The following is a 220,699-nucleotide window of genomic DNA, read 5'->3' as shown; positions in this document are numbered from 1 at the left end:
ATTTTACCATTTTCCTCTTTAGATGCATCTATATTTGTGTCATACTTTCATACATTATTTCTAAATACTGCTGAATAATTTGATACAAACCTCCACAAGGCTGTTGTATTTTTTTGGTTTCTAAATTTACTATTGGCATTTCAAATATCCATGGAGCAATTTTAGATTTACTTACAGTTTTACAGCATACTATATTATTTATCCCCAAATGATTTGCATAAATATTTCCATCCCATCCAAAACTCCTTATGTTATGACCATACTCCCAACATTCTCTAAATACCTGTTTACTAGGGTGACTTTCCTCACACCCTTGTAAATTTAACCAATAATTTGCTGACATTTTCATCCGCCTTAAGTCCAGTGGCATTTCTTCAGTAATCACCTGAAGAGCAGGAATAGGAGACGTTCTAAAAGCCCCACAACATATTCTGAGCATCTTAGCTAACAATGAATTTGCAGCTGACTTGTAAACAATACATCTATAGTCCAACACAGAGCAAATTAAAACGTTATACATTCTCTTTAAAGATGTACTTGACACCCCCCAATCATTCCCTGACAAACATCTCAGTATATTAATACCTTTTTTACATTTATCAATAATCTTCTGTATATGCATCTTAAATGAAAGTTTTTCATCAAACCTTACCTTACAATATTTGTTTTAAATTTTGCCCATATAACCTAAGATCTACTGTAGGATTAACCCTTTGAAAAACATATTACTTGTGTCTTCTCAACAGACAAATGAAACCCCCATTCATGTGACCATAATTCAACCTTATTAATTGCTGATTTCATTCTATTTTTTTTAAATACTAATATTGCCTCCTCTCTCCCATAATGCCTTATCATCTGCATATAATGCTTTACTAATTCTAAAATCTAAATTATCAAAAATATCATTAATTATTATATTAAAAACCAACGCACTACATACACTACCTTGTGGAATTCCATTTTGTATAGCATAAATATTTGAACAATTTACCCCAACTCTTACTTCTATCGTTCTATTCTTTAAAAAATCCTTAATCCAATTAAACATTTTCCCTTTTATTCCATGGTTTGGAAGGAGGCCTTCCAAAGCATGGAAGGCCTCCTTCCATGCTTTGGAAGCATGATTGAAATGATTCAAAAATCATTTTTTGATTTTTCAATATCAAAAAATGTGACTGTCTTCTTCTGTTGTTCTATTCTTTACATTTATGCATTCACATAAACTCATGCTTGCTACCCAGTGGACATAAACATAATTCATTCAATCACCACAATGACCTGAGTTCGATGGTGTGAAGTTCTCATAGCACCGCAGTCCTGCGGGCCTCAAACTCTCCTGCCAACATCTTTCAAGTGATTAGCTCTTCCACCATCAGTCCCCAAGTGTCAAGCTCCGCTGACACCGCAGTCCTGCTGTCCTCAAGCTTTTCTGCCACCGACAATCAAGCCTGAAGCTTGGAGACCTCATGACACTTTTTATTTAGAAGTACCAGGGTTGAACCCAGTACCTCAGAGTGTCTGTTTTATACATTTTGACAAGTGTATTGGTGAGGCCTCCGACCACACGTCTTAAAACAGATGGCTGCTCCTGTGGCTGGTCTGTAACCGACTGGCTGTCTTCCTGGGTTTCTTCAGAAGCCTGCTGGTTCTGCTGCTGCTCTCTGTCCCTCAGCCTATTGTTCAGCTGCTCCATTTCAAGCTGCAGTTCGGTCCTTTCACGCTCCAAGGCGGTGTTTTGCTGCTCCAAAGCAGTGTTTTGCTGCTGCAAGGCGAGGCTTCTCTGCTGGAGGACGATGCGATTCACCTTCAGCGCGTCATTTTCCTCCTCCAGGATGTTGTTTTCCTGTCTGAGGATTTCGTGTTTCTCCAGCAGCTCGTTGGTTTTCTCCAGCTGATCGTTGTAATCCTCCTCCAGTTCGGTGTAATTCTGCTCCAGTTCGGTCTTTTCCTTCTCCAGGGCAGCGTTGATCTGCTCCAGGACGGTGTTTGTCTGCTCCAGGGTGGCATTTCTCTGCTCCAGGACGGCGTTTCTCTGCTTCAGGGCAACGTATCTCTTCTCCAGGACGGCGTTTCTCTGCACCAGGATAGCAATTCTCTGCCCCAGGTTGATATTGCTTTGTCCCAGGGTGGTGTTTCTCTGCTCGAGGGCCGTGTATTTCTGCTCCACTTCGGTGAGTCTCTGCTCCAGAGCTTCGTTTTTCTGCACCAGGTTGGCGTTCACCTCCCCCAGAGCGTTGCCTATCTGCTCCTGGGCGATGTTTGTCTGCTCCAGGGCGGTGTTTCTCTGCTCCAGGGCGATCTTTTCCTTTTCCAGGGCCTTGTATTTCTGCTCCACTGCGGTGATTGTCTGCTCCAGGGCGGTGTTTTTATGACCCAGCATGTTGATTTTATGCGCCAGAGTGGACTTTTTCAGTTTCAGGGTGGTGTTTCTCTCTTCCAGGGTGTTGTTTCTGCGCTCCAGGGTGTTGTTAATTTGCTTCTGTGTGGTGTTTATCTCCTCCATAGTGTCGTCTATTTGCTCCTGGGCGGTGTTTGTTTGCTCCAGGGCAGCGTTTCTCTGCTCCAGAGCGGTGTTGCTCTGCTCCAGAGCAGTGTTTTCCTTCTCCAGGGCTGTGTTTCTCTGCTCCAGGGTGGTGATGTCCTCATTTAAATTTTTGTTTTCTTTGAATAGTTTTTTTAATTCTTCATCTTTTTCCCGAAGCAGCTTGTCTTTCTCAAATGCAGTCTGTTCCTTTTTTATCTTCAGCTCTTCATTCGATTTAATCAGAGCCTCTCTCTCTCCTGACATCTTGCTGACATCTTTCAGGATGCCATGGAGTCTCTCCGTCTCTCTAGCTATGGCCTTACTGCTCTCACTCATTGTTGGTTCGTTGTTTTAGAAATTGGTGACGATCCTTGTTCTTGCTCTCCGACTTCTGCAATGGTTATGACTGGTGTAGCTTTGTGATGTCACTCTTGCTCCATAAGAGTGACATCAATTCTCTTTGTGACATCAATTCACGTGATGTCACTACCTCAGCAGAACAACTAGAAAACTGCTGAAGTTTGAATAAAAACAAACTTTACGACCGAAGCTGATGGCCATAAGAGACAGTTCAACTGTTAATATATCACCAAAGCTGAAATCCACACTTGGGAGACAGCGGCTCTTGAGGACAATGGACTGGACAGCAGGGTGCGAGGACCAACTGTCAAAAGGAAACGTTCCCGAAAACAGAAGAAGGGGAAACGGGTGGGCGTGTTGACCCAGCTGATGCCTAGGAAGCCACCAATTCTGACTCTCTTTCTGGCAAATGTCCGCTCACTGGGTAAGAAAGTGGATTTGTTAGATCTGAGGTTAAGAGTTTCTGCAGAGATGAAGAACTGTGCCATTCTTTGTCTAACAGAAATCTGGCTTAACAGCAACATGCCAGACTTTAGCCTTCCAGATCAATGGTCTTCAGTTATTCCAAGCAGACTGTGACCAACGGTCAGGAAAAATACAGGGAGGAGGACAATATATGTAAGTGAATGTAGGTTGGTGTACGAACTGTGGCCTGGTTAAAAGCTGTCAGCCATGCTATCTGCCTCGGGAGTTTACTGCGGTGTTCGTCACCATTGTTTACATTCCGCTGGGTGCTAACGGGAACAAAGCAAAGAAAGAGCAGTATGACACCGTTAGCTCACTGCAGATGAAGCACCCGGAGGTGTTTTACGTGGTTGCAGGTAGAGCTGTAGTGATACAATAATCTCACGATACGATACATGATTTTCTGCTCACGATACGATATATATTGCAAACGATACAATTCAATGCACTTTTGCAATTTTCTGAAAGATTTTAGAGGGACAGAGTGATTTTGGTGACATTTTGTGACTATTATAGAGTTGGATGGAATTAATTTAACTGAAAACTGATTAAAAGCACCAACTACACAATACCTGGCTCTGGCTGGACATGGACACAGACTTAAAGTCGATAGCTGGACAAAATGAATCAAAGAAGTGGTGAGAAAACATGTTTCTTTTAATTGAAACAGTACAAACTGTAGCTTACATGCATTTGTAAAGTAAATAAAGTGCACCAAGTACCCTGCTCTGAATAGTTTGATACCTTTTTAACCTTGACACTTAACATCTGAAGGAATCACTCTAAGCCTGATGACCTAATCACTCCCGGCGAAGCAAGCAGTGAGTGAGCAAGGTGACAGTTGGATGTTACGATACTTGCGGATGAATATAGATTTTTTTTCTAGGAAAGAAAATATCGATATATATCGCAAAATTGATATTATTACACAGCCCTAGTTGCAGGGGACTTTAACCATGTGAAACTGACGGACACTCTGCTCAGTTTTTACCAGCATGTCATCCTTCTTACACTCTGGATTGTGTGTACACTAACATTCACGATGCGTACAGAACTCTTCCTCGCCCCCATCTTGCTCTCTCCAACCACATCTCCATCTTGCTGGTGCCAGCATATCGTCCGCTGATGACACGGATTAGGCCAAGGAAGAAGACAGTCCCTGTGTGGCCCAGGGATGCAGCCTGTGCGCTCCAGGACTGTTTTCAGTCCACAGATTGGCAGGTCTTCAGAGAGGTGGCTCCTTATGAGGGAGAGATGGACCTGGAGGAATACACCTCCTCTGTTCTTGGCTTCATCTCCAAGTGTGCTGATGATGTCACCACCACTAGGACAGTAACCTGTTACCCGAACCAGAAACCTGGCTGAATGTTGAAGTGAAAGCTCTGTTGAAAGCTAGGGACGCTGGGTTCAGGACAGGTGAGGCATCAGCACTCCGAGAAGCGACCCTAGAGAGAATATACTCAAAGAGAGAATATACCAACCTAGGGTTAGAGTTAGCCTAAGCCTAACCCCTCACTGCCAGATGCACTTAACAAGTCCTACTCCCGCTTTGAGCATCTTAAGACCCCCCTCAGCACCAGACTAATACCACCTCCTGGTGACATGCCTCTCTGTGTGACCACAGCAGATGTGAGGAAGTCCTTCCAGGAAATCAGCCCCTGTAAGGCTGCAAGCCCCATCAAGGGAGGGTTCTGAGGGACTGTGTACATCAACTGTCTGAGAGATCTTCAACACCTCAATGTTACTGTCACCTGTCCTCTCCCACTTAAAGACCACCACTATTGTCCCTGTCCCCAAGTGCTCCACAGTGACGGGCCTGAATGACTGCCGACCGATAGCCCTAACATCAGTAGTTCCCACTAATATTTAAATATGCTGATCCATGGATCAATTCAATTTAAAAATACTTAAAAACAAATAAATGTCCTTGTAAATGTAGCGATGATAACACTTTGAATTAGGTTTCTAGAAAAAAAGCGTGAAAATCTGTTCAGTCTTTAACGAGTTATAATTAATTAAATGCGCTGACATTTCATTGTGCCCCAAACGTACAACGTTGAGTGGAGCTGGCGACCACTGCAAGATGGCGGCCCTACGTCACGTTTGCAACAGCAGGCAAGAGCGGTCCATGAGGCATCTATTCTTTTATTATGTATATGGCTCAACCTCTCATGTCTAGCTAAGCAAGGATGGTGGAACCAACTAACTTTCTCACTCTTTAGTTGCCTAGCAACTCACTCACTCTTTGGTTACCTAGCAACAGCCTGTCGAGTCACTTGCGCAGCTGCAGTTTCTGGTTTTGCCTTCATTCCTCATAATTGCTTAGAAATAATAAAAAAAATTTTAAAAAACATTGTGGTGTGAAAACTATGGATAAAGCAGTTAAGTATTCCAAATATTTAAAACAAAAAAACTAATAAAAAAGTTTTGATACAGACTGATATATCATGCTTATTTCATGATATTGTAATATTGTTCAGTCTTACCATAATTAGACTATTTCTATGTTTAAAATCCATTTTAATTAGTTACTATTTAGGATTATTTTCTATGAAATTGAGTTTGATTAGTTTGAATTTAATTACTGAAATTCATAGTTTGGGTAATGTTATCATTAATCAAATCTACATGAGTTATAACAACATTTAATTTTAATTTAATTTAATTTAATTATTTAGAAGTACCAGGGTTGGTTGAACCCACCCATCATCCCGTTAAATCTGACTCCAGCTTTTCAAGTATGTACTGAAGTAAAAAAAAAACAAACTTAAAAGTGGTTGAACTTTATTTATTTTGGAGCATCATAGTTAGGTGGGGTGATAACAAATATAAATGCAACACTTTCCTGAACATTGCAAGATTTGTGAAATTCATATATTCTTATACTTCAACTGTTGCATCTATCTCAAGGAAATCTAATAAGATGTAGAAACAGTTTGTACTGGATTCATTATGAAAGGTTTATAGGAACTGTTTGATGTAGAAAAATCAGGCATATTTAAAATAAAATTCCTCAGTTTTATTTATTGATGACTCTATAGGCCTTCCACATGTCTTTTTTCACCTCCTTCACCATCCTGGTGTAAGGACATGCTCAGGTTCTCGACTGTTCATATTTGCAGGTTTATCTCATGATCCCTTGGAGTTCAGGTTCTGCTTGTCGCTTTCTGTTTTTGTCGTCCCAGTCACGTTCCGTGAGCGATTCCCAGTATTTGTCCTGCTCTGAAGTGTTTACATTTTAATCATTTTCCCCAGTTCCCACTACTCATGCTCCCCACACAGCTGTTACTCATTGAGTTCATTCAACTTCCCCCTTCCTCGTGTTGGTAATCATTGCTTTTTAATTTCTCATCCTCAAATTTTCCATCACTCCTCACTGGACTGGAGGTTTTTTTTTGGGGGGGGGAGGGGGGGTGTTCTGTGTTCCTGGTTCTGTGTTCTTCCTATTGTTTGTAAGTTCTTGTTTTCTGGTTTTTGTTAATAAATCTTCTTCCTCATGACATTGCCTACTTCCTGTCTACAGTTGGGTCCTTCAATTTCCTTAAATATGGTAATGTAGGTAAGAAGTTATTTTCTTGTAGGCATTTTCTCAGTTGTAGAGATCAACACACATCTGGAAATTTGGCTAAACTAGATGGGCCCCTGCGCTACAAGTTTTGGATTGTTCCTAGACACTATGAGCAACTTAAAAATCTAAAAATAAATACATGGCACAGTTATTTCAATTACATAAAATTATACATCTAATTGTGTGTAGGGGGAAAAAAATATTGTCTATCAATGTTGGATTATTTCCTTCCCCCAGTGATTAAACACATTCGAGCTCAAGAATGCGTCAGCAGTAGATGTTTTCAGCCTGAAATTTCTTCTCTTTTTGTCTCTTAGCGTATCCACTCCATTCAGAGAAAAAGTTTTGGTTATTATGGTGACACCATTTTAGCCACAAATTTTGCAACATTATTTGCAGAAAAACACGCAGAGAGAAAAGAACCAAAAGTTCAGGGAATAGATCTGGGAAAAACCTACTCGAAAACAACCATTAAACAATCTTCTCAATGTGTTGCACACGGTTGTTGGCTGACACCAGTTTCTGGTTCTTTGAAAGCAAAGTGAAAAAAAAACAACAAAAAAAAAACAGAAGGATAGAGAGAGAAAAGAAAACAAACACAGCCATGGTTAAACATTTTCACATTGGTCTGCAATAAAACACGAGGCAACGTGGACCAAAGAATAACTCGCCCAGATGAGACACCATGACAACCAGAACATGGAAAATTGCAAGCAATTTGCACAATTTTGACATAAAACAGCTTGTTGTGACAGTCCGACATTTATTACAGCCGAGCTACAGACAGAAAATATCAAGACATTGAGTGGCAGATGTGGAGGTTACTGATTAATTATCCGATTTTGATTACAAAACAGTAGAGGCCATTGAGCCTTGTAGGCAAAATTAAAAGATCGAAATTTCAGCATGTGGAAGCTAAAATAATTCCTGGTGGAACTTTTGTGGTAATCTTTTTTTTTCCTCCTTGATTCATTGATTAGGCTTTACTAACTCCTTCTTTTGTTCTAACTTACTGACTTAAACCTCATTCTTTGTTTAAATCTACCTGCTGTGGTACTATGGGAGAAACGCAGACAGTCATGGTTGTGAATATGGCTCACCTCCCAGGGTAGAATAGCCTTGGGGGGCATCGCAAGCACAGTTAACTTAACCACTGATTATAATGTTGGTATTTTAGTGAAGCTTTTGATTCAAAGCTTAATCCAAAGTCTGATAAGTGGATGTATGATCCACAACTGATCACTCCACCATTTTATGCAACTCATAATGCATTTTACAGCTTTGTGTATCCTGCATTTTATTGCACTAGTAAAAACTTAGCAGCTTTATCACCTAGGCAAGAATTATGTTTTTTCTTTTTTCTCTCTCTTTTGTTTTACTATTAAACAGGAAATAAAAAAAGACATGAGTAAAAAGTTTAAAAAGTGACACTTTTATCTAACTTGAAAACGGATATCTAAATTCCCATTCGCCATAAAGTAACACAAGATGACAGCTTTTTTGTTTCTCCTGCTTGCACATGTACATAAAGTAGCAACAGCTGCTTCACTGGATTGGACATTCTGATCTGCAAAACCACAGCACGCAATTACAACTTGTCCTGTACTGCAGCCTGCTGAGCAGATTAGCCGTAAGTGGGAAAAGTAACAAAAGAAAACCTTTTAAAAAAAATTAAAATTAAAAATTACGTCATTTGTGTGAAGTGTTTTTTTTTTTTTTTTTTTTTTTTTTGTTACATTCCGACTCGGTCAGAATGTACCCTACCGAGTCGGGAATGTGCTCGGTCGGGAAGAGCTGCCGTCACGATGCCTCCGTGTCATCGCTTTTCCCTGTGGCTCACTGCAGCGGACAGCATCACCAGGTTATCCATTAATTAGCCGGGAACACTCCCATTTCAAACACGTAGGGAGGCTTAACCACTAAATCACTCGTGCTGGGTGCTCTCACTCCCTCTGTTTGTGACCTGATTTCACCATAAAAAAAAAAAAAAGTCCAATAAAAAGCTGTTGCTCCTGAGTCAGAAGTAGTAGTTCCATTGGAGGAGAGTCAGACAAAGGACAGGGAGAGGAGCTCCGGGCATCACTCTGACAAGACGGTTCTGGACTGAACTTAGGAGAATTCTGGACCAAATCAGAACTACCTGGATGAGGGAACAGGACCTGGGTTAACACAACAGCTGAGCGTTCTTGTTATTTGCATTATCCAAGGATGGGGGAAGCAAAGAATCCTGGTACGGAGGAGAGACCCAAGTGGGACAACAAGGTCCAGTACCTGCTGACATGCATTGGCTTTGCGGTCGGGATTGGAAACGTGTGGCGGTTTCCCTACCTGTGCCAGATCTACGGAGGGGGTGAGGATGCTGCCTTTGAGTTCCTCGTGTCCGACGTTCGTTCTCATGCTTGTCTGGATTTCTGACATCAGGAGGAAAGGTGTTCGGATCAATGCATCCGACTTCTGTGTTTACTTCCTCATAGTTCCCAGGGTGGTATGTTAAAGGCTACAGAGTTCCAGAGAACAGGTGAAGTTGTGTAAGCAGGCATTTCCAGTAAAAGGTGTTCAGCCTCTATCAACTTTACATATTGACTCTGAGATTTAGATTCGCACAGGGGGGGATTTGACTCTCTTGGGTTTTTGTATAACTGCCTCAAAATGATTAGCCGGTCACATTGACGTGTTCTTAGATTCTTGGTTACAAATCTACAGTTTTCTCAGAGAATCTCTTAAAAAAAAGAAAAAAAGAAAGAAAAAAGAAAAAGCTACTGTTTAGTAACACAATTGTTATGATTTATTGTATAACGCCTCCTTGCCTTGAGGTCTCAGTTTCATTGGTGTTATCAGGTGCATTCCTCATCCCGTACCTGATTGCGCTGGTGTTCGAGGGCCTCCCCCTGCTCTACCTGGAGCTGGCGATCGGACAGCGGCTCCGCATGGGCAGCATCGGCGTCTGGAACAACATCTCTCCGATGTTGGGTGGAGTCGGTGGGTGGAAGTTCAGCTCCTAATCCTGAGGGATGCGTCCTTGCTTAGTATTTGTTCGCTTCGTGGAGTTAAAATTTTAAAACCATTTAAGACAGGTTTGTCCAAAGTAAAGTGTGAGCCGGGGCCACTCTGCTGATTTTGTGTGGTGGCCCCGTGGCAGCAATGTGAAAATGTGTCAAATTTGCCATCAGGTGGCCGATGCAGGCGAAACTTTTTAGTTTTTAGGCAAAACTTTTTACCCAAAAATGTACTTTTTTGTTGTTGTTGACACTGTAAAAATGACGTATGATGCAAAGTATTCATCACTCCTTTGGCATTCAACGAATAAGTGACTTTTACTCGATAGCAGATTTTAATGCACTCAATTTTGATTTTAATGAATTTATTGAGCTCTGTCATATAAGCTGAATAGGTCAGATACAATACGGTATTTGACTGTATTTTATGATCAGTTATTATTGAAAGAGTGAACCAAATTATACTCTCATCCCAGAAAATAGACTTCATTTTTTCCCTTATTTTAAATTGAGCCAAAAAAAAAGTTTTTCTCTTTTTATTTTTTCCCCTCCCAGGTGCTAATAAATTTATGATTTCAGACACAGCTTACTTAAGATGATTATGACTGAAACTTTATCCCAATGTAAAGTACAGAAATACCTTAACCTATAACTTGCTTGTCTAATAGATGATATTTGTTAATTAATAATTAAAGAACATTAGGTATAACTATGTCCATTGTGTGTTTTAGTTCTAGCAATGATTTCTGGTTCTGATAAAGCTTTAGGTTAACTAACCTTAAATACATTAGGAAGCTTGAAAATGCTTATTGCTTGTGTGAGCCAACTACTAAAATCAAAAGTTTTCCAGTCAAATGTTGCACATTTTGGTAGTAGCCCTTTGAAAAATTACAATAAGTGTGATAAGAAGTTGTTTACTTGTGGTATGAAAACCTGTCTCATGTACGGCTACACTGTTTCCTCAGGCTCCTTTGGAAAACCTCCTTCCGACTGACTGTTTTTTCCCCCTTGTGTTCAGGCATTGCCTCCATGGTGGTGTCTTTCCTGGTCTCCATGTTCTACAACACCATCATAGCCTGGGTGCTCTGGTACTTCTTTAACTCTTTTCAAAACCCGCTGCCGTGGAGCCAGTGTCCTTTGAATGCTAACCAAACAGGTGAGGGGGGGGGGGACAACAACAAAAAAAGTCCACCTTGGTGTTGTGTTGCTGCTTTCGATACATTTTATTGAATGTAGTGTAATGACAATAAAAGAATAACGATTCACCAGGAACGTTAAAGCACAGTGGAGCCAGTGGAAGTTGTCCGAGAGGGTGGGGGAATTTGCTTTGAGAAGATAAACTGGAAACTAAAGTTAGGGATTACTACTTAACAGCCGAGTTAACCATCAATCTTTGAGCGGGAATTATTTTGATGGATTTATTATATTGGCATGTGAACTGCTTTATGACACCAACAGTTATTGATTTAAATGTGTTTTCTTTTAAACCTGTCCTGTAAGAAAATCACAAGTAATTTTAAGAAAAAGATCATCTAAAGATTCTTTATACATATATAAATATCCCAGGTATTGTCTTATGGGTGTGGTGTGTTCCTACAGGCTATAGCTCCGAGTGTGAGAAGAGCACTTCGGTGAATTACTTCTGGTACCGCGAGACGCTGAACATCACCGAGGACATCGAGATCAGCGGCTCGCTGCAGTGGTGGATGGTCATCTGTCTGGCCACGGCCTGGTGTGTCATCTACATCTGCTTCATCAAAGGCATCGACTCCATGGGAAAGGTCAGCACACAAAATCTGTGCTTTAGCAGGGGCTACTAACTGGTACCACCAAGGCATAGCCAGGTTTTAAAAAGTCAAGATTTCACAATTTTATGGGATTCTAGAGAACCTGTCGAAACATTTTCAATCATTTCATGGAAACAATTGAATTACTCTTGCTAATATAACTCTGGTTTAAAAATACAGTGAGGAAACTACGAGCAGTGTGCCATCTGCAGGAAAGTTACTTGAGCTGTTTCCTCAACTAAATACCAGTTTTTATGCTCTCAGTGATACTCTATCACACTACATGCTAGTTATTTTTACCCCTTCGCCAATTTGTACCTTTGTAGTTTTCTTCATTTTCCAGTGGTGGGCACACATCTGCTAATCGGCTAATGGGCTAACTCCGGAGTTAATTTTGTGCGTTAGCATATTTTTTGCTAATTTTGAGAACATTTAACGCAGTTAGCTTCGTCTTGTTTTATACGATTAAATTCTGATTTATTCTGCTATTTTGTGAACTTTCAGTTGAATAATGCTTGACATCTTCGCTGAAGTTTCAGTTATCCACCATTAAAAATTCTTCAAGTCGTAGTCATTTACACTCATGCTCTTATTTTTAAGTGGGTGAAAACTAAACTCATGAGTTCTGCTTTTTTCCAGAAAACTCTGAGAAAACTGCAAATATACAACAAACAAACAAACAAGATACAAAATAATTCAACACTTCCATAAACAACCAGGAGTGTTAATCAAACGCATGAAAAAATTCACATATACGAATTGGGTTGAGAGCATTCTCACATTCTCATTGTGACACTTTGGATTTCAACATTGTTGAATTTAGCGCTTTAACAATAGATCCTGCCAAATACCATTTTGGCAGGTTGTTTTGTACCCACACCAGTCAGTTAAAATCTCTAGAATATTTTTAGATCACTGTAAAGTCAAACAGTTAATAAATGCTATGTAACCTTTTTTTTTTCCTGAAACAATGAAATTATGGTAATTGCCTAAAGGTCATCTGATAGCGTTCCATGCCTACTGCTGATGAATAAACAACTACCTTTGACTTAAAAGAAAACCAGACTCTCTTATCGAGACGTTTTGAACCTTTCCAGGCTGTGTATGTGACGGCCACATTCCCTTACCTGGTTCTGACCATATTCCTGATCCGGGCCCTCACTCTGCCTGGAGCTACTGATGGGCTGGTGTACCTCTTCACTCCTGACGTGAGTTTGCCCCTGACATAACATGTTCTGTATCCTAGACAAAATCAAAAACCAGACGTAATTGATATGTTGTTCTCCTGGCTGCAGTGGGAAATACTTAAGAAGCCCCAGGTTTGGTTAGACGCTGCAACCCAGATCTTCTTCTCTCTTTCTGTGGCTTTCGGAGGTCTAATAGCATTCTCCAGCTACAATGCGGAGAGGTGAGGCATCAAACACCCGATCAAGTTGAGAAGCAGAGATTGGACTGCCGCTTTATTTCTTTTTCTTGACTTTTAGGAACGACTGTGAGAGAGATGCTCTTGTTGTGGGAATAACAAACAGTGCCACGTCCCTCTATGGATCCATTCCCATTTTTTCCATCCTGGGATTCAAAGCCAGAACTAACTTCAACACCTGTCTAGAACAGTACGTTTGCATGGATATCTGTGGTTGCCTCTTCTGACAATGAAGTGTGGTCCAGTGAAATTTGTTGAAATGGCGTCTCTAATCTCGTCTACAGGAACATCCTGACTCTGACTAACCACTTTGACATCGCAGAACGAAACATGACATTGGAAAACTACGACCAGTGGTTTGATTACTTAAATGTGACACATCCAGGAGACATAGCTTCTTTGCCCTTAAGGGTCTGTGATCTGCAGAACTTTCTTGATCAGGTACTTGTGTTTTCTGCACTCCTCTTGTTCAATCATGCCACCCACTATGATCCTTTGTGTTGCTCCTTGTCCTGTAAAGGACTAAGCATTATTTTTGTACATGATGAAGCATTTTCTTCTGCCTGACTTTAATCTTCCTCTCCAAGAGTGCTTCTGGAACGGGCCTGGCCTTCATTGTATTCACAGAGGCAGTCTTAGAGATGCCTGGGTCCCAGGTCTGGGCCGTATTGTTCTTCGTTATGCTCTTCAGTTTGGGACTGTCCTCCATGTTTGGCAACATAGAGGGAGTCCTCACGCCCCTCCAGGAGCTCAAACTGGTCCCAAAGTGGCTCCCCCATGAAGTTTTGACAGGTGATTCAGCTTGTATCCGGTCTTATTCCTGGAGGAACTGAATTCCTTTTCTGAATTAACATTTCCCTCACTGCTTTAGCGATCGTCTGTCTGGTGTCGTTTTTGATTGGCCTCATCTTCACCCTGGGTTCCGGTAACTATTGGGTGGAGGTCTTCAACGCCTATGTGGGATCTGTACCCCTACTCATCATTGCTTTTTGTGAGATTGTTGGGGTTGCTTACATCTACGGAATGAAAACGTAAGGATTTCCCCATGTCCCCCAAGATTTACAATCTTGCACAACTATACAATTTAAAGAAATTTGAGTTTGGTTAATTATTTCTTTATTGCAACAATGCTTCTTTGCGATAAATTTTATACCAATGGAAGACCTGTTTATTGACTTTTAAACAACATCACATTGACAAGGAAAATCCAGTTCTACATTCACAAAGTATTAGAGCCACCTTAAGACAAAAACATTTTAAACTACAAGAATATTACTGAAATAAAGTCAGAATATTGTGAGAACAAAGTCAAAGTGTTACAAGAATTACAAGAGTAAAGTAGGATGACAATAAAGTCAAACTAATACCATAATAGCATAAATAGGATAAAGTGATAACGAGATTAAAATAAGGCAATGAAGTTGAATACGAGAATAAAGTCAAAGAAAATAATCTTGTAACACATCAATGTCAGTGGTCATGAGACGGTCACATCAGATCTTAACTATCAAAGTTTTTTTTCCTCATTGAAAGAACTTTTTTCTAGAAATTGAACTTTTTTTATGGTAACATTGCATCTTTATTCTGCGTATGTCATGACTTTGTTCATGTAATTAAACTTATTACATCATAGGTTTAAACCAGCCAAAAAGATTATTCCACTAATAACTCTTTTTCTGGTGTTTGGATAGGATGTTTAAAGGTCAAATGAAAAGACAAAATGAAAATTTAACAGTTTGTCTGGCATAGTCTGGCATCTCCTCCATATAGTCACCAGCTTGGTCACACATCACTGTGGGTTGGCATCTCTTGGATTAAAATTTCCCACAAGTCATCCAATGTAGTTCTAGTGATTCCACTGGCATGATAAGCAACAACCCAAACTGAAAAATGTGTTCAATGGAGTTGAGGTAAAGAAAACAAGCCGACCTTGTGCTCCACTCTAAATTCCGAAGGTAGTCTCTGGAAATCCCGATTTTGCTTGGAGAAAGCGTTGACATCTTGGAGGTTCGAGTTTGGTCCCTAAAATGGGAAGATATGGGATATTTTCATGTCTCACTGCATTGACATTGCCTCCACAAAAAGAGTTTTGACAATCAATCAAAATCAATCAAATTTTATTTGTGTAGCACATTTCAGCAGCAAGGCATTTCAAGGTACTTTACATAAATAAAAACAAAATAAAAACAGCATGTGACATTAAATAAACAGTAAGAAAGAGAAAGAGATTTTGGAAAATTTACTTTTGTTACGGAATTTAAGCGCCGTCCGTTTAGCACGGGTATTATCCAGGCCCCGACAAGGTCTCCAACCTTGCAGCACCAGGCTCCGTCCACCTATCACACAAATTTTTGCGTAGGACTTCGCCGTCCTATACGGATTTTTGTGCACTATTTTTACCTGTTAAGAGTCTAGAATTTACAGGCTTTTTCTGCTACTTTTGTTGACAGACAGGATACGACAAGTTTTCATTATATCATCCTTAGGAAGTGACATTGAAAGGGCAACAAACAGGCTTTGCTTAAGAATTATTACAGAGAATCATTACTGAGGAAGGAAAATCAACCAAACATAAAGTTGCTTACCTTACTTTTTGTGCAAATTACATAATTCTGTCTTCCATATATCTCTGTTTCCTCTGACAGATTTAGTGAAGACATTTACTTCATGACCGGGAGGAGGCCCAACATCTACTGGAAGGCGTGCTGGATGGTCATTAGTCCAGTGATGCTCCTGGTGGTTTTTGTTGCTTATGTGGCTCTCCAGGCTGGTGCATATCCAACATATCCTGCTTGGAATCCAAATTATGTAAGCAAGTCAACTTTTGCATTACATAGTATTTACAGTTTAATTACTTTAATATGGCATACACCATGGGCGTAGGTTTGGGTAGGGACGGTAGGGACATGTCCCGACCAATATTCACGGGATATGAAAAAGTCCCGACCAATTTTTGCCATATTGGCTCAAAGAACGTGGATCTACGATCTTTGATTAGCAGCAACAGGCGGTGCGCGGAACGGAAGCTTCTTAGTTTGACATTTATTATGAGCCTCCGAGACCGTGTCGGAACGGTGCTGTCGGTGGGGGGAGGGGGAGTCAGTTGAATCGTCGGACGTTCTTTGATTAGCTGCAAAAGGCGGCGGCTAGCTGGGCACACGCGTCTCCTTCTGAGTCTCCGAGACCATGTCGCCACCAAAAAAGAAAAGGACAGACATTAGAAGTTATTTCGCTACGTCGGCTGTAAGTACAGTGAGTGGACCCATAAGTTGGATATCTATCACGCAACGCATTTGTTGTAAAGTTCGGTGTTTAGTAAGGTCAGCACTGAATGTGAGGTAGAATAGGTCTGTTAATGATGTAATATTTTTTCACATAGGATGCTCAGACAGCAGAGCAGAACGATGGAGAGGTGGCTGGAGCTTCAGGGCTCCAGGTGAGGTGTTAGTTCTCAGATATGAAATATACTGTGAAATTATCTCAGTAAATATGGCATTTGAAGTGTTAGTCTTAAATTAAGTTAAGCTAGTGTGAATACAAACCAGTGTTCTTGAACTGATCTGCTGAGTATGACTGTATCTGGTTGTATACACAAGATGTATGATATGGTTATGGTTGGGGGGAGGGGGTTATTAAGCCAATGTGGTTTCCCCCCCCCTTCTCAAAAATGTTCGGTGCTCTTGGGCATTTCACTGTGCTGCCGGGGGGGGGTCAAGGTCCCCACCAAGGTCCCCACCAAAACTTAGACCGAACCTACGCCCTTGGCATACACACACAAAACTTAGACTCAACTTAGCAAATTGTTGTTGATAATAGTAGAAAACAAATCCAGTCGAACAAATAGAAACATTTGCTTTCAGCTAAAACAAAGTGAGGCTACATCGGGTAGCTAGCTAGCTGTAAACGTATAGTGTGCGTCCTGTTTATGCTATGCTAGTTCTGCGCTCATTCTTTGAAAATAAAATAGCTTGCCGATTTCTGAACAGCCCAAATTTTCAAGAGCGATATTTTCTTTTAGTATTACTAATGTACAGCCACGAATGGTAATGTTGTACGTGTCAAACCGTTTTACCTAACCGGAATGAGCAACATATGTCCTACTTTAAGAAATTTAGCTTAGAAAAAAAAAGTCATTTACAATATTTTTGCTCTGGTAAAGGGTATTAGTTATGACCAAAAATATAGAAATATGGTTCATTCAAATCGACAGCTCTTTCACTGCATTGTACCTTCATTAATTTTCAAAGTATACTCCATTTTTCTGAGCTTTTGTATTTCTTTTTCCTTAGGAAGATTTTCCTCAAACTGAGACGAAGGAATACCCAAAGTGGGTGTTCGGCATAATCGTCGCCCTCATCGTTGTCCCCATCCTTTCCATCCCTGTGGTGGCCATTTACAACCTGATCCGCTGTGGAATTAAGAAGTCTTCTGCCAATGTTTCCGGCCCCAATCCCTACAGCAACGAAGCCTTTGAGATCGAAACACAGGAACGGAACAAACAAAGCATTTAAAGGATGAACAGCATTTCAAGTCACCCATCATACTCCCATTAATTTGATTGTGAAGATACATTTTAACTGGACATGTAAAATAATAAGAAAAAAATATTTCTACACTTCAATCAATTTTTACACTTGAAAATACTTATTTAACAGTGGATTCCTTTATATATGTTGTTTGTGTAGCATGTTCTGAAACAGAGACTCAATTCTTTTATTTGAAAAACAGATTTCAAAGATTATGTAATTCCAAATGTCAGAACTTTATAAAAAAAATTGGACTTGGATGAGTTTATGAAATTGGCATAAAACAAAAAACAAGTAAGTAGGACATCCTGTTGTTGTTGGCGTACAGTATTTGAATATTTTATTCAGTGACGTCATGCTTTCCATGTGGAAAACTACCACCACGATTAAACCAAAGTCCACAGACAAACAGTTGAGGGATAAAACCTTGACTGCAATGGTAGCTGGGTGATGTTTAAATATTCATCTTTACAAGATTGGTTGTTGTTTAATAGGGCATGTTTATGACACAGGGTTATCTCCTAAATGTTTTACACCATATGATTAAAGACTGTTTTCCTCCGTGCGTTAAGAATAAAAACGTCAGTTCTTTGGCATGTTGACAGGACAGTAAAACACCAGTTCCTAGAGGTCCTCTCTGTCAACACCAGAAGAAAGCCTTACGTTTTCATTTTGACATTTATATCCAATGACATTTGGGGAAACCATAACCCTTCCTCAATCCTAGCTCGACGCTCAGGAAGAGCGTCGCAGCCGTCAACGGGGAAGGGAAGGGATGGGAGCGTAGCGATGGCCCATCGGTTCCCAAAAACAAACACACACACACACACACACAAAAAAAAAAAAACACAAAAGCGCATGCGGGGTCAGTGGGTTCCTGCTGGGACTGCAGGGTGAAAAAGTTCCTGCTGTGGATTACATTCGGATGGCCAAGAAGTCCACGGGGGTCCTGGGGTTTGAGGCCTGACGAACCCTGGCCAGCCTCAAATCCCCCAGCCGTCGCTCCAGACTGCGCTTCCCTGTGAGGAAGAGGAGAGCGGAGGATGAGGCAGCTTTTTAAAAAAAATTCTTTTAACAATACAATTAAGCAATCCATCTAGTAAAATCAGATAAAAGCTGGCAATAAAAAGCAACTCATGGTTTTTATAGAAAGTTGCATTTTGATATTTTACCTTGGATTAACACCCATAATGTAGTTCACACTTCAAACAATGGGCTGTCTTGTAACAGCAGTAACTGCTTTCATGCAATTTATGGACAACTTTCTTTGGCAACACAAGAAGCAAAGTTCTGAGGCAATAAATTTATCACAAAGTGGGGGAAAAAAAAAAACACATGGTAACCCTTAGAAGTACCTGTCTTTGGAGATGAACAGAGAAAGACCCACATTTGGCCGACATAGGTCCACTCACTTATAACTTTATTATTCCATCTTTGCTTCGCTATACAAGTAAGAATATTAACTCAGGGTTTAAACCCAAATCCTCAGAATTAACAAATAAAACAGTGATTATTTATGAGAATCCAGTAAAGACAAGCAGAGAAGATCCTGCTGCGCTCTAGTTTAGAAATCTTCAGGATGTGAGAAATGAGAAAAAAATAAATAAATAAAACTTAGTTAAAAAAAAAAATGTAAAAAGGCAGTTTTCTCAATTGTGAAGTTTGATTATAAGTTGATCAAATTCGTATTTATTAGCTGGTAATCATCAAACACTCCCGCTACATTAAATTATTTTATCAGGTATAATTTGGAAGAGAAGTGCTCTATGAAAATGTAAAAGATCTTGTCTGATTGTTTGGGGGTTTTTGTTTGTTTTTACTTTCACTAGGACACTCATGAATAAAACAATCAGTCTCAGTCAACCAGAAAAGACTCAACGGTTGTGGCACATTTCCAAATAAGTTGATTTGGCCGTATTAAATTTAGGGCTGCAACTAAGTTACCTTCTCGGCCCTTTCTGCTCAACTTGGCATCAACACAGTACAGGACTAATCTGCTTGTTATGTTTTGGATTAACTGATTAATAAATGGATGCAAAAGGTGCTTAATAGGGGAAGCAGGCGAAGTTAAAACGATGCCACTTGAGACGTTCTGGTAGAACATATTTACAAAAAAGATTTCTTTAATCTTAAATTCAACATATGTATATTTTTGTACAGCTTTGGCTTAATTATTGCTCTGAATGGGTTGTTTTTTCAGCAAATTGCCATTTTTTTAAAAGTCTGTATCCAGTCAACGATTAATTGATTACCATGATCAGTTATGATGATTAGTTGATTATTTCAATCGACTGAGAAATCTGATTAATCGCTTCAACCCAAATTAAGATTAGAATATATAAAATGACAAAAAACAAACCACATTTTTATACTGTTATTGATATCATCACGACCTGAACTTGACCCGATATTTGGGCCGGGTCAGGCCAAAACCATTTGTTTAATGTTCGAGTTGGACTAGGTCTTCTAAGCTTAATAAGCTAATGTCCAATAAAGAGTTTATCTACTTATAGTTTAAAAAGGTGATTCGGTCGTTTACCATGTTGAGGAAAGGAAGAAAACAAGGTGCAGAAGTTCATTATACTGTAATAAGCGCATGCAGCCACACCCTGCTCCTATCAATGACGCATCCCAGATGATTTGCACTTGACTCACCCTGTGGTTCAACAAGCAACAGAATGGAGCTGGACGACATTATGCAAAAGCTAAAAGCTGGAGACGTTGCACTGCTTACCTAAATGATGCTCTAAAAATAAAAGCAGTAAAATTTTTATCAAAATAACGTGTTGGGTTCGTTTTGGGTTGTGTTGGACTATTTTAAGCCTGAACTAAAGTCTAGTTGATGCTAAAACATCAACTATGATAATTTTGTTGAAAATTATTCTTGGTGGATACAAACGTTTGTGTAGATGCGTCAGCAGGTCCCTGTAGAGCTGACGGTGTTGGGAGAGCACCAGCAGGAAGCTGAGACAGAAAAGCAGCTCCACCGCCTCGTACTGCACGGTGCCCGTCTGGGCTTTACTGCCTAAAATTAGTCCTGAAGAAAAGAAAAACATGAAACTATGCAGAGAAGATCTAAGTATGATGCTTTTCTTAGGTTTTTGTGGAAATGTTACCCTTGTTGCTGGACCTGAGGAGCTTATTGGCGTACTGAGCCATGTCCCAGATCATCTGCAGGAAGTAAAGTGGATTCTTAGCAACTGTTTGACCAAAGGGCAAACTCTGTGCACACACATGAAACCTGGAAAAAAAAAAAAAAAACTAACATTACCTATAGATAAGTACGTTCAGGGACTGACGGGCTGAACAATTACGTTCCAGGTCAGAGCAGACATTGAGTAACATCAGCTTAGTTTGGTATCGGTATTATCTTAATGAGACTCCTAGGTCAAGGTTGGTGAGTTTACATGGGAAGGCTTGCGAGTCATGCGTCTCCTTCCTGACCTGGTTAACATGCAGAAATCCTGACAATGCAGGCAGGAGGTAGCAGAAGAAATCTAAACAAAAACACAAGGAATGCAGAAAGAGAGTCGCAACTCAGTTGTCTTCACCTGCAGGCATGCAGCACCACCAGCTTGTAGATGTTCCTGTAGACCGCTTCAAGGGAGTTGGTCTAAAATGACATGATTGTTTTGAAGCATGAATGCAAAAAGAGAGAAATAAATTGACATCTGAGAGTATTTCTGTTGTGCGTTGTACATTTCCTGCTTCGTGCAGTACTGCAAGTCTTGTTCTCAACAATGTGCCGAGAGTCAAACCTGTTGGTTTAAATTCATGATGGTTATTGGCCAACATGTAGCATTTATGTTGGCCTGGTTACAGTAAAACCAGCCCAACGCTCTGTACAATCCCACTCCTCGCCATACTTCAATATGGTGGGTGTGGAGGAGCTTCGACTGATTGTGGGACCGCGGTCTAAAGAGGAGAACAGCGGCTTTCACCTTAGATGTGAAACTGTGGGATGGATCTGGTCATTAGAGTTTGGCCGTTCATTTCACTGGTGTGTAGTGGACTTAGATAAGGTCTACAGGTGTGTTACCTATGAGGCATTGTGTAGGGGGCGAATTTTGGGAGATTGGTCAATACTTGCATTCAGTGGGAGAGTTAGATAAAAATGGTGTATCAGATTGGTTTCTTAAGCATCAGCTAATCGCCGATCTCCCAAAATCAAGGAAATTAATACAGATTTCCACGCATCTATCCAGCCTGGTTTGATTGTTAAAGTTGCAACTAGCTGTAACAAAAAAAAAAAAAAAAATCCAAGCTTTTTACTGACTGTGCATTTTTCTAGCATCAATAGTAGAAAACTATGTTGAGATTTAACACTTAAAGAGGTGCTTCAATCTCCAACCTTCAAGTCCAAGAAGAGGGGATGACATTTGAGCCTCAGGATGGCCATCAGCTTCCTCTTCATCTGGTGTCCAGCTGAATGGAAAGAACCCAGAGAGAGGGAGTATCGTAGAGAGAGGCCGGCATAGCTGTAAGAGATAAAAAAAATATATATATATATATATATATATATATATATATATAACTAAAATATAAAAAAGGAAAAAATCTCAAAAGAAAACTTGGAGTTAAAACGTAATGTAGCCACAAACTTTTGTGTGCCTTACATCCTTAAGTCCACACATCCTTAAGAAGTCATGAATCCATATTTCTAAAACGTAGGCTTTCAAATACCTTAAATGTACTGAATAAAAAAACTAAGTTGGCCTTGTTTAGTTTAATCACAGGTCTTAAACTTTGTTATGGAAGCATATATACTATGAAGCTTTTTTTTTCTTGCAGATGTAAAAGAGCTAGCTATGCTATCGAGTCAGCTGGCTACTTTTCTTATGACCATCACGGGTAAGTGCAAATTTGACTATCTGTTAATATACCCTTGCTAGCTAGCTTTCTAAATTTACACTTACCCACGATGCACGTTAAAAGGCTATGCAGCTAACATTTTTACTTACCTCTAGCTAATGGATGTTTTTTGCTACATCCATCATGGGTAAGTGGAGTTTTATTGCCAGCTGACTAAACAATGTTCAAGCCATTCAACTTATTTGTGATTTTCTGTGGACATTTCGGTCGTGACGCGGATCTTGAATTTCATTAATAACAGCCTTAAAGCAACCTTAAAAAGTTTTACATTTGAGTTGGTGAAACCTGCAAAAACCCTGCTACAAAACTCAGTGCTCACATCACAAGTTCAGCATTTCATTGATATCTAAAAAAAAAAAAAAAAAAACCTTTGCAAAGCACTTTATGCCAGGAAAAATATCCTCCATTCCAGCGTGGGAGTCATTTACGAGTTGGTGCAAAGTGCATGGAGGAAGAGGTGGCACAGTTTACAAGGAACCATAAAGGAAAGGCAAAAAGCGCAATAACTTGAACCAAACAGACTGCAGGTAATGACTGAGCTGACGACAGGTTTAACCTTGAATAGTCTTTATAGACGTCCAGGGAGTGGGTGTCCAGCAGCAGCCCACACCATGGGAAGAGACAGTGAAGAGGCAACATGCGAATCTCCGTACAGGAGCCCACGCTTCCCAGTAGCTGGAAGTTGACTGCCACCTTCTGTGGGTTGACCATTAGACCATACTGTGGTACTCCAGCCAGCAAGGTCCTGCACACAGTGTTCAAGTTCAGACTCATTTAAGTACATATGAGTGTTTTATCTAAAAACAGATAGTTTAAAAATATTTCATTAAAATGAGCCATACTTCAGAAAGGTTTGTGCTTGATGTTGGTCTGGAGTAATAAGGAGGAAGTCGTCCACTAATCTCATCAAACACCTGAGAACCAAAGAGACAAGTGAGATCCAGAAACACTGCCCCCTTCTGGAGAAGATGGACCACAACAGGAGGTTTCTGCCCTACCCTTTGTTTTTTGTGATGTCTTTGAATAGAACGTTCTCCATGTGGCCGTAACACAAACAACAGAGCAGACAGGACACGACCGATCCCTGAGGAATCCCTCGGCACTGGTGGTACGTCCTGCAACGCACAGGGTCGTGGTTTGGAACGAGTGTATTAAACAAACGAGGATGTTTAGTAAGGAGATAAGCATGGCTTACTTCTTTCCGTACTGAACTACGCTGCCTGTTAGCATTTGGGTGAAGAACTGTGAAGCTTCTTTGCCTCGGAGATCAGAGCAGAAATGCTGTAAAAACAGAGAAAAGTTTAGGTTAATGTGGAAAAATTTATCTAAATCCCAACATAAAAGGGTTTAAAATTGTAATCCAAGTCTTACTTGCTCTACTAGGATGGCATGGTGGAGTTTTGCATTCTTCTGCAACGACATTAAAAATCCCTTCATGTTGGTGGATCCCATGTTGTCCTCCAGAAAATCTGCCTATGGCAACAAAGATGACAGGAAAGGAAAACACACATTTTCTTTTCCCAAAAAGAAAGGTGAAATGTGAGACAAGCTGTTATAGTGGGCTCTGCTTTCCCCAACGCCCCTAAAGAGATACAGATACGGTGCTTCAAAAGTCCCTCAGTTAGAAATTAGAGACCAACTGTGTATGATTTAATCTGAAGTTATGGCAAGAAAAAAAAAAAACATAAAAAGTTCAGGTTGCACTTTGCCACAAACGTAGGGAACAAAGAATGCTAGTATATATGTAAGAATCTGTGAAACATGCAGCATCACGGCTGGTTTTCTTCAGCAGCTACAATAGCACAGCTTACATCAACACATGTCAATGTGTTGATGTAAGCTGTGATGTAAGCTTACATCAACACATTCACATGTGTTAGATTGACTTAGCCAAAGTTTATCCAGTTAGGAATCTAAGACCAGACGAGAGAATAGCACCCCCCCCCCCAAAACAAACATAAAACGTGCACACCACATTTCTTAGACATATTTTTGTAGAATAAAATTTAAAAACAATGTGTCTATCACCTAAAACATCTATCAGGTATGTTAAAGTTAGCGGCTGTGATAAAATGTGATAGAGTTCTAGGGATGCAAATAGCAGAAATATTGTAATAACAATTAATTTTTTTCTCAGCATGGTCATGAACATGTTTTATTAAAAAAATCCATAACGTTGATAAAAACAGCTGCTAAGATTGAAGAAACAAACATAAATGATAAGATTTTTTTTACTGCAAATGGTTGATTAAAATCAGCTAAATGAGTCAAGAGTATGTTCAATTCATATTTATGATATTAAATTGAGCATTGGGTGTAAACCAGCTACATAAAGTAACTGTATATCCTTCTGTACCATAAAATGAACCTTCTAGCACTACGCTATTCGCACAGCATAGTTATCCACGAAGCCAAATAACAGCACCTGTCTAACAAAGGCCTTTTTCAGGCCCTCGTGGGAATCTGCCCAGATCTTGGCATAGCGGCGGATGGTGAAGAGCTCATCCTGGACGGGGCACAAGGCCTGGCCAATCACCTCTATGAGTTTGTCATGCGGCAGGCTCTCGTAGGCTCCACTCACATCCACCTGTTAGACAAATAAGAAACTGATACAAATCTTCCTTGGTTGCCATTTTACAAAAACAGGTATTTCTCAATGGCTTGAGAGAAAAACCAAACCATCAGATGTCATGACTCACTTTGACAAAGTAGAGCGGTTGCGGTAGGTCTTTCTGGGCTGGTGCCAGAGAGCTCAGCACCTTGTGAATATCCGTCATCCCCCACACCGTGGAGCCGAGGAGGGATGGAGTGGAGCGCACGCAGGCCCTCAGCACGTCCAGCAAGTCCCGCACCCGAGCCTGGAACAACTGCACGAGGAATTAGGTTACGGCTGCAACTTTCCTAAGATGAGGTCTCTAAAAAGTGCCGGCGTACCCTCGTTTTGGGATCCGTTCCTATAACTCGTGTGATAGGCCTCATGCCATCTGACTTGGGAATGAAACGAAGTCGGGAGATGACGGTGCCTTTGGGGAGAGACGCTGCCTGAGCAGGGGACAACTCCTCCATCTGACCTTTGGAGAGGTGACCTCTGAAAACAAGTTTTTATCTTTAAATGAAGCCGTCTGTTCTGTATCCCAAACTCGGGTGTAAACAGAGAACCGCCTCGGTACATACTTGAAAGCCAAGTCCTGAAGTTTGGTCCAGACTTCCTGTCGGTAGAACCTGATGGCGTTCTTCTGCCCCACGCTCTCCGTGGCGTAGAAACAAGCGCGGACGAGACCCACGACAAAGCCGTCCAGCAGCCAGGTCAGGAACTGACCCAGGATCTGCGTCCGGTACGCAAGCTCGCTGGGTGGGATTCGGCCTGCAAGTAAGACGAGTCGGTTCAGAATGTCAGAAACACGAACCGCAACTAAAACCGCACCATTCAGAGTTCTATGGCAAAGTTCACTTCAACCAAACCAAGACCTCGACTTTTCGGCAAACCAGAGTTTGGTTTTTAGGTCCTCATCAGAGTTCAATTGCGCATTTCCACCTCCCAAATGAACTGGGTTTTCTAGGAACTGTGTGTGTGTGTGTGTGTATGTGTGTGTGTGTGACAGAACCCTCGCCTGTATGAACTGCAGACAACTCTCAACCTATCAATAACAAAAAAAATAAAAAATCCGAGAGCGTATCTGACTTACCGGTTTTACTGATCTTCAACCAGTCGCAGTCATTCACCTTCATGTTCCACATCAGCTCAGCCAGCGACAGCCTCTCAAACTTGCCGCTGTGGAGAAAACTCCTGGCTTTGGCAAAGAAATGAACCCGGTTATGGTCCGAGCCCCACATCTCTCGCGGAATCACAGTAGAGAGGCATTCTCTGACGAACAGGAAGACCCGATGGGGCGCACAGTGTTTAGGTAAAAGCGAGCTTAGCTCTCCAGGTCCCGTGTTACGCTCTTCAACCAAAGGGCAGATCCTCTGCAGGATCTTGCTGTAAGGGCATTTCTTGTGTTGCCGCAACAGCCGACTAAAGAGGGGAACCATGTTGAAGAACCTCTGGGGAAGCTTTTTCGGTTTCCTCTCTGAACCGTTCAAATACATCAAGCCCTCGAAGAAGACGACTCGTATCAAGTCTTTCCCTTGTAACCTTCTGGATCCATCGACGCTTTTTTTCTTCCTGTTGAGAAGGAAGCTGTGCAGGCCTCTGCCGCCGTACAGGAATCCCAGCGTGCGGATAAAACATTGTGAGGGCGGCAAAGGAGGAAAAGCCCCTGACCGCCAACTGGGACCACCCTCCGTTGTTGGCATCTCAATTGTCTGTTTGAAACCAGTCGTCCCATTTTCCACATTCCTCCTAGACGTTGCTGGTTCCACAAACCTAGCCTGTCTTTCCTCAACCGTTTGCTCCTGATTGCTTTCTGTGTTTGCTAACCGTCTCCTCTTTCCTGAGGAAGTTCCCGTCTCCTCCTCCAGCTGATCGAGTCCCCTCTTTCTTTTTCTCTTGTTCCCTTTTTCCTTTCTTCTTCTCCTAATCTGGCTTTGAGCCAGATCAACCTTCTGTCTTCCCCTAAAGCGCAGTGACCTTTGATCTCTTCCAAACTGAGACAAACTGCGCCCCGTAAGTCGAAGCTGAAGATGAAACCCACTCGAGGGTGGGCTCGTGGACACCCTGTCATACGCCGGGACGCCGCACACCTGGAAAACGCACGAAGGAGGCACTGCCACGAATACGGAGCAGCTCTCCAGCAGGTACCGTGTGATGTCTGTGCCCAGGCGCAAGGTGACTTTCTTCCACAGGTCACTGCCGTGAACGTAGGCGGCACTTTGGGTCACGTCTCCTTGGAATTTAAAGTGGTCTGCGTCCCGATCCTCCTGCGGCAGGGCCAGCAGGTTGTAGCCATGCGCCAGGACGTTTCTTCTTCTTTTCCTTTTCATGGTGTTGAGAACAAAAGCCAGGACTTCCGGTAGAGTGCAAATCTAACAACAATATAACATAACTCAGTATTAGGAAAAACCAACCTCTCATTATGATATGGAGGTTGTTTTTCCATCAAAACCATGACATTTATATTCCACTTTGAAAAGGAATATAAATACTTTCTCAAAATACTGTTTATTTTCACAGTTACATAACGCCCTGTGTTATACTGTGCAACTTTGCAACTCTGTATGTAAATGTGTTATTGGCTGGTATATTAAGGAGGCTCAAACTCACATTTTTGAGATTTTTATGAATAAAATGTATACTTTTTTTAAATAAAACTTATAATAAATTAGTTTTATAAAACGTATGCATGTAGTTAATAAAAATCTGAAAAGAGTGAATTTGAGCCTCCTTATTATACCAGTCAGTAAAATCCAGGACAACCAAGTGAATTTAGAAGTGCCCAATGTTTTTGAGTTATGCACTACTTTGTGCTGTTTAATTACATAAAAAGTATTAAAACATGTGTTACATGGACAAAAAGGTCAAAGTGTATGAATATTTTTGGAAGACACTGTTTTTTTTAATCTTCCACCAGTAGTCAATATTTAGAATGTGTCGATAACGAAGAGGGGTTTTGTGCCCTCTTCATCTCACCTCGCTGCAGCTGGGACTCTGCTGTAGCTCCTTATCAAAGCACACAAACACTCCTCTGACAAACGTTTTGAAGCGGTTCGAGTCTGACTGCTCAACCAGAACCGGCTTCTTTCCTTCCTTGAACTCGATGCTGTTAGCGAACTCTTCCAGCGTCTGTATGTGCCGATACAGAGACCGGAGAATGTTCAGCACGGTGGACATATCAGCCGCAGCCATAATGACTTAAAGCCCCCTAACTCACGGTAAACACGACCCCGTCATGTTGGCTAGCAAACAAACTACTTCCTGCCTTGAGGTATTGAGTTCACCCGCCCGCCTTGCCGTTAGCCAATGAGGATTGGGTTTTCATATGCGTCCAATCAGAAAGCCGCATACTTCAAAGGTGAATCCGGAGTTCACCAATCGCCAACAAGGAAATGTTTGTTGTCATAGATCCACGATATGATGAATAGTCGCACGTGAAAGTAAATTAAAAATAAAATAAATTTAATTAAATTTATTTTTAATCATGTAAAGCACTTTAAACTGCCTTGTTGCTTAAATGTGCTATGCAAATATTTTAAGTACTTAATGTTATTAAAATTAAAATATTTCTATTGTCTAATTTTTTAAGACATCACTGAAAGATAGAAAATCACTAAAATTCTGTGCATTTGTGAATTATAAGATTGTTTTAGCTCTTTATAAACTCTACTAAAACTAGGGTAATCTTCTGATGAGGGTTGCCACCCGTCCCTTAAAATACGGAATCGTCCCGTATTTGGCTGATAAATGTTGCGTCCCGTATTGAACCGATGTGGGACGCGTTTTGTTCCGTATTTCTATAAATATCCGATAGACACGCCCATCACACATATATCAAGACTAATTGTAACAATAATGACCAAAATAAAACACAGGATATATTAAGGTCAGCTAAATTGTCGTGGTGTGAGCTCAAGGACCCCCAGAACGCTACGGACCGACGCTCTTGTGGTTGCCTAGAGACGGACTCTACGCAGCCGCGGTGAGCTGCTATCGACCGCGTCTTTTTAAAACATCCTCAACCCGATTCTCCACCGTCCTTAGAACCGAAACTTCTCGTACAGATACGGACGTGAGAGGGAAGACTCAAATCCCAGGCTGAACATGTTAGTGAAGATGAATACAGGCAATTAAAACGAATGTGTGGTGCACGGTGTGGTGTGCAGTGCTGCATGATGTCAGACAGAATGGATCAGGAAGAAGACCCGGTTAGATCCTAAAGAACCAGACATCAGCATTCATCCCTCAATCATCTACTGAGACTGATATGGTACAGAACATTTTGCTATGATTGATTAAGTTTGTTATTGTGTTTTTAATTGACTGTCATGGTTTGATTATTAGATTTGCTTATTTAATGTATAGTCGTATCAGCCAAAATAATAGAAATGGCCATTTAAAGAACAAATTATATTAACAAAATACATTTAGTTAGCATAATTTCTTCTGTACCCCTGCTGGCCCCCATCTAGAACCGTCCCTGGGCAGAAGGTCTATGTCTGACATTAATAATACATTAAATGACCACTGAACACTGAATTAATATGTCAACATTTCTTAATAAAACAAACAGAAAGCCCTAACAAATCTTTTTAAAGTAGGAAATATTCCTGTATTTACTGTTAATCTCTTAATATTAAGAGATGGATTTTTTTTAACCTTCACAATTTTATTTTAACAATGAATTAAAAATTATAGTGCTGCACTTTTAGCTGCTGTATTGAGATAGGATCATACTTTCCATCTGCTAGATCAGGGCTCTGCAACCTGATCCAACCTGAATCTCTGGAGACACAAGTGGCTCTTTGGCTTACTTGATATATCAAATAATGAAATATTGCTCTGTTTTTTGTTTTTTTGTTTGTTTTTCATTCTTTTTTAAGTGTTGCCATGGAAAAACACAGACTACCCTGGTCCTCGTGGTAAATTTGATCTAGAACCAGCCTCCAAATCTAACTCCTCACTTGTATAAATATTTTTACAATTTATAAATTTTCACATAACTTTTATACTTTTGGAGCCCTGTTTGAGGACACATTGTGATTATGAAATTAGGTATTATGATCAGTTACTCAGTACTTGAGCAGTTTAAGAAATATATTTTACACTTGCTTAATTAAAATGTTTAAGGTGTGCTACTCTGATTGGAGTACAATTTTGGAGTACTCTATGTATGAATGATTGCTCTCTGGGTCACTTTTATTTTAAAGGTTTTGCTGGCTGTAGTTGCCTTTATTTGGAAGTAGTTTGACAGTAAAGTGGGTAATGAGAGAGAGGGAGGACATGCGGCCTGGGTCCACCGCCACGATGCCTAAGGCCTCAATATATGGGTTGTGCTTTGCCCCTGCGCCATCACAGCACCCCCTCTGGATTACTTTTTAAAAACAAAAAACACTGCCATAAATATTGTCTATTGCTCCAGCGGCCATCCCACCCCATGAAAAGTAGGGTGACACGCCGTGGTGGGCGTCCCTTATTTTGATTTCTGAAAGGTGGCAACCCTAGATGAGGAAGAAACAAACTTAACATTCACTGCAAAAAAAAACAAACTATAGTTTTAAAGCAGTCCAGGTTCCCACTTGGGTTTTAATTTTCCTTTTTTGTGTTCAGCATTTTAATGTTGCACGTAGTCCACATTTTACTGAATTTCCTTAAGCAGCCAGTGAACCTACTTGCCAATATTTCCTTGTAAGTAGTTTTTCTTACTTATGAGCTGTACTAGTACCTTACTAACCCAACAAGTATGCTTACAAGTCTTTAATCTAACACTGAAGAGCTGAAGACTCGTCTCTGCTTTGTTGAGATGAGTGCCTGTCCTGACACATTGGTGCTCTCCTGTTTCCTGAGCTCACTCTCTCTATTAATTTGTGCAGCACTGTTTAGTTCTTCAAAAATCTTGCCCTTATAAGCATAAGAAGCACTCTCTGTTCTTTAGAGAGACATTATGTCATCAGTCTCACTCACAGTGTAAGAAACACCAGGCCTTTATTCGAAACAGAAACCTCTCTACACGGTGCATCCTACTTTACAGGCAAACAATTTGGGTAAAGTCCATACTTGAAATCTATGAAGCTCAATCTCTTTTACAAATTCAAAATTGCAACACAAATGACAAGGTTGTTTTTCAACCAAAAAGAAAGCATGATCATGTTCTGTCCTGCTGATCACAGCTGTTGTGGTCCTCGGTTGGTGTCCTACAGAAAGAAAAACAATCAGGTTTAGATCCTTGAATCCTTAATATAAAGCTGACTCAAACACCATGACAAACCTGTAAAGCAGGAGCTGCTTGGTGAGGTTTTCTCTCAACTCCTCCATCTCCTTAGTTTTTCTCTTCTGAATCTCCAGCTCAGTCCTCAGCTCTCGGATTTTCTCCTCCAGAAAATGCACAACTTCCTAAAAAGGGGGTGAGAGGGCAGTGATTAGACAATCCACTGGATGGAATGCCTGAGCACCAGTTTTCAGAGGTGCTCAAAAAGCACAGTTTGCCTACCTTGTGGCGAACTGCATCCTCCTGCCTCTGCATGTAGGTCAGTTTGAGTCTCTCCTCCAAACAGGTCCTCTCCAACTCCAGTTTCTGAATCTCCTCCCTCATAGGTTTCACCTGGACCCTCAGCTCCTGGGACTGCTCTTTGGCTTTCGCCAGGGCACCAGCTGCTGCTTCTTTTCTCTTCAGTAGTGCCTCCAAAATGGGTTCATATCTAGGTGAGCAATATAGTAACTTAAAATTGTCATCACAGTGTCAATGTATACTGAATATGAATGGCATAAAAGTGGATAAATACAATATTTGTGAGGTTTCCATAATTTAAATAACAGTTGGTTAAGGATCAATAACTTTCACTGCCCTTGATGCCGATATTTATTGACTCAGATGAGGTAATTTAAGAAAAATCAGGAATAGATATTTTGGATGGAGTATTTTCATCCACTCAAAGCATTCGATGACTGTGACAGCACCTGTCTTCCAGTGCTTTCAGTCCACCCTGGACGTACTGCTGGACATCCCCACAGGAATTCCTCCTGCACTCAGTCAGGTCCTCCTGAGTGTTGGACGTCTGTCCGGAGCTTCGGCGGTGAAGCTCTACTTCTAGCTCCAATACTTGTTCCTGTTGGTCTGATCTGAGTTGGCAACTCTCCTCTGTCAGCTGCAACACCAAAGACTTCAACTTTTCCTGGAAAAAGAAAGAGAAAAAGCATTTTTTTTACCCAATGTTTCCTAAAAGTCGTGATGCTTCTACAATTCCTGGTGGTGGTAGTATTACCTCCTCCGTCTTCAGTAACTCCACATCACAGCGCTGATTGTTTAATGTTGCCTGACTCTGGGCACAGTCCCTTGCCACAGCAAACAGCTTCCTCTTCAGCCTCCTGAGCTCATCTTGCAGTCCCTGTCTCTCCAGATTCACCTTCCACGTCTTCCTCTCTTCCTCTGCCCTCTCCTCCCTGAGGCCTTGAATCTCCCTTTTTCTCTCCTCTCGTCTTCCCTCCTCTTCTGTCCTGAGAATATTAAACAGCTCCACAGCTTTTCTGTCAATCGACTCCTCAGTCTCCTCTTCGTCCCTGTTTCCCCTTTCCACATCCTCTTCATCTCTGGGCCCTCTCAGCTGCAACACCTCCAACAGTAACTCCTTCCTCCGTTTCTCCAACCGGTGCACCTCCTCTATGCAGTCCTCCATCTGAGACCTCAATCTATTCATGTCCGACTCAAGATCAGTTTTATGTCTTTCTTCAGTCACGTTTGTGTCATCTGTTCCTGCCTTGGCAATGTCTTCTATAGTCTCAATCTCTTCATTGAATCTTTGTCCATTGCTTGTTTCCCCACAGATCTTTGGGTCTTGGTTTGCTTGCTCCAGAGGCGCTTGCAGATCTGAAAATAAGAAGTCAGGCCTCTGATCTACTTCAAGATTACTTTGCTTGTCTGGTCTCTCCTTTGAGCAACCAACCAAATGATCATGTGTGCTTCTTTTTCTTGTTGAATTTATTGCTTTTCCAGTCTCACCAGCCTCTGAAGCATTATTGCCTTTGCCAAAAGAATCAGCATTCATTGGCAGCAGTGTTTGGCTCTCTGGCTGATCCTCCGTCAGCACTGTAACAGTAGGATGTTGAGGATCCTTTCTGATGTGCACATAGTCTTGGCCTGCGTCTGCTGCCTGATCTTGTGGCTCGAACTCCATGCCAGCTTCCTCCATGCAACTTTCAAGCATGGCCAACATCCCCAACAGCTGGCCCTCGCACTCCAACATGCTGGCACTCAGGTTGTTGCCAACTGAGGATAGAGGCATCTCTGAGTGATAAGACATGCCATGCCTGTGGATTACTGTGCCCAAGTTTTGGCTTTCTGTCCATTCGGCTTTTGTTTCAGTCCGGTCCATATGTGTGTCAATGTAGCAGGAGGAACGGCTGTCTTGAGGAGAACTGGCTGCTTCGACATGGGTTTCTGTTCGGACCTCCTCTTTGCCTCGATTTCGACTGGACTTACTCAGACTTGCTTCAGAGTAACCCTCAATGTGGCGTGATCTAAAAGGAATTCCTGTAAGCTTTTCACAGCTTTTCAGTAAAACGTCCATTTCCTGTAGGTATGGCTTTGATTGTTTGCCCGGTTTTCCAGTGAAGTTTTGCCCTTTGGGGTTTTGGTTGCCATCACTCTGTTCCACGATGCTTCCATCTGTATCCCCCTTTTCTTCTCTGATAAAGAGTGGCCCAAATCCAGTAGGGGATAAGTCCTCCTCTTGGTCCTCCATTGGGTTAGCCAGTGATCTCCTTTAGGTCCTGCAACAACCCTTGAGAAGAAGCAAGGAGTGTGTCAGGCACACAATGAAAATCACAATAAAAGGTTTCAATTTTTAAGGTTTTGCCTGGTCAGCAAATCACCTGGTCATCAGCAAATCTTAATATTTGGAAAATAACACCTTAGCTGAAAGGCAAGAGACACTATATTGCACCGGCATGTTTGGTTTTTTTTTTGTGAAAATATGAGCCAAATCAGAAAAATATTCTTTGACTAGTACTTTCATATGATTCCAGTGGGTCAAGCACTGATAATCAAAGACACCAATCTAGTCAGCAAGCAGGAACGCCTCTGTGTGAGCAAATGTTTTGGCTCTTTTGCTTCTCTGGATCATTCAGGTGACTGATAAGACCTTACCAAAGATGAGGTAATTTCAGGACAATTTGTAGCTTATCATTATACGCCAAGAAATAATGTAAAATATTTAAAACAGTTGCCAGTGTGTAGCCAGTGGTGGACCTAATCCAGCTGACCATATCCCATGCACATGTAAGCTTTCATAAGTTAAGCCATTAACAAATCTACAGGAAGTGTGAAGTGAATTCTGAATGTTAATCCATTAAAAGTTTTCCACTTCTGTTTTACCTTAAGTCCTGTGGTCATATCAGTGGCTGTCAACGCTGCATCGCTCCTTTGAGTTGTGAAGCCAGGTTACCCTAACATATGTCATCCTCTGCTGTCAGTACCTTGCTTAGTGTCTCATATCTGCAACAGTGACAGATTGACTCCATACCGTCCTTGCTGTCTTGGTTTCTTTTGGAAGTAACACAGAGGTTTCCAGAGAGCATCTAAGTTCCAATCCTGAGGAACGTGGACTTAAAACTCTTTGGTTTTCACACTCTTTGGTTTTTATTTTTACAAAGTAAATGCTGTTACTCATATGATCTTGCACTGACTCGTGTTTTAGACTAGTGCCAGAACATTCTGTTTATTACGTTCAAACTGAAAACAGCTGTACTTATTTTATGAAGACGTTTCTATCATGCCAGTGGTATACCTCGCTGACACTGGTGACCTGTTAACGGAGGGCTTAGGTTAATATGGCGAGACGCTGAAAGCTGTGATGCCATAGGAACTTCTGGGTCCGTGGAGCAGAGCAGCTTTGAAAATGGCATGCTACTGACAGCTGTCCCTTCAGGGGGCAGGGGTCCAGGCGTCAAAGCTTTTTGGAATGTTTGGACATGCCTCAGCAGGCCTATTCATGATTTCACATATAAACACTGTAATGCCATGGGTACTAAAGCCAGACTGATGGATTTGAAATTCCAGCAAGTGGCACTGCATGCGTCCAAGAGCATTACAATAACATGTCATTGTGTCTATCTATAGACGAGTATGTTTGTTTTCCAGTTTTAAATACTGTAGTGTCTTTTTGTAGATTTAAGACTGTCTAGAAGTCTAAGAGGAAACTGACTAGATTGAGTCAATGATGTCTTTACGGCAGAAGTTAGTGGGGCAGAAAGGGCGTGATGCTATTTTCCAACACCAAGCTGCTTTTTGGATACATCCAAGTTGATTCTAGTCTGTTCAAAACATCTGTCCTCTTGGTTGGCATCACATTTAAGTTTTACAAAAATAAAACTCTGAGCAGGATAAGAAAACGACCGGCTGTCTTGTTGCAGCACAGATGTGGACAAGAGGCATCCAGACTGACCAGTGACCTACATCTGATGTAAACATAAATGTAAACATTTCCACTTTTTCAAGTAAAAGTCCCTCATCTAATGTTTATAAAGTTGTAAAATATAAAATTTTTTGCTTGTCAAATAGAAGTCCTCTTTCTTTGCAATAGTAGAACATTGTCAGCATCAAAATTCAAACTTGGTCAAACCACAAAACGTCAATTGTAATTCAACTGTACTTACAATTAGCATATCCCAGGTCCTTTTTCAGTGTGGCGTCTCCTGATGGTAAATGTGTGGAAGGAGTTGAACAGTTTGTAGTTGAGATGACAAAAGAAAGCTGAGTGGTTGGGGAATGAGTGGGAGAATGGGGTGCGGATAAACTCTAAGAGGAGGGGAGGGTGAAAAAGACAGCTGAGCCGACCTCCTTCTTCCCTCGCACTCACCGTGCTGCTATGTGTGACCATGACGACCCCAGATATGTTTAGGTTTATTAATAAACACTGGATTTGGAGAAAGATACACAGGAGCACACTGTTTGAACCTGACGGAGGAAAAGAATTGAACAGAATCTATTCATTAAAGGACTACTTTTTTCTTAAAGTTGTTCAGTGGTTGTATAGATGTGAGCAATGGAGGTAGGTTTCCGATGAAAGAGCGTCGGTCCAGGATTCCATCCGTGCCTCGTCATTATCGAGGAGTCTTTAAATAGCTGCCTGTACTTTTGTGACTACAGTACTTCCCGAGGGAGGATTGGTTTTCACCTAAACTTCTGACCTCACGAATTCGGCAGACATGACAGGAAATACAAGGAAGTACGCGGTAGGGACGGTGAAAAATGATCCTTGGAGATGATGCAGAGGGTAATGAGTTCAGCTGCACCGAGACAGGACAGAGCTACGGATGCATCCAAATTAATTGGAATATCAAAGAAATATATATGAATAAACTTCAGTCTGTCTTACTTCACTGAATTTCTACATATTATAGCTATAGTATATAATACATAGAAAGAGGAAACAGTGGTTTCAGTCCGGTGGTCCAAAGTCCGGTCAGATAAAAGTACATTTTGCATTCCATTTGGAAAATCAATGTCGCAGACTCTGGGGAGTGGGACGGCACAAAACCCAAGTTGCTGGAGGTCCAGCGTGAAATTTCCATTGTCGGTGATTATCTGGGGAGCCGCTTCACGTGCTGGTGTCTGACCACTGCTTTTCTTGTATTCTTTATTCTTCTTTATTAGTCGTCAACCAGGACATTTTAAAACACGGAGGAGGCGACAGCAGCTATACTGCAGCAGGTACAAACACAAAAAGGAGCCTCAAGTATTGAGTTTACACACAGCACACTATCTGGACATGCTTTCAGTAGGATTTGTTTCTTGTTAATTTGGGGTTGAGTGTATTGCTTGATTGCATAATAAGATACATTCAAAGACCACTAGATGGCATACTAGTGCAAACTTTAATCTCACCTGCTATAGGAAATGAACTTGTTGAATTTCTAATCTGATCCTCAAAAACACTCACTGCTTCTAAAATGTGTTGAACTCAACACTGAACAGTAAATTTCAGCACTAGTTGGTGTTGAATTTTATTGGAAAACAAACAGGTAGATGTAAATGGCTGCATGTTTTCAGTAACAAATTACCGAGCCTATTTTAAAAATGTACTTTACCTACTGTCAAGAGCCTGTAAATAAATCCTTTCGAGATACAGACTCAGGGTTTCTATGAAAACATTTTGCTCCCTGTAGGCACAAGACGAGATGTAATGTTGATTCAACCCTCTTGACCAAATCACCTTGGTGATTTAGTAAGTCTGGGCTTCGGGAGACTGTAATTTACATGACGTAATGGACAACACGTCAGAAATGTAATGATGCACACCCACTCAACTACTGGGATTTAGGGATTTCAGGATTGCTCCCTGTCATGTTTGCCATAAAAAGCAAAGTCTCTTTAGTTTCTTTTTGACTCTATTCTGTTCATTTGCATCCTGAGCGAAGGATGCAGGGAGTGAATCCGAGAAAACAGGGAAGCCACAGATTTAAGGGGGAGTTGTGGTTCAGGACGAAATGTCCCGCTGAGATAGGCCGTATGCTGGACTTTCTTTTGGACTGCTCTGTTACTTTCTGCTCCAATCTACAGTTTTGTCCAAACTCACCAGAGCGTCTTGTCGGTGTGTCCTCCTCCACCTTCTGCTGCTCCTCTCCTCCCACCCCGTCGCTGCTCCACAAAGAGCCGTAACATATCGTTGAACTCGTGTTTCCTTTACTCCAAAGATGGAGAGCATAAAAGGTGACTTTGTTATCTTTTCAAAGCTTTTGTGACTTTTGGAGCCGCCCAGCTAATTGGCTCACCAGAGGACCACCTATGCAGGTCACCATGCTGGGCATCAGTGGCTGAAGTCCAGGCCTGGGACCAGAGATAAGAGATACATTTTTGTGTGATTTTACTTTTTTTTTAAGGATCAAAACTTCAAAGCAAACAGGGCTTTTTTTGTCTTCAAATGCTTTCCCATAGTTTGTTGTTGGAACTAATGGGTGGACTGTTCAAATGCATGAGGCCTTTTTTGATTTCTGTTTTATTTAGGTTATATGTGGCCTCAACATGTGTAGCTCACAAGAATAGTTATGTCTCTTTTAATAAATGTATATATTTCAAATTTTGGTAAAAAAAAAAAAACACTACATGAATTTTTGTTGAATATTATTTCTCATTACAATGAGGATGTTTTCCCCCAATCCGTGACATTCTTTCTCCAAGGCTTCCTAAAAAAACAACAACAAAAAAAGTAACCTTAGTAAGTACAGGCTAATTTTAAATCTTGAATTCCTCAGTAAAATAATGAAGAACTTGTTAAACAATTATCTTTATAAAAACAATTTTCATCAACTGTTTCAATCTGGCATTAGGGCCAAACGCAGGGTGGAGACAGCTCTTTTGAAACTGCTGATTGATTTAACAATAAATCAAGATTCTTCTAATCTCACTCCCCGTGGGCTACTGGATAAATCTGTGTGAAATCTTGCTGAACAGGCTGCAAAGCCAGTTTGACCTTTTAGGTAAATCACTGGGTTGATTTAAGTCACTCCTAACAAAACCTGATAGTTTTGTTTCAGGAGGAACACTTTCCTATTACCTATGGCGTCCCACAAGGCTTAATACTAAGCCCTGTCCTTTTAACCCTTGTAACCAGTTAAACTGTGTGCTGTTGAATTTTATTTGTTGTTGAGTTTTTCCTTATTTTTTCTATTTAAAGCATTATTAAAACACCACTGCTACTGTCATTATTTTTTATTAGCATTATAATTATCATTATTATTACCACTACACTATCGGTTTGCAAATATTGAAAAAGTTATGTCTTTTGAAAGTTAATCTCACTGTATTATGCTAGTCAATGTAAGCAGTAATAATTATCCATCCATCCACCCACCCACTCATCATCCATCCATCCATCCATCCATCCATCCATCCATCCATCCATCCATCCATCCATCCATCCATCCATCCATCCATCCATCCATCCAATGTCTATACCTATGCACATCCTTGTGGTGTGCATACCTGGTGGAAATCTCCAGCAGTGATTGGTCACAACAGATAGCATTTTCCTATATCCTATTTTCACAATTAAGGTCTTCACTGAAATCCAGCCTTTGTTGCAATGATTACTTGAGGAGCAATAGAAGAACATTTCTTCCTTCAGTGTCTCTATGCAGCTTTCCCTTAAAGCTAGCTGGTTTTCTGTTTTAAAGACAGAACCAAAAAGCCAACCTCATGACGTCTAGCATCATTTCTGCAGCAGTATAACGCAGTGATGCCTCTCTACGGCCTAGAGAAACATAATGTCAGAGAGCTTATCTGGTGTTTACTTTGAAAAGAGAGTTTCTGTTACGTAACTATCAGCCGCACTCTTTGTTTTGAAATTAGGCGCCCATTGTTTGGACATGTTGTGCTTAGGAGTCCAAAGGGATCACTTATTAACTTGCTTAAATGGTGCCCAGCCTTTGTTTTTCCTCCAACAGATATGCATTGATTTTCCTAATTATCCCAACTCTTTCACCAGAAGGTTGCTTTCATTTTCACTTCAAAATATAGGGATGTTTCTGATGGTATTTCTCTTTTTTAGCAGCAGCCTTTATCTTAAGATGTCGATTGATTCTTTTTTTCCTTCATCACATAAATCTCTTGTAACAATCGTTTCGTTCAGTATGTCACATTCAAGCTGTTGCACAACCACGGCCACTTCCCAGGGAGAGAGACAGCTGATGAAAACGGCTGATAATGGGAGATGAGAAAACTGGAAAAGATTACATCTCCTTTGTTCAGTCATGAGAGACAAACCATAAATTACGTCCTCATGTGTTCGAGAAGATGTTTGTGATACTAAAATACAAGGAAGTTTGACAGGCTTGTTTTGACATTTTAAGCAACGCTTGTGGCTGTGGAGAAAGTAGCAAGTGTCGAGGAATGCCGGTCAATCAGGTGGTATACCTGCAGCTCACTGAGTGAACTGCAACTTTAGGAATGAAGTCTACCTGTTTCAGTCAACACCATGGCAACCAGTGTTTAAATTCCCCTAGGCATGCAGACTGCTTCTGCAAACAGCAACAACTCATTCACAGAGTGGTAGGCCACCTAAAACAACAGCACACTGAAGAGGACAGAAGTCTGGAGAGATTCGTGGAATAGGTTTTCTCGACCATCCAAACATTACACCGCCAGTGTAATGGCAGTGTAATGGTGTGAAGCATGAAGACATGTTCCCTGGTAAATCATGCTCCACTATCTGGCTAAATTTGATGGATGAGTCTGCCGGTTGCCAGATAAACCTTGCTTGATGACGGCATTGTGCCGAGTGTAAAGTGAGGTGGGCAGAGACCATTATGTTGTTCGATTGAAGGATTTTTGCGTGGAATCCGTTTGTGGATTACGCTTTCCTGTTCCAACATGAGTCTAGATGCGTTTCCATTGACCATATAATTGAGGAGATTGGAATAACGAAACCATGCGTGGGTTTTCTCCGGGTACTCTGGCTTCCTCCCACAGTCCAAAAACATGACTGTCAGGTTAATTGGTTTCTCTAAATCCTCCGTAGGTGTGTGTGTGTGTGTGTGTGTGTGTGTGTGTGTGTGTGTGTGTGTGTGTGTGTGTGTGTGTGTGTGTGTGTGTGTGTGTGTGTGTGTGTGTGTGTGTGTGTGGTTGTTTGTCCTGTCTCTGTGTTGCCCTGCGACAGACTAGCGACCTGTACAGGGTGACCCCGCCTCTCACCCGAAATGTTAACTGGAGATAGGCAACAGCAACCCTCTGGACCCCATTAGGGACAAGGGTGTACAGAAAATGAATGGATGGATGGAATTACGAAACAAATTTTGTTTAATGAAAACACACCAATTTTTAAAAAAATGGATGGGGAGTCAAGGATTTTAATAAAAGGTTTTTGTACTAGGACGAGGTGATTTTTCGAAATCACCGAAAAGATGTTTCGAAATCACTGCGATAGAAACACTTTTTTGCGCATCACATGAGTCATGTGCTCAACAACCGGTCGTTACTGCTGGTGCAAACAATGAAGATGACAACAGGAAGTGGTAGGAGGATGATGGCACTGCAGGATTTATCATGTAAACAAACTTATTCGTGTGTGGTTTTAATTGCGTTTCTTATTTAATGGAAACACAGCAATTGCGCAATTGTATATTTTCGACATTCGCGGGATATTGACAACGTTTTGTGGACGTTTGTAATGGAAACGCAGCTTCTGTCACAATGCAAGAAGAAGGTCCATATATGGATTCGTTTATCCTGAACAGTTTCAAGTGTAGTCTCTTTAAGCTTTGCACTGCTCTACATACTTTTTTGCTTTTCTAGCAGCACCTGTTGCTTTCTAGCTCTCAGCCTTGTACTTCCGTCATGCTTTGTCTTGTTTTGGTGTTCTTCATCTGGACCTCATGTTCTCCTGATGTTTACCAACTCCTCCGTTAAAGCTCCCCTACAGCTGTTTTGAATACACTTAATCAGTATCACTTGTTTCTCATGCCAAGCAATCGCCCTCCCTTACACATATTGCTTCCAGTTCATCAAGTCAGTTTCCAGCTCTTCCTGTAAAAGTTCCTGCCTCTCGCTTCGTACCGAACCTTGCTGCTCGTGTAACGTCAGTGTCTGACCTCGCAAATGGATTTCTGGAAGAAATACTCACAAACACATCCCTAGAAATGATGGAAAACCTTAAAATGTAACTTGTTACAGCTGCCAAGTGTATGTATGTTGAGGCAAACGTCTCAACAGTTTTGAATTCATTCAAAAATATTTTCTCTCCTGTACGATCTGGCTCTCATACTTGATACTATTTTCATTTTGACCCGTGTTTCACCAGCAGCTTTATACATTTGCCAAAAATTCTCCCGACACACTCGCCTCAAATCTAAACACACATCAAGCTTACATTTTAAGTTGGCCTGTTAGTGTAATGAGTCATCATCTAGCGTGGGTGCAAAAACACAACCCGATGTGTCTCTGAAAGTACAGTTCGCTGTAGCGGGAGACCTAATGGCGTGCTGTAAATGTTGCTTAAAATACTTCAGTAGATATTATGACCGCTATCTTTTAATGAAGTGGGTTTTATGACATTTGCGGCCAGGAATGTTCAGGAGAAAAAAAAATAAAAAACAGCCTCAGACTTTGAGTGTGCCGGCGTCCTTATTTGAAAGTGGTTTTTGACTGGAGAGGATCGGTGCTCTGTTTTTAACTCTCTTAATGAGATGGTGTGTCGAGTCCCGGCCCCTGTTTTCACGTTACAGAAACGACGAGAGGTCACCCCAGGATTCCTGATTGTGACATCACCGGGCGGCCCACTGCAGAGAGTGAAAACAGGTCGTTGAAGAGGAGGAAAGCAGGAGAGACGGAGGCAGAGGGAGAAAAATAGAGGGGCAGTCTGGGTGGGAGTGTTGGAAAGCGGCAGTGGCTTTGTTTTTGTCCGGCCCCAAACTGCCCCGCAGCGACCACACCCTCTCAGAAATTCCTGCTGCAAAAATACTTTGACTTTTTTAGCAGTGCAGTTAGAAAAACATGGTTTCTTTTTTCCCCACTCGTGTTAGAAAACACTTTGGCTTTGTATCTACAGGGCCTTAAATGGGACATTTGAATATTTTCCCATGTTTCTAGAAGAATTGTATTGAGTTTAGTGTTGTGCAACAATACATGTGGTTTTGGTGTCGATAATTGCTTTGGGTAATTACTAGCAAAACTAGTAATTTACATCAAAATTACCAAGTCAGGGCACAATATAGTTAACAAGAAAATAACAGGCAAATAGTTCAGTTTCACTTATTGTTTATAAATACAAGACTGATGTGATTTGGGCATTAAAAGGAGAACAGATGAAGAGATGAGTCCAGCAATACACGACACAAATATGGAGTAAATATAAAAAATGTCTATCCATTATACAAGTTTGTTTACAAGATTAATTCAACTTTACAGTTAAGATTACTTTAACCGACAAACTCACTGAAGAAAAAGTTTGAAAATGAAAAAAAAAGATCTGAAAGTGAAATTGTTTGAGACTTAAAAAAAGACTTGACTCTGAAAAGTAGTTTTGAACATTTCTTTCAATTTCAAAACTTTTTTCTTTCAGTTTAGTTTTTTTTTCTTTCGAACAAACTTTCTGGCCCTAATTTAGCTCCATATTTGTTCCCTAATGTTCTCTAGTAAACTTCAAAACCCTTTGGCAGATCAGCTGGAGTTTTACTGAAGGAAGTTGGATATCCCAGTAAAAAGGGGCTGGAACAAAGAAACAAAATGACTTCTGCAATGCCTCACAAATTGACTTTTATGCAGTGAATGTGGAGTCTTCAGCTTTTTGCTACGAACTCTGCACAAAGGTTTGGATTTAAACCTCTGTGTGCAAGTTGCAGAGCAGATGGTTCTCCACGCAGCTGGCCGGGTTTGGCTCAGACCGCTTTCCAAAATTCTGAGAAATACTTCTCAGTTCAATTTGAAACAACTGATGGATTTCAGCTGATGGAGCTCCAAAACATGGAGTTCTGACTTCATCCAGCTTTTTATATCTCTTGTTGCTTAGCTTATTGGCTCAGCAAGGGCCTAGTGAACTTGCACTGACTTGAATTAACTTGTTCTTGCAGCTGAAAAGAGATTAAAATTTGACATACATCTTGTGGGGGTCCAGCCGCTGATACTTTCGCACATTGCAGACTGAATCCTACTCACTTTTCCTTCTCTCTGTCGGCGAGAAGGAAAACTTGGAAGCGGGAAACGAGGATTGTCTGGGAACAACAGCAGCTGGGGAAAGAAGAACTTCATGGTCAAATCATTGCCATCAACAGTCGAGATGATTGATCAGATTGAAGTTGTAGTGCCTAAAAAACACAAATGAAGTACTTTTAAACAAATTAGGATATTAAATGAACAAACTGTCTCTGTTGCCTGGATGATGAGCCAAACTACTCCCATGAGGCACAACAAAATATGTGACTTTCATATCCCAGTTTTCCACAGTTTTTGACGTTATTTCAATGGTTTTGTTTTTCATTTTCAGTAAACTTCGAACACTTTAGTGGTACATTAAGAAGATTAATAGAAGGTGTAGTGCGGGGTGTAGGAGAAAAAGCAGCACATGTGGACTAGAACTGATCCGAGTGCAGTGTTTGGCCACTCAGCTCCTTCAGACTAGCCAGCAGCAGTTAGCAAGTGCCTGGTAGTGTTTGCTAACTGCTGCTGGTTAGCCTCAGTGATCAGCTGAGCTTACGATGTTCTGTCAGTGAAACGCTGTTAAAAATGTTCCTAAAGGGTTAATAGAGGAGCCATGTTGTGACACTTCCTGAAGGCGGGGTTTCAGAAAGAGCAGGAGTTTTTAAAGAGACAGAGGCCCAATTTCAAGGCATCAAATTAGAAAATAGAGCTTCTTTCAAAGCCTATTTGGTATATATGTCATTTTTATACCAACTGAAATTAACATAGATACTTGATTATGCTATAAAATGACACCATGTGCCTGGAAAACACACAACACATTGATTCAAACTTGTATTATACTCTCCCACTTAATTGTTTCATTAAATAATAAATTTGGACCATTAAAATATATTGAAAAAAATATTTTTATACGTTTGATATGTGTCTATCCAGTTTCATTTAAACTGTCACATTTATTTGTGTTGACTTTTAATAGTTCTTTAGAACTTGTTTTACAGGGGAAATTTAAAAAAACAAAACAAAGTATGTAACAGAAAGGAGGAGAAGAGGAGAGTGAGGGATTATGGGGGAATCTCATGACCTCATCCCAGAGAAAGCTGTCAGCTGGTCTGGTTCAGATGGAGGCCCGTGGTCACAGAGGACATCCTGGAGGTAACTTCTGCACTCTTCAGGGTTCGGTATTGGATGGTGATTACTGTGGTAGATGAGTCTGGCGACTCCGTGACGTTCCACCTGAACGTTGTAAAAGCTGGTCGTCGTCATTGCTGTTCTGAAACTTCAGTTTTAAATGCTGATTTTTTGACGTACACACTTTTTCTCCCCATCCTCACAAAGCTGTGCTGGTGAATTATGACGTCAAACAAAGAAATGCCGACACATTTTTGTCTTTCTCGGTTTACTCGGTAGTTAACGTGTGGTTTAAACGTTAAAGCGTCTCTGCGCCCTCCGTCATCTCCGGTGGGTTTGGTGAGACGAACAGGAATCCCCTCTCCTTTCCCACCGCTCGGCGTGGACCTCTCCCTGTTTCTTAAAACTGTTATTATAGCCATAATTCTCCTGCCGTACCCTCATTTCTCCTCTCACCTTCCTCTCCACCCCTCCCATCCTCTCTGCTGCTCCGCGTTATAAATAACACACTGCCTGCTTTTACTGGAGGTAAAAACCTGAACGCCAGCGTTTAATTAGCGCAGCTGAAACAGATGCTGGTGTTTCGGTTCGGATGCGGCGCCGTCGTGTTTGTCGAGGCGAGCGCAGAGGGGAAGTATTTGGGTCGGGCGCGGGACAAAAGCAGGCCGGGAATGACAATGCTGCTCTGAGAGAGCTGGGCTTATCCCGGCCGGCAGCGTGGATTTCCTGCCTGCAGTCCCCTTTCAGTCCCATCAAACACACATGCTCTCACACACAGGTCCCTTCCTGAAGGGTTTGGGTCGCTCTCTTTCAGCCGAGTCGGTCAAACCAGATCAGGTTCCAAAGTTCACTTAAGGTTTTGCAGATTCTGCCGCCCCAAATGTCTGTTTGTTGTTGTTTTTATTTATTTAAATATTAGAATATTTTGTTGAGCTACTATTTGTTCCACTTTGTAATTTTCCCTTCAGCTTACAACCATGAAATACTTGAGTTGATCCATCATACAAAACCCCAATAAATACATTAATGGCACAAAAAGATGAAAACAGCTTTTCTGTAAAGTTTTATAAAACTTTACAGAAAAGTTTTAAAAAACTTTCGTCTTTTTCAAAGTTGTTATGCTTCCTTGAACAGTTAGGTCTATGGGCTATACAAGACATGTTCATTATCTTTTTCTTTTTTTTTTTACTTATGGAAAATTATTCTTAGACGAGATTTTAGTTTTCTCAGCTATGCTTATTTTGAGCTTCTTTCATAATGAGCCGTTTTAAGGCCTCTTTTCACTTTATATCCAAATAAGCTGCTACTGCTTGGCCACGCCTCCTCTCCCCCCAACCCAAAAGGTTAAACTCGCATGTGACAGTGGCTGCAAACAGATGCTCAATTGTACAATCGGACATGTTTGAAAAGCAGAAGTGCAGCCTCCTGCACAATCAGAAGCAAGTGGCTTCTGGACGTTAAATCAAGGACAGAAAACTTGTGTTTTCCAGCAGCCATTGTACAGCGCATAGAGCGGTAAAACCAGCCGACTGAATGTTTTGGAGTTCTGCTGGGGTTGCTAGGTGACAGGTGGAGCTCCGCTGGGGTTTCTTGGTGAAGGGCAGTGCCTGCTGGTTTGTGATGCTACATTTGCAAAGTTTTTGAAACAGCTCATTTTTCATACACCTGAAAACATTGATTTATTGCCAAAAACAAAGAGAGAAACAAACAAAGCAGTAGAGACCCAAATGGGAAGTACAAAAATGTGCAAAATATGAATTTAGCATTGAGGTCCCCTTAGAGAACATTATTGCACAAACAACATCATGAACACCAAGGAACACAGTAGAACCATCAAGAAGATGAGGTGAGTTCTAAAACAATATCAGGAGAAGAATTGATTGAACAGCCAAACAAAGAACTATTTGCAGTTTGCCACATGCAATGCACAACATATTGGCCAACTTTCACTAGAGGGTACCCTGGTCAGATGAGACCAAAATTAAACTTTCCAACCAACGTGGAAAACACCATAAATGTAACATGGTAAACACTATGTCAGAAAACAAACACTGCACGGTAGGCTGTGCACACCATCTACACTGTGAAACACGGTAGTGGCGGGGCGGGGGGAAAGTGCCAGTCTTGATGTAACCCACATCTTCCATTAAAATTTGTGATCATGGAGAAGAGAAATCTGTGTTTGTTTCAGAACTTTGAATTCCAACAAAATACCTTAAAATCAGTTTGAAAAACTTGAAAAGGTATTCCGGTATTGCTATTGTTTGACCAAATGGCACGACGTACAACCTTGTAATCCTCCACCAGCAGGAAGGAGGCTTGTAAAGAGGCGTCCCCTGTGACTGTAGCAAAGAGGCGCCGATTATCTAAGGAGTGATTGGCGATACATTCCCCAGTAGGCTCACAGAGTTCTATGGGTTAATGATTTTGTGCCTCTCTCCACACACACACACACACACACGCACACGCACACGCACACACACACACACACACACACACACACACACACACACATTCCCAGAGGGACCTTTAGCAGACACACTGAAGATGACTGTTTTCTTCTCTATTGCCATGGAAACGTTAAACATTTCAGTCTGTTAAGCACAAGTCGACGGAACTATGACTCATTTTAACCCCTCCCGGCTCGGCCGCTTACAGTACCGAGCCCGCTGTACCTCCCGTGCTTTCCCACACACACTGGGACCAAAAAAAACAAAACAAAAAAAAACTCACGTCAGAACCCTCACATGTCATTAATCACCTCACTTTCATAACCTGCCAACAGGTCTGATACATGGGGGGAGTTAATTAAGTTTTAATTACTTTAAATGGAAGCAGAATGGTGATCCGTCACCCCAATCTAACGGGGACATAATGGACACAGTGTACATTCATTCTCTCTTGGCTGAAAATCTTCCTCTGAATTTTCCATTGTTTGCCGATGGAACATGACAAAGACTGCTGCTGGCTAACGCTGCGTGGAAAGAAAAAAAAGAAAAAATTGGATAGAGAGGAGGCGACCTGAACCATGTGAGATCCATGTGTTGGAAGATCTTTTTTGCCTCAGAGGTGGACTGACAGTAAAGGGTTGAGGCAATGTGTCAGAAATAGCCCAGGAATCCCGACGGACAGGTAATCTGCAGCCTCATCCCAGCGGCTAAATGAAGACACTGACCCACAAGTCGCTGGCTAAATATGGAGGAGATGGAGCGAATTAGTCTCTGGCCGAGTTCGACTTTTCAAAAATGTTTCTGGCACAACTTCACCCAGTCCCGAGGTGGGTGGAGAAGGTCACAGATCTGCTGAGGGGACAACTCAAGCAACACTTGAAGAGCTAACACACAACTTGACGAAAGCAACAAATCGAAACGCGTCTACCAATAAAGCAGTTTTTTTTTTTTTTGTATTTTAGAATTTTAAGTCTTAGCAAACACAGCTTTTACAAGAAATCGGAAGTGTTTGGTGTGTCACAACAACAGAAATTCAACCATCTATTGTCTATAGCCAATTGTACTTGCAAGGTTTGGTGCCTGTCTCCAATAGCCATTGGCTGCGAGGTAATGTCCAGCGAACATTAAGAAATGACAAGCTATTGGGATTCTGACAGAACCTCATTTCATATAAATGGAAGACCAAGAGACACCTCAGACGGGTCAGGGATAAAGTTGTGAAGTGTTATACAGGGTTGGGGTGATGAAACAAAAGTTTTAAGCATCTCACAGACCTCTGTTCAATCTGTTATCTGAGAATGTAAAGCGTATGGCACGATTACCAAGCTGCGGTGAGAAACCCTCCATCTAACCTGACAGGATGGGCAAGGAGAGAATTAATCAGAGAAGCAGTCAACACACCAAGAGAGCAAAAGAGAGAAGGGTAACTCTTAAACATGCACTCCACTAATCTGACCTTTGTGGAAGAGGAGCAAAAAGTGAGCAATTGTTTTCAAAAGAAAGTCATAAGAAGTTCATCAAGCCATGTAGGAGACTCCAGCCGCGTTTCCATTACAAATGCGTGCAAAACTTTGTTGATATTCTGCTAATGTTGAAAAAAACAACAATTTCTCAATTGCTGTGTTTCCATTACATAAGAAACGCAATTAGTTTGCTCACGCTACAAGTCATTAAAAAACACGCGCTGCCATGATCTCCCCCACCGTCCCGCCCTTTCCAACTACTTCCTGTCGTCATCTTCTTCGTGGTTTAGAGCCAGCGGCAACATCTGGTTCTTGATCATGTGACTAGTGCGACGTGAAAAAAAGTGTTTCCATTACAGTTTAGCGAAACTAACCGATTTCGATACTTGCTGAAAGAACACAGCTCAACCCAGCGCCAAAACGTTTTGTAGAAATTGACTTGATTCCATTCAAATTGTGCAATGGAAACGCAACTCTGGTTTCTATCTATCTATCTATCTATCTATCTATCTATCTATCTATCTATCTATCTATCTATCTATCTATCTATCTATCTATCTATCTATCTATCTATCTATCACCAGCCATGTTGCTTCAGTAGCTACAAACCACAGACTACTTACCTCCAGCCCCCTCATCTCTGATGCCGCTGCCCACCAGCCCACCCACAAAGCCCCACACCACAGCGCAATCTGTAATTCATGACGGATTTCTTCCACAAAGTTCACTTTAAACATGAATGCAAGCAAAACATGACCGACTCACAGGTAACTGGCCCCTTGTGACTCACCCTACCTGTCTCCCTAATTACGTGTGTGTGTGTGTGTGTGTGTCACATTTAACAAGAGGTGTCAGGTTTCCTCTGGGCTGCATGGGGTCAAGAGACAGCGTCAGGAAAACTAAATATCTCAATCATCATCTGCAGTTTTCTTGATATATTTAATCCAGACTTTTTTTTTCTCCCACAAAATAAATGTCCAACTCAATCTCAAATCAGCATTTTTTTTTTCCAGTGATGGTAACCCCATGGGGGCGGCGGGGGCTACACCGCCACCTAGCACTGTAACTGGAAAGAAATCAAAGGGCTAAAGCACAAAAAAGTGCAGAAGGAAAAACCGCTGGTGATCCCACCGAAAAGCTAAAAAGTCAGTTTGGAATGTGGAGAGAAGCAGGCAGCGCCGGGACTGTGTGGCCGACTGCAAACAGCAACGCGAGAGGGTGGAGGAGAGGCTGTCTCTCGTGCAGAGGGGTGGGACGGGCTGTTTCACAGAGCATGCAGCTTCATTCACTCTGCTAAAAAACACACAGGCACACTCGCCTATCCCTCGGAAAGCTGTTCTCAGGGCGAAGGGGGAAAAAAAAAACAAGGAGCAGCAGAAGGAGAGGACAGAACGCTTTGCTGAGTAAGTTGCTTAAGATTGTGTCTTTTGCAGATTGTCATGCAGCAAAAGCAAATGTGTTAGAATTGCAACGGCAGGTAGAGGAAGCGTACTGTTGACTGATCCTTTTTGGTTCTGTTTTAGTAAAACACCAGGCTTTTCCTCACTCTATTTCTGCTCTTCCAGCTCATCCTCAGTTACTTTTCTGCTTGTTTGAGCCGCATGTCTGCTCGCAAATGCGATGGTACAAAGATCTGGCTGTGCAGGATGGGTGTGTGAGGGATGTGAAAACTTCAGCTGGACAACGAAAGCATGCTCAACATAATGCAGCTGGGGTCTGTCTGTTTTTTTTTTTTTTTCCTCTCTGCCTGGTTTATTTTCTAGTTCTAGTTCTTCTTCTTGACGTCTAACTCACTCACCCCTTCCCTGCAGCTTCGGTCTCCAGCCCTACTTTGTGTGTCTCATCCTGCTGATCTCACTGTTATCCCAGGTGGTTGGACAGTCAGGAAGAACCGATACCAGGGGAGAGGCCTGAGAGGGACTCTCATCGAATCTTGGAGAGAAATTTCACATCCGGTGAATCGTTCCAAGCGGAGACAACTGAAGGGAGTGTTGGGGGAGGAAGATATCTACCCACTGGGACCAACCTCATAATGTCCCGGAGGAGGTCTACAGGTGATCTGGTGCCCAGGGACATCTCTGAGATCTTAGCCAAGGAGGCGAGGGCTCAGCGTGGACAGAAGAAGTCGGGAGTCTCCCTGGGACAAGCCTTCAGCTGGTTGAGGAAGAGCCGGAGGAAGAAGAACCTCGGCAATGGGGTGAGCCGTAACCCCACCGGGGTGGCGGATAACAAACCGGGACTTCTCAACCACGACGCCGCGAAGGGTCAGTGTCCTCTCATGCCGTAGCTTCTCTGTAAATGCTTCACTCCACTGCAGCTTCAGTGTCATGATGGTGTTGTAAAACTGTGAAGATTCTGAGTGTTGGAAACATTTAAAAATTAAGAAAGTTCCTCATTGGCTAACAAACACAAGGCAAACTTCAACACAAACTCTTCCTGTCGTTAAAGTTACGATGCAGATTTTCAGCATGAAGGTGATAAAACGAATCCAAACCTTTTTTCTCATGGGGTAAGATGGTTTGTTTTTATGTTTTGTCCTAGAAAAACATGCATGTTGCCGTGTGATGGACTGGTGACCTGACCAGGGTGTACCCCGACTCTCACACGTTAACCAGCACCCCTCCCAACCTTAATCAGGGTTAAGGGTGTAAGATAACTGATGGATAAATGGAAAAACTTGCACATAAATGATTTCAAGAGGGAAAAAAAATATTTTCAAGGTCACCGTGTTTGGTCTTATGATACCTCTCTACAGGTGCATCTCAATCAATCACAATATTATTGAAAAGTTAATCTACTTCAATATGTCGGTTCACCTATTGAAACGCACTGTCGTATAGATTATAGGTTACTTATGTCTACTGATGTTTTTAGGCCTTTATTTCTGTAAATTATGTTGATTTTCCACTTATAGCTCATGAAAGCATAACATTTAGCATCATTAAATGCTTAATAATGTACTTTAAGTCAGACAGCTGCATCAGAACGCATGTCAAATTTACTGAGACGTACCCATATTTTTCTTTTTATGGCCCCTTTTGCCATTTTGCACCTTCATTCCAGACTGAAACTTTGTCATTTTCTCTGTTTCTACTTTCATTTCATAAATAATATTTTAGGTAGTTATACACTTTTACTTCTCCCCTCGTTTCCATTGATTATTATTACGATCACTTTGCTGCAGGCGACTCTTATAAAATATGAAGGTGTGTAGGATCTGGAGAGATAAATACGATGGAGAAAAAGTGCAAAAAGTATTTTAGATTTTGTACCGAAGGTAATAAAATTGTCAAAAACTGGGAGATAGTCTTTTATTTCAGCTCCCATAGGAAGCTCCGAAGCAGATGCTAGCGTTAGCAGTGCTAGCAGCTAACGGTTAGCCAGTCGCAGTATTTTCGCAATGCTGACAACTTATTTTTCACCGAGACGTATCTGCCAGCCTAATGAGGAACACAAGAACTACTGCTTTTTACTTCAAAATAAAAACGTTGAGCAGATTCCTTACTGTATCAGGCTTAAAACATTCATAGTTTATTTAACAGGCTAATTAACAACAACAACGAGACAGTGCTTTGCAACTGGCCGCTTTTCAAGTAGCCAAAAAATATATCCATTAAAAAAGATTTTGCTTAAAACACACACACACACACACACATGTTTGTGTTGCTATCTTTGTGGGGACTTGCCATTGACTTCCATTCATTTCTACAGCCTAAACCTAACCTTTACCCTTTTCCTAACCCTAACCATCAAAACTCAATTCATACCTTAGCCCTAAATCTGACCCCTGACCCAAAAACAGGGCTTCCCCTCGTGGGGACCAGGCTCCGGTCCCCACAAGGAGCAATTGGTCCCCACAACGTAGTATATGTCAGGAAAATCGTCCTCACAAGGTATTACAAACAAACGCGCGCACACACACACACACAATTTATCTCTTTCTTAACCCTTGTATGTCGAAATGGGGTCCAACCGACCCCACACACGTAAAACCTGTATAATTTTCCATAGACCTCTACGTTTGCCTCAGTCCTCGCACACACAAGGGTTAAATGGTTGGGTGCAAAGCGATCTGTTACGTTTGTATCTCATCACCATTACTGGCTGACAGGAAGTGCGCCAGTGGAGGTTTTCTCCATTCGCTGAGGGTCTGTCGCAGCTCGTCATTGATGTTCCTGTAGAGTTACTTTTTTCTCTTGTAGATCAGCTATTTTTAAGTCTTTCTTGTTTCTTTGGCAACTTTGTTATGACTTTTCTTTTAATCGCAGCCTTCACGGTGATGATTTATATCTGAGGAATGTGTTGATAAAAGGTAAAGAGGGATTTATTCTTGGTCAAGACATCTGTCTGCACATCTGTATTTTGGCCAGTGACTCACTGATGCGACTCGGGTCTAATCCCCTTTTTTCTGTTTACTGGTGCGTTTGCTTGGTCGGCAGCACAGAGATTACCCACACTCCCCATTTCCTGTTTTTGTTCCATCCCTTTAGTATTCCCTTTCTCTTTTGTCGTTCTGCGTGCGTGTGTTTGTGTCATTGTTGTGAATTCAGATTCACTCCAGGACTTTTATTGACTTGTCCAACCAAAAAGCCAAACTTCAGAGATTCTTTAGTATGCTCAACATTCTGGATGGGTAACAGACAGTGTCTCCTTTAGAAGCCAAAGTTTAACTAATAATAGTGCTAATAAATCCTTAGCAGAGGATGTGGTCAAAGGCTGATGCTGAAAATGTGTGGGAACCATGTTTTTTTGGCATTTTGTGTCAGGGGTTTTTTCCAGCATAAGCCTGAAGAGAAACACATCAAGAGGCACGACAGGCAACAGACGGAAGAGGTCAGATTCAGATAGGGCAAATTATATTTAGGACTTCCAGCTTGTTCCCTGAAGTGATTTTTAGACTTTGGTGAAGAAACATTGCATTAAAATGCTTGGTTCAACCCGATGAACCTCAGACTTTGTTCACTGCTTTCCTGTCCAACTTAGCTGAGCTTGTACACAGAGAACTAATCTGTATCGCTTCTTTCTTCTCTGTGGTTTTAGGCGACCTGTCTATCCTTACCAATGTTACTACCCCACTCTTGGTGAATCACAAAATTTTCTGGTTTAGTTTAACTAGTCACACCAAGCCCAGTTTAATATTCGACTTGTAAATTCAAGAAATTGCTTTAATAGAACTTCACCGACAGCATAACGTAGGCTAAACAATGTCATACAGAGACACGCCATTCGATACAAGAATAGATGGGGAACAAAGTTATTGACATCTATCTACTGGTCTGGTAAAAGTTACCAAGTCATTTCGAAGAGTTGGGAAGACTCTAATGAACCCACAGTAGGAGCCGAAACACATAAATGGTGAAAATTGGAACAGTGGAGAACATTCCCGGGTGTGGCAATCCTTCCAAAGTTACTCCAAGAGTACATCGGCGACTAAAAGTAATATCTAACCCAAAGTATCCAAGGGAAACTTCTGAGGCCAAAACTCCCTCTAACCAAAAAGGAACATAACGTGTTTCCCAAGACTTGTAGGAAAAAACTACATGGACTGATGAGACGGAGGGAGAACGTTTTTAGAATTGCAGCTGGTATAAAACGAACAGCATTTAAGAAAATTAAAAAAAAAACACCATGCTAGCATTCAGACATGCCGATAGTATCACGATAGCGTCGGGTTGCCTTTTCTCTTCAGGATCTGGATGACTTGCCATAATTGGTCAGACTATGAATTCTGATTTCCAGCAGAAAACCAAACACAGGAAAGTCAGGTCATCGGTTTGTGAGCATTTCAGAGTGACGTCCTCGTGCAAGCTGTACTTTATCACTACAAAGACGTCCAGACTCAGAGCTGCTTTCGACCATTCATGATCACAAGTGGAGACAACAATACAGCGACGCAGATGTGATTTTTCAAAAATAAAGCCCACAGTGTTGGGCAACAGCCATGCTGTGCATCATTGACACCAATATGCATGAAATCTGTGTCAGAGACTCGCCAAGGCATTTTGTCAAATCATTAATGATGAACAAATCATGTATCTCACCTTCTTACTCTTCTTGTCTGAAATGACATGGAGGAATTTAAAGGTGGCTAACTTAGTGCGAACCAGCCAAGCAACATCATTTTTAATTATTAATATAATTATATTCCTCTACAATGATTTCTGAGTCTTGTTTACTTTTTAAAACCAGTAGCTAGAGATCACTGGACTCAATAGATCATCCCTATGACATGGCTTAGACACTCTGATGATCAGGGTTGCACCGACTGCAGGTTTGTTCCCAATCACTGATCTTTAAAAAGCTTGACAAGCTAATTTAGATTTTGGCCAATTGCGATTTTTTTTTTTTTTTTAAATAATTGACCTTGTGACCAGTCAGTCTTCTCTTATGACAGAGCAAAGAGGACAGTGGACCTTTGTGGAAGTAGATAAGATCAATGGATTAGATCACATTTGGGTGATCGGTAATCGACCGATCACCCAAAATTAAGGAGGGATGGTGTGCCCCTACTTCTGATGCAGGGCGGTGGCTACATTGCTTAGCAAGACAGGGTATTAAAGGGTTTGGCTCACTGTTCCCTTATCTTAGGCGATTGACCTTTTCATAAAACACAGAGATGGCAAAAAGTTGCTCAGTCCCAACTGGAAGGGTTTTGAAAAATTGCACACGTACAGTTTCTTAGCACCCATCACCAATATCACAATGACACGTTCCCTTTCACCAGAATGTCTTAGACAGAGTTTCTCTAAGTGTGCACTCTGGTCAAGTTTGTATTTTAGACATTTCAACTCTTTCAGGCGCCCTTTTGAGTGTCCGCTATGTTTAAAGGACATTTGATTTCGCTTGCCATGTTGTTACATGAACTAACTAAAATATTCAACTTTATTGTGTTTGTGTTGCTGATTTTCTACTTTTTCAAATCGAATCAGACATTCGTTTCTCCCTGTATCTCTGTAAAGCCAACTTGTTGATCCTCCTCTCAATCCCTTGATTCGCCTCAGAAGCGCCACTCTGCAGTCCGGCTTTGGCCATCAGTTAGACGTTGAAGATCCTGTCCAGTTTGTCCAGTCTGTTTTTACGTGCTGAATTCCTCTAAGCGTGTCAGCATGCGCGTGCACGGCAGCCGGGATGCCAGATTGGGTCCAGAGTTATGCGATGCAGGGGAGAGATTACAACGAATCACAAAGCCCTATTCATCCTAAAGAGGACTCTTAGGGAAGCACTCTCTCAATGCTTTTTTAATTAGAGTAACTTCTCAGAGCAAACACACACACTCACACATGTCTTCAAGCCTCACAGTCTCCATGTTTTCATCAAACTTAATACTTTTTTTTTATGGTTTTTTATTTGCATCTGAAAAGTGTTTTGTTCTGCACTTCACGTTAACAGCTGCGGCTGTGAGCGCGGATGTCCCTGCATGAACGGGTGCAACCCTGTATCAGAGGGTGTATCTGTGTTTGTGTGTCAGCGGCATATTGCCGGGGCTTTAGGGCGGCGCCCGCATTCATTACATCACCTCTCCGAGCATAAGGCCCTTAACAGAAAGCGCTGCGACTACCTGCTATGTGACGCATGGCGCTGTTCAGACCCTGAGGTCATTCTCGCAGTCCCACGTGTGTGTCCATGTGCGCAGACATTGTCTCCTGCATGCGTAGAGCCTGCTCCGTGTGTCACAGACCCAGGCCTCGTAAAACTGTGCTGGTAATGCATGCCATTCCTCTTTGCTTGGGTTTTCTTTACATGCATGTGTGTGGCTGCCACATCACAAAACACGGTCGGGGTGTGTAGATTTACAAACTGTAATGCAGATTACAGGGCCTGGCAGAGCAACCGAGCTGCCAACGTCTCATTACACAGACAACATTGTATATAGCTTTTAGTTCTATTACAGGCCACAACTCAGAGCGGCTTTAATACAGTTTGGCAGGCTAAGGGCAGCGACCGAAGTGTGCCGGCGTATACAAGTTTAATGCAACCCCACCATGATGTCCCTGTGCAACCATCATTAACCACACACACACACGCACACACGCACACACACACATACACACACACACACACACAGTGCAAGCCAATGAGAGAGGTAATTTTACCTGGGTAAGCAGATACCTTCGACCCTCATCCATCACCGCAGACCTGAAGGTGCGGCTCTTAGGTAAATGTCTCCCAGGCAACGACATTGCGAGGAACGCTTTACTGTGGCAGGAATACAGCAAGGCAACAATAAAATCCGAGACATTCATCGTCCTTAAAGGCCAGCTAAACGCAAGACTATAAAGTTTGTATATTGGATTGGAGTAAATCTAAAATACACCCTCATTAGGGTGTGGTACGGCAAATGTCAAAACATCCTGAAAAATGGCTAGAGCCATTTCTATCTAATTCTGAGTGGCCTAACGGCATAAAAATAACTGATTTCTTTGTGTGTGCTTTCGCAAATAAAATACACATTTCAAACTCTGATCAAATTTACTGTGGCAATGGTTTTTAAATCAAGAGTCTGCATTTACAACTTTCAATCATATCTTTTTTTTATGACTTTTTGATTGCCCTCTTTTGTCTTTATTCAGCTTTGAAAAATCTGATCTAAAATTTGGCTGGTTTGGTTCTTAAATCCGGTTCACATTCAGCCAGAAGTTATACAAATTCACTATTGGTTACCACACTTTTATGTTGTCTAGATAGAACCAATACTTTTTTACATGCCTTTTCAATTAAATTTGTCTGTGGGACTCAAATTAAAAATGTTATGTAATATTTACTCCATACCAGTAGGTGGTGACAACATCATTATAAACTACATAAAATGCAGATGGACGTCCTTAGCAAGGCCAAATCAGTGCTAGGCAAAACAATCTAAAAAGTCTCGTAACATCACTGTAGTTTCTATGATGGCACTTTGTCACTTTTTAAAATAATTTGTGGTTAATCAAGTTGTCAGAGGCTATATATTGTATTGAGAACTAGGGTTGATTAAATGTGCTCCATAGTCATAAAGAACTGTGAAGTAGCCTTTTAGCTTAGCACCAAAAGGAAACTCCAGATTACATTCCTTAGCATTGCTAGCAGCTAATACTTAGCCCAGCTTCGGTATTAAGTTGTGGTATTGGCTACTTCTACTAATTCAAAACTGTAAATGTGTAGCCATTTCTCCCAGTTTTATGAATTTAAACATTAAAAGTACATGTGATTGATTTAATGAGAAACATGCTGTCAGAAGTGTCGATAAACAGTTTACACTTTATATTTTTGGCGGCCATATTGAAAAATAAACTTGGAGACTTTAGACTTTTATAGTCGGAATTCTCATTTCATTTCCTTCTTGTTGTATTTTCAGCTCAAAATGCCACGATGTCAAATTTGTCAACAAAACATGCCAACTCGAGAATTACTTCCTTTCACACTTCAAAATAAGAGTCTCAGACATATGACTTCAAGTCCACCCCATTAAATAGCTTATACCTGCCTCATAACACTAAGTCATCCTGATGACAACAGCGTCAGGATGACGCTGAAGTATTTTGACCATGCTGCTCTCCTACTTTTTGTTAGCCTTACTTTTTAATTTACTGCAGAGAAGCCCGTTTCAAAAAGTAAATTTAAACAGATTTTTGTCCACTTTTACCAAAAAGAACCCCAGATGCAAATCAAATGGACATCAATGGCAGTTAACCAAATTCACCCAGCTTTTTCTTTATAAGGTTAGTGATGATGTTTTGTTTCATTGGACATGCAGGATGTTTGAAGTGGTGTAAGAGCAGCTGGAACACATCAGCCTGGACTGAGGGAGTGGGTCTCTGTTTACACTGAGATACACAGTTAATTTCCCCTCAGGACAGTCCGAGCGTGTGTGTGTGTGTGGGTGTGTGTGCGTGTGTGTGTGTGTGTGTGTGTGTGTGTGGCTCTTCTTATGTAACACGGATTAACAAATACACCTGTTGAACTCTGCTTATTCCTTCCCACTGGGTTTCTCTGTATGGATAGGATAGACGACACAATGACAGAACAACCTGGGAGTTTAGTCAGTCTTTAGCAAAGTAATCGTAAATCCTCTGATGATTTCTGCATGTCAGAACCCAAAGGAGTGCTGCTTAATCTTCTGCTTCTCTGGGTCTTTTGTGTCTTCACAAACGCAAACTCTGATGTTTATCTTATGCGGCTCAGGGCACCTTACGGGAATTATCACAACATCTACGACTGGCAGCAAATTTAGCAGCAGTGATTTGTCTCAGTGCCTCCCTTTGCCCCCTGCTGGGATTCGCGGTGGTAGTGCGTGTGTGTTTGAAGTGCACACCTTGGAGGGTGTGCATAAATGGCACGCTGGCAGAAGCTTCGACTGGGTGGCTAATTCTCTCTGCTGCTGGAGATTAGCCTTTTGGATTTCATCCCTCTTTGAGGTTTACCAAAAATGCTCTGTGTTGAGATTAGACCGATGTTTTCGTCAACACCGGCACCAGTCGCCTGTTTGTGCTGCAGCATGTCGAGGGGATTAAGTGATACCTTATATTCACATCTTCATGTTCGAGTCCAGCTTAGCCGGTAAACCCAGACGCAACGTGGAGATTTGCACTGCTGCTTCGAAGGACTAGAAGTTAGGAAACCACTTAAAACATACAGAAAAATGCCACAACTTTCTTCTTTGAAACTTTCTTTCCTACGAGATACCAAAGAAAATGTCTAAGCTATTTTTCATCCATACAAAAACTTTCAGGATTCTGCATCAGAAGCAGTTTTATTAATGAATGGTAACACAAAGGAATTCTCCCCACTACTGTCAGGTTTATATATTTATTTGGATTTAGAGGAAGGCAAGAATATTTTGTAATCTGGGGAGTAATAAAATAAATAAACAATAAATGATTTTGTACTGGGAGGAAAAAATAAAAACATCACCAATCAGACAAAAATGTATACTTTTTGTTGCCAAGTACGCATCCACTAAAATAAAGTGAGAAATTGCCATTCAAAAGGTTAAACAGAGCACAACATGTTTGCTGTTATCCTTCATTACATAACATCCTAATTGCACTAAAGGTTGTGGTTGTTGCATGAAGAAAATGTAAAATCCACATATTTCTTTTAATCTGTTAATGAATCAAAAATATTCCACTCCCTTTCTGGTTGAACAGCAACCTGAACTGTTATGGCGATGGCAGCGCTTGGCCACTAGATGGGAGTACTGAGTTGACTTGTTGATTTTCAGAACTCGTCTGTAAAGACACGAATCAAGGTCAAATTTTGCAAAGGTAACAAAACGACGGATAGAAAGATGATTGCTTCTTCTTTCAATAAGTCTTCCCACGCCGTTTACGTCGACGGCATTGGAAAGACGCAGAAACAGACAGAAGCAAACGGGGGCATTCAGAGCAGCATTCACGTCTTTTCACGCTTCTGACAGTAACCCTGACAACCACTTTCCCCGACAGCAACGTGTCTCTACACCAGACTCCTTTAATGTGTCCACACACACACACACACACACACACACACACACACACACACACACACACACACTGTTGTTCACCTGCGAGTTTCTTACACCTGTCGAATGGTGACACGTGTCACAGACTTTGATGGTTTTCCCATTGAAATGGATCTGGGGCGTGTTTTGCATGGCGTTTTGCAGCTCAGGGTATCTAAGTGCGCTCTCTGTGAGACAGTACTCTACCAGCACAAATGTACTGGGCGCGGTTCTGCTGGGGCTGCATTAAGAGGCCGCATGATAGCAGATCATTTTACAGCCCGACACCAACGCTGAGTAACGTCCGACACAGATACATTCCCCTCTTTCTCTCTAAGCAGTCATATTTCACCGACAGAAAAACTCTTCCTGCTCCTCGGATTAACAATCGATACCAGAAAAACAAGGCACTGGAAATTTATCTTTGCCCTACGCTGACTAAACAAACTTTTAATGGTAATTAAATATATTAAGTAGTTCTTTGTCATTGTTGCTTAACCCTTGTGCGTGCGAGGACAAAGGCAAACGTAGAGGACTGTGGCAAATGATACAAGTTTTACCTGTGTGGGGTCAGTTGGACCCCATTTGTAAACACAAGGGTTAAATATTCTGACGTGTTTGGAAAGTGATTTGTCATAGTTGTATCATCTGGTATTATTTATTTCAAAGTCAGTAAGATTTACCGATCTTTGAATACGAATAAGTAAATTTAAGTTACAAAAAGGTGAAGTTAGTTACCTTTTTCATGTAATCAACCTTTTGTGAAGAAAAATATATCCATTTTACTTTTTTTACTAAGTACATGTAACAAAAAGTAAAACTTACCTAATTTATTCAAACCTATTTAGCTTTCTGCTTAGCATAATTTACAAAATATAGATGATAAAAAAATGCACTTGCATTCACGGTGTTTGAATTTACTTTAAAATAACGTTGGTGCAAACTGTGTGAGGGTTTTTTTTTATGTGAATCTGACACGTCAGTTTTTCAGTGAACAACCCTGTCCGCCATCACTGCTAATCAGCTTTTTATTTAATCTCCTCTGGCTGTTCTCAGCACATCAGAGAGGTCTGGGAGAAAAACATGAACATGGCGTCCACTTTGATGAGTGCACAGCTTAATTTTCTCGCCCTGCCTCCGCTCCCGCTCGGCTCCTGTGAGAAATCTCCCGTTTCTCACATGGAGGTTAGCGGCGACTTCCGACCGGAACGGTGCGCGTGCCGTCTTCGCCCTTCCTCGCGTTTCTCTCCGACGTGATTCTGGGCGAACGGTATCGATTCAGAAACTCCAGAATTAAGGTCATGGCGACGGAGTGGCAGCAACGGCTGCAAGAATGTCCAAATATCTGTGAATTACAGGAACTGCTATATTTGCATTTGTGGCGCCTCTTAACCATCTAACCTTTTGATGTTTTGCTTTTTTTGGTGTGTTCAACTACATCTTGTTCACTGGATTGTCTGAATATCAAAAACTACAAAGTAGTTTCAAGGATCAGTATTATGTAAAATTGAGATCTACATCATGTTATATTATTCATCAAAAACATGCCTGGAGTTTTGCCTTGATTCTTTCATGCATGTTTGAGAAATCCTAAAGTCTCCTGCGGCAATCACTTAGCTGTGTAAAACACCTCGGTGGGCCTAGCTCCGCCTTCAAGACACAGCTCCTCCTCCTCATAGCTGCAGTTTCCAAACTTCCGCCTCACAGAGCGACTCCCCCAATCGGCTCCTTCAGACTAGGCAGCAGCAATTAGCAACCACCTGGTGGAACTGTGCATCTGCTGCAGCACTGGTAAAAACATTGTTAAAAAGTTAACAGAGGAGCAATGTTGTATTCACTTCCTGTATTGGAAAGAGCAGGTCTTAAAGAGACGGAGGCCCAATTTCAAGGCAGTAAATTACAAAGTCAAATTTCTTTTATTTATTACAATAGTTTCTTGATTGTGCTCTGAAAACACATAATGCTTCCCCTTCAAAGTAAAGTACCTTTTTTTTTTTCCTGTTCTTAGATGTTTGAATAATCCTATTAAAACCTTGTATGGACAGATGGACAGAGCACCCAGTCAAAGTTGACACTTGCATCCACGGACATCTTAAAACATTTACATCTCAATAAAACCAAAGTATCTTCTCTCTTAAATAAGAAAGGCAGTAGCACTAAAACAGAAACACCTCTTGGGATTTTTGGGTTTCGTCTCCAAGAAAGAAGGCGAGAAGAAGCAGAATCTGAGGGAGAACCTTTATGCCTTTTTAATAAGTCACAATGTAAGAGAACTGTATGGTTATGTCTTGTTAAGACGAGAAAATTTCTCATTACAAACAGATATTAACAAGAAACTTAAGCTGTAGCGAGTTTTGCATAACCTGAAAGCTTTTTGTTGTAACGACAAACTGATCCTGGATTAATTTACAATCTCTGGCAATTAGAAACAAAAATTATTATTTTCCAAAAGTCACACCTAATTTCCTTTTCTGTTTACCAACATCGACTATGTTCATTGGTATATGGGATAAAATGCCACAAAATCCATTTTATATAAAGTGGTTGTTAACAATATCGGTTTTATTTAATGGCACATATTGTTCACATCAATGAACGCACAATGTTGTCATAAATATGTCGGATTTAGCAAAATGCTAATTTAGGTGAAGTTGGGACTTCCATACATAGACCCAACTTAACAAATGCGAGAAGGTCCAAATGGGTTTAAATGGGTTGAACGTTTCTGAAAGCCACAGAAGGCGTTTTGCTTTAAAAAACAAAAGAGACTGATGTGTTGGTGGGTCTCTTTTTAAAAAAACAACAAAAGAAAAACAACCTTAGGGTCTAAAATTCCCCATTATCTTTTTCGCGTACCCTATCTGGCTCCGTGTCTGTATTTTCTCCAAGCGTAGCTGGAATACTCTCATCTCAAAGCCAGCTTTGATCAGTGGAACCGGCTCTCTGGCCTACTTTTCCTCAACCAGAGTCTGCATGTGTACGTTCAGAAAAATCACAGCGCATTATTAAGCAAGTCATGGCTGTTTACGGGTCTCACTTTTCCATCAGACAAGCACGTTTGATGTGCCGCTCTCTTCCCGCCGGTTCACCTTCTGCGTGTGTGTGAGAGAGAGACACACACGGAGGAAACTGGGTTCCTCCAAGTTATGTGGACATGACCTGCCAGCTGCGCTTGTAATGTTTTGCAGCACAAACAACCGATCACCTCTCACACCGAGACGGTGGGAAGAAGAGGAGCGTGTGAATTATTGAATGATCCGTACGATGGAGCTCAGCGTGAGAGAGTGCTCGGATGTGTGAAGGCGCGGTTTGAGAGTGCAGAGAGGCTGAGGAGGAGTGGGAGTGGCACACACACACACACACATACGCGCGCGTGTAACACACTTGTGCGTCTCAGCATTGGACGTTGCCATTCCGTCAGCGGCTGGATGCACACGAGCAGCTGGGTGTCAGCTCGAAGACGCTCGACTAATTTGAATGCGTTTGCGTGTGTGTGTGTGTGTTTCCTCCTCTTTCTTTTCTGGATCTGCATGTTTAATAAGAGCTCTTGTAGGAATGGTGTCAGTAGGTCTGTAGCTCAAACAGTCAACAGCCCGGTGTGTTTGGAAAGGTGGAATCATCAGGAACGGTTTGACTGGCGGGATTCGGGAATGCCTTGCCGACTTCCACTCAAGGTGGTGAACGTGGATGTAAAGTTATCAAGGAGTCAAGATGCTGTAGACGCACTTTAGGAACGGCCCCAGTATGGGGAACAGCATCCAGAAGAAGAAGAAGAAGAAGAGCGGGTCGACCGAAGAGGGTTCTCCGTCGGTGACCCCGAGTCCCAAGCGGCAAAAAGCTGCAAGCTTTCGTCTGCCGGGACGTGTGGACAGACAGACTCCAGGTAGGAGGACAGCAGAAAGAAAGAAGAAAGGTGTTAGTATTTAAAAAACAGCTTTAAAAAAAAGAGATGAGAGTGAAGTCATCTTATGTAGTTTGTCGTGTTTGTATGGTCATATGAAGCCTTCTGTAAGCTCTTTTTGGTGACTTTATCCCCATGCTGACTCTATCTTAGTCAGCTTCAAGCATTCCTGCTTATTGCACAGGCGTACAAAAGAATGTGTGTGTTAGCAAAAGTGGATTTTTTTCCTTTCCTCCTCATTCCTTGTTTTTTGGTCCACTGGTTTGGACTTCTTGCTGACAAATAACTAGTGGAGCATTTTGCAGACCGAGTCCGACCACATCCTCTTCCTTCCTGGTGCTAACACAGTCTGCTGGACTCAATCTCAGTGCAAATAGTGGAAATCTCTTTTTCCCCTGACTGTGTGGAATGCTGTACCTGCTATGGAAAACTGATCCTTGTCTCTGTTAATTGTTCCCAAAGCGACAAAAAAAGAAAAAAAAAAACACCACCTGACGAACTGGTTCAACACAATCGCACATTGACAGGCATGCAAAGATTTTGAGATAATGCTCGGTGGATGTGAATTGTTTTTGCACTCAGGTTCTGCTGACGTAACCAGTTTCTCAGAAGTAGATTTCCATTTCTTGCTTCTCACTTTGAAGGCAGTGGACATTGTTTTATTTAGGGTTGTCAGGGTTTTTACTGCATCCTTCAAAAATCACACCTAACGATAGAAATGCTGTTGTCCTCTCAGCATGTGCTGCATCAAAATCACAGTGGATTGTAATATTTGGTGTATTTGGAGTGTTGCCGTATTCCGGAGGCTGCTATTATGACGAGTCCTTGAGAAACTTTAGAAGTTATTTAATTGAAGTTTCACTGAACAAAAAGCAAATGTCTAACAGTTTGTTCTGATTTCAGCTGACTTAACCTTTCACACTTTCCCCACTGTGAGTGAACCCTGACCATGCAAAGTCACCACCTATCAGCAAGACTGTAAGACTCAAGAGCGTTCCACGGTTAAGATTACTACCTGGACATATGGGTCTACCGAATTCCCACTCCGCTAGCTGATAATATTTTTGACAATTTGCATGAACTCTTGCTGCCCTTGATGCCCACAGCCGATATGGATTTAAATGACTGCCTCATATTGGAATTGAAAGGGCAACAATCAAACGGCTGAAGAACATCCAAAACTCAACACGCACGTCACTGCAAACCAAAGCCTGAATTTTAACACCTTTCAAAAGGCCAAAGTGTAACAAATTAGTGAGAATTTATGTAAAATGTGGAAAATGTCCATTAGCTGGAAAGGTACCCAAACCAGTTGATTGTAGAAAGACAATGAATCAGCTACTCTCCACGCAAACCTACTATGGTCATCACCAGGCAAAGCACGTGTACGGTTCTTTCTGCAAGTCAGACAATGTGTCCTTGGGCCCAGAAACACATTAACGATGTCCCCCAGAGAGGTTAATGTCTGTGGATATGTATGTGATTATCACCTCTTGTTCCACTGTGTTCACTTCCTCTTTCACTTACGGTTCACACAGAAACATGTGGAGTGAATGCATTCCCCTCATTCCATCCTTATGCGTGAGCAACCATTCAAGACACAGACTCACAGTTTCCCCAAACATGGAAAAGCATGGGGGAAAAAAAATTAACTTCCTACTTTTGATCTGAGGTTGGCAGCCGTTTGGAAACACCAAGTTCCAAGAATAAAGCATAAGGAAGTGTAGCTTTCTCGATTTTGTTGGTAATGAAAACTGAAGGACCGCATAGCGTCTCATTGTTGTATGGAAAGATTAACTCGAACATTTATTTCCTGGAATGTGTTATGTTACTTCCCATCTTCAAGCAACTGGACTGACACCTTTTTGTAACCACACAATGCAGCTGTTTCAAATCAATTTCCCATCCACTCTGCACAAGGTCCTTTAGATGTCACTCTTTTTCTCTTTGCAAACGAGCTGTCTAATAAAACGGCACTACTGCGATGCTGAATTATCACTGGATATCCTTGAAATACCATCCCTTCTCTGGCTTTTCTCTCCCTTCCCACTTCCCTCCTCCCGCCTCGCTCAGTGACGCCATCTCCTTGACCTTCGATCGCTGCCTAACGGGCTTATCTCCCAGCGTTTGAAAGGTGAGATATTTGGATGCGAGCGCACCAAGACTTGGGCTCATTCAAAAGGAAGCGAAAAGCTGTTGACAGAATTAGGGAGGGAGGATGGAAACAAGAGCAGAGATTACAACGGCGAGGGAAGACGAGAAGAGAATGTGTATGGTCTTATGTCTAATTCGGGAATAAAGCCGCCTGTTGACGTCCCCGCCATTTTAATTTCAGCTGCCTTGCACGGAAGGGGTGATATCCCACATTTCATTTTCCTTGCTGGGGAAAGCTCGCCTGAGCCTTTTGATATCTGCGAGCGTGGCTAAGACGCTCTTCACTCCCTTCGTGGTCCTCCCTTTGAAGATCCCATTCAATGTGTGTCACTGTCAAAGTCAGGGACTCCCCACAGAACAGCTTAGGCAACACGCAGTAAAATAAGGAGAGGATGACTTTTCATCTCTTCTTGTCTTGTCCTCCCACCCCTTCCACGATCTTATCTTCCAACACTAGTAAGGTGTGTTGAGCTCATGCTCCTCATTTAACTCTTATGGACTTGGATTCACAGAAGCATCTCAGTCAGTAGTCTTCCCTACTGATCATCATTGCTTTGTGTGTTTCTGACATTTTGACTAATGTACAATTTTGGTTGGTGTTCTGTTCTCAATGTCACATCAGGTGACTCCACTGGATGGCATATACCAGATTTATATTCTCTAATGGATGTTAGTCGTGTGTCTTTAGATGTGCATCGTCAGGTAATGTACGATATATAACTATCGATGTCATTCAGACGCACCAACAGGTGGTTATAACAATAATTTGATGCAGTGGCTGAAAGACGGAGGCATAACGATTGAGCCAAATCCTCCGGCTGCCTTTGCATTGCAAAGTTGTTCAGCATAGGTCATGGCTGAGTTGAGAGAGCACAGGCAGGGCAAGCCCATTGTCTGGCGAGTCGTCAGTAGAGAATAATGAAACTTTTACAGAAATGCCTCAAATATAATTTTGCAGATGTTTTGTTGTAGTCAGTTTTGTAGATTTAAATTTAAAATTATTCTCATTCAACCAAAAAAGTATTTATCATCAGAAATGAGAGAAATTGCACAACATTGTAAACAGAGTACCACATTTTAAAAAAATATGTGTATTTCTGTTTGTATTGACATCTTATTTCAAAATGGTGAGTGGAAAAATCATTGATAACTTTCTTAATCAATGAAAATCTATTTGTTGGAATTACAGCAGTAACACGCTTTGCATAGTTGCTCACCATCTGTCTGCTTGTCAGTGAAAAATAATTCCCTGCAGTGTAGAATAATAAAGCATCTCAGGAGACACGATTTTGTAGGAGAGTTGTAGCTTAGGTGCAATGTTTAGGTTTAGGATGTAGGTGTGAAAGTAGCATTCCTGTGAGTTTCTGGACTTAGTTTCCCAGCAGAACTTTACCTGTACGCATCACATAACCTTTGTTTTCAAAACTCTGGACTGAAATAATTGTAGACATGCATTGACACAGCTGTCGATTGATCACATGAAGGGTTTTGCTGACATTTAGACCCTGAACTCATTTCTTAATCAGTGTTTTCTTCCTGCTTCAGTGGATAGATATATTTAGTGCCATGCTGCATATATAAAAATTGCAATAAAGTGACTACAGCTTCATAATTGCTGCCAATTTGTTTATTTTCCACTTAAACTGTGCAGATCATTTGCAATTATAAGGGGTGAAAAATCCTTGAAATGATTTATTATTATCGTAATCTCAATCCTCTTTTCACTCTAACCTAGCATGTTAGCTTGGAATTAAACCCACTGTTATTTACCGTTTTTTACATACAATCTAGTTTTTCATTTGCTGTTTGGACCATGACAATCAGCAAAAAAAATTGTGAGAATTCACTGTGAAAATATGGAATAACATGTACCATGTTTTCTAAGGTGGACTCGGAGTGCAACCAGCAGCATCAACTAGCTTGACGCAGTTTGGAAACATGACAGTAGTTTTCCTCTTGTGAAGGTGCAGACATTTAATATCTGTTGAATCAGAGTTATGTCCCAAGGAAATAAAAATGTTTTGTTATAAGTGACTAACATCAGCTTAAAGCTCTTGTCTGTTTAGCTGTTAGCAGAGTATCTGGTAGCTGTTAGCTCGGTAGCTGTTAGCCTTCCACTGCTCTGACTTCTACAAAATCACTGATGTCATATTTACAGTAATCAGAAAACGAAACTACTAAAAATTTCACAGGACCTAGCTTCCAAAAAAAAAAACATTTAACGTGAAGATAACTTTTATGTTTGCTGCAATCTTGATAAGCGTTTCTACGCAGGTTTATTTTTCAGGAACGGGAATATTTCTTCCTGCTTTTCTGGAAGAATCCAGACGAGCGGTGACAGCTCACTTTTATCTCTGGACTCCATGCTGCTGCTCAGATTGTAAACATGTTACAGTGGAGTGAGCTCACTCCTCTGAACAGAAGAACTAAGGATTGCTGTGAAATAGGCCTCAGCCTCTGGCTTCCTGTATTACCTTATAATTTAATTTGAATGCCAATCCATGCTTTGAAACACTTTGAAAAAGCCCCATGCAGTCAGTGGTCATCACTCTGGCTTTGAAGTTAAACAGAATTTGATGCAGTTTGGCTTTTATACGCTTCATCATCTTCAGCTGCATTAACTGCCTTTTATTACGTTACATTGTCGAGTGAGTGATTTAGCATGTCCTGTCCGGCTTACGTAAGAAAAGCACAACATAAAGTATACAAGTAACTTTTTAAATGTGGAAACCCTGAAAGATTCATAACTACATGAATCTGTTCTGTTATGGAAAATAAGGACTCAAAATTGGACTAAAGGTTTCCTGTTTTCTGTTTTGTAAATATGATGATGAAACATTTTTTCCCGGAAAGATGAGTGCTAAAAATAAAAGACTTAAATAATTCTACAACAAACATGACAACTTAAGTTCATGTAGATGTCTTTGTATTTATTGAAATCAATAAATAGACTATTCTGTCAAATATTGCTACTGGATAAAAATGTAGCAAAACCTCCAATTATCTTATATTTTCCATTACAAGCCTCTGTGAACAGACATATAAATGACTGAAGATAAAAGTTATGTAACGTTTATAGCATGTTTCATTTCTGATTTAAAGTATTTCATTTCCTTCCGTATATAAACTCCGGTAACTTTTTGGGACCTAAAGTTTCATGCCGTTTGCCACAAAATCCGGAGAAAATATTTTTCATATAATTTTCCTGGTGCCAAGAAACCTTGGGCTTGAAACATATTGTAAGGTTTTGACTTTTTTAATCTTGTTTGTTGTTTGCCTCCATTTGGAGGCTGATTTACTCCAACGTCGCCTTTTCACACGGATTTACAGCCCTGGGCCGACCGATTCTGTCGAAATCCCTCAGATTTGTTTACAGACGGGAGGCTTACTCTGTTTGCCGTGCGCGTTGGTGTTTCAGGGGGCGAAGAGGAGGAAGCATTTGTTTCCAGCAGCGTTAATGAAGCCTCGCAGTTTGGCGCTTCTGTTGGCCACTCAGTTCAACACGGGTTATCTTGTTCCTCCGTCTCTCGGAGTCAGACACATGCGTATTGTCGCCGTCTCCACCGCTACGGCGACACTTGCATGTGTTGCAATGTGAAAATATTGGGAACAGACTCAGTCTGTTCAGGTCTAATGTGTCTGGCGTGATTCAGACGACACAACATGTCAGGCTCATCACTTCCACCCCACAGCAGATGGTTTGGGTCTGGAGTTTAAACTTGGCCTCTTCATTTCTCCTGAATATGCTCACATTTTTCTGTATCCAGTTCTCATGTTTAGATTTCCTCTGGTTTGTCAGCAAAAAAATTGTATATAAGCGTGATTTTTCCCGACACCCTCTTAGCTAAGCTGTTTATTTAATCGATGAAAAATTACCAAAGAATTGACTTGATTGATTTTTTTTTTTTATAGAGAAAACTGGGTTCATAAGCTGACATTTCTTTCATTCAAGAATAAGATTTTGACTTTGAGTCGTTATTGCAATTTAGAAAAAGGTTAAGGAGGCTGGGAACATGAGGAGCTGCAGCCATGAACACATTTCCCTGAATGTGAAATGAAAATATTTCAGAGGATTTATCATACCAAAAGATTTTTTTGTTTTTCCATTTAGAGAAACAAGAGTTCGGGTACATTATTTTAACCGTTTATAAAGCAGTTGAATGTTGTTTTTTTAAGATGTCCTAAAACCAGAAGTGGAATCATTATTATTATCTAAATCTTTCAGCCTAAGAAGATATATCTTTTCTTCAGAGCAGATGAACAACATTTCGCGGAGTAGGTCAGACGGTTTAACAGCCTCGGTTTCCCAGCTTGAGCTGCACTAGTCGTGTTCGCAACAAAGTGAGAGTAGTGTGGGATTAGCAACAGTGTGTCTAGATTTAAAGGTCATCACTGGAAAATGTTGGACTTTCCCACTAAGAAGCTGAAGCTTTGAACATGAGAGAATATCGTTTAAAACGAAGGTTGTGGGTAATGTTTGTTTTCCTTAAAGAAAAGAGATGAGCTACAACAAAACTTTCGATTTGACTTTGGAGTTTACAGGTACATAGTAGGGATTTTGTAACTATTAGACAAAACTAAGTATTTGTGAATTTTTTTGCTAATAGGCTTATTATTTAGGTCACTTTATGCATATTAAAGCATGTTCTCACTACAGGAGCTTTTTCCAGGTATCAGTCAATTTATTTATTAATAACATTACAGTTTTCTGACATCATTTGAAATATTTTAGCAAAGCTCATACTCATAATTTAACTGTAATACAATTTAAATAATTAACATTGGTTTATGGTTGACTGTGGCTGCAGTTTCAATTGTTGGCTTTTTGCTAATAAGCAAACTGTTAGGTTTTGAAAACGAGCTATTGTAGTTTTTGTAACAACAACAAAAAAAACTTTGTTACTGTGTTGACATGCTTAAAATTTCAGTTACTTTTTAGTAATATGCTCACTATTTCTATTTTTAAGCTACAATATTTTTCAATTTTTATTAAAAAGATAACTATTTTTGTTCATTTAAAAAGGATAAAAACTAAATATTTTCTCTTATGCTAACTATTTATTTTGGGTTTCCTTAATATGCTAAACATCTGGTTTCTGATGCTATTCCAAATATATATGCAGGTTTTTGCTAACATGCTATCCTTATCTGTTACTTTTTGCTAACATGCTAACATTTTCTGGTACTTGGTGCTAGTATGCTAACATTTTCAGTTACTCTTTGGTAACATGCTAACATTTTCTGGTACTTGGTGCTAGTATGCTAACGTTTTCAGATGCTCTTTGCTAACATGCTAACATTTTCTGGTACTTGGTGCTAGTATGCTAACATTTTAAGTTGCTCTTTGCTAACATTTTCTGGTACTTGGTGCTAATATGCTAACGTTTTCAGTTGCTCTTTGGTAATATGCTAACTTTTTCTGTTGGTTCCTTTTGGTATGCTAACTTTCCGTTAGTTTTTGCTACTATGCTAACTGCTTGCATCGGTTTTTACTAACCTAATCCCGTTACTAGCGATAGATAAATATTGCTGTTTCCTCTTTTGAAGTACATTTAAAATAGCTTTGACTTCTAGCCAAATATAATCGCAGGACTATGGACACTGATGCATTTGAGAAGATGAACTATTTCCACATGAGGAATCAGACTTATTCGTGGAAAAGATGTTGCGTCTTCTCAAATAATCTGAGGAGCGTTATACTCCATGATTTTTGCTGAGAATTGAGTTTTGTCAAAATCTGCATCGATTGGCTTCAGTTCCTGCGTCACCAGTGGACAATCTGCTGTCTGTCTTCTGTCAGGGTGGGGTTTTCTGGACAATATTGCGTCACTAATATTCTCTAATTTTCCGAGGGTCACCCTGCGGACTCCTGCGCTCACTCCCACGCACCACTTAGCAACCAAACAGATTTATTATCTTGTTTTTGGGTCTGTGGACGGCCGCCTCGAACACAGGCTGAACTGTGCCTCTGCTCTGACTCATCGTCGTGTGTAACTATGTTTGCAGAGCTTTCAGTTTTGCTCTCAAAAAGCTTTTTAGTTGAAATGACTAAAAGCGATAAGAGCGCCTCGCGTTTCCCTGGAAAAATCCCCACAATTCTCTTATCCACCAGAGAGAGAGACAGAAGATGACGAGGAGAGCCAGAGAGGGATAATTAAAAAAAAAAAAAAAAAAAAAAAAAAAAAGAGTGACACTTACTATTTTTATGCGCAGCTGGAGCTAAGTTTAGCTCCGCGGCTTGGCACCCTCACAGGGGGAACCTGAGGTGCAAACAGTCACCTCTGTTTGGGATTCAGATTGATTCAGGTCAGGATGAAAGACTCCAAATTATTTACTTCTTCTGCTTAGAAGCAGCTCTGCATGAAACAAAGATAGCTAAATTTATTTACACTTAATTTAGGTCTCAGTAACAGAAATTCTTTTAATACTCCTGAAGATGCATTACAACTAGCTTCACCATTTAGTTTTATTGCATCCCTAAAACTAGATCTGTTTATGAGTCGTAATAATGATTTCAGAAAGAGATTCTGGTCGTTTCCTCCCCACTGAGAAAAACTCGGACATTCCAACAAAATGAGGTTTGTCGCCACAGAATCCAAGCTGGACTTGTCCATAAAAAGTGGCGATTGATTTTTACGAGGATTTTATCTGATTGGCCAACGCAAAGCAGCACATAACTGGAGTGAAAAGGAGACATGGTTTGCAAAATATTTAGAAATAAAAAGTCAGAAAAGCCTCGCTTTAATCTCGTTGAGCAAATTCCAGGGAAACCAAATGCTAAAAGAGGTCGATGTGTAATTTAATCTCCGTCTTTAAAGACCTGCAGAGGTTTTTTAGAAAACAGTCTTGAACAAACAGCTTAATGTTTAAAACTGTTATATTCCAAGTTTTTAACGTCTCTAGGAGCTCTGCTCATTTTGTCACGTAAAAATGGAGACGGTACGGCGCATTAGGAAACCCATCCAGACATGGGTGTCCACTTAAACTGGTAAGGATGACAACTAATGAGAGTTTTAAAAAAAAAACTCAAGTTTTTGTGCTATGAGGTGTTTTTATAGTGTTTCGCAAAACTGCAATGGAAACACTTTTTTCATGTCACACTTTTCACAAGATCAACAACAGGACGTTACCACTGGCGAAGACGTAGAAGAAGATGACAGGAAGTACCAGTTTTGGGTTTACATTTTTCTTCCTTAGTCCTCTCTGTTCGATTAATTCGTCATTAAGTTTCAGAGTAACTTAACTGTGACCTTATTTTACTCTGAAGCTGCCAGAACGAAGGAAGACGGGGTTAAAATGTGACCAGCAATAAACACACACACCTACACACACGGGTGTTTTTACTCCGTTCATGGCTGCACCCCTGATTTGTATTCAGTGGCTGTTGCGGGGTTGAGTTATGAGGTCTCTGGCTCCGAGAGGTTTAATATTAACCAAAGAGAAGGAGCACTAAACTCAGCGCTCCTCTACTCTCCTGGTAGAACGCAGCGATGAAAATGCTGCCTGTAAAAAGAAGAGGGAGCGCGCTCTGAAAGAACTCTGAGTTGTTAGATTGAGCCAATTCATCACCGAGTTAACAGCCAAAGAGGAAGAATAAAACACACAAAACTTGCGCTAAGGGACCACAGAGAGGCCGAGGAGCGGAATCGAAACAAGGTGAGGAAGGTAAAGGGAACCTGGAGGACGGCGCATAAATCACAGCCGACACCGACTGTCGCTACGCGCAAACCACCTGAAGCTCTTGTTTCCACTGGGTGGGGCGCAGAGAGTGTAAGGAGGAAAGATTTGAAATCAATAGTACCGAATAGAAACGAGGCTCGGATAGACGAGTCAGATTGTTTGACTGTCAGGTTTTATATTTACTCAATTTGAACTGACCAGAGCAGATGCAGGAAGTCGTTTTACGTAGATTTCTATCTGTAATTAGAAGGCAGAGTGATTTGGGGAACTGATCTAGTTTCAGAACAATTATAGTTAAGTTGAAACTTTATGTGAAAGTTTCTTCTTGAGTGTATTCTTTTCCAAATATTTAACACATACATACAATATGCTGCCATCAACAAAGTCCAAACTCGTGGAGGTGATATCCAAAGATGGCGTCTAAAGAACAAGATATTTTAGCTTCATAAATCATGTAAAGGCCTTAAACATTACCTCACAGAAACCTTTGTTTCAGGAATATAATCAGAGCTAAATTATTCAGTCCATGTTTAACTTGACCATACTGTATATGCATTTTCTGGCTTGGTTTGGGTTCAAAGGGTTTATGAGTGCAGTTGGGTGTAATTCTTTCTGGTGTAACGTCTAACAAGAGAAATGCTGTTTAAATCAAACCAATTTTCCATTCACAAAAAGCTAAAATATATGGTTAAAATGAAAGAAAAGCCTATCTATATGTTATGCTCACTATAGCAGTACAACTGATGCTAAAATCAGTAAAGCAAGCAACTCCTTCAGTGTAAATGGGATCTCTGAAACTGACACCAACTTCAATGTCACTACAGTTAGCCATTTGTGTTGTTTTAACAGCAGTGACAAATCCTTTGCATCTTGTCTGTCTGTGCTTCGTCATGCTAGCCAAAATGCTACAAACAGTGTCTGACTGTTGTCAGTAAGTCCAAACCTTTGAATTTAAAAACTGCTTCATTTCTTCAGTATAAGAGATGCAGATGTTCAAGTTTACAATAGCTTGAGCTAAAACAGGAACTAAGTAGCACTTAGCCACGTTGAGGAGATGTAGCATTGTTAAATTATACTGCAATACACAAACATATCAAGCATTTTCAACAAAACCAGTAGGATACAACGAGAACTAAAACAGGACAGACGTCTGTGTCTCCAGGTTATGGAGAGGGTCGTTTAAAAATGTCCCAGGAAACCACGTCCTTTTAGCATTCTGCTACAAGTTCAGAGTTTTAACCAATGCCTGGTTTTCCTAACTCTTTAGGGACATTTTGTGCAGAGAACAAGGGGACCCAACGGGACCAATGTGTCCACCTCTAAAAACTGGTGGCCTCTGTGAAACACAAGGCGTCCATGTTGGAATCCATCATAGTCCGAATCCGATGAGAACTGAAATGGTGTCAATGCGTCCACCGATCCCGCAAAACATTCCAGTCTACGAACATGTTTGTTGACAATTTTTAAGCTAAAATCTCTTGGTCATTAGATTGTACCACTGGTCTTAGACTGACCTCGAACCTGATTGGACCTCCATGAAGCGAGAGCGCTCTGCTTTGCCACGACAAAGTTTCCTGACTGATAGCTTGATACTGTCAATCACAAACACAAATCACAAACCCCGTTTTAGTCCACCCTTTCTTTGTCTCAGGAGCAGCAAACAGGAGGGTGAGTCGAGGACATGACATGAACTAACACACCCCGTGTGGTCAAGAATTACATTTTCCAGAGCTGTGTGTGTGCGTGTGTGTGTGTGTGTGTGTCTGCGCGCGCTAACGTCAGCCCTCTGGGACTCGTATTTCACATTTGGCAGCTCTCTGTTCATCATCAATACAAACTGGTCATGTGAATCCACAGCAAACAGCCTCATCAAATGTCCTGCTGCTTTTGCAGTCTCATACCGGCGGTTCAAGCGAGGCCCGAGCTGATTTAGCACTCCGTAGCAGCGCGTGAAACTACGACGCCTCGCCGAAGGAGAGGTGGACCGCAGTTTGTGTTTTAACTGGAGCCCATAAAGACGAGGTGTTTTCTGCTCTGAAACTCATCTTCTAGAGTTTAATAGAAAAAAAAACAACAAAAGTTCGGCTGTTTACTGTTAATTAATTATTAATGCTGTCGCTTTTTAATGGCTTGGCCTATTTATTGTTTTCTCAGTTGCCATGCCAACTGTTTCGACGTACTGCAGTCGCGGGGATCGCGACGACCTCTATTCTCGATTGTTTAGTTCGGCCCATAAAAACTCAGGGAGTTACTTATGTGGCTTCCACGTGGCGTTTCCTAGAAATGAGAGTGAAATGAACCCTCCTGATGCCGTTCGCTTCAGGAAAAAAGAAATAAATAACACACTGACGCAATCACTCCTTTTGATATGGGCTCTGCTTATTTAACACTTTACTTGAACCACATAATTGAGTTGGAAACGGGGCTGCTTCGCTGCGTTAAAACTGTTAATTAAAGAGTCAGTCTTTTCAGAGTTTGGTCTACGTAATGAGAGATACAAAGACTTGGGCAAAAGTGCAATAAGTGCTTGCTGTGGTCGAAAGATATGACATATACTAGAGTGAGAGCAGTGAAAAATAATTGAAAATCTGCACTGAGTTTGTCATTCGGGCCTCATGGACTGTTGAGAAAGACCCCCAGGTTCAGGACCTTCTTGCTGTAACTCTTTCTGCAAAACGTGCAAAGAAGTGGCGTAAATTTAGCTTCTTATCAGCTGACGGAAATACCTGGAGATGGAAATCAATGAAGTAGAAACCCCGAGTCTGGTGCTTGTCATTTTCTTTAAGCGTTTCTGTAATTAAGCGTTCATGGGGTTTTAAGCTTGTGCATTTTAGGTGTTTGAACTGTAATTGTCCTCCTAACTGCGCCATCGGCCAACCAAACAAGTGATTTACAGCTTTTCCTTTTGTTCCTGCTTTACACGAAAGATTGAAAATAACTTCCACACCTGGCTGATTTAACAGTGGCGGGAAGGTGTGAGCATCCAAATCTGGCCAATAGGGAGCCTTGCTCTGCGGCGACGTGGTCTTGGTGGCTTGTGCGAGGGAATGGTGGGTTTTGTGCAGTGAATCAAAGGCATGCATGCGGCTCCCCTCTCTCTGCCCTCTTCCCCCAGGAGCAGATGGCGTCTCAGTTGGCCCTCTTATGAATATTGATACAAAGGGTCTTGGTAAACAACAGGGGGGGGTAACCACGGTCGGACCAGAAATCCTGCCCAAAAAACTGCCTCAAAAAGCGACAGAGTGGGGAAGAGGATTTATTTTTGCCAAAAAAAAAAGAAAAAAAAGAAGAGAGAATCAAATCAGGTGTGAAGGAGTGTGAGCGTAAGGAGGAAGAGGACTGGTGAAGCTAGTGACGGAGTTAATCTTCTGGCAAAGCTCTGAGGCTCAGGATCCACCTGGAGACCAAACCCCCCCCCACCCCCCCAGCTTTCATTCGGGGTCTGCCGGTCCATCGCCGGACCCCGGGGCCAGGAGGGAAGCTTTGCATCCCCAACACGTCCCAACGCCTGGAGTCTGGAGAACGGACCAAGATCCTGTCTTCCAGCTGGTGCCGGCCAGCTGTACCCCCCTCCCTCCCCCCCGCTGTGACTCTTATCCAATCAGAGAGCAAGTGGATCAAAAGGGTCTCTCCTCCAGCGCAGAAACATTCCTGAGAATTAGCCTTTGTTTTGTAGAAGATCTGAGTCTGTGCAGCATCTACCCTTCAACATCAGACCTGCCCGTAGTCTGGAGATTCAAACCACTTCTTGATGCTCATTTTAATGCTTTGGCATTTAAACAAGCCTGATGTTGTAATCTACATGTCCTGTTTAAGTCGATTTATGGATGCTGTACATCATTTTGGTGAAGTTAATAGCTGCTTTCTAAATAAAGTTGACATTTTGAATCACTTCCTTGCAATAGGATTTAAACTCCTTGAACTTTTTCCCACTTTGTCAACATTAGAATCACAAACTTCAGCGTGTTGTCAGGATCATAGTCAAAGGAAAACTATAATTTTTTATTCTTTTATTGCAGATAAAAAGTTGAAAGGTGTGGTGCGGATGTGTCTTCTGATCCTCTGACTCAATATTTTTTGTTAGAGCTTCAGCTTTTTTAGGGATACCAGATCTTTGACTAGGCCAGGCGCCAGCAAACAAGTCTAGGATTATTCTGCATCCAGCTCATCGAATCTCCCACTAGCTCGCCTGCCGCAGCATAATGCTGCCACTACCATGTTTTACTGTGGGGATGTGCGCGTTAGTCCTCTATTACACATAGCATTATGGCATTTTACAAGTTCAATTTGGGACTCAATTGACCCCTGATGCCTCTAGAGAAATGCTGGTTTGTCTCATTTGTCAGGTTAAAAGTACCTAGAGAACATTTTCTCTAGGTAAAAGAATTTTGACAATTTAAGCAGGTACTAAACATTTTTTTATTAAGTCCACATTTCTGTTTTGAGAAATAGATTGAGGTAACATTTGAATTTCAAATGCCATGTTTTCATTAACTGTGGGTGGGAAATATAGGCTATTAAACATCCATCTGTGTGTCATAAATCCATTTAATGTGTTTCACTTGGTGGTAAAGTTCCTAATATAACTGTGCTTTTCTATAATATTCTCCTTGATTGAACGCGTCACAATGTGCGACTTTGTGTTGGTCTGTCGCATAAAATCTTGACGTAAACCAGTAAAGTTCGCGGTTCCAGTGCGACCAGAAAAGTGAAAAAGTTAAAAGGAGTTGCGATTCATTTTGTCAGGGAACATTAGCAGCCGTACAGAAGCTCATCCCCAGACGGCGCCGTTACAGATGGGAAACCGAGGCTGTGGCGGCTATTTATAGCTCAAACTGGACCTCTGTCGGCGATGCGGCTCCGCTCAGGGTTAGACAGGAGGAAGGAAGGATGTCAGACCGGCAGGAACTAAATGAGAGGAGAGAGAGGGATGGAGAAGAGGAGAAAACACTGTATTATAGTTAAGAGTTGTTCGGCTCTTCACTGTGAGGACACAACCTCTGCCCGAAAAGGAAGCCCCTGTAGCCCCTTGCATAATGAGACAGAGTCAGACAGATGCACTTCGCTGAAGGCCTCCGTCAGGAGCAAACAGGACGGCGTGTCTCTTAATTACACGAGTTACTGTGGGATAAATCTAGATCACGCAACACTGAAAGTTAAGAAATAACACACAAAATGCAACACATTTTTGTACTTCTGTGCTCTAAAATGTGTTCAAATCCATTCGTATGGGATGAGTTAAACTGAGAGGTGGAGAGTCTTGGCATACACACAACCCCACACGTGTGTGTCTAGATTGGGAAAAGTGGGGGCGGCTGAATCCCTAAAGCCAAAGTTTGACAGTCGTTTTAAGCGAGAGGGGATGGAGAGGAATGGGGCGGCGGGGAAGGGCTGTCACTTGACAATAGAGAGAGGAGAGAGAGAGGGAGGCAAAGGGAACCATCAGAGAGGGGAGGGGCACAGGGTATCAGACCCAGAGGATAAGGCAGCTGGGACGGGCAGCTTTGGCTGGGAGCTGATCTCATTGTGCACTTGTCTCTCTCAAGACACTCTGCACAAGTCGCTACGGTGAACAGGAGCCACGCTGCAGTCTGCACTTCTGTCTCATTTTCTAGAATCTGAACGGGCCAGAGCATCTCCACCCTGGAACCGAATTGAACTTAAAAACTTCCCACACTCACTAGATTTCCCGCCACGTTTGGATTCAAGGATTCTGAGCGTGCCATGGCGCTGGTGTAGGCAGGCATGGTGGTCTACTTGAGGAAGAGCATCCACTCTCTGCTGTCGGTCTTCAAGAAGAAGGGTGAGTGCCGGGTCGGATGACTTGTGGAGTTGGAGATGTTGTGGGGATCTGAAGACGGTCGGAGTTAGCCGGCGACCGTCTTAACCCCGAGGCTGGCGGTGGGGGTCTTCTTTAATGAGATAAAGGAGCTTTACTGACTTTTTCATTGATCATCTTAATCAACCAAAATAATCCCTCAACCGTCTGCAGGAGTCTGGCAGAATCTACGATGAGCGTCTTATTATTATTATTATTATTATTATTATTATTATTACTACTCATTATTAACCCTAAAATGACTGCAGTTGTTTTGTTTTCTACTAACCTACATGACCAAGTCCGAGATTTCCCACCTCCTTACACGGCTGGTTTGGATGGTTCTGGTGAATGCGAGAGTGTGTGCACACACACACACACTCGCATGCAGAGTGAATGCACGCATGCACGGTGTTACCTAATCAGGTACGACTGAGGGGCAGTGTTGAAAGTGACAAAGGAGGGAAAGAGGACACCTCACGTTGAGCCTTGTTTAGCTCAGCTTTTAGCCACTTAGCTTCCTCTCAATCTCGCAACTTGAGACGCATTTAAGCGCTTTGCTGTTTCATTTATGTATGGAAACAGATCCCCAAACAGAGGACAAGCTCCAACACACACACACATACCGACTTTGTGAAAAAATACTTAAGGTGGGGAAAAGTCTCAAAATATATAAATATTTATAAGAAAATTAGTAGTAGAACGCGATAGCATCGCTAACCTGAGCGATTTGTTTAAATTTATCCTTTACTTCAGCGAATCAAGGCGTCTTCAAACATGTAATTAGTGACCCACAACATCTTGAGTCGTTTAAGTTTTGGTTCTCAGAATGAGAAAAACAAGAGAACATGGAATTCAAGTTATGCAGAGGTATGTTGGACTTCACAAGTCAAAAACTGGTTTCTCACCTAAAATTGACCATATTTGCAGTGAGTACAACTCAAAATGTGGGACAGTGGCAATCGAGAATGAAGGAGGAGTCATATTTATCTTCTCCAATCAGAGGAGGATGTAGGACAGAAAAAAAATACTTGAAACGCAGCAAAAACAAAATCATTTTTCTCGTCTATTTTTCTATTTCTACACTTCAAATAAAATGTTTACATTTTTTTTCTGCTTTTTTTAACATGTAAAAATTCTTGTGCCATCATATTCACGCATCAATGTAATTTTGTAGTTACGTTGTTGGACGCTGGTTAACTCATCTCTTTCGTGTTTTTGCTGGTTTTGTTCCCGACTCTCACGTATGAAACAGAACAGAACCATCCTCTACTGATCCGTTTTACAACAGCAGACAATTTAAAATGATTTTCTAGGCACTTTTCTTAGTGCGTTGATCTGCTTATAGAAAAATTTTATTTTATTTTGATTATGACTCATAATTCATTATTATTGCACAGTACTGTAAATGAACAGCCTTGGGACTTTTAAAAAAATATTTTTAGGACTGTGTTCTCACTAATTTTGCTTACAGATTGCCAACAATCAGTATCTTTTTTTCTCTTCTGTGTGTTTGGCATTATTAGAAAACTTTCAGAATCTGTAAATAACTCAAAATGCCCCGATTGAGACTTGTTCCTGGTTTTGTCGTGACCACTCCCATATTTATTAATCATGCAGTGGCAGATGCCTAGTTTATGCGATTCGTAGAAAGGACTAAATGGTAACATGTAGCTATAAAATGGCAACAATATGTTCTATATGTGCAATGAGATACTGGACATAAGTCCATTATGTTCTATTGTCACTAAAGCTGCCATTATGGGCCAGTCCTGTAATTACGTTGACGCCTTGTGTGCTCACCTACATGGGTTCTTCAAATATATTTTGACTTATTTATGAGTTTTGTTTCAACCAACCTGCTGAGAGACAAGTTTATGAAAATTACTCTTGGGTTAGATTTGTTAATTAATGCGCAATGTCCCTCTTCTAAGTACATAAATCTGATATTTTAACAACATATATAAAGTCGGACTAATTTCTACATAATGTCCTGTATATTTTGGTACAAAATGGCAAATGAAGCCAGAGCGGGCCCAAAGAGCAACGTCCTACAAACCCAACAACCCAAAACCACGTTTATATTCTTCTTGTCATCCTGCAAATCCAAACGCTGTTGGTCAAGTTAAAACTATCTGGGTTGGTACAAAAACTGGCCACATTCTCCATCAGGTCGACAAAGTAAAGCAAGTTCGGCTTTGGTTTCGTCTGCGTTGTGTTTGCCGGTGCTGCAGGAAGAACTCAATCCATTTCCCACACACAGGAGGTCCCGCCGTGGCGGGTCGCGTAGCGTCTTAACAGGCGGACGGGCCAGATTATCTTATCCCGCGGGGACTAGCAGCGAAGCATTAAGACGCAGCAGGGGATTAGCCAGGTCGTGGCTGTTCAGCTAAAAGCCTCGGCCACGTTGGGACATCTGTCCTCCGAATTCCTGAGCGTCAAAGGTGTGAGTAAACAAGCAGGTGGAGTTCAGGATTGAGTGCGAGGAAGATAAAACGTGTGAGCCCACAATCACCTGGTGGCTGCGTGGTCAGGTCTGTAGACGAAGTGGTAACTTGAAAACAAATCTATAACGGTTTAAATGATGATCTTGTGTGATTTTGACTAAAAGGTGAGACAGAAGTGGTAGTTAATGCTAGGGGTGGGCGATACGGACCTGACGTTTTATCGCGATATTTTATGGTGCTATCCGTGATAAAGAAAAAAGTGACGATTTTGGGGGGGTAACTGTGCAGCTGTGACCACATGGCGAAGCAGCAATCAGAGCCCCACAAACACAAATACTGCTTTAAAAACACTTTCCCCATTTGAAATGGTCACCTTTAGGTCGAGATGCAAATCTTTCTGCCTCTAGTGATCCGATTCAATTCCGATTTCTAGGGTCACGATTCGATTCAGAAACGATTTTTAAATCAGATGCAACTTTTTCTATTTAAACGGTCTAAAGATTCTGTTTCACTGATGTGGCTAACAGTGTGAACAAATAACATTTATTTAAAACGATTCTATAAAGTTCCATACTGTATCGATTTTCATCAGCACGACTGATATACGACTCATTTATTGCTACACCCTTTTTAGAATCTAACATTTTCTCTTTTTTCCCCCCTCAAGCAGCTGGCCCGAAGGGGAATGAAGACCAGAAGCGGCTGACGGTTCACTACACGGCCTCCCAGCACTACCAGGAGAATGTGTTCATCGAGGCCAGCAGGCCTCAGTACCTGGAGGACTTACACACCGAAGCTCAGGAGGGGCTCAAGATTCTACAACAGGAAGGTATGACACTCAAAGGCATCATTAATAAAACTACGGATGTGAAACGTGTAATAAAATCAGCAGGTTTGAGACTCACTTCTGTTGTTGATTTGTTTCGCACAGAGGACAAGAATGGAGTAAACTTTGCGGACGATGAAAGCATCATCGTAAGTCGCTGAATAGCTTTGTAGATAATACCGCATTCACTTCCTGGAGATTATTAGAATTCCTTCTAACTTATAAATGTATACGTGTGTGTGTTTTTTTTTTTTTTACCCCTCCAGTCTACAGATACCCTCTGCCCGGAGCAGGAAATCAGCTCCAAGGACAGAGGAGGCTCTCTGGGGTCGAGACCCAACGTTAATGATACCACAGCAGCTTCTGCTGCGTTGAATCGGCCTGGGATTACTCACCAAGGTAAACACAGTGTGTGTGTGTGTGTGTGTGTGTGTGTGTGTGTGTGTGTGTGTGTGTGTGTGTGCGTTTGTTTGTAATACCTTGTGGGGACGATTTTCCTGACATATGCTACGTTGTGGGGACCAATTGCTCCTCGTGGGGACCGGAGCCTGGTCCCCACGAGGGGAAACCCTGTTTTTGGGTCAGGGGTTAGAGTTAGGACTAAGGTATGAATTGAGTTTTGGTTAGGGTTAGGTATGTGATGGTTAGGGTTAGGAAAAGGGTAAAGGTAAGGTTTAGGCTGTAGAAATGAGTAGAAATGAATGGGAGTCAATGGAAAGTCCCCACAAAGATAGCAAAACAAACGTGTGTGTGTGTGTGTGTGTGTGTGTGTGTGTGTGTGTGTGTGTGTGTGTGTGTGTGTGTGTGTGTGTGTGTGTGTGTGTTGGCGCTTCGAGAAGGAAGCGTCAATATTTTCTGCATGTTAAAGTTACAGGAGCTAATTATGTCAGCAGTGGGGCGAGTCTGAGTTTATTCCTGAGGTCACTGCTTTAACAAGAGTCATAGCCGGATACTTACTAAAGATGCATGACTCATTCCTCACTGCTCGGTGCCTCTGCAGTTATGGTTTGAAGCACTTGACACAGTCATATGTAAAGATAAGGAGGGCTTTTTTTTGGAGGTTTCTCTTAGAAGTTTTAAGCATGTGAGACAGCTCAGCTACATATCACAGCTGGAAGGCTGAGTCTGCCTGTCAGTACTACTGAGAGTAAGAGAGGCAGAGGCTGGATGTGCCCACGCAGTGAGAGCGATTGGTATTCTGATCATATATGATACTGATCGTACAGATCAAGGTTTTTTTTCTTAACCTCAAGGAAAGAATTTACTCGATGTGCCTTGTTGAGTTTTTAGTGAAAATAACAATATGGTTTCTGTGGAAAATATAAATCATCAGAGACGGTGCCTTGTAAGTATTTAAGTATTTATATTGTTAAAACTTCAAGTCATTTTGATACTAGCTTTATCATCTACGTAGGAAAAACGGCAAACACTAAGAGGTTTTCCGAATGAGACCAAAATTAAACAGACACTGCACGCCACTGAAACACAACATTTCCACTATCAGTATCATTCTGTCGCATTCACAATTTGGTCAGCATTTTTTCATCACATTCAACTGAATTTCACCCAGACATCAGTGGACAGCTCAGAAGCCCTTTATGAGTATTTCAAAAACCTAAAGTATTCACTTGGTCAACAACTTTTTATGTTTTTGCTAAAATGCTTGTATGATTTTCCAAATTTGTTTTTTTTATTGCTCAGCTTTAGTACCACTGATTGTTTTATTTACAGTGTCATCTGGTTAAGAATGTTATTATCGAGAACTGTGGCCTGAAGAATAAATTACTTTAACATTTATCAGTTTTTTAGTACTTTAACAAAAGTGTTATGTTAGCATGCTGAACCAAGATGGTAAACTTGCAAGTGTACACACACAGATTTTCTCAAATAATTTTCTTTTGGAAGGGTAAGCCGCTAAATATTACCTCAACTCTAACCGGATTTGTGGTCTATCTTGGTGAGTAAAACACTTTCATCTTTCCATCAGGCTCCACATTCAAGCCTTTGAATCCAGTGAAAAGATTCGATAGGAGCAGAAAGAGGAACAGGAGGACCACCATCATGGGCATTCCCAACCAGGTCCAGAAAGAACTTGGTACGTTCCCATCCATATTCCTTATGAAACTGAAAAGTGTTTAGTGTGACTTTATGAGTAATGTGGCTCACATTGTTTACAGCTCTGAACAGAAGTTCCACCTTTCAGCCACTTGTTTCGACTCAGCTCCCTAACCATGAAAATCACAATGGTGACAACCAGTCAAGTGTTGTTATCATTCCTACAGTGGACGGAGGGACTCCGTTAGCAAAAAAAGAGGGAGCAAGGGTACACCTTTCAGAACTGGAGGTCAGAGGATCCAAAGATTGAGTTCGAAATCAAGACATCCGTTTCTGTTTTTTTCCACCTTAACATGGTCTTCTGTTGATTCTGGAGCAGGTCTTTAGGGACGAGCAGGTGGCGAGGAAGCACCTTCAGGGAGGGTATCAAGATGAGCAGGCCCATCTCTGTTCTACAGTCAGACCCAAGTCCCTTGCATTTCCTGGCATGACAACATCCTTTTCACTCTCTCCATCAATGTTGCACTTCCTCCAAGAGCCTCAGGTAACAATACCATCCGGGTTTGAGTTGAGGATTTACACAGGTTTCATCTTCTAACATGAGACACTGCAATTCCTCAATGTAATGTTTGAGCAATCATTTTATTAGGATGTAAAGCACTTGCTTCTGATCCCTTGTAGGGTCCGGTGATGTCCATCTCTCCTCAGGCCACTTACTTGTCTACGATCATCCCTAATGCTGTTCTACCGGCTTCAGTTGAAGTAATTGAGATTGACCGCAGCAGCAGTCGAACTCGAGGCAGCAGCGTCAATCATGGCAACGGTGCTTGCGCTGTCAGCAAAAGCAGCCTGACATCTGAGGAATCAGCAGTTAGTCCTTTGTTGTCGAGAAGATCAGACGGTGACGGTTCCCAAACAAATAGCTCTAACTATGACTCTGCACTAATGCCCCGGTCAGCCTCAGGTTCAAACTGGAGTGAGTCTCAATCCTCTAAGACTATTATTTCAGACTCCTCGGTTTCATCTTCTAATAGAGGGGGGTTTAACGTACAAGAAAGCCAGACACAGGAGTCTAGTAGCGGCCAAGATCTCACAAGTTTTTGTAGCCCAGTTAATGCAAATAACAGCCTGAACAAAACAGAAGTAAACACATCAGAAGCGGAGTCTGGACACGGAGCAACACAGTCACTGACTGCTGGCGATCAAGCAAAGAACAAACGGAACTGCATACATAGTCTTTCGGTTACCAAGACCAAACAGCCTCCAGCACCTCCACGAAGAACTAACTCTCTGCATGGCAAAAAGGTCAAAAGTGAGACCATGACTGTGGTGGAGCTGGAAGATCCTAGAAACTCAGGAGAAGTAAAAAGTTCATCAGAAAATACAGTAGCAAAGGATGAAGTTAAATTGGTTGCTACTAATGCCAATTTGAGCCCAGAACCTTTGTCAAACTCTACTGGGCCAAGCTCAACGAACTCCTCCTCCACACTTCTAACCCCTTTGCAGGACTCCCCTAACCAGGCTGAAGAAGCGACAGCGTCACAACAAGAATCCGACCCTTCCTCTCCACAGAAAACAGCACCAGATGGAGGGAAATTCGAACGGACAATGTCTCCTTCTAGTGGCTATTCTAGCCAGAGTGGAACTCCAACACTTTCCCCGAAAGAAATCTCCCCAAATTCTCCAGACAAACTGAAAAAGAAACCCATCAAACCAGAGAGATCCGCATCCCGTGCCTCATCCTCAGCAGCTTCTCCCTCTTCCTCACTCACCTCCCTGTCATCAGGTACATCTGAGCCTGCAAATGCCGACGTTACCACATGCAGCACAACTCTGTCTCCGCAGGATTCCTTGCCAACAAATGAAGTTACCCTGAGTCGCAAGCTCTCATCTTTAAGAGGAGACGTACAAGAACTGTTTAACATCCCTACTCCTCCTAAAGTCAAAGCCCCTCGCCCACCGCCTCCGGAGACATGGGCCCACAGCAGACGGACTGTTGAGCTCCTCTGTGGAGCTCCTAATGTCATCAAAACTCCACTGAAAGGAAAACAAGTAGAAACCCAAAGAGAGCCCAGAAAAGACAGTGAAGTTACATTCGAAAACCAGACAACTCAGGAGAATCCTGTTTTGGAAATGTCTGTACATACAGAAAACACTGTGATAAAAGATCCTGAAGGTGGCAAAAGTGAATTAAACAGTAGAGAATCTTCAGATAAAGAACAAATGCATAAAAATGAGGAGGACACGGATTTTAACAGCAGGGCAGAGAGTAAAATCAATGTTGTAAAAAAGCCAGAAAGTCAAGAGACAACTCCAAAGAAACAGCCACCTCCTGTCATGAAGAAACCAACAAAAATACTGTTCAGGGATGAAATGGGGCATCCATTAGAGACACAAGAAAGGAAACTGAGCTCCACTGCTGCAAAAGAAGCTCACTTGTCTGTTGAGGAACATACAACGCCATCTCAAAGTGCTGCAACAGTTCCAGCTGATAAGAGCAACATGGAAAAGAGCGAAGTTCAGCCTATGCAGACACTTACAGTAGAGGTCCCCAAAATGAGTAAGCTCTCACCACCACCTACGCCTCCTCCAGCTTACCAGCCTACACCTCCTCCGATAAGGAAACCTGCTGCTTCGTTAGTGTCTCCAATGCCAAGTGAGTCTGAGAAGGAACATGACGTGTCACATGTTGTCGATTCCTGTTGGCCACCTCCGCCTCCTCCATTAGAAGGGGAACCCATCTTTGATGGAGGAGACGAGGTAGATTTCCCTCTACCTCCTCCACCATCCATAAGAGATGATGTAACGGAGATGACAGAACCAACCCCAGTCGCTTCAGTTTCACCCCCAGCTGACAACAAATCCTCTGATGTTGAACAGATTTCAAAAGCTGACACTGCTCTTGAGACTTCTTCCCAAGATACTTCATGCGCTACCGACACAGTTCCACCCTTGCCTCCTTCACCACCTATTGCCAGAGTAGAGAGCCCATTGCCGGTCCAGGAAGTGTTTCCTTCCAGCAGTTATCTTAAGCGAAACTCTCTAAAACTTGAAGATCAGTCGCCCTCTACTCTTCCAGTAAGTCCTGAGCTTTCAGCTCCAACTTCAGTGCCAAAAGCACCTCCTCCACCAATGGAAAATGTAACCCCTGGAGTTAATTTCAGAAGGCAACCCAGTGGCACATACAGAGACGCCAGGAACAAGGAGCTACTTTCTCGCCACAAAAGTGCACCAATTCCTAAAGAGGATGCAAACATACCACTCGTAACCCCCTCGCTGCTGCAGATGGTTCGCCTTAGAACGGTCAGCATGACTGAAGATCAGGTGCAACCTCCATCTGAAGACACAGCACATGAGGCAACTCCAGCTCAGGAAAATTGTTCCATCTCAGGCCAAGGACCTCAAGACATTCCTCCAAAGCCCATTCGGAAGTCTTTGTCAGTAAAATCTCCTCCTGAAACCGTAAAATCGTCCACTGTGACAATGTGTTCTCCTTCCCTGCGTCTGCAGGAGGCCATCCGAATGAAAACCGCAGCCATGTCTTCCAGACACTGTCTTCCCCACAGACTGGGTGTGAAATCCCCTACTTACAGCTCCATTGGTGAGCAAGGGGGGCACTCTCTAAAATCACTTGAAGCATGCGATATTCTTAAATCCCCAGCATCTACAGCTAGCTTTATCTTCTCTAGAAGCACAAAAAAGGTGGTCATTGAGCCTGTAGCTGCTGCCTCCTCAGAGGCTCAGGCAAGTCTGAAGCAAAGCTTAGCAGCAGAGCTCAGGCAGGTCTCCGACCAATCAAAGGCTGGTGTTCTCTCAAACGGCAGAGTCAAGACTGACAGAATTCCTCCGCCGATAGCCAAGAAGCCAACTCCTGGAAGTACAAGTCCCTTGCTGAACTCCCATACCTGTTCAGCAAAGATGGAGCTCAGGGTTGAGGGAAGCAAAGATCCTGGAACTGCACAACCTGTGGCACCACCTACAACAAGTAAGTGGATTGACTTTGTCATTGTCTTTGGCACCTTTCGGATCATTCTTTGAATCTACAATCCGCTCTTTAGGCCTGGCAATCAATAGAGTGGTTCCAGCATGGACAGGGGAGGGTTGAAGTGAATTTTACTAGCTTATTCCTCTGATCCATCTCAGGAGGTTGTCAAAGACCCATAACTGCTATGAGCTGTCTGGAGTACATCAGAATTGAGGCAAGATACAATAAAATGCAAACACAGCAGCCAAGTTTTGGGATACAGACAGAGCTGAGTAACCAACTGACTCTTCAGAAATAATCCTAAATTAATCAGCATGAACTGACAAAATTCTTATACATCTTACATTATGCATATTGCCCAGGTGAATCTCACGGAGATGTACCACACCCCTTTGGTTCTGTAATCCCAGAACCATGTTTGCTCTAAACGCAAACAAAGCACACTGTGTGGCGTAACTGACCAACTGAACTATAAAGGGCGGTCTGTGGTTTATTGCACGGTGAAGATCTTAAAGCGACTTTAGTGAAAGTTACAAGCACTTGCATGTTGCTGCCGAGTCTGTAACCTTGTGGACACCTGAGTCAGTGCTTGCATTAGTCCTTGAATTACCAAAGCATTCTTATCATGAGAAAGCACAATGCTAATTCTTGCAACATCTTGATTTTGAGCAGCAATGCAGTTTTAAGCTTACTTTAAAGAGGAATGCTGCGTGCTCAACATACCCGCAGGCCAGAAACTTCACTAACAAGCTCCATTGTGGTCTGTGCGCATACAGTACAGATGCTGCTGGCTCGCCTGCAGCTTACTTCTCGTCAAGCACATGCTTTAATCAGCCACAACCTGAAGCTCATGATCATGTTTCAATAATTCAATAAGATTGGGATGGAATATTCATTAGGTGTGTTCCGGTAACTGTATTACCCTAATGGCGCATATCCTCCTCTCATCTCCTGCCTACAGCTACAAGAGTGACGGCGGACACGATTGAAACGTTGTTTTGAACGAGTGATCTGTGACCAGACTCGAGGGAGGAACGAAACAAGACGGCAAGCAAGTGAAAGGATGAATCACAACATTTATTGACATTACTAAGAGACAATAAACTCAGTCTTCTTGTTGTGTTTTATCCAAAAGCCTTAGCCTGTAATGGGCTTCCTACATATTTATGCAAAAAAAAAAAAAAAAAAAAAAAGATCATGTTAAAACCCTCAACTTCTAAAGAAAGCTTTATTCTAAAGTATTTTTCTACATAATGTAATCCAAGGACCCCTCAGGGTGGAGTGATGCACAGAACATGAAATGTCTGTTTGGTTTGTGTAAGATCGCCTCCCAGAGGTTGAACGAGGTAGTGCATCCTCAGAAGAAAAGTTGGAGAAAGGGGTTTATTGTACATTTTAACCCCATGCTGCAGTAAAAAGCAATGCGTTAGTAATGATTCTCACTGGGACTGACAGAGTCTCCAACCAAGGACAGGATGAAACATTGTCTACTTGGTTATGCTTGTACAGAAATTACTCAACTTAGTTTTAGTCCTGCTTTTCACTGTGTGTAAAAGTATTAAAGAAAAAAGGGAAGACGATTAATCCTATGGGATGCTTTGTTGGTTAGGACAAAATGACTTTTGTAAAGCTACAATGATAATTTGTTAACATGCAACAAAAATCTTTAAATACAGTATCTGCCAACAGGTCACTCGTGTGTTTCCTCTACAGCAATGCAGCATGCAAAACGGGGGCGGGGGGGGGAGCACGGGTCAGATCATTGAAGAAATGTTAACATCAAAGACAACCCAACTAAATACAAAATGGAGTTTTAAGAAAGGGAATCTTTAATAAAGGATAATAAAGGCCCTATGTGAAAAAGTAATTGCCCCGTAAACCAAATCAGAAGTTTTAAGACCCTTGGCAGCAACAAATGCGATCTAGTATTTGTGATAACTCAGTGAGTGAAGAAGTTTTGGCCCAGTTTTCACTGCAAAATGGTTCTAATCCGTGCGTATTGGAGGCTTTCCGAGTATGATTCGCCTGTTTAAGGTTTAAGATCATGCCTCAGCTTCTCAATTGGATTCAAATCTTGGTCTTGCCACTCCAAAGACTTCCCTTTGGTTCCACAGAGATTCAGTAGAGGACTATCCTGCTTGTGTTGGATCCTTATCCTCTATATATTCCCCATCAGATTTTTCTGGGAGAGAGTAAATTTGTAGTTCCATCAATTATGGCAAAAAAAATTAAATAATTTGGGATCCTATAGCAGTAAACTAGCCCCAGACCGTCACTCTACCACCATCTGTCTTTATGATCTTTGTCTGAGCAGTCCACAGAACGTTTTCCTGGACGTCTTGGGGATCATTAATAAATTTCGGTAGATATAAGACGGGCCTTTGGAGGTTTTTCGGTCAGCATTGGGTTTTGGTCCCATCAATGCATTTTTATGCCCTGTCAATTATATTTGACTCTTGAACACTGACCTTCACTGAAGCAAGTGATGCATGCAGGGATTTAGATGTTCTGAGTTATATTTTGACTTCACTTGTCAAAATAATGGTTCTCACTGTGGTTCACTGAAATAACCAAATCCTTAGAGAGATCTCTGTAACCCTCTTTCAGACTGATGTCAGGAAATTTATTTTCATTGAGGCATGATTTCTTACTTTTTAAGACCTTTTAGCATTTTTTTAAATTATTTTTTTTACTTTGGTTGTCTTTGTTGATGTATTTCCAATTAGCTTAAACATGTAAGCATAACAAACAAAAATCTAAAACAAAGGAATTTGGTAAAGGTGCAAATACTTTTTTTTTTTTACAATACTGTATAAAGCAGCAAAACAACTAGACTTCTTTTTTCACTAGGAGCACTGGAAGTCACCTTTTCCTACCAAATATTAAATAAAAACCACTTTTGAAGCAACAAATCTGGTGACTTGCCTTGGGAAATTGATACACTGGAGCTGGTTCAATATTTTTATTAAAAGATTTTGTTCCTAAAACTTTGACTTAAGCTTTTGGAATGGAGAATTAAGCTCATCACTGTTTGCACAAAAACCCTTCTTCCCCAGTGGAATCATATAAAGTCAATTCTTGACTCTTTGTAAAGGGTGTTTAAAAAAAATCTCCATTTTGGTGATTATAAAGAATCATGTACAGTTATTACTTCTATTAATAAATTCTACTTGTGTCAAATGTTTCTTTTGTTCATTGTTTCAAAAATACACTGATGTGTGGAAGTGAAATGAATCAGATGCTTTTACGTGAAGGCATACATCACTATCTGGACGTTTTCTCCATCAAACTGCTATGACGACAGGTAAATATGCTTTAGTCTTGGGTTTCTGCAGATTCCACCGACTCAAATATAAGACTTTTAAGACCATTATGAATGTAATTTAAGATGCATCTCTCCACAGTTTCGTCCAGTCAACTGGTGATAAATTTCCACCTGCCCAAGAAAAAGCTTGCTAGATGGTAGCAAGGGTACGTTAGCAGCTAGCTAGCGGTAGCCTCGAGTCACAGAAGGCGACAAAGATGTCTGAGGGTGACTCAAGCTTTTGTCAGAGAAAAGTACCGCCAGAAAAAAAAAAAACAGAATTATGTGATTAAACAGTCCTGTCGAGACAAAAGTTCAAACCTCTGATATTAAAAACCAACTTACTTTTTAAAATGAATTTAAGACATTTTAAGGCCTTAATTTTGGCTACATCAATTTAAACCTTTACATTTGCTTTAAGGATGAACGGATATCCTCCGGTCTTTAGCCTTATCTGGTATCTAAAGTTGTTTACTTGATCAAAGTAAACATATATTTGGAGACTCCAGTCAATTTGTGTCCTAATAAGTGCATCTCTGAAGATAAGACTAAAAGACTGTTTAATTCAGCAGAGAGTCTTTGGCAGGAGAACTCAAATCTGGGCCTCGACAGTCGGTGTCCCTGGTTCAACACACCTCAGTCACGTAGTTGAATTACTTCTCCAGTATCCTGCTGATGACCCGATTATAAGACTTGGGTGTGGTGAAGCGGAGCCACATCAGGACACCCGGCCCTTGAGGCCTGGATTTGAGGATCTCTAGTTTACGGGTTAATATCAACAAGCTGAGACTTTTAATCAGCCACATTAAGACAGTTATTGCCAGCAGATCTCTGATTCTGCCAGTGTTTATTTCATTTTACAGATGATGCATTAATCAGACAATCAGACATGGATTTCTGTGTACAACCGTCTTCCATCTAGAGGCATATGGATTTTACATACATGAGGTGTATAGAAAGTTTGAAAGGATCCCTTTTAATCAGATTTGGCAGACTGACCTCTGTCTTGACACTTTTAACCCAGAAAAACACCAAAACGTTGAGTTCCCCTTCAGAAACCTGAGATATCATTACTTAGATCTAGAAAGGAGCAAACTGATCACGTCCCATACCTCCACTCAGTCAAATATTTGTTGTACAAATACATTAAGTGTGTAAGTAACAAACTTTGATTAGTTATAGTTAGTCACAGCAAATGACTTCATACTTTTTCCTCAGTCAAGATAAAGCAGTTGGTCTATTTAGCCAGAAATACCCCTTCACCCTTCCAAAGCCATCCAGATAAAGCTTCGTGGTGTTGCCATGGAGATTTGTGGAGCAGCTTTGACGATCGACGGGAGTCCATGTGAGTATTTAGCTGATGTTGCCTCCTTTTAGCGTCTTACACGTGATCTGTCCCAGTTTGGTCAGCAGCTTCCTGTCTTTCCACTGAGCCACACACTCGTCTGAGATCTTCAGGTCCGCCTGTAGGACGACACGCCACGTTAATCAGTGTGTTATGGGACGGGACAATGTGTCCGAACGTTGACTCAGTAACGGGGCTCGAACGTACCTGCAGTTTCTCCCACACCTTCTTCTTTGGGTTCAATTTTTCATCTGCTTTCCCCGACTCGTAGCCCTCCACAAAGACCCGTTCCCCTGGCGAAGAACCCTCTGGAGGGTCGAGAGGCTCCACCCTCCTGGGCTCACCTTCTCTGGAGACAGAGAAACCACAGGGTTGTGTTTATCATGAATCTATTTATCAGCCTTTCAAACTGATGTGAAATTCATTGTTTTTACTCAGCACACGGCACATAATTCTCCTGGTGGCATTTAGTCCGCAAAATGCTGACAGAACTTGGTTTTCCAACAAAACTGAATCCATTTTATGGGAATGGTGTCTTCTGTTGAGTATTAATCCATGTGTTCATAATAGCATTACAATACTTTGGTTCATTTGTAGGTGCAGAATTCAAAACAATCAAAATCTGAAAAAACTAAAACTACTGTAACTATAAAAACTGGCAAGCTCACTATAAAGACTAACTAAAACAAACTGAATTAGTATAACTATTATAACTGAATTAATAAGTCACAAAAGAAAAAAAAAACTTAACCCCCCCCCCCCCCCAGAACTACTATAACCCTGGTCCTGCTGGCGTTTTTAGGCTGCCCCGTCAGGTTTAGTCGACTTGCTTACATGGAGGCGCACAGCAGCATGGCTTGAGACTCGATCCCTCGCATCTTCTGCGGCTTCAGGTTGCACAGCACCAACACGGCTCTGTCCTGCAGGTCCTCCTGGGAAACGTAGGCCACCAGCCCGCTCACCACAGTCCTGGGCTCCGGCTCCCCGACGTCGATCTTCTCCAGGTACAGCGAGTCGGCGTCCGGATGCTGCGGGTTCCGCGCGTTACAACGTCACAGCTACAGCCAAGGCTCGTTTAGCGGCATGCGGCGACGGTCCAAGTCACTAACCTTCTCCACGCTGACGATTTTCCCCACCCTGATGTCCAATCTGGAGGGCGCCAGCTCGTCGTCGTCCCCTCCGCCGCCTCCGGCCGTCTTGGCGCCTTTTCCTCCTGCTTCTGTTAACCAACCGGGTAAAAGAAGGTTTTAGGGTGAAGCGTCCAGGCTTCGTGTGGGACTGTTTTTGTCGCGGTTTAAACGCTGACTTGTCTTGGACGGATCGGGATAAGCAGCGTTGGTGAGCTTGCGGAGCTCTGGAGACTGAAACTTCTTCCTGATTGGCTCCAGGAGCTGATTCAGGGCGACTTCCACCGAGGCCTTCAAGTCTCCAGGATGGATCATCTGACAATGAGCAAAGCGTTAACTGGGGTTCGTACATTTTACCCACAGGGACTTTCAAGGCAAGTTTTCAAACTTTGTGAATAAAAACAGGACAAATGAACTAAATAAGTTTGAATTCACTGTTATATGACAAGTTTTTTTAAATTTAGACTTAAAAAAAAACCTGTTTGAACGCTGCTTACTATCTAATGGGACCAGATAAATGTAGCTGTACCTCTCCTCTAAAGTCGTCCTCCACCTCTTTAAAGTCCGTGTAAACTTTGTCTCCGCCCCATTTTGGATCCCGCTTGATGGAGAACTCTGAAACACACCGGTGCCGCAAATCAAGTCAAGCTGTGAAGAAGACGTTCACAACAACAATGAAAGAAGAACAACTGAAATTAATCAGCTTTCTAACCTCCTTGTAGAGGAAAGAGGACGTATTTAACAAAAGAGAGAACGCCGTTGTTGTCGGTGTTTCCCGGCTCGCAGAAAGCCTTCTTCAGCTTCTTCTTCACGTCTTCTTTGGAGTCCAGCAGGTCGATCTTTGACTCCTAAGCGCACGCGTTGGTTATTAGCATAAAAGACTGGCAGGAAATGTTTCAACAGAGTGTTTGGATACAGCCTTACTTCCTCTGAGGAGCTCATTTTAGCCCCCGTCAGTCCTGGAACCATTGGGTTCATCAGATGTGATCGTTTAACGTAACCAAGAGAGGGAAGGTACTGGGGAAAAAAGGGACAAAATTGGAGCTTATTTAGACGTATTCTAACATCTTGTATAAATTAATTCCATCCCATCTGATCTGAGTTTTACCTTCTCGGCCAGAGTGAAGATCTTCCTCTGGTCAACTCCTCCGAACTGGGCGTCAACTTTCAGGTACTCCTCATCTAAAGCCTTAGAAAATTGTCAACAGTTTAACTAAATACTCAAAGACACTAATACTCAGATATTGGTACCGATACCAATATACCACTGAATACATTTATTTTAATTGTTTTCTCTGCTGAGAAAAAAAAAATCATCCCCACGGCATGATGCTGCTGGGGGCTGAAGTTTTGAGAACCAAGCGTTAATTTGTTTAAGGATGCACCGATTTACTTTTTTCACTTTCACTTCACTACCAATATCCGAGGTTTGGTATCGGCCAATACCACCAACACAATACAGAGAAACAGTGCTGAGTTGACTTTTTTTTCTTTTTTTTTTAAACACAGGCATAAATGTACTGAATTACAAATTTATTTAATAATTCTGCACCAGTACAGCACACTTAAATACACCAATAGCTTCACACATTTGGTCAAACGTATTAACAACAAAAAAACAACAACTTTAATTTGTTCAATCAGTGCAATTACAAGTATAACAGACAATGCAAAATAAGTAATAACAAAACTGAAACTGTGAAAAACAACAGGTTGACTACCTTGGTCAAACATTTATTCAAACCTTTCAAATGGTTCAGAAAGTGCAACTAGGAATTCTAAATATAATGTTAAATAATTGATAAAGCACTCAGAGTGCAAAGAATACAACTAGATTGAATAGATCTGCCCTTATGGATCGTCACTGATACCTGATCAAAAACTTTTTTTAAATATCGAGACCGATTTAATATCAAATCGGTGCATCTCTAATTTTGTTCACACAAAGTCCAGATGAAACAAACTGAAGTTTGTGGATGAAATTCGATTACATGTGAAGAAAACTACTACAAAAATACTCGCGCTTCGTTGTTACCTGTAGTCCGGGATAGAGAAGCCCACTCAGCAGAGGATGCTCCACCTGCTTCACCACTTCAGCTCCAGCCTTCTTGGCGTCGTGCTCGGTCACCATGGAGGACAGGCGGTACACATCCAGGGTGTACTCTCTATCCGACGTCACAGGACAGAAACAAAATTCAGCTACGAGGCTAAGCGCTAGTTTGGGCAGGGGAGTGGGGGGGTCAAACTGACCGGCTCAGCTGGAAATCGGTGCCTTTGATGAAGCGCAGCTTCTCCAGAGGGACGCCGATGCTCTCCAGCATGGCCTTGATCACCTGCTCGTAGTACTTCACCCGGAGCTCCAGCAGCTCCCAGGGAGCCTTCATGTTGTCAAGGTAGGCATGCAAGTCTGCGAACAGGATCGTGACCTGTTCACGGCAAAACGTGAACATGAAAAAAATGTTAGTCGACCGGAATGGAAAATTATATTGAGGTCCACAGAATGGAAATTATATTGAGGTCATTTCAATGTGTCATGTGATTAATGGCTTACTGAGCCAGGCTTAACTGGGATTATAATGGCACAAATTGGCAGGTGTTGCAACTGACAGACAAATTTGGTACTTTTGAAGATAATGTCAGATAAAGTGACTGAAGTTAATCCAGAAAATAACTGTTAACTTTTACCTCGCTTCATTTATCAGGAGATGTGGGGAACAAAACAGCCATGTCATTGATGGTGCAACTAAAACTCCTAATTTCACTTTCAGTTTGTTTCACTGTTGACTAGGCCTGTCGCAGTAAGAAATAAATCAATTAATCGCATGATAAAGTAAGATGAGCTCAATAATTTCCATTTGATTTATCGTTTTTCTCTTTTCTCTATTTTTCTTCCAAGAACTGGGTAATAAAAGACTTCAGACTAGCCCCCTTCTTTTGAAGGATAATTTCTATTAATAGACTTCATAATTCATTTTATTTGTTTATTCAATTTGAATATTTCAAATGTCTTCCAGTTCCAGTGTTAAATGTTCTCTAGATTTTAAATTGATCTTTGAGAATGTGCTCTTGCATTATTACAGGGATATTTCTTGAAAATGCTCTCAAAACAATATTATCGTTTATCGTGATAACTTCTGGGACAATTTACCGTCAAGCAAAAGTTTGGACGACTGATGTAAACAAAAACAAAAATAACAAGTAGATAAAGTTAATGCTAAAATTAATGTTAAAGGTTTTGTTTGTCCCTACCTCGCAGCCGGCCCTCAGGAAATCTGCTATCTTCGACATGGGGACAAAGTAAGCTACGTGCGGCTTGCCAGTGGTCGCCGTGCCCCAGTACACCTTCAGCTCCCTCTCCTGGAGAACCTGCTTCACCTTCTCCTCACCGAGGACCTCCTGCAACGCGACCCAAGCAGAGGCATCACGACACCGACTGGCATGAAGGAAGGCTTCCTGTCCAGAGCGACGCATGACGCGGGTTGTTGCTCACCTGCAGGTTCCTGGTAATGAGGTTGAACTTCTCCTCCGGACTGAGCTGACCTGCCATGATGCCGGGCTTTGTGACAAGAAGCTGTCAGTTCATATGGTCAGAGTTATCACTACTGTGTAGTAACAGCTTCATTTTTATTTATTTTTTTTAGTAACAGCTTCATGCAGCAGGATTACACTGGGAATGATGACGCACGCCTTAAACAAACCTCGACCCCCTAAATATTCACGAAAGCACTCATTTTTATTCCATATTTCATCTTTATTAGCTTCGCTTAAATAAGCAAGCTCCACTTTCGCAGTAAAGACAGGTCGGTTAAATACTGAATGAATGAATTAGGAAGCTAAGTCTTCATCTAGTTAGCAACAAAACCATGTGCAGCTAACACTACCGAGTCGGTGGCACGGAAAATGCTATCTGTTCAGCTAACGTTAGCTTTACTTACTATACAACCGTGTTAGTTTGCTTTTAAGATAAAATCCTGACAGCTGACCACTCACCTGTGAACTGGTGCTCTTAAAATGAGTCTCGGAGGAGAGAAACAGCCGGCTGAGTGGAGCTGACAGCAGGTTGCATCAGCGGCAGCCACGGCTCTGTGATCCACTCCAGGCGAAAGCAATCGAGTGCAGATAGCAGAGAATCAAAATCCGAATAACTTCATTGGCCAAAATTAAATGTAAAAACCAGACATTTTCGACGTCGGTTTTCAAGCGCTCACAGCGTACATGCCTAAAGTATAAATATATAAACATTAGGTTAAATAAAATAGGAATAAAGAAACGATATGTGGATATATTTGCCAAATTCCCTCGTTTGTTTTTTAGTTTAAGAAACAAGTGTTAATGTGACAGTGCAAAAAAAAAAAAAAAAAAAAAAAGCTTACTTTGGTGATTGTGTGTTCATCAAAGAGACAGTATGGGACAAGAAACTGCTTCTGTGGCGGCTGTTTTTTTTTTTTTTTGGCAAATATCCCACCATAGAGTTAACCTGATTGTAAAAGTTTTAACAGTTTGTGATCAGAATGTGTGGGGTCTGCAAGTTGTTTACTGGCCTGAACAAATATTTAACTAACAAACAAACAAAAAACTATTGTTCTGTCTTGTACCTCAAAATTATTACTTTTTATTCAGAACCTCCACCCTCTGATCACAAAACCTTGGCTCAGCCTCAACTTAACCACCTGCAACTCAAGACTTAAAAAAGAGAAAAATATCTTAAAAACCACAATGAACCAATTACAGAACAAACACTTCATATTTTTGTTGGCTTAGAAAAATCCTTTATACAATTTAGAGGTGGCAGCCTAAAGTCCAGAACATTCCCTTTCAAATCTTAGAATGTATGCTGCTTTCAAAACGGAGGGAAAAAATATTAATTTTAGGGAAATAAACACCTCTTTTAGCTGCACATTATATGCATGTACACATTACAAAGGCAGAAATAAAGAAATGGATAATTAAACACCCTTTTGAATGAAAATTACAATGGCATGGCAACTAACAAAACATAAACATAAGTGTAGTACTCACTATAGTATGTTACAAAGTATGAAACAGAACAACCAGCTGTGGTACAGACAGATGGATAGATAGATATTGATGGAAAAAGAAAAATATTTGTAGTCATTTTTTTCCTTATAGTGCATACACTGCACAACAAAGGGCGGGTGGAGGGCATCTAATCTACATTAACTAGAACGGATAAAAAAACAACAACAGAATACTCTTTAGGGATGAACCTTTCGGACCACTTTCTCCCCTTCAAGTGATCTTACGCCCTCCAACTGAAGGGCACCCTGGCAGAGAGCCATAACTCTGGCCACTAAACTGTAAACACTGCTCTGACAGCAAGCTGTGGTCCAATAGCTTATTCAAAAAATGTACTGCTAGTCTTCTACTTGAAATTAAAACGGAAAGTAAACATGACATAGATATATGGCTCTTTAACTGAAGGTTTTATACTTTAAGCTTATGAACAACATTCTGAACCTGAAATAACTTTATTACGTTTCTATCTCATAATAAAAAAGTGACCAAGAAAACACCAGGGTGCCACTCTTCCGTTCACAGCTAACAAACTCCGCTTTTTGTGAGTTGAAGTCGGTCCACCAGGGTCAGCTGTGCTGCTCAGTCAGAAGTCGGGCTCCAGTCGGGGAAGCACCGGGAGGATGAGGTTCCCGAACGATGAGTCCTGGGTGATGAAGAACCCGGAGGAGTGGACGTGAGCGTGCTGCAGGGCGGCCTTCTGCTGGGCGGCGATGTGCTGCTGCTCCGCGCTGTCCCTCGCCTCCTTCAGGCTGCTCCGGCCCGACAGCGGGATGTTGGCTCCGGGACTGTTCATGGACTGGCTCTGCAGCAGCCGCCGCTTCTCCTTGTCCAGCTCCGCCAGGATGGCCACTCGGGTTTTGTTCTGGAAGCCCTGTCCGGGAGGGTTGGCGGCCATTTCGGCTTGATAACAAACCAGCGAATGGAGCTGAATATGATAAAGTTCCCTTTAGATGTCCTTATTCGAGGTATATGTTTTGGTGGGATACCGTCCGCTTTGTGGGTTAAAATTTGTAAATAAATTTTATAGCTTTTTGTTGGTTAATTAGAAGAACGGAAGCGCTTCCGGTTTGAGGGCTGGTTTTCACAATAAAATAAAACGCATCGTCAATATTGTTGAAAAACAGCTTAAAACTATGTCTACATTTACTGTTTGATTAATGTAAATGCTTATTATATATTTTGTAACATTACAAACATGCCACAGTGTAGTTTGAGATTTTATATCAGATCAATGTAAAAGAGTATAAGTAGATGGAAACTGATATGATTTTTTTCTATTTGCGATAAACCTCTTAAAGGTTTGGCACGCATTTGTGTTTACCATTTTGAAAAGTGTTAAAGGTTAGCACAGTTTAGCTAGACATCTTTTTTTATTTACTTTTTGCCAATGTTCTGAATGTTTTATACCGCGCCAACACTAGGTGGCAGTATGCGCTAGCTTGAAGACTGTCGGTTTGTAACATTGAAAAACACATCAAGTTCAGCCCTTTAATGTAGAATTTCAAGGTTTCATTTTAACGTAAACAATTTCTTTTAATCGGATTTCTTGCTAATATTTTCTGAATGTTAATCCCAGCCAATTCTAGATAAGTTTGATAAAAAAAAACCTACATTATACAGATTCAGTGATATATTAAGCATTTGTTCCGATTAATATTAAAATTTTGTTAGAGCATGTGTGCAATGTGAAAAATTGCACATGTAATATACAATGCTTGTGTTCTGTAGAATGTACTTTGCATGAATTGGGGAATAAAAAGTAATTTTCATTCCACTTAATCATCTTTTATTATTTCCTTCCATCACAGTATTCTTTTTTTCTTAAATAACTACAGTACAGTGTACAGAAATCCATTCACTTGCAAACAAATATCTATTTACATGTTTACGTACAATATTTACATATAAACAGGAGGCGGAGTCTCCAAGGCTTGCGTGTCCCCAAGGTGGGACTAAAGCTCACATATTTCGTCAACAGCCTCGGTCATGAGACACACGTAAAAACACTACGCACCAACGAGAACAAAACATTTACAGGATGTACAATAACTACAAATTTCAGTGAGTGACGATGGCACGTACAGCATCATTCGGAAGGAATAGAAGAAGAAGTTAATGCATTAAAAAAAATCACTATGGCAACTTAGTTGTCACTTCCAAGATGTAACAGTATGTATAACATATGACACTACATATACACATTTCCATATCAGTAGATATGAAACATGTCAGTCCTCTTAAGTTTTTGGGATTTTTTTTCCCACTTTTGGAGAACTGAGGTGATCAAAGTGTCCTGGTTATTTTCATATACAATATTTAAAGATTAAAGGAAAAAAAACAAACAAACTCACTGCTCTGTCTTCACACTCATTTTTCCAATCAAAACTGTGTGTTCCCTTTTTTTCTACATACAGTGTTGTAGAAGAGGTAAGAATAGTAATAAAAAAAAGTCTACACTCCTGTTATAACAGCAGGAATTTATGATGTAAAGGTGGATTGTTTCAAAATCTTATCCGGTATATTTTCTGCCTTTTTTTTTCCTTTTACTGCTGTTTTAACAGGAACGTACAAACTTTTTATTTACTGTAAGATTGTAGTAATAGCAACATCCACCGAAAGATGCACGTGTCACATTTAAAAAAAAAAAAAAAAACTGAACGAAAAGCTTTGCAGCTTCTGTTAGCGCCACTGTACAGACCTTAAATAGGTTTTAAATACTGCAAAGAGGAGGACTGTGAAAATCACACTAATAAATATTTAAATTAATATTTAAACTTATGTGCTATCTGTCGTCAAGGTTTCGCTCCAGGTTTGAAGAAATTAAAGCGTTATGAAATGACACGGTCATCAGTAGCTGTTATAAATAAATAATAATAATAAAAAAAAACAGTTGACTGGAGAAACTGTGCAGTTTTTCTTTTTTGTGCAAACTTGCTGCGTTCACGTGATGCGAACACTTGATTCGTTCTTGTAAACTACGATGATATTCAGTGAGCGATTGGCACTCGTCAGTTTGTGCTTTTTTTTTGTTATTTTGTCTCTGAAATATGAGTGAAATTCAGGCAAAAGACACAAAACACAAATTAGCAAAATGGCAGTTTCTTCCGATGTATTCAAGTCTACTGTGACGTCATTTCCAGCGCAGTGCTAAAGGTCGTTACTGTTCAGTGTCGTATGTACAAAAGCACCATTAATGCAAATTTACCCCTCCCACCCTCTTCTTTTTTACATTTCTTTGTGCAATTTCATGTAGAGACCAACCTTTGAAAGGATTCTCACTTTGTACTCAATAGTAGCACGTCGTACAAAAAGGTAAGGCTTGGCGAGGCGTCGAAAGTCACACCAGGAAACCATCACTGGTATGAAAAAACCAAAAACGGAGGAGCGGGATGTTTTGGGAAAGGCCTCAGTCAGCGAGGCTCATACGGTTTTGTACTTGGATCCTCAGCAGCAGCAGCAACAACAACAGTGTTGGCCGGACAATGCGGTTCTTGTGCGATCCGACGGACCCCCGGGGGGGTTTGGGAAGATCCGGGTCCTGGTCTGTTGGTCCCGCCCAGTGCGAAATGCCAGCCGGCCAACAGATTGGTCCGGAAGTTGCTTCCAGAAGATGCGCTAGATCGTTTCTGTCACCTCCGAGGAGTCCGACGCCGAATCCGCCTCGTCCCTGCAGCGGGAGGAAAATTGTTTTGTTAAAATATATTGAAATAATGACACAGTTTAGGGATCCACCGATGTGACAACTTGGGCTGACATCGATATCCATCGTTCATTTTTTTAATCCTTCAATACCGTTTTGACACTTAAAAAAAAAAAAAAAACCAGACGGCAACACAATTAATAAAAAAAAAAAATATGTTGTTGGTATTTATCGGACCGATACCGATGTGTAAAAACAAAAAAAGCAATATCGGCAGACAACGATGTTGGAGTCGTCGTATGTATTGTTCATTCCTGGAAAAATGTTGCATTATCTTTAGATGAAAAAGAAAGCACAGTTTCCATGGCAACTATCCAAGACATCTTACCTGAGCTCTTGTAGGATCTTGCGGTTGCCCTGCCTCCTCTCCTCGGTGATGGGGTATGTGTACAGGATTCCCAGGCCGATGAAGATGAGGATGACGGGGGCGGCCGAAACCAACAGCTTCAAGGTCAGATCCACTTCCTTAGGCTGGGAGCAACCTCTGGTGATGTATCCAGCAAAGCTACGAACGGATAACAGAGAAACGGTTACGCATCGGAAACAAACCTTCGCAGTGAGTCAACCGAGCAGAAAGTTAGCCATCAGTCACAGGGTTTTGAGTGATTTGATTGGATTTAGACGTTTGATTAGAAACCGACACGTCTCCCCTGAAAGGCTGGCAGAGTCGCTATGCTTTCAACATGCCATCGTTTTCCCACTTTAAATTTTCTGGATTTCTTTTTTAAAAACTGTGTTTTCTGTACAACATTAACTACCTGAATTCATTCTATTTTTATTGACACAAATCAAGAAACGACAGTGACTGAAGTGCTTTTTATCTTCAGGGAAGCAAAAGAATATTTTGCTCTTTTTTGCATCTGGACAAATGTTGATGTGTCAAAATTAGAGGTGCACCGATGAATCGGCCGAGAGCGTAAAAACCTATATATTCTTAATTCAGATTAAGAGCTTTACCTTTAGACATTAAAATGTCTAAAAGATTCTCAATTTTCCACATTTAGAAATAATCTAATCATATTCCACTATTTTAGGACTGCAGAAGAACCATGACATTTTAAAAGCATTTCCGTCATGCTGTTTCTAATTAGACTGTTTGGTTCAAGTTGGGGGGGAAAAAAATGTCTTCAAAGTGACTCCGTATATTTTTATTTGCATTTTGTTAATCCTAAACTGTGCCTGGTCCAGAGTAGTTTAGAATGTGCAGTTGTTGTCTTTTTGTGTGAGCTCTTACTCTAAACTCAGGGTGGAAATGCCTAGCGAGACGCCAGAGGCAAACTTGGTGAAGAAAACGTAGAAGGAATAAAAGATGGCTTCGTGTCCCGCGGATTCCGGGTTCTGAACCTGGAAATCATCAACGACGTCAGGCAGCATGGACCTGAGGAGGAGGAGAACAAGAACCGCTTCATAAAAGCTGCCTGCAAAGTGCCTGAATAAAATAAAATAAAATCTAGATGAGGGATTAGCATTGTTTTTTGTTTTGTTGGTTTTTTTTTTACCAGGGCAGCAGGAAGGCTGCAGCCACCGCCACGCCAGAGGCAAAAGACACGATGTAGGTGACGATGAGGTTTTTCGGTACACACACCACCATGATCATGAAGGGAACGGCAGACTAGGAGGAAGAGGGGGAAAAAAAAATAATCACAGGGTTAATAATAATTCCCAAATTTTACTAGCAACATCAGATCTGGAGAGGAAGCGCGGCTTTACCAAGGATCCGACATAAGCTGCCGTTTTCTTCCCAAAGCGAGTCAGGAACCACTGCCAGAACGGGATGGCCAGCGTAGCAGAGAGCTGCAGGGAGGAAAAAAAGAAAGAAAGAAAACATCAATATATTTGCAAATAAGAGCTCAACATTCCAACTGATGACCTTCAGTTTTGTCCCTGCAGCTCTTTTACCAGAGAAGCCCAATATAATAAGACTCCAACGAAAGCAAATATGAGCTGCTTTCTGACCCAGCTGGACATCTTCATGAGTGAGCAGGAAAAAAAAAAAAAAAAAAGAAGGTCATTGTGCAGCAGTAGTTTTCCACTATGTTTGTGGCGTTTTATCCGCTTTATCTTCTTCTTCTTCCAGAGTAATCAAAGACACTTATCAGCAAGCAAGATTTTAATCATGTAAATACTGCTGATTCAAGCTAAATGAAAACAAACAAAAAATTAAATAAAATGCTGAAAATCAAAATGGAATCTTCTGGAGAAGAATCCAAAAAGCCCCCAATTATAAATGCCAAATAATTTTACAGTAAAGCCTTTTTTTCATTTCTGGCATTTTAAACATGCACATCGTCAGCAAACAAAGTCCTCGCCGTCTTTAGCAAAGCTTAATGATCCGCTGTCTAAGTGTGTTGAGAAGTAAAAGTAAAAAAAACTTGGCTAATTAAAAAAATGAACTTGCAGTGTACATTTCTCATTTAAGAATATGCCATATCAAAACTCGCATGTAAAAAGTAATTAAAAGAAGTGTTCATCGGCATCAGCTCCATTTGCTGGTGGGTCAAATTTATAGACAAACCGACCCCAAGGGCCACAAATGGCCCTCGGCCCTCAGTTTGGACACCTCTGCTATAGAAAATGCATTGTGAAACTTTGAATAGAAGATCTCCCTCCAATCTGAGAAACCTTGAAAGTTGCAGTGAAGAATTGGCAATAAATTTGAGTTTTGTTTTTTTTAATATCTGGCCATGTCACAACCAGAACAACGTGAATATTTTTTTCCAAGACATGAAGGTCCTGACTCTGTAATCCCGTCGGATTATCCAGACATTTTCACTAAAATGACAGATGGTACAGATTAGGACGTCTTGGTGCTGATTATGGAAAATATCATGTGGGGTTATTTTCCTTTTTTTTTTTTTTTTTTTTTTTTTTTGTTTTCAGAAAAATCGCTTCACTAAATGTAATGTACTTACATTAAAGTGGCTTTGTAATCCTTCCCATAAAGTAAAAGCTTAAGGTAATCTTTTCACCCTCGCTGACCTGGACTCGTTTGGCCCCGCCGCTTGTGATGTCGAATAAAAAGGTCGGGATCCGCCGACTCGATTCTCAGGTTTATATCAGACAACAAAGGCGAGAGAAGAATGTGGCTCCCTGACTGTCTGTGGGAACGGCGCGGCATTCAGAGGCGGAGGTGCTTTGAGTTACCGAAAGCTCCAGCCAGGAGAAACTGCTTTATGTCCGACCACAGAGCCGGCCTTGTACTGGACTCGATTTATGCCCTCGCCTCGGGCAGGGAGAGCTTTTTGTTCCACTTGTTCCGCGAAAATCGGACCCGTCCCGTCTGAAAACGCCACCTGTGCGTGTAAAGGCGTGCGAGCGCTCACCATGATGACCAGCAGGATGTTGTGAAAGTCCTTCCTGAAGCCCAACGTGGCGCTGCAGAAGAGAGCGAAGTTTCCCTCCAGGAGCTGGGAAAAAAAAAAAAAAATTTAAAATCACGTTTTTATAAAAACACACGTCTGTGAAAGCATGTAGCATGATGAGTAAATCCAAATATGTTTGCAATAGAATAATATGAAAAGTTTAAAGCCCTTGTATTAAAATGCCAACAAGTCAATTCATTTGAGAACTTTTTCCTCCTTTATTTTGACTTTTAACCTGCAAAAATCAACTGCAAAACAAAACAAAACCAACTTTTTAACAAGCGAAAATTAAAAAATAATATCTTATGAATAATGTCTCAGATTAATTCTGATTTTTTTTTTTTTTTTTGTCTGAAAAGTCACTAAATGTAGCGACATGGTTGCCAAGTTGGTAAGAGCGATTCCAATATTTTACCAATATCCCAAAATTAGGAAAATCAGAGCCATATTGACCGTTTTATAACTACAAAAAGTACAACTATAACTATAACCTCCCATGGTGAAGCATGATGTTGGCAGCATTATGCTTTGGGCTATTGTGATCTTCATTTCCAACATTTCTCTTTCACAAAGAGGAATCAAGTTGCAGCATGACAGCAGCCTGATCCAAATCGATTCACACGTTCGGGCGTGGCGACTTTTATGCTCCTAAACATTCCTAGAACTTCTCCAGCTGTGTTGCACATAATGTGTGCGACGTGACAAGGCAGGAAATGTTCTGAAATGATTTGTTCCCCCCTGGGTTTTTCACGTGGATCGGTACGCACCATGAAAGCCAGCGAGGTGAAGAGGAAGCCCATGACCAGCTTGGCGTACGGCCCGTACCCCATCACCATTTTAATGCCTTTAAGGAAAGGCATCGGCTTCGATCTGATCCCCATAGCCTCTGAAAACACACAAAGAAACAGCAATTAGTGAAACATTACTAATTAAATCCGATTCCTACATCAGAAATCTCCCTCCCTGAGACTTCAAAGCTCATCATTTACTGGACAAACCCGCCTTGTGAGGCTCATTACGCCTCACAAAGCTTTCAGCTCAAACCACAGCTGGCTGCACGCTTGTTCTCACACGCGAGTCAGCCCACAGAGTCAGGCCACATCCGTGGCTTCCTATTGGCTAATCAGCTGATGTGACTGAGTGAGAGCTGACTGACGGAGTCGGCACTCACCATGTTCCCTCACACCGGAGAACAGCACGATGGCGCACAGGACGTACATGGAGCAGATGACGGCAGACGCGATCATGTACGCGTGCCTCTGCAACATGAGAAGAAGAAATAAGAAAAATATTTGTGGATATTCATCATCTCCGATCCAAATTCCACTTTGACTTCTGTTAAAAGATTAAAAAAAACAAAAAGTGTAAAGAGTATTTGTTTACCGTGTGCTGCAGGGAATGGTCCGAGTTGTTGTGGCTCGGGAGAATGGAGGAGTTGGAGGAATTGGAGGAATTGGAGAAGATGGAGGAATTGAAGGGGAGGCAGGGGGCGTGAGCGTTGCCCACAATCTGACCCTGGATGGCCGTGCTGAGGACGGTGCCCAGAACCTCCACCGTCATCCCTGATGGGACCAGCAGAACACATCAAGTCAGGCCACCACACGGGAAATCTGGGTTTTTTTTCCCCCGGGTGCTGAAGTTGGACTTACTGTACGCCGTAGCGGAGTCCCTCTCCTTCTGCTCGGAGGTGATGAACATGGTGAGGGCAGAGTATGGCACATGGAAGCACTGGGATAAAAGAAGATCAAATTTATGTTGATAACTCAAAAAAAAAGAAGAAGAAAAAAAAAAGAAGTATACTTCAACTTTCTTTGAAACTAAATTTCAGACAAAATTTGAGGCGGCGGCTACAGTATGAGCTGAGCAAATTATTTACTAGCGTGTTTCGTGTTGCCTTCTAACAACACTAATCACGTCTTGTTAGAACCCTTCAGGGTTTCTGCAGGTTTCATCAGTTCAAATCAGTTCAAATATAAGACTTTTTAAGACCACTAAGAGTAGCTGTGTTTTCATTACAAATGTGCACAAGTCTTTGTCGATGTTACGCTAACGTCGAAAACGCACAATGTCGCAATTCCGGCGTTTCCATCACATATGGAGCGCAATTAAAATCACACGTGAAAAAGTCTGCTCACGTGTTAAGTCGTTAAAATAAAAACACGCCGCGGCATCTTCCTCCTACCACTTCCTGTTGTCTTCTTTGTATTTTCCACCAGTAGTAACATCTGGCTGTTAATCAAAGGTGCGAAAAAAGTGATTCAACTTTAATACAACTTCAAAACTGCCTCATGGTAGTGCAAAATGTTTTTAATCAAAAAAAGTTTTGTTTATTTTTTTTTTTCCAGAACTGGCGCATTTCCATTAAGGAAATGTATTTTTGTACTTCCAATTTGCGCAGCAATATGGTCAATGGAAATCCAGCTAGTGAAATGTAAAACCTGTATTATGACAGAAATTTGCAGAAGAAATTGCATATTTTGCAATGTTCTCTAACCCCGTAGTGACGAGCTTTTTTCACTTAACCATGAGTGAGACACAAAAAGACTTAGCTAGCAAAGTTTTTGTTAGCAGCTAGTTAGCGGTAGCCTCAACCGCCTCAAGTTGATTGGGTCACGACTCAAACTTTTGCCTGACAAAAAAGAAAAAAAGAAAAAAGCTTCATAGAATATACAAGAATAACAAATTTTAAGACCTGTAATTAATGCATTTAATGCCAACTTACTTCTTAAAACTGAATTTAAGCCTTTTTAAGGCTTTTCCCTTAGATACACTAATGACTTTTTATGGTTGCACCGACACCCTATCCCTCAAATGACGAGGGTTGAAGCCTGGAAAACATTCCAGACATGAAACGTCAGGAATGTGCAGGTCATTGACTGAACATTTCCTACTCCATTTAGAACAAGATGAGTGTAGATTGCTCAATTCCTTCCTCTCTCCTTCTAAATCTGCAGCCCAGCCCCTCTCCGTGTTGAGCCACACCTGTTACCTACATTTGCTTTATGGAACAGAAAGCAGGTTGCTCGTCCTGCTCGCTTAGAAATGCCTGGGGCCTTACCAAGAAACAAGTGAACTCAAACACATACGCATAATATGTTCCAAAGTCATTGTACTGAAACAACAACATGCCCTCCTAATACAAAGGAGTGATGACAGATGCTGACAGATACTTTAGTGGCAGTTTGTGTGTATATATATATATATATATATTTGGGTCAGAGTCTGTAATTCTGACTCTATAAGTAGTGTAGAAAAAGAATAAACAAAGAAATTCAAAACACACAAAGTTTAGGACTCTGATCTGGGTTTGAGACTTACTGTCTGCAGGGTCTGGAAGACGCAGTAGAATAAAATGTACCAGATGACTTTGCCGTGTTCAAAGGGGGGGACGTACCATATGAGGAAATAAGACATCACGGCAAAAGGGGTGGACAGTAAGATCCTGCAGATGGACGAAAAGAGAGAACAACATCAGAGACTGAAGCAGAAAAACATTTATTTATTTTGAACAGACAACAAAAAGTAAGAACGGGAAACTAAGATAAATAGTCACACCAAATGACCTTGAATTTTACACACTTTAATTGAAAAGGAGCAGGCGGAAGAGAAAAGATCTTATGATTTCCTTTTTGCGCTCATAGTTTAATCACTTCTACAGATCTACCGCACACACTGATATATGGAAACTTGTTTGTTTTTCTGATGCATCTTTTTTTTAATTTCCTTCTCTTAAATTATAACTCCACTCTGTCACTAAACATTTTGTGTGGGAGTTGACAGTTTCTTACTGTGAACACAAATGGTAGCGTTTTGAGTTTTACATGACGCTGATTTTCAGTAGATCCAATTTAAAAAAAATAAATGAATTAAAAAATGGATTTGTGCCAACAGCATGCATGGTGATGTTAAAGGCGCTAATCAAGGCCAATCATTGACAAAGGTGCTACCAACTGTTTTATTATTATTTAAAATATTGTTTTGCAATAAGTGCTCTCTCACACAGTGTGACGTCACCTTGCTACTTATATAAACATTAATAAACAAGCACGCGGAAAAAAAAGCCAGAAAAAAAATCTTCTATTACAGAACATTCATGTAAAATCAGAACCGGAACAACAACCAGAGATTGGATATCAGCCGGTAAGCTCTGACTGGTCCATCTCCAATGGTGTGACCTTCAGGTGTGGCCTGATCTGAAGGTTACATTTGGTTAAAAAAGAAGAATGCGGCTGCACAGCATGTTGTACGGAAGATTTCCTGGATCTTTTTTCCTCCCAATCTCGTTTAAAGATAAAAGTGGGCTGACCAACACTCTCGACACTTACACTCTATGGAAAGTAACAGGGAAGGAAATGAACTCATCATCCCGATTGTCTAAATATCTACAGGAATACCAAAGCAAGATGTGAAGTCATGTGCATGTCAGCATGATCAGTCTTTACTGTATGTAAACTAAGCGACACGCCCCGTTTCCTCCCACGGAGTCACCGACGAGGATCCAAACAAATCCTGCCTCTCATTATTTCTAATGTATCTCTGAGGCACAGCGGGGGGGGGGGGGAAGAGGTGGGTATGTTTATTTTGCTCTACTGCACGTGTGATGTCATTAGCTGGAGTCTTGTGAGAAGAGACAGGCAAGTCACGGCGGATGTTTCATCAAAGGTAAACTCAGGAATGTAAATAAATACATCTCACACAGGATCAAACATGGCGTCTAGTTTTGTTTTAGGTTTTTTTTGTCCTCAGCACAAAATACTACTGTGTCTTGTGTCTTACCAACTGCAATCTTATCATTTCAGCATTTTGCACACCCAGTGACCCTGCAGAACGGAGCTGACAGCTTAGCCTATATTAGCACTAACCTGATACTGTGGCTGGAAGCATATTATTAGTTTTACTGACACTTTAACCAACAGATAACTCAACAAGTGACAGCTTTAAAAAAAAAAATCTGGCCACACAAAGCTGTCTGGACTCGTTTTAGTGCCTTTTAATTCAGGTCCATATTATTGGGTTTGGGTGTGTGACTGTAGCTTTAATTATAGCAATAATTGGCCAAACATTGTGGTTCTCAAGCAGCGGCTTGTTTATTTAATGCTTTAATGACATTTTAGACCTGAGAAATGTTAAAAATGCTCATAAACGTCTCAGCGGTGAAGCAAAAAAAGCCACGTATTTACCTTCTATAGCATTTTATTTATTTTAAAAGTTGCTCATTTCTAACTCTGCTGCAACAGAGAGCCTCATTCTGAAATATGAACTGGAGTAACCTTCTGGATTCCTCAACCAATCTTAAAAAAAAGAAAAGAAAAAAAAAATCCCACAGGCCTGTGTGCTGCCACGCGATTGGCCCAGACAGGTGGTGTGTTCTCAGATAGACCAATAAGAAGCCGTCTCCGCTCTCCCCCTTTCCTCCTCCCCTACAGCTTCACAATGGAGCACTTCGCCCGCTTCCTCCCGTGTCTCGGTCATCTGTACAACCGAGCAGAGCTGGGGGATAACGTGACCCAACATGCCGACCATTCCTCCTCCACCCACTCCCACCCACCTCCTCCTTCTCTTCTTCCCCCCCCCAATGACGAAATAAAAAGTGGAGGAAACGCGTCTCACCTCGTCATGTCAGCATCCTGAGTGACCTAGTTTTACAACGTGCTTTACCATTTAGATAATTATGAGGACAGTTTGTTTTATTCCATAAAAAGCGAAGCCCAGTTGAAAATTTAGATGAGATTTGAATATTTTGTGAATTAATTGATCTTTGTAGCTCAGGTACGAAACCTCCACCTCTGTTTGTCATTATTGAATTAAAGCACACACACTTGTGTATTGAACACCTGAGGGAGAATAATGCATCTCTCTTTAGCGCTCGTTTGAGGACCACCGAGACGTTTCCCTTCCCATGAACTCGTTCGCCTTTTTTTTTAACCTTTTCCTCAACTGGCCCATTTCCATCCCCTAACAATCACACTGTGATGTGCCGACAGGAAACTGACGAGCTCTTCTATAATCAGACCCTCCGCTGACACCCTACACCCCCTTTCCCTCAGTGTGTCAAATATGGCCACCCAATATGAGGGCCAAATGTTTGCAGGAGACACTTTTGGACTTCTACAATACACACACACAAAAATAATAATAATAATAACCAAATTTGAAACAGACTCATGCTGTATGACTCCATGTGATACTATTTGCGCATTTCATAATTTATCACCAGAAAAAAACAAAAACATTTGTTTCAAAGTTTGTAACGAGACAAAACGTGAAAAAACAAAGGGTATCAATGGTGTCATGACGTACTAATGCTGTCAGATAACACTTTAGAGTAGGAGTGCGTCAGTAGGGATACTTTCTGAAAAATACATTGTGTACTATGTAGGAGAGAGAGAGAGAAAAAAAAAAAGGGTAAATTCTGTATCAGGTGGGTGCAGGGGCACGCACAGATATTTTCTGGGAGGGTGGCAGGAGCTCAAATGGGGGGGGGGGGGGGGAGTGGTATGAGATTTATAAGGCACAGCTTAAACATTGTGTATTTCTACCCATATTCTGTCTGATGCAGATGTTTAATAAAGTTCACCTGAAAAAAAATGTGATAATACTAAAAAAAAAAAAACAATTTCAAAAGGGCACTTTTTTATCTAGAAGAAAAATGGCAGGTGGGAAATACAAAACTTACAGAAAATGTTGGGTAGTATATAATATAGATATACGACACGATGTCCTGGGCTACAAATAATTTATATATTAAAAAAAAAAAAACTATTTCAGAAGGGCACAATTTTTTTTTGTCCAGATGAAAAAGGGTAGGTAAAGTAGCTGGTGTCCATCTAACCACATTCCTGGGTAGGAGTTATATTCGGCAGAACCATTCAAAGGATCTTGCAGTTGGAAGAGTGCGAGAGAACGTTTCTGCAGAAGCTCGATTTGTTTAGGCTCAACATCCAACAGGTTTGTTTGTTGTTTAAACCTCCCAAAATCTATTCTGGACTCTTTCAGTCAAATGTTAATCGCTCCACTGGATGAATAGAAAGAGAAATAGAGTAGGAGGAAAGAGAAAACAAATGTACAAAACAGTGCAACGAGGAAGAGGCAAATTTGCCTCATAGTAACCTCTCTCCTAAGGATGACTCAGACACTTCAAGCCCCGCCCCTAAACAATGACACGTGTCCAGTCTGGCTGGAAATCTTCCATTCACTTGCTGGGCCCCCCCCACCACTCCATTAAGCTGCTTCAGTAATAAATTTGTGATAACAAGTGAAGTTATGTAACCGGGCCTCATCAGGAGGGGTCGCGTTTGGCAGAGCCCCAACTTCCACAGAGGTCGACCGAAAAGTCTCAGCAGGAGAAGCATAGTTCCATTTAAAAAAAAAAAAAAAACAGGCGTACCAAGGCATCATCCGTCCAAAACGAGTCCACGGGCTCCGGGAGACCAGGAAGCCCACCGTGGGGTCCGTCACGGCATCCCACGCTCGGCCGATGAACAGGATGATCGAGGCGTAGAAGGGATCCAACTGCAAGGAAGAAAAGTGCTTTCACTGTAGATGTTTTACTGGTTCCAGGTAAGTGGAAAACATCTCAAACTACTCCTGTAAAGTTGAACAGCAGCAGTAAAACGGTATAAAAAAATAATAATAGAACTTTAAACTTTATAAGGCGACAGTTAGCAGGCGAAGGAGGCACTTCGACTCCTGACTGTACAATCTGCGCCAAGCTGTGTCACCCAAAGGGGGCCCCGTAACGAGCCGCCTTGGATGGCCAACAAAGCCAAAACCCAGCGACGCCTCGGGCTCAACAGGGCTTATTGTGGCCCGAGCCATCAGATTAGTGAAAGAGCCTATTAAACCAAGACCCTCCTCATTGTCCTGGCTTTGTTCCCCACCTCCAAAATATTTATAGAACAAGCCCCCCACACCTTAATCCTTTCAGATACAGTAGAGCCTAATCACAGAGCCAATAATGTCAGCAAGTTAGAAACTTTCCCCCACAGTTACAATCCCCGCCGTATTACAAACAGACTTTCTTTTTAAGAAGCACAACTGTGAAGTTTTAGGTCGCTTACCTGAGCTACGTCGAGTAGGTAGAGCTGCAGGAAGAAGCCCAGAGCACATCCTGTGATCTGGTAGGGCGCACCGCCGATCGCATAGCAGATCTTGTTGCAGATCGACAACCTGGTTCTGTGCTCATGCTGAGGAGGGAAAAACAAAACAAAACAAAAAAAAAGAGGTTTGATTAACCCAGAAAAAGTTTTTTTTGAAAAAGTATTTGAGTCTTTGTATGCAGCAACAGGTTAGGAAGAGGTGTGCCAGCACTTTCTCTGTAATTCTTAAACTTCTAGATGGTAGTTTTGAATCCAGCAGAAAATTAAAGCTGTGAAAAATATACAGGAAAGATTCTGCAGCTTTGATTAAAAAGATTCCAAATGCATAACAATGAAGGTGCTTCTACTTACAGTTTTGTTTTATTTTATTTTGGTCAGCCGTTGACAGAAATTTAAATATTGTTTATCCATTTCTATATAGTTTTGTCTTGTGTTCTTTTTTCAAGCATTGTGTTTTTTTTTCTTTTTTGGTATGTGAATGGAAAAGTTAAGAAATTACCGAAAAAATTAAAAATGATCACACTTTTAATCAAATTATCGGCAAGATGCTAGTTGATTCAACTATGGACCTGATGTTGGAAACTCGGTTTTGACCAGTATTTGTACCGATAACAATTTTGTCACTTATATTGCCAATGCCAATTTTTCATAAGAAAAATCAATTCACTTCTAAATTTCGGCCGATTGTCAATCTCCCAAAACTAAGGAAATCAGGGCCGATTTATCAAACAGACGATTTATCGATGCACCCCTCGCAAATTGAAAATTGGTCTATTCTGATCCGTCAGCCAACAGCTGCATCTTATATAAATGTATGCATCAAGTCAATGAAGGTTCATTTTTCAAATCATTGAAAAATGAACATTCAAGGAACCTTCAAGGTTTTGCTTAAACGTCCAGCTTTAGCACGCCCAAACCTCTGGAGTCATTTGCTGAGCTTTCCCCGCCCGTTTCTTTCTAAACTCCTTAACTCGTCAGTCTCGCCACTCTCTCACCGCTCAGAATTAGGATGGAGAAACATGTTTGCAAGAGTCTCATAAGAAATTTGGCCCAAATCTTTAATCACCACGGATTCCTAGAAGAACGATAGAGATCGCATTGGCCAGAAAAAACAGCAAGCACGAGGAAACAACGAAGCTTGGATTCCCCAACAAGCGCCAATTCTTCTTCATTTTCTCCACAGCCGACGTAATTGATGCTTCAACAGACAGGACTGTAAACACTCTGTCTAATGACAGCACACAAACTGAGGCGACTAGTGTCGGCCGCGGCACCACAACATCGCTGTTGTCGGTCATGTCAGGAGCTGCCAGGGCAATAGGACCTTGGCAGCAGTCTGGACTGACTTAATAGCCCAAAGCGAGGAAAAGGGGAGTGCTGCCAGTTTGACCACAGAAAGTGAGGTGAGAGCACACCCTATTCCTGACCAATCGGAGAGCAGGAATCAACAAAGCCGCCGCTGGGGCCAGTCGAAATAAACCCGCATGATACCATCTATGTATGAAAATGTTTTCTAAACCACACAGGTACATTTCTACCACTCCTTGTTCCACATGTGTCACTAGTGTGGAAAATGCTTTGCCTTAAACAATACACAGTATGATAATGCTGCGTCTCGAAGCGAGTAAATAGGCTTCTCCCTGGTTGATACACTCAACTCCGCTTTGTTTAGCCCACAAATGCCCTCTTTCCCAACAAAAGCGAGCCCTGTGACAACAAGTGAGATTTTATTCACTTGTCTGCCACCGTGGCAGAAGCAAAACTTGATTTTCTTTCCTTCACCTGGCTCAATGGTTCACACCTTGTTCGACCTGAATGCAAAGGAATTGTGCACCTTCCTGTTCCTCCTAGTCTACAAACATATCACGTCAGGTGCTCATTCAAGTGTCCTAGTTTAGATTTACTGCCATACTAGTTGCAATGGCGACATTGTTGCAATGAGGGAGAATAAACAAATACATGAAAATAAAAACAAACCAAACAAAATGAACTGATCAGCCAGAGATCGGCATCTGACAATTTTTTCAATGACAAGTTTTTTTTTAAATTCAAATCAGATTAAAAGTCAGCTGCTATGATGCATAAAGGGTGACAGAATAGGGGCGTAATTGCTTTATATCTAGATAAATTCTAAGCCAATGCATGAAGGAATGTACAGCACATTTTTCCTCATTCACCAATCAGGTTTTTTCCTAGCCGATACCGATATCTGGATTTCTTAGACATGCCAATTCTGATTTTGATAAGTTCTGATATTTTTCTTTTAACAAAAGGAGCACACAAGAGATGTAATTACGAGTTGTTGACTACCTTATAAACCCGTAGTTTTAAGTTGAACAGAAAAAGAATTAAAAGATTATTCCCCACGGAAGCACCAGAACATATATCCTTCATCTTTATTATCTTGTTTATGCACTCTGGGATGTCCTGGGATGCAGTAAAATAGAAACTGACGTTTTACAAGTTCTAGTTTTGTCTAAAATACATAAGCTATTAACTGAGTAATGTGACAAAAGGGTGACAGAAAGAGAAGCTTTTTAACCCTACTTTCAGAGTCTCCATATCAGCTCACTGACTGTAAATAGCACACATATCAGTGCTGTTGCTACATGCTACTACTGTACTCTGATAAGAGGAATTACGTGGGAAAAGAGGAGGGGGTTTTCCAAACAAAGTTGCTATGAATTAGGTTAGTTGTGATTTCAAGCCACTCCGTTTTTGTTCGAGTACAGAGAGAGAAGGTCGGGGACTTTTCTCAGAGGATCCCCTGACTGCCTCAGCCGTTTCTGACACGTCACCTTGGTGGACGCTTCCTGTTGCGTTCAGAGCGATAGACAAAATATGAATATTTTGCCAAGATTACTATGGAATTTCAATTAGTTGTTGAGGTTATGTTGCCAAATAGACAGACAAGCCCATACAGACTTTAGTCACACCCTTTTATCCCCCTGTGGCAATAGAATTAGAGCCTGAGGCAAAGTTTCATCCTATTTTTGTACAGTAATTCAGAATTATTGTCGCGTTATTCCTGAACTGAACATACAGTGCTTTCATATATTGCTCGACGACGTTATGTGACCGATGTTATCATATTTTCAGCTGGGTAATTTACTGACATTAAGATTTTATTTTCTTACCGACACATTTTGATGCACGTGACAAAGTAACTGCTTAGATAGCTGTGAAATGTATGAATTAACGCGAATGTGCGTATTAAATAGCCCTAGTTATGAACATTTTCGAGGTTTACATTTAATTTTGATGGCTTATTTGAGAGCAGAAGAAAAAAAAGTTACATAAACTCCAAATATAAAAATTTTAAAGCTTCTTTGCGCGTGATTCCTCTAAGCGTCTAGATTAGCATATTTTTAATATTAAGAGGACATGCTGACGAGAGAAAAAGAAGACAGGGCGGGAGGTACGCTTGTGCTTGAGTCGGTTTTTTAAATTGAACTGATAATGTTTGCTTCCATCCACCTTTTATATATTTTATTTCACTCATTTTATGCAGTTCTGGGGTAATACTTAGCCATATTTCGCTAAACCAACATATAAGAGATCAAAGTGAGCGTTGCGCGCCCCTTTCGGCTAACGTACGTGATTCACGCCTTTGAAACGTCAGTTTGCCGGGTGTGCTCCATTCATTCCAGCTTTCAACACTCACTCCTGAAAACGTGCCTCATTCCGCTTTGATGCGAAATAATATATAGGATTTTTAAAAAACCTCCAAAGCAAGATTTGTAATCTTTTTTTCCCCACATACTCTTACCTTTCTTGAGAGCTTGATAACATCCGAGCTGACCGACTTGTTTAATAAACTGGCATTGGAGTATTGTTCAGCTCCTTCTCCTTTGGCCATCGCAAAACAAAAAGGGAAAAGTGGGGAGGGGAAGAGAAAACAGCAGGTAGCTTCGTTGAACTTGGCACAAAATAAAACCAAACAGGTATGAGCAACCACGCCTGTAGTATCCTCCCTCTACGACAAATGTTTGAAAACTGAGGAGGATGCGAGGAGGGTGATGGTACGGTAGTAATTTTAGAGCTCTCTCTCTCTCACTGGGCCTCCGCCCCCGGTTTGAAACGTGCTATTCACCCCACATCTAGCCCCGCCTTGTCAGGCGGAGACTGACGGAGCGACTGCAACAAGCTGATAAGCAAGTTCTTACTAATTTCTCCTGGAACTCGATATGTGTAAACAAAATATTGGGTAAACCATGCATGCATAAAATAATGTTCTACTATCCTATTTTCTCATTTTCAGTTTGATACAAAGAAAAAAAAAATCTAATAAAAATATTGTTATTATTATTATTATTTCTACTCCTTTGACACAATTATGGTAAATTAAAAGCAAAACCATTCTCTATAATCTTAGGCTTTGATTGAGTTTTCATGTTGAAATCAATCCCAGTTTGCCCTTTCCCCTGACGTTCAGTGTGGTGGTATTAATTATGTGCAGTGAGTCACTGTTTTTCCTTACTTGGACATGTAACGTCTGAAGAATTCACTGGGTTTATGTTAGCCTACACTGACACAAACAGATGTTTGTTTAAAGACAAACTTTTATTTTGAAAAGAAAAATCTGCTGGTTGCATATATAGCAATTCGGATCGCAATTAGTGTGCAGCTCAATAAAGGATCCTCTACTAAGCACTCTGTTAAAACAAAATATATTGTAAATGCGTGAACAAAAAAATAGTAGAAGCCAGTCTTCAATAAACAAATTTCATGTTTTGCACCTTTGCAGTTTTGGTTTATACTCGACTTTTTCAGGTATAAAACACCATACATATCAATTTGTGATATTGTAGCCTGTAACTTACAATAAAAACAGAACTTTTCACATTTTAAAACCAGATAAATGTTAAAATTCTTCAATTTTGCTTCGACTGTAGAAAACGCTTCTTCTTCATGCAGAACAAGTGCACTAATGTGATTGTAAAATAGCTTTTTTTGGGTCGTTTTCCACACATTTTTATCTCAACAACTCACCAGAAACATCCAGATACACAGAAGCAAACGCTGCGGCACGTGAGGGTTGGTACGGAGGGGGGGATGCATCAGTTTACATGAGGTTTCAAAATCATGACAGAAACAAAAAGGGAGAAAACTGCAACGTGGGGATTGAAAATGTGGGTAGAAATTGACCTTAAAATGCCTCCTTAGTTTGTTTGTTTGCTTTTACATCCTCGTGTGGTGTCAGTAATATCAAAGCACACCACTTTTTAACGTCTGTCCTCCACTTTGAAGATTTTATCAAGGAACCCCAGTAATGTTGTGTCCTTTAAAAACAAGTTTAGACCAGATCTGTGTGTCTGTTTGCGTCTTTTCTTGATGACCAACCGTAATAATTATACAGGGATCCAGTGAAAGTGACCAGCTCCAACTGTTCTGACCATCAGTAAAGCCAAAAGTTACACTCACAACCGTGCGGACCGACCGAAACGTCCACAAGATTCATCAAATGTGGTGGAGGCCCCTGTCTGGAGACTATCCTCTAAATGCCTGTTGATTTCTTTTGGGGCCACAGTTTCGTACTGGGGGAAGTATTTTCTGCTTTCTTGGTTTAGCTGAGCACACATTCCTAAAAACCTACAGCATCATGCCTGTACAGGTCTGAATACTCGTATGTGTATGTGTGTGTTTGCAGACACACACATACTTACACACACACTCGTATGTGTGTGTTTGCAGGACGAACCGTTGCTTGGCTGAAAATGTATAGGCAGTTTGCATGTTTGCTTGCGGTGATCTGCACAAACACAGCAGCTCATCGGGCAAACAGACCTCACACGCCTCCGCCTCGTCAAACATACATGCAGTGGAGCAGCTTTATCTCCGATTCCTATATTTGTTTGCACGCCTTTAAATAGGATTTCCAATCTGTTTCACTTCAATCTCTGACCGTTGAACCCTGAACTCGCCAACTGTGCAGTCAAGTTCAGGCCGTTTGCACCCGCCGTGTGAATCTGTGGCAGATAGATCAATGTGAGTAAACACGCTCTGCAGATTAGATAGTTATTCAAGTTTGGCAGGTGAATTCAGCCAGCGCAGCAGGAGGGGACTGAACTTTACCGCTTGTCATGTTCCAATCCCCAAGTCTTTTCATTTATGTGATGGGTCGACATGAAGCAGTACAAAGTGAAATGTGGTTTTCTGTATTTTTTATTTTTTTTTAGATATTCACTGAGTAATTTCTTGTAGAACCACCTTTCTTTTTTTAGGTGTCCGACTTTAATTTTTAGTTCTTGCAAAAGTTCTCTTTAAAACTTGCCACAGATTCTCTGACAGATTTAGCTCTGCACATGAACCGGCCCGATTTAAAACATGTACATGACTTGGTGTAAACCATTGAGTGAATCATTTCCTCCAGGATGTGGCAACGTTTTAAAATTACTGAGTTAGCAGCACCTTTTTTCAAAACGTTTGAAGTCTTCAACCGAACTACTGGATTCATAATGAGAATACAAGACAAAGAGATGCTTAGTAATTAAATTAAATGACTTCTGAAGGCTGATATGTGTTTGTACCTGCGCTTCTATTAAACATGCAATTGCGCAATTTTGACATTTCGAAAATAAATTTGCCTAATGGAATCACCGCAATTTTGAAAAAATTATATTTTTGATTAAAAGAAAGTTTTTCAAAATTGGTTTATTTTGTAAAACTGCCAGGAAAACACTTGTTTTCCTGCATCACACGAGTCACATGATCAACAACAGGATGTTACCACTGGCGGAAACCACGAAGAAGACGACGACAGGAAGTAGCTGGAATGTCATGGGTATGTTTTTAGTGATCCCGTGACAAATTTATTCACGTGTGATTTCAATTCCATTTCTTATTTAATGGAAACACCGCAACTGCAAAAATGTTTTTTTTTTGTTCAAAACATTGACAAAGTTTTGCATACATTTTGTAATGGAAGCCCAGCTAATCTGTACTTTCAATTCTGTGCATCTTTTAGTTGTCTGCTGCTCCCATGGCAAAACAGAGGATTTAAAAGCTGCAATAACACAGGACTTGTTACTTAAATCAATCTCACATCATAATCTGTACAACCAAAAAAAACGACAAAAGTGTAACTGCTTTTAGCCAATTTCAGATAAAAACACGGTGTCATGTATCGCCGTGCAGTTATATGTGAGCATCGGTAACCCCGAGCGTCCAAGTCAAAGTGCAAACATTCAACTTCTGTTCTCTTGCAACTGAACACCTCTTTATCATCATAATACCCAAAAGGACACCACTTCCACAGCAAGCACAAATCAGCGTCCCTTCTCTTTTTATTGAAACAACGCAGAGGTTGTGCTCAAGGATCTAATCCAGAATCATCACTGTACTTTCCCATGGATCACCTTACACACTTCTCCTGGTTCTTTTCGAACTGCGCTGACAAAAAGGGGGACACAGAGAGCAAAACGACGAGAATCCCAGATGGGACAGTTGCGATTCTGAGCCTGACTTGGAACACACGATGGCACAGATTTTACTTGTCGAGATGGGCCAACGAGTGCAAAGAGAGCAAGAGAGAGAGAGAGACTCATTTTACCCAGGGGACGCTTGAGGCCACAATTAAAAACGAACTCGTAGGTACACTTTGTGCTACACCAAACCTGTTAGGCAGCTGTTTAGACTTTAGCTCCGTATGAGTGAATATATGTTTATAATGCACATGGGGGAACGGGGCCTCGCAACTGGGGAGCTGTTTGCTGCCAAACACAGCATGCGTGACGGCGCGAGAGCCCCGCGCTATACCGCGAATGCAGCGGCTGCGCAGTGGGGTATGAACGCTGTGTGCGTCAGCGCAGCAGCACACAGCAAAAAGTCCAGTGTTAATTTAACTCCTACAGAGTTGATTTTAACATTTTTTTGACGTTTATATAGTCCACACTCATGAATGTTAAATTAACACTTTCAAAAGTTACAATTTTAACATTTTATCAGTTACCTATTTAACTCACAAAACAGGGATCATTTAACACTGTGGGATACAATGGATAACACTGATCCAAGAACAAAAATGTACTACTTTGTTAGTGTTGATTTAACACTTTTAAATGTTATTTACTCCAAAAAAAAGTTACTTCATAATTATGATTAATTAATTATAATAATTATAAAAAAAAAACTTGACACAAGTATATCAATTTTAAACTCTTTATTTATCCAACATTTTAAATTGTGGTACAACAAACAAACATTCATTAGAAACGCAAGGGATGAGGGACTTATCCAAGACGATGTAGAAGTTCTCCATCTTGCTTTTCTGATGCCCAACAGCAAGGAGGTAGGGCTGCAAACCCCATTGACCCCGGAGATGCTTGTCCAAACTGCAGCATGACTAAAATTAAAAAGATATACACTAAACATAAGAAACAAAACATGCAGCTTTATGATACATGTTACATAAAAAATTAAAGTATGCCCAGACATCTTCAAAGCTGTCATTCAAACATCTGTATTTATGCATGTCTATAAAAGGAAATAGACAAATTACTTTGCATATTTTAAATTTCAATTACCTTATGAAAGACAACAAGTCTCTCAACTGCATCACTTGCACTGATTTTCGGAGACTTCTGTCCTCCTGGCTGCGGTGGTAGGAGATGTAAGAGAAGTAACAGCGAGGCCATTTCTTGGTCATTGCCTGAGGACAAATTTATAAAATTCTTCAGATATAATATCAGAACTTTATGAGTACTCTGAGCAAGTATTTTCAGATATACCTAGGTACTTACTAGATGTGTTAGCGAGGTCATCACTTTGAAGACTTTCCGCTGACTGCATCAAACTTCTCAACTCAGGTGTAGAAGTGAGACGCTTAGCCTCCTTGATGACATTTGGTTTGAAGAACACATCCCACTTCTCCAGCAGTCTGGTTGAGGTTTCTTCACTGAATAGAAGCCTGAAGTCTTGATCAATCTTTAATAACAAGCAGAAATCAAACCATTATAACAAGGTAAAAATCCACATTTAAAGACTTTAACAACTCACTTGAATACTTACCAATCCTTTTGTGTCCAGGAACCTCGGGAATGTTCTCAGAATATCAGTTCTTTCACTGGCATGTTCAATAAGCTTGTGACGGTGCTCAAAAGTCTCTCTCATCTTCTGAAAGATCATGGACCTGTCTGTGATGTGGTTAAGCAGAGATATGGCCTCCTGGCAGGCATTCCCATCAAGCTGTTTTTCAACAATCACAGCTCTATGGATATTTGGGCCTCCAGATGAAATGTTATCGGTTGCTGGCGATCTTCTTTGACTTTTCCTTTGGACCGTTTTAAGACGCCATGAAATGTATCCAGTGCTGCTTGCTGCGTCATAAAAGTGCTCCTAAAAAAGAAGAAGAAAAAAAAAAGAAAAATTAAATGCAAAATCACAGTTTTGAGTCACAAAATAAAAGAGCACAATTGATTATAGAAAAACAAACAAACAAAAAAAACATTACATAGCCGTTTTTGGTGTATGGATCCTTGAGGGATGGGAAGAGTGTCACTATTCCAAGGGCATACATCTCTCTGATTGCTTTAGTGGGGAGGTGCCTAACAGCAGATTTTAAATAGGTGATTAGACAATTTTTTCAATTATTAAATACATTATAGTGTAAAAACAAACATACCCATGTTTATCAATCATGTGAGCCACCAGTATGTTGACCAATTTTCTTCTTGTGGCATCAGTTAGGGTTTCTGTAGTTTCATACTCCTGCAGAATTTGGTCACCACCAGAGTTGCTTTGTAGGACACCTTCAACCAGCTATGAAATGAAAAATAGAAAAAAAATGTAAATATGCAATATTCAGATTACCAAAATATGACAAAACATGTCTGGGTATACAAAACAGGATTTAGAGGCAGACAAAAAATATTTTTACACTCTTAGCAGACACTGAGTTATTAGGATTCTCAGTTTTTTGCTTCTTGCGTGGTATCTCATCCATTAGTATTGTTGATGTTGATGCATTCGAGTTGAAGCTTGAGTCAGACTCAGAAGCAGATGACCTCTCTGAAGAAAGAGACAATAGACATCAGTTACATTCCTTGGTAAAATCTGTATAGCAGTTGATTTAATTTGCTTTGGTATCTCACCATCATCATAGCAGAAAACTGTCAGTACAACACTGCCTTGTCTAAGGAGGTCACTGAATATTTCTTCGTCAACTTCAGTATTTGTTGCATCTTTGTATGTAACTTTGGCATCAGGTGGCAGGCAAAATCGTTCAATGACTTAAAAAAAAGAGACAAAATTTAGAGCCTAATTCTGTAATTAGCCAGATTTTTTTAACTAACAGTTACTTGATGTTGATCATGTGATTAGTATGAAAAACATATTAATGAAAATACAATGGATTACTCTTTTTGCTTACCACAGATGTGTAAAATGTGTTAAATAGACATACATTAAAAAGAATAATGCCCATGCCCCACAGATGTTAAATAAATAATAAACCTTTCTCGTGAAACTGATGAAAGTCAAACAGCCCTTCGACCTCCTCCAACCTCACATACTTTCGCAGGTCACCATACTTTACATGGATCAGCATTTTGGGATAAACCTAAACAAAACAAAATAAGGTATAGGTCAAGCGTTCCCCTCAGTGCAACGTTTCTCTACAATTTGTGGCACGTGACTTCGGCTCATTGACGGTCCATGTTACCTCTTACATTCACAAGGCCGAAATTATCATTTTAAACGGCAAACAACATGGAAGTATATTTTTCACGAGTATATAGTCCGACAAAATATGTTTTACATCTGATATTGTTGTAATTAATTACCATTACAACAATATCAGGTGTGGTGGTACTAGCTACCACGTGGGCTGCTAGCAAACAGGTTGTGTAAAGTTGTTACAAAATGGACATATTCAGCTGCCTTTCAATTGGTAATTGGTACAAAAAGACAAATCACTTACTCTGTCAATGTAATAGTGCTGGACAAAAGATTTAGTAAGTTGGACACTTACCGTGTAGAACAGGAGATGAACAAAATGGAGCCGTGTTCAGATTGAAATCAAACGAAGACTGTGAAGCAGAGGGGAGGAGCTTATTTTACTTCCAGCAGATTTGATTCAACACCAACGCAATCAACTTTGCGAAATAACTCCAACATTGGGCATCATTTAAATCGCTAAATGTTAAAAAAAAAACCACTTAATGAGTTAAAATTAACTCTTACACGTCTAACCCTGAAATTTTAACTCTAGTTTTTGCTGTGCAGGGTCGGGAGTGTACCCAACCAAGCACATTCCCGACTCGGTCGGGTATATTCTGACCGAGTCGGGAATGTAACAAAAAAGAAAAAAAACCAAAACACTTCACACAAACGACGTGATTTTTAATTTTTACTTCTTTTTTTTTAAGGTTTTCTTTCGTTACTTTTCCCACTTACGGCTAATGTGCTCAGCAGGCTGCAGTACAGGACAAGTTGTAATTGCGTGCTGTGGTTTTGCAGATCAGAATGTCCAATCCAGTGAAGCAGCTGTTGCTACTTTATGTACCTACATGTGCAAGCAGGAGAAACAAAAAAGCTGTCATCTTGTGTTACTTTATGGCGAATGGGAATTTAGATATCCGTTTTCAAGTTAGATAAAAGTGTCACTTTTAAACTTTTTACTCATGTCTTTTTTTTATTTCCTGTTTAATAGTAAAACAAAAGAGAGAAAAAAAGAAAAAACATAATTCTTGCCTAGGTGATAAAGCTGCTAAGTTTTTACAAGTGCAATAAAATGCAGGATACACAAAGCTGTAAAATGCATTATGAGTTGCATAAAATGGTGGAGTGATCAGTTGTGGATCATACATCCACTTATCAGACTTTGGATTAAGCTTTGAATCAAAAGCTTCACTAAAATACCAACATTATAATCAGTGGTTAAGTTAACTGTGCTTGCGATGCCCCCCAAGGCTATTCTACCCTGGGAGGTGAGCCATATTCACAACCATGACTGTCTGCGTTTCTCCCATAGTAGCACAGCAGGTAGATTTAAACAAAGAATGAGGTTTAAGTCAGTAAGTTAGAACAAAATAAGGAGTTAGTAAAGCCTAATCAATGAATCAAGGAGGAAAAAAAAAGATTACCACAAAAGTTCCACCAGGAATTATTTTAGCTTCCACATGCTGAAATTTCGATCTTTTAATTTCGCCTATGCCTCTCTCTTTTTGATTTTTTTTTTTCACTTTGCTTTCAAAGAACCAGAAACTGGTGTCAGCCAACAACCGTGTGCAACACATTGAGAAGATTGTTTAAAGGTTGTTTTCGAGTAGGTTTTTCCCAGATCTATTCCCTGAACTTTTGGTTCTTTTCTCTCTGCATGTTTTTCTGCAAATAATGTTGCAAAAATTGTGGCTAAAATGGGGTCACAATAATAACCAAAACTTTTTCTCTGAATGGAGTGGATACACTAATAGACAAAAAGAGAAGAAATTTCAGGCTGAAAACATCTACTGATGACGCATTCTTGAGCTCGAATGTGTTTAATCACTGGGGGGAGGAAATAATCCAACATTGATAGACAATATTCCCCCCCCACACACACACACACACAATTACATGTATAATGTTCAGTAAATTTTATGTAATTGAAATAACTGTGGCATGTATTTATTTTTAAAATTTTTAAATTGCTCATTACGGTGGTCGACAGGTGCAAATCCGCAGTAACAGAGAAAACATGCAAACAAAAAAAGAGATGCAAAAAAAAGCGAATAAAATGCAGCAAACAAAAAAGAGACCAAACAAAAAAAGAGACGCAAACAATAAAGACTACAACCACAAATGAAAACGGAAGTACTCCAGACCACTAGAGGGAGTCGAACAAAAACAGCTGTATCCAAATTTAGTGTCTGCATCCTTTAAAATGGGTGTTCAGAACATATTGATGTCTATGGTTCAGAAAGGCAGCAATGGCGGCAAAATTATTTGTGCTGTGTTACACTTAAAATTACACAAATTGATTTTTTACAAAGTTTTTAGGCAAGAATATAGATGTATAGATCTCAAATATCTGCTCGATTAATCAATAAATCACTTAATTACAATATTGCTCAGACGTTTTCGGAGATGTCTGCTCCCGCTGCATTAACAGCCAGCTCCCCTCGCCAGCTGTCAGCTGGCCGGGCGCTCCAGGTTCGGTACACCGAGAGAGAACCCATGTCTCCCGGTAAATCGTTTTAAAATCTCCCGGTAGTTTTCCCCTATGAGTGGAGGTGAAACACAGATATTAAGTCTGGTAATAGCTGTAAATATTTTTGGTTCACTAAAGTAATTTTTTCCTGAGCAAATGGGTTTCACTGATTAAAGTTAAGCCTTCAAACATAATAGTTTTATTTAAATGTAATGTCTTACTTCCTGAGATATGGAGATTATTTGAAAATGAATAATTTGCATACATCCCTTGCTATACATGTTTAAACATTTTAGAATCAGACAAAAATATTTCCTTTTTACTATGGAATAGCCTTTATTACAAAAGGTGAAGAATAATTCAGAAATAAAAAGTAAAAGGACAGACGAGACGCCTAATGGACCGCTCTCGTCTTATCAATACATATTTATATACATATAAACATAAATAAATAATGATTAATACTGAATAATACTAGGCTATAGAGGTTTGGAGCTGACGTCACAGCGTATGACGTTTACTTCGCTCGGCGCCATCTTTGCTGTACACAGACCAAAACAAACTAGTCAGAACACCAGTGTTTTCTTTGCGTTACCGACCGCAGTGAAGTTGCTTTCAAGTTGGATATTGGATATTCGTGCTCCGCGGAGTAAGGGGCATTTAGCTTAAGGTTGATCCGCTTTATGAACGCTAATTTCGGCCAGCTGTTCTCCACCGCTCCCGGCCCGAGCTCGAAGGTTCACTTAGGGACTGTCAACAAATTACCGAGGCCTCACCAATACATTTCTGAAAATGTACAAAACAGACAACCTGAGGTACTGGGTTCAACCATGGTACTTCTAAATAAAGAAGTGTCATGAGGGCTCCAGGCTTCATACTTGATTGTCGGTGGCAGAAAAGCTTGAAGACAGCAGGACTGCGGTGTCAGAGGAGCTTGACACTTGGGGGGCTGATGGCAGAAGAGTTAATCGCTTGAAAGATGTTGGCAGGAGAGCTTGAGGCCCGCAGGACTGCGGGGCTATGGGAACTTGATGCCATCGAACTCAGGTCTCCTTCGTCACCAGACAATCAGACTTGCTGGTCTCTGGACTGAGTTCCAGGGCTTCGTAGCGAGTCCTGTTGGTCTCCCGGCTGACCTCCAGGTTTTCGTGGCGAGTCCCGTTGGTCTCCGGGCCGACGTTCAGGGTTTTGTGTCAAATCTTTAGGTCTCCTGGCCGACCTCCAGGGCTTCGTGGCGAGTTGGTCTCTTGGCCGACCTTAAGGGTTTCGTGGTGAGTCCCGTTGGTCTCCCGGCTGACCTCCAGGTTTTCGTGGCGAGTCCTGTTGGTCTTCTGGCTGACCTCCAGGTTTTCGTGGCGGGTCCCGTTGGTCTCCCGGCTGACCTCCAGGGCTTCGTGTCGAGTCCTGTTGGTCTCCCGTTGGTCTCCTGGCTGACTTCCAGGTTTTCGTGGCGAGTCCCGTTGGTCTTCTGGCTGACCTCCAGGTTTTCGTGGCGGGTCCCGTTGGTCTCCCGACTGACCTCCAGGGCTTCGTGTCGAGTCCCGTTGGTCTCCCGACTGACCTCCAGGGCTTCGTGTCGAGTCCCATTGGTCTCCCGGCTGACCTCCAGGTTTTCATGGCGGGTCCCGTTGGTCTCCCGGCTGACCTCCAGGTTTTTGTGGCGAGTCCCGTAGGTCTCCTGGCCGACCTCCAGGGCTTCGTGGCGAGTCCCGTTGGTCTCCCAGCTGACCTCCAGGGCTTCGTGGCGAGTCCCGTTGGTCTCCCAGCTGACCTCCAGGGTTTCGTGTCAAGTACTTTAGGTCTCCTGGCCGACCTTCAGGGTTTTGTGGCGAATCCTTTAGGTCTCCTGGCCGACCTCCAGGGTTTCGTGGCGAGTCCCGTTGGTCTCCCAGCTGACCTACAGGGTTTTGCGGCGAGTCCTTTCGGTCTCCTGGCTGACCTCCAGGGCTTTGTAACGAGTCCTATAGGTCGCCCGGCTGACCTCCAGGGCTTCGTTATGTGTCTCATCGGCCTCCGGAGCCTCGTCATGGGTCCCATCGGCCTCCCAGTTCCTGCTCTGCCGCCGGCAGGTACTTGCTCCACTGCCAGTGTCGCAGGTCCCATCGACCTCCAAGCCAGGCTCAGGAAGTCAACTAGGATGTCGACAGGACCTGTGACAAGGCTCAGGAGGTCAGGACGGACATATCCCCAGCATCCCCAAGGTTCCCACTCTACCCCTAATGTCTCCCAAGGTACTTGCTCCGCTGCCAGCGTCCTCCAAGGCTGCTGTTCGCCAGCATCCTCCTAAGTTTCTGCTCCGCCGTCGGCGTCCTCCTAGGCTGCTGTACCATCAGAATCTTCCTCAGATTCTTTTGGTGTTCCTTAGTTGTTTCCATTTAATTTTGCCTTGTTTTCCACATCTGTTCTTCTAATTATGTTTATTTCTTGTTTCTAGTTATTTTCCTTTGTTCTACTTTAATTAGGTTCCTTTAGTCTCCTTACTCCTTTGTGTTTGTATTTTGGTTGTTTTCCTTTGTGTAATCTTCTCCCCTTTCCTTTGCCACTTTCTCTATCCCTTCACAGTCTGCTTCCACTCCCTCCACTCACACCTGCCGGTTTGTCTCTTCACTTTTCTTTTTTTCTCCCTGGTTTCCTTGTGATCTTCCCGTATCTCCAGTTTGTCTTTGTTTTGCTTTTTTTTGTTCCCTAGATTTTTTTCATTTTTCTAAGTTTGATTATTTGTTTTTTCATTAAATATTCTTAAATTAACTATAGCTGTGTCCGAATTCAGGGTCTGCATCCTTCGAAGGACGGATTTGTAGGCCGATTACGTCATAGCGTGGCGACAAGGCCTGTCCGAATTCAAAGACTCCTTCAAATGCATCCTTCAAATGCGTCCTTCTTTTCCCCAGATTTGAAGGATGGGTCCGGTGTATCCTTCACGGCCCACGATATCCCATAATTCATTGCGGGTTCCAACTGGGCATTCAGGCAGAGCGATAATGCCGGTGAATAGCGACAAATTATTTAGCTATATAACACTTTAAATGACACAACGTGATTTGGTTCAACGTTTTTAGGCGAGAATGAAAGTGTGTAAATCTCAAATATATGCTCGGTTCATCAATACATCACCTAATTGCAATATTGCTCTGACATTTTCGGACCTGTCTGCTACCGCTGCTTTAACAGCCAGCTCCCCTCCAGCTGTCAGCTGGCCGGGCACTCCAGGTTCAGTATACCGAGAGAAAACGCCTAACTCCTGGCACATTGTTATAAAAACTCCCGCTAGCTTTCCCCAGTGCGTGGGAGTTAAACACCGATATTATTCAGACAGGTCTGGTTGAAAATGTTTAGTTTACAAAGTATTTCAACGCAGAGCACATCGGTTTGATTGATTAATTAAAGTTAAGCCTTCAAATATAATATGTTTATTTAACCGTAATGTCCTATCTGCGATGTGGAGAGTATTATATTTGTAAATGAATAATTTGTATTCCTTGTAGAAAAGTGCAGTTCACATTTGAACATTTTATAATCAAACTAAGAGATTTCCTTTTTACTATGGAACATCCTTTACTATAAAAGTTGAAGAATAATATAGAAATCAGTAATACATGACTGAAAAACAAACTTCGGCTCCGTTCTTTTTTTGTTTTTTTTTTTTCTTCTCTGCTTCATGCTGTCACGGTTGCTTGGCAACATGAGTTACGCTGAGGTGTGGGCGGGGACAGTTGGTGAAGGCTAGACCTGTCCGAATCCACAGATATTTTTCTTCCGGTCTTAGTTTATTCCCGGCCTTCGAAGGACCCGTCCTACGTAGACCAGTCCTTCGAAGGATGCAGACCCTGAATTCGGACACAGCTTATGTCTCTCACCTGGTGCACTTGGGTCCATTTATAATACATATAATAAATTTATGTCATCAAACAACCAAAAATAAGTTAAGTGGAAATTCTAGTAATTTAAAGACCATCCATCCATCCATCCATCCATCCATCCATCCATACATCCATTTTCTGTACATCTGTAACACTTACGATGTGTTTACAGTTATTAGGACCAGTGCTAGGTTTGGCTATGGGAGTAGGGAGAAGTGTAAGTGCATTAATGACCACAGACCAGAAAATAAGTTTAAACTGGCGGCTTATTATTTGTTGAAAAGAAAATAAACAACAATATCACAAAGAAAATAAACAACAATATCACAAACAGTTGAGATACAATGACACAAAATTCAATACAAAATAGTTTCCCTGTTTCTTTCAGAATAATTTATTTAATCCTTTTTTTATTTAAACCTATTGTTAGGTATTAAAGGATACTATTTATTTAAACCTAGGTTATAGTTCTATTTAAGTTCAAGTTGATACTGTTAATCTATTTTAATTTAGTTTGTTTTTAATCCTTTTAAATCTATTTTAGATTTAACCATGTCTTAACCACCTCTTATTTCTAATTTAAACCCAACAAACAATTTCACATACCACACACTGTAACAATGGATATTGAACATGGTTCGAGAAGAAAATTTCCAGCAGAACCTTAGTGAGGGTTGTAGCGTCCCGGTTGAAAAGATGGTCTCTCAAACTAATGGTTCATGTTTCTTTATTGAACAGCCTTTGTACATCAACACACCGTAAAAGCTACAGACAGATAAATAAAATACCATTAGGTTAAGGTAAACGGTTAGTGGTTCTAACCTTTTACCTTAACCTATAAACCTTACTTTATGTAATAACATTAAATTTACAATACATGTATTTAATTAACTATACCATTTCTATATAACAAATGAACTAAAACGTATTCCAACTGTTTCAACTGTTCGACAGTTAATCAAATATTAACACTATTTCATGTCGAAACATAAACATTACTCTTGTCAAAACACTTGCCTTGTTCCCTCATCAACCAAGCGCTAACTAATTAATTGTTTAGACCTTAGTTGGACTTTTCCTAAGTTATCTCCTTTTAACTGTGACTCGTACGCTCTCTTACTCTCTGGACTATGTCCAAAACAGTTAATTGTCAGTTATTGTCAGAAGTTTGTGTAGATCACTTAGCAACTGTGTCCCTTTAAAAACTCTTTCAAATTAAAAGCGTCGGTCGAAAGGTAACAAATAACGCTTGGTTAAATGAGGAAACAACAACATATATATGTATATATGTGTTTTAACCAATATATTGGTTAACATAACAAGGGTTATGTTAACCTGGGTTTCACATCCTTGTCCCTAGTGGAGCTGTGTGAAGCTGACACCCCACCCACGTCAAAAAATCCAGCAAATAATCTGAATGGTTAGTGCTCCGTTTGTGCTGTTAAAATTTTTGTTTGTGCAGTTTTGGTTTCTGAGATATTAAAAATTATTTTTTAGGTCATCCAGAGTTCACCATCCCCCTATGTTGCTCCAAAACAAACCAAAGTGGGCTAGTTCGTTAGTGCACGTTTGTGCCGTTAAAATTTCCGTTTGTGCAGCTTTTGTTTTCGAGATGTTAAAAGTTATAATTTTGGCCAATGTCGTCATCAGCCACATTCATTTTGCTCCAAACATCAAAATTTTTGCTTTACCGCTGTTACATCGCCACCATCAACTGGTATGTAGTGTGGACCACAATGTCACCCAAGGATTATATTATACAAATGACTAAATCTGATTTAAATTTATTTGGTGCTTTCAGAGTTTAAGATTCAGCCAATCACATTCACCCAATTAGGGGACAATTAATTTCACCTGCTGCAGGCTCTACTTTCTGTTTTAGTTCTTCAGCACATTCCTGTCACGGAAGTCTTGTTTTCGGTGTTGTTTTTATGCAATTGAGGTTGCTATATTTTTGTAGAAAAGGGACTACAGTATAAGTTGTGACATAATCAATACAGTTATAGTAAAATTCACCCTAATTGGGTGAATGTGATCGACTGAATCTTAAACTCTGAAAGCACCAAATAATGTAAACAAAAATAAACCTGCACAAACGGAGCACTAACCATTCAGACTATTTGCTAGATTTTTTGACGTGGGTGGAGTGTCAGCTTCACACAGCTACAAAGAGCTGCAGGTGGGGTCGAAAGCTAGAAGGGAGGGGTCAGATAGAGAAGTACCATGAAAGCAGAGCGGAGGGGCTTGAAATTTTCCCATGAAGTACAGTTGGGAATGCGAAAGAGGGGAAAAGGTCGAATCCTTTTGTTGTATTTAAGTTATTCCATGAGACTGCAATTATATTTAAGCCAATGAGTCCCAGAGGAAAATCGCACCATTAAAAGAAAAGGTGGGGCTTTCTTGTTAAGCCCAGCCTGCTCTGACTTGCATCAAAACATTACATGACTTTCCTTCGTCGTCGTCACTTTCCGACAGGTGTTGGTTTGTGTTGACACTCTTTCCCCTCAGTTCAGTAATAATAGTGAGCGGGATGTAATGATGCAGAAATCTGTAGATTGGTTTGAGCTTATTGCAACTTTTGTGTATTTAATGCAGCCATACTGGGAAAAAAAACCCTAAGCACACAATAACACTGAACAAAGGGTGGAGCTGAGTCAGAACTAAGAAATCTGGGAGATTAACACGTCAGCTAGCAGACATTTAGTACAAATAAATTTGATTATAAATAACACCTGTACGCCTACACTTTAAGGCCTCTAGGCTCGTTATGTAATATTTGCAATTACAGCCAACGGTTAATTTTAAGTTTTTATGCTTCCCATAGAAAGTGGCCTGGTCCAGTTGGTTTGGGGAGGAGTGAATGCACAACTGAACTCTAATGCGGACCAAAAAAAGCAAACTAAAAACCTAGGTTGAAGTGAACTCTGGTGCAGTTCGAATGCTAAGCAGGAAAAGATTTATAGCGCAGGGCATTCTGGGTAAATACAACCAAAACAAACACATCAGTTTAGTGCTACACGGAGAAGTAGCTGGTTGTCTTTTTTTACCAGAGACAAATGAGAAATCCTCCAATTCTTCTTCTTTAGTTTTTAACGGCAGCTTGCATTCGTCAATGTTGCACTACTGCATAATTCTTCATTTCCTTTCCTCAAATTATTTTAAAGAGTACGGTATGTTTTTTTTTTTAAAGCTAAATATATTTCCTTTCTCTTCATTATCAATCACTATCTGACCCTAGTACACCCTTTTTGTCTACATTTTGTGTAGAAAGACAATGCGCTGGTCTGCTCCTGAGGTTTCCATGTCGTTTCCTTCAGCAGTTTCAGGTGCAGCGCCACCACAGGCGAGGATGTGAACAGGTTTTTCAATTAGTTTGGATCGCGTTTACAAAGTCGCTTACCAGCTGAAAATGGAACAAATGTTACATTTTTGGACCCATATGGAACCAAGTCTAACAAAGACTGTCAGGTATTCTTCCAATTCTTCTCTTTTCGGTCTCTCAAACCCAAAGTGTGAGCTCACACACAGAGCCTGGTTCTGTTGGAGGCTTTAAGTGGACTGCTTCCTCTCTGGAGCTTTACTTCCTGCCAGAGTCAAAAACTATGCAGTGTAGCAGGATTCCTGTCAGCCTCAGTTTTGTTCTGAGCAATGTTCTTAACTTGGGAACACAACGTGTCATGAATGAACAAGTTATGACGCTGTGCAACACACAGAAACAGATCATTTTTTAACATTTCCTTTCATCCATATAACTGACAGAAAATACCACAAAGACGGCACAGGAAAATGTTGAAACTGGGAAATGATTGTAAATGTCATCGACTTGATTTAAACCCATCAGATCAAAATGTTTTATTGTACATTACAAATGTAAATTGGCACCATAAAGTATAAAAGAGCTTATAAGAGCTGCTTTAAATGTCAAATCTTGAGTTTTTTTTGCAGAAGACTTACATTATACCAGGAAATCTGAACAAGGTCCAAAAGTGTGCAGCACTTTTCTGAACCTGATCTGATGCAGGCAGCTGTCCTGAGGTCGGACATATCACATCTTGAAATTCTGGACGGCGCACCTCAGATGTCTCCTCCACACAAAGGAGGAGATGAATCATTCAGGACGCTTGCTCAAATGTAAACCGAAAACAATCGCAACATAATCTCTCTGGTTTAAAGAGATTAATATTGTGCAATTAACAAAATAAAAAAGGAGAACATGTCACTTTCAGAATGACAATGTAGATGAAGAAATGACCTGAAATGCTACACATATTAAATAATGATTTAAATTTTGCTTAGTGGATAAACACTCAGTTGACATCATTGTGTAGATGACAGACAACACGTAGTCAAATTTCCCTTTAAATAATTAATGTCTTAGAGGTGTGCTGAATATTGGAGGCTAAAGTTAGGTAAAAGATATATCACTATTATTATTATTATTATTATTATTATTATTATTATTATTAATATTATTATTTCACATCAGAAGTCCTGCTCCAGCATTTTGGAAATGCTGAAGGAAAAATAAGAAAAGAAAAACCAAAAAACCAAAATGACTTCCTGAGAGTAAAGAATTATAAAAGTAGAAACCTTGAAGGAACAAATACGGGGTAGTTTTTCCTGCATCACCTTTCATATTTTGGTAAAACAGTGGAAGTCGCAGAACAAAGTCCTAAAATATTTTGAAATACATTTCACAAAGGATTTAAATGACTTATCATGAATAAAAACAAGTTTTTTTTTGTTTTTTTTACTTTATCATCAACCAGTCTGAGAGATGTACCCTAACCGATTGACTTTCTAAGGATGTTTAACTAAAGATAGCAGAGTATCATCAGCATAGAAGGTTTTTCTACGTATAAACATACAGCAAAGAGAATTGGCTCCAGCACTGAACCCTGCGGTATTCCACAAGTAATCCTGGAACGTGAAGGCGATTTTTCATGAACAAATTGAATTTTGCCAAATCTGACCTGTGGGAACCTAGAGCCTTGACCCCTGGAGCGTGTGTTGGACATGTATTAGGAATAATGTAATCGAAATTTATCAGATGTCTCATAGAGACATAAGAGGACAAGTACAGTCCAAAGTCCATGGACACGTTAATTTGTTCAAAACGGAGCCGTCGAGTTTTCGTTTTCAAATCATTAAGGTTTATTTTTGACAGATGGTTCCAAATGTATCTGTAACATACCACTATTTAAAATTACAGTGATAAACCGATTTACAGATGAAACCCACAAAAGAGGAAGGAACAACAACTGCGCTTTCCTCTGTGTTTCCAAAAGAGGAAACGATGGAAGTGCTTGCGGTTGCACTGTAACATGAGCAATGAAACAGCATGAATTAACACCCCGGTCTGTCCCTAGCATGACCCCACGCGCGCTGCAGACACAACACAGAATCACACACTGCGACCTCGGCTGAGGTGAGAGGTTCAAGGTCCGTTTTTTTTGTCAATGTGGCTCAGACGGGCTGAACGTTGAACCTCCATTAGCCAGGGTGGTATGATCCTGTGGCATCGTGACATTTAACCCAGTTTGGTGACATCAGTGTGTTTATGTTGGCTGTGCATCGACTTGCCTGAGTCCAGCTGCAAAAAAGAGACACTTTAATTTGCTTCCAACGTGTTCTGATCGACTGACTGGAACCAGGCCAGTCGGTTCCATGACACTAACCTGCACTGCAAAATTATTCACAACCCTTAATTCATTTAGATGGGATTGTATTAGAAAAAACACCATACTTGAACACATCATTTTGAAGTTGAAGGGAAATGATTGCCAGTTCTCAAACGAATAAGTAAATAAAGATCTGAAAAGTGTGGATACTTTGAAGAACCAACTTTGCCGTAATTGCAACTGCAAATCTCTTGAGGTATGCCTCTACCAGTCGAGATGAACATTATTTCAACGCAGATTGGACGCAAAGTGTCTTTGAACTTAAAGTTTCATGCCTTTCAAGTCTCAAATATACTCAATCCATGGTCCCCTCCGGTAAGTATGCAAAACTTTACTTAAGTAGCTGTACAAAGGAGAAGTTAAAAACAACATACCTTAACGTAGTCGAGGAAAAGTTACTTTTTTAAGATGTGGTTTGTTTTTTTAAAAAATATTTTTAACAAACTGAGCAACCTGCACAAGATCAAGGAATGCTTTGATCAGGCAGACGAATAACAACTTGTACAATAATCCGTATCTCCAGTGCATTAGCAGCAAATTCCATATTAGATCTTGAAGTTCATGTTACTTAAGGTATCAATATTTCACAGGTGATAAAAAATATCAAGATTGAACATGAACGTCTAAAGGTAAAATTAGGCAAATTTACCACAATGAAATAGAAAAATGGTAAATTCCCTTCATCTTTATGACGCTTTATCAAGTCAGAGGACTCCAAAGCACTTTACACTGAACTCACCCATTCATACATGTACATTCCCACATTGGTGTAGGTTTGGTGAGCTTTATTCAGACAATCAATCAAGTTTATTTGCAAAGTGCATTTCAGCAACGAGGCCGTTCAAAGTGCTTTACATCATAAAAACACAAAAATAAAGTCATAAAAATGTCATAAACTCACAAAATGAGAAATAAATCATAAACTTCACGTTTTGTTGAGTGCTAGCATCAAAATCATCAATGCACATTGAAAATATAGATCAGTGCTCCATTTATTATGGTTCAAAAGCAACTCTAAACCGGTGGGATTTTGGGCCTTGATTTAAAGGAGCTCAGTCTTCCAGCTGTTTTGCAGTTTTCTGGAAGTTTGTTCCAGATTTGTGGCATATAGAAGCTGAATGCTGCTTCTCCATGTTTGGTTCTGGTTCTGGTAATGCAGAGTAGACCAGAACCAGAAGACCTGAGTGGCTACATTGTAGCCACAGTCACCCTGTCATGCAATTGGTGCCTCCAGGGACTCTGACCACCATCAGCAGGTCTGACGGCTGAAGTGTCTTCCCCAAGGACACGACGGCTAAGATGGACACTGCAGGGGTTTATCGGTTATAGGACAGCTCCCTGCCTCCTGAATCACTGCAGCCTCTGTGGGTGGAGGAACATGTGTTGTCTTCATTATGCCATTAGGGAGAGTTCTTGTCCTTCAGGTTTTACATAACCTAAGCTTAATGTTGCACGTAAGCCATGTAGGTGAAAGACATCATGACTACGACTATCGAGATCCCGTCATACAAGATCTCACAAATGCTTTTGATTGAGGTGACTGCTGCCTAGCAACCACCAGCCTCTTGCGGTCAGCCTTTTTACAACACCAGTTTGATGTTTGAAGTTTTCTTGAAATTAACGAGAACGTTCTCGTTAACTCAGTGTAGTGTCTTCTCATCTTGTGAGTCTAAGATACGGTTGCAACCTGAGTCAAGAGCATAAAAGAAATTAATAACTGAATATTGTCCACTTAATAGTGAAATGAAACATCTATAAAAGTCCTCAGAATGTGTTGTAGGGAGAGCATGTAGTTAAAATAACCAGAAAATGCCAGGGCCCCAAAGCAGAACCTTGAGGAACACCATGCTGAAGGGGACCTATCAAGTTAGATCTGGTGAAAAGCTACAACAAAGGCTTTCAATCTGGACTCTGTTCCTACTGTATGGCAGTGAGGCTGTGATTTATAGTGGGGGGTGTGGAGCTAAATTGTGGCTAAAGTTGAAACTGAAGGAAAATTGACAATGAAAAACATTGTCAAAAACCACTTTTCAGTTTCAAGTGTTTTTTTCTTCATCTCAAATTATTTTTCAGTTTCAAAATAGTTTTTCCAGTTTCAAATCTTTGAAAAAAAAAACAATTATGGCCCCAGTTTTGCTCCATAGGGAAGGGTGTGATTGGGCTGATTAGCAGTATTAGTTTTCCATGTTAAGCTGAAAATGGGATTGTGGAAGGTTGTTTTTAACTTCTCTCTCCACTTATGCTGGGAATGCACAACTAAGTCGGTTCCCTTTCACACACCCGAGTTGCGTGTCTCTGCAACTCCTCCAGAGTTATGAAGAAAAATGTCAACATTTTAACACTTCTTTTTCGGTGAATAGAAATAGAAACATTGGAAAAATTCCTTTTCAACATATTTTACAGACACTCTAACTCAATGTCAAATTCAGAGTCAAAGTTTCAGCTCCTCAAACCTGTTTTTGTTGTCGTTATAACCGCAGGAGCTTTACGCTTCAGAATGGAAGTTACACAAGTTTGTGAGGAAATGAAAACACAGTCGAGATGTTGGCCAAGACTAGACTGGCACCACAGGGCGAGATGTATAGAGAGAGATAATATTTAATGTTTTCAATCTCAGCAGGACTGTTTTCGTTGCGCTTGATAGTTTACTGGAGAAGCATAAAAGATTTCAGGCACCACCGAGGAAGAAAATGACAATGTGAGATTTGTGAGAAAGCTGCTGGGGAAAACATTCTGTAGGCGAAACGAAGGGGGCAGTAGAGCTGTAAACATGACACACTTACTGGTACATGTGGCATATTTATTGAAGGAGTTTACTCTTTAATGGTCTCCATGAAAAAACAAGGTCAAAACCAAAATGTTCTACAAAAAAAACAAAAAAAAACAACAACTGGGTATTGTGTTTGCTGTTTAGTATATTAGCGACAGTAAAGGCCTAACCAAGAAATTGAACTTTACCAACATGTAGTTTAGAGGTTTCAGAGTTTACTAGTTAATGTATAACCACCTGCTCTCTCAATTCTTTTTTAGCTGTTGGTCTCTGTCTGAAAATGGATATTTAAAGAGGTTCATCCAAAACACCAGAACAAAAATACATAAACATTTACCAGAGCATAAAGGAGAAACCAGGACATGAAAGAGGGATTGTGCTCACCTGATCCCTAGAGCGTAAATAAAGTAAAGTTCTGCCCAAACACATCTATCTTTTCATTTTTTATTTATTTTTACTTTTTCATTGGTATAAAAATTTCTGTTGCATCAACTTCCTCGTGTGCTTTTTCCTTCTCACGAGAAAGGCGTTTGTATAAATACAGTGCGTTTATGAAAATGAGGGAGAGATATAGAAGTACCTAACAGAAAAAAATATAAAACTGACTTCCAAAGATGGCGCCAGCAGCTACTCATTGTATTTGATCGAGAGCTGCTTTCTGTATTATTAACCGTGGTAGTGTTTGTGTCTTTCTTGTCGATGTTATCTTCCATTTGTACTTTACCTTTTGTATACTTGGATAGTTATAAGGTAGAAAAACACACTAAAGCACTCTGTGAAATCAATATTGCGGCTGGTAAAGTCTGCAGTTCCTCACCAATCCCAACCTCAAAATTCAACATGGCTGTCACAAACACAAAGCATCTTAATAGCTGCAGAAACAACCTGTTTATTTGTACAGTTTCACAGAACTATTCAGAAGTCTGAAAATGATGAAAACATCACCAAAATGGAAACTACACAAAGAAAATACATACATCTTAAACTTTGGTTTGTTGTACCTAAAGGAAAATTCAAAAATAACAGCTATTATTGAAACAAATGGATAGAAACCCCCTGCTCCCCCACCCCCAGATTAAACAATAACAACAGCAAAAATAGAAATGTTAAAAAAAATTTTTTACATTTCCACAGGGACAATTATTTATTTTGTAATCAGTCATGATTTGGGCAAGTTCAGTCCTCCGTAAGTTTCCGTTTACTTGAGGAATCATGTCACCAGGAAGTAGGCTGCTGGACATTCAAATGACCTTCCTGGTCAATAAAAAGGTTCCAAGAAGAAGTCATAAAGTAATTTGCAGTTGTTTACATGTTTAATGAGACTAATAAAGATCCACCTTTGAGCAGAACCACCCTCGGCTCATGTAACTCTCAACAAGAAAACCAAACGGGAGGGTTTCCCAAAAAGAAGATGCAAGGAAAAGGAGCAAAAGTTTTAACTAAAAATAAAACTATTTGCAGTTTACTTTTTAGAAAAAAAAAATCTGAACACGTGCCGGAAACCGACAATCTGGATGCAATAAATACATTCCTGCAGCTTTATAAGGTGTAAAAGTATAACACACACAACGTCCGCATGTCTTACTAGAAGGACTGTTTTCTCAATTTGCACAAAAAAAACCCTGTCCAATCTAGAGTCTACCATGGCGTAATTGACTCAATGTGAATCCAGAAGTTCTTTGATTGGTCATCAAACCGAGCGTGACACAACGGCAAACCAACAAAACATGGCCGTCCACCTAAAAGACGACTGACTGGACAAGGAGAGCATTATTGGGGGAAGCAGCCAAGAGGTCTGTGGCAACTAAAGAGCCACAACTCAGGTAGAAGAATCAGGTAGATTTTCTCTTGCAACTTTTCCTAGCAGTTGCACACAAATCTGTTCAAAACACTTTAAACTCGGGAAGAGGATTGTCTTCCACAGCAACGATGCTCCAAAAGCCACAACAAGTTCTTTTGTGAAATGGTCTAGATTACAGTCAGTAATTAGAAAGTAAGTAAAACTTTATTTATGCTTCACCTTTCAAGATAGAAATCACAAAGCACTTCAACAAACAGAATAACATCAACTTAGCAGACTGCAACTTAGCAGACCACTACTTTGGTGGGGGTTTTTTTTTTCATTCAGCTGGAGAAAACGTTCAGTCATCCAGCTTTTAATTGAATCCAGACAGTTTAGTAAAATGTGCCACTTGGAAGAAAAGAGACATACAACAGGAGAGTTTCTCCCAGAAAGCACGGAGGTAGGGCGTTACAGCGGCACGCCATGTTTTTTGTGTTAAAAAATGTCAAAAGTTGACAGAAAGTGTGAAAATTAGACACTTTAAATATGGAAAACACTATTGACAGCACTTAAAAAAACAACTATTGAGTCTTAGAGGGAAACACAATGAAGCACAGTTAAAATAAATAATATTTTTTAAATCCTAATGAAATAATAATAATTAGCCAGCAAATCTTAAAACAAGGTCACATTTAAAAGTCAATAAACAATGGACGATGATGAGTCAGCACATTTGTATGCTTAGCTAAATATTCTTAGGGGGCAAAATTCAAGTATTTATTGTAATAAGTTTTCTTGTGTTTTTCTTGATCTTCTCTTTTTGTTTTAATAAAGTCTGCAGTTTGGTGCAGGATTTTGATTTGCTGGTTGTGCACCAATTACAAACCTAGCTTAGCTTGTCTTTGCTATCACTGTTACTGGTTTATAGAAAACTTTGTTTAAAATAAATAAAGAAACCAGTTTAGCCTGGTGGGAGAGAGAAGAGGGAGCAAGTAAAGCCTGGTGGCCCGCCAGGCTTACACTAGGATGAAACCCTGTACATCATACTGTATTCATCTGTTTCAGTGGCCTAATCAAAGTACACACTTACATCCGTTCGTGAATCCTTAGGGAAAACTTAAAAGCTGATACTTGTTATGCTCTCTATCCAATCTGAGCAATTTTGGCAAACGACCCAAAAGTTGTTTGTTGCACTTCAGCCTAGAAGTGCAGCAAACGGTGTTTCTACAAAATATTGACTCTGTAAAAATTCAAGAGGTCATGTTGGTGTAATACCACAAGCTGCAGAGTAGCTTTTCCAATACATTCGTACAGGATTTGTATTTATATCCGCTCATGTGCTTTGTGCCTCGTGGGGGCCACCGCTGCCTGCCCAACCGTTTAATGATTTACCCCTCCGGAGGTTTCCTGTGGCGTTAGAAGAACGTCCTGATCCCGGGATCCTCGTCTAGTCGGGTCAGTGATTCAGATTCAGTGGAAGTGGCATGTGTCACAGCCAACCTGCTTTATTGATCTGCGGTGCTCAGAGCGCACATGCTCAGACGTTGTGTGTGTTGAGTCGTAATGTGGCCGAAATGAGATCATGCAAACGACCAACATCGCATGAGGTTTATTTATGTTTAGAATGGAAACTGTGACGTGTTCAGGTCCCTACCTAAGGGGAGCTTGTGTGTGTGTGTGTGTGTGTGTGTGTGTGTGTGTGTGTGTGTGTGTGTGTGTGTGTGTGTGTGTGTGTGTAATCGCATTCGTGCCTCTCTCACAATGGGTCACAAGGACAGTAGTCGTATTACATTTCTGTTATGTGTGACTGGCATATCATCATGCTTTCTACTAAGAGTAGGCAAATGTTAGATATACGTTTTACAGCTGGTTTATTTCAGCTATATATCCATTACACAGATATAGTTTCTAGTTAAGCCCCTTTCATCAAATCTATATCTATCACTGTAAAAGATTAACTGATCTCATTAGCAATTATCTTTATAAGCTCAATAAAGATAATGTATGCTATCATGCTTCAGCTATCTCTTCTTAAAAACTTTGTGGTTTTCAAGGGCATAAAGAGCGACTGGAAGCTTATTTATTCATGAAGTCATGTCTGTTTGTTGTTTTTTTAAGTGTACACTTTCTATGAAATGTCAGGGTAAGGCTTCAGTGTTTTATTGATTTTTGGAGAAGTTTCATTCAGTTTTAATGTACTTTTGTTCTGCTATGACCATGTGGAGTCCTTCAAATGACTCTGCTGAGGCAGCAAGGTTGTTTCTGAAGCATGTGAGTGAGATGACATGATTAAAATCAGCGCCACAGCACATTTCATTTTTGTCCCTCTGCTGCCACCTAGTGGAAACGCTTCAGAGGTAAGGCTGCTAATATGGCGGTGATCTGCAGATCTCTAGATCCCAGGAAGAAAAATAAGTTCTGGTCCAACTTTCTGCAGCGGAAACATCAGAACTACAAAAAGTTCATGATTTGTATTGAAATGAAATATAAACCGAGCATTTATGGTACATTTTTAAAATAAGAAATTAATGGAGAGACATATTATTTAAAGATGGATCAAATGACTCAAATTCTATGGAGAGTGAAGAGTTTTAATGAATGTGCACATTTAGAAAATATATTTCATAAGTTATTTATGGTAATTTGGCACTCGTAACTCACCGTAAGAGCCGGAACATACTGGAGCAGCACTTTACATTCCGTATCAAAATGTAGGCTGGAGGGAAAATATATATGTTCATTTTCACAACATTTCAAGTTGTGAAAATGTTAATTTTTCTAAGCTCCAACCAGTTTTTGCCTAATACAGTTTTAGAATCATTTAGAGAAATAGCTAAATTTTGTTTTGCGACTTAGCTTAGTTCATAAACAAACATGGCGCCGTTCGGCAGGTCTGACGGTTTTCAGTCCGAACAAACCAAAACCACTCAATCTCTAATAAAACTCATGTTAGTCTTTCTCTATATATGTTTCCTTGTACACCTTGTGTGCAGGAAAACAAATTATCCAGCAGAGGGCGGTACAGAACTGTGGTGTTTGGCTGCTGTTCGTGTGTAAGCTAGTTCTTGTGGGGAGATAAATCTTATGTAGACAGTACTATTATTTTTTTTCTCCCCAAAGATATTTTATTGCGCATGATGGATGACATTGTTATAAATAGCTAGCAGACAGTCGATTACATGTAACCCTGAACATGGTAGGTGAAAGGTGACGTAAACCCCTGGGATACTGACCTTTAGCAAGGAAATGCAATCTGTTTCACACAGACAAAGCAATTGCAACACAGACAATCAGTTATTTGTTAGTGACAAACACTTCCTAATGAGAAAACCTGGAGAAATCAGAACGGCTTTGCTTTATGCGGCAAACTGAGATCAAACGTAGCCTGACTGACAAATAAAAGCACGTCTTGCTCATTTCTAAAGACCTTGAGGTTTTCACTCAGTGTTCAGGGTCTCAAAAGGAACTCTCACACTTGTTGCTGGCGCATAAACATTACACAGAAAACACATTACAAGTCGGAATGTGAAAAATGTGAAAAGAACGCGTCAAGGTTGCTGGAGCTCTTCTTACAATGAAGCCCGTGTCACGATGCAGGAGTTTTCAGAAAACCGCTGCTTTGTTTTATTCGGATTCTCTGACACGGTGCTGTGAAGAGGACGTTTGGATAGATTCTGAAGATTTTTGTTTCCTTTTTAACTTTGGGGATTACTGCTTGCGAAGAGTAATGCATGCAGCCGAAACCTGATGTTTATCAGGCCCGTCATAATCGGACGCAAATCCTTTTCCCCCTTCTGTCTGAAACGAAATCAAATGAAATAGAATCACAAATCACGACTCATTGAATCACCTTTTGTTGGAAGGTTTTAGTGGGTACACACACACCCGTTCCTCGGACATATCGTGCGCTTTGTCAGCTGAGCTGCACGTCAAGCGGATATCTGTGAAAAGGTGTTTTAGATATTTCAGTTGCTGGTCCTCTGCGTCAACATGGCAACTACACCAGGAGCCGTTCTGACCTCCAGCTGCCCTCAGTCGCTCCAGGCTCGCCTACCGACAATCAAAAATACCACCACATGTCGGAGCATTGCTGCATTCGTCTTGGTTCATATCGAGTTGGTTGGCTTTTTTAAAAACAATGGAGAATCAATGCAACAATTGATAGGAGTTGACAAAACAAAAAGCTTTTTTCCATCAATTCTTTTGGTCATTTCCAAGTCAAACTATGTGAGCTTGTCGAACTCTGTCACATGGAAAATGTTTTATTTCTGTTTGCTTTGAGAGACTTTCATGTAGTTTTGAACAAATAGATAAACGTTATTGTTAATGATATGTAATCTGTTGGATTGTTGATAGAAGATCATCAGTATCATATTTTTTATGAGAACCATTTCTCAGCCTGAGTGTGCTCTGACGGGACGCCTCGTTTCTGTTTTATTGGGATCAATTCTGTCAAATGAATTAACAACCTATATCTTCAAAACAAACAAACAAACAAAAAAAAAACCTAAACTAATAAGCAAGCTTTTATTTTCTTCAAATTGAGGCAATCTGAGTAATCAGTAATCAGACATGTCGTCCCTTGGCTTCCATAAATTTGTATTTGTGATATTTTGGTTGATCTTTTATTTCTAAATGGAAATCTAATTGAGACGCTGTGTGCAAAGCATGTTGTTAGCAGCTATAGTTTGTTTTTGTTTTCATGTTAAATGAAATATATCGTTTACTTCAAAACAATAATGCCTGCATTTAATTTTTTTTTTTAATTGGTACAAAATTGTACCTATAAGAGGTTTTTACCTAAATTAAAACACGGAGATATCTGGGACACAAATATAGAAGTGGTACCTTGTGTGGGAATGATTCCTGAGAGAACTGCAGGAATTTTCTGTGTTTGAATATGAATGAGTTGCAGCAAAAGTATTTAAATGTCTAAAAATGCAGCTCTGGATAAGAAGGGAGAGTAGTTGGACTCCTGTCTCCTTCCATGTCGACGTGCCCTCGAGCAAAGCACTTAACCCCTAGTCGTCTGTGAGTGGGGCCATTGTAAAGCACAAAAGCCCTTTAAGAGAGCAACATGTTTAGAAAGGTGGTGTTTAAATCCAATCAGAGTAGCACTCAAAAGCAATCTAAAGATGGTCAGACACTAAGGCAACTACAGCTGCATTTCCATTAAAAATGTGGGAAAACTTTCTGCAATATTTTGCTAGTGTCTAAAAAAAGTACAATTTTGCATTTGCAGTGTAAGAAATCCAATTAAAGTCACGTCTGTTGGCGCAATAAGTAACACTTTTGAATGACAAACTCAACATTTTATGGAGATGCTGTGAAACATCTGGTGGATCCAGCTGCGCATTTTACAAGGAGGCCATGTCCACAAAAACGTGGTTTCCAGCTAAATACGGACTGATGTGACTCGTGTGATGCGAAAAAGTGTTTCCATTGCAGTTCTATGAAGTACACAGATTTTGATTTGGCTGATAAATTATAAACTTGAGTATTTTCAAAATTGTTTCCCTTAAGCAAATTTAGTTTTGGAACTCGAACTTGCGCAATTTTTTTTCAATAGAAACACAGCACATGTTCGCACGACACTACCTAAGTGTGTTGTTTCCACAAGGATGAGGAATTGCGTTGCATCCAGGGATGTCTTTTGTGAAATTCAGATAAGAAGAAGACCCATGAACTGAATGCGTATGAAAAGATAGTTTGAAGAAAAGCCAGTGATGTCATGATTAACAGTACCAAGGAGCAGTGCTTCACTTCAGTCCTTTTCCCCCCTGAAATTAAGAAATCATTTGGACTGAATACTTTTTGTACGTCTGAGCTAACCACAGATCTTCCGTGTGTTTCTTTTAACTGCCTGTTGGACGTAATGGATGATGTCAATGGTACCTGTGTCCCCGAATGAGTGATTAATCATGGGGTTCTGGGGGGGGGTTGGAGTGGGAGGACAGGATGTGGAGGATTGGATTGGAATGAGGAAGGGAGGTGGGGGGGGCGTGGGACTGATCAATCTTAAGGATTGACAGCCTGGATCTGAGCGAAGAGTTCCCTCGAGGACGCTACATCACCACGGCCAGACACAAGGCACAGATCCACACGAATGCACAAGATGCTCACACCGGCGTTGAAGCAGTGCAGAATGGTAACTTACTCAAAAACGCCTTGAAGTCCTAAGAAAGACTCGCAACATGCCTGTACAAACCGACACATGGGGCGTATGGTGGCCCCTGTCCGCCCAGCCCCTCTGCTCTTAATGAAAGTGCCAGGAGTGAACAGATGGATTTCCTGCCACAAGGGGAACATGCACACAATCTGCAATCCTCCGTGTTGCATGCAAGCAACACATTCTCATTGAGGCTGCTGGGTCTCGGTGGAGGATGACAGGAGGAGAGACGGAGCTGATCGGGCATCAAATGTGCAAAGAAGATCAGAAGACATCCCTGCGTGTCGTTTTTGTCCGATGAAACTCTCAGACTCCCCCTTTGTCTTGCTACGTTCTGGTCTTAAGCCTCCCTGCTGCTCTGTTACAGTATCATCTGCTGAAGAGAAGACATCTGTCACCATCCAGGACAGACAAACTGAAGCCCACACCGAGCCTCGAGGGATGGGGAGGCCTCATGAGAGACCACAGCCCGCAAGGACAAGCTTTCCGGTGACTTCAGGGGCGATGGTGGTGACGGTGGCAGGAGTTCATCCTGCAATCAGTGGGTTGCCGGTTTGATCCCCGCTTCCTCCATCTCCACTGTTTTACAATGAAACGGCACAACAACGGTCAGAGGGCGCCGCTACCTCTGTCTTCCCCATGTCTCCTTATCAAAACCTAGTTTTAAAAGTCGACTCCAGTTGTGACGAGCAACTTTCCTCTGTTCTTATCCTTTCCTGTCACAGTTTTAAGAATTTGCTGTAGATCAGATCAAGATAAAGATCTTTTTCTAACACCCTCTTTTAGTTTTCACCCTCCACTGGAGATTGATAGTCACCACTCACAACACCTGGCTACTGAAGGACTAGATATAATCGTTTACTATTTAAAGCATATTTTAAAGATTTGTAATCAAACCTTTTGATTACAAATCTTTAAAATATTTGCACTACAAAGGTATTTGTAGTGCAAATATTTTAAAGATTTGTAATCAAACCTATTGATTACAAATCTTTAAAATATTTGCACTGCAAAGGTATTTGTAGTACTACAAAGTTTATTTGTACTAAGATTCTATACGACTAAAACCAATAACTTGAATATCATCTTGTGACAGACCAACACAAAGTAGTTTGTAGTAAATACTGTAGAGTCCAATTTAACCTGAGCTCCTCTGTGAGGAAGAAGAACAAAAATGCAGACTGCCAATTTGGAGTTTACCAACATTTTATGAAACCTAACACACCATCACAACAGATAAATATGGTGGTGGCTGCTTCAATGCTTATCTACATCAGAAAGTCTGAAGACGGTAGGAATTTGTGGGAAGATTGCTGCAGCTAATGCCGTGACATCATTTACCTCGGAAATTACGTCACATCCGGGTAAGCGTCGTTCCAGTCTCCAGTAGAAGCTTGGATTCCAACATGGCGACGCCCAAGCAGCCACTGTTTGTAGTTCCTCTCGCAAACATTGTTTTAAGCTGTTCTTTCCACATGCAAACACCACTTTTTATTTGTTCAGTTTAGAGTTCCGGGCGCTACATGCAACATTGACATTAGACGCGCTCTTACATGCGTGTCTCGTAGAATAAACATGTTTCCTCCACAGCTCACTGTTGTTGATGAAAGAAGCGGCCATGTTGGATCATGGAGTCACTGTTAGAAAACTTCTCCAACTTCTCAAGTGGGAATTCTGACTTTGGGGGTGAGGGGGGAGAGAGAGTTGGAATTTCTGAGTTCTGACCTCAAATGGAAAACATCATGAATCCACTGAAAGAAAACCTTTTTAAAGGCCGACACTGGGGAGGATATTCACCTTCCAGAAATACGACCGAGACATACAGCTAGGGCTGCAACGAAATGGTTTAGATCAAAGAATATTCTCGTGTTAGAACGGCCCAGTCAAAGTCCAGATCTAGAAGCAAAAAAATTTAAAATAGCTACAAACGTACTCTATCCAATCTGACTGATCTTCAGCTAATTTGTAATGGAAAAAATGGATAAAAGCCACAGTTTCCATCCTATCAAAGCTTTTAGGACAAACTGCAGACAAAGGCGGCTCCAACAAAGTATCGACTCAGGATGACTGAATACAAATGCAGACGACTGAGCGCATACTGAATCGGCCTCCTGCTGGAGGCAAACACTGATTGTTGGTCTTGAAAAAGATATCTGATGACTTTTGAAGACCCGGTTGATGAATGCAAATTGAAAGTGCTGCGCTAACGACGTCAACCGTTGGGTTCTCCATCAGCATGTAAGGGAACAAAAGGTGCGTTAGCATCCAGCTGCAGGTTTACGACATCAGCAATAACTTAATCAACTCGGTGTGTTTGCCTTAAAGTTACCAAGACGCACTAGAAGCAGACATTTTATAAGGATTTCATAAAGAGCCCAAATCAGGAAAAAGAAGAAAAATATAAAATATATAAAAATAAGTTAACAGTGTTGAGGAAGCAAAAACAGAATTACTATCATAGGCTGCTGCAAAAATACTGTAATGATATTAAGGGTACTTGGAATATAATTAATAGAATTATTAAAAATAACAAAGATAGAAATTTTCCTATACGTATCTAAATCTAAAAACACTATAGTGGGAAAAACAGAGGATATTGTTGAAGTCTTTAAGAAGTTCTTTGTTAATATTGATTCTAATTTAGTAAACAAATTGCCTAAGGCTAGAGATGGAAAACATAATTATACATTTAATAATACTGATAATATTAATACAGTGTTCCTGGGAATAGAGAATGAAACTGATGTAACAGACGTAGTTAAAAAAAATTTAAAATAAGAAATCCAAAGATTGTAATGATATTGAAAGAGGTCATTTTAACAGATGATTTTAACTGGAACTTTTCCTGACAGATTGAAAATAGCAAAGGTTTTTCCAGTCCATAAAAGTGGTGACAAGTGGTAACAAATTACAGGCCAATGCCATTGCTACCGCAATTTTTCAAAAAGTTTGGAAAAATGATTCATGGACTTCTTTCTTAATAAAATAAATATACTGAATGAGCAGCAGTACGGCTTCAGGAACAACGGCTCCACAACTTTAGCTGTGATGGAGTTTGTGCAGCACGTTGCTGCAGCAGTTGACCAGAAGCTTAATAGTGTAGAGCAACTAATAAACTCTTCATTCAAAGTAATACATTAAAGTTTAAAGATATTGTTTATATAAAAGTACTGGAAATAATGTATAAAGCATTGAACAAAACATATGTGTTAATATCGTGATTCCGTGTGCACTGTAAAACATTTGAGCTGCATTTAATTGTGTCTACTAACTTCTACTCTTTAAGTCAAATAAATCTTGCAAGTTTTGGATTTCGAACTTAAACGTGAGTTTGTGAAAAACAAACTTGCAGTAGTAAGTTGAGTTAACTTTTTATTCATTTTGTCTTATCTCCAAGAGTTCAGTAAGCGAGGGTTTTTAAGTTAGCACTTAAAAAAACAAAAAAACAAAGAACTATAAACAAAACTAAAAAAGCTGGAGTGGGAACTGTTTCCCAGGAATTTGTATCCTGCGTTTCCTCTTGTCTGTTCAGGCAAATATTCTTTTTAACGCAATTATACAACGGTAGCAGGTAGAGGCCATGTTTTCTCACGATGCTTAAGCTTTGTTCAAAATGACGTTTTCTGAACAGAATTTGATGTGATGTGTATTAAAATATACTGTCAAAGTTTTTCTTGTGTCAAGAATTTAAATTCTTCTCACTTAAAATTTGTATTTATTTCAATGTGAGTGAAAATAATGCAGAAACACGTGCTTGACAGATTTATTATACAATAATATTAAATAATTATTTGAACTGCATTTATAAAAAAGTTTATAAGTTGAAACAATTCTCAATCTAAGACAAATTAGCTTAAAAAACAATGTATAGGCTACTTGTCTTTTGCTGTTAAATCAACCTAATGAACATTAACGTCTTCACTTGAAACCAAAGTTTTTAAGACAGCAGCTCAATCTTCAACTTCCAGTAAAACCACCTCCAAAAGTTTTATATTTTATACAGCTAGAGCTGCAACGAAATGGTTTAGATCAAAGAATATTCTCGTGTTAGAACGGCCCAGTCAAAGTCCAGATCTAGAAGCAAAAAAATTTAAAATAGCTACAAACGTACTCTATCCAATCTGACTGATCTTCAGCTAATTTGTAATGGAAAAAATGGATAAAAGCCACAGTTTCCATCCTATCAAAGCTTTCAGGACAAACTGCAGACAAAGGCGGCTCCAACAAAGTATCGACTCAGGATGACTGAATACAAATGCAGACGACTGAGCGCATACTGAATCGGCCTCCTGCTGGAGGCAAACACTGATTGTTGGTCTTGAAAAAGATATCTGATGACTTTTGAAGACCCGGTTGATGAATGCAAATTGAAAGTGCTGCGCTAACGACGTCAACCGTTGGGTTCTCCATCAGCATGTAAGGGAACAAAAGGTGCGTTAGCATCCAGCTGCAGGTTTACGACATCAGCAATAACTTAATCAACTCGGTGTGTTTGCCTTAAAGTTACCAAGACGCACTAGAAGCAGACATTTTGAGAGAGCAGCCTGTTAGTAGGGAACATGTACGTGTTAATATCGTGAAATTAAAATGAAGAATTTAAATTGCTCCAGTCAATTTAAATTCTTCTCAGTTAAAATCAGAAGTTATTTCAATGTGAATGAAAATAATGCAGAAAAACTTGCTTGTTCAACACGTAGGACAAATTTATTGTACACTCTGAAATGAGCTTAAAAAACAATGCATAGGCTACTTGTCTTTTGCTGTTAAATCAGCTTGATGAACATTAATGTCTTAAGTTAAAACCAAAGTTTTTAAGACAGCAGCTCAATCTTCAACTTCCAGTAAAACCACCTCCAAATGTTTTACAGTTTGTGTGTGTGTGTTTGCGTGTTTGCGTGTGTGTGTGTGTGTGTGTGTGTGTTATGAGCGCTTCCTATAACCACATTGGCCAAACAGAAATTGGACAGAGAGACTTGAATTAATTCTTACAGAAGGTCACTTTCTGTCATATGCTGCAGCTTCTCAGTGGAAGAAGAAGATTCAGTCACATTCCCACACAAACACACATTTACTCAGCGAGTCTTAGGAGGACCAGGAAGAGGCTTTGCTGATGCCAGCCATTGTCTACCTTCTCTGCAGTGACGACTGAGTTGGAAAGGGGCCGCGAAGCGAGGACCCAAACGGCCTGAATGAACACACACACATGCACACGTACACACACACACACACACGCACACGCACACGCACGCACACGCACACACACACACGCACACAAAAGCAGATTGTTTGTGTGGCCGGCAAACACTCGGTGTGTCATTTGGAAGACTGTTTTACGTCAAGAGCTCGCGAGTGAGAAGAAACTCCCACAATTCTTCCTGGCCATCGCTGACACTTTTTTTCTTTTTATCACGAATGAAGAAGCTATATTTTAAGCCGAGGGCTTTATTATTGCTCCATGACTGCAAAAGTGTTTTGGGGAGTTTTTTTTTAGATAACACGCCATCACAAAGGTAGGAAATTGGATTCTCATCCGATTCTACCATCCAACCTGCAGATTGAAGTTTGATTTCTGGTGGTTTTCTCCTGCAGAGTTATAACTTAACTCTATCTCCTCCTCCAAAAGGATTCTTCGTCTTGCGCTTTAAAACATATTGTGACAGTTTTCACAGCTCAAGAGCGCAGAATTGATTCTTAGTTTTCCACTTATGTGATGGCATAAATTCTCCCACCTGAGCTCTGGATCTCTGCAGCTCTTCAAAATATTGACCATTTGCTGTCATGACTGAACAAACACAAACTGACATTATTATTGACAGGATTTCCCCAAGAAAACTTGCTGAGCCGAGTGGCAGTCACCCAGCAGCCTGTGATGTTTTTGAGTTAAAAAACGTTTAAGGCTGACAGGAAATTGTAAAAATATGGCTACATAATTATGTGGAAGTGGAAGACACATATAAAGTCTTACAAAAACCAAAAAATAAAAAACATACAATTAAAATGAATATCATTTTTTTGCACTTAAGTTGTGCCATCCTAAAGCGTCCAACATTTTTGGATAGTTTAATCCTTGACTTGTCACTTTATTCGTTTAAGTTGTTAATGTGTTGGTTGGTAAAGACAGCTATGGAGTTTTGGTTAATTAAAAAAAAATACTCATAACACTGATACTGGTGAATAAAAAAAAACTCTATAATAAATAAACAATGCTTAGCCTGGTGGGGCAGCAAGTAAAGCCTGGTGGCCCACCAGGCTTATAACACACCAGGAGAAACCTGGATTCATTTGGGGTCGTCTGTGTTTCTATTCAACCTTGACATGTTATTATGGACATTCAGCGATTCCTGTTGAGATGAGGTTGGTGAGGTGGAAAAAAGCTAAACTGTTTGTGTGTTCTTCCTCTAGAGCTGCATTGATATTAGTATTGATATCGGTAATATTTGTCCTGTATTTACTTGGTATTGGATCTATACCAACATATGCAGCTTCTCTCTCCTCTATTATCAGAAAGACGTCTCTTATTTAGTCACTTCACAACTACCCATTTTTACTTAAACATTTGTCTTTACCTGACAAGTCCTACGCTATTTGCTAAGCAGTTAGTCATTCATTTCTCATACCCTCTGTCCAGACAGTAATAGATATAATCAAGAAAGCAGGTAGCACCTCAAACCAAAAGATTTATGTGGAAGTGTTTTATAACTGACCCAGTGACAGAGAAGATGATGAAAAAAAGGACAACTCCCATCTTTCAAGTCGCTTCTTCTAACAACACAACACAGAACAGATGCCTCTGTCAGGCAGCTTTTAGTGCTGACTGGTCAGAGTCACATCCCTGGCTTTGATCCCTGCGGGGCCCTTTGTATGTGGGGGACGTGAATAACGGGGCCTCTCCTCATCTCCGGGCTGTGATCCGTGGGTTACATGTCCCTGCAGTGCAGGAGGCATCCAGGCTGCAGGGTTTAGGATTCCTCTGGTTAAGCTGTGGATGGTGTTAAACAAACACAACCTGGCTTCTTTGTTTCTAACATAAATGTCGCCGTTTTCTCCTGTAGCTTGAAGTATTTCCAGATTTATTTATGTAAATTTGCCTTGACATGCTAGAAATGTAGCATAGTGCCTAAACTGCAGTTGCTGTTTCTACCACAAAAGTTACATTTCTTGAAGCAAAACAGAAATAAAATTACATTTAAAGGGCAGTATCATGTAAAGGTAACTTTTTTCTTAGCATTACATCATGTTATAATGTTATTCTCTCATGAAAAACAAACCTGGAGTGTTGCCTTGATTCTTTCATGCATGTTTGAGAAATCCTTTAATCTCCCGTGGCAACCAGTTCGCTGTGCAAAACACCTGGAGGGACCTAGCTCCACCTTCAACGACGAAGCTCCTCCTCAGAGCTTCAGTTTCCAAGCTTCAGCCTCACAGCCCTCCCCCACTCAGCTCCTTCAGACTAGTCGGCAGCAATTAGCAAACATCTGGCGGAGCTCATTAGACGAGCTACTTCTCAGGGCAACGCTGGTAAAAATGTCGTTAAATGGTTAATAGATGGTGTGATGTCTTCCTGAAGGCAGAGTTTCAGAAACAGCAGGAGTTTTTAAAGAGACAGAGGCCCAATTTCAAAGCGCTCAATTAAGAAGTAAAATTTCTTTCAAGTTATATTTGATATATATTGCATTTTCATAGCTTCATAGTTACTTGATTATGCTACAAAATGGTATAAAATCAGGAGTTTGCTTCATTTAAAGCTGCAAACTGCAAAGTTTTAATTGGGATTTTATGTGACAGACCAACACAAATTAGCACATTAAATTGTAAACTACATGTTTTATTATTTCTTTGTAAACAAAAAGCTAAAAACATCTTCACAACTTTTCCCCTGATGTGTCCGCTCTGTTCTTTAAACTTCATATCGCTGTTTGTCAGGGAGGCATCCTGCTTTTTAAAGAGACTAATTGCTCCATCATGTAACACCACCTGGTACGCCGAATTCAAAATAACATTTGGTACTTTATGCAGCAGCTATGCAGATTTTCAGCTGGAGGGGGGGAAAAAATGAATGCGGTACAGTTTGAGCTTGAAACAAAAACCAAGCTTGGAGCATAAATCAAAGCTCCAAAGAGACGACAGAAAAAGAAAAAAAAAATTGACTCGGGTCATAATTCTCAGAGGGGTTTGCTTCACAAGTCAACAGTTTGCTCATTTTATAGATCAGCTGTCCGCACACAGGAAGAGGGATGCTGAGGGGATTGAGTTTTCTGCAGACTAAAGACATGCAACTCAATGGAGCTGCTGACAGATGAGCTATCTGACTATTGTAACCTTTAAAACCTCCCATCCTGACACGCAGTTTAAGATTATACAGCTTTCCCAAATACTTTAAAATTTCCTTTGGACATTTTCTTTTTTTGCTAATGAGCTATTTGATTATTGAATTTCATTTCTAGAGATGCTCTGTTTTGACAGCAGCTCTCCATCAAAACGCCATTGTGTCGCCGTCTGCACAAATGCCAGTAGTAGAGATTGTTCTGCCGGCTTCCCAAGGTTGGGTTTTGTGTGCTCAAAAGTCAAGAGAGAAGACTTCAGTCCTGTCAGACGTCTGACGGCAGATTCAGGGGCTGCCGCTGCAGAATGTACCGTACACTCTGTGCCGTCCCTGATGGATCTGCACGACGCTTTTCGCAGCAGTCTATACCTAACTGTATGTCTCGCAGTTGAAGGCTCAGAGCGGCAGAGGTTCGAGGAGCTGGATGGAACCGATCAAGTGCAGGGGAAACAATGCTGGATTTTTTTTGTTGTTGTTTAATTTTCTAAAGTCAAGGCCGACGGTCCATTCAGATCGTCAGCAGTTCTGAGGCTGTTCCTCCCATTAGATGTCTCATAACTGAAAAATTCATGCAGTGCACAAAGAGGCTTGCAAGGACACAGAAATGTATAATTCTGGATTAGCATTTGGTGCTTTTTCTAACACAACAGGCAGTCCTGTTCACTGGGAACGACGAAAGCCGAGTAAAACTGTTTCCAGGTAGTTCAGACATGATGTTAGTAAAAATATCCCATGTCAAATCCATAAGAGACTGATTGTAAAGCAGTACAACACTTGGCAACGTGTTCACTTTGGCATCAAGTTTCTCTGAAATCTTTCAGCATATTTGTTCTTTGCAGGTCGTCCAATCACAATTGACAAGGCAGTTGCCAATGACTACGGTCTTGTGTCAGATAGAAAATGGTGGTTGACATGTTGCTGATTATCTGCAACTTAAATGGAAAGTTTTTTTGTCTACAAATTTAGCCTCTCTTGTATGATTTTGTAGATTCTTGAGGTTGGATATGAAACAGCTTGTGTGTTCTTCTGCAATAGGCTTTATGGGAGCTTGAAATAGGAATTGACTCAAACCGTGTGTATGAATTATTCTGTTCCATCGGTCGTACAGAATTATTCATATATAAAGGTCTTGCCTTATTCTGCTTGTATTAAATCAGAATGTCACCCAAAAGATTATTAACACAAGTTAGCCAAGTATGTAAAGATGCTGTTTGTTCTTCTCTGCATATGCATAAATGCGAGGTCGTCTTCCGCTGAGCGACACCCGACGGAGTGTGAGCGTTTGCATCTGCTGGTGGTGGTGGTGTGTGTGTGTGAGTGTGTGTGTCTGCACCACAATGGGAAACGCTTCATAAATGCTCAGAGATGCCTCCAAATATCAGTTATGTAATTGCATCGTTTCCCTCTGTCTGTTCCTGCGAAGTCTCTTCACCTCCCTAAATATCCTTCTTTCTCTCTCTCTCTCTCTCTCTCCACCCCTTCTGTTCCTCCCTCTGGACCAATAGTTCCCCTGATGGGAAAACTTTTCTCAGCCAGCCCTTCCCTGGAAGCGCCTGCAGTCTTCAAACCGGCCTCCGATTCATTCTTCCTGCCTTCCAACCTTCGTCTTGTTCTCATGAGCGCCGCTCGCTCTTCTGTGCGCCGCCGTCTCCCCAGGAAGCTGCATGTTCCTCAATTGATTTCTGCGTTTCTGGTCACAAGCAGAGATGCTCAGACGTTGCTGTGGCCACGTGTGAAGTAGATGTTAGAAGTCCTTTCAGTGCATCCTGTATCCCTGTAAGAACAGATGGATTTCCGGCCGCCTCTGAGCTTTTTCCTCTGATCAGTAGCTCAGCTGCCGTTCGACTCCAATCAGTTTCCAAATTGATTTCACGCAGCTACTGTTTTTTTTCTTCCTTTCACAGATGTAGCTATGTAGGGAGAAACACGAGGAACACAGAAAGTCACAAGTAAACAACACCCGCTGGAGCAAGATGGATTCGAAACTGTGTTTTATGCTTTCATTTCCTCAGTCAAAAAAAAATAAAAAAAATTAAAAAATAATCTATAATTACAAGATTTTCTCCAAAATCTGGAACTTTTTAATTTCAGGGCGTATATTTCAGTCGACTGAGGGTGCTCCGAAAGCAGGAAGCGGACTACATCGCGGGGCATTCTGGGTAAAAACAACCAAAGCAAATGAGTGAGTCCAGCGCTAGTTGGAGAAATGGTTTCTGGTCTTTTGCAAACAACAAAAGAGAAATCCTGCAACCGCTAAAATCTGATGCCACTCCAGTTTATGTTTACGTGCCGTGGAGAAGGAAGTCGCGCTCGTGTCGCCTTCAGAGGTTTTTATATCGTTTCATGCAGTGGTTCTTGGTGCAGCGCCACCACAGGCGAGGAGGGTGAACAGCTTTTTCAAAAGAGTTGTTTTTTTTTTATTTTTTATACGATGTGGTGAGAAAATGTAAGATTTATCCAGAATTTAGTTGTCTAAATTATAAACCAAAAAGCAAAAGCAAGGCAAAAAAGATTTCTTAATACGTAAGTGACATGTTTTTTTGTTTTTAGGATAGAGCTTTCATTACACACTTTCACCAATTAACTTAAATTAATTAAGACAACTTTATTATTTGGATTTCTTTTTTTGGCAAAGTGTCAGAAAAATCTAAAACAGATGAAACCAGATATTTACATACGCTCTATAAAGAAATACACAGCCTTTTATCATCATCTGACTTTAAATCAGACTTGCCCTTTAAATCAGACTTGCCCTGATTTAAAAAATAAAGTCTTTAGGGCAGCTAAAATTACTTAAATTACCTGAAGTCACCTGATTCAAATCCCAAACTTCAATAGTTAGGTTTTTTTTTTTAGGGTTTTTTTTTAAGACATGACCTCAACTATGTACCTGTAACTGATTTCTTTCATCCATTTTACAATCTAAATGCTGAGATTTTCACTAGGAAATATGACCCACATTTGGTGATGACTGTATTACTCTGTGTTTATTTTTATACCCACTAGTGAGAAGAAAGAGGAAAAGCTCCATCTGTGGACACAAATCAATAGACTGACCTACTGTGCTGCTCTATACTTTATCATTATTATTTTTTGAAGTGCCCCAGATTTCCCATTCCTCCTTGTCCGTATACGGATGTCAAAACAGGTTATCTAAGGTCTCTAAAGGCTCCGCTTTTTGGAGGAAACAAGAGCCAGAAAACGATTCTTGAAGGTAAAATGTGTGTGTGTGTGTGTGTGTGTGTGTGTGTGTGTGTGTGTTTGCGGCTCTTGATGGAATGAGCATCTGGACTGAAAGGCAATCCTCTCACATGCCGTGTGCGTGTCAGCAGGAGGTCAGCGCCATCCAGTAGGCAGCAGCTGCCGGTTTTCCTCTCCGCTCCAACGTATTGCACCGAGAACAACCTGAGTCCGCCACAGAAACAGAAACGGGCGGGACCCAGACTGGATATTCATTGATCAGTCTGGAAGGCTAAAGTGGAGCGCAGGATGGGATTTACGGGAATGGTGGCCTGCGAAGGAGGATGGGGGTGTCTTGAAATTGCTGTTTTCTCCCTTGTGTCCTTTACTGTTACTGCTCTTCTTCTGCCTCATCTTTTTACAGGCAAATACAGACGTGCCACAACATTATATTAAGTCAGTTTAACTGTAAATGAGCTCAACAAGTACAAGAATACAATAATATATATATATGTTTTTTCTCTTACTTACCTTCTCAGACCCAGAAATTTTTGTTTTTATGGATTTACATAATCTGTCACAAACTTTTTGTCACAGGGACCAAAATCATCAAGATCAAAAATGAGTTTTTGTTTCCTTGTCAACAATAAACTGAGCCGCAGTTCTTCAATTAAACGCATAAAGTAGTGTCAGCTTTTGTTGGAAAGGGATGAGTATGTTGTTGTAAAAAAGTTTTTGCCTCGTTAAAAGAAAGTAACCAAGTTTTGAAATTTATTTAGGTCTAGACTGGATTTGGTCAGGTCTGAGCGATAAAAATAGGATTTCACGTCAGTTTTGAACTAAAAATGCTTCCTGTATTTATTGAACAACTCCAATAACACCATACTAATTTAATCACTACAATTTTAGTAAGTTATAGTAGATTTGGGTGCAACAAAGTCTGCTTTCCACGTAGATGTAGAGTTATATGAAAACAAAAAGGCCCGCATATTTCAAGACAAGCACTTTGTGTCGTAGACAGCATTTTCTGTTGGGAAAAGTTTTTTAATCTGTGATCATTTGTTGCCCTGATTTTAAAAAATAAAGTCTTCATTTGAATCAACCTTGTGTACGTCTCTGAATGTCAGGGGCCGCAAAAAATATGTCAGAGAGCCATGAAACGGCCCGCAAACCCCTGATTTATCCTGTTTTGTTCATCTTTATCCCGTTTATGTACCGTTTTAATTAATTTTACACAAGTTTGATCTGATAACTGTAAAACATTTTAACTGCTGTGTTTTAGCTTCAGGACAAAACTTCCTGTGTCCTTAAAGGGAGCACAGTTCAGTCAAACGCACAACCCAACGTCCCAGAGGAGTGATAATCTTGAATGAGAGTTCATAAACTGAAGATTTATAAGTCAATTTGTTCTGTGAGAAGAAGAAGGAAGTCAGGAGAAATGGGAGACCTAACAGCACGGCACCCGATTCAAAACCAGTCCTTGCTCTGACTGTGTTTACAGACGGACAAACTTTATTTCTGTCAAGGGTCATGAAAAGTAACTTCAGACGACACACGTGATGGTTGGAAAGGAGGTCAAAATGTTGTCATATGATATGTGGTTTACTTGGCTCAGACACTCAGAAAAAGCAAGTCACTGCTGCTGGCAGCTAACGGGTAAACATGTAGCGGGGAGAGCGGGTGTTGTTTTCAGTCAAAATTCTCAGGATGCTTTTACACTGACAGAGAACACAAAAAGTTAAAACCTCAGTTTAAAAAAAAATATTATCTGAGAAACTTTATGCTCACAAACAACACCTATAGCTGGCCTGAAAGTCTATGTGTTTTGAGATTACGTTTTGTGCTTATTCATCAGCCTCACAAGGTCAATTCCTCTGAAGAAAAGATTTCATTATAGTTGGGGGAGTTTTCTATCAGAGAGACAAAACAAGAATGCTCATTTATGTATTTTTCTATGTTGCCAACAAAAAAGCTGCCAGTCACTTATTTAACTGGTTAGAAAAATACTCTGCTGTTAGCCTAAATAGTAGTAATGTTTCTGTTAGAAGAGTCGGCTCCAAAAGCTAATTTTCAGTCAGAAAACTGAAAAATAAAAAGTAAATGCACTTTGAAATTAATAGAAAGGGTTTAATTAAAATTTCTTAAAGATATATTTGTCTTCTAGCGTCACATTAAGGAAATGTCATTTAAAGCAGAACAGTGTCTGCATTAAGATGACGCTGTTAAAAATCAAAAACATGCCCGATCCCTCGTATCAAAATCAGTTTCTGCAGCAGTTTATTTTCTCCTTTATCCACATTCTAACCTCACATTTGCTGCTTGAGGAGTTTCATAAAAACTAATAATAAAATAATAAAAAAATCTAAACTATTAAACACAACAAGCCCCTTCAGTGCTTGTGTACTTCCCTTTTTGTACTGCTCCACTCAGAGCATACTAATAATCCTTCTTATTGCTTTTGAATATAAATGTGTAAGTTAATTGATACCTCAGGAGCGATAATGTCTCAGCGGCTCTGAGGGCCGTTCCACACCCCGTCTATATGCTGCACATATGAGTCTCAATAAACTTGAGCACCCAGCATGAACCAGGCTGTGATGCTAATAAGCCTCACTGAGACAACAGGGAATGACTGTAAACTCCACAGTGAGCCTCATCACAACGCCTCCGTGTTACAGTTTGCTTTCATTTTTAATAAATTACGTTCACATTTATTCATCATTTAAATGTTGTCTATGAGAAGACGGCATTTAATTGCGTTATTGGATGTGTGTAAAAGGAATGATCCCCCTCCCCCCCACGTCTCCCCTTTGTGCCTTAAACCTAATCACTTTCTTTATCTGAGGAGACGCGTCTTTGTGCATCTGAATCAAGCGGGCACTCACACTTACTCACTTTTGATGATTAATTCAAAAGAAGGGGAGCAGATAAGGCATCTCAAAGTGCAAAAGAAAGAAGACGAAAAGCTGCGAGAGCAGAAACTCTGTGCCTCTTTTTCCACCAGTTTGTTTCTTCTGGGACTTTGTCTCATCTCTCTTTGGGGGAGGGAAGGGGATGGGAGTTTCGGAGGGTCAAGATCCTTTTGTTTTTTCCAGCTTTTGTCTTTCTGATGAGGGCCAAGCTGAAACCGAACCGACACGTTTGGGAGGAAGGCCAGGTGAGAGTTTCTGGGCGTTGGACGAGGACTTCAGGACGTCTTCAGGAGGGGAGGTGATGGGTCCCAGTCATCGTCCTGGAGAAAGACAACAGGGAGTCGGTTTCATGTGGCAAAGAAAAACAGACATCAGCAGTTGTCAGTGTGTGTGTGTGCGTGCGTGCGTGTGTGTGCAGCTGTTTAGAAGTACTCTCTCTCCTTAGACACACACAGAGGAGGATGAGTGTTGGTTCCATATTGGCTCTCTCTCAGAGGGTGGGAGCTTTACATTATAAGCTTGATATTGATTACAGGCATTGATGGCTGACACCAGATCCTGCAGCCATATGTCTGCATGGATGTGACCACCAAGCACACAACAAACACCGTTTTTCTGCCTCATTCCTGGTGGTCTCGCTGTAGGATTTACTGCGGCTGCCACATGTTTCAGGAAAATGATTTCTCGTTAAACGAGTCATGGTCTTGAGAAAGTAACCTGGCTATAATTTTGCTAAAATGTATTTTAGCAAAATTTAAAATGTTCACATCCTACCCCCAAAAATTACACAAATACAACCTGATCAGATGCAAAATATAATTAAATTATGACATCATTTAATGAATTATCCAGACCAACTGGGACATTGGTGAAGAAGAGATCGCCTACTGAGTCTAGTGAAGTTTGCGGTAACTTTTAATCGGTCTTTTACAGGATAAATTTTGGCCCACTCTTCTTTGCAGAATTGCGTGAATTCAGCCATATTGGAATATTATTGAGCATGTATCCCCTAAGGTCACCACAGTATTTAAATTGGATTTAAGTCCAGATTTAATTAGGCCACTCCACTCGGTAAATAATGACATGTTTAATCCAAAAGTGTCATTATTTTCCAAATAACTCTTCATGGCAACAGTCATGAACATTCATGAAGATGCCTTCATATTCTTTTCTGGTCTTATAAAATGTTTATGACAGTTTCATGTCAGTCTTAGACACACAAATGAAGTGTTGCCCCTTTTTCCTTTAAAAATGAAATCAACATTTGAAAACTGCCTTTGTCTTGACTTAAACTATCTTTTTGTGCTGTATTTTTGGACCAAAAGATAACCATACCAGACTGAAGCCACTGAAATTCTCGATTATATCCATTTTGCCTGATAATCCTGTTTTGCGTATAAACTTGCTGAAAACCCTTTTCAGCGTCTATGTAGATGAATTCTATGTGTGTTTATTGAAGCAGCAGAGTGACTTCCCCCACTGAAACTGTGACCTCAACAACAACAAAAAAAAGATTGCAAAAGCGCTGTTGGCTTATGAAAGGAGCATCATGTAACCTTGTGTTTTGGGTGGGCTGCACCTTTAAACAGCAGGCGTGGCTCCGCTTACTACGGGCCCGCCTCCCGTGCATAACAGCCGCCTCTCCTCCCTCGCTCTGGATCATATTAGTGCGGCAGTCCTGCGAAGAAAGTGACCGCAGCCGGGCCACTCGAGGGGTGGGAGCGCGAACCGAGCGGACCATCGCCGAGGGGGTTCCTACCCTCCAGGAGCAGACAGGAAACAGCGGGACGCTGAGCGCTTCGAAGCGGGAGAGCTGGAGTCCAACGGAACGGGGCGAAGGAGGGGAAGGAAGGCTGTCGTCGCTGCGGGCTTTTGGGCTCTTTAATTTTACGCACAGCGGATCTGTGAAGACGCGGACAGGTCATCCTCTCGCAACCGCAGGTAAACAAACTCTTTTATTCAGTTGGTTCCGGTCCGCACGTGCGCTTCTTGTACAGCCGACACAAGCGCGTGCACGGACGGTTCCGTTGGCGGTGATTTAAAGTTTGAGGCTTGAGCAGCTTCCTGCGCGCTGCCTAATTAAGTGATGGGTGCGCTTCTCAGCCGCAGCTGTGCATTCTTGGAGCTTGATAAGCATTATCGCCGAGGAGGAGCCAGATAAACTACTTTACATACGGCCGCCTGCTCTCACCAGGTTTCCTCCAGCAGGCAGCCGAGACTCCTACCTTTACTCCAGCCGCTTAATCTATTTCAATCTAACCTAATCAGTCTATTTTGTGCTGAACCGACTGACCCCCCTCTCCCTGTTGCCGCTCTGTGATAGGGAACTGGTGGAGCTCTGTTATGTAACGGAGGCACTGTTGCGAAACTTGTAGTTGTAGGTTGGAACTTGATAACTTTCAATCACATTTTCACCCAAATGATGCCCCAGGAGGAGGCTGAACAAAATCAATCCTAAATTCAGTCGTTTTTTTTTTAATTCAAACGGATTTGTTTTTAATAGGATAATGAATGTAAAACTATTATTTATTCATTCTGCCTACCCTGGGTGCAAGCGGAAAAAATAAAAATATTTTTAATACTGAAATTATTTTTTTTTAAAAAGGGTTTCTTGGAGCTAAAATGTATATAATTTTTAATTTTTAAATGTTATTTTTTCTGTAATGTATAAATGAACACATCTCTGATTCCGCCTGTGTATCTCCACAGACGGAGGCACCACGGAGTGATTCACGCCCCCTCCAGCCCCCCTCACCTCACCCCGCCTGTCTGCCTCCAATGCCGGGCATTAGCTCCGCCGCGCCTCGTTATGAAAACTGGGAAATGGACCACTACCAGCACTACTTTTACGACGACCACGATCCGGACGAGGACTTCTTCATGTCCACGGCGCCCAGCGAGGACATATGGAAGAAATTCGAGCTGGTTCCGACCCCGCCCATGTCCCCCATGCGGCTGCCCGCGGAAGGGTCGGGCCAGGTCGGGCTACACTGTCCCTCTCTCGGGGACAAGCTGGAGTGGGTTTCTCAGTTCCTGGGGCAGGACGACGAGCATAATCAGCAGCAACAGCAGCACGCGCAGGAGCTGCCCTACAAGCTCGCGACCAGCGGCGACTCCTTCGGCAACCTGAGCTCCATCATCATCCAGGACTGCATGTGGAGCTGCTTCTCTGCCGGACAGCAGCTGGAGAGAGTGGTAGGGGAGCGTCCTCGGCTCGGCGCCGGAGGCAACGTTTTGTCCCCGTGGAAAGCCCAGGGTGCCCTCGCCGACACGTGGTTCGCGGGTGGCCTGGCTGCGGACTGCGTGGACCCGGCTGCCGTGCTCACTTTCCCGCTTCCCGGAGGATGCAAGAGAAAGGTGTCGTCCGGTTCAGAGTCGCACACAGACTCCTCAGGTCAGTAGCTCGTTTATTCACCAAGCAACTGTGGGACAAATAGAAGTAGTTATTTTATGTTTCCCCCGTCAGCTCTGTGTGTTTTTAAAGATTTCGCTTAAGTTGTTGATTGAGTCTGAGATGTGAGAGTTGTGTGTCAGCAGTAGTTGGTAAGGCTCCTCCTGACTGCATTGCACCTTGGTGCATGCAACACATGCTTGAAGCCAAGAGTGACACACCCATTGAAACATCTGCTGCTTGGCAGGAGTCCAGCAGACCAGCTGCTCCCTCTCCCTGCTGCTCCTCCACTCTGACTTATGGCAGTAATATCTTCCCAACTTCTGTTTGGCTCCGTTTTCTCCTGACTTCTTACAGCAAGTGCCTTTCAGTTGAACTTTGTGCTACTAAAAAGGAGGGAAGAGAAAGCCATGTGTGTCTTGGCGTGAGCTTGTTTGACTTTCTATTTGCAAGATAACTTTGACAGTGTTTAAATTTATAACACAACCTGTAACATGAACTCCTCGAATTGTATAATGCATTATTACCATCACAGTATCAGTCTTTATTTTGAGACAGAGATTTAATTTAAAAAAATGAATAACTTGTTGATGCACCGATGGGGCTTCTGACCGGTACCAATTTCTGGCATCTTTTAAGGTCTGATTTATAATAAAAGCTGAACTCTGTTTTATAGGTTTTTGATAAAGCGTGTACTTTTTAATGCAAAATTAAATGCAAGATCTTTTTTTTTTTTCCATTCATCAAAACATGGTTCTCAGATTTTTTATCAGATTTTTTTTTAATTTAACCCAAATTTTTTTATTTAACCCAAAAAATGCATGTCAATTTGTAAATTGTCGATTCGTTTATAATTTTTGTTTACTTTTTACATTTTTTTTTTCATTTTTTTACTTTTATAATTATCACTATAGCGATAATTTCAATATAATTCACTATAATTTTGTAATCTATCACTAAATTACATTAATGACAATTTTATGTCACTATAGTGACATGAAATTCTAAAAGTTCTTAGATTTGATGCAGTTAGTAAAGGGATAAAACAGATTTTAAGTATTTGACCTGCTGATGAAAAATCGTCCGATTCTGATCTCAATCCAGTTGATCAGTGCATCTTATAACACTTTGTCTAGTGGTAGTTTCCAAGTATTTCACTGTGTGGAATAATTAAAATCTGTTTAGAGACACAAGCTCTTCACTTGCTAACAATAAGGGTGATGAATGGCTTTCGTTTATCGGAAACGTTTCCAAACAAGCCAACTCGTCCATCTTGTAAGCAAGGGGAGAAGCGTAGAAGTAGCTTAGCCAGCTGACCAGCAGTTTCTGCACTCCATGCAACTTAAGACGCCCTCCAGCAATTCCTCTGTGACGGTATAACAAAAAAACATCAGTCATTTTTAAAACCCTCTCGATGCTGAGAAGCGACCCAGCTTCATTCAAACCTCGCTTCTTCCCAAAGATCCCCTCCTACCCCCGGTTGGAGCCCATATGACTGGGTTTGGTATGCAGGCTGCCATGTGATCTGTTGGGGTCTGGACTGCGCGTAATGGTGTGTGGAATGTCACAAAGGGAGCCTGTTGCTGCATTCCTCTGCTCCAACAGGCTGCAGCTACAATTGTCTGCGTGTGTGATCCGAGCCAGCCGGGGCCTTGAATAGAGTAGGATTAGCCTTTTAGGAGGTCGGCTCGACCCGTGGAATTCCCCTGGAGGAAGCTGGAGGTGTGTCTCGCCACATTCTGCAGAATCTTATCTGCTTCGCGAAGGTGGATGGGCAGAAGTAGGGAGGGGTCCATTGCAGGGTTTCTCTGAAGGGGGGAAAAAAACAGATCTTAACCCTTTTTTTTTCTTCTTTTTTTTGGGGGGAGATTGATTCTCATGAGAATAAGTTTGTGAGAATCGAGTTGATAAGAATTTAATGTTTTCTTTCCACTCGAGGAAACATTGTGGGAAACTTTTTCTCAAGCCATGCCTAGTTGAACATTGGCCAGCTTGTTTTAACAAGCTTAAAACTCCCCCCATGTCTCTCCTTCCTACCTCGTCCTCACTCTCAACACATGAATGAAGCGAGGGAATTCCTACTGAGGGGGCTGGTTTAAAGGAGAACTGCTGGCTCAGAGTGTGTGTCTGTTCTCTGCAAGTGTGTGTGTCATGATGCATGTCATAGTTTCCAGGGATTTTGTTTAATTTTTACAGTAAAGGCTAACTGGATGATGCCGTCCAGAGAGAATGCGGTGGATTTTCTTCCTTTATTTGGTGTTGCTCTTTTGCCTGATCACATTTGTGTATCCCTGTTGTGATGATGGTGGCAGTGGTGGTAGGACAATCAATGGTTTGGCTGTTCGATTCCCGCTACATCCGCCAATGTCATTGCATTCTTGAGCAAGAGTTGCCTGCTTGATAAAGCGCTATGCATGTATTTAACAAGGTAACACTTTATTTGAAGGGGTGTGCATAAGACTGACATGACACTGTCGTAAACATGAACGAGTCTTTATGAATGTTTATGACAGTTGTCATGAAGTGTCATTCGGTAAATAATGATACTTTTAATGAAGTTGCGTTGAAAGTCTATTAAAAGTGCCAACTTTGCATTAAATTATCATAATTTACAAAATCATGCAAAGTTGATACTTTTAATGGACTTTCAACGCAACTTTTAGAGCAACTTTGCATTAAAAGTGTCATTATTTACCGAATGACACTTCATGACAACTGTCATAAACATTCATAAAGACTTCTTTATGTTCATGACAGATGTTATCAGTCTTATGCACACCCCTTCAAATAAAGTATTACCCTTAACACTTACCATATTCACTTTTCAGATGACGAAGATGAAAACGATGATGATGAGGAGGAGATTGACGTGGTGACGGTGGACCACAATCAGCAGCAGCAGCAGCATAAACCCCGTCGACTGGTCACCACCCGCAAACCGGTGACCATCACGGTGCGAGCAGACCCCCACGACCCCGGCACCAAGCGTTTCCACATCTCCATCCATCAGCAGCAGCACAACTACGCCGCGCCCTCCCCGGACACTCTCCCCGCGGCTCCCGAGCCCGCCCGGAAGAAGGTCCGACAGGGAGTCCCCGCTCCCGTGACCCAGCCTCACAGGAACTCTCTCCACAACCAGCCCCGGCCCGGCCATGCGCCTCTGAACTTGGACAGGAGAAGGTCTCACTCCACTGCGGCCGGGGTGAGATCAGAGTCCCCCAACCTCAGCGCGTCCTCTCCTACCTCGTCCTCGTCGCCTTCGTCTCCACCCAGCTCCTCCTCCTCGTCGTCATCCCACCAGAGCTTGCCGTCGAAGCCCCGTTCCCACATGTCGAGCCCCCTGTCCTCAGACTGCGAGGACACGGACAAGCGCAAGGCGCACAACTTCCTGGAGCGGAAGCGGCGCAATGACCTGCGCTCCCGCTTCCTCTTGCTACGGGACGAGATCCCGGGGTTGGCGGACTGTGCCAAGACCCCCAAGGTGGCCATCTTGACCCGAGCTACGGAGTACCTGCAGCAGCTCCACACCGCCGAGAAACAGAAGACTCAGGAGAGGAAGCAGCTGAAGGCCAGGCAGCTGCAGCTGCTGCAGCGGTTGGCGCAGCTCAAACGCTCCTGAGAGCCGGAATCGACCGTCGCCTTCACATGAACACTTGAACTGAAGGAGAACTACATAAAGTGGGGAAAAACACTGAGTTGGTCATGCTGGATTAGAGGAGTTGGATTTGTTTTTTTTTTTATTTTTTGCTTTTGTTTTTTTTTTTTCGATTTGTGGTTTGCACATCAGCTTCTGAGTGACAGAGCTATCTGGACGGCTGTTTTCTGGCTGGTTTCCGTTTTACTATCCTGAGGTCTCAAGGGATTTCTGTTGGATCTTGCAAGGGGGAATTTACTCATGGTTACTTGATATTTTTTAAATTTAACCCCAACAAGAACTATTAAAACTTGTCTTAAAATAAAGTTGGCATTGTTAATTGCTAGAACCGCTTTGGTCAAAGCCCCTGTTCTTTATTATCTGGTCAAGAATGTCAAAATTCATGATTTTGCCAATACATCTTAGTTTTTCAGGCTTCCCCAACCTTCCCTTTCCCTCCCTATTCTTCTCATTTTCCTTAACAGCAGTTGGTCAGTCCTTGTTTGAAACTGGCTTGAAATGAAGAAGTTTGAGCTGCTTTCCCTGCACCCAACCCTCCCTCCTCTTTTTATTGCCCCAGTACCATTTACTGCTGCATGTTACAACAAAACCCTTTCAGTTACAGCCTTTTTTTTGTTTTTCTTTTTTGTAGCAATTTTAGAAAACGGGTTATGTCTGAAATTTTCTTCAATACAGGTCATCAAAATGATAATAATAAAAAAACACTAAAATATTTACTGAGATTTATTGTTGTGCCATGAAGATCAGCCAAAAGGTGAATGTCAGCTTAGGTTAAAATATTGGCTTAAATCTGTGTTTTAAAAAAATACTGTCTTTTTATTGAAGTCATGAGTTCCAGCTGTATTTTTTTTTCTTTTTTTTTTTTTTGTTAATCTATTTGATGGAATGCCTTTAGGAGCCTTTCTATGTATATAGGCTATCCAGATGGATGTTCTGTTTTTAGATCCTTGACTGTACAGTGAAACCAAAACCTGAGCTGTCTAAGTTTACTCATCCCAGTTTCTGTAGGGCTTGCTGGCTTTTCAGAGATTACTCAAAACTTCTATTTTTGTTATTAAAATTCTAAAGGAGGAAAAAAACCTGTTGAAATAAAACACCACTTTGTCACTATATTTTTGTTTTTCCTTTTCATTGCTGAGCTTAATAGTTGGATTATGTTTCTGTCTGGAGTTTCCTTGTACAAGTCAAACAAAATAAGTTTTCTATTATATTTTTCTACAAGTTTGTGTTTTGGCAAGAGCTGATTAATATTTTTGTATTTAATGCAAATTCAGCTATTACTTAAAATGGCTGTGTGTTTTCTGCTTTCTGATAGTGATTTGGTATTCTGAAATGAACAGGATGGGAACCCAGGAGGATCTGTTGTATGGTTTCTGTTTTAGTATCCAGAGGTTTCAGGAAAAGCATTGGACCACAGACAAAAATAATCAGGTCTTAGGAACCTGATTATCATTTTCTGTTAATCAGTTTCTGTTAACCTGATAATCAGGTTCTTAGACCAAATAGATTGGGACCACTCACCTTGAAAGTCTTCAGACCAAGTGACATCCGATGGTCACATCATCACACCAAACAAACTCACCTAATGCCCTTTTGGTCATCTGACAAAATATACTTTGTCCAATCACCTGCAAACCAAACTGACTTTTGACGAACCTTCAAACAACTTCAAGACAAGATGGCTTCAGGTCAAACTAAGTGACGGCAAAGGAAATTGTCCTAGAACCAACCCTCCACCTTTAGCAAACTTGCATTAATTTGGGTGATCTTGAGTTTTGAGGAATCAAAATCAATGCTTCTTGACTTTTTCTAGAGAGACTGAAAAACACTGAACTCTCATTTTCACCATGTATGTAGGCTCTTGCAAGGTAGGTGTAGAGAAAGCTGTGACTTTCCGATAATGTTTTCAGTTCCCTCAGTTCTACATTGACAGAAAAAAAAACTTCCCCAAGTGGAATCATAACTCAGGATTTGGTGCAACAACTGGGAAGACCATTTTTTTGTCTTAGTATCTCATGAGCCAGTGTGGTAAATAAAAATAAAATCATGTTTTCACATCAGTTTCCATGGCCTAACTGATTGTCTGGTTTCTATGTTGGATCGCTAAGGTTGCATTCTGAGCTGGATTAGGGAGATATTTCCCACATTAGGGTTGCTCTAGTTCAGTGTTTCTCAACATTTCCCTTCTGCCACACACCTGAATTGTATCTCTGGGTGATTAACAGGCTTCTGCAGTACTTGATGGTCATGCAATCATTTGAATCAGCTGTTCTGGAATAGAGGCTCATCTAAAACATGCAGAGCAGGGGAGCGCTGAGGACCCGGGTTGAGAAACACTGCTCTAGTTAAATGGTTGAGAATCTGGAAGCAAAATTCTTTGTAGTTTAAATTAGCAGAAAATAAAAAGGAAAAGAATGAGAAGAAAGCAAAAATAAAAGTTAAGAATTGCACTGCTACAAAACCAATCAGGGAGCACAGTCCTTTGTGTATTGTTACTGTCTTTGTATGTGATGAAATCAGGCATTAGATAAAAAAATATAAATAAAAATCAATACCGAAAGATTAAAAGCCAAGCGTTTGAATTTGTGTGCCTGATTCAGTGACTGGCTGTTATCTATTAGCGTTTTTTATGTTCAGCTCCATCTCCCGATCCACTTTTGTTTTCCAGCAGTCTCCAAAGCAACCTCCAAGCATCTTTTGCCATGGCAACAAGCGTCAGACCTTATCACTGTAGCAGCAGCAGCATCGATAGTTTCCATAGAAACCACGCCAGCTGTGCCGAAAATGTCCCCGAAAAGCACTGTAAACAAACACGCGCTAATCCTTCCTCGAGGCGGTGAACATCCTGTTACTTCAAACTAGAAAAAAAAACCTGTCACAAATCCAACAGTGGAGTGTAACCGACTGAAATGTCAAAAATGATAATAAACAGATAACACTGAATAATGAAATGTAAAACACGCCGGCAGCCGCGAATAATCGCCAATTAACCAGTGTCACCATAGCAACGGCAACCCAGCTGTCTCGTAAACCATATCCCGCTTCTGCGCACGCGCGAGGGTGTCAGCTGGGCAGCGGGAGGAAACGGCATCATGGCGGCCTCCACTCTGAGCGTGCAGTGCGTCTTACGGAGAGCGATGGCCCCGTCTTTAGTCGTGATCCTGGGAGCTACCGGTACCGGGAAGTCCAAGCTGGCAATCGAGATTGGAAAGCGGCTTCAGGGAGAAATAATCAGCGCCGACTCCATGCAGGTAAGAGGATTCGCTTTGTAATGACGGTGACCAGCAGCCCACCACGCTGTAAGCTGCATTCTGGTAGCTGTAGCTCATTCCGACAACGTTTTGTAAAGAGTTAAATGCAGATCCGAAAGCATGAGTTTCTTCGATAAATAATTCCTGGAGGACTGTGGTTAAAACTATTATGAGTCAGACTGTTTTCTGTCAGAACTTTCTGTGTTGGACTCTGCAGTGACCTGACATAAAACTAGTGCTCAAGAGAAGGCGATCAGATCAGTGACTAAAACGTTCAACCTCGTTTAAAACATGTTCTCTGTAATGCATGAATATGGGCAGGATCGAGCTATATCTGTAAACCTGAATAGTGTGCTTAAAGTTATCCTGCAATCCTAATTTAAATAGACTAGCAGTGACATCATCTACAGTGTCTTGCAAAAGTATTCATACCACTTACCCAGAAATCAGAGTATGTGTGTTGCAAGAAACAATAGAAATCTTGATATACATGTTGACTGTAAAGTATGGAAAGGGAAAGCCCTAACGTAACCCCTCCATCACTTTACATGACAGGACTGAGATTTTATCCTGATAATGTGAGGTTGGTTTTGGGTTGTTGTTTATTTTGTCCAGATCTGATAGTTTTCATTATGCCCTCACATTTCCTCAAGTTCCCCCAGGACTCTTTATTTTGTTTGTTAGCTAATAATCCCTCCAGGACAGATTATCCAACGTCTTGTTGGGTTGGAGGGACAAGAAGATCATATTGCAAAACAAACTTCTTACAAAAATATGAAAACTGTTACTGGGCAGAAAGTAATTTTGGACAATGACAGTTAAAATTGTCTATGTTTCCCCCTCGGGATGCAGAATTTACAGGCAACTACACATTGATATCAGCCCCATAAGTAGAATTAATAAGTATAAATAACATTTATTTCCATGTTGTCGTTTGTGTTTTGGAAGTGTGTTGGGAATGTGATGGTGATTGTGGTGTCAACTGTGTAGTCTTTTTTTTTTCCAATTTCAAAAGGGTAGGAAAAATATTTTAACAGTAAATATCAATTATTGGGCATAACAGCAATATTAACATTGGATATTGTTATTGGGACAATTTTTTTTATTGCTGCATCTTGCTACTGACCTTGGACTTCTTTTGGAAAAATGATTAAACACATAAGATAAGAACATACACCAGATTGAGTTGTACAAGTGTGGACTGACTTGCGTTGAATATTACCAGAATATGAATTAGAATCGACGGTTATATTTTGAATCGAATTGAATCTTTAAGAATTTGACAACTCCTGTCTGGAAACCTTGAGCTTCAGGGATTCAGGAATCTCTTGAGTGTCTTCAAATGATTCAGAAATGCAGAATCATTACTGTCTCTGGAAAAATGAGCAGAAGAAAGCTGTTGTTAAGGAAGACTAAAGGAAACGTGCTGATGGCAGCATCAGGCTGTGGGGAGAGAGAAGCAGGTCAGAGTTCGCAGGTTGAAGATTTGAGGTCAAGGTTCACCTTCCAACAACCCTACATTGTTCTGGTGGAAGACGACGCAACAGTGTAATCAACCAGTCCAATCAAAGTCAGGTCAATAAAGGCTTTGATGCCAACTCTACTATAAATACAGGACATGTGGAGCGTGACAATGTAAATAATTTGTGTTAGAATGGCCCAGTCAAAGGCCAGAGGTCAGTTGATTTGGAAATTTAATTTATGCATTCATGAAATCACTGTGCATGTCACCCCCGACAACAAGCAGGGAAATGGATAGACTGTGTGAACTTATTTCGTTGTCTTGTGATTCTCATGGATCCTGACTTTTTCCAGGTGGTTCGTTAAATTTTTAGGTAAACTTTGTAGTGAAAAACAAACATGTTTAATCTTTGTAACTAAACATTAACTATTCCAGTCAAACAGGGATGTGTGGGAAAATAAATGAAAGCCAAAATTATGTCATCACCTCTGATGGCCATCATCTATCTCTCTCTCTCTCTCTCTCTCTTTCTCTCTCTCTCTCTCTCTCTATCTCTTTCTCTCTTGTTCTTTTGGGGGGGATTCTCAGACTCTGTTGCTACAGCAACCCGAGGCCATGCACACAAAAGAAAAGGTTGGCGCAAAGTCCAGTTCTTCACACCTGCGACTGTCCAGAGGTTGCTTCTCCCGAGTGCAGCGTTCAACTAATCACATCTTCCATCCCAGTCCTCTTACCTCAGCAACAACACACCTCCCCTCCCCTTCCCTCAACTCTGCATGCATTGTCCTTGAAAGCCCGTGTCCCTGTGGGGCGTACCTCCTCCTGCAGTCACCTGGTGATGGGCAAACTGGGTTACACTAATAACATCTCAGCCCAGAATATCTCTCCACATTCGGTGGAGAAACAGTGGCCTAGTTACGACGAGGCAGCCACAATCTTCACAATCCGCGGCCTTGTCGCGCTCCTCCTCTCTTGTTGGTGTGAGCATCGGTGCCAGAAAGCGGGAGAGACATGCCGACACGGAGAGACGGCCTATGTGAGAATGGGTCTGTGTGTAGGTTCGAGCCGGACCGTGTTGTCTTTGGGATAGGAAACAGTCTGGTCTTGTTTGGGAGAAAGCAACATTATGCTGAGCTGGTGCACATTCAGCGCCGTGCTACGCCGGCCCAGCAACTGCTAGTGAATGGATACACTGTGGCCACTGGGAAGTGCCTATTGTCCCATGGAGAATTGGTTCCCACACTCCCTAACACTCCTATTGTATTACCGTCACCCCCTCCTGCCTCTGCCCCAATCCCTCAACCCACAGTTCATTGGACATGCAGGAGGGATGTTATTCACTCATTAAATGAACATGCTATCTGTGGCACACACACAAGTGTCTTGCTTGTACTGTTCTTGAAGGAGGCACTGCCAAGTAGCGTGAGTCTGAGGTTCCCAAACTGGGATCCAAGGATCAGCAGGGGGTCCTTAGACTAACACTATGGATTAGGAATAACTGATTTCAGCTTATTAATTAGATATTTTAAGGGCAAAATACACTGAAAATATATCCCTGCTGTTTTCTTTTATCTTAAATCGCAGTGGCAGCACCTGGTTGGCGGTTCTACAGGGCTCAACACACGGGAGGCAACGTCGCTCCATAGTTATTGATTTCCTACAGGACTTTCATGATAAGGCAACAATCATTTACCGTCCTCCAACCAAGCGACCAGCGAAACTTGTGCATGTAAAATTTTGAGCTCGTAGACGTGCATGTGACACAGCACAAAAAGGGTGAAAAATGTTAGACTTTTCTCTGTGTCATCAGTATCATGTCCCAGTTACTGGGAAAATAGAAAATGTTTCAACCTTCTTGTGTCGCGTCACAAGCGTGCACATCTACGCGTACAAGCTCCAAATTTCACATGCACAAATTTCGTTGGTCGCTCTTCTGGAAAAGGACAAGCAATGGTCGCCTCACTGTGCAAAGTTATGTAGGAAATGAGTAAAGAAGGAGCGAAGTCGCCTCCCGTGTGTCCAACCCTGTATGCTGTGATCCCCTCCTAATCTGTCCCTCTCAGAACTTTATTGTTTCTGGTGAAATGTATGACAAAAATAGACCTTCAAGGAGCAACATTGTTGGCTTTTTCTTACCATCGTTTGGCGAGAGGCGGGGTACGCCATGGATGTCTCCGTAGTTCATCCCAGGACGCACTGGATGATCCACACAGCATCTCACTTCTAAGTTAATTTCTAGTGACCAATTAATCTGATATTCCGATTTTTGGACTACAGAAGAAAGCCAGAGGAATGTAGCGCATTTATTGTGCAAAAAGAAAAAAGTCTCCATCCAATATAAAGAAGTGTATTTGTGTTCCCTATTTAATTGGTAAAATCAGGTTCATGAGATCCTGTGTCCTGAGACGAGACACTGATGTATCACAGCGTCGCTTGCAGACAGCACTTTACAAGGTGTTGTTTGCGACGAGAAGCGGTTGACATGGAGGGTGACAGCGAAGAAGGAAGGCTGAGCGACTCATGTGAGCAGCGCTCAGACTGAAATATTTCATCCGTGCAGTTTGAAGTGCTGGTAATCATTTTACGAGCTGCAGGTTCTGCCGCAGTGCAATCTGTCAGCTGCTCCCTCGTTTTCCACAAGTCAGTGATGATGCTTTTAGTCGTTATGGCGCATCATCACATCATCAAGTGTCACATCGTTCTTTGCATGTGCGACACAAGACCTACAAGGAGCAGTTTAGCTCCCCTACGCATTCCAGGAGATCTTTAAGAGATTTAAACTGCTTGTAATACCCAGCACAGAAACGTGTTTGCTCAGAATTTAGTCTTGGTGCATTTCTCATTGGACGTCAAACAAATTGTACGGATGTACTTCTCGTAGCCGTCTTCCGAATCAGTCTGAGGAAAGTTGAACAAAAAGTAGAAAGTTTGAGGCGACTCTTTCCGCTTCTTTGTTTGTCATTGTCGTGCTGCACCATCCAGTTCTTGCTTCAGTTTTCTTCCTGTTTACAAATGGTCCACCAGTTTCCTCCAGGTCGGTGGAATTCATGGTGGATTTTGTGTTGGAGAACTTTTCAGGTCCTCCTTCAGCAAAGTGTTCCCAGTGCGTTGGTCTTCCACCTCCTTTTCCTGGATGGCTCTATTTGGTCCTCTGTTCTGGTGTCCAAATAATTCAATGTCAATCTAAATCTGCCACAAATGTTATCTATCAAGTCTGTCCTTCATGTTTTTGTTAGAGAGGGAAGCGCTAAGGACGTCATATTGATTCTACTTGGTTCGTCGAATGATCATTAAAATTTAATGGAAAACAGTTTCTTCCCTGGCAGTCTGAAATTACTAATACAAAGGTACTTTAATACTTTCCCTCTCTAGAACAATGCGTTGGAGTGAGAAGCTTGTATAAGTTTAGTGTTCTTCAGCATAAAGCTGTAGAAACCCTCTGTAAGTAAGCAATTGTTAAAGAGGCTGTATCTGTTTTAAAAAAATGGTGTGGGTTAGAGTCTTGGAAACAACTTATTCAAATTGTATCCAGTCTGGATAAGGTGGGACTCGACGTTCTGAGCTGGTACCCAATAAACTGGAGGGACAGACCAAATGTCTCCAGAGATGAAAGCGATTCCTTTAGACGATCTCCACTGCAGCAGTGAGGGAATTTTTATTCCTCCATGAGCTTTGTTTTCCTTTAATGTGTTACAACCGCGACCAGTGGAGCCTTTACCACCTCCCTGCGGCTGCGCTAGTTTATGTTATTTGCTTGAAACCAGTTAACGCACAAGTGGGATTTGCATTTCCTTCTTTGTTTCTTTTTCCTTTTCTTTTTCTCCTTCTGAACATTGCTTCAGATTTGCTTTGCAAGTGAATGGAAACCCGGCTATTGTCTCCGGCAGATAGATTGTTGCACTGCAGGGAGTGAAAAGGAAACTGGGACTTTTTTGCAAATGGTGGGAGGGATGGCTGTTGGCTGTTTGGGTGGAGGGAGGAGATGAGGGGTGTTGGGGTCATAATGAAGGGCCATCTGATGCCCTGGGGGGCGGAGGGCGATTTTTACAGGTCATGCACATGCATGCGTCGTTGCTTTGGTTTGCCTTGTGCTTGGAAGTATTGGTGGCTGTTGACCTTTCGCTTTATGCACGTCTGAATGAAGGCACCACCCGTTTGCTCTTCAGGACGACATGAGCGGTGAGAGGGAAGTGGACTGGTCAGACTTATTCGGTTTCTGCCGAACGGGACGGAAAGCAGCAGGGAAGCTGTCAAGTGTCGTCTTGGCACTTACAGTTCCGTAAAAGTGCAGCAAACGAGGCTCCTACATGGCAGACACCTCGAGATAAGGTTAGTTTTCCATCACAGTTTCAGAACATGAGGTGGTTTTGCCGTTCTGCCAAAACCATCGGCTTATCCTTGTGTGAAAGCCGTTGAATAACTGCAGCTATGTGTCAGATATCCCACTAATTTGCCCCACAGGCGTCCCTTCCTCCTCTGCTCCTTCTCCTTGTGCATGTTTATTTCTCTCTCTCTCCACGTTGCCGTCTCTCTGGCTGTCTGCTGTGGCTGTGACCTGTCTGGGCTTTGACGTATCTGTTTGCATCGCATCTGAGGCGACGCTGCCTCCCACATCCAGCATATACGACGCGCCGCTTTACGTCCTCCAAGCCGGAGTAGGACTGCGCCAGAAACGCCAGCTGACGAACCAAACATGTTCAACGTGTTCGCGGGTTTGAGTGTGAATTACCGTCTGCGGGGCGGGGCGATTCTGGTCGGTACTGTGAGGCGGAAAAGGAGGATGGCAGGGTGAAGGATGAGGAGGAAGAAAGGAAGGAAGAAGAAGGAAGAGAGGAGGGTGATGGGAATACGGCATGAATGATTTATTAGTCTGGCATTACTGGGCCATTCCCCACAGAGAGACAGAGCAAGAGGAAGATGGAGAGATAAATTGATGAAGGATGGTGCCTTGAAGGGGAAAAATAGAAACTGTATGAAGAGAGAAAAAGAGGAAGATGGTGATTTATCTGTGAGTGTAACTCAGGAAGAGACTCAGAGAGAAGGTTGAAAACAAACTGCCTGGGGTCAAAGCGGGGAGGCATTCCACCATCCGCAATCTGTACAAACCGAGTCAGAGTGACCGGTTGAGTCAAAGCAGAGAGGATGGAGGCTTTATCATGGCTAACTTATTATTCGTCTAAGCTATGTATTGATGAATTAATGTGTTTTGTCCTATACGTCATTTTCTACTTTTGCCATATCTGGTTACTTCACTCCGAATTTTCTACGGGACTAAAACTGCGTTTAATGCCCATATCTAAAGTACATCTTACCTGCCTGAAAAACTAAATCTCACAGGATCTGAAAAATCCTGTATTTTCAGATTTTCATTGAATCAAAATTAAAACCCGTGTTTTAGTTCAGAGGAGATCTGGAGGAGAAGAAGTGACGCTGGACACCATTTGGGTTTTGGGGCAAACTGGACGTTCAGTTTCTCACGGGCAGTGGGGACAATATTGTGTGAAGGTAAAGAAAGAAAAAATTATGTATGTTACACGCACTTGTGCGTGTAACTTACATAATGTTTTTGTTATTTATTTTTTGTTACCATAATTTTTTTATTTGTTGAAGACTTGTAAGACTACAACAAATAACACGGCGCTAAAATCACATGAGGACATTACTGTTTAGTGGAGGAAAGATGACTGCTTCAGAGAGGTGCAGATTTTTACGTTCATACACGTTTTACTTGTTTTGTATTTTTTTATAAGCCCGACTGCTCCAATATGTTGAGTTGTGAAGGAGAAAGAACGCTTGGAGGTCAACGATTGGTTGGTTACAAGGTTTACAATCGAGACACAATGCCGTTCAACATCCACACGCTTTTATATTCCAACACGGTATTTAAAAGTAGCTCAACCTCTCTGTCTGTCCACATAAATGCATCTCTTGACGCCATGTTTAATTCCAAACAGGAAGTTGTTTGAAGGATTGTGATTGGCTGATGTAGGTTTCAGCTTTGCCCTGCAGTGCCCCCTACGGGTTTGACATGTTTAAAACAACACTAAGCAGTGTGATTCAGCGGGATGGGCGTTTTTCTTAAACCAATCAGGTGTGGACGAGATTATATTATAGAAACTAATACAAAGATGATGATATTAAAAGTAGCTCTGTATGTACACAAACCATAATAACAAATAAGCTTCCTAAATAATTCTTAGTTAAAATGTATCCTTGTCATGAGTAACATTTCCACCCGGCTAACAGTCAGATGGGCTCCAGTCCATTTCTTTTCTTGCCTTTGCCCTGACTGTATCTTAGCTTTTGCCTGAATGAGCGCTTGTTCTCTGCACCCCGTTCATTTATCCTCCCTCTATTCTGTTTCTCTCTCTCTCTCCATTCTGCCTTGCCCCTTCCTCGTTTATGTGGCAGAGGAACAGCTGTCTCGTGCGGGGCGTAAGGTTGGCCAGTCCGCTGGACTGCAGGCTCAAACACTGAGCTCATTGTCTCACACACACACACACACACACACACACGCACACACACACACACACTCCCGTTAAGCCACACGGTCACATCCATTCACATTCATTTCACAGTATGACGGTAGGAAGAGAAACCCCTGAAACCTCTGCTTCCTCTCTCCCCCATTATCTGGGTTTTTATGAGATTAGGAATCGGAGACGTTTGAGGTGATGAGCTCAGACTGCGAAACATTTCCTGAGGGATTCTCTTTTCTGCTTCTTCGAAAGAGTCACGGGTTGTTTCACTCCTTCGCTGCCTTGACGTAGCTTCCCAGTGCAGAGCCTTGGAAAAGCATTCGGAGCCTTTGAACTTTTGTCCCACTTCAACCACAAATCAAATGACTAGGTCATGCTAGCACATGAATGTCAGGGTTTCCCCCAGTGTATTATAAGCCTGGCTGGCCACCAGGCTTTACTTGAGCCCCCACCAGGCTTAGCATTGCTTATTTATTTAAATCTTTATAAAATGTTTGCATTTTTAACACTTTATAGCTGGTGTTCAGGTATTAATCTTCAATCTTTCAATAACACATAAATATCAAGTGATATTTTCAAATTTCCTGTCAACTTTTAATATTTTTCAACTCAAAAACACGACGGGCCGCTGGATGAATGACTGCCCTGCCACCCAAATGTTTTGTTCATTTATCTTGGATGTTTAAAATGTTTTCCATTTCCAGCTTAAAATTTTTGTCACTGTGTTTGCATTATTATTATTCCATTAGCATTATATTACGAATATAATCAAAAGGGGTTTCAAAGCCACAGTTTTATCATTTATCGCAATAACCTTATCGCCCAGAGAAAACTTATCATGACAAATGTTCTTATGAGATGTTCAAAGCTTGTTTTGATTGGGTTTTTTCCTCTCTGACTTATTCGCCCTGTTGTCTTTGTTTTCTTCTGCTTTTTATAGAAACTCCTCTGAGGTCTCTACATGACAAAATGTTTTAAAAAAGGAGAAATGTTCCATGGGTGTGAAAACTTTAGCTAAATTGTTCTGTTCTCTAAAAGGAAAAACTCCTGACGGCATCTTGCAGATTATTCCAAAACTGCTTTGTGGATTTATTTTTTTCTTTTTTTAAATCGTCGGACGGTGTGAAATATGAGCGCTGCCCGCTGGATGTAAATGATCAACTCGCCACCGATCGATTCTTTTCCTGTCCGTTTGTTAAAATGTCGATAACCATATTCCGTGTCGTTGCTCCGGCTCAGCTGACGGCGAGGGGAAAATGATGAGCATCGTTTCACATATTTACTTAGCGGGCTGCGAAGAAGTTATGCGCCTGTCTTAATTTATGAATTTGTGAAGGCATTTTCTTTTCGTCTCCTCCAGACGACGTGTAAACACCATTAGCTTTGCTGGCTCTCGTCTTTGATTTCTTTATGACTCTGAGCTCCAACGTTGCAGCAATTTGTAGCTCATTTCCACCGCCTCGACTTGAAGTCTTAATTTCTCTCTCATTTTCTCTCATTTGCTGCCCTCGCTCAGAGCTTTTTTTTTCTTTTCCCGCCTCTCCATGTTTTCCAGTTGAGTGAATCTTTTTGTACGTTGAACTTACATCACCTGCGTTTTCACTTGTCTTCTTCATCTTGGAGGAATTAATGAGCGGATGCTTCTGCATCTATTTGATGTACATTAAAGCCATTAAAAACAGAGAACCTTCTGTCTGTCTCTCTTTATTTGTCTTTCTTTTCTTCCTTTCCTTCTCACTTTCCATCTTTTTTGTGCTTCTTTCTTGTAGTCTTTCATTTTTTCTTTCTTTCATTCTTGCACTGTTTGTTTTGTTGGAATTTATTTATCTTTTGTTAAATTTGGAGTTCATTTGTCTAAAGTTTCTTTTGTATTTGGTGCCGGTTACAGAATATCAGAGCTACTAAGTAGAAATTGTAAAATGTTTTGATAGGACAAGTACAATTTTCCATTTCTACTTGTAGATAAAAAAATATAAATAATGTTGTAGGGGAAAAAGCTGACACAATGCTCATTTTGATGGTTAAAAACAGTAAAAATTGAATTGCCAGTTGACTTTTAACTCTCTGTGTATGTAAATGTTTCTCAACATATCAAATTCTATTTTTTAAATGTACATTCACTAAAAAATGTGTGTTGTTAAAATAAAAAAATCTCAATTTTTCTTCAAAATACACAGATCCCCAGATTTCACATGCGGTGTGCTGTTTAAACTTTACGTCCCTGTGTGGGTTTCCATATAATATCATTCAGCCATAGATCATCCATTCATCGGCCGTGCATAATTTATCACCCTGGGGTTCCTTCGCCCTCTCCTGCTCCTTTCTTTTTGGCGTGCTGCAAAGCTGAGACACATTTGGTCTAGTACAGTGTTTCTCAGCCCTGGTCCTCCATGTTTTAGGTATTTCCCTTCTGCCACACACCTGAATTGTATCTCTGGGTGATTAACAGGCTTCTGCAGTACTTGATGGTCATACAATCATTTGAATCAGCTGTTCTGGAATAGAGGCACATCTAAAACATGCAGAGCAGGGGAGCGCTGAGGACCAGGGTTGAGAAACACTGGTCTAGTACATTATAAACCCCCTACCTCCCGTCCCCGTCCCCATCCCCTTTTTATCACCAAGGATGTGATCAGTCACACTCACTGGTTCACCCAGGCCTGTTTCCTGGAGTGTGTCGTATTGTTGACCTGCTATAGAGCATTTAGAGCAACAAACATGGTCAATGTGTCAAAATGTGAAGGAATTGCAACAAATCTCAACTTCAGGTTGTAACCAAACTGAGTTGAGTTTAATGGCTGAGCTTTAGCGTTGTTAGCGGCTAGCAGTTAGCCAGTTGTGGTGTGTCCAAAGTGTTTAATTTCTTTTGTTGTGTATTGTCATGTCAGTCACTTACCTCTGAACTTGGAAGCTAACTCACTTGGAAGCTAACTCATAGCGGTCTTGTAGTGGACGTACAGTGGACTCATGTTTATGACTAGCGCTTCAGGGTTAGCGCAGCTAACTGTTTAGCTTGTGGTGCCCACAACTGTAAACGGACAAACCTGTACGCTAAGGCAGCATAAATAATTTCCTTTTTGTTTCTAAATGAGTCTCTAAAGGAAAAACGTCCACCTGTAACTCTATCAAAGTGTTTCAGAGGACAAAGTGCTGACAGCAGCTTCGCTGCTCTTCGTGAGGCAGACGCCTCCAGAAATATTCTGGCTTTTTCAAATGGCTAAATCTCACGGGACCTCTTGTTGCACATCTGTATGTAATTGTTTCTGTTTGTATTTGGATAGAAATAACGTTAATTAAATCCACCCAACTCTTTCTAAATCATAACTTAATAATTTAGCATAAAACTGTTTGAACTTTAATTCAACAGGTAGTGTTTTTATAACCCTCTGTTTTTCTCCTTTTGAACAATTTTATACAGAACCTATATTAAAAATAATATAATTTTAAAATATGATTAAAAAAACATTCAACTGTGCTTTTTATTTTTGTCATTACCCACCAAACTGAATGTGCTGTGACCAAAATGACTTTCTTGTCCAGGTGATTGGTGTCTCCTACTTTAAAACCCCCAGAGCAGGGGAACGTGAGCGCAGGACTTCCCAGCAGACGGTGTTCTGCATCTGTTCAAACTCCAGACACCGTGTGTGAAATGAAAATCCCAACTGGGCGCTGCTTGTCACCTAGCTATCACATTCCCTCAGACGGGTTCCTCACTCACCGATGGAAACTGGAGAGAGCATGTGGACCATTGTTGAATGTAGACTGCAAGCCCAAAATTATGTGCACCCCGGGTATATTTAGACAGTAATTGATTAATGGAGAGGGATTAAGTTATTTTCAGCATGACATTTTTTGATACAATGTAAATAAAACAGAATATATTTTCGAATTTTGGCACAGATGCCTGTCGGAAATCCTATCGGAAACAAACTTCTTGGTTGGATGAAGCAATTTTGAAATCTAAACCTGCAAAAAAGCACAAAGTAGCTGCATTTAATCATATTTATTGATACACCGTTATTCAACAAACAGAGAAAATACTAAAACTAATGATCCCGATAATACAAGGCAGTTTCAGTTTTATTTTAAACATCATTAATTGGAATTTGTGATGACAACGATAAATCAAGATATTATCCTGGTAAGAAATTTATCGCGATAAATGATAAACGATACGATCAATGCCCGACCCCGAACATTGTCTAAAGGAACAGAACTGGAATCAGACCATAAAGCAAAATAGAGAGTCAGACCATCTACTCCGTATTTTATTATCTACTCATTTCTGTCCCTTGCAGGTGTACAAGGGTCTGGACATAATCACAAATAAGGTGACTGCCGAGGAGCGCGCCCAGTGCGCACACCACATGTTGGACTTTGTGGACCCGTTGGTGCGGACCTACACGGTGGTGGACTTCAGGAACAAAGCACTGGAGCTCATATCCTAAACTCTGCAAATTCAATAACCAAGAAAATGTTTTGTTTTGTTTTTTTTCTTCCACCTGATTCCACGCCACGCTATCAACCCGCCACACAGCAGATTATTTGGCGGGAAACTTGGCAGGTCTAACGTACTAATTGGCTGGAACGCAGCAGCTCTGTTGACGCTGTGTCCTGATTCTTGCCTCTTGCAGATGTTTTCCTGGAAGAACGCAAAGCAGGAGATCACTAGAGTTGATATTTATAGCGGAGCGCGTCTGCGGTGTGTCTTGACAAACACGCACGCTAACAGGCGCCGGCTCTGGCCGGTCACGCCCCGCAGACGCCGGCCACATCACACAGATGTGCAGAGAGGAGGCGATAACTAGAAAGAGAGAGGGAGAGGGAGGTATTAATAGATCGGCACACACACACATGCTTGTCTCCCGTTTTTTATTCCTACACACACACTTTGAGGGGATGCGGGAGCTCCAAGAATAGGATCGGTGCAGCAGGAACCTGCTGGTGGCAAAGAGGAAGAGCTGAATACAGATTAGGAGGAAAAGGAGAGAAACGGGGAGTCAGTGTGACTTTAAGTTTAAGGACACAGGATCTGATGTCGCATCCTTTCCCTCCCCCCCCACCACTAAACACGCCACTCGCATAAACCCCTCCCCCTGTGGCTTCTCATCCTCTTGATTTCTGCTGCTTGTCAATAACCTTCCTCCGCTCTTCTTCGCAGAGAGGCAGGCCTGTAAGTGGACAACAGGCGAGTGATGATGCCTGATGGGCTTTTATCTGGTTTGAGGGGTTATTTGATTAGCCCACAGTAAGAGGCGGGGGAGGAGGAGGCTTAGGATGAAAGAAGATGCGACAGAGGAAATAAGGTGTGGCGCTTCTGTCTGTGACACCAAACATATCACGTCCTCCAGTTTCTCTGCTTCTGCTGCTGCTCATTCGTTTGAATTGAAGTGAGTATTCAAAGTCAAGAATCATGAGATGATAGTCAAACACAAACATCAATTATCTCTCTTTATAGGGATGCACCGACTCTTTTCTAGCCGTTCATGGATGTTTAAAAAGTCTTTTCTAACAAGTCCGATTTTGGCCGATACCAATTTATTTGACTGAAAGTTGCTAAGTTATACCAACAAAGTTGCTAAGTTGGCAACAATCGGCCGATTATCGTTAACTGCTTGCATTCAGATGTGTGCAGGTCGGATAATGGGGCAGTAGCTGATTTTCAGACTTTTGCTGCAAAAGATGGCCAATCGCATCTCACATGAATATGAGGACATTAATTGTTGCACCCCTAAGCTAGTGGGTAGTTTTACCCAATAAGTTGCCAACACTCCCTTTAACTTCCTTTAACTTACTTCAGTAACTAAAATTTATACAAAGGGTGGAATTTTTAATTTTTTTCAACAAAACGCAACGCATCCTCAGAGGTTTCGACATCCTCCTTAACGCACTCCAACGTCGATGACATGCACAGCAGAAACAAGCTGCCCATCGTTGTTGGAGGAACAAACTATTACATCGAGTCTCTGCTGTGGAAAGTCCTGCTGGACACGGGGGTGAGCGAGTTTATGAGTTATCATCCTCCTCACTTCTCTTCATGTTAAGTCAAAGGTTTAGATTTGGTGATGGACAATGTAACGTCTAGTTAGCTTATGTTTGGAATCGTTTTTTTATTATGCTAATGATGCCATACTTTGTGGTTTTTGTACATTCGGCTAAATCTGAGTTAAAAAGTCTTGAATAATTGAAGATATGTGACGCGAACGTGCCTCGCAGCAGGAGAATGAGGACTCAGGGGACGGAGCAGACGGAGGCCAAAGCAGGAAGATGGAGCTGGAGAAACTGGGAGGAGAGGAGCTGCATAAAAGGCTGGCTGAGGTGGACCCCAAAATGGCCTCCATGCTGCACCCAAATGACAAGCGCAAGGTAGCCAGGTGAGGCAGCTGGTCATGTCATCAGCTCCATATGTCACGGTTTAAATGTTGTCTTTTATTAACAATGTGTGGTCATATTGTTGGTGCTCTGTTGGGTTGTTAATTGGCTTCGAGTTGGTTTTGATCCAGTCATATTCTGTTGAATATGGGAGTCACAGCGGCCCAAAGTCGGATCGGAGCCAAAATAAATGGGATGTAATGCAAAGCTTTAACAAATAATGTACGATCAGACTAAATCGTGTGAGACGATTAAAAAGTCTTATGATTGTTTTTCTCCATATTTCATGAAAATATTGGAGGAACGAGAAAAATGGACCATGATTTTTTTTTTTCTTTTGGTCAATCCTAGTTTGTGTTTTTTTCTGAGGTCTGACCTGCTGGTTCAGTTTTTAACCAATTTTTATGTTTTTTAGTTTAGTTTAGTTGTAGGTTATTATACATAAGAGTAAAATTTGTTTAGTATTCCATAATTGAGGTTATTGTTTGGAATCCTAATTAAAAATAATGACAATCTTATTATCTCTATTTCTACGATGAAAGCATGTGTAAAAATATTACGTTCCTGTATTTGGCCTGGATCAGATCCCATCAAGGAAAAATGAACAGATACCAATCCCAGTTCGATAGATCCATGCATCTTTTGGAAATGCCAAACTATAAATAAAAATAAACTAATACACTTTGGTTTACGTGTATGGGCAAGAAACGGATTGTTTGAATTGAATGTAGTTGGGGACGAAATGATGATTGCTAATACAGTTTCCTTAGCTAGTCCTTTATCATTTAGTAAACACAGCAAAATAGTGCTACTATGAGCAAAGCATAGCATATAATGAGACATATAATGGGTTGGGAATGTGTGAAAACATACTCCATGATATGGTAGTTATTTCTCTGTATTTTTAGCAGCTGTGCTAGATGCTAGCTTAAGCTAGTAGGTTAGATGCTAACAAAAGCGCACGTGTACAAAAGTGTTAGCTTAGTGCTATGTTCTTATTTTTCAATAAGCTATTCTGATATAAAAATTTCACAGCATGACGTTTTCTTTAACTTTAATCGACATTAGAAACAAAGAGGTACATCTTCAGCATTGTACAAGTAAAAACAAACTTAATCTGCATTGTGAAAGAAGTTGGTCTTTATAACCTAACAGTAATTGGTAGTAAATTTTAATATAATTTCTGCTAACCGTGGTGTTATACATGAATCTTTGCTGCTGTTTTAGTCAGAGGTAAATCTAGTCGAATAGCTTCTTGTTTATTCAGAGACTATTTTCCATTATGACGGAGTTAAACAATATCCTGTTTTGACTTGGTGTGCCGTGTCTGCAGCCCCAAACTCATAATCCATAACTTATAGCAAAAGCTGACGGATTGCTTTATTACATCTGGAAGCTACTTCTTTTTTCATTACAAAGCATAAAGTTGTTGCCGCTGAAAGCCATCGGCGCAACGGGGAAATAACAGGAATCATATACTTGCTAGAAGAAAAACAAAGTAGTTAGAAATAATTCAGCTACACAGTAAAAGGAGTTAATTAAACTCACATTTGCGAGTAATATCTTGCAGTTTGGTGGGATATTTTTAGGCGACACATGTTTTGAGGTAAAGCAGCACAGTAATTAGAACTGTTTTTCTGAATCACCTAATGCTGCAGATTCATATTTGTAATTCATAAAATTAGGTCTCTAACATAGCAGATATTCCCTTCATTCACAATATCCCCACCAGAGAAAGAGAGAGGGAGACAAAACGGGTTTTACTAATAAGGGGTTTTACTCTGGAAATTGGTGAATATAGTGACAAAGTCATTAAGTTTTAATCAGTGACTATATAGGGACCCAATATGAAGGTCATAAGCAGAAACATGACCCTGAATTTACAGTTGGATCTACTTTTTCCAGAGGAGTGACATCATCAGCAAATGTGTTTTTTGTCTTTCAAAAGCAGTGACTTGTTTTTGTTTTCATTTTTTGCAAAAAAGTTAACTTGTCTTATCAGGCAAGTTTTTTTTTTTTTTTTTCTACATTTGCAGCTGAAACCAGATATTTAAACGCACTATATAGAATGAGAAGTAACAGTTTTATTGCTGCCTGTCGTACATTTAATCAGACTAAGCTTTTCCTGTTTTAAGCTAGTTAGGATTAAAAAAAAGAAGTTTTTTGGGGGGGTTTTGGTAATTTTTAAAGTTTATCTTGGAATATTACAGACATTATTCACCATTTGAAAGCAAAAATGTTTTTAAAAAAAAATGTAACATTTATTTATACAGGTTATCCCATTGAGATCCATCTTCTCATGTACAAGAGAAACCAGTTTGGAAGAAACAAAACAGAAAAACCTGCACAAATCATTTTCCCTTTGCTTCACACCAGGCTGGTCTTTGTTTTTTCATATTGTAGCTTGAATTATACCATTTGTTCCCTGGACCAGCTCTGCTTCCCGTTAGGTTTTTTTCTCTGGGTTTAGCCTGAAGAGAGGCCCTCTCCTCCTGACAGCTGCACGCTGGTTTCCTCTCTTCAGCGCAGCTTGATGGGTAGCAGCAGGAGCAGCGGTGTTTTATGTGAGCAGGTTAGGTTACCCTGTTCTTTATTCAGACTGGAGCTGACAGGCGTCATCTTTTCCTCCCAGCCTCGGTGTCCAGCCGGGCGTAACTAAAAAAGATGCGCTTTGCATTCAGATTCGTTTCTTTGTGGGATCTTGTTATTTATCTCTTCACGCGTCCTTGGGGAGCGTTACCCAGCAGTCGTCGTCGTCAGCGTTCACAACAAGTTAACCCGCGTGATTAATTAGTGTCTCAGAAAAGGGAGCTGGGGGTTTTAATTTGCAGCGGATTTAGTGGATGAGTGGGCGGTTAACTCAACTAATCTCGGTTTTACCCGGAGAGACTTTGGATGCGGGGAAAAGGAATCTGACTTCACAGAGTGAGAGCGTACCCTCTTTCCCTGCTTTTGTTTGCAGAAGTCTTCAGATTCACAACGACACGGGTGTTCCTCACAGCCGCTGGCTGGAGGAGCAGAGGCAGGGCGGCAACGGCCTCGGAGGGCCCCTGAGGTTCCCCGACCCCTGCATCTTCTGGCTGCACGCAGACATGGAGGGTGAGGACGGCAGAATCATCTTCTTCTATGTCATTTCCTTTAATTTTTAGCATGTTCCAAGCTCAAATTTTATAGAAGAATTATAACTATATATTCATATATTTTAAATTCTGAATTAAAAATCTTAAAAGTGTGGCGTGCATTTTCTTTGACCCCTTTTACTCTGAGTGAAGAGAAGAAAGCCATCGTTGAATCAGCGCTATAAGAAGTATGGAAGTTAAACTTTTTGGCCAATGTGTAAAATGCTACACAAGCTAACGCTACATTAGCCTGAACATGTTAACACCTGTTGGAAATGTGAAGTTGGCAGCATCATGCTGAGGTGGATGGAGCTAAATTCAGGGCCATCCTGGAAGAAAATCTGTCACAAGATGCCAAAAACTTAAGACTGGGATGAAATTTCACTTTCCAGCAGGATCAGAACCCTAAAGAGCTCCAGTCGAATGGTTTAGCACACAGCAAGTTTAATATGCTAGAGTGGCCTAGTCAAAGTCTAAATCTATTTGAGAATCTGTAGCAAAATTAAGGAATTGATGTTCAGACATTCCACATCCAATCTGACTAAGTTTGAGCCATTTCCTTGAGAAAAATCCTGTCTTTTAGATACAAAGTATTTCATTAGCTTTAAGAATGCACCAATTGATAAATTGGGCCCGATTTCCGATATCTTGAGAGATTGGGGATCTGCCGATATTTGCATGAGAAACCGATTTTATCCACTGATCTTATCGGCGACTGTCCGCTTTTTCTCAACTGTGAGAGAGGATTGATTAACAGACTTACACAGCTAACAATCATCAACCACTCTTGCTAGCTTAGCTGACTTTATCGCAACTTCTCCAACAAAATAATTGGCATCGATAGAGTTTCAGCTCTAATTAAAACAATAACTGGTTCTACGAAGTCTTCACTTGAGGGGGCCAAAGACAAATGCACACCACACTTTTCAGTTAATGATGAATACATTTCCCTGCTTGAAGAGTTTACTCTGACGCATAAAGTCCCAACAAGATGCGTAGAATTTTGAGATTGGCAACATGTGGGACGAAAACATTTGCAAGGCACCATATTCGTAGACATGAGGACAAACAAACAAGTATTGGACCTGGTTTGTCTTTTAGCTCTGGACCAGCGCTTGGATGCCCGTGTAGATGAGATGCTGGCTACAGGCCTGTTGGACGAACTCCAGGATTTCCATCTCCGATACAACCGACAGAAAGTCCAGGACGACAGGTGAGGAGTTCATTAATGCAACTCAATTTTTTGTCGCCCATATTGAGACTTAGTTGCGTGTTCCCTTCCTCAGTTACGCTCAACATGAAGCCTAGAGATGTGGGTAAAGCTTATAATCCAGAGGATTTTAAGTTTCTTAAAAAGCGCTCCGCTCTCAGCCAAAGGAGACTCTGACGACATCAGGAAAAAACAATTTCTCCGACGTCTCCTGCTGGAACCATAAAAGGCTCTCTCTCTACATCGTTCCTCAGCACTCCCCCAAAACCTATAAACACACTTTGAGAGGAAAGTTGCCAGTGTGTTGCTTTAGCACCCACTGGGAACGTTGCTTCTGCTTTACCTCAAACAGAAGCAACGTGTTTGAGATACGGGTTGGTTTTGTGGGATTTCTTTGCTTCATAAACTAAAAACTCCTACCATCAGACCTCCAGCGTCTGCTGAAGAACTGATTTACTGATGCTGCTAAGCGAGTGAGAGGAATCGGATGAGTACGGCTTTATTTCCCCATGCGCCCCATCTGATTCGGAGATTGCCGCTCTCGATTCCTCTGCGTAACCAGGGCGATGGGAGGGAAGTGGCCTCTGCCAAGCGACAGTCCTGTTATTTATCTCCCCCATCGTAGTCTGACGGGCCACTCTTGCTGCGCGCTGTCGGCTCCCAGTGACCTGCAGACCTATTTAGAGACGGCCCAGACGGCCGCGAGCCCCGTTGACGAGTCCCTCTCTCTCTGTGTCAAGTTGCTACCTATCAAGAAGATCTTTGATCAGACTTTATTCCCTAAAGGAATGTGTTCTCCGATTGAAGATCCGATCTTCCCACAGATTTGGAGGCTGTGATGTTGTTTATTCAGGGGCGTCAGAGTAAAGAGGACGGCGTATCTCTTGTATGTTCTTCAAAGCAAGCAAGTGACCTTCGGAGTCGACTCGTAGGCAGCTCCCTCTGACTGCTCCCAAGGCTGCCACTGTTGATCAGTCATCATCCGTGTGAGGCGTGACTAAACTATGAAAGGTCGCAAGACGCCGTCTGGATTCATCGGGATTGTCTCACTTTCTCGCCGGCTTTCCAGCATCCTTCAGATGTTCGGTGCAGCGTTCGGTTTGGCGTCAATGACGGAACGCCTTCCTTTTTTCCTTCTGATAAGGAAGGAACTCAAGATGTTCCCTTGAGGCCTAGTGCAATCACTTGGCTTTCGTTGTCTCATGTCAGTGAAGGGCCAATTTAATTTTCTACATTTCTTTGTTTTGGTAAGAGGACAGTAGTAACAGAAGAAGAATCCCGGCGATCGTCCTTGAATTTCAAAGTTGGAGGCACGACGGAAAACGTCTGGATTGACTTTCCCGCTCTCCAGAAATTGATCCAGGAAGGGTTATTTTTATTTCTAGCTGCAAGCTTTTCCTGTCCGTCTGGTACCCTTCCACCTTGACGTTTCTGAGTTCCGCTTTCTTTTTTTAGAGTCGCGCACATTAGATTTACATGTCCGATTTCGAATCTCCAGTTTTTGTAAGGAAGACATATATATTTTCCCTGGCCTTTCTGCCCTGAGCAGTCATTAATTATTTATATTAGGAGCAGAGGAGCTGTCAGACTGTGTGGGTGGAGTAGAGCGCCATGAAACAGGGTCATATTGAGGTTTATAAAAAACCTTGCTGCTAGATTAAATGATTTAATTTTTTAGCTATCTCTTGCATCTTTTGTTAGCGATTAGCATGGCTAGCATAACTAAAACAGCAGTCTCCGTGGTCAATTCCAAAAAAATGTAGACTCATAGCAGACTGAGGTTAAAAACTCAAAAGGATACATAGAGCACTTTGCTGCAACATATAAACCTTTCTGTTATCTGCTGAAAGTCTTGCTCTCTCTCGTTCTTTTGCAGCTTCAGTAAAGATTCAGTATCTGGAATCTTTAAGTAGATTCCAGATACTTCCACCACACTGATTCCTAAATTACCGTCTGCAGTAAAGCGGTGTTCTGGTTAGCCTGTTAGCGCTTAGCATCACGCAGTCACACATCAGAAAACGTTAGTTTTGTTTGTTCTGTGTGAAGTTTGGTCACGCCCCTCTGTGGGCTTCAGTAATAACTTCATCTCTGTGATACATAAAGCAGTAGAGTGTGTGAGAAATGGTGTTACTGAGAGTCGGATGCCGAGGATGCTGCTGGTTTCTCTCTCCTGTGCCCCCCGTTCCCTCTTCATCGCATCCCACCTTCTGCTCCTAGTCATCCTTTGCCTTCCCGGCAATCTGATCATCCGTTCACTTTCCGCCCCATTCACGTCTTGCTCTGCCCCTCTCTCTCTCTCTGTCTCTCTCTCTCTCTCTCTCTCTCTCCTACCTTCCCTTGCTGGTTGATGTGACCAGACATCAAGGTCAGATCTCTCCTTCCTTCATTCCCTCTTTTCTCTTCCTCCCTCATTTCCTGTCTTCTGGATCTTGTTCTCCAGTTTCTACCTCTTCCCGTCTGGCCAGTTTTATTTTTTCCTTCTTCTCCTTGTTCCTCTTCCGAGTGTGTGGATTTACGGATCGGGTACCTGAGACGCAACACTTTTTTTTTCTTTTTCTTTTTAGCAATAATAGTTGATTGAAAATGGCGCTTTTCTTTTCACTACTCCAGTTTGACGCTTCAGTCCAATAAAAACCTACAAACACAAAAAGCGACTTGTAATGAATCTGGGAGCATGTATTTATCCGTTTCTTTAATAAAGAAAAACTTGCTCATATACTTTGATGTTAGATATTAAACTAAACTACAATATGTTTACTGCAGCAGCAGTAGAAAGGTAGTAGAGCAAACCCACCAACCATGAATGTTAGCTCTGCTAACGCTAAAGCACTGTACTAACACAATATTTGACAGAAGCTAATGCTAAAGCGCTAACTTCAGCTCAGCTCCGCTGCCTGTGTTTTACTTTGTTTGTTTGAGATGAAGTTACTGGGAAAAACAAAAAAGAGAAAATGAGAGAAGAGGAAGCGGAACTTCAAAGTAAAAGCATGAATATAAGCGTCCAGCTACTTTCATAACTCAATGATCAAAACTTGAACACAGATGTCAAACTTTATTCGATTGAAAGTTTACAACACATTCAAGTAAGTTAGCTCCTTTAGAAGTTACCTGGAAAAACAGTTCAGGGGAAGCTAAGTGTGCTAAACATTTTCAAAATTAGCAATAGCGCTAAGTGGAAATTAGCTCCATTATTAGCTCATTAGCATAACTACGTCCACCAACTGGGTGTTATAGTATTATGAACATATTTTAATATCTGTACTGCTGTATAGAAAATGTAAAACAAGAATATTATCTCATTATCTAAGAGCAACTGCCACTTCTTTCAGCATCTTGCGGCTTGTGCTCAAGGTAAAATAACTTGGGTTGAACATGTTATCCACCTAATTTCCAACTCCTAGAGTGAAATTTCTGATTTTCAATTCTTTTGAGAACTTTTTACCAGACTTATGAGCTGCTACAAACTTCCCTCTGGATTCCTCAGATCTCATCACAACCAATTTCTACTTTTCTGCTCAGCATTTAGTTTCTGTAAACAAGCTGTGTATTTATTGCTGGGAGAGTAGCCTGCTGAGTTTTACCACCTGTGGGTCCTCATGTCGTCTACGTTCAGATGATTTTTTTTTTGTGTTTGTTTGTTTTGCCAGTCACTCTATTTCTGGAAGGGTTTTTACATCTGCATGTGGGGCTGGAAGGAGAGATGGAGGGGAAGGAAAATGAGATCTGAATCACCGGCGCCATAAATGTCACGTCAAACGAGGAAAGTTTACATATCGACGGGTCGTGTTTCCTCTGCTCCCCGCAGCCAAGACTATCAACACGGGATTTTCCAGTCGATCGGCTTTAAGGAGTTCCACGACTACCTGACGGCTCCGGAGAGCAGCAGCCAGCAGGAGAGAGACAAGCTGAGAGACAAAGGTCAGAGAAATACCTGACTTCACACTCGCTAGGTTTGTGGTCTGGTTGACCGTTCTCTGTTTCTGCTTCATCTTTTCCCTCTTTCAACTCGTCCTCAGGCGTAGAAGCTTTGAAGATCGCCACAAAGCGCTATGCCCGCAAACAGAATAAGTGGGTCCGTAACCGTTTCCTCAAACGTAAGTTTCTGTCTACCAGCTTGTGCATTGAGTAGAGTGTGTGTGTGTTTTCTCCTCCACAGCCGAGAATCTTAATGATCAGTCTCTGTTTCACAAACTGAGTTTCAGGCTCCTTATTAAACGCCTAAAGAGTCTCTGTGAGACTGTTTTATTGTGAAAATGCGTGTTTGTTTCTGGCTCTCCTTTTCATACAGAGATGCTTGTAAAAGTATTCCTGTGGCTTCACGTTTTCTTCTATTTTTTTTTCCCACATTAGAACCACAAACTGGTTCAAAACCCACTGCAAATTGAAACTCATTTGTCACGACTACAAACCAATAGGGATGCACCGATTCCAGTTTTCTGACTGATATTTAGAAAAATTTACCTGCCAATTTTGACATTGGTCAATTCAGTTTTTTTTTTTTTTTTTTTTTTTTTTTTTTGTGTGTTTGCTTTTGTTTTAGTCAGAAAAGCTGTAAAATATAGCGACAAAAGTCAAACAGTGGTCTGACTGCTGTGCACCTGCGGTGGGTGGAAAGAAGTTCTTGCTCGTCCGCCATGTTTTTCCTGTCCGCGTAGTTTCAGATTCATGTAGAGGAACGTGGTTGCTGAAATGATGGAATATGACTTCGTGGACGCATCAAACATAATCCAACCTATCGTCTTGCACTTCGTAATTGTGGCTTTTTATAGAAGAGTAGCAGGAAGAAAGGAGTGACGTGTTGGGAGGACTGGGCTGTCTGGTCAGATGAGACAAAAACTGAACCATTTTGACGTCCGTTTATCATGCTGTGTGTGCCGATAAGCTGACACCGGACACGTTGGAACATGTTGGGTGAATGCATCATGCTAGCTAGCATGGCCGCCAGTGACTGCGGACAAAACGTTTTCCTGTGAAGGTTAAATGTTTCTCCACCATTGGCACATTTAGCAGCGCGTTTGCTGGGTTGATTGGCAGCGCTAAGCTCCTCCTCCTGCCTCTGATTGGTTGTTTTTGACAGGGAGTGGTGGACTTCTTCAGACGGCAATAGCAGATGTGGAAGAAATGAATGTTTTCACGGATTATCTGTTTCATAAACTGTCACGACACAGTGACAGTGTTACCAAATGTAATAAAAATTATTTTCTAAATTTCTAAAATTTACGTACTGCAGCTTTAAAGTAAGAATAGTGTATAAAAGTATGAGAAAGGGGAGCATGACTAAATAAGTTTATACTTCTGCCTGCCTCCTTTTCAAATAAATAGTAATCAAAAAGGTATACTATGAACATTTTAGAATAAGTAAACTAATTTTGTAGCAGCCTCTTCTACACAGTTTTCAGACGGGGAAGGATGACGGTACGACAGGAAGTTTTAGGTGAGATGAGGTGGACAGATTTGACTTTATGCAGATGGAGATTCTGTGTCGTAGAATAATGCTCCACCATCCATCCTCTCCGCACACCTGCAGCTCAGAAACTTTAGCTGCGCTCTCCCAGTTCTTGTCCTCCGCTGCCCCCCTGTTCTCCGCAGCGCTTGGGCGCTGGCCCAGATTAGCCGTCGCAGCACGATGGACGCATGCCCACAAACGCTGGCGAGTTCTCATTCCGGTCGCGGCTCGTTTCACCTCCGACTGCGTGTTTCCAAACATCCAGAAGGCGGCCGTGTCCCAGCCAGCGGCGTGGCCTTTAGTAACCCCGCCTCCTAATCCTGTTAACCCCAAGTGGCTTAAAGGCCACAGCCGGGTCCTAAACCTCCACACCCCCTCTTTGTGACCGACCGACCGCCCACCGCCTGCCTGCCTGCGCCGCACGCACCATATGGCCTTGTGTGTGTGTGTGTGTGTGCGTGTGTGTGTGTGTGTGCGTGCGTGCGCACACCTAGCTGTGTTACCGCTGCTTCACACACGCTTTAATCCGTCTGGAGTTGTCTGACTTTTGCACAGGCGTTTGTTTTCTAGAGTGTTTGTGCCTCGCTTCGGAGGAATCATGTTGACGCTGCATGAAGCTTTTTACCGATCCTGGAAGGCTGGATTTAGCGGTGCTTTATGTGACATATTTAGGCAGCATCAGGCTATGGGAAAGGTCTGATTTTTTTTATTATTTCATTTTCTCATCCTTCCTTGTTTTGCATCCATCCATCTACTGATCATCCATCTGATTGTCATTGGATATTCAACCATCCATCTGTTAATCTCTGCATTCGTTCCTCCATTTCTTCCAATGATTCTTACGTTCTTCCACTGGCAGCTCAAAGGATAGACTTTAAAATATTTACTGTCGTTTATAAATCACTTAGCGGCTTGGCACCACAATAAATTAAAGATCAGCTGTCGTCATAGCAACCTTCCAGGCCTCTCAGGTCTTCTGGTTCTGGTTGACTTTGCATCTCCAGAACCAGAACCAAACACGGAAAGGCAGCATTCAGCTTCTATGCTCCACAAATCTGGAACAAACTTCCAGAAAACTGCAAAACAGCCGAAACACTGAGACCCTTTAAATCTAGATTAAAAACCCAGCTGTTTAGAGTTGGACTCAATAAATGGAACGTTGATCAACATATTTGATGCGTATTGATGATTTTGATGACGGCACTTGACAAAATGTAATATTTGTTACTGATTTCTCTTTAAACTTTTAAGTAAAAAGAAGCTCTCTCATTTTAAACATGGAAAGTTTTTGAATTCTGACACACACACACACACACACACACACACCTACACACACATTATGTCTCGGAACGGTGTGTGAAGCTCAGGTTGACCCCGGTTCTCCAGCTGGATCGGTTTGTTAAACAGGCGTGCGGCAGGTGTTGGCCGTCCTCTCGGCTTTGGTTACCGTGGGGATTTAAACAGCCAGTCAGCCGCCTCGAATGAAAGCAAGCTCACACTGACTTAGCTTTAAGTGCATGTGTAGGCCGGCTGTAGACATGTGTGTGTGCATGTGTGTGTGTGTGTGTGTCTCGGCGTCTTTCAGAGAGAGCTGTTTTAATTGAAGGATTTAATTACCCTTAATGAAAATGGTAATGTGAGGTTATATTCATTTTATTAAGTGCTGGAACATCGGCCCCCCACATTCACGCACACACACACACGCACACACACACACATCTGTAAGCACAATAAACAGGTGTAGCTTGACGGCGTCCTCATGAGTGTTAAGTAACAGCAGTGTCTGTATCTTTTATTTAAAAGAGTAAGTGAGTGAGTGAGTGGATGGAGCGACACGCGGACGGAGAGGGGAGGTAACCCGACTCAGCCGGGGGGAACAGGTGCAGGGCGAGTTCACACCTCCGTCTTCCAGCAGACACGAGCGCACACACAAGACTGGAATTGTTTTCACAAGGTACAAGTGAGTGTGTGACTAAAGAGTCCTTATTTAATTTCCAGACACAGGTCTGTGTTAGTCAGTGATTACCTGCTGGCTTTTAAAAGCATGTGACTCAGAGGAGGCGATTAATTAATAAATTACCTCCGTGTGAAGAAGAAGAAAACTTTCTGATGTTTTGGTTTAATTAGCTTTACTTTTTTTTTTTTTTTTTTTTGCATTTGTGTTGAAAGAGTCGAGCCCCAGAATATTGTGTGTTCACCTGCTGGTATATCCCAAAGCATGATGCTGCCACCACCACCGTGTGGTTGGTGGGTTCAAAGTGATCCGGTGTTTTCTGGAACACATTTTACTTATTATTATTTTTTTTTATTTCAGCTTTTCCTTACTCCATTTCTTTATCATTAAACATCATCCTTCCACATAACTTTATTCAACCAACGCTATGACTTTAGATGCGTTTCCTTTGCAAATGTACGCCAAACTTTGTCAACATTCCACTAATGTCGGGGAAAAAAATGCAATTTTGCAATTGCGGTGTTTCCAATAAATAAGAAACGCAATTAAAATCACGCATGAATAAGTTTGTTCACATGATAAGTTATTAAAAACACATCACGATCTTTTAGCTACTTTCTGTTATCATCTTCTTTGTTGTTTATGACGGTGGCAATGTCTGGTTCATCCTAGCACCAAAACTTTCTATCGACAAACAAGATTTTTTATTTTTTTTTTTTCCGAAATTGCCTTGTGAATAAGTGAATTTTATGGTGAATGGAAACGCAGCTATCAATCAGAAACGCCATTGTCTATGAAACATTGGATGCCACAATGAGTAAATAACACAAAAATGCATTTAAAATGAGTGATTTTGCCAAAATGACAAATTAGAAAACTCAAGTTTGTTTTTGTTTAGTTTTTTCTACTTAAAGGAGTGCTGGTTGTAGTTGGGTTAAGCTGAAAATAAAACTATATTTATAAAGCTTTCATCCACTGGTTTCAAAACATAAAAACTCCTTTGAGCTTCTCACTCAGAAGGGATTTTTGTTTTTCACCGTCTTCATGGGAATGTCTGTATTATTCAGTGTGAGAGAACAAGCAGCAGCTCTGCTGGAACCCAAAAGCTAGTGTTTAGCTAACCTAAATTAAACCCAATGGCTCCAGTTTGTTCATGTGACAGCGGTGGTTTAGACTTCATTGTAGACACAAACAATATAACTAAGAAATAGTGACAGAAAAGATATAAGTGACTTTAAAGTAACATAAGAATACCAAAACGGGGTAACAGCTAACCGCTAGCCATGCTAACGTTAGCATTTTGGTCAAAGGTTGCTTTCAGGGTTAGCAAAAGGGCTATTTCTCTGTTTCTAATGGGTCTAAACAGCATCTCGTCGTCTCTAGTTCAACATCTAAAATGCTGCATTGTTTTACAGCGCACAGTTTGAGGCTCATTAAATATTTACTCAGTGAAAACCAAAAAAAATTTGAAAAGAACATTTTCAAAGCTTTTTAGTACCACATTAGATTGAAACGAGCACAACATTCACACAATATAGACTGGTCTGAAAATATTTCTCTCTTCACACAGAATCTTTAAAGTACTTTAAAACAGGAAATCTCAGATTAGTAACTGAAACTTCTTCCGCATCGGATCCAAAAAAAAACAAACAAACAAAAAAAACAGGAAAGTACAGGTGGAAAAAAATGTTACAGTTAAATAAATTTTAGGAAAATATATTTCCATAAGTCTCCTGTCGGTTACAAACAGCGGATTAAAGCGGGAGCTGAGGAAGACACAAGGTGGAAGAGGAACTGAAAGAAAGCGGAACAGCGAGTTCGGGCGGCGTTCCAGTTGGAGCGACAGCCAGCGAATCCCAGCTGGTCCAGGGGACGAGTTAACAGCAGCACACACACGCGCACACACACACTCAGCAAACACGAGAGCGGGCGCTGCAAGTGACTCTTGGCCCGCTTATTGCAACAGGTGGACTACTGTTTCAACACACAATACACACACTCGAGCGCTGGCAAGCAGCTGCTCAGTGGCGGATTATTCTCCGTCTTTTTAGCAAAACGATCTCCCCCTCCTTACGAGCCTGAAAATGAACCTTTTTGCTTTGTGTGTATGTGGGGCTCCGGGTTCCTCGTGTTGTGTGAACACCTAGATCTGTTTACAGTCAGGATACTCTAATGGAGGATTAGATAATTAGATTTCAGGTTAAAGACGGGCTTTGCGGCCAGGCTTAGACAGTTTAATGTCAGTTTAATGTTCTCTGAAGTGGTATATTTGTCTTTTGTCCCTTCGCCGTCGTCTTATGGGTCGTCGCCTGACAAAGGAGGAGATTAAAAGTTTTGGATTTCACCAGAACGGAGGACGAGGGGGACAGGGGTTTCCGTCCAGCACCTGCAGCATCCACCGTTTCATTTACCACCGCTTCGCCCTGCCCCAGTGGGAGGCTGATGAATGCCAAGGGCAATTATGGGATGAGTGGTGGTGTTCGGAGAGATACAGACACAAAGCGAAGAGATAGAAGCAGCCGGTGGGAGCAGGACGTTGGCTGCTGAAGGTGGACTATTTACCGACAACACTTAAAAAAAAAAAAATGCTTGTTTGCCGCCCAGCTGTTGCTCCTCTCTGTGTGGGACGAGGCTCCAAAACAGTTACAGCTCTGGAGCCGCTAAAACTTTCCGTCATGAAATGGAGGCATCTCCATCTGAAATAGAAAGTAAAGCTTTGTTTCAGCATCACTTTTCAATATGTAAACATCACAAAGTTCTTCATAGTCAATGTTACATGGCTAATTAACAAGCTAACCTCGTCACTCTGTTAATGTGCAAAATTTAGTCTCTCTGTGTTTTGTGCCGGCAGCAACATCCGTTTGCGACTCGCTTTTCTTTACACTCTTGTCCCTTAGTGGGGTCAGGAGGAGTTCTGTCACCCTGGACAGGTCGCCAGTCTGTCGCAGGGCAACACAGAGACAGACGGGACAAATGCACACACACACCTAGGGGCAATTTGGAGAGGCCAATTAACCTGACAGTCATATTTTTGGACAGTGGGTGGAAGCCAGAGAAAACCCACGCATGCACAGGGAGAACATGCAAACTCCATGCAGAAAGAAGGAATCGAACCCAGAACCTTCTTGCTGCAAGGCAGCAGCTCTACCAACTGCACCATTGCAGTTTTGCAAAATAAACCGATTTTGATGTGGCTGAAAATCCACCTCATCCTAGCGCCAAAACTTTTTATAGAAAAATAAGAGAAGTTGTTTGATAAATTGGTACAATATTCTGTTATAAGTATTAAAACTATATCTGAATGTAGCAGGTGTGGATTTAGTTTTAGCTGAAGTCTGTATATCAAAAGTCGGACAAATGACGATGAATTCTAATGAAGTATTGAACAGGTAAGGATTTGAAGTAAAGAGGCTATTGAAACTTATCTCGTCAGTGCATCCTTCCACTCAACTTTCCACTTATATACTTGGACTTGAACAACTTTCCGTCCTTGTAGAATGTGATCTAGATCATAGTAGTTTTATTTTTTGAATTGGGTTTGTAAAATCACTTTAAAATAACATTCTGAATTTATTAAGACGCAACTGCTTGTTTGTATTACACCGATACTAATCCGTATGCTACTCTGTTCATAATTGTTACAGCATCTTAGCAGCAAACTGTTGCCATTATGTTATAAATTTAAGATCTTATGTTAAGTTTTGTTGAAATAAATTTTGTTTAAAATCCCGCCCGTACCCGGATTCTTGCGTTGTAGGGAGAGTCTCAAACCTTTTCCTCAGTGACTCTCACATAGACGGAAACGCGGTGAACCAGTAAACGGCGCGGTTCTGATTAACCCCAAATGTGGTTAAAAAAACAAAACTAAAAAAATTGACACACTCAAACGGAGGCCAGAGCGTGAGGGGTGAGTAAACACAGAGCAGCTCACGCTGTGAAGCTAAATTGAGGCAGGTGCAGAGAGAGATGTTGCCATTTCACAATCTGTTTATTCTGCTTTTATGCCCTTCGTCGGCTAGTTAAACGCGCACAGCTTGCCCCGACTTGAAAAAGAACGAGCCACACCGCATGTTCAAACGCTCGACTGCTTATCAAACCCACCGTATTCAAATTCAAACTGGAGGTGGTTAAAATGCTAAAACCGTTCCTGGATGCACGTTTCCGGTTCTTGTGAAGCCGAGGCAGTTTTTTTTTTTTCTTTTTTTTTTATTTTCAGTCGGTCATACCAGGCAGTCTTGTGTTCCTCTGTAATAACGGAGGCCCAGTCGGCTCCCAGTAAAGCTGCAAGCATCAGTCAGGATGCTTGTCTGCTGCCCTCCAATTCACACTTGAGTCTGTGTGAAAAGGATTAGGCCATAATTGAGTTGGCAAACAGTACTTTAAAGGTTAATGGGATTTATTTGCATGAGAATCTGCTTAAAGGTGGGGCCGGCCAGTCTGCAGAAGGACTGATCATATTTGAACTCGGGAGACAAATAAATACACTCCTCTGTTCTGTTCTTCGAAAGATCCGACTTGCAAGGACACGCGGTGTTGGGACAATACCTCCCACTGAAGGACAATCTGACTAAATGTGAAAGCTTTCGCTCATGTCTCCAGACTTCTGAATAATGGGAAGTTTGTGCACAATTTGGGGGGAAAAAAACTTAAGAAATTAGGCATCAATCTTAACAGGTCACTACGGCAATTTCTTAGTAGAGATGCACCGATCCTATGGTAATACCTGTATCAGTCCCGATATTCAAATAAAATCAAGATTGAATATCGGTGACAATGTGTCCGATCTGTAAGGGTGGAGCAAATCAGCCAGGTCAGCGCAATTTCATCAGATGTTGACGTAACGGATGGCTGTGGTAAACTGGAAGTTGAGGTTGCAAACTAGCCTCCCTGAAACTAGCGTCTCTGAAAACAGAGAATTTTTAGGAATGTCTCTGTTTGGCAAGTTGTTCAGTCGTGTCAACTAGCATTGGCAATGCTACATGCTATCTGGAGACATAGAGAAAAAAAATGCTGTTCTAATGATTATCACAGCACAAACAGCCTATCAGAGGTAAATGTTCGGTATGTCAGAACTTATTCGGCGAATGTGTTTCCATCTCCCCTTTAGCGCTTTAACTCTTTTTTTGGGGGTGGGGGAAACCACATCAAGTGAGCGTAAAAACTTTTTTGTGAAGCTGAGGAAGCTATTTTGAATTCTGCTATATCCATAAATCTTTTCTAATGCAACACAGTTTTAGATTTGGACTTTAACTGGGCCATTGCACCACACAGCCTCTCATATTGTATGGCTGCATGTTCAGGGCTGTTGGAAGGTGAACCTCCAACATCTCAATGCTCTGACAATATAATCAAATATTGTTTTAAGATGTGTCATTAAAGGTTTGTAGTCCAACAAACAGCTTCTGGACAGCTGAAGCTGAGCTTGAGGCCTTCCTGGTTGGTTACTTAAACATAACAAGAGCCGTTTTTAAAAGGGGTGGGGTGAGTTAGCATCCAGCCTCGAATCGGAAAACTTGATGGTTCTGTTTGGCTTTTTGATTGTTGTGCTGATTTGCAAACCCACATGGAGCCAACTCATTTCATTTATGCTTAAAGCAGTGGGACAAAAGCTGTACAAATTAGTGAGGAATGGCTACCAAGAAGGGGTTCACTGGCAGCTGAAAGCCAGAAACAGACTAAATAGGCATGATTAAAATGAAAAGGTAATCGCTATTGGCTCTAATCTATCCACATTCAAGTCTTCAATTGATTCGGCTTTAGACACCCCAGGTACTGCAGAGTGAAAATAACAAGAAGGCACATTTTGAAGTACCTGCCAAAGGTTTGGAACCAGCAGGAGAAAGTGCCGCCTTTCCTCTCCAGTATCTCGTCTAAATGGTGAGTTTAATGACGTCTCAGTGCCAGAAAGCCTCCAAATCTGAACAAGCAAAACTAAATTCAGTCTTTCCACATGCGTTTCAGATAAGTGATTTTAACAACACCCCACTGTTTCAAAAAGCTCGACTGCCTGTTGTTGGTGTTGTTGACAGAAAGACGTTTTTAGCTGTGATGTGATGAAATTGGAGCGTTTATGTTCAGACTGGAAGTGGGCGTTTCCACAGCGCCAACGCTGGTCGGCTAATTCCAGCAGCAGAAATCTGAGACGGATAGAAATCACTCATCTGTAGAGACTGTTTCAAAACAGCCAACAAGAAAATGGGAAGTTAAGGGTTCATATTAGCTTTTTTAATGATAATTTTATTTTTGTTTCTTTATTATTTGTTTTTCACAACCTACGTCTATTTCACATTATTTCAGGAGTTTGTTTTTAATGTAATGGGCAGGTATCGACATTTAGCCCTCCCTACTTTATAAACATCCCTTAAACATCTAGTCTATTAAAACGGTATTATTTATGTTGACGCTCTTATTCTGAAATGTAACGGACCGTTCTCTGTTAAAAGGAGCCGCTAATGTCGGATCAGCTAACACAATCTGCCTGCTGCTATTATGTCTAAATGCCTAATAGGTTTTCTGACACACTGGGTTACAAGTTTCAGTTTCTCTATTAAACTAAATTAACAAATTAAAAGTAAGCTAGCAATAATTTAAGAAAAGAAAAAGCCAAATGCCGGATGTACAAAATTGCGGCCCTGGTTGCCACTTATCTGAGCGACGCAACAAACCCAAACAGACGAGCAGAGCTTCACTGCCTTCACCAGAGATCTGTTGTTTTGTTTAATGTGTAAAAACTCCTTTATCTTCTGTGTGGATATAAAAACAACCTCCATCTAAAAAAAAAAAAAAATGCAACATTTTTTCCACACTCGTTAAGAAAGGTGGAGGAAAAATGCTTCATGGTTTTTAAAGCATAGCATTTGTACTCGGACACCTTTACTTTGATGCCCCTAAATTAACCAGTAAACGGCATCTGTTCAGTGAAAACGTGTGGAGCTAAATACGAGACACGATCAACGTTTGAGGCTAAAATCTGTCAAAGTTTTTGTCTGTAACAGGCGGCATGCTGTCGTTGCATCAGCCCGTCCTGACGACTCGGTGGAGGGCAGGGACGCTTTAAAGCAAAGGCCTGGCCCAGACACTGCTGACTGGTGCAAAACCAACACACACACACACACACACACACACACACACACAGGGGGGGGCAGGAAACCGTCAGAGAGCGAGGGAGTGACTGAAAGCCGAAACAAGACTGATGGCAACGGGAAGGGATGCTGCGCAGGAGGATGATGGGAGGAGGAAGGAGAGGAAGACATTATCGAGCCGCTGTGAGTCAGCAGGTTGACGGAGCTTCGGGGTGCGGCTGCGGCGCGTCACTCCCCCCTCATCCCCCCCACCATCCCTCTGCTCATCGCCTTCTTTTGGTCAAACCAGCCAGAGCCTGTTTGATCCGCTCAGAATCAGGCGGAGCGGGTCACGGACTCCGATGGATTGAATTTATCGGGTTCAGTTCACGACGCCTGGAGTGTGAAATCGATCGGCACGCCCGCGCTCCACGGAGAGGCCGACACCGAGATGAGTTCTAAAAGCAGTGCTGTCGTTAACCCGACGAGGGAGAGCAAATCGTTTCACATGATCAGCTAAAAGTGATGTTAAAAAGTTCAGTGATTGTGTGTGTGTGTGTGTGTGTGTGTGTGTGTATGTAGGACCAGGCGACAGCGTCCCGGCTGTGTACAGCCTGGATGTGACTGACGTGTCCAGGTGGGAGGAGTCGGTGCTGAAGCCTGCACTGCAGATCCTGGACAGTCTCAGCAAGGTGGGGCCGGCTGCCGGGGGGTCGGCCGGGTTCAACAGTCCTCCTGACTCTCGTTCCTTAGTTATTGCTCACTTTGTTCTTTAATTTGTGCTTTTCTTTACTTCTATTCCTTCTTTTTACTACATTTCGCAACTTTTCTGTCCTCCAACTTTGTTCGTTTTCCTGGAACTTTTCTCGCTCGTTCTGCTTTCCGTTCCAGATTGTGTTTTCCATTTATTTTAGGAATTTTATCACCCAGTGAAACACGTGAAATAGATTAAATTCACGCAGATGGTTGTTGGAAAGCATTTATTTCTGCTAATTATTATGTTTTAACACTTACGTTAGATGAAAATATAACATTTAAAGTCAGAGCAATAAAGAAAAAACTATTTTTGAAAACAGAAATGCAGTTTTGAAGGAAAAGTATGTTTAATACCTGCTTTAAGGTTATTTTGAAAAGATACTTTAAGTTTGAAAAGTGACACTCATTTTTCATACTTAATTTATTGAATTTGACTGTAGATGTTTAAAAAAGCAACTCAGATATTTAGTTGAGGTCAATTGCAAATGATGAGGATTTCCTTTCACACCCCAACAAACATTTCATCCTTTTCTTTGCACACTGGCATGAAAAATACATTAATTTTAATATAAAACAGTTAAGGTAAAACTATGGGATACTGACAGAGACACGGCAACCAATTGTAATGTTTATGTATATATTTTTTTTGTCCTTTGACGATGTGACAGAAACGAAGTACGAGTACGAAAGAAAATAGACAAAAAATATGCAACTTTAAATGCAAAAATCCAACTTTTTGAAGCCTTTATCGTTTATTTCTAAAACATTAGCTGAGCCTAAAACATTGTCAGTACACAAGCATCTCAAATCAGTTTGCAGAATTAGCATGCTAATATTAGCTTGCTTCCTCTTGTTTTTATATGACTTGTTGATAATTTACCTCACAGGGTTTTTTCTTCTTGTGGTTTATAATGGAAAGGCTTTAGCTCTCCTTGCTTCCTGTCTGAAAATCATAATTTGGCTCTCTGTTGCCCCGGTGACAGGGTGAGGAGCCGGCTTTTCCCCCAATCAGACTGCAGGATCAGCAGAGAAACAAACGCAGCCGCCACACCTGCGACGCGTGTGACAAAATCATAATCGGAGACGTGGAGTGGACAGGTGAGGATGTCATGCCGCCTCCGTTTATTTGTCCATCTTTGTAATTGTGGAGGTTGTGTTTTTTTTTAATAACAGGTAGCAAAAAGTAAGACAGAAACAAATCTCTGAGTTTTGTCTTTTTTTTTTTTCTTTGTACCTGCAGCTCACCAGAAGTCCAAAAAGCATCACTATCATGTAAGGAAGAAGAGGAGGTCCGATCCAGGAAGTGACCCGCCCCAGGGCACCGCTGCACAAGCTGAAGAACTGGACGGCACTGAAACCCCTCAGGATTCTTCCAAAAAATCGAGGACGGAGCAGAAGTACCTGGATACGATGAAAGCTCTCTGATCGACGTCTGTCTCGACTCGGGCTTCCAGATCCTCTGAGCTCTTCTGACTCGCACATTTTGCATCATGTCGCCGTTTTTCAGAGTTCTACATGATCTTGTTCGTGCGCACAAAACAGATCTTTAAAGAAATTCGGTTTTGTTTCACGTTTAATTATTTTTTATATTTTGAATAAGAACTGTTAAATTCTATATTTTTTTGAGGAAAAGGCCTCATATGAAGTGCTAAAATTTTTATTTATTTTCCTATTGCTGCAGTCGGTTTCCCGATAAACTACATTTTAGGCTTTAACTTTAATAAACTAAAGTTACATTAGGAGGTGAAAGCTGTAGAGAAGTTAAAGTATGCTACCAACAGCACTGAGCACACTTCTGCTAATGTGCTAATAGCTTATTTAATTCTATGTTTAGAACATTAGCATTTTTGCTAGATTGAAAACGCTTATTGTGCTTAGCTTCTCCTGAAATAATTTTGCTTGATAAATTCTAAATCACTAGTATTTTGGAGTTTTATATAAATAAAATTTTGGTTAGTGACCGTCAACAATTCTTCAAGTAGCTAGCCGATTATCTTCGTGCTCTGATTTGAAGTGGGTGAAGACTGTTTATGCTAATCCGCTCCAGAGGTTTAGCATTAGCTTATACTGGGCCGGTGTAACACTTTAGCCTTAGCGGAGATGATGTTTAGGATTTGTGGCTTAGGGTTAGCGCAGCTAACGTTTTAGCTAGCTAACCACTTCCTACCAAGATGCGAGGAGCAGCAATCAGAAAAAAAGTTCTTGGTAACTCTAGGAGTTGTAAGATAAATATATTGGCAGGAATCATGTCAGTTATACATGGCAAATAATATCTGTCTTGATTAATAAAAAAAAAAAAAAAGTGGGAATAACAAAGCTATTGTTGGAGGACAAAGGCCATGCAGGACACATGGCAAGAAGAAGGTGCTGGACAAGATCAAAATTGACCTTTTTGACCTGCATATGTGACAGAAAATGAACACTGCTAAAAACACCACACCCTCTGTCAAAGTCGGTGGTGGCAGCATCATGCTGTGGGTATTATTTATGTATTTTTAATGTATAAAGCCACCTTTCTTCCACTTCACAGTTTTGCACTCCTTTGTGTTGCTCTGTCAAATTCAACCAGAATCAGAATAAAATGTGGCTGAAAAATCGTTATGGAAACTTTTCTAAGGCTCTAAGAATTTCCAAATTTTCCACTCGACTCCACCAGCGGTGTTGCCTTTCTGTCATTTGATCTCCCGGTGATGAGCTCAAACACTAAAAGGTATTGTCCTTTGTTTGCCTGTTGCCGGCTTATTCTGTTGGACCTTTTTTCTTCTTTTTTTTTTTGTGTGTGTTTTAATGACTGGCTGGCTTCAGGCTTTTTTTTATATTTTCCTGTCTGTTTATCCAGCAGCAAGTTGAAGGTGTGTCTGCCTGTCGGCGAGGCGCTAACACAACATCTTGGCGTCGCTCCAAAACGCCTTTTTTGGTCGTTCCCTCTCCATCTGCCGCTCTGCCACTTTTTCAAACTGTCAATATTAAAACACTTGTTTTGTTTGGTTTGGTTCAGTTCACATGCTCCTGCGGTTTGACCTCATCTCCACGGCTAAAAATACGTTTCAGCCGCATAATAGGTGGAAGTGTGTCCCACATTCTCTCCTTCCAAACTGGGTCAAGCTTACTGGGAGCTCACTATACAGTATGGGAGCAGAGGTCAGAATGCAACTGGTGTCTGGTTTTCATAACCCGCTCTATGTTTGGATCATCTGTTTTTCCTCCCTGTGCGTTTTGCGAGGTAAAACTCCTTCGCTTCTTTAGTTTCCCATGTTTCCACCCTGTTATTACCAATGGAGAAACGATGAAATATTTCTGTTTGAATGAAGAGAACAGTTCATGTTATTTTTTTTTTTTTTTTACTCTGTGCTCTTATCTGGCGTTCCTCCAGGCGCTGCTGGAGGTGCTCCACTGATTCAGAGATGCAAGGAGCCGTTGAACTTTGCACACAGGTTCACAGAAGTGCAGACGTACCACGACCTCCGTGGTCACGAGGCTAATTAGTGGCTGTGCTCGCTGTGACGCGGTGGATTGTCTACACACACACACAGGGGGGCTCAACGCCTAGCAAATCCTAAGACATTCTCTGCAGACTTCTTCAGTATTTCCACGCAGGTCTCACCTGTGTGTGTGTGCATGTGTGTGTGTATTTACCTGCACTCGCAGCACAACCACTCGCCCTGTTTCCGCTCGGTTTTTCCATCCTCGGCTCGTCCAGCTGAACCGAGGCCGTAAATGTAAATGTTGTGGGGCCGTTCCTGCGTTCCTGCGCCTGAGGCCCCGCGCAAGGGAGCCGCGGCCCGGCTTGTGTAATGTGTCCTCTGACCTTTGTGCTGTCAAAACCAGATATTTACATACAGAGTTTAAAAAGACGCAGTGTAGCTGTGTTTGAATCGGATGTTTTTACCCTATGACTAGACCTGTCAAGATGATAAATTGTGTTGGACGATAAACTGAAGTTATAGCGATAAACGATAATATCGTTGCTTTGAGACCATTTTCAAGTAATGTAATGGTAAAGGAAAAACGATGCAAAAACACATTCTTTAAGATCAATAAACTTTAAATTCTAATGAGCATTTAGCACTTGAACTGGAAGACAATTTAAATATCCAAAGTAAGTAAACAAAACAACAAATAATGAAGACCCTGTCCTAAAATGGGTCTATTTAAGACCAAAGCATCAGACTGAAGATTTTTCTCATCCAGAGAGTAAAGAGAAACAATAAATCATGCAAACAGAAATCGAGTTTGTTTTAATTTATCATGCAGACCTACTTGTAAGCTGATGTGTTGGACCCCTTTTTGCTTTTTGTTATAAATAAATAACTAAGCAAAACAAAAGTTTGTGGTAAAACTGAGGTGTTTGTCCTGATGCTGCGGAACCCTAGCAATTCCACACCTTTGATCCCAATAAGCGCTAAATATTCAGAGCCAGTTCTATCAAAACCACCAGACGATCTTTAAAGAAAGCGTCCTACAGAATTTTTTTCATGTCCTCTGGGTTAGACCTATGTAACACACATTTTTCAATATATTAGCTTACATTGAAAGATGAAAAACAGTGTGTCAACTGCTTGGGTGTGGTTGGAACAGGCCACAAGGACAGACGTTCATTTGGGGAACACAATAACCCAACAGCACTGCACCAATTGGCATGTAGGGTGGAGGGAAGCACTGATCCACTTTTTTCGCTTTCAATACCGATATCTGAGGGTTAGCATCGACCGATACTTAGCTGATATAGAAAAACAATTGATTTAAAATGTTTCTTTTTTTGAAACACAAACATAAATGTACTGAATTGTGAATTTATTTGATAACTCTGCACCAGAACACCACACCTAGATACACCAACATCACAAGCTAGGTCAAACGTGTGAAAACAACTTTAATTTATTCACTCAGTGCAATTAGAAGTATATCAGCCATTGTAGAATAAATAATAATAAAAAACTAAAACGGACAAAAACAATAGGTTGACTACTTTGATCAAAGATGTAAAAATAAACTTCAATAAACCTTTCAAATGGTTTAGAAAGTGCAATTAGGAACTCTAAACATAATGTAAAATTAAAAAAAACATTCTGTTTTGTACAGTTCTTTCATATGAATCATCAAAAATGTTCAAAACTGATGACTTTGTTTTCCAAACTGAGTGTCCAAACGTCTGACTGGATCTACAATAAACTGGTCTGTTTAAAAGAAATCCATTGTTTTTCATCTTTTCAAATCCAAACTACCTTACCTTTGTGTCTGAAAAGAGAGAATGAAAAACAAAAACAAAGATTTTTTTTTTCCTCAGATGTGAATGGAAAACGGCCACTTATGACCTTATTTAACCCTTTAACCCAGTGACTGTTTTCCCTCAAGGTGACCGGTCCTCGTTTCTCCTTGTGTATCGACTAATAGGATTTCTGATTCGTCCTTGTTCGACATGAAGAAGTGAATAGTCGGGCAGGATTCCTATGGTCAAAGTGTCTTTTTTTCCTTGAATGTAAATCCATATTTTTTCCCGCGACATGTAGCTGTATATTTCGTAATGTTACGTTTTATGGAACATTTCACTTTTCGTCTTGCTAAGTTTTCACCACTTTTACACCGAAGGAGTTTTAAAAAATCGACGTGTTGTTCTCCACTTCAACTCGCTGCTCCGGCGTAGTAGTGTGTCATCCAGTGACTGTGCGTCTGAGTAATTTAAAGTCCACTTAATCCTAATCTCTAATCCCATTTGACTAAACATTCCCTGCCATCTGGTCCTGGCTAGACAAAAAAACCAAAACAAAACAAAAAAACCTCCTCACCACCTAACGCAGGCAGCTAATCAGACTGAGGTGCAGCTGTAGCCGAAGATTTTGTGGAAAACTCTGATAGCGTGCAGCGTTTACAGATGAAGGCTAAAATGTTTGTGAATGGCAAAACACCAGACACCCACACGCTCCGGTAATCTGTGTGTGTGGAACGTGAAGGACCTGGCTGAGAATGTTGTGGGAGCTACAAAACATTTAAGAATGTAAAGGTCGGGTGTCGCCCTGACAACAGAGCACATTTCGATCTTTGACCTGATTTTTTGAAACGTTTATTTTATTATTCTTTCCCCCCCCCCAACTTATCTTTAAAGCTCCTCGGGTGTTTACGCGCCGACTTCCTGCGGGTCGGGGTCAGCATTTTGCCGCCTGTAGCCGAAGGTGGCTCAGAAGTTGCATAACCCGAGTGAGAAACATAACACTGTCAGGTGTGACTCAGACTCTTAAAATCCTTTGTTCCTGCAGTATTATTGTGCTGTGCTGTGCTGTGCTGTGTGTGTGTGTGTGCGCGTGTGTTTGTAATACCTTGTGGGGACAATTTTCCTGACATATACTACGTTGTGGGGACCAATTGCCCCTTGTGGGGACCGGAGCCTGGTCCCCACAAGGGGAAACCCTGTTTTTGGGTCAGGGGTCAGAGTTAGGGCTGAGGTATGAATTGAGTTTTGGTTAGGGTTAGGAAAAGGGTAAAGGTAAGGTTTAGGCTGTAGAAATGAATGGAAGTCAATGGAAAGTCCCCACAAAGATAGCAACACAAACGTGTGTGTGTGTGTGGGGGTGTGTGTGCGTGTGTGTGTGTGTATACTTGTATGTAACCTAGAGTGTCAGGTAAGGACCTGGATCCATAGACAAGAAATAAAACCTGACATCTGGCAGAAAACTAGACCTATGAAACATTAAAAAAACACAACACATTCCAAAACACTGACATCGTGACATAGAGGTCCATTATAACCATTTTCACCAACAGATAGGTCTTTTGTGGAATATGAGAATATTTTCCTGATCTTCTCGTTTTTCCAAATAGATCGCATTCTAAAAAATGCTGGATTTTTTTTATTTATTTATTTTTTTTTACTGTGCAGTAAAAAATGCTGGGTTATTTTCATAACCCATTGGCTGGGTAGAAGCTGTTGGGTCATAGGTTGGGTTAGTTTGACTAAATATTGGGTCAAAAATCATAACTTTTTTTCCCTTTGCTGTGGAGCACAGCACGAAATTAATAATATCCACATGTCCAAGTTTGATTGCGTTAACGAAATTATTCTACCGCGGCAGCGTACGGAAGTGCATTGCTATCACAAAGGCAAAAAAATTTCGAGCGCTGTCACATTATATATAACGTGATGCGTATCTTGTTAAAACGTGATACTTTAGAAGCGAATTTCTGGCTGCAAAATCAAGTAATTCTGCTCGTAAAAATTACGTTTATTATTTTCTTTCATCCTTACCTGTGAAAGGTAATACCAATGAATCCAGTTTGTTTTGTAAAACGGTTGAAACAAATTCACACAGCACAGGACTTGGGGAGCTCCAATCGCCCTGCTGCCACATACAAGATGGCGGCGACGTAACGTAGGACTCGGCGCTCAATGAGGCGTCTAAGTGTTAATGTCTACGCCCGCCATGACAATTTATCTGATCTTAATATTTCCTGTGTTTTATCTTGGTCGTTATTGTTAAACTTAGTGTTGAGGTGTGTGTGATAGGTGTGGGTATCGGTTCAATACGGGACGCACATTTAACGGCCAAATATGGGATGGGTGGCAACCCTAGTCAGGGCTAGAATCACCATTGCTGGTGCTGATCCAATACCCAATAAACACAGAGACGTTATCACCGACACTGATACTTTCTATAATTTATGTTCAATATGTCTTTGAACTTCTGATCTTTAGGTGTTTTTTTTTTTGGTGGTTTTTCCTTTTAATCATTTTTATTAAAAACTAGGCTAGAATTTGGATAAAGTTTATACAAAATATTTTCATGACATGATTAATTAGGGGGGGGAGTCACAAAACAAATGTCAATATTTTTTCTTAAATGAAATGCAAAATATACAAAATAAGAAATAAAATCTCATTGGTTCCGATACTACAAACGATTCAATATTTTCGATATTTTTGTCGGACCCTGCGCGATGAGCACGCCTCTGCAGCCCGATTGAGCCGGTGTTCTGTAACAATCCGGTGTGATATATGTGTCGGAACCAAGCGCACAGCATCATTTATTCATGTCTGTCTATAGGGATGGAGGTTCAGTGAGTTCATGCAGCTCCTCTCTCTCTCTCTCTCTCTCTCTTTCTTCGTCTCTTCGTCATGCTGTCTGGCTCCTGCAACCACTTTCTGCACATGAAGGTGCTGCAGATGGGAGGGCCGCGATGAAAGGCCCTTTAAGGTGCAGAGTGTGTGAGTGTCGGCTTCCTACAGTCGCTCTGCCTCTTTTCCCGGCTCGTTATGTAACGCGGGGGCTGCCCGCTCACTTTTCTCTCTCTCTTTCTTGTTCTTGCTACTTTCCAGACCCTCCCAAATTCAGAGCGAGTGACATGCCTTCCTGTGTTTTCCAGCAACCCGCTGAACTCTTTCCCAGGGCGGCAGATTGGTGGAGTTAGCGCTCAGTCGCGCATTTAATTGTCACGTACCGGAGGCGGGGAGCTTATTTTAGGGAAGAAAAAGAAAAAAAGGAGCTGTTAACCCTTTTTGTATCGTGGCTGCAGGGAGAAATAAATCCTGTAGGTTTACACACTCCCTGCCTTTTTCCAGCTTGTAAAACGAACAAACCTAAACACCTGGTCTGTGTTGGCATACGAGTGTGTTTGACCGTGTACGCTCTGCAGTATATACTCACTGCAGTGAATGCACATTGTGTGTGTGTGTGTGTGTCTGGGCCTCTATCCATTGTCAGGGAGTTGAGCGCCGGAGCCGGCTTTTTTCCCGCCAGTGCGGCGTTTTGTGGGAGGGGTTTTGGACAGGCTTCAGCAGCGGAGCGCCGCCGCTTCCCGCCCGATATGCAGATGAGTTCGGTGTGGGCGGGGACCGGAGCCGCCCCGTAATGCGGCACTTAACGCTGTCGGTGCCTGGCTGCACACCGCGGTGTCGGTAAATATGAATCTGTTAAAAATCCACGGGACGGCACAGATGCAAATGTTTCCAAAAAAAATTACGGAAGATATATCTGTTTAATAAATAAATAAATCCTGAGAAGAACAGAAGTTTTGAAGAAACCACAACGATTTGTAGAATTATGTTAAAATGTGTGAAGAAGATGCAAAATTATATTTTAAAAAAAGTCAGTTTTGGTTAATCTTTGTTTTTCTTTACTTTAAAACCAAAATCTGTTATGTCAAACATCTTTAATGCTCCTCTAAGTAATCAGTAGAAAAATATGTTTTACAGCATTCAGACATTTCTAAGAATGTTTTATTTTTCAGGAGCACAGTGGGTATTTTCACATGATTATCAGGTACTAACCCTACAACGTGTTCAAATCAACATGAGATTGGACTAAATTGTAACACTTTCCAACGCCTCTTGAATCTGCTCAGGCAGTAAAAACCGAGACCCTGACCTCAGCTTTGATTTACATTTTTTTTTTTACAGGTATTTAAAACAGATGTGGCTGTTTTTAGCACACACACACACACAAAAAAGAAAAAAGCACATGGCTCACTCATGTTTTAAACGTGTTATGCAACAAGATGTAACATTAGCTGGCCTGTGGAGCCGCGGCGAGTGTTGAGCACACACGTGTGCTCGCCCACGCCCTCTCAGGCCCGTTTCAAGGGCCCCATTATACCGAACCTGAACACATCCAGCAGGGCCAGGACGGAGCGCACACCTGACTGGGTCTCTCACATCTCACGCGCCGAGATATTTCAAACTATACGTGTGCGAGCAGCTTTGTTGTAAACTCTCACTGTTGTGGTTTTGAAATGTAAATGTGGCCTATGTGGTTTTGGTGGCTTCTATCGGTGTGGTAATGAACGACAAGGAGCTGCTCAAGTTGGCATCAGCTGTTTCTTTAATTCTCCATCTGCATTTCACAGAACGGGCATGGAGGTAAGGTCAGTCTCTGGCATAAAACAAGCTCCTCGTCAGTGATCCTCATGGCTCTGAGGATCACCCATAATACAATAACCACAACAAAATAATTTAAAATTACAGTGATCGTATAGTGGATTTTGTTTTACAATAAAAGGACAACCAGTGAGTCTCCTTTTTAGAGAAAATAAAGTAACTAATTAAAATGTTCTGAAAAATAAAATAAAATGCTGACATTTTATTTACTGGATGCCATTTTTATGTTTTAGTTTATATAACCTTGCATTTTAGAACAGTGCAAAAACATAAATTAACCACATCATTGTATAAAACTGTTAATATAAAACTCAGTGTCATGCTAACCATCTGCTACAGGAGATTTGGTAAAACATACCTGCATTTCACAGAACGGGCATGGAGGTAAGGTCAGTCTCTGGCATAAAACAAGCTCCTGCAAGGAGGAGCCATAATGTTACCACGTGGGAAATTCCCACTGCACTTTCCCACGAACTAAACATTCTCAAACACGACAAAAACGACATAATAACAGAACTAGCGTGACCCAGACCGAACATATTTCAACAATATGCAAAAACGACAACCACAAACGCACTTCACAAAATGCATTAATAATATTTCTTTAACACATGGCAGAGACACGTTACCTCGTCAGTGATCCTCGTGGCTCTGAGGATTACCCATAATACCTCGCTCTTTCTAGGGTGAATGCAATACAACTTTTTACCAGCAGATGGTGCATTTTAGCAGGATTTAACCTCAACCATTTTAACTATGTTACATAAAGAAAGTTTGATACATTTTAGAAATTTCTTAACCTTTTTTCAGCTTTAATGTACGACTCGGATGAAAAGAGGTCTGAAGCAACGTTAGAACAGAAGAGATGAGCTGTTTGTGACTTTAGAAGACTACCTTTAATACTCTGTCTAATGGGCTATGAGGTAGGAATACGAAAGCTTTTTTTTTTAAATAAAGAAAAACATCCAAGCCCAGCTTGTAAAAATATACTAAGATTCTGAAAAAAAAAAATGACACTGCACATCACCAAAAGGACACTTTACTCAAATACTGAGGCACGGCAGTGGCAGCTTCATGCTGTGGTCTGATTTAGTTAGATTTTTTTCAGGGGAGTTTGTCAAGGTGGATGGAGTCATAAACATTCGCAAATGCCAGTCAATTTCAGCAAAGAAGCTTCAGGTTTCAGTTCAGCATGAAAATGACCCAAACCTGAATCGACAAAACAACGGCTTCACGAGGAGAAGGGTGAAGTTGTGGAACTTTTACCCATTTGCTTCAGTAAAGTATCGAACAGAGTGCAGACGTCTGCAAACTGCTGCGTTTATTCCAACGCAGCGACGCAGCGGCATGAGAAATCTGGGCCGATGTCAATATTCAATATCAATATGGCCGATAACTGATATTTACTGATATTGTATAAAATTAACTGCCTTTTCGATGTCTTGAAAAACCGACCACATCGCTCACTTCTTTTCCACTAAAGTGGAAAAGAAGTGAGCGACTAAAAGCCGATACTGATGTTGCCGATTTATCGTGCATCCCTGTCTTTTAGATTAATGTGTTTTTATTTGAGGTTTGAGTCTTACAGCTCTTAGATCTCAGGAAAGGTGGTAAAACTTGTGAAATTATTTCGATCTCATTGTTTACAGTCAGCATATTGGCGAGTGGCGCAACAGCTGGCGCACGGCTCGAAGAACGCTTCGGCTGATTTCCGTTCCGGGGACGGTTGCCTCTGACCGGTCGGTTGAAGCGGAGGGCGGCGGAGGGAAACCGCTGCGTTTGTGTATCAGTGTCTGATAAGTGCTCCCTCCTCTGGGGCGGTTAGTGCTCAGCGCTGTCACCGTGGAGCATTGGCAGAACAACAAAGCAAGAGGTGGATTTGCAAAGCATTTCAGAGGAACTACAGAGTGATGAGAGATAACGTTTGACTGTTGGAAGAACTGAAGCCGCGGCTCGTATTTACTCTGTTAGCTGAGCAAACAGTAGCGCACACGTTGTTGCACTTAAAGACTCTCCAAAGTCAACAATGAAATATGGATTTGCATGTTTTGCTTCCTCTTTTTCGTGTCTGCAACATGACACAAATAGATTCTGAAAGGAAATACTCAGAACATTTAAATGAGGGTTAAACTGTGTAGAGGAAACCTGCCTTAATCCTCCTGTTATGTTATAGCAAACAGTCTTCACAGAGCCATAATAAACACCCAGCTTTATTTTATAAATGTAAAACTGGGGAAGTAAACTGAGACAATGGTTCCCCATTTATGACATGGCAGTTGGGACGCAAATACAGACCGACAGGTATTTATCAAGATCGCACACAAAAGGCTTTTTGTCTTTTGTTTCCAGCTTGAATCTGTTTTTTTTATCCTGCTACTTTCTGTTACATTTCTCCCTGCTGACCACTTTAATCATAACCCCACGCCCCACTTTACACCTCCAAGACGTTATACGTACAGTGAATTTTACCTTTACTTTAACAAACTAAAGCTGAAACAATCTGTTTTTAAGTCTAAATTTGTTATAAATTAAACTGTTTTTATGCAGGAAGACGTGAGCAAATATTTATCATAATGATTCTGTTATGTTTGTGTCTCTTGATCCAGATTAAGCAGGTTAGTAGGTTATGTGTTCATTATATGTGGAGCCACGTTCACAGCGATCTTTTGCTGCCCCCTTGTGGCAATGTGGGGCACATTCTACAACAAATTGAACATAATGAAAATAAGTTTTTAAAAAATCTGCTTTTAAGTTTAAATAAAACGGCACAAGGGTTTAAATCTAAATGAAGTTTATAATTAACATCCAATTAAAAGCTTTCTGGTGTTTTCCTTTCAAACGTATTTGAATTTGTGTCACTTTTAAACCTCAAACTCCAATGTATCTTATTGGGATTGGGACCCAAACAGAGTCATTTCAACACACGGCATTAAAATGTTTCTGGCACAAACTGTTTAGCTCCAGCTATCATCCCATCAGCTCTGATTAGCTTCCCGGTCCTTGCTGATCTCATTAATGTTTTCTTTCCAGGCTCTCTTAATTCTAAACATCTGATTGGACAGTCCTCCATTGCGTTTAATGGACATTTACAGCCTAACCTTTAAGCTTTTTTGTAACTTTCTCCCAGTTCTTTTACTAATGTTCTCTGTTAGAGCTCTGAGCCCTTCATAAACTTGTATTTATTACATTGTTTAAATGACTATAAAAGCAATAGAATTTTATTTAGTTATCAAAGGCGGCCGCCCATCACACACTTCAGATTTATTTTGGTAAAATACTTTGAAAACTCAGTTACAGTACTTCTTGAATGTCTTTAGTTAACTCTTTTAGTCCCTTTTTTATGTGCTTTACAAAACTCACCTTACTTTTCATTTGTTGCTGTTTAATGAGACAATGTGAAGCTATATATTTAAATATATAGGTCTATCACCTATAGACATGTTCTCAAGCTGATTCTATATATTTTGTTGGAAACTGTACCACTAGTAACTTTTAGGGTGAGAGTTGGCTAGCTAGGTATGTAATGTTAGCTTGTAGTTCATTCTTTGCTGAGAACTTTACCTCTACTAACTTCTTAGGTGAGACTTAGCAAGCTACCTGTTGATAGCTGATTTGGAAGTAGCTCATATTTTGTTGGGAATTGTACGACTCGTAGCTTCTTGTGTGAGAGTTAGGAAGCTAGATATGTAATATTACCCAACTTGCAAGTAATTAATATTTTGCGGGGAATTGGACCACTTAGCTTCTTGGGTGAGAGTTAGCAAGCTAGCTGCATAATATTAGC

The 220,699-nt window shown here is 41.2% G+C and overlaps 12 protein-coding genes across 16 annotated transcripts; 5 read left to right on the top strand and 7 right to left on the bottom strand.

The window, feature by feature from the left end:
• Window positions 1-1,483: 1,483 nt before the first annotated feature.
• LOC148156390 (uncharacterized) lies at window positions 1,484-2,506 on the bottom strand. Its single transcript, XM_088009946.1, has one exon. The coding sequence runs from the start codon at window positions 2,504-2,506 to the stop codon at window positions 1,484-1,486; it is 1,023 nt and encodes a 340-aa protein (XP_087866072.1).
• A 6,125-nt stretch (window positions 2,507-8,631) lies between these two features.
• On the top strand, window positions 8,632-18,232 carry slc6a18 (solute carrier family 6 member 18). The gene is made up of 12 exons (XM_015012018.2): window positions 8,632-9,270; window positions 9,759-9,899; window positions 10,935-11,072; window positions 11,516-11,697; window positions 12,801-12,911; window positions 12,999-13,111; window positions 13,188-13,316; window positions 13,411-13,567; window positions 13,714-13,918; window positions 13,998-14,157; window positions 15,772-15,934; window positions 17,416-18,232. Exons 1-12 carry the CDS (start codon window positions 9,129-9,131, stop codon window positions 17,635-17,637), a joined length of 1,863 nt encoding a protein of 620 aa, XP_014867504.1. The 5' UTR covers window positions 8,632-9,128; the 3' UTR covers window positions 17,638-18,232.
• Window positions 17,964-28,402, bottom strand: tert (telomerase reverse transcriptase). The gene is made up of 16 exons (XM_015012017.2): window positions 28,094-28,402; window positions 26,211-27,489; window positions 25,699-25,888; window positions 25,459-25,612; window positions 25,224-25,391; window positions 24,950-25,111; window positions 23,896-23,997; window positions 23,720-23,805; window positions 23,523-23,639; window positions 23,367-23,438; window positions 23,081-23,269; window positions 22,004-22,130; window positions 21,204-21,265; window positions 20,769-20,893; window positions 20,552-20,689; window positions 17,964-18,671 (listed from the first exon to the last, which is right to left on the bottom strand). Exons 1-16 carry the CDS (start codon window positions 28,307-28,309, stop codon window positions 18,568-18,570), a joined length of 3,291 nt encoding a protein of 1,096 aa, XP_014867503.2. The 5' UTR covers window positions 28,310-28,402; the 3' UTR covers window positions 17,964-18,567.
• A 2,675-nt stretch (window positions 28,403-31,077) lies between these two features.
• Window positions 31,078-35,869, bottom strand: sync (syncoilin, intermediate filament protein). Its single transcript, XM_015012001.2, has 6 exons — window positions 35,768-35,869; window positions 32,380-33,894; window positions 32,075-32,289; window positions 31,608-31,815; window positions 31,386-31,510; window positions 31,078-31,311 (listed from the first exon to the last, which is right to left on the bottom strand). Exons 2-6 carry the CDS (start codon window positions 33,853-33,855, stop codon window positions 31,263-31,265), a joined length of 2,073 nt encoding a protein of 690 aa, XP_014867487.2. The 5' UTR covers window positions 33,856-33,894; window positions 35,768-35,869; the 3' UTR covers window positions 31,078-31,262.
• An 8,925-nt stretch (window positions 35,870-44,794) lies between these two features.
• nhsl3 (NHS like 3) lies at window positions 44,795-92,293 on the top strand. Of its 4 annotated transcripts, none has more exons than XM_015012004.2 (10): window positions 44,795-44,897; window positions 50,656-51,050; window positions 82,918-83,076; window positions 83,179-83,222; window positions 83,340-83,472; window positions 85,061-85,168; window positions 85,251-85,417; window positions 85,508-85,672; window positions 85,810-89,113; window positions 90,075-92,293. In XM_015012004.2, the coding sequence occupies exons 1-10, from the start codon at window positions 44,809-44,811 to the stop codon at window positions 90,113-90,115; spliced, it is 4,605 nt and encodes a 1,534-aa protein (XP_014867490.2). In that variant the 5' UTR covers window positions 44,795-44,808; the 3' UTR covers window positions 90,116-92,293. The 4 variants fall into 4 exon arrangements, with proteins under 4 accessions (XP_014867490.2, XP_087866240.1, XP_014867493.2 ...); XM_088010114.1 differs by lacking the exon at window positions 44,795-44,897 and adding an exon at window positions 49,823-50,189; XM_015012007.2 differs by lacking the exons at window positions 44,795-44,897; window positions 50,656-51,050 and adding an exon at window positions 63,282-64,130 and having other exon boundaries at window positions 82,915-83,076.
• Window positions 92,294-93,226: 933 nt separating this feature from the next.
• yars1 (tyrosyl-tRNA synthetase 1) lies at window positions 93,227-99,059 on the bottom strand. 2 transcript variants are annotated; one of them, XM_088010115.1, is made up of 14 exons: window positions 98,880-99,059; window positions 98,380-98,445; window positions 98,139-98,285; window positions 97,140-97,315; window positions 96,925-97,054; window positions 95,998-96,078; window positions 95,814-95,906; window positions 95,602-95,737; window positions 95,419-95,504; window positions 95,069-95,204; window positions 94,872-94,981; window positions 94,597-94,790; window positions 93,970-94,111; window positions 93,227-93,881 (listed from the first exon to the last, which is right to left on the bottom strand). In XM_088010115.1, exons 2-14 carry the CDS (start codon window positions 98,434-98,436, stop codon window positions 93,771-93,773), a joined length of 1,599 nt encoding a protein of 532 aa, XP_087866241.1. In that variant the 5' UTR covers window positions 98,437-98,445; window positions 98,880-99,059; the 3' UTR covers window positions 93,227-93,770. The 2 variants fall into 2 exon arrangements, with proteins under 2 accessions (XP_087866241.1, XP_014867500.2); XM_015012014.2 differs by having other exon boundaries at window positions 98,380-98,460; window positions 98,880-99,058.
• Window positions 99,060-99,478: 419 nt separating this feature from the next.
• Window positions 99,479-101,048, bottom strand: LOC106933004 (SOSS complex subunit C-like). The gene has a single exon (XM_015012016.2). The coding sequence runs from the start codon at window positions 100,819-100,821 to the stop codon at window positions 100,510-100,512; it is 312 nt and encodes a 103-aa protein (XP_014867502.1). The 5' UTR covers window positions 100,822-101,048; the 3' UTR covers window positions 99,479-100,509.
• A 641-nt stretch (window positions 101,049-101,689) lies between these two features.
• On the bottom strand, window positions 101,690-119,153 carry mfsd2ab (MFSD2 lysolipid transporter A, lysophospholipid b). Its single transcript, XM_015012015.2, has 14 exons — window positions 118,857-119,153; window positions 115,049-115,174; window positions 114,376-114,500; window positions 110,307-110,430; window positions 108,638-108,716; window positions 108,372-108,550; window positions 108,160-108,247; window positions 107,756-107,874; window positions 106,950-107,033; window positions 105,337-105,420; window positions 105,126-105,238; window positions 104,861-105,004; window positions 103,955-104,131; window positions 101,690-103,593 (listed from the first exon to the last, which is right to left on the bottom strand). The coding sequence occupies exons 1-14, from the start codon at window positions 118,944-118,946 to the stop codon at window positions 103,542-103,544; spliced, it is 1,584 nt and encodes a 527-aa protein (XP_014867501.2). The 5' UTR covers window positions 118,947-119,153; the 3' UTR covers window positions 101,690-103,541.
• A 4,722-nt stretch (window positions 119,154-123,875) lies between these two features.
• Window positions 123,876-126,686, bottom strand: LOC148156389 (uncharacterized). The gene is made up of 5 exons (XM_088009903.1): window positions 125,540-126,686; window positions 125,179-125,316; window positions 124,965-125,095; window positions 124,710-124,846; window positions 123,876-124,632 (listed from the first exon to the last, which is right to left on the bottom strand). Exons 1-5 carry the CDS (start codon window positions 125,631-125,633, stop codon window positions 124,467-124,469), a joined length of 666 nt encoding a protein of 221 aa, XP_087866029.1. The 5' UTR covers window positions 125,634-126,686; the 3' UTR covers window positions 123,876-124,466.
• Window positions 126,687-128,899: 2,213 nt separating this feature from the next.
• LOC148156388 (uncharacterized) lies at window positions 128,900-131,122 on the top strand. Its single transcript, XM_088009944.1, has 4 exons — window positions 128,900-128,953; window positions 129,422-129,610; window positions 129,658-130,216; window positions 130,331-131,122. Exons 1-4 carry the CDS (start codon window positions 128,900-128,902, stop codon window positions 130,501-130,503), a joined length of 975 nt encoding a protein of 324 aa, XP_087866070.1. The 3' UTR covers window positions 130,504-131,122.
• Window positions 131,123-164,501: 33,379 nt separating this feature from the next.
• On the top strand, window positions 164,502-171,050 carry myclb (MYCL proto-oncogene, bHLH transcription factor b). Its single transcript, XM_015013295.2, has 3 exons — window positions 164,502-164,835; window positions 165,604-166,288; window positions 169,114-171,050. The coding sequence occupies exons 2-3, from the start codon at window positions 165,673-165,675 to the stop codon at window positions 169,902-169,904; spliced, it is 1,407 nt and encodes a 468-aa protein (XP_014868781.2). The 5' UTR covers window positions 164,502-164,835; window positions 165,604-165,672; the 3' UTR covers window positions 169,905-171,050.
• A 149-nt stretch (window positions 171,051-171,199) lies between these two features.
• On the top strand, window positions 171,200-211,376 carry trit1 (tRNA isopentenyltransferase 1). The gene is made up of 11 exons (XM_015013291.2): window positions 171,200-173,191; window positions 185,431-185,571; window positions 187,030-187,128; window positions 187,349-187,506; window positions 190,467-190,603; window positions 191,725-191,836; window positions 195,639-195,751; window positions 195,850-195,927; window positions 206,877-206,986; window positions 208,034-208,148; window positions 208,291-211,376. Exons 1-11 carry the CDS (start codon window positions 173,033-173,035, stop codon window positions 208,473-208,475), a joined length of 1,407 nt encoding a protein of 468 aa, XP_014868777.2. The 5' UTR covers window positions 171,200-173,032; the 3' UTR covers window positions 208,476-211,376.
• Window positions 211,377-220,699: the final 9,323 nt, after the last annotated feature.

The sequence above is a fragment of the Poecilia mexicana genome, unplaced genomic scaffold (assembly GCF_051168715.1).
Source record: "Poecilia mexicana isolate PSO_F unplaced genomic scaffold, ASM5116871v1 scaffold_11, whole genome shotgun sequence".
NCBI classification, from domain to species: domain Eukaryota; kingdom Metazoa; phylum Chordata; class Actinopteri; order Cyprinodontiformes; family Poeciliidae; genus Poecilia; species Poecilia mexicana.
Note: the sequence above shows the minus strand (reverse complement) of the source record. Positions and strands in the feature narration are given on the sequence as shown.

Coding starts and splice junctions, on each gene's coding strand:
- myclb (XM_015013295.2), top strand. CDS start 165,673: ATGCCGGGCATTAGCTCCGCCGCGCCTCGTTATGAAAACTGGGAAATG. Junction 166,289..169,113: donor GTCGCACACAGACTCCTCAG/GTCAGTAGCTCG, acceptor TTCACTTTTCAG/ATGACGAAGATGAAAACGAT.
- LOC148156389 (XM_088009903.1), bottom strand. CDS start 125,633: ATGCTGATCCATGTAAAGTATGGTGACCTGCGAAAGTATGTGAGGTTG. Junction 125,317..125,539: donor TCATCAGTTTCACGAGAAAG/GTTTATTATTTA, acceptor CTTTTTTTTAAG/TCATTGAACGATTTTGCCTG. Junction 124,847..124,964: donor ACTCAGTGTCTGCTAAGAGT/GTAAAAATATTT, acceptor TTCATTTCATAG/CTGGTTGAAGGTGTCCTACA.
- sync (XM_015012001.2), bottom strand. CDS start 33,855: ATGGAGGACCAAGAGGAGGACTTATCCCCTACTGGATTTGGGCCACTC. Junction 32,290..32,379: donor AGTTACTGAAGACGGAGGAG/GTAATACTACCA, acceptor TTCTTTTTCCAG/GAAAAGTTGAAGTCTTTGGT. Junction 31,511..31,607: donor AGGATGCAGTTCGCCACAAG/GTAGGCAAACTG, acceptor CCCCCTTTTTAG/GAAGTTGTGCATTTTCTGGA.
- LOC148156388 (XM_088009944.1), top strand. CDS start 128,900: ATGAACGCTAATTTCGGCCAGCTGTTCTCCACCGCTCCCGGCCCGAGC. Junction 128,954..129,421: donor CTCCCGGCCCGAGCTCGAAG/GTTCACTTAGGG, acceptor TCAAATCTTTAG/GTCTCCTGGCCGACCTCCAG. Junction 130,217..130,330: donor CCTCCAGGGCTTCGTTATGT/GTCTCATCGGCC, acceptor TCGACCTCCAAG/CCAGGCTCAGGAAGTCAACT.
- slc6a18 (XM_015012018.2), top strand. CDS start 9,129: ATGGGGGAAGCAAAGAATCCTGGTACGGAGGAGAGACCCAAGTGGGAC. Junction 11,698..12,800: donor GCATCGACTCCATGGGAAAG/GTCAGCACACAA, acceptor GAACCTTTCCAG/GCTGTGTATGTGACGGCCAC. Junction 13,919..13,997: donor CCCCCATGAAGTTTTGACAG/GTGATTCAGCTT, acceptor TCACTGCTTTAG/CGATCGTCTGTCTGGTGTCG.
- LOC106933004 (XM_015012016.2), bottom strand. CDS start 100,821: ATGGCCGCCAACCCTCCCGGACAGGGCTTCCAGAACAAAACCCGAGTG.
- trit1 (XM_015013291.2), top strand. CDS start 173,033: ATGGCGGCCTCCACTCTGAGCGTGCAGTGCGTCTTACGGAGAGCGATG. Junction 187,129..187,348: donor AAGTCCTGCTGGACACGGGG/GTGAGCGAGTTT, acceptor CGTGCCTCGCAG/CAGGAGAATGAGGACTCAGG. Junction 191,837..195,638: donor CAGAAAGTCCAGGACGACAG/GTGAGGAGTTCA, acceptor TGCTCCCCGCAG/CCAAGACTATCAACACGGGA.
- LOC148156390 (XM_088009946.1), bottom strand. CDS start 2,506: ATGGAGGAGATAAACACCACACAGAAGCAAATTAACAACACCCTGGAG.
- tert (XM_015012017.2), bottom strand. CDS start 28,309: ATGGCTGCGGCTGATATGTCCACCGTGCTGAACATTCTCCGGTCTCTG. Junction 25,613..25,698: donor CTTCAGGACTTGGCTTTCAA/GTATGTACCGAG, acceptor ACTTGTTTTCAG/AGGTCACCTCTCCAAAGGTC. Junction 23,439..23,522: donor GACATCACAAAAAACAAAGG/GTAGGGCAGAAA, acceptor TTTGGTTCTCAG/GTGTTTGATGAGATTAGTGG.
- mfsd2ab (XM_015012015.2), bottom strand. CDS start 118,946: ATGGCCAAAGGAGAAGGAGCTGAACAATACTCCAATGCCAGTTTATTA. Junction 108,717..110,306: donor TCTTCCAGACCCTGCAGACA/GTAAGTCTCAAA, acceptor CTTTTATCCCAG/TGCTTCCATGTGCCATACTC. Junction 105,239..105,336: donor CAGCTTATGTCGGATCCTTG/GTAAAGCCGCGC, acceptor TCTTCCTCCTAG/TCTGCCGTTCCCTTCATGAT.
- nhsl3 (XM_015012004.2), top strand. CDS start 44,809: ATGGGGGAATCTCATGACCTCATCCCAGAGAAAGCTGTCAGCTGGTCT. Junction 83,077..83,178: donor CAAGATTCTACAACAGGAAG/GTATGACACTCA, acceptor TGTTTCGCACAG/AGGACAAGAATGGAGTAAAC. Junction 85,673..85,809: donor ACTTCCTCCAAGAGCCTCAG/GTAACAATACCA, acceptor GATCCCTTGTAG/GGTCCGGTGATGTCCATCTC.
- yars1 (XM_088010115.1), bottom strand. CDS start 98,436: ATGGCAGGTCAGCTCAGTCCGGAGGAGAAGTTCAACCTCATTACCAGG. Junction 98,286..98,379: donor TCATTACCAGGAACCTGCAG/GTGAGCAACAAC, acceptor GTCGCGTTGCAG/GAGGTCCTCGGTGAGGAGAA. Junction 94,112..94,596: donor ATGCTGCTGTGCGCCTCCAT/GTAAGCAAGTCG, acceptor CTCTGTCTCCAG/AGAAGGTGAGCCCAGGAGGG.